This window comes from Triplophysa dalaica, chromosome 16, assembly GCF_015846415.1.
Source record: "Triplophysa dalaica isolate WHDGS20190420 chromosome 16, ASM1584641v1, whole genome shotgun sequence".
Taxonomy (NCBI): Eukaryota; Metazoa; Chordata; class Actinopteri; order Cypriniformes; family Nemacheilidae; genus Triplophysa; species Triplophysa dalaica.
In genome coordinates, this window is record NC_079557.1 from 4,155,711 (window position 1) to 4,444,068 (window position 288,358).

General features: G+C 38.9%; 10 protein-coding genes and 1 long non-coding RNA gene across 19 annotated transcripts; 8 read left to right on the forward strand and 3 right to left on the reverse strand.

The window, feature by feature from the left end:
- Positions 1 to 22,771: 22,771 nt before the first annotated feature.
- On the reverse strand, positions 22,772 to 119,228 carry LOC130438108 (transcription factor COE3). 8 transcript variants are annotated; one of them, XM_056769897.1, is made up of 18 exons: positions 119,092 to 119,228; positions 111,510 to 111,628; positions 100,581 to 100,737; positions 98,400 to 98,463; positions 96,861 to 96,916; positions 94,446 to 94,519; positions 90,280 to 90,348; positions 51,870 to 51,951; positions 51,661 to 51,778; positions 49,959 to 50,092; positions 49,310 to 49,436; positions 39,263 to 39,351; positions 29,916 to 29,981; positions 29,595 to 29,769; positions 27,257 to 27,442; positions 25,771 to 25,980; positions 25,569 to 25,587; positions 22,772 to 25,198 (listed from the first exon to the last, which is right to left on the reverse strand). In XM_056769897.1, the coding sequence occupies exons 2-18, from the start codon at positions 111,599 to 111,601 to the stop codon at positions 25,126 to 25,128; spliced, it is 1,791 nt and encodes a 596-aa protein (XP_056625875.1). In that variant the 5' UTR covers positions 111,602 to 111,628; positions 119,092 to 119,228; the 3' UTR covers positions 22,772 to 25,125. The 8 variants fall into 8 exon arrangements, with proteins under 8 accessions (XP_056625875.1, XP_056625880.1, XP_056625879.1 ...); XM_056769902.1 differs by lacking the exon at positions 119,092 to 119,228 and having other exon boundaries at positions 25,771 to 25,860; positions 49,959 to 50,089; positions 111,510 to 112,285; XM_056769901.1 differs by lacking the exon at positions 119,092 to 119,228 and having other exon boundaries at positions 25,771 to 25,860; positions 111,510 to 112,285.
- Positions 119,229 to 119,772: 544 nt separating this feature from the next.
- On the forward strand, positions 119,773 to 128,482 carry ube2d2l (ubiquitin-conjugating enzyme E2D 2 (UBC4/5 homolog, yeast), like). The gene is made up of 7 exons (XM_056770452.1): positions 119,773 to 120,092; positions 126,017 to 126,080; positions 126,169 to 126,200; positions 126,310 to 126,387; positions 126,584 to 126,689; positions 126,889 to 126,982; positions 127,617 to 128,482. The coding sequence occupies exons 1-7, from the start codon at positions 120,069 to 120,071 to the stop codon at positions 127,660 to 127,662; spliced, it is 444 nt and encodes a 147-aa protein (XP_056626430.1). The 5' UTR covers positions 119,773 to 120,068; the 3' UTR covers positions 127,663 to 128,482.
- Positions 128,483 to 129,229: 747 nt separating this feature from the next.
- On the forward strand, positions 129,230 to 151,151 carry nfkb1 (nuclear factor of kappa light polypeptide gene enhancer in B-cells 1). 2 transcript variants are annotated; one of them, XM_056770450.1, is made up of 23 exons: positions 129,230 to 130,026; positions 130,765 to 130,808; positions 131,304 to 131,400; positions 133,844 to 133,884; positions 134,032 to 134,130; positions 137,102 to 137,250; positions 137,346 to 137,509; positions 137,643 to 137,801; positions 140,466 to 140,570; positions 143,188 to 143,279; positions 143,394 to 143,670; positions 143,822 to 143,917; positions 144,334 to 144,501; positions 144,622 to 144,763; positions 144,901 to 145,015; positions 145,242 to 145,443; positions 145,531 to 145,700; positions 145,819 to 145,921; positions 146,361 to 146,497; positions 146,605 to 146,665; positions 147,341 to 147,507; positions 147,707 to 147,833; positions 149,507 to 151,151. In XM_056770450.1, exons 2-23 carry the CDS (start codon positions 130,770 to 130,772, stop codon positions 149,599 to 149,601), a joined length of 2,805 nt encoding a protein of 934 aa, XP_056626428.1. In that variant the 5' UTR covers positions 129,230 to 130,026; positions 130,765 to 130,769; the 3' UTR covers positions 149,602 to 151,151. The 2 variants fall into 2 exon arrangements, with proteins under 2 accessions (XP_056626428.1, XP_056626427.1); XM_056770449.1 differs by having other exon boundaries at positions 129,722 to 130,160.
- A 506-nt stretch (positions 151,152 to 151,657) lies between these two features.
- LOC130437814 (diacylglycerol kinase theta) lies at positions 151,658 to 174,520 on the forward strand. Its single transcript, XM_056769431.1, has 23 exons — positions 151,658 to 152,336; positions 155,991 to 156,070; positions 161,808 to 161,907; positions 162,828 to 162,913; positions 163,045 to 163,170; positions 164,089 to 164,245; positions 164,627 to 164,701; positions 164,785 to 164,894; positions 165,024 to 165,238; positions 166,098 to 166,188; positions 166,576 to 166,630; positions 166,939 to 167,000; positions 167,447 to 167,597; positions 167,885 to 167,923; positions 168,363 to 168,478; positions 168,923 to 169,074; positions 169,189 to 169,337; positions 169,450 to 169,628; positions 169,776 to 169,876; positions 169,950 to 170,096; positions 170,510 to 170,621; positions 171,528 to 171,680; positions 171,991 to 174,520. The coding sequence occupies exons 1-23, from the start codon at positions 152,129 to 152,131 to the stop codon at positions 172,090 to 172,092; spliced, it is 2,766 nt and encodes a 921-aa protein (XP_056625409.1). The 5' UTR covers positions 151,658 to 152,128; the 3' UTR covers positions 172,093 to 174,520.
- Positions 174,521 to 174,633: 113 nt separating this feature from the next.
- LOC130437815 (metal cation symporter ZIP8) lies at positions 174,634 to 180,213 on the reverse strand. Its single transcript, XM_056769432.1, has 8 exons — positions 179,758 to 180,213; positions 179,457 to 179,619; positions 178,381 to 178,550; positions 177,863 to 177,985; positions 177,612 to 177,734; positions 176,005 to 176,194; positions 175,639 to 175,823; positions 174,634 to 175,457 (listed from the first exon to the last, which is right to left on the reverse strand). Exons 1-8 carry the CDS (start codon positions 179,974 to 179,976, stop codon positions 175,308 to 175,310), a joined length of 1,323 nt encoding a protein of 440 aa, XP_056625410.1. The 5' UTR covers positions 179,977 to 180,213; the 3' UTR covers positions 174,634 to 175,307.
- An 842-nt stretch (positions 180,214 to 181,055) lies between these two features.
- Positions 181,056 to 185,631, forward strand: abhd18 (abhydrolase domain containing 18). Its single transcript, XM_056769513.1, is given in 14 exon segments — positions 181,056 to 181,180; positions 181,844 to 181,952; positions 182,033 to 182,117; positions 182,276 to 182,376; positions 182,507 to 182,582; positions 182,658 to 182,742; positions 182,845 to 182,872; positions 182,994 to 183,132; positions 183,233 to 183,322; positions 183,841 to 183,942; positions 184,053 to 184,332; positions 184,335 to 184,421; positions 184,501 to 184,663; positions 184,776 to 185,631. Coding segments are annotated over 13 exon segments (1,380 nt in total). The 5' UTR covers positions 181,056 to 181,180; positions 181,844 to 181,860; the 3' UTR covers positions 184,828 to 185,631.
- Positions 185,632 to 186,218: 587 nt separating this feature from the next.
- On the forward strand, positions 186,219 to 195,369 carry fam193b (family with sequence similarity 193 member B). The gene is made up of 10 exons (XM_056769469.1): positions 186,219 to 186,802; positions 188,197 to 188,472; positions 189,327 to 189,510; positions 189,658 to 189,873; positions 190,354 to 190,762; positions 190,866 to 191,052; positions 191,155 to 191,388; positions 192,410 to 193,445; positions 193,545 to 193,620; positions 193,747 to 195,369. The coding sequence occupies exons 1-10, from the start codon at positions 186,635 to 186,637 to the stop codon at positions 193,841 to 193,843; spliced, it is 2,883 nt and encodes a 960-aa protein (XP_056625447.1). The 5' UTR covers positions 186,219 to 186,634; the 3' UTR covers positions 193,844 to 195,369.
- Positions 195,370 to 195,689: 320 nt separating this feature from the next.
- On the forward strand, positions 195,690 to 202,321 carry LOC130437839 (probable ATP-dependent RNA helicase DDX41). Its single transcript, XM_056769470.1, has 17 exons — positions 195,690 to 195,883; positions 196,428 to 196,520; positions 196,707 to 196,860; positions 197,042 to 197,116; positions 197,202 to 197,262; positions 197,349 to 197,485; positions 197,569 to 197,641; positions 199,028 to 199,181; positions 199,277 to 199,413; positions 199,517 to 199,679; positions 200,399 to 200,530; positions 200,693 to 200,764; positions 200,844 to 200,940; positions 201,116 to 201,265; positions 201,394 to 201,465; positions 201,621 to 201,731; positions 201,886 to 202,321. Exons 1-17 carry the CDS (start codon positions 195,869 to 195,871, stop codon positions 202,020 to 202,022), a joined length of 1,833 nt encoding a protein of 610 aa, XP_056625448.1. The 5' UTR covers positions 195,690 to 195,868; the 3' UTR covers positions 202,023 to 202,321.
- Positions 202,322 to 202,613: 292 nt separating this feature from the next.
- dok3 (docking protein 3) lies at positions 202,614 to 207,496 on the forward strand. The gene is made up of 5 exons (XM_056770078.1): positions 202,614 to 202,670; positions 203,122 to 203,430; positions 203,700 to 203,790; positions 205,351 to 205,520; positions 206,036 to 207,496. The coding sequence occupies exons 1-5, from the start codon at positions 202,614 to 202,616 to the stop codon at positions 207,098 to 207,100; spliced, it is 1,692 nt and encodes a 563-aa protein (XP_056626056.1). The 3' UTR covers positions 207,101 to 207,496.
- An 11-nt stretch (positions 207,497 to 207,507) lies between these two features.
- On the reverse strand, positions 207,508 to 208,540 carry atoh1b (atonal bHLH transcription factor 1b). Its single transcript, XM_056770079.1, has one exon. It carries the CDS (start codon positions 208,399 to 208,401, stop codon positions 207,706 to 207,708), a length of 696 nt encoding a protein of 231 aa, XP_056626057.1. The 5' UTR covers positions 208,402 to 208,540; the 3' UTR covers positions 207,508 to 207,705.
- Positions 208,541 to 230,859: 22,319 nt separating this feature from the next.
- LOC130438347 (uncharacterized) lies at positions 230,860 to 235,460 on the forward strand. Its single transcript, XR_008909314.1, has 4 exons — positions 230,860 to 230,965; positions 231,453 to 231,512; positions 232,580 to 232,664; positions 234,494 to 235,460. It is a non-coding gene; the product is annotated as an uncharacterized LOC130438347 (long non-coding RNA).
- The last annotated feature ends 52,898 nt before the right edge of the window (positions 235,461 to 288,358 follow it).

The following is a 288,358-nucleotide window of genomic DNA, read 5'->3' on the forward strand; positions in this document are numbered from 1 at the left end:
CCTTAATATAAATAATGCTATCTTAAACCAGTAAATACCCATTCCAGTCCATAACTAAAGTATTTTCCATTTATCGTTCCGTGATATTTCTGGCTTAGTGCTCTGGCATTTTCAGCATCTATAAAACTGGACCGGTTGATGTTACACTGCTGATTTATGGGAAATGATGAACTTGACTGCTCGGATTTGATGTGATTTTCTCATGCACCTTCTACTCGTAACTGAACACACAGCAGGAGATACACCAGAAAATGAAATTAGGAAAGTTAAATGACTTAGGGCAGTAATCGTCCATAAACCACTTGAGTAAGCTCAGCAATTACGTTTAACGTCGCCAATATCACCGGCAAACTAATTCTGTTGACTTCGTTTATCAAATAACATTCCTTGCTCTTGCAAGAGAATGCCGGAAGCTATTTTAATATGTGTGTGCGTGTGTGTTCAGGTGTAGTGTGAGTCTGTTTCTGTCTGTGGAACTGTGGACTAGATTTTGAAATGTTTCAAAAAGTCTTTAATTCTGTGCATGTACAAATATTTGGAGGTTTTGTTAATTGTCTAGATTTGACGCTGCCTAGTGTATTTGTAAAACATCGATGACTGTATTTTGAAGTGAATTTTGTTTTTATGATTGTCTAGTGGAGGGAAGGTTTAAATTCACAGGACCTGTAGAACAATACTGTGCATGATTAATAACATATTACAGATAAATGTCTTTCGATGTAAGCACACAGAGTATTTAAGATCTCACGCCCATCACAGGTCCACTTTGACTAAGGACAAATGTTCTATCATGTTGCCTGGCAGTTTTTTTGTCCAGAGATTATCAACCTTTCTTCTTTTGCCAGGAGCTGTTCTCAATGTTAACAGTGACATCATTTCCTGTCACAAGAGTAATCTTGCATTGGACTTCCTGTGTGAAGGTCATTTTTTCCCTTGAGAAGATGTGTGTGCATGAGTGCATGCCAGGCTTAACATACCAGTGGGCAAATTCTAGACCTAATTAAATGAGCTTTCCATTGATACATGATTTGTTTGGAGATTTGTCCGATATATTACTATTTAAAACTAGACATTGAGGATGCAAAAAATCGAAACATTGAGAAAATGGCCTTTAAAGTTGTTAGTCAGAGGCGCTGTAGCAGGCCGCTACCAAGAAGGTTTGTTTTAATGCTTTCTTTTGGCTTACCGTTGTTTTTATGTTGTGAAGAATAGATGATCTCAAACGCTGAAATTCGAGGCTTTACATAGATACCAAACTTGAGTGGGTAATTCCTAAAGAGTATATTTTTTCCACAGGTACTTTATAAATATAACAAACTTTTAGAATTGAGTAATACTAAAAAGTATTGTATTTTAAGTGTAATATATTTGAGTATTAATGAGTTGTGAAAGCATGCATTGAAAGATTCACATGCCTTACCATGTTTTACTTTAAATGTGTATGATAGCATAAAATACACAAATTTCAGCTTCCTTCAATTTTTTAATTCAATCAAATTAGCTTTTTGAGTCAAGTGAACTTAATTATATTGAACTGACCTAAAAAAATCGAATTGTGAAATACAACTAGATTTTTTAAATCAGTTCGATATAATTTAAGTTTAATTGACTCGCAAAGCTAATCTGATTTTTAAGTAGTTTTTTTACAGTGAACTAGCACAATACATTTTAATAAACATTTTCTTTAACCATGTATTATTTTGTTTTAGACAAGATTCCAAAAACACTTGAAATCCACATATTGAGAGTTCGTACTCAAAATTATTTATGAGAGAAAGTATGCACAACGGTACATATACTCTATATATGTGAAGACCCTGCGCCGTAGGATTTCCAACAGAAACCTGAACATTTAGCTTTATACCAATGGGTCACTCAGAGTGAACCATTATTGTTTTACCCACTAATTAAAGGTAACTGAATAAAAAAAATATGTTCAGGGATATCCTGATCGTTTGTGTGAGAAAGAGGTGTGTATTGTGAAATAAAACGTGCTGTAAGGAGGGGTCAGGAAAAGGGAAATAAAGCTATGTGTATACATTGACCTCCAAGATCAAGATCACTCTGTACAGTGCTTAATCTGTTTTATCTGCCCTTAAAAATTAACGCCATGGAGAGATTCTGCCTGTTTTACCTGCCTGAGGTATGTGTGCGTTAGCTAAACTAAAGAGGGCATTCCCTCACATGAAGAGGTTGTGTAATGCCCCGAGCACTTTTTAAAAGGCCATTAGAATCTTTTGATATGTTCAGAGCTAATCAGGTGTATTAAAATGTGTATCATTATAAAAAAAGAAAAACATCATTTTTAATTAGTTAAACCAAAAAATGAAAAGTTTAAAAACGGAGGGAAAAAAATGTGTTTTAACTTTTTTAATAATTGGGTTTGTGTGGTCAGACATCACCATTGTATGAATGGGCGAAAGACAATGCGCTGTGGAAATTATTCTTTGCAGGTTTTCCATCTCTGTGTATCTTGGTATTATCAGTCTTTTCTCATTTAGAATATGCCACAGTCACTTCCTCAGTTATAGATTTACTTTAAAGATTTGTTAGAGATAGGCCAAATGATCCTAGCTCATCCTAGAGCAAGCCATGCCTGCTCTGCAGAGAAAATCTTTAAAATGACTCATTCACACATGAAGAGATGGTGTGATTGGATTCCAGCACCCCCTCCCTCGGCAGATGGGCACAAGTTTGATCTTTGCTAATTGATGAATTCTGTCCCGCGCATGTATGCAAAGATCCTATACCTTGAGCCAATTGAACTGTTCCACTCGCTGGGTTTTAATTGAGTCCACATTAAAATTTACTTATAAAATAATAATGGGCTTCCATGCAAATGATCCCATCCCAATATTGCCACGGCTGAATTTGCATATCCACGAGCAGCATGGGAGATCAGAAATCAATATAGATGATTAATAATATATCGGGCCACAGGAATAATTAAATTCATTTCATGCAGAAACTCACTCAGGCTTGGCAAACGAACGGTTGCCGTTTGCCACGCGTTAATTTAATACAAGTTGCCGGGATTGCGGTTTCAATTACTGGGATTGAAATAATAAGGTGTGTTAAAATTACACTTTCAAATATATGTTATTTAATTTCATTTGACTGAATACATTTAGGGATTAATCCCCCTTTCTTTCGGCATTAACATATTGCAATAAATTGCTGAATGAAATTACTCCTTACAGTCGGCGGTTCCCATTTGAATACGGCAGATCGTATCAATTGGGTTTAAATAATCAACATCTGCTCTCTTTCAGTCTGTCGAGCGCTGCCCTGCTTTCCACGAACACAAATGCGGCGACACGCGCTCAATAATTACCGCACGATAAATAATTTCAGCCCGAAAACAAAGCCTTGGAAGTTTGTGCGTGAAAAACGCTCGGCTTTAATGATTCATGGATTGACCAACTTTTGTATCTCGCTTAAATGACATAATTTGGCAAGATTTCATCAACTGCTCTTTTATGACAGTCTTGGGGAACCGGGATCCTCCGTAGAGTGATTTGGCTGTAGTGTGTCCTTCACTAAACCCCATTATAGGATTATAATGTCCTAGATTATTATCATGACTCTGTTAACAACTTTGCGATATTAATGTTAAGCCTAAAACGATTCGGAGAACCTCAATCACTTTAATGAACGTTTTGCAGGTGGCTGCTGAAACCATTTACTGTGTTTGTAACCTGTTTACCCACAATCCTCCAGTCTCCTCCGATGGGACTTACTGTCATTGTCTGGATTCACGCATTACCATTTCATCTCAAAAACAAACATCTCTCTCTCTCCCCTGTTTTTTAACGACGATTTCACATCCCATCAGAATTCGGTTTGCATAATGAATTAATTGCATGCGTTTGAAACTCCTCTGCGATTCGGGCCGATCGTCTTGAACCGCCGACACCAAATTATGGACATTATGTTTTCCGCAACCTAGTACATCTTGGGCATTGCCCAGGCATTGTCGACGATGCCCAGATTTTTGGTCTTTGCCCGTAATGAATGCACTCCAATATGTAATGACTGAGTAATCACATTATGTGCTGCATCTAGTTTGCGCAGACTGAGATATGCATCTGTGGCTCTGCGGTAATTGCCAGGCAGAGAGCGGGGAGCGGGTGGGTGGGGTGGGGATATATGCCCTCACAGGGGAGATACGCCGCAAATGATTATGCCGAATTGTTTTTGCAACAGGAGTGTCCGGCGTAATAAAGTTAATGATGTTGAAAGACACGGGTGAAAAAAATCTATTAAAATGCAGATGTTTCCTTCTTTTCCCAGAGATTGGGTGACACAGTAGGCATGAGATCTGTGAATTTACTTTTAGACGGAGTGATTCTTGTGTTTTCACTCTCATCTCTGAAATTCTCAGTGTGTTTATACAGACAGTCAAACAGCGTGTGGACCAGTGTGACCAGTTCTACTTTATTTCAGGTCAGTGAACCTACCCGGAGGAAATTATTATGGCTCAGATGTTGTTCTTTTATAGCTCAGGAGATTCGATGAAGTTCTCAGTTGTGTTAAGTATCAACATATTCATGAAATTGATAGAGAGAAATAAAAATAGAAACAAATGAAGCAGTTGTAAAAATTGTAATGCATTGTAAAAACAACTGTAGAGTCAGAATTTGGATAAATTGATGATGAAAAATCTTTACGTTTATACTGAAATCCGAACTCAGCATTTGTGATATTGTTGAGACCTCTTCTGAAACTATACTATATAGAGAGTGTAGGATTTTTCATAGGAGACATTTCTGAAATACTGATTCAACCCTTAAGGAAGAATTAAGTTTAAAATGGTGGCGTGTTTAGTGCTCTTACTGTAAACCTTTAAAAATAAAAATCTGAGAGATTTTTCAGATATAAACATACATTTCACTAATCATTTTTTCAAGATTCTATAGCTGTCCACTATAGTGACCTCTATGACCTCTAAATCAAATCAAGATGTGTTGAGTAGAGACAGAAAAGGTATATCCTACATTTCCCCCTAAGGTTCATTCGTAATGTTTATCATGTTTTTGTCCTGCAAATTGGTCCTATTTTAGTTATACATGGCTATTTTTTCTCTCACCCTCAGACTTTAACAGTGTGTTTTTCACAACTGACTGCACATATGAAATGAATAAACACTTAACAGCAAAAATGTGGCTTTAGTAGAAAGTTTTGGATTTAATAGAAATTTGCTTGAAATGTAAAGTGGAGATGGTGGTCTAGTGGGTTCAACCACTGAAATGGTAAATCAAACTGGTAAATCAAAAGGTTGCTGGTTCGATCCCAACAGCCACCACCAGTGTGTCCTTGAGCAAGACACTTTATTCCATGTTGCTCCAGGGGGATTGTCCCTGTAATAAGTGCACTGTAAGTCGCTTTGGATAAAAGTGTCTGCCAAATGACTAAATGTAATGTAAAATGTATGTTCTTTAAATCTTTAAGAGAAAAATGGATTTTCCTAAAAACATTTCTTCACAGTAATTTGTAACAGAATCTGTTTAACTAGAATTTCTTAAAAATACTTGTTTTGCCTTTTTTGAACTTGCTATGTAAAGTGACAGTTTGCCAAGAAATGTTTTTTTATCTCATTTATTTTCCGTCACGTCATTTAGTATGATTCTTTCTTCTGTGGAACACAGAATATATTTTGAAAAATGTTTAGTTTTGTGTCCATACAATGGAAGTCAATGGGTTCATTGCTGTGGGTTACTAATGTTCTTCAAAATATCTTCTTTAGTGTTCTGCAGAAGAAAGAAAGACATACAGGTTTGAAGTGACACTAGTAAATGATAAATTGTGAATGAAGTGGTGATTTTTGTTTTTGGTGAACCTGGATTTTGAACTGGAATAACTACCTCATCACCTGCGTTTCTCATTTGCTACTGTATCAACTCAACTCACTTTTATTCTCTCATCACCACATGTGGTGAGTGAGAGTCTTGGGTACGTACTCCATACAAAGTGAATGCAGTTGCACAGACAACTGTATGACAAACAACTGTGACTTCACAGACTTAAGTGACAGTATGTAGTGAAGACGAACAGTGCAAAGTATAAATAGACAGACTGTACAAAAAAGACAATATACATTATACACATATGGACAGTATATACACAAGATATACAAGTTGGACCGTATGTGTATATTTGTCGTGTATATTCTGTGTACTTTAGATTATGCATAATGTGTATTGTTATTTGGACAGTATTCATCCTCCCCGTAATGTTCTGTTTGTTATATGACTATTAAGGTGATTTGATTTCTATATTTCACCACTCCAACAACTATTGTTTCACATGTTAAAGCTCGACTCATTCTTAATGACTTGCTGTCAAACAGAATCCAATGAATTTCACTAGCCCCCTCCTCCTGCCTGCCATCTCTCCTCGCTGTCTTATTCCACGGCACTCGTGCTTTTTGTTTTCATGTTTAATTATACAGCTTCTGTGATTACCAGGTAAAACAAATTATGCGCTCCTCTGGCAGCAGATAAATCTTGGTTTCAATTTGCCGTAATGACCCATGTAATTTTTAAGCTGTGCCTACATACCCGCTCTTTTAACGGGCATCATTAGAGGGCCGGTGTATTAGATATACATTTCTGTGGCTTAATTTGGTCTCTCAGGAGCACTTGTAAGGATGCAGCTGCTTGTGCACTGCTACACGATGCCCTTAATTTATTTATTTTAAATGCTGTGATTAATTGAGTTCTCCGGGAACGCGAGACATCAGCGCTGCTCAGGTCAGAGCTCCTCCATATCTCCAGATTTCAAGAGAGAAGCGAGAAATGGTAATGAATACAAAGGGAAGAAGTGCGGGCGAGGTGTGCCGAGTGAATTATCTGGAGGGGAAGACAGAAGGTTGCACACTTCTCTACAGATGTATAGGCTACCAGAGACATAAAGGTTTGTTCATTTTAGGCTTTTATAAGGTGTTTTATAGCACAGGATTATCCTCACAGCTCGGTTTTTTGACAGTTTTTGTCAGGACAGACAAAATGTGGCCTCCTCGAATCCAGACGCACATGTGCAGGTTCAGGTTGAACTTAGCCTGCCTTATGTTTTGACCCCAGATTGCTCGCTATATTCTTTATGTATGAAGTCAGCTTTATATCATAACACATGTCTCCATCTATGACAATTACAGCCAAAGCCCTGTTAAACATCTGGAGCGGTTCAGAGGAGCGCCTCTTCATTGGGAACTCTCCCTCCCTCTACAGTTTGCCGCTGGTTTAACACACGCCATCACCACCTGCTTGAAAGCGCTTTTTCCCATCTCTACATCCACCTATTTCCTATTTTCCTTTCCTTGCTTCCTTACCGCTCGTGTCCAGAGAAAGGAACATATAGCGACAGATCGCACATCCGTAGCGCTGTTGGCAGTTTTTCATCTCTCTCTCTCTCTCTCTCTCTCTCTCTCTCTCTCTCTCTCTCTGGGAAGAAAAGGAGAGAAAAGTCCTGCCTGTGTGAGGAGTTTCCACAGGGAGCGCAGGCTTTGGACGCAGGCCCGGATCAATGTGACCTAAATTCAAATGCGAATTAGAAGGCTGTCAGTAGGTAAGGACACTCCGCAAATGAGCTCAGACAGTGCGGGGCCTCCGGGGGCCAGCAGAACCTGGGCCTGGCCCGCCTCGCCGTTTTAATAAGTTCCAAATGGGCGACCTGGCCGTAGCGTTTCGGATTTGCGCCCCTTCCCCTCTATCTCAGAGGTTGCCTTCTCACCCAGAGCGCTGAACATCTTACAGGGAGGCCGACCGGGGTATCCTCGCTGACATGACGCTTGCCAGCACACCTGGAGCAACCTGCCCAAGGTCACTGGAGAAAGCGAGCGAGAGAGGAAATACCAGAGCTTTCTAATGGCAGTGAGTCTTGATTGCTGTAATGCCTTGAACTGGAACATGAACGGTGTCTGATGGATATATTATGTGAATTTTATGGTTCAGGTCAAGCTGTGAAACACAATAGTGAGGTTGAAAATTCATTGAGAGTTGAATTATCTGGGAAGAAAATTCCTAATTGGTCTTTTTATTCTGCGTTCTTAAGACAGATGCAATAATAAATCAACAAATTTACCGCTTATGGAAGAAACGCACATGCACGCAAGCAGACATAGTCGTGAGCTCCCACACGCCGCTGTGTTATAGAGGTCATGTCTACCACACGGGGGTTAGAGCAAACGAAAGCGAGATAATTCACAAACCACTTTCACGTCCCCCCATAACGGCCTCTTTCTATACATACGGTGCAAGATCCATATGGGAACGCGGCCCTTTTGATTGTTTCCAATAGCATATGCTAATTGTTGATTGTCTTCAATATTATATGCTAATTGTCCCGAATTAGCATAATTCATTAACATTTGGGTCCTAATTACACAACGAATAAAGCCGATCTCCGAAGAAGCGTTGTGTGCCTCGACTTACTAATGCGCCCGACGATTAATGCAGCTCCTATTTGCATAATGCTTAGCAACTTGAAATATTAAAAGCATCGTAGAGTGAAATTTGTGATTAGTCCCTGATCAAATGTTGTTTCTTCTCCTCATTTAAAACACGTTGCTTTGTTGCCCCTGAGGTGAGCTTGAAATCTGGCGTGTAGGTTTATTTACAAAAAGAACACATTTGCCAGCTAAAGACGTGCCTTAAAATGCAAATGACAAAGGATTGGTGGTGTGGGTTTTTGTACAATTAATGATATTCGAGTTGTGTTAGGAGGAAGTTTAGAGGAACAAACGAATGAGCGATTTTTGTGTATCATGACAACTGTAGATGTTTGATATTTGATCTTGTATTCTCTTTGAAATTTGCTGATGAAAACGATTAATAAGGCCCACAAAGACTTCAGCCAAATGACTCTCTTCTCTCAATGACAACCATCTATCCATCTATCCATCTATCCATCTATGTATCTATCTATCCATCCATCCATCCATCTATCCATCTATCTATCTATCTATCTATCTGTCCGTCCATCCATCCATCCATCCATCCATCCATCCATCTATCCATCTATCCATCTATGTATCTATCTATCCATCCATCCATCCATCCATCCATCCATCTATCCATCTATCTATCTATCTATCTATCTATCTATCTATCTATCTATCTATCTATCTATCTATCTATCTATCTATCTATCTATCTGTCCGTCCATCCATCCATCCATCCATCCATCCATCCATCCATCCATCCATCCATCCATCCATCCATCCATCCATCCATCCATCCATCCATCCATCTATCTATCTATCTATCTATCTATCTATCTATCTATCTATCTATCTATCTATCTATCATCCATCCATCCATCCATCCATCCATCCATCATCCATCCATCCTTATATCTATATATCCATCCATCCATCCATCCATCCATCCATCTATCTATCTATCTATCTATCTATCTATCTATCTATCTATCTATCTATCTATCTATCTATCTATCTATCTATCTATCTATCTATCTATCTATTTATAAATCCATCCATCATCCATATATCTATCCATCTATCCATCTTCTAGCACAAAAAAGACCAAACTTTGTTTTGTTCCAGTCTGACTGCTTTCACACCTGGGCACGACTCCTCAGGATAGGATTAAGGGCCACACAGCGGGTCCCTGTGAGAAAGGGCCAACACAAAGGTAATTGAACAGAGCGTCTTTCTCTCTTTCGCCGGATGTGCCTCTTATTCGGCAGTTCCCCCTGAGAGTGCGAGCGGTAGAGATCGGGAGCCTTTAATGAATGGAGTGTGTCATTAAAATGATAACCATTTCCTCCGAGATCATATCCAATTTAAATGCATAAGAGAACAAGAAAAGAGGTGAAGTACGAGAAAAATCGGTAATTGAAAAATCGTGGAGTTTTCTGCCATTCAAACAGTAAATTTAGAGCTTCTGAGAGAGAAGTTCTTGTTTGTAGATCCGCTGACTAGTTCCAATTACCCCTCTTTTTTCCAGCATTTAATCCGTTTGGAAGCCCCTCTGAAAGTTCTTACACCTTTAACCCCTAAACCCAGATAAATCATTTTCCGCCCCCTCTTAGAGAAAAGTGGTGCGCCGAAGAAATGTTAACATCTGCTTTAAGTGAATTAAAAAGAGGGACGATTACATTTAAGACCTTTGGAGGGTAGAAATTTGGAAAATAAAATAAGAAGGTTTATTGTGAAGGAAAAAGTCAAAATCCAAATAATTAAAAGAAAAGCAATTATATTTCATAACAGTGACAGTGGATATGAGCAGGCATGTAATGAGAAACAATTAACATTCACGCAGGAAATGATGGCATCAACCAGATGGTAAATTACACCGACTCGTTTCAATTCAGTTGGTAACACTGCAGCTTGTGTGCTTGTGTGTGTCTGTAAACTGAAAGTGTTCAATGAAAAACAACTAATCCAGGTGGATTCTTGGATCCTCATCTTGAAGAAAAGCTTGCTGCTCATTTCTCACAACTTCTAACCGAGCCAAAAACATTCTCTGTCCAACCTGTACATTTCTAAGATATAACACACCATGTTTAGTTTATTGTGTTGATGAAAGTCATAATGGAAAGCCATTATGTCTTTAAACTTCACTAGGTCTTCTGGGAAACACTAATTCAGACAGTCGGAGATCATTTTGGTCTTTAGACTCCTAATCTAACATTGTGTTCTTCACAGATTAGTGTTACAAAATAATCTTCTAAAAGGCATTATATACGCTAAAAGCTCTTCATTTCGGATACATGATTTTGACATGGTTTCATTTAACGTGACAAGCTTTGGAGGATTAAATTTAATAATTTAATTGACTCATTGACCTCTGTCTCCTTGACCTTAATATAATGAATCTTTATTCCACATTTATGCATTAGTGACATTACTTTTTTACGTACGTGCTCCCTGGGAATCAAACCCACAAACTTTAAACCACACCAATGCTTTACCAGTCATCTTAATGAACATTCATTTCCTCTAAATTATTTGGGATTATTTCAAGCAATCGTTGGGTCAAAAATGGACCAACCCATTTCTGGGTTTTACAGGACATTATCTTGGTTAATTCAACCCAATAGGGTTTGTCCTTTTTATAACCCAGCGACGGGTTAGACTAACTGAAATTATTTTAGAAAGCATGTAGTCATTGTTAGCATGTTTGCTTAATAGATATGTAAGCAGAAACATTGAGCACTTTCCTCGAATCAAATGTCTCTATAAGGCTTGGCAACAAATGCCTTAACACAAAGGCGCTCGCTGCTAGATCTGTATCGATGGGGGGTTCTGAGTGTTTATCAAAGAAATTACTGATCATAACATCACCCACATTGCTCTCCGAAGAGATGCCAGACCCATCTTGCATATTAGTCCTTGATGAGAAAAATGCAATTAAAATGTCAACTACTTTTTATTAGAATCTGCCCACCCCGCGGAGCTCGGCGGCCTCGAGAGTCCACTGCAGGCAGTCAAAGGATGGCACGGCAAAAGGATTGCGTCAAAATTAGCGAGGAGTTTCAACTGGAGAGGAACAACCAATCTGGCCCCTCTTTAGACTGCCGGCATATGTTTCTCTGGAGAGCCGGATTAGTCTTATCAACCTGTCTTTACAAATGGTTTATTCTTCTCTTAACTGTTTTCTGTGAGCTTTTCTGTACTTCTAATTAAGATGAATTTAATCTGAATCTGAATTGGAACCTGAATCTGCAGTGTGACTAAAAGCACATACAGATTTGTTTTCCAAAAATAAGCAGACGTGTTTAACTTTTAAAATATGTTGACTGCCAATTTATCTTTGAGTTTTAAATTTACGGTATTTGTAATTTGGAACATGTGGAATTACAGCTAAATCCTGTGGTTTTCCATTTTCAAGACATCAATCCACTAACAATAGATAAAATGTGCTCTGTTTCATAAATTAAAGGGTAACATGTATTTGATTTTATATTCAATAGCTCTCACAACAACAAAAACATGCCACATACTTATGAACACTTGAAGATTTTTAACAAACGTGCACAACGTATTACAAAACAGTTTAATCTACTCATTAAAAATAAGCAAACTGTACTCAAAACTGTGAAAAAGTTCATTTATCTTATAACTGTTATTTTAAGTCACTTTACTCAAAAATTTTAATTATATCTTCCAATGACGTCAGAGTGATTCCCAGCATGCTTTGTCAGGACTGGATAATGGAAATATCTCTCGAAAAAAGTGTTATTTTATGTATTTGTATCAAAATTACAATCGTAGGAGGCTTATTAATGTTTAGTATTCTGTTCTATTATGTTATTTAAAGAGTTTTGTGACATTAGTGATTTAAATGAGGTTAACATTGTGCAGATAAGTTTAGGTTAACATAGGTTAACATTTGCTTAGGATGAAAACAGACCAATCATTTTGAACGAATGTTTTGAGTTACCATAACTTATCGGGTTTATCCACGTTTAAAATCAGAGTTGGAAAAATAAATATGTGTCACATTTATCTGCAAAAACTCAAAAATCTTCAGTTCCTTACAAGAGCAAGAGAAACCAACTGATCCAGCCCAACAAGTATTTATATGTAAGTGAATGTATATGGATATCATTATGTTGAAGCTGTGAGGCTCCTTCCGTTCCTCTTTCATATCCGCTTCAGTTTTAAGTTGGTTAATTACATTAATAACGTACATAAACAAACTTTTACTGTATAATAACCTTACGGAAATATCTTTGTTGTCTTTTGTCTGATAAGATGACACTGATGTTATGGGAAAAATGGAACGGAGGAGCAGAAAGAATAGATCTTTTTAATGGAATTTAGCAATAGGTCTCTGGTGTCCTCATTAGGATGACCATTTTGACTTATTTTACAGCCATTTGTAATTAGTATCCATGAGAGTTATTGCCATAATCAGGCTAGCGTTGCTCCTTCCTTTGTTAACCATTAACTTTGCTGTTTTTTACTTGCTTTGTGAAGGCGGCCATTCGTTAACGGCAGCAGTTGTAAAACTAATAAAACTGTACGGTTCCTAAAGGAGAGCTTTCATAATTTCATAGATATGAGATTTTTCTCGACCTTCACAATGAGCCCTGACAAGCCCGTCTCTTTGTGCTTGACCACAGATTGGATGCAAGTGCGATATGAGTGATAAATAATCTTAAAGTCATAAAACTGATAAGATATTATTGCTAGAGAATAATAAAAACAAATACAACACCAGCAGCACATTATAACTACAATAAATAATGATACGATTATTTGCGTTACTTTTTGGTTACTAGGCCGACTGTGCCATACAGCAGCTAACAGTTGTGGGCGGAGCCTCTCATCCTCACTGCTTTGCAACCAATGCACCCAAGAAAGTTTGCTTATACATCTTTTAAAGAAGAATGTATACTTTCGTCTACTTTTTACGAACCAAATCTTTAAAATTACACTTATATTAAAGTATACATGAATTGCTGCCAGAAAAATATACTTTTTTACTACTTTTACTAGTAATATATTGAGAGTATAGTTCAAAATGTCCTACAAGCATTAAACTATCATAGATTTTTTTTAAACTACAGAATAAGTATATATAATAGGCCGTATTAGTATAGGCATTGTAACCTATCTGTATACGTGAGTTATTTTGTAGAAAGTTTATTAAAAAGGAAAACATTGATGTAAACAAGTTGTGTACCTTAAGTTACTTAAAAGTAAACTAAAAAGCACACTACTAGAGTATTGAAATGAATATAAAATACTTAAATTAAACTTATTTATATAGGTTTCACAAAACAGTTTGCTTCCATCTTCTCCAGAATTGTTTTCCACAGACTTTTGCATACACTCTTCCAGCATCAAACATTTGAAGTGTCAATTCCACCTGTAAATGTATTGACGTCCAATGAACTCTTAAGCTGCCTTCAAGATACCTCAGAAGTGGGATATTTCCCATTACAAACCCAGAATTAACGTCTGGATTCACTAACATAACAAGTGTTTAGAAACATTAAAATATCACAAGTATCTGTTAACATTAAAAGAGCGCGTGCCATAATTATTGAATTTCCGAGAGCTCATTGAACGCAGCATTATTTACAAGAATTAGTTGAAGGCCGCACCCGCAATATATTTAGTTGGTCACGTGACGTGCGAGTCATAACGTAGCGCGAGAAAAGAGCTTCCGAGCCGTATTTCAGAATATTGATGAAGATCTGTAACCCAGGGGCTTTAGTATATCATTCACCATCACTCTCCGAGCCCAGGCCAATCTCTACCTTCTCCTGCGCTGGGTTTTATTTCTTGCGCCTTTAGTGCCCAGCTAATGGCTTATTTATTACTTCCATACTTTATAAAGAGGATCCTGTGTGGCCTAATTAAGGGCCGGCCTTCTTTGGAATTCGATGATAATTATGGGGCTTCGTTGTTTTAATATTAGTCCTTGCCAGCCTGGAACTCTTGTACGTTCTCAGTGTTCCCGGAGGGGATTCTTTATGGCCGCTCTCACTAAGGGCAGACTGATGGATCTCAGGCAGAGCGGCAGTGAATGTTTATACGGCTGCAGTGAAAGTTGAGTCATCTCAAGTCTCCTGTTTCAAAAGTCCTTCAACAATCTGCTTTAGCTGAAATATATATGAGAGCAGGAACGAGCGCGCGATGATGAGGAGCGTTCGCAGCCAGTTCGCCACGAGCTACTTCACGTAGCCATCGGAGAACTGCCTTGAGTTGCTTTTCCATGAGTTCAGCTGCTATGTAAACATCCAGAATGACCTATGAAAGCTCTCGTGGGATGCAAACCTATGTGGAATATTTTCTAGAATGCGTTTCGCTCCCAAACAGAGTTTTATACATATGCATGCATACGTCGATACCGAAGCTCCATTGGTCCGTCTTGCCTCTGTTTCCCACATGTGCATGTCATTAATGTTCAATAATATGTCACAATGTACACATTCAGTCAGTCTATCAAAATTACAGTGAAAAGAGTTGTAATATGAACAGACAGGAGATTTCTGAATGAATAGTTTGTTAGCCCGTATTTTACCTTAGAGGAAGTTAACAGATTTTGTAGAAGGTTGTTCTCGGAATGTCCCTCAGATGTTCCTGTAGATTTGCAAACGATCTTCAATGTATTTCTGCATATACACTCTTTTATATAGTTAACATTTACATATACTGTACTGTAAGTCTGATATATGAAAATACGTGTAAAGCTTATTTTCATGTATGGAATTGTATATGAAAAAAAAGTCTGACTCATGCTTGTTGACTTTCTAATTAACAAATAGTGGATGTAGAAATAAAAGCATATGGGTAGTTGACAAACGTAGGCCTGCAGGGGTGTCCTATATTGTGGCTGAAAAACTTGACAATTAAAAAATGTTAATAATATATTATTTAATTTGTTTTTTTATTTATATTATTAGTATATTTATATCATTGTTGGTTTTTCCTACATTTTTGCGGTCAAACCATAGGACACATTTAAGGTTTATATGTCTTCATGCATAAACTTTCATTTATAAATGTTATGTAAGGCCATACCCAGAAATGTGCTTTGTTATTAACAGGGCTGCACAACGATTGGTTGCGACTAGTCGTTTGCAGAATAAACGTTTTTGTTTACATAATATATGTGTGTGAGTGCTGTGTATAATAATTATGTATGAAGAAATAGAAATACACATATATAGTTACTATTAATATATTATACTATTATATATATGTATATATATATATATAATATTTACATGTAGCCTATATACATATAAAAATATATATATATGTTTATAAATTATATCTATAAAATAAAATTTATACACAGTACACACTGTGTACTATTCTGCAAACGATTAGTCATTATGATCAGCCCGAAATGACGTAGGGTACCTACAAAACACACTTCATCAACTGTCAAAGATTCTTTTTTTTTAACAAATTCAGTACATAATGTGAAAGTATTTGGACACACAAGCGATGTGTTTTGCAGCTGTGTTGCCGATCGCTGTACATCTGTTCATTTCATCACCTTGTATTAACTAAATAACTTTGACATCTATAGAAAACCCCGGATTAGGATCATTATTTGACTTTCCTTACGATATGCTCTCGTAGATATCCTCAGCATGCCCTTGGGTGCCCCAACAGCCCATTGTCTCTCCAAGAAAGTCTCCCGGTCCGTTGTAAATCTGCCATGGAACGAGAACTCCTCCTGCGTGCCTACCGCCGCAGCCTCGCCGGCCAAATCCCTGACTTGGCCGGCACGGTTCGCTTCTTGGCAGGTGGCTGGAGCTCATGTCTGCTGGTTTCATCAGAGGTATTACTTACTTTTCCTCCACCCCTCCATTGCCTCCCAGTGTCTTCATTAAAAATGCAGAATCCATTTGTTTCGCAAGCAGCGGAGGGAGTGACTGTGAGCACACCCGAGCTGTGGATTGATTTATTAACTCTGATTTGTACCTGGAGACGATCACAGCCCCTCTGCTGTTTGCATGTCAATGAGGAAGGGCTTCCCCAAGCATAAGCGATCTCTAAAAAGAAGGACTGTTGGTTAATTGCGTGTTATTGTGTGTGCATTGCATTGTTTTTCCCTGCGGCCCGTGACCCTGTTTTTGATTCCTGACCCTCCGGTTGAGATCCACTAAAGCACATTTGCATTTTGTACAGTGTTTAGAAATCTCATAACAGATTAGGACGGTGGTTTTTGTGGATTATTTGTTTGGATTTCTTGTGTCTGCAGTGATTTGACGTGTTCACAGATAATGCTTTATGATGATTCTAAATATTTCTGTTCTTTAGGGGCATTAGGAAGCATCCCGGCCTCCATTTCCTGTCGCGCTTAATCGCTTCCAGGTGAGAGGTTTTCCTCTGAACTCTTCTGGGAATGTTTATTAAAACAGTTTTCCTATCGATGCCGTGGGTTTGATACTTACCAGATTTGACAAAGTAAAGATCTCATGTTTGGCATAATATTACAAGAGAAACATAAGTGAATTATTTGGCCTGAACGGCTGAAAATACAACATTGCTAAAGCGCAAGCTTGAAACTCAATCCTCGGTCCCACACCACATTTGGTTTCATTCTTTTTCTCGAAAATTTAACAATAGCACCCAGGGATTAAGTCATGAGGCGGGTCGCAGCCAAACCAAACATCCTGCCTCCTGCGGAATAATGAAGACAAATGGAAAAAGGAAGCAGGTGTAAAATGTACTCTTTTTCTTTATGTTTTCTCGAGGAGGCGTTTACAGCGAACAAAGCTCTTCTAGCAAAACGGCAAGAAACATACCAAAACAAAACGAGGGATGTTTTTCTTCCCTCAACACAAACAGGGTTCCTGGGATGCTGATGTTTCAGGAGTGATGGGGCTTTCTTCAGCTCTTCTCTCAGCTGTTGGGATTGAGTTTCCACCCGGGGGGGTCGGGACGGAGTTCTCCCCCAGCGGAGCGAACCTGCGGCCGGGTCTCGGAACAACATTCGGCGACGCTCGTCTCGGTGACCAGGTCACACACTCCACACCGCTAGAGCTATCGGAGAAAACCGCACGGGCTACACGAGGTCGGATTGGCAAAGGAAATGATAATATTTCTTCAGCTGATACTGAGAGTGGTGTAGAGATGGAGAGATTGTGGTGAGAGAATGAGGTGGGGTTTTAGGTGGATGTGATGAGAGGAGGGAGGAGCTAAAACGGGGTTGGGGAAGCACTGTGCTCGCCAGATATTTGATATTCATTTGTAATTGCTTTCAATAGCGGGTGAGTTCAGAATATTTACCTGCCATTAGTACTTTATACATTAGAGGCCAAAAGCGATGTTCACGATGAACATAAAGAGTATAAATTGTATAAATGTGTACATTTCTTTTCTCTTATGAACACAGAGAAAGATGCTTTTTGAACCAAATAGTTCTTGCCCGCCATTGACTACCAAAGTTGGAAAATGTATTTATAAATTTCTTTGTTCTGTTGAAAGAAAAGAAGATATTTTGAAGAATGTAGGAAAGCAAACTGTTCTTGGGAACTTTTGACTACCTTTGTAATTTTTCCTACTATGGTACTATTTACATTTAGGCATTTGGCAGACGCTTTTATCCAAAGCGACTTACATTGCTTTATCCTATACATTTTACATAGGTTTTTGCAATCCCCTGGGATCGAACCTGTTAATGCAATGCTCTTACCACTGAGCTACAGGCAAGTTATGGTAGTGAATGGTGGCCAATAGCTGTTTGGTTTCAAGCATTCTTCTAAATATCTTTCTTTGTGTTCATCAGAACAAAGTAATGTATACAGATTTGGAACAACTCAAGAGTGAGTAAATGAAGACAGAATTTTCATTTTGGGGTAAATTGTCCCTTTAAACCATTTAATTATGATGTGAATGGAACTAAATGTTCAAAACACTAAACATTTAAGAACAGCATATCAGGGTAGTTTAGTTTTGTTCAAATAAATAAAATAATGCATTTAAAAACCAAAAGTTCATTGAAAATATAATAGACATTTACTACAATTTTATCCTCTATTCATATTTGTTGATCCTCTCTTGTGGTAAAATGTTGTAGTCATTCTCCAGGGCTGTATCCATACTATTCTCCAAAATACTCCACTCAACTGCATACAAAACCTTTAATGCATATTTGAAAAAAAATATTTGAAAAACAAGCGAAGATGTCGATTGTGCTAAGTTTGCCATTATTTTTTGCCACTGCTGTACATTGACTAATATAAAATAAAATATTATTAAAAATAAATATTAATAAAAATCCAACATAAAATACATTATTATATTATAACCAAACCCAAACCAGAGGTTAACTTCGGGCAAGACGCATCCATTTGATGAAGCATCTATACAGAGCAATGAGATCGTCTTTGAACACTACTGTACATTGTATACAATATTTGTGACAAAACACATGTCATTGTGCCAAATCTCTGTTAAACTGCACCTGTCAAAAAGAATATTATACATATATCATGATTTTGTTGATGTTTGTTTTGTTTTGACAATCTTATGCAAGGACAGTTCCACTGTGTTGACACATGAAGATCTGAAGAGCTTTGAGCTTCTGGCACATTTGTGACACGTTTTCTTTAGAAAGCAGGTAAACATATGTTTTCAATCACTTATCACATCAGTTACGGTCATATTTTCATTCTTAGTTAAATTTATATCATCTATTATGTTGTTCATAATAAAGTTATCAGCCAACTGGCGCTTGGCTGTTTTCTTTACTCTTCAAAACCAACTTCTGCTGCTTGGCAAACATTGATCTTGGATTTCTCTCCTTCTCACCATCTTTCAAGAATCTGTGTACTGTGGTAAAAGACTGATTCAGTTTGAAAAGTTTTCTGACAGGTGATATTTTCCTCAATCTAGACTGTGAAAGACGTGCATTTTAAAGCGGCGTTCACCGCGAGCGATCCGGTAACACTTGTCATAATCATTGACAGGTGCAGCGACCACAAGTGTCTCATCAGCCCTAACAAGTGTTCGGCAATGGACATCTCACTTCATAACCGAATACAAATCAACTGTGTCAAACTGTGTCAATTACGCTTACGCTACATCCTCACATGACCGTACAATGTCACATCTCTCTTACTGGCCTGAGATGGCTCCTTATAGAGTTTTCCTAACTATTAATCCAAAAAGACATTTGAACATATCACATAACCAGAATCAAGATTGACAAGATGATGGATCGCTTCTAAATAACACACACCTGCAGGGGTCATTCGTATGTACCACACTGTAACACAATCGTCAGATGCGGGAGGGAACCGCAACCTGCAGCTGGAGGTATCTTTAGCTCTTCCTGAAATATGTACTTCATCAGAGCCAACTGTAGCTCAACACATGGTTTTGATGGACCAGCGTGATCTTTCCAAAGCTCCTTCCACGATCGGGCTTCCCAGAGAAATCTTCCCCGACTCGAGGTGAACTTTTGCACAAGTGATTTATGTACCGCGCTGAGTTGGTGAAGGGCTCCGATGTCATCGCAGGCCTCAGGCACTTCCTGTTTAAGGTGATTTGAAGTTCCCTGTCAGTCCATAGAGCCCATTTTATTGCCGCTCAGCCCCTTGCAGAACTTATGACATCATCAGCACACAGGAAACAGGTGGGCTTTACTTGAGCATTGATGTCATGACATTGTTTCTTGACTCACCCATCCACCCACAGACCTGGAAGGGAAATAATCATTCAATTGTTTGGTGCACACATGGGAAAAAACTGTGTTTTTAATGCTAAGCTGTGCTTTCTAAATGAATGAAAATGTGCAGATTCCTATTGAAATGACATTTTTTATGGTTTTACTTCAGTTCTAGTTCAGATACATGAACTGTCCTATTTGTGGTTCCTGCTAAATCAACCAAAATCACAGACTGGCCACCATCACTTACTTGCTGACCACAAGCTCTACACTTCAAAGATTTGCCAAGGTCCATATTATTCTGACATATCCATCATAACAAACAATGAAACTGCTGAAAAAGCTGCTTTTACTTGTAGGCATTTTTCAAATATAGTCTACTTGGATGATTTTATATTTACCCTTACAGAAAATATCTTTATTTTATTAAGTTTAAGCAAAGTTCAATTTCGTTCAAAGTATTCTCTATTGCAAAGACTAGGACTAAATTGGCCCACTTTAAAATGTACAAAAGTCGACTTTCAGTATACTTCAAGTGTAACAGAGTAAACTTTGAATAAACGTATGTTTTGTTCTTATATGATATCTCACAATACGCTGTTTCTTACAAACTGTAACAAATGAAATCTTTAGGAGTGGTCAAAACAGGGAAATTATTTTAATGTTGATGTACTGTACAGTGGTCATCAAAAAGTTTTGCAGCTTCTTAAGCTTGAAATTCTATTTGATCTTTAGACCTGATATTCTGAAACCAGGTTCTCTATAGGGTGTCTTCATACACAAAACGCTATCAGTGAGGTCATTGAGCTGCACCAAACCTCTTGATGTATGAGGAAGTGTGGCAGAGATATTGAGAGCTTGTTTAGAATCCTCCATGGGAAAGTTAAGGGATTGATAGCAGCCCTGCATCTGTGAAGAAAGACACTCTCCCACCCACTATACTGGATTTTCAACAATTGGAAGGTCACGGATGCTGCTGCTTCGACATGGCTGGGGAGTCTGGAAGTGACGCGTCTGCTCTCAGCAGCTTGGGCGAAGAGATAGATGAAGTTCTGCTACTCCCACACGGTTTGTAGAGGTTACCAGACATCCTGCTCATGAGCTCAGGCTTTGATATGAGCTGTGCTGCCCGGTGGCATCAAAGGTCCAGAAGATAAAGATACAAGACTTCAAATGACCCCTTCGGCTTTATTGTAGACCTGCATAAACACACATTGTCTTTTGCCCACATCAAAGTGTTTGTAGACACAAACATGTAAAACGTTCTTCTGTATTGATGCATTTAAATGCTGCTTTGCAAATCCCTGTAAAGCGTATGCATACATAACAATAATATAATAACATGTTTTATTTTTATAGCACCTTTGAAGAATCCAAGGATGCTTTACAAATTAATTCATGGGATACAAATAATAACACAATGCATATTTACTGCAAAACATTTGTTTCGTTTTAACTTACTTAAACATTTGTTTTAAACATTTGTTTTCGTTTTAAATTAGTTAAACATCCTTAGAATAAGAAAGATTCAGGATGCAATTTTTGTGTATGGGTTGTTTTAAAATACAAAATACAATTTTTCATGAATCCTGTTTTGAAGATGTTTCAAATATTTTCCTGGACAAAAAGACAAATATATGATTTAAAAAATTGTGTCTCTTTAACATCGCAATCGTATTTATTAGACATCAAAAAGATATTTAAGAGCAAATGAGTTGTTCATGATATTTCTCCTGAGATGAAGACCCTAGAAATCTCACAAATGTCTCCATTGGAGTTTCAGAAGAAATCTCAACAATGTCACAAAATGAGCTCAGATTTGTCAAGTCTGCAATCAAAAGTCAATATATTTGAAGATCTCAATACGAGAATTCTCAACAAATTTACCCAAATTTAGATTATTTTACCTCTACTATTTCAAAAGCTACATATATGTATTCCAACAATTGTATCCTTTGATTCTTTTACAATCCTTCTAAACCATTTTAGGAGACAAAAGTTGATACTAATACAATTGAGTTTAAGTCTCTGAGCGATTTGAGCTATGCCTCTAAGCAACAAAATGTCCTTCTGGGGAAAACTTCTCCTATTATTCACCAATCAACATTCTGCTCTGAGATAATCAGTCTGATGTCAACAAACTCAATGTTGTGAGACTGTCAAAATCGAGAGGTCAGATATTTCCCTTTCCGTAAAAAAAACGTTTCTTTTGTCATGTGCACAAATCACGTGCTGGACATCCCCCTCATCCTGTCTTAACATCCAGGCAGAGAGCTCAGGAAAATGACTGCGCTGGAACCATTTCAGGAATGATTGATACTGATCTGCACGGGTCAGTGTGTCTTAAGCAGGTTCTGGCGTTTGAGTTTGAGGGCCAAAACTCAAAAAAATTGAATGTGGTCTTTGGATAAGGTTTCAAAAATATATCCCATCAACTGAGCAGTGCTGGCAGGCGGAGTAGAGCAAAAGGTCGAAGCCTTGGAAGGATGAGCCACGCTGTGAAGTTTGGAGCGGATCTCGAAATTTCTGGCCCGAGATGGTCCGCCCCATGCTGAGAGGCACGGCATAAAAAGTGACTTTTAGAACTCGATGGACTGTTGATGTTTTTAAAGCATTGCGAGAGTGAAAATAGTGTGAGATACAAAGCGCTGAGAGACGTCTTCAAGCCAAATGTAATCTTTATTTTTCTGTTTCTGTACAAAAAGCACGGAATCACAGGAAAACCAAATAGGAAAAAGAAAAAGAAGGCAAAACATGCATTTATTTACAGCATGGTCAGAGAAGAACGGAAAGTAGAATACATCTCCCTATCTGAATCCTAAAGACATTAATTAAACATTGTGCTTTGATATATTTTGATATAATATTTCATATTTCACAAAGATGCAGTACCTTTCCCCGTTTCACTTTGAGTTCGACATTTCCAAAGAAAACTGTTTTTGATGAAAAAATTAAAGAAGAAGGCAGCTTTCTACATCTATGACAAAAACCTTTCACAAGCTATTAGAAAACTCAATGCATGGGGGAATGGATAAAACTTGGTGTGTGTGGGGTTTCGTGCCAAACTGGATCTCTGACAAGTGTGTTTTCATGTGAACTTTGAGATTGAATTCAGCTGTTTAAGTACAATCGGGCACTGTCAAATTGTATTTCCTTTACCCCATTTCTGTCGAAACCCCGACAAGACGAATGTAAAGAAATTGGGTCACCTGTGAAATAAAAGAGGTTTTCCATAATTTCACAGATGCACACACACCCTTATGAAAGTAAAAGCATAGCGGGAATATTAAAATTACAACTTTTCAAGTGGTCACAGTAGGTGAAATTTAGTCGCGTCACAAACAGAAAACTAAACATGACTACAAAACTATGTATATAGCGCTGTAGTGTCAGACGACAGTAAACCAATGACAGAATATCCTTCCCACGTCATCCCTAAAGTATTTAAATGCATCATATCACATGCATCTTTAAGATTTTGTTTTTGATTTAGTGTTGGAGCACATTTTATTTTAAGGCATCTTTATATCTCCCTTCATAAAATTTCACAGCTGTTCCACACGAGTGTGGATTAAGCAAGTTGCTTGCATTATTTTAAATACAGATTGCATAAATTGTGCATGTGTGCAACGACAACAACAATACCACCACCGACGTCAATGAATGGTCTCACGTCAAAATGAATCGCATGTGCAGTATTACTCCACTTAAATAATCCCAACAGGTTTGGAAATCTCATGTGACACATTTATCATGTGGTATTTTTATCAGCACATTAGATATGACGGCATAGGAACTTTGACTTTTCACCAGTCAACGCTACACGGTGAACCAACGAATATGTCATGTAAAATAAACCTCACAAGGACAGAGAAATATTATGGAGACATTGTAGAAACATCAACAAAATCACATGATAAACAATTTTCAGCCATTTCAGTTATCATGACCAAAGCGAAAAGTAATCGTCTGAAAACATACCGGTGCATATTTGTATAAGTATTTTTCGATTTTTTTGTTCTTTTCATTACTTTCTTACGCTCGCTAAGATACATAGCTCTTGTAAGTGCCCCAACAAAAATAGTGCATTAGGAAATAACTATGATCATACACGTTTCACAAAAACACACGAGACGAGAGGAGGAACAAGAACACAAATGCTTTTCGCAAAAAGAAAACATTAAATATACGGTTGGAGAAAAAAATGTCATTTTATACAAAAGTTGTGGAGCTTCGCACTCTGCTTTAAAAACAGGCGTCCTGGTCCAGACTTCTTTTTTTTTGTCGTCGTTTTTTTGTTTTTACAAAAAAAGTGTAATCCTTTTATTTTTCACTCTTTTTACAATATCTAAAAGGTATTAAGACATCAAATGTGTTGACATAGATATTTGATACTATTATTCAGGCCTAACTCACCGAAGAAATCCTGAAACGAACTTTATAAATACATACAAAAGAGCACAATAAGAAGATCAACAATAAGTCTGGTACCTAAATGTGATAAAACTGCAGAAAGCATTCCTGGCTTAAATCTACCTATCCACACACCTGGAACTACATTGAAACTACGGAAACAGTATGTTTAAAAAGGACTGACATCCCAAATCCTGATCAGTGCTATCATGTTGGTCGGGGCTTTTCTGTCTGGGATCATTTTGTATTTGTTCCCACATCTGATGGTCGAGAAACAAAAAGGAAGGAAAAAAACTTGAAGACATTACATTTCAGGAACGAATCATCTCTGACTGGATTTCCTCCTCCTCTGAAATTTTCTTAGATTCCTGCTCGAAACGTCACCCCAGCTTCAGCGTTCTCTGAATCTCCAAGGATGAACTTGTAGAGGGCAAAAATAACACAATATATTGACATTACAGCCAGGTCATGGGACATTTTCAGGCCAGGTGCACATTTTTCCTCTTTTTGTTTGCTTTTAGCGGTCCAGGTGTAAGTCTCTTCAGAGGATCTGTGATGTTTGATAAGAGTGTCAGACAGGTTTGGTGAGCCAGTGAGTTTGTCATGGGCTCGAGGACGCCCAGAGAAATCTGTCGTTCCTCTTCACATGGGAGGGACAATCAGGCCGGCCATAGCTGAAAGAGAAGCAGAACCGAGAGGTCAGTCGACATCAACAAAGAGTTCAGATTAGATGCAGCGAGCTCATTGATCTTGTGAAGGCATTATCTAAGCAAAAGACAAGCGTTTGCGTCTATTATGAAGAAGGAAATGTTTTCCTTATTTGACAGTAGAGTATTAAAACGCATGCTACTGGTGAGACTAAACTGAGGGTTTGATTGATTTTTTAATCTAGCTTTGGTGAAAATATTAGCATGCTGTGTGACACACATTGGACCTATGAGTTCATGTGAATGACGTGAACAGATTTTCATTTCCAAAACATGCAGTTGGACGACATGCAAATCTAATATTTGGTCATTTTGATTTTAAAATCCTATACTTTACCCTAATAATCCTATGAAAGCTTTACGGTAAAAAAAAAAATATTAAATACAAATGTATTGACTTACTCATGCAGTCCACAAGTTTCGGTTTTAAAAACAACCATATTGAAAGTTATGGATCAACTTTGACCTCAACATTTTGTGACTTTTTTGTCGTGACATTAGGGTGTTTTTTTCCTGAGGAGAGGGGGTGGGGTGCTCACCCTGTAGACTGCTCCCATTGGTGCTGGTGCAGGTGGGGGGCGGGGAGGTCTGTGGCCGGACGACAGGCGCGAAGGCGCTCTTCTGTTTGACTGCAGAGATCATATGGACAGGAGAGAATGAAAAAGGGCCCGCAGACAGAGAAATGGAGGGAGGGATGGATGAAGACGAAGAGTAGACATGATGTTCCAGTAGGGGGCTCGAGGGGGTGACTGAAACACACACACACATGCAGAGACACACATGCGCACACACACACAGACACACACACACACAGATGCTGGTGAGTGAGCAGGTGGTTAATGAGGTGGGTCATGCCGATTGTTAGAGGGTTAATTAAAGGGGAGGGGCGGTGGCAGTAATGCATTATGGGAATGAAAAAGTGTGCTACCTGAATGGCAAAGTTGATCCATAACTTAGAACTCTTGGAGAGGATATCCTATTTAGGTCATTGCGCTCCTCATTTGGCACTTGTTTTCTCGCAGAAGCACCGACATAAAACCATTTTCTTTGACACACTCACATGCCAGAAGACAAGCGGCTAATGTGCGGTCATCTGCGCGCTATGAGAGGTAGACGGGATGAGACACCGCTAGCCAACATCTTATAGCAGCATGGCTCTGAATTACATAAGGAGCTTTCACACCAGCTCGAGTAAAACCCACAGATTTCTTCAATGAAATTCCAATTGAAGACGCTTGCCAGCTTGTTTCCCATTTTTCGTAAGGAATGGAAAGCAAACCTGCCCCCAAACAGCTTTGCACAACGCACAGCCTGCCAAACAAGTGCCAATCACACATTGAATATACGAACAGTCTACTATATAAAACTCATTTGTAATTGTCACTTTTTCACAAATACGCCGGCGCTACGTGAAGGTGAAGACGGAGAGCCCACTACCCCGAAAGCGTGTGGGTGACGGAGTGAGTGAGAGGTATGGAAGAGTTGTTAATTTGTTAGTCATGAAGAGGGATGGAAGACATGGGGCGTTTGTGGAGTTAGTTCGGATGGAGACGTTTACAGTGCATGGAACAGCAGACAAGACAACCGTTTGCCTCACGGGACACCCAAGACACACAAATAACCTCAGTGTTTCCGTGCACAGATTTGCATTGAGAGGCAATGTAAGAGTTCGGGCCCGGCTCCACGGGGGACCAGGCTCATCCAAAAATGACCACCCACCCCTATCTGTCCCGCCATGCATTGAAAAAACTAGAGCCGGGCCTGACTGCAGCAATGCCCGAGTCCTCTTCCGTGATCTTTAAAATCACAGACAATAGTTGAATTTATCAGTATAGATAAATCCAACTAAACAAAATCCAAAACATGCTCGGAAGGGGTTAACTGCCCTGCTGAAATGACCAGCATGCTCCTTAAATAAAAAAGTTGAACTTTAACAACACGGCCATTGAAAACTCAACGCACGCTGGTCTCTTCAGCAGGCAGACTGCGGGCTCTATTAGTGCACGGTGAAGATTGGAGACTCACTTGCGTATGGAGAGTTGGCGGCGGAGCCGTTGAGGAAGCTGGGGGATCCGGGGACGCCCAGGTTGGTCATTCCGGCAGCTCCGTATCCGTTCATGGTGGAGGTGATGGTGTTGTAGTTAGACTGCTGGGGTGTGGAGCTCGGCACGTAGCCGCGAGGAGACACGCTGTTTGAGTTACGAGAGTAACCTGGAAAGCATCAAAAGAGACCGGTTATAACTTTCGCTTCGAATATTTGGAGAGAAGTATATGTGATGTTGCAGTTGGACGCGTGTGTGTGTTACACGCTGGGTTTGTCTTTGCCGTGGGTGGGATACTTTAGTAAGTGTGAGAAAATCTTAAAGACATCCGGGTGTTGTTATTGAAGCACTTAGTGCAGCAGTTGGGCGAAACTCATGTTTCCATTAGCAGCAGCATGTGCTGTGTTCGAATGAGAAGATGCGGCAAAGCTGCCATCACACTTTCCTTTTTCTTTAATTTCTCGCGTATGATCCCTAGCCAGTGTTCTGCCACTCAAAGTTGCTCGACAGGAAGTCTTCAATGTACCATTTGGCATTCATCTAGGTTCACTTTCTGGGCTTAAAGCCGAAATTCTCAGAGCAGGTCAAAGGGCAGTTTGCGAGAGGAAAGGAGAAAATATTAAAGGAATGTTTTTGTTTCAATACGAGTTAAGCTCAATCGACTGTGTTTGTGGCGTGATGTTAGCTGACACGCAAATGTTTTTGCTAAACGCAGAAATATAAGCTTGTAAGTGGTTTAACAAAAATACAAACACGCATGAAAATACTTTAAATACACATTTGATGTTAGAACATCTCAAAAACGGGATACAGTCTTGTGAGTTTCTACAGAAATCTCTTCTATTCAAAATGGGCGGCAACAAGGCCACTCGACCAATCAAATTACTGTCTGCAAATATCATTTGTTGGCAGAGCGCTGTTTGTGTAAGAACTTTCCGAAATAAAACGCGTTCCTCTGTGTTTTGATAAGCTGCAGGAAAGAGGCGGCGTTTTCTATAAACGAGTTTGCAACTTGTAATTATAACTAGAAACAATAATTACTTTGATGGATGAATGAGAAGAGCCCAGTAATCGAATTAAAACCCGCTGAAGTTTCACTGCACAAGAGCGTGAAGTATGAAATGTAATATTTGTATAATGGCTAACGGCCCTTTCCCATGACCTCATGGATAACTGTAGGTGTTCTTTTCCTGCGCGAATGAGGAAAACAGATGAGAGGAGAAGAGATGAGTGTTAGGACGAGGGAAAACAGAGGAGCGTCGGGGGAATGAGAGTTTCTCTGCCTTCCTGGATCTCGCTGTGAAATGAGCGGAGTGATCTGTTCGTCTTACATTCGTTCCCGCTTCCTGTCTGTGTGTGACAGGGCTGGTGGGTGAGGAGAAACATGGCTCGACGCGGCGGATATTGAAAACACACTTGTGTGTGGAAACGCTCAAACGCACATGTGATGCGCGATCAACCAAAGGTCAGAGATTTCATAATGAACTTAAACGTTCCGTGTTCAAATCTGTGCTGTCAATGTCAGTTTTATAGCACTATACACTTACTGTATGTCAACAAATTGTATTATTGGTTTTTATTATGCTATATATTTTATTAGATATTTCTTTATTTATCACTTTTGCTATCAAATCTTATCTCAGCAGTGACACGAATATTTTAATGTTCACTATTATTCATCCACTGATCCTAATGTCAAACATGCAGAACACAAAAGAAGATATTTTGAAGAATGTTGGTAACCAAACAACGCTGGCCACCATTGACTTCCATTGTACAAACACAAATCACTGAGACATTTCTCAAAATATCTTCTTTTGTGATCCACAGAAAAAAAGTCATATGCAAGTTTTGTACATCATAAATTATTACAAAAAAAATATTTTCAGGAGAGTCTTTAAGTCTGTTACACTAAAACTCTCAATATATTCGCCGTCAAGTTTCAAAGCACCATGCATGATGAGTTCATCCACCAAAGAATGCGTTTGCATTCGCGATAGGCGTTTCATTTGTGTACCGTGTCATCTTGGCTCGTTCACAGTCTGCACTCACATCTCTACGGGATAACAGCGAGCGTGTACACACACAGACACGCTCGTGTCGTTCCTGTGAGCAAGTGGATGTGAATGGCAGTTTTGAGTGCTGTGGGTGACAGGCTCGCCAAAACCCAGTCGGGGCTGAGGGTGGGTGTTGTGCCCACCAAGACACAGCTGACTCAGACTGTATGATGTGTGGTGAGCAGCTTTTAGTTTATGTTCTTTTGAAATGTCTCAATCATGTTTGTGTGACGTGCCAGTTTCATTGAGACCCTTCTACAATACCTTGGTCTCCCTGGGATGCCTCAGAGATGTTGACCGCGAGCTGGCTGCTGAAGGAGTTGACTCCCATCATGCCCGAGTGAGCGCCGGAGCCCGTCAGCGAGGGCAGCTGGTTATGGCTCCGTGGCACGCTGTACAGCGCCTCCGTCAGGTCTGCGGCACGCTTCAGAATGATCTCCTGTTGAGGAGACAACGTAAAAAAAGAGAGATGTAATGAAGACAGAGATGTGATATTGTTTATTAGACGTTGAACTGATTAAAAGTATAGCCTGCTGATTTATGACGTTTATATACAAATCAGCTTTTTGTGTGATTTGTTTATACCTGATTGTTATGGGGCATCCCATACAGCGCCTCCACCAGATCTGCGGCCCGCTTCAGCAGTACCTCCTAACAACACACACATTGAGTTTAGTGAAAAACTCACAAATAATATCCTCACAAACAAAGTAGAGCATCATAAATATTACATTTATTTATAAAATCTGTTTAAAGTGCTATAAGAAGTCATGTGCTTAGACACAGAGAGCGAAATTGTGATGAAGCAGGCAGAAAAAGAAGCTGTTTGATTCTAATTTACACCAACCTGTCACACACACACATGCACTGTATACACACTGAACACACACACAACCTGTGCCAAATCACACAAGCACTGATCCTGTGCTGAGATCTGTTCAAAGTCCACACACACACGCACACACGTGCTCTGTCGTTCTTCACACGGCGCGTGCGACTGCAGGTTTGCGTGTTATTTCATGGTGTTCCTGTGTAAGTCACACATCTCCTCTGGCCCACACACTCTCGTTCTGGTCTCACCAAGAGCACCAAACAGGACACGAGCGCATTAAACAGCTTTCAGAGTTTTCCATCTGCTCCATCTGTCCTGAATTTATTTCTTATGTTTCTCATTTTTTTCTCTGCTCTTTACCTGTTTACATCACGGGTGAAAGTTTTAAATCACTGACATCGCCCTGATGTTCACCTCCCTTATCGACAATAATGTTGAAATTGACCCCATTTCGTTCGGAAATGTTTTTCACTAGTTTTAAACTGAACTGTATAAAAAACTATTTTAAAGGTGCAAATATTCTATTTGCGTGTAAAAGCTGTGTGCATAATGTTCAACCAAATCATACTGTTACATTTTTTTTAGATGCACAAGCAATGCCAAGAGTAAGAATCTGGAGGCGAATTCACAAAACATTATCAAGAAAATTCTTCTTAACTGCCATATTGTTTCTTAAACTTTAATTTTAGGAATAGTGAAAATGTTCTTAAGAAAATATTTGAGAACTTCTTAAAAAGAAAAATTCTTACGAGCTTCCTATAAATTATCTCAAGCACAAGCTTATATTTTGTCTTAAAGTCCACGTGAACCGGAGTCGCGATCGTTTTACTTCCGAATTCTGACGCACTTCAAAGTGAAACAGAATTTAGAAATAGAAAAAATGTGGGTGTGGCTTGTTTTTACTGCGATTTGATTGGATGCATAAAAACAGCCTCAACTGAGAGTTGAAGGGAGGAGTAAACAGATGCTCCGGCCCAGACCCATTGAGAGAGAGAGTCGCGTCTTCTCCATTGACGTTCCAGGGTTTTGGACTCCCGTTGGCAGAACTCTCTCTCTCTCAATGGCATTGCTTACGTCATTTAAGATGGATAGTCATTTCAGGGCGGAAGTGCATTTTCAAATTTGAACTGAAGATTATGAGGGTACATGAATTTTAAAAAGAAAATCACCCACATTGATAAGATATTTACTAAAAACGCTGCAATATTTCACGAAAAATTAAGAATGATAATTTTTATTTAATTTGGACTTTAAGAACAGTTTCGTGAATCCGGCCTATGCATCTCAGAATACACAAAATCTAACCGTAAGTCACTGAATAAAACGTGGAATGAGGTTTTATGTTGCTATTTGTAAACAAGATAGCTAGAATCCAGACAAGGTTGCTCTCTTGCTCTCTTTCTCTCTTTCTCTCTTTCTCTCTCTCTCTCTCTCTCTCTCTCTCTCTCTGAGTCATGTGTGTATGGTGGGGGTGTTGGTACAGAAGAAGTCAGAGCTGGTATTATGGCAACCTCTACTGGATTTCCCTGGGGTATTACACTGAGACAAGGTGTGGGCTTACCACACACACTTCATATGAGAGGCAGAACAAAACACAGAGTAAACACAGACAATGACCCAAAGAACTACAGATGCTGTTAATGTGAAGAAGATAAGATATGAAGAAATGGCAGACATAAATCCAGGATACAGAAAGCAGGACACCAGATAAACAGTAAAACTCACAACGAGAGGACAGACACTAAGAGATGAGCGGAGAGAGAATGAAAGAAGAAGGAAATGTGCAAAAGTGTGTGCGAGAGTGAGAGAGTGAGAGAGAGAGAGTGAGAGAGAGAGAGAGAGAGAGAGAGAGAGAGAGAGAGAGGGGGTTGTTTTTCCCCTCTAGAGTCAACAGGTAAGAGGCAGATGGGTCTCTTCCAAACCTATCATTACTGTACTGTGAAAATAACAGCCTACATCTGTACACACCTTCTCATGCACACACCGAGACCACGCCAGCTCAATTCCCAATTAAACTATTATTTTTATATTCACATTATAGCACAATTTAACTCCTAAACTTCATTAAACATTATAAAACAACAAAAAATTCTCATTTCTACAACTTTTTTAAGACACAATTTAAGATTTACATAAATTATAGGGCTGTCAAACGATTAGTTGCATCAAAAAGTTTTAGTTTAAATACATTTGTGATGGGTTTATCTACACATACACATCGATGCACATATTTAAGAAAAATATGAAATTATTAAACATTTATATATTATTTTAATTATTGGTAAAAATAAATAAAAACATCTAAATATTTCTTAAATACAGTATAAACATGTATGTGTATGTTTTTATTTTGGATGGGATTAATCGTTTGACAGCCCTTATAAATTATAAATACATTTATATTTTATAAATATAAAAGTTGTATTTAGCACTGTTGTCATCAAAATAAATCTAGTCATTTTCCATTTAAATATATCCTCAAAATCGGCTTTATCATCAACTTTTGGTTATTCTGCTACAATAAAAACCACAGCTAGCCCTAAAACACACACGCACCAGAAACACACAAATATGTGAAACGTCGACTTCATTCTAGAAAGAACCTTTTGCAGATTGATGATATGTATCTCAGTCATCATCTGCCTCTGTGTTCTCTAAACATGGCTCTCGACTTGATGCCAGGCCACGAGGCCTTTGCAAAAACACCAAAAACCTTTGGCCGAGTGACTAAACACACTGTGTGGGTTACATTTTTAAGGAATAACTGAGTGAGATCCAGGCCGTGGAAACCAGCAGCTACTGTAATGTTCTGTGGAGTTTAACTTTAACTGCTCATCAGGGAGTGTGTTTCTCTGCCAGTGTTTGTGCGGTTGTGAACGTACACACATGCGTGTGAGGATCGGGGGGCATATGGAGATGGGGGGGCATTAGGCTTCCTCCTCATCCTCCTCCTCATTTACTTGCATTTCCCACGACAAAATATGACCTTAGAACTAACAGTCTTTCCCCAGCCAATCAGCTGTGAGCAATAACGATCCTCACAGATGGCTCAAGTCAATGACAAACACGAGAGGCAGTGAGAGTGAGAGAGAGTGAGAGAGAGACCTTGTGCTCTGTTCTTCTCCTACCTATTCAACTAATATAGGCATAAGTTATTCATTCATATCAACACATTACTAGTTTTGGGATCTGAATGAAACATAAGAAAAGTAAAACCAACGCAAACGGGATCATCTTTTGGTATAATATAAACGCCAGTAAACCCTCCCTGCCTCTGCCCATCTGTACATGTCTCTTTGGTTGTCCCCTGCTCGCTTGCCCGATGCTGTCCAGGTATGGGGCTCTTGTTCGACGCCGCCTCCCCGCCGCAGTTCCCTGTGTCCGGCCCCAGCCGCCCGACCTGTCCCTGGTTGAACACTGCTCTGCCATCCACACCCAGTGGGTAATCTGTCACCAGCACAGCTTTGGCACTGGCAGCATACCTTCTTCTCTCTCTCTCTCTCTCTCTCTCTCTCTTACATACCCTCTCTCTCCTTTGCTCTCCAGTCCCCTCTTCCCTCTGGCCGTGGCTCAGTTCATTAATCTCCATTATAAAACAGAAGTTAGTTAATGTCTCTCATGCTTGCTGGCTACGACAGCCCGCCATGGGCCCTTTGGCACAACATGAACACACACACACACACATGAAACTACACAAACACACACAATTGCATAGCTATTCGCACGCCCACAAAAACACACCCTTATATGCATTCACAAGTACAAGTGAAAAAATATGTGATGACTAACACATTAAAGACAAGGAGTTGTTGCTTTCTTTGTACATGAGTGTCTTGTGGCGTGGGCTTGCATCTATGTTTTGTTCGAGTGTTTGTGTTTGTATGATCAGTAGGGTTTAGATAAAGTGAAAAAGCAACATGTGTCTTAACTCGACTATGGTGTCTAAATATTTTCGTCTTAAAGAGACAGTTCACCCAAAAATGAAAATTCTGTCGTCATTTGCTGACCCTCTTGTTATTTCAAACCTGTTATAATTTCTTATGCAGAACACATAATGAGATAGTTTGAAGAATGTTAGTAAACGAACAATGTCCATTGACTTGGTTTTGTGTGCATACAATAGAAGTGAATGGTTACCATCGTTGTTCGCTTTCTTAATAATATCTTCTTTTGTGTTACGCGGAAGAAAGAAAGTCATACAGGTTTAAGATGACAAGAGGGTGAGTAAATGATGACGGAATCTGGATTTTTGGATGAACTAACGCTTTGGACACCAGCTGTATATTTATATTTGATTAATATACACAAATATAGAAGTTCTTTACATTGAAAATGTAGTTTTTAAACCACGGTTGGGTAAAATATGGATAAATCACCCTTAAATTAAAATAAGCAAAAATGAAATGTCCATCATTTTAGAACATGTGCATGTAACTGTGAGTTTGTACTGAATGAAATATGTGTGATGTCATAACAAAAGCGGATTGTTCGTTTTGTTTCAGTCTATGCGTGTGTGCGAGTTGTAGTGTGTGGTTTCCTGTCAAGGTATTATGTGTAATCAGAACTGTGAGCACTTTAACACTGGTCTGAATTCAGTCCTGATCAATATCCTAATGCACAGTGTCTCATTTATCACTAACAACATCGCTTATCGGCACTCCATGGCTCTCCTCTCCTTCTCTTCTACTGCTGAATACAGCTGCTTCTCCAACCAAAACCTACAACTATAAAAATGCAAAAAACTTTTTCAAATCCAAACAGGAAAGAGTTTCATTCCAGTAACACAAGACGGTACCGAAAGAGAAAAAGGAACTGGTTCGGGGAGGGGTGTTGGGTATAAAATGATTTCAAACAGCCACAAGGTGAACAGACTGTACAGTTGCGCTCGGTGGACTCAGCTTTACTTCATTATTTATGTGCCGTCTACAGAAGCACCGCTGGCTACTTTACACTCGTACCCTTCACATTCCCTACAAACTATTTCACATCACACTTTCTCTGCCCAAACAAAAAGCCCTCTCAAATTAAGTCTGCCAGCACGAATCAGTCCACGCTCCCTGTAGTCATGGTGCTCCATAATCTCGATATTACTTCAAGGCTCAATACTTACTCCGTTGAACCCCCTAATGAAATGCGATCAATGATTGATAAGGTGGCAGTTGCCCTCTAGTAGACCCGCTGATGATTACAGCCGGTCGGCCCGTGCATCTGACCCCGCTCTGGGCTTTAGAGGTGTGCCACCTGGCCCAGAGAGAGACAGGTACCGGGCCTCGTGTCTTATTAGCCGACTGTCGAGGTGTAAAGATCTGCCGCCTGCCAGGCATACAATTAGTCATCCTGTGATCTTTATTACTCAAGGGTGGTGGTCTTTCTTAGAAGACCCCCATTTTTACACCTTCCCTTCCTCACCCGGGAGCTTCAGTCATCAGGTGATAAGACCTAGCGGATGGTCCCTTGCGTCACAGGTTGAGGACGTAGCTGGAGGAGAGAGAAGTCCCTCTTGTGATACTGTACCAAGAGGGATCTTCTGTCGGAGAATGAAGGAACTGGCCTTGGTTATTTCATATACTGTAAAAAAATCTTTACTGCCTTCAATTTTAAAGTACAATTAACTTGGCTTTACAAGTAATTTTTTACATTGTTTCAACACATTAAAATAAGTTATGCAATTTCAATTTATATCTGGCCAACATTTAAGAGTAAAATTTGAATTAACCAGCACTTAAAAATTTGTGTTAAAGAAATGTAAAAAAAAAACTCCCAAGAGAGTCAGAGTCATTATAGTTTTGAATTTAGTTTTATTTATATTTTAAATTAGCTTTTATTTTTAGATCTTTAGTTTTTATGTTAATTTTGGTATATGCTTTAGTCTTTTTATAATTTATTTGCTTATTTTTTATGTTGCTATATAATATTAATTAATTTCTATTTTAGTTTTATTATTTTGTTCATTATTATTATATTAGTGCTTTAAACTTTTTCAATTTATTTTCGAGGCATCATTTTAACTTTTCCTTTCGTTAAGTGGCAAAAAAAATGACTAAATGTTACGTTTTTCGCATTATTTTTAGGTCAATAATTTATTTTATTTCAATGAAGAGAGACTTTTTCAAAAGTAAACTAGTTTAGTAAACTAAAATAACCTTTTAGCAAGTACAGTGTCTTAAGCAGGGGTCAAAATATTTAAGATTTTTTTCTAGGTCATTAGTGATCAAATTTGTAATTTAAGTAACTTTCAATATATAAACTATTAATAAAGAGACTAAAAATGCATTCATTAAAACATAGGTAAATACATATTTAATGAGGAACAGAAAAACTGCAAAACCTATTTTGGTTCTGGATAGCCGGATGTTTAAGGGACGGACCGGCTCGCACCCCTCACGATGAGCACTCACGGAGGCATGTTAGTTGTTCTCTGACCTGTGAGATGTTTTGGATGATCTGCGTGTTAATCTCTTCAATCCACCGGCCAAAAGACAGAGAGCATGCTTGATGCAACATCAAGATGCTGAACTCCTCTGCTTTTCCTTTCCACAGATCTCTACAACAGCGTATCACAGCATGAATTCATCTCTAGACTTCTTGCCCCCCGCTGTCTGTGTGTGGCTGAGTGTGTGAAGTGTATGTGGCCGGGTGGGTCACAAAAAGTAGCACAGAAGCTCTGCAGTTCATTCAACACAGGTAACAAGGTGAGTCTGTTTGACTCTAGATTGGCCCGGCACTCGACTCTCTGGCCCTGAAGGCTGTCTCCCGACAAGCCAGTTTCTATCTTCCTTTCCATATTTTTTCCTCTTTTTTTTCCCCGTGCTTTCTTTCTAGGGGCTCAATTATGGAAGGATGGTTCTCAAGCGCCTGGCGAGAGCAGATCAGCTGACCCGGGAGAGCAAGCCATCCGACAGGTCCCCTAACAATGATAAATCACATACACACACTGAGGCTGGTGAGCAGCGGTCCACCACACGCCAGTGTTACAGAAGCAACCTGACACACACACACACACACACACACACATACATACATACATGCTTACTATAGTAATAAAGTACTTAACTGATAAAAGTATAATGTGCCAACATGCAAATGCATGTTCTAAAAAATGAGTTGAAAAAAAGTTAAAACTCACTGTATATGGATGAGTTGAATTAATATAAAAACATTTAAAGTAGTAAGTTGAAATGATCTGAAAAGCCAACTTGATCTTGCATAAAAAATAAAAAGCAGCAAAAAATACGTTTAAAGTTTAAAGTGTGTTGAGCGGACCGGGGCAAGTTGTCACATAGGTACGTTTTGCAATCTCTGAAATTGATTACCAAGTCGAAATGCACTTATGTTTGTTTTAAACATTGGTTTGAAAATGTAACGTGTCTTTAAAATAAATAAAAAATATATTCCAATAGCATTGCATTTTTACAAACTAACACTATAAAAAACAACACTGGCTTTATATTGGGAACACTATCGGTTGCTAAAAGAGATCACTGCTATCCAGGTGTCTGAAAGAGTGGATCTCACAGCCTGTTAACCTCCTGGCAACCTGGGACTGTCTGCATGTGTCCCGAATGCCAGCGAGAAATACAGGACCCTGAATCACGTCCATATTCTTGATCTATCTGGACAGAAAGGTGCTTGCTGACGGCCAAACCTGGGACTGGAAATGAAATTATAGATAAACCTGATACACGTCTGGGCCCAGCAAAGGTCGCCAGGCGAGCACAGCTGGGTTTCTAAATGCTGGGGCCATCACTGGCAAGCTTACACATATTAAACACACTCACACACACAAAAAAGCAAACACCTACAAAGATATGCATACACACATGTACACACACACTAATGCAATATTGCAAAGGGATGCAAACACGCACACATAAACAAGCACACTCTGATGTTGCGAATCTCATTTTGGAGATAATTAAACACTTACAAAATGACTATGTATTTAAAAATAAATGCATATATCAAAACAAATAAATATAAAAGGCCCAAAAATAAATATACGCTCACTTCTCTTTTAGATATGTAGGTTATACTGTACAAAAATACTGGAGTGACACAAATGAGGATATTCATGCATAACTTGGAACATGGTTATTTACTTAGCTTTTTATTTGTTTATTTATTTGCTTATTTGCATGCCTCGATTACTTATTCATTCCCTTAGTTATTTATTTACCTACGTACTGCTTTATGTATCTACTTGCTTATTTATTTATAGGACCGTGTCAAAAATGCTCGGCACCGGGAGCGAAATACAGGCGGAGGAGAAAGCGTCAACATTCTTATTGAGTTTTCCTCTCGAATGTATAAGTATATAAGAGGTGATGGCTGGCGGCCTCCCCTCGCCACAAATCACGGCATCAAAGCAGCCAGACAATGTATGCTTACTATTAGTATCAATTTACAAATAAACTGCTTTTTTGGTGACTGGATCTCAGATGTCAGAATTTGATAAATGGTTTCAATTTGGCAACTGTTTCAAAATGTCAGTCCGCATCAGATCTGATCCCCTCCTACACCAGCGCCCTGCCCGAAAGAATCTCTCTCACTTAGCTTCCTGCCTTTTTAGGGGAAAATAATCTTTTCATACTAACCAGGCGGCAAACCGCCCAGGGCACCTGACTGCACATTCGGTTTCCGTGCTCGACTCGGTGAGTGTGCACACATGTGTGTTTTGCATATACATACACCCCGTCCTCATGCGTTTCTCCTTTTTTCCAACAGATTTGTTTGCTTTTTGCTGCTCCAAAGTGGAAACGAGTCACCAGCTTGGATATAACCCCCATCTCACCCTTTCAAAGCCGGTATCGCACAAACAGTGGCTTTTTCATTCACAAGCCCTTATGAGATGTTCTTTCTACGCTATCAAACAGAAGGCCCTCAGGCTTTGAGAATCAAGGTTGGGTTGGCGGACTTGGGAAAACATTTGAAGTACAGATGCAGTGGCAAATCTAATGCTGAAATATTCAACGTACTGTTTTATGTCCGTCTCGCATACATTTTAGGCTCACTTTTACATTTATGTCATGTCGATGCTGGACAGGTTGTGTGATTTGAAAATACACCCAAGAAAACAATAACTTCAGACCACCACACTAACCTTAGGTAACCTCTCCGGGTCTCCGGGGTGACGAGGAATGACCTTTTGTAACCTCTGGAAGCCGTAGTCTATGGTGGGTTCATTCAGAGCTGTAGGAGAAACAGAAAATATGTTTTTTTTTATTTAACTGGTTAAGTTTTGAAGACACATGATGTCTTTTATCCTCAGTGATTAATACTCAGCAAGTAACATTTATGCATTTGGCAGGATGACGGGTGAATTACGGTGTATTCATTTCATGAACCATTTGAGCTTCACGCCCCTGTACATTTATCCTCGTATATTTGTTTACGTCTGTCCCGGTGGCATCAACACGGGCCTCCGCCTGCGTGAATTTGTTTCATGAAGTGTTTTGCGAGGCCCTGTGGCCTGTCTTTCCCACCGCAAGCTTCTTTTTGTCACAAACTCTAACCTTTCCTGCCTAATTCAATTCCTTTCTTCTCCCTCAACTCTTCGAGGCTTCTACGCTTAGCCTCTCTTACCCATTTCTCGCAATAGGAAAAGCAGAAAGAAACACCCGGAAAGCAGTTAGGGAGATATTCCTCCATAATCAAGCCCATTAATCATAAAAGGCTGTCAAATTTGACTTTGGGGACAATTTGTCAGCCTTCTTGCCCGGTTCTCTTTTGTCACCGCTCCTTCTTGTATTCCGTAAGGATGATTGACAGTCCAAATGCCGGCGAGTAGAATACCTAGTTTGCGCTAATATGCATAAGCGGTCCTTTCATGAATAAGAATAAGGTGGCTGCGCGGGAGCAGGGGCCTCTTTTCAAAGGGCCCGGCGTCGTTTGTCGTGCGCTTCAAATAGATGTTATTACCATTATAACAATATTTGTTTTCTTTCCTCAGGAATGGCCCTCGCCGAGCTGCTAAATCAAATTTGTTTGAGAAGGTTTCACGGCGGGGAGGAGAAAAGCATTCGCGGAGTGACGGGCTGACGAGTAGGGGGTGTTTGGGACTCGGCGGGCCCGTGGTCTCTCGGGAGGCTGCGAGAGAGGCGCTGTGGATCTGGTTCAAGAGAAATGCTCGCTGATCAAATGCAGTTTGATTAGGTTCGGTAAGTGATGTGTCACTTTTTTGTTGTGTCATTTCTTGACCGCCTGCCATGAGATAACAGACAGAAAAGATAAGAAAGAGACGGATGGATGGATGGATGGATGAGAAGAAAGAAAGAAAGAAAGAAGGAAGGAAGGAAGGAAGAATGGAAGAAAGAGATAATGAAAAGTAAAGGAATGAAAGGAAAAGTAAATAAATAAAGAGAGAAAAACAAAAGAAAGAAAAGAAGAACAGAAATAGCTATTTCACATAAATATCCAATAAAACTTGGAATAGAGGAAGGATGGATAGATCAGTGATGGATGGAGGGACAAAGTAAAGAAGGAAAGAAGGAAAAGAAAGAAAGAAAGAAAGAATGAATAGATAAAAGATACGTGTAAAAAATAAAAAGAGGAAAACAAAACAATAGAAAAAGACAAATAGCTATTTTAGATTCAATCCCATAAAAATTGAAGAAGAAGAAAGAAAGAAGAAGAAGAAAGGAAGGAATAAAGGACAGATGGATGAATAAGTGATGGATGGATTGAAGAATGAAAGGAAGGTAGGAAAGCAAGATAATCATGTAAAAGCAAAAAGAAAAGAATAGAATAGAATAGAATAGAAAAGAAAAAAACAAAACAAAAGAAGAAAGAAAGAAAAAGAGCTAGAGAGAGAAAGATAGAAGGAGAGAAAAAAAGAAAGAAAGAAAGGACGTCTGTAATAGCAAATTCATATAGCAATCCCATAAAACTTGTACTTTATTGTAGCACTGGACAGAAGACACAGGGAGGAGGGGTTTGTCTCTCTATCACACCCCCAAGAAATTAAGCCCATTACTTCTCTTATTAAAATCCCCCTGAACTCTGACCCCAGCGCCCCATTGGCTGCCTGCAGGGCCTCTGTCCTCTCAGCCAATCGATACGGCTTGCCTCCCGCCGAGAAGTGGGAGTAATTGGAGAGTGTGTGTGCGCGGGGCAAACCCTGACCCCGCCTGCATTACACAGCCCATATGAAGATAGATTGCCTGATTTAGTGTAAACATATGCTGCAATTCTAGCCATCAGTGCCACTTTCTCTGTCGTAATTTGTATTGATTTTTTCTCCCTTCCTCTCAGCCATCCACGCGTCTTTGAGGTGCCTGACGTGCGATTCGAAAAGGGGAAGATAATGCAGTTCGGTGAAGAGGTGGCGAGAGGGCGTGCGCGTGCGGGCCCGAGCGTCAGATGAGACGAGGAGAGGGATGTATATTTATTATTAATTTAATCATCTCCTTATTGCGAGCGCTGTGGGGCTGCGCGTCTCTTTTCTCTTTATCTTTCACACTCGAAGGTTATAGCGCGTTCCGCAGAGATCTACCGATGCTAAATAGAAGGTGGCTTTGGAGTGTGAGGAAACAGTGCAAGATTAATATGATTTCCTCTTTCAGATGTCCGGTGGGAGAAAACAACACCACGAGCTGCCACAGAATTAGGTAAAAGAGACACTTGTACTGAATTTATTACAGCTGATGCTTTTGTATTTTTCAAATCCTCTTCTGTACCTGATCATCACCACTGCACCCTGCATCCTCGCCCTTCAACGCGTCGTAATCCTCTCACGCAAAACCAGAGAACGCTTGACCTATAGCATGCAGTTAACCTGAATTGGACACAGCTCGCCGCGGCTCTATCTATCTAGCAAATTAGACCTAGTGCGTGCAACTCTGAAATCAATCCCAGCATACTCTCTGGTATTATTACACACTACACGGATGTCAGAGGTCATATTGGGCTGACTGGGAAAGCACTCAACACTTACCAATTCATGATAGCCAAACATAATGAGGGCAATGCTTTCTAATGCATTACGAGTCTGATATATTCTGGAAAGAAATAAAACAACAGAAATTTGTTTGTATAACTAACACATAAAAATAAAAAAATAGGATACTGTAAATGTAATTGCTGTTGACACAAGTCTCTGAACGACCACAGCATTTTGTTTATTTCAATGGATGCCTATGGAATGCACACACACCCATAAGATAATATAGCTTGAATGCATACATACAGTATACACGTTACTGAAAACTTTACAAAACTTGTACAGTTATTTTAAGTTGGCCTGCATCTCCCACAGACCTCCAGAAATTATCAAAACACTTCATTTCTCAGACGCCTGAAAATCCCGATCCCCACAATTCCAACCCATCTACAGCCAAATATGTATACACTGCATTTGTTTACATCTAGGCTTACATCTATTTACCCTCCTCTGTTTTTCTATTTACATTCTCGTATCCCCACTTTCCAAAAGGGCCTCCGACCGATCATGTTTCTTTCTCCCGATGGCGTCTGCATTTTCATCACGGGAGCTCTTTAGGTGACATATCTATTCCCATTCTCTCCTCTTTAACCCCCATGATGTCGTGATCGTAAGCATAGTCACGCCCCCCCGGCCAAACTTGTGTCTACGGTATTCAGAGAGAGGTTATTTCGGCGGTCTCCCTCTAACGCAGACTGAACGATTTCAGATGGAGCCCACGGTCCATCTAAAACACTTGATCAAGCCATACGCCGTCCGTGGGAGACGTTTTGATGGAATGGGGAATTTGATGCCGGGTTGGATTCCGACACAACACGCTGCAATTTCTCATTTTCATGTGCTACATGATTGATACGGGAGGGAATCGCTCTGAGCGGGCGGCTTTTCCACCTGCAGCACTTAAATTGGCCGTCTACTCTTTAGGGGGAAGACATTTGCGGATGCACAACGGGGCGATGTGAGGGGTGCGAAAGGAAAGGAAGCGATTTGTTTTCCTGCTCTAGTCTGCAAGTGTCGCTCCCGCTGTCGCTGCCGGGTCGCCGATCTAGCTTGTTGACAAACGTCTGAAGACCCCCTATAGCGTGCCATTGATTCGAACCCGTCCGTCATTGCATCAGAAAGGTCAGAACAGATGCAAACGTGTTGCCCATGCGGCCACGACCAGAGCCTTCGCTATGAAGGGAAAAATCTGAATGCACACCACCGCACCACTCTGAAAGAATAAAACAAGAAGTGAGATTCAAAGTGCAAGTTCTGATCAATCATTGCGGAGCTCTCCTTGCAACCCCCAAACACCCCAACCTCCTCTTCCCTGGATCGATCCTCATAGAAATTTCATGAACTTTAAACTGTGATTGACAGTAGAGGCAGGCCGCGCAGGCTTCTTTAAAGTGGAAAGCCACCAGGGAAGATGAAGAGAAGCCCACCCCGGCCTCTTCAAGCACACCGACAACAGAGAGCTCCGCTCACACTGAAACAAACCGCACACTTTTAATTACGGCTGGAACGCGCTCCGCTGTTATGGCGGCAATTAGGAAAGCCGAGATACGTGATCTGACCTTAGTTTACCCCTGTGTGACATCACACCCTGAAATACTGTCTGGCTTTCTCTGGGCGAATAATCAACAAATGATTCTCGCTTACAGCCGGCCGCTAAATTAAAGGAGAGTGGTGGGGCGTCTTTATTTCGGGAATTCACAGGGTAAGTTATATCGCTGGTGTCATGCGTGTGCGTGCGAGAAAAAAATTAGGAATGTAAGAAGAGGAGCATTTGATGAGCTACAGAGGGCTTTTCTACACCAGGGGAACGTGACTTTCCTTTACAGAGCCTGGATTCATATTCACTATCAAAGGAGACACTTTTCTCTTTAAGAGGAGACCTGTGGAACCAATGTTGGATAATTAGTCATTTCACGGGGGGACACTTTAGGCGGTGGCTCCAAAATAATAACAGCCTCCTCAGGTGGGGGAAGTATGGCTTTGAGGCACACTTTCTTGACGTGTCACTCAACTTAATCAAGGCACTACAGAGGCAATTACCCAGCGGATGATTAACATATCTAGCCAGCACGACAAACGGATGCGAGCGGTAATCAGCAGGACTGCGTCACTGGTGTGTCTCTGAGGAGAGTAGAAGAAAACGAGAGTGAACGAGTGGACTTAAAAGAAGGATTTCATGTCACCTCCACTTTTCTTTTTTAGCTTGTCTCGAGTTATGGGAAGAGTTGGTTTTGTCCTCGGTTGTGTGTGATTTTAGTAAAGCAACAGCAAAACTGATCATGCCATTTTACATATTAAATGAGCCCTTTAAATTTAAATTCCAAACCTGTATGACCTTATTTCTTTCTTCTTTTGGATTAACTACGCCTTTAAATTACAGCAACTTACTGTTAGCTAAAATAGCAATTTGATAGCTACTGTTAATGCAACTGACTAATAAATGCCATAGTCAGGATGATGTTGACAGACCACCTCCTAGAGCGAGTCTCTCAATCACATCAGCGTCCAAGCTGTGAAACAACCGTACGAAATGATGACATCATACCGGGTGCCGCTCTACGTGCTCGGCAGTCCCGCGGAGCTCATCCAGTGGAACGTTACGCTAATGTGTTCCATCTGCCCGCGCAGAGGATGAAAAGGTAACAAAGTGGCCCATTGTTCCACGGTCTGGGCAACAAGTGAACTGCTCCTGGTCCCTCTCCGAGCTGCGTGTATGGGAACAGCCTTTGAGAAACATCAGGCACCGCGTCCACCGGGCTTGTGCCATTAAGCTTAAGTGCCAGATTTAAAGAGCTTGTGCGCCGGACGGCGCCAGAACTTCTGGCTGATGTGCGAACACAAAAAGCAGGTTCCAAAACCAGCCCGTTCCATTAAGTTGCATACCAGCTGGGAGCTCCTTGGTTTTCCAATCAACTCTTTTGGCCCCAGGCTGCGGCAATTACATTCACTCAAACTAGATTGAGAAAATCTTTGTTGTGGGGCTTTGACATCCAATCCCACCCTTACACCGATGCCCGACGTCTGTTCCAGCACCGCGACACTACATTTCCGCAGGACTCTCAACAGAGCTTCAATTCAAAAACAAACACAGTTCGAAGCACTATAAAGTTTTACATTCACTTTTGGCAATAGCGTAATGTATGAAGTGTGCTGCAGATGAAGATTTAGAGACCAAAAACAGTGTACGCCCAGAGTAACCCCACGGGAGCGATGCAGCCTAGTCTACAACCCCATGGTGGCCATTAGCTTCACAAAACAACCCCTTTTCTACAATTGCTGCTCAAACAAGGAGAGATTTAGGATAGCGAGAGTAGACAACTAGTTAGGCAGGTGCTCAAGGTGGTCGTTTATTCTGCCACTGCGTAACCCAGCACCCTATTGAGGAGACCCTTAGTTCTTGAAACAAAAGGTCTCGGGTCTCAACAAAGATGCTACAGCTCTTGTTTGCGATGCCAAAGGCTGTCAGCCTGAAGAACATCAGGCATGTTCTGACAGGCACTTAGCTGCCCTGGAGACCAGTATACTTTATATTAACAGTCCCGCACCTCCAGTACTCTCAGCCACTGTCTCCAGGATATTGTGCAATTGCTTGGAATGCATACAGCACCGCTAGGGGAATAAAACCCTTTTCCCTCTCAAGAAGATGTAAGGATGCTTCAGACACAACTGTTGTTTTATACTGATGCATTTCCTTGACTGCAATTAAATAAATCAAATAAAATGATATGGACAAATGGTCCTGTTCCTGTTGCGTTTATGGGTTGATACCCGAGGGACAAAATGTACAGTATAGCTTGGATGAAATCCTTGCCAAATGCATAAATATAAATGTAATTCTCAACTTTTTAAATAAAAATTCAATGTGCAAACTGTTGTCTTCATGTTACACAAACACATTGTTTTTTAATAGTGTAGCAACCAAACAGGCTTGTTTATAAAGTACTATAGGTACAAGTTGGCAAACCAGGGGCGTGATGTACTACCTTTCTGTCATTTAGCTGTATCAAACTGAATACATTACTTCTCGTCACATGTATTATTATGATTATTATGGCAGTGGCAGTAAGTTACTGATGATTGGGAGGGTTGTGTTAGCGTAAGCTGGATCCATGCCGCCAGTCTCAAAGCTTGTAATGTATAGATCAATGTGGCCGTAGGGGAAAGACGATCAATGGCTGTTGAGTTATTGCAGTATTTGGCTACTGATTTTAGAGACCTGTGTTTTCCCAGGAAAGTCAATACCCTCAGGCACTTCACACTCATCTCGCCCTCCTTCCTCCAAACCTAACACCTGGGGAGTCCTAACCCCCAGAGAGAGAGGAAGAAAGAGAGAGACAAGCACTCGTGGACTGAAGGACTTAATGATGCATGCAGGCAGAAAGCAGAACTAACACAGAATAGAAGTGAAGAAGATTTCTCCAGTGGGACAATGAGACAGAAGAGGGTAAATGTGTGAAAGAGTGCAGTAATAGTTATCAGGTACCAGCTGCAACACAGAAAGTGAGAATGGACTTAACATTCTGCTAATCTAACAAGATGTCCAAACTAGCCCGTGCCACACATGAAAGGAGAGCCAATCTTTGACATTCCCTGTAGTGCTAGCTAGCGTTGGGAAGTAGCTAGTGGAACATCAACAAAATCACAAAGTCGGTCCGATTACAGTGATTCTCAAAATGTTTCGTTGTAAGGCCCCTATTGTGATGGTTTTATTGGTTTTATTGTGATGTTTATTGCTTTGTGGCCCCCCAAATAAAGACTTAAAGATTTTTAATTAAACCAAAAACATATTTAAATATAAAATGTTGGTGGTCATATATTTCTGATGTTTCATTGCGCAAAATGTATCATAGATTTCTATATTTCATTAAATGTAACTCAACCATGTGATCCCGGATCCATCTCGGGGGTCCCCAGTTTGAGAATCACTGTTTACTGTACAATCTTAAAAAATATATATATTTTAACAAATCTATTGTTTATACAATAATTTACACAGATTTATAGAGATGTTTCTACAGTATCACTTATGCAAATGAAAGCACTACTAACACATTTTTTATATTGATATTAATTGGACTGCACAGTAAAAAAACATGATCTTTGAACATGTAATTTCGGAACCAAACTCTTCATTTGCTATAAGAAGCAAAAATATAAAAAAATATATGATTTTTCTTTATTCCTACACATTTCTTTATGTCTCCACTGATTGTACGAGGCGTTATCTATTTCGCAACACTAAAATTTGTAAAAGGTGCTACAGACATAAATTTGAATTGAACTGAATATTTCCGAACAGTTCAAATGAATTGTTTAAAAAAATTCATAAAATACTGAATTCTATTTATCACAATTATAATATTATAAAATATAAAATTAGGTTAAATGCAGTCTATAAATTAACCAACCTTTATAGATTTAATGCACTCTACGTCACTTCGGATAAATGTTTCACAAACTACAAAAATATTTAAAAATATTTTAAGTTTGTCCGTTTCAAACATTGTTCAAATCTAAATCAGACCCTCATTTTCTGGCTTATACTAGTTTGTTTAGTTTATGTCTATGGGCTGTTCCCTCAACACAAGTGTAACAGCAAAGCAACAGCCAGCTGTTTCAGAAAGCTGAAAATTTCCCACAACAGCCTCAGATGCTTCTGACAGATGACCATGAGATCACTTCCTGTGCTGGCGTTAACACTACTGTATAGAAGACATGTCTCTGAGCATTGCTACTTGTCTTTCACCATAGATTAGACCGTCAGCCTACAATCGGTGCAATGGGCATATTGTGCGCCTTTGATGCACTGCTTGGCTCCATTACTGCTAATGAAAGACAGATAAAAGGAATATGATAAAAATAATGTGTGTCTGCGCAGAGATGCTAGTCTCTATTCCTAATGTACAGTACAGTACGTATCCACCGATCCCCCTCCCAATCCCTACGGCCTGGACGCTTAATTTCAGATGACCTAAATGTATCTCTTTCAAAATATTCGAACTGGCTGGCGTTCCTTTGGAAGCGTCTGACGATAAGGAGTGAGTTTGATTCGAGCTGGAATGCAGTGTAAAGTTGAGCTCACTGAGGCTTATGGGAAATCTCTTGTGGGAAAGACATCATTGAGGTTAGATGCTTTCTCATTCCTCTTCAATTATACACAGTCTGCCTATTTAGTATTTAAAAGCCTGCTTCATTTCGTATTCATGAATATCACACGTCTATGGCACAATAAACATGATGCCGGATGTACGTCCGTGCATCCATGGTCTAACATATGTACGCGTGAATCTAATTTGCAGTGTACAGAGATGCATTCTGGGAAACAAGATTAGGCATGCATTGTCCGAAAAGGTATATTGTCTCTTACAGGAAACTATTTTGTAAAAGACAAAAGAAGAAGTTTGATGAACTTGGTTTCTATAAATTCATATAAATGAATATAAAGTAACTATACATTCGATTTTTTATACAATGATGTCTATTTTTGTAGTCATATGTCCAAGACCCTGTCCTTTATCTTGTGTGACCTGACACTTGAGTTCTATCTCTGCTTTCTGATTCTAAGATATTCCACACGTCCGTCCCATTCATCTTTACAATTTGCAAGAGAATATTCTTTTGAACTTTAAGAAAAAATTCAAGCCATTCTCAATGCGGGATTCGTAAAAGCCACGCACAGTACAGCTGTCAGTCAAATCACCTTGTCGGCCCAAGCAGACATTAGCATTGCAAAGCAATGGCCGAAAGCAAGACAGGCTCGTCCACTCCATTGTAAAAGTGTCTCTTTTTGCTGCTTACACGGCCAGTGCATCTGAATGAGAGGCGCTTTTAACAAAGAGAACGTGAAATACATTGAGATAAAGCTGATGTTTTACAGACAGACCTAACACAGACCTGACATTTTCTTATCGGACCAAACAGTCCTCGATCTGACCTTTCGCCTGCCTTGACTGGCATCTGGATTATTCTGATGAAATAATCTCTGGATGAAAAGCATCGATTTGACTAAATGATACTCGGACACAGGAGAACGGACATCGGCTAAAGGTAAAGACACAACCGACATTGTGGAACAAGCACGTCGTCTTTAAGGACCAAAAAGCATATTTATATGCCAACAAAGACAGGAGAAGCACTTGTGGATGAAAAGACATGCAAAGATCAACCTATAAAAATTTGATGCTCCAGGCAGTGGTAAGTGTTGTATACCTGTGTAGACAAAGCGCCCAGGAGCTCCTTTGCAGAATTGCTTGGACTTGTAGGAAAGTGTGACCTCCACGACCCCAGGGATGTGTCTAGGGGGTGTCTGCACCCGGATAGCGTGAGGTGTGATGAGCTAGAAGCCATAAGAGCGCACGTTCAGTGGTCAACAATCAATACTCAAACACTTTCTTCAATTTAAAAACTGATTCATTACTTATAGGACAGAGTTATAGATTTTACTCATATAGTGTGTAGATGCTGCAGTTTTTGCATTTGTTTCTAAAACTAGAAGACTGAAACTGTAACATTTTAACCTTAAACAATAAATGAAATTGCTACAATTGCAACAGTCCATTTTTAAATAAAAGGTCATTTAATTAAATATTTTAAAGATAATAAATATTAAAAAAACTAAATAACTTGAATGATTTAGTTTTTTATAGAAAAATAATTAATATATTTGTAATTATACATAATGAGTATAAAAAAATATTAATAAAAATAAATGTAAGAAAAAAAAGAAATATTTTATAATCAAATATGGTTATATTTATTATAATACATAATTTGTAAAGCAAAACAAAGTTTATATACCATGAATGAATAAATACATAGTGATGTTCAAAGCTTAATATATTAATCTTTCATAACATACCTCACTCCACACCAGCATTGTGCCGAAGACCACCTGTAATCCGTCGAAAAAGTTGTCGCCAATGATGATGACGGTGGCGCCTCCAGTTGTCCATCCCTCGCTGGGGCTGATGGCTTTAATGCATGGAGTGGCTGCTTCGTAAAACAAGATCACATAACACAATCTCCATTAGAACAGTGTCAACATTCCTGCACATTTTGTGAAAATTCACGTAAAACAACTGAACAGTTTACCAATGTTTTACTCTACTGTCTGCATACCCTCAATGCAAAAGAAAAAAAAGATTAACAGGAAGTCAGATGACCGTAAGAGCTCATTTGTTTTTTCTTCCTTTGGTGTCTGTGCACCACTCAGCTCAATAAAACCATTAAGATTTTTTGTCTTTTATCGTAAATCCGTCTATGAGTTTGGAGGCAGACAGGCTGACTGAATGAATGCCTCAGTCTCCACCGGCTATGGACGGGAATTGATTGGTCGTTGCTCGGGCGAGCTAACAGTCAAACCAAGGGGCCGTTTGAGCAACTTCATACCACATTACTGTACGTACACTACTTCACTCGAACAACATCACCGGGATGCGACTTCAAAACTTTTGACTTGAGGTCACTTCAGATTGCTTATGAAAGTTCTCTTTGTTGTGGAGGTAAACATTCTCTGGAAATGGGGAATTTTGATTCCTGTGACAATGAATAGATGAAAGTAAACAAAACCATTGGGCATGATTTGCATTCACCTGTTGGGGTGGAAAGGAACAGCTGTTGCCTTTTCAATAACTGCATGGGTATTCTTGTGTAGTAAAGATGAAAGCTTGCCCGTTTTCCACAATGCATTGCTGTCAGTGACAACCACTTCATCTTTTTAGATCTTTAGAGATTACTAAACAGTCTTATTTGAAGTACACCAATGACTTTCTACTTTTAGTTGGATACAGAGGTGTTGGTGATTTTACAGTGACGTTTCACGATCACAGAGCTCATCAGAAATTCCTACATACTGGAACTGTTCGGAGATCAGCGGGGAGGTGAAGTTCTGTGCAAACTTTTATCATATCAAAGGGGACATTACCCATTGCAGCTCGACCCTACAGATGCACGGAACCCGATTCATCTACAGTCCTCGAAGAAGTAGGTGAGGGAGGACAGCATGTAGCGCTGGGAAGTTTAACTTTTCTCTTCATTAAATCTCAACCTAAATCTCTTGTTTTTACTATATTTTGTAAATCGGGGCGTCACAATAATCCAACATCGAAACCGCGGTGTTAAAACCCACGATCATCGATATCGTGTTAATCTGATATGAGAAATAATTCATCAGCACCCATTGAAAACTTGTCTTTGGAGTCACAATGGTTACCAGCTCTCTCCGACTCTTTACACATGTATTTTGGGTGTAAGTCATAGGCCGAAGAAATTTGAAAACAGAAAACAAACTAAATAAAATGTATTTTATTACATTATCTTATATAGAAAAATTCTAACAGTTTTATTGTCACATCACCAACAGCAAGTGTGCCATGGTACCAAGGTGCATCAAATTCTTGACGAAAATAGATTGCGATAATATCGTTATTGTGCTACGATAACCAAGCAGTAAAAAACAGAAATTTCTAAGCGATTTATACGGTATAAAGATAGGCAGACATCATAAAAAATGTGTCTAATTTCTACATGTGTATTAGCCATGCGTGATGCGTGCGTTCTACCTTCAGAGGGGTCCAGGCGTCGCGCCCTCCGTCCGTGTTTGGAGTTGTTGTGGACGAACATGTTATCTGAAACTGCCAGGACATGACCATCTACATTCACCGTAGTGGAAACCACCACCTATAAAGAGCACAAAGAGTGTTTATTTGACCATGTGCCCACCAACCGCATGAGATCGGCTGTTTTTATCCTCTATAATCTGTATTCTCACCTGAAACCGCCTCATGTCTCTGGGGTTTCCTGCGTTTTTCAAACAGTTCTGATTACACTTTAAGAAGAATTTCAGGAAAAATCTGGAAAAGAAGAAACACAAACATCGTTCTTGAGTCCCTTGAGTAAAACCATTTAAAGGCCTCCGGGCTGCAAAAAGCGTATGCGATATTTACAGTCAGCGAAATGAAACCGCATATGGCACGCTAATAGCTGTCAGTGAGTGATTTAGTCAGCATGCTCGGAGCAGACGCTGGTATAGACATGAGATGTGTAATTAGAGATGAGCTTTGATTTTTCATCCTTTATATTGAAGACTAACTCTGCCTTGTTGATTTACTCTTTTTTTTACCTCACCCTGGCCCTATTGATCGGGAATGGATATCAATGAAGATGAGCCGTAATGGCCTCCTCTGCTGGAGGTAGGCTACAGTAAAAAAATGGATTGCAGTCTTAATGCATTTCCCCTGGCTGGTAATCTCGGAGCATTCATCTCCGGGACTATAAGCCCCACTATTTTGATGGAGTACTTTCCTTTTAATTGCCACATTATCACAATAATAATCCGGGCAGTTAACAACCAGCAAGGTCGCAGACAGCCATGTCACATTAACCACGGGATAACCTCCATCGTTGCCGCCCCACAGAGCTCGCGGAGCGAGGGATGCTGAGAGAGACGGTGGCAAGAAAAGCCCCTATGTCTGTGATATAAATGGCCGCTATCTGCAGACGGCATTGATTTCTCCCTAATAAGACAGTAACAATATCTTTAAAAACACACGGTGCTAACTCAGGCGATTTTAGGATCTCACTTTACCACATGACATAATCACAATACATAGTTTAGACGGGCTTAAAGAGAATAGAGAGATACCGAGAATTCTAGCGAGAAAGACAGACAGAGAGAGAGAGGGGCAGAAAAAGAGCGAGAAAGCCTGTTCTCTTTAGCTCGTATCGACTGATACTTGATCTGGGTTGGTCTGTTGGCTGCTAATGCCCTTTATGGCCATGGAATACAATAATAAGGGGAACCCATCCCTGAGCTCCATTCATATGATATTGGAGTCCTTGGAAGGAGAGATATGGATCAATAAGGATTGAATTAAAACACAGCAGGAGACAAGCTTTGTAAGTGAAACTCTTCTCAGATATTAGAGGAGGACTGTGTTTATCACCACCCCGGTCACCATTTGAAAGTAGAGAACGCTGCCCGGATCGGACGGCGAGATCTGCCGGTTGTGGAATGGCAGAGAGGGTAGGAATACAGAGGAGAGAGATAGCGAGATGCACGGGCGTGGAGGGGGTGAGGAGCACGTGACGCGTGTCTCGTAGGTCTAGACTTCTCCATCTGCCACTGGGCAGGAGTTGACAGGGAATGTGAGATTCCAGGTCTCATCCTGGAAAAGCGGCAGCACTTCAAAGCAGGTCGGCTCCCTTCGGATCGAAGCGGGACTAGCCCAGCGTTTGGAAGTGTTTGCTTGATGGTGGGGGGGGTGACAAGGCTCGGGGTGGAATGGAGATCTCAGACAGGAAAACGGGGGCGAGTGGAAAGAAACAGCTAGGGCAGATTTTGAAAAGGTCCAGGGTAACCGACAGACAATAAAAGGAGTAACACAGGTTAAAAACAAGCTCTAGCAACACTGCCTGCCAGATGACATCGACAATACAAAGTAGTTTTGTTCTTCAGTTTGCAAACATTGCTTACAATAAAGGTCAATAAGGCATTTGTTGTGTATTTATTCTCTAGGCCCTCCATTATAAATTGATGTTGTTAAACGGATAAGTCACCCAAAAATAAAAAATGTCATCATTTATTTACCCATTTATTCATGTGGAGAAATGTCTCTGTGGTTTGATGTCTACTGGAAGTCAAAGGGGTCTAATGTTGTTTTGTTATCAACATTCTTCAATATATCTTCTTTTGTGTTGTGCAGAAGAAAGTCATAAACAGGTTTGACATGAAGTTGAGTAGATGATGAAAGAATTTTCATTTTTGAATATACTATCTCTATAATAACTCCTTGATGTATCATTTACTCTTTTACACATACATTTTGGGCTAGTTAACGAAGAATGTTGTCGGATTTATTCAACATAGTCCAAGTTTAGTGTCTGGCTTGCATAATTTTTCAACAATTGATTGTCATTTCATGTCTTCTTAAAAACTTTTTTCTTCTTAAAAACTGGTTTAGAGTCTAGTTTGATTTTTTGGCAACACAGAGACAAGCAAACCAGTTGAGGCTGCCGTTTTTTAGCATGGCTATAATAAAACGAATAAAATAATGGCAAAAATAAATGATTTTAAAGTATATATGTATAATACAGTATATTATAAATATATAATAATAAATAACGATTATTAAAACTTTTTAATAAACGAAAAACATTTTAACATAAAACTCCAAATTAAAACATACAGCTATTTTCAAAATAATATACATTTTAAATATTACAAGAACATCTTTACTAAAGCTAAGACACAGAGCGATTTGAACTTTTACTGTGGCTTCCTCCTTCCTCAAGACCAATGACTTACATTATGCAGTACATGTGATACAAAGAGCGCAGAACGAAACCAACAGACAGCTATAGGAAACGACAGAATGACAGAACAGGCAAATTGTGGTGTGGACACAGAAACACAGAGAAGGGAAAGTCTAACTCTCACGTTGAACCTCATCCTCCCCATCTAAAACTTATTAAAACAACATAAATAATTAATGACCTTCTAGAGCCGGTGCTCGGTTATTAGTCTCAGTGTTTCTTTCTATCCTTCTCTCTGCGCCTGTCTCCCTCTCTCGCCCTGCTCTTAAAAAAGTGGGTAAAGATAATGAGAGAGTTGGCGTCTGTGTTGTAAGCCGTCACCTCATTACGCCGGTCTGCAATCAATTACAGGGGGCTGTGTGGCCCTGTCAGTCCTTAATGTGCCTCCAACACTGAGTCAGAAATTACTGCTGGTCCTGAGCACCCACTCGACTTCTATCTCTCTCTGGAACTCGGAGGACCGGCATGGAAGGGGTTTAGGACTGAACAGTCACCGGAAAGGGAGCTTCAGCTCTGTCTCACTTGTAGGCCGTCCACCGAGTGACCGACATCAGTTTTGTCGTCCAGTGTTTACTCTATCAGTGTAAATCATCATCTGACCACTACAATCCTTCTGTACAAACAGAAGTAGAGGACATTTGGGTTGTTTTATGAGTGATGGAGATGAACACGGAACAATTAAAAAAATAACTCCATTAGTCAGATCTAATAAAAAAATGTGCGCTTTGGATTGTAGGTAGGTATGCTGTACTGTATACAAACAAATCTAGCGTGCTTTTTGATAAATGTTAGATCCAGACATAACATCCCAGAAAACAATTTCACTTCTTAAATGTGGCTCAGGAGACTTAAAGGAACAGTCGCCAAATGAATTTAATCACCCTCAGGTTGTTCTAAATCTGTATATATTTCTTTGTTCTGCACAGAGAAAGGTATTTGGCAGAATGCTTGTAACCAAACAGTTCTTGGCAACCATTGACTACCATAGTAGGAAAACTGTGTTATACATTTCTTATTAAGTTCTATAATTTTCATCTGTTGAAAAGAAAAGAAGATATTTTGATGAATGTAGGAAAGCAAACAGTTTTGGGGTACTTTGTACCACCATTGTCATTTTTCCTACTATGCTAGTCAAAGGTGGCCAAGAACGGTTCGGTTACAAGCCTTCTTTAAAATATCTTTCTATGTGTTTATTAGAACAAATTAATTTACTCAAGTTGTTCCAGATTTGGAACATGTTCTTCTAATAAAGTTTTGGTTCAATAAAGTAACACATTTTTTACATGTTTCTGTTTGACCTTAAAGAGAAAGCTATTGAGATCGTTTGTCCTTGAATGAAGAAACGATAAAAATTTTCGAGTTGTTTGAGACATTGTTAAGACCTTTTCTGACTCTAACAGAGACACATGTAAGATTGACGGAGTCTTTTGTTACAATTGGACTTTACCGTCATTCAATCTCATGTTCTGGAGAAAAATCCCTTTTGTGTTGTTCATCCAGATACACTCTCCAAGAAAAACATGCCGTAGTCCCTCATTATAGTTATCATATACAGCTTGTTAAATCAGCCATAGCGAGTGCTCAACACACACGTACAGACCAACACACACACACAAGCATCCTCACATGATGTGTGAAAAAGAGCATCTCTGTCTGCTCACACATCGTCTCACACACACACACCCATCCCTGGAGTCTCTCACTTATTACGTTAGGCAAGAAGAAAAAGAGAAAAAAATCAATATTTCAGCAGAGGTATTTTTAAAAGCTGCCATGGCTCCAATTCTCGGCCACCATTTGCTCCGAGTATTAGTTGTTTTCTATGAAATGATTTGCTTCTTTGGGATGGTTAAAAAGGGGGAAATTTATTAGCTCTGCAACCGATTAGCACAACACTTTTCGCCCCTCTCGCAATACTCCTCTTCCTCACCAGTTTATTGGGAGTATTTAAGGGAATTGGTGAAATCAACAAAAGTTCAAACATTTGCTCTGATTGACCAACTAAACTCAGCAGTGTGAATTTTTTAAAAGGATTTCCTGCTATCATTTAGAGCTCAAAATATGATGTTGTAAAAAAGCATAAAAAAGAAGCAATAAAGGTTGTAATATCATATCGTTAATTTCTCCAGGAATCATCTTAGCTAATGAGGACAAGATAATATTAACAATAAAGGTGTATAAAAACGGCAAGGTGTGGATGTGTGGGACAGAAGGGAGAGAGAGACTGGGCTTCTCTTTTGCTCTCCTACACGTCATCAATTATTCACTAGCCAAGATGGCAATTACAGGACCGTGTACAATCAGACTAAATATTTAATAAGGCACTCAAACAGTCTCTAGAAGGGATCTTTGTCTCTCTCCTCAGTATCATCCTTTACATTGCATCTAATGTCTGCTCTTCTGGCCTCTTACCTTTGTTATGAACACAATGAGCGGGTTAAAACAGACTCATGCACATATCACAGACACTCATAATGAGCTCTGCTTTAAAGCCACAGAGAACCTGCTGTTCCTTTGAAAACTCCAAATCAGGAGAGAAGCGTTTGATAAGTTTGTAAAACATTGGAACAGAAATTTTAAAGGGATAGTTCACCCAAGAATAACAATTCTCTCACCATTTACTTATCCAAATATCATTTTAAACCTGTACATGGCTCTTTCTACTGTGGAACACAAAATAAGATATTTTGAGAAATGTCTTTGTGGTTTTGTGTGCATGCAATGGAAGTCAATGGGGGCCAGTGTTGTTTGGTTACCAACATTCTTCAACATAGCTTATATTGTTTTCTGCAGAAGAGAGAAAGTCATGCGGGTTTGGAATGAAATGAGGGTAAATGAAGCAAGAATTTTCATTTTAAGGTGAACTAACCCTTTAACGGAAATATAGACTTGTAAGGCTGTGTTCACATTTGACTTCTTTTTGACAAAAAAATGACCTTTTTTAGCTTGCAGCATTGTGGTTACAAATAGAAGCCGGCGATGTTAAAAGCTAGCATTGTGCTCAAAGGCAGCTTAGAGAGACAGGCTTCATAGGTAGCGTGTAGGGATTATATTTGAATTATAAACAGAGAACTTCTTTGCAAGTACCTTTAATATAATAATTTATACAAAACTATGCTCCAAGGGGCGTTTCGGCCGCCATTTTATTTTTTCAAGCTTGACCCTTCACCACCAATCACGTTCCTCGCATGTTGTTATTGAAACGACAGGTCTCTGTCATTGGTTAGCTGTGAAATCGGTGCTTGATGTATGGCGTTTTTTTGTTTTCAGTGGACGTTTTTCAACCTGAAAAGACACTCTGAGCTGCAGAAAAAGCACTCAGGACTCTTTTTGAAAACACGGTTTACACCATAGGATTTAATGTAAAACAGATGATAGCAGCTTCAAAAAAGAAGTCAAGTGTGAACATGGCCTAATAGTATGACTTAAATTGACATGTTGCTTTTAAAGTGCAATTGGGTGCAATTCGTAACTATCTGGATTTAAAACTATCTGTCTGCCTTACATTGATTCGCAATAGTTATTATATAATAATGATTTATAATTTAAGCTTTTGGTTATGAAATTCGGTTCAACACAAATGATAATAAAAAAGAAATGAATGAAAAAAAATCAATGTTTCTTTTTTTTAGAAAATGTGAATGGAGTTTGCCAAAATAGCGAATGACTTAATTATTACCGTGGTGTTGCTAGGGTGTTCTGAATGGTTGCCAGGACTTGGGTGTTTGTTAATATGTCATGATGCTCGACTTAGCATTGTAATATAGTATTGTATTTGTTTCCCGCTGATGTTTTATAAGATATTTATCACTTCAAAAAGACAACTTTCAAGAGTCGATGACGAAAAGAAGAACCCATGACTTCACCATCTGCTCTCTGAAAATAATGGGAAAGATGGCTGTAAGGAGATAAATGAAAAAGAAAAAAAGTGTGTTTGTTTGAACCGGTGAACAGTGTCACTGTGAATAGTTTGTACTGAACACCAGAGATTGAGTAACAGGAATCACACACAAACAACGCACAAACTCCTCCCATATGATCCGATTACTTCAAGACCCTCCTTCACTTTATTTTGGCCTTGGTTACTATGGCAAAGTACACATTCGTACCTCAAGTCGAAATCAATCCATGACATAATGCGGCGAGGAGCGAACACGTAACACACGTCAGCACGGCTGACCTCAGAACAGTGGAATGGATCAGCAATTACTGCAGGCTGCACTTCCTGAACAGAGCGGAGGCGCTTATTACGCCCATAACTGAAACTCCAGAAATCTGCCACCATCTCACGTAAGCCATAAACTGCACGTTTCCCTGTGAACTCTGAATCATTACACTAAGCACAACGAATACAATCTCTTATGAAACGATGTGAATTTTAATGGACTATGGCTGCGGTGGTTTTGACTGGCGGGAGACAGGCAGATCTAACAGATGGTTTACTTTGGTTTCCATCCGAAACTAGCGTGTGAAACGGGCATACGTGTACAGTAGAGGGCACGGTGAATAAAATAGGAAGTGTTAAGATAATGTTTTGCTCTACACGGAGATCAAACTGTAAGGCTTGTCAGTAAAAACAGCGGGAGGCAACACATTGCGTTGGACTCTGAGAACAACGTGTTTGTATGGGAGAGTTTGACACCAGGTGAGTTCGCCGATCTACACTTTTACTGGATGACATTATATGAGAGGAAACTAAAAGTTGGAAGTTGTTAGTCAATTTCAAACCTTTACTTACACTGTGCCCCACATGTTCACCCAATGTGACTTATCCACATGATTTGAGGTGTCATGAGATGTCTGTAACAGAAACCCTGCCTTGATATGAGCTATAGCATCAGTGATGTTGACCGCCCTAGCAAGGACTACTAAACATTCATAGGCTCACAGAAAACACAATCTTGCAACGCACCGGTCCGACAGCATTGAGTCGAGAACTAAAGTGAAAGATCTCTATCTAAAAGCACTATATCTACATCCCGTTCCAACACTGCCTTCCATCTCAACCATCACGGTTAACAGCCTGTCTAGTCAATCAAGTAAAAGGAGGAAGAGAAGACGGTGTTAAAGAAAACAAAGAAAATCCCCTCCTGACGTGTGCAGGCTGACAGCTCCATCCGAGCCCCCCAGTGTTGAAATCAAGCTGTCAGTCTCCCGCCATGGAAATAGAGGAATTGTGCCCTCAGATTTAAATACCGCCTATAATAGCTTCCCATCTATCAGCTTGGCTGGCCGGTTATTCTTAGACACATACATTAGCCCTTGGCCCAGATACGAATGTCACCAGATTAAACATCCAATTTGTTAACCGGGCCAAGCCAGGGGTGCTACTTCTTGACAGAACTTACAAACAAGCCCAAATGGCCCCATTTTTCACCCACAGGCCGGCTGTTTTTTCCTCAGACCGCGAAGCACCACGGACGGAGAGAGAGAGAGAGAGAGGGGAAGGATTTTTTCGTGGGTGGAAATACGAGGAGAAATGGTGCTGTCTGAGGCCACTCAACCTCAGGAAGAGACACAAACGCTTAAGAAAAACAGTTTTTGTCATACAGTTTTAACTTCTGGAATCTTCCTTCATTAAAGAGCAGCAGAAAGAAACTTATTTCTTGGATGTGTACTGACAGTCCCTCCTAACGCGCCAAGAATACAGCCAATAGCTTTTCATAGCAGAACCATTAGCCATGTCTCATCAAAAACTAAAGGAAAAAGCAACACATTGAAAAAAGAGTGGGTTTCATTCAATACTAACTGTGTACAAGTGTTTTTTGTACAAAAATGTTCACACGCACAGTTGTGTGTGGACGCACGGCTAAAGAATGACACCCATTCTTTTCAATCTTCAGTGAGTCTGGACGCTCCGCGCTACAGGATAGTTCTGGTTCCCTGTCTGAGCCCAGCGAGCGATGGGATATATTCACTGAAGATGAAGTGGCAGATTAGAGCAAGTCAAGGCCCTGTGGACAGATTGGGAACATATTGGGGAACAGAGGGAGAGAGAGAACCAGATGCCACCAGTAAAAACCCTGCAGAATGGGAGACAGAGCGAGAAATATGGGCGTCCAACAATGCTCCACTGGAGGAAGCCGTCCGCGGGGAGATGTCTTACTCAGCAGAGACAGAGAATGAAGCCTGGAGGTCACTGTACGTACTGTAACAGGCTTAAAGAATCAGACTGACTGTGGGTTCACTGTAAATGACTTAATATGAGCATGAACTGAGAATAAAAAAGATTTTTGGTTTTACATCATACATTATACAGTACAATGGCACAAAATGACTTGTGGACATTTGATCCACTTCTTTAAAATGTCTGAATTTATTTTATGTGTCTTAATTTAGACCAAATATTCTAGTGTACTTTGAAAAAAAGTAGCAGCAAATATTACACAAAATATACATATATTTTAAAGTTCGACAACCAGCAAGTACCCAAATAAGTTGAAAGTCAAATGTTTTGCTTAAATAAATGTCACTTGTCATGATATCTTGTCAAGTAAAGGTCCTCATTGACTCACTTAGATATTTTGAAGAATGTTGGTAAGAAACAATCGGTGTGCCCATTCACTACTATTTTCTAGATACAAAACCAATGCAAGTCAAAGGGTACCGCCGTTGTCTGGTTAAAAGCATTTTTTTTTATATCTTATTTTGTTTTCTGCAGAAGACAGAAAGTCATTCCGGTTTGAATTCACTAAAGGGTGAGTAAATGATGACTGAATTTTTTATTTTGGGGTAAAATATCCCCGTAACGTAATGTATACCCGTTTAATACATTTTAAAGTGTGGTGAAAGTTTCCAAATCTCCTCCCTATTTATGGACTAATGCATATTACAGTATACAGAAGAGATAAGAACAGTTCCCTTAGGTTCACTTACAATATAAAATATATAAAAAAATGGTACGTTAATTATACTTATAATAAATGAGAACTGGGGGAAATCGTCCATATTGTTTTAAATGGCACAGAATGTTTTAATAGAGACTGAAGTTTTGAAGTTTTACAATCGTAGTTAGTATTCAATTCCACATCATATGGTGCACCCTATGATTGATTTAATCTATCAGAAATTGACTGGATCATGAGACAATATAGTGTTGTTGGAAGGGAGGGGCTCAAAAAAAGGGGCTTGATGATATCAGCTGAAAAGGAAACCCCTTCTTTTGAATGCTTTACCAAGATTTTAAAGATTTTTTCTTTGAAATACATTTTGAATCGTTTACAATAGGACTATAAATATTTAAGGAATAGGGTCAATAAAGAAACTCATATCATATAATCCATATCAATAAAAAATAATAATAAATAATAATAATAAACAAATCGATTCTCTCTAATCTATCTACAAATTCACATGCTGCAAATTTGAACCCAAGCCAAACGCGAGGTAAATCAAAGCTAAGTGAGTGCAGTGCGATACGTGCGAGAGTTCCTTAAGACTGCAAGAATAAAAGAGAGAGTCAGTTGGTAAAATAGCCTTCGCCTCCTTAAGTAGAAACTAATATAATTTCTCTCACGCCAGCAAACAGGAGTATTTTATTATTCCAAAATCGTTCTTCGGGGGGAAAAGTGATTTATACCTCACTTTATCTGTCAGACAAATGTTTCTCTTTATGGCTATTACCATTCCAAACCGACGGCAGGCAACACAAAACTAATATAGTGCGTGAAGTATTTAATTAAGTATCTGGGTAGAGATGGCTGAGCGCCTTGCTTTATTGAAGCAAAATTAAAAATAACTCCTCCATTTGAATAACGCCTGGAGGTTGCCTCTCATCTGCCTCATTTTAATCTCGCTCATGCCACTTTAACCTTTTCAAGCACCGCGCCCGTCGTTTGTTTGTCAATTGAAAGAAATTCATTTTCGTTGCCACACACAGTCATTCTCAAATCGGTAAAAAACATACAGTTTGCCACCTCGTGGGCAAGAAACACAGATGCCTTCTGGGTCGATTGTTTTCTTTTATGTGGGGTGTGATGCGTTGTTTTTGAAGTAGGGGAAAATAAAAAGAGAATAAAGACTAGAAGATATGGCGATGCATCAGCCCCAGATACAGTATGTGGCTGTGAAACGCGCACATGATGCAATGGTTACATAGTAAATGTAATTTGCACAAGCTTTTGAAGTGTTTAGAGAGCGGCGGCCATTTTGAGAGGCATCAGACGTTGGGTTTAATTAAACACGACTGCAACACAAATAATGGAGGGAGAGAGACGTTATTTCCAACAAGAACCTACACCGGCGAAAACAAAATCAAATTATCACGAACGGGCCGCGCTGCCAGAAAAGATGAAAGTTCGCTCTTCGTTCGGCTTGACGAGAGCGTGAGTGAGAAAGAGACGATAAAAAAAATCCAGATGCAGGTTTTAAAATCACAGAGCAGACCAATATTATCCATCTGTTTTGGCACACCTCATTCTCTGCTGCATTGAAGAAACGGTCACGGACAAGGTGAACCCAACATCACCATCTGGACAGGACTGAGGACAGTTACACACTCCAGAGGAACAAACACCCACGCACGTACACACACGGTCGCCAATATCTTCTCTGAACCTATGAGCAGATGAACGGCGCAAATTTCTCAAGGCCTCAGTGAGCAGCAAATCGCACGCAAGTTTCTATCCCCGCTTCGTTTCTTTCTGATGGGGCTTTGTTTAGAGGAATTGAGACACAGCTCGCCAATCATAGGTCATTGGTTCTGATCCCCCAGAGGGGGCTCGAACCTTCCCCAAAGTTTAAAGTCACTGCAAGTAAGAGAGGAGAGCCAGGTCTCTTTGCTCAGGCAGCCTGTGAGTGTACACAGCTGGGGTGAGTTTGATTTAATGAGTAGCTGTTCGGCAGCCGTACTCGCAATACAAGCTCCAGCAGCCGGGCCCGCAGGTGAAGTCTTCATGTTTTCATTTACATTCCGACGAAATTTGATGAACGCCGGTCCGCCGCATTTCTCAAATCATCATCTTGTCTGGTACGCCTCAAACCTGCCAGAAAGGCCCTGAGTGTTGAGAGAGCTCAGAAGCGAATGAGTAATCATATGACAATGATAGAAACCTGCCAACGCTGGGAGAAGAGAGGTCAAGCGTTTAGCCATGACTGCCTCCAGATTGCAAACTTACACCCACTAAACGCAAACTGTCTTGTTTGTTAAACAGCAGAATGGATTTACTCGATGTACTGGGAGCGTGGAGTTCCGCTCAGATAGCGTATTGATTTATTGGAGGCTGGCCGCTCGGGATGCCGGACTTAAACTGGTGCGCTGTGGGGTTTGGGGGTATGTGATTCGTACGATGGTAAACGCAACTTGTTTAGAGTAGACTGACTTGACAAGAGCAGGCTTTATTCTTTATTTTATTTATCCTTTTTATTTTGTTTTTTAAAAATAAAAGAAGTAAAAAGTAGTTCCTGTCTAATATTATTATGATACTAAAATATGTTTGTTTCTACATTAAAGTAGCAATGCAATTAATTAAAAATAATAAATAAATAAAATATTCATGCAAAATAACATTAAAATAAATAAAAAATTAAATCTCTCCTGCTGTAACAGTAGAGCAAAAAGATAGAGAAGAAACCGAAGACTTTATTTTATCTGTTAATGTATTCTTTATTAAATGAAAAAAGACAAAAAGAAAAAATGAAAAGGCATATTTATATATATAATATAATATAATTAGCAATGCACCGATACCAGTATTGGTATCCGGCCTGATATGAAGCACGTAAAAATGAACCGATACCGAAGACCGATACCTCATGTGACATAACTGATAGAACTTTTCTTTTGAAAATTTTCTTTGAAAGTTTGTGAAAAGCACATTAAATTGTTTATTTTTCATAATGTGTATAAGGTGGAGTTTTTTGTTAGTAAAAAGTTATTCTATTTTTGTTGGTCTCACTGCATTGTGAAAACGTATAAGCATCGGTATCGGCGAGGACCAGAAAAAATATCGGTACTCGTTCTTGGTCTTTAAATAATAGTATTGGTGGATCCCTAAGTATAATATAATATAATATAGTTAATAACATAGTTAATAATATAATATAACATAGTTAATAATATATTTAATAATATAATAGAATAGAATAGAATAGAATAGAATAGAATAGAATAGAATTTAATAGAATATAATATAATGGTCTCATGCTTTAAAGTAAGAGTAGAAGGTATTAAAGTATAAAATAAATAATACAATAATATTCTGCATTATAGTAAGAGTAGAAAGGATATAGTAGAAAGTAAATAAATAAAATGGTAAGATACAATGTTAAGGTGTCTGTAAACGCTGCAAGCCAGGTGCATAAGGAACATAGCATTGTTCAAAAAGATTTCTTCTTTTTCTGCCGTGTTAAAACAGGCCAAACTAATTTAGAGAGGAAGAGAAAATCAAAAGATCTCAGAATTAATCTGATCAAAGCTCTATTGCCACGAGTCAACATATCGATCCTTTAGCAGCATTGAATTCATCACGTAGTGTATTTCATTTGTGTAGATGGGTTGATAAGTTCTGGAAGGTCTGATAAGTAATGAGTTAGCGGGGTCCCGTGAGACCTACACACTCCTATATGGTCTTTCATTTGGTCACGTGTGATGTATTGAGTTATTTAAAGGACATGGGTTGGAATTTCCTTACACCGTTCCTCACCTACAGCAGGTTCTCAAAAATAAAAAAGATGGACAGGGATGGTGTCACTTTCTGAGGAGGACGCAAAAAGAACACCTTTTGTCACGTCCCGTCAGAACGTGTGAGATTAAAAAAACTGCCTCTCAATTAATAAATCACCTCCTCCCTTACAGCTGGGGGAGCAGCTGGTCTCTCTGGCACTAATAACCAGAGAGTGAGTGGCTGTCGAGGAGGCCCGCGGCCTCACGGTGTGACAGCACCTCCTCAGAAATCTGAGAGAAGCTAACAGACCCCACATGCTTGTAGAGGACTTCATCACCCAGAGGAAAATTGTATTGCTTGCTCTTTTAAAGTTCAGGAAATCTTGGATATATTTCACATCAAAGTCGATATTGCTTCAGATGGTTTTCCTAAAATACCTTATTAGAAAATAAAAAGGCAAAAAAAGTACTGTTGTTGACTATTTATTTTGCTCTGTAACACGTGTACGTTGATATGTTTACTTCGTTTTATAATTTCGCCTACTGTTGTATCAGAACAGATTTCGGTAACACTTTATTTTAAGGTCCAATTCTCGGGATTAATAAACCACTAACTATGACTTTTGTCTCAATAAACTACTAATTTGTTGCTTATTTATAGTTTGTAAAGTAGTTGTTAGGTTCAGCTATTAGGTAGGATAAGCCAAGTAGAATATAGTCATGTTGAATATGTGCTTTATAAGAACTAATAAACACCCAATATGCTTAAAATATGCATTAAATAAGCAAGTAGTCATAGTGAGAATTGGTCCCTATACTAAAGTGTTACCCAGATTTCGGCCTCGCTGCTTTATTTTTGAGAAAAAAACCCATCCCTACATTTAATATCATCACTGTCTAGGAGAAACATCTGAGAAATTATCAAAAACCCATTTGTGATTTTCTTTCCCACAGGCTAAAGAAAAAACAGACCTGCGTTTTAATATTCAAACATTCGTTTAGACTCTAAGGAGGAAAAAAGTTCTGCGCAAGTGAAAGTGAACTGTTATAAAAACAGCCGATATTTCAATGTGGCAACGTGCCACGGGACAGGAAGACGCGCCCCGATGAGAATACTGCAGGTGCGAAGCTTGGATGCGGCCCAGTCGAATGCGCTCGCGCACTCTTGAAGCACACACACACACTCAATCATGCAGGTCACCCGTGCGCACACGAACACACCCTCCATCGCACTCGGCTCGCCAAATACCTCTCATGACAAAAGAATTATCTCAGCATCAGCTGCTGGGCGCGCTCGCTCTCTCATTTTCTCATTCTGAAGATCTTTAGCCAGTCCCGTGTCATCTTAGCAACCCAGTTTGTTTATGTATAATATGGATACTGTACACAGCGCAAAACAAACACAGCCATAACAAATAGCAACAGGGGCCGTGGCGAGATCAAAACGGTTGGGATAAACAAACACGCACTAGATGAGTATTCCCTGGGAAGGGGCTTATCGTCCCATCCGATTGGCTGGAATGGTAGACTTTGGATATTGGATGGATGTGATGGTTGAAGAGAAGCAGAATGCATGAGAAATCATACTGTACGTCTCAAATTCTGAATCAGTTTTGAGAAATGACATTTTCACTGCACAACAATATGCTGTATATCATCCATCTGTGCTTCAGATTTTTCTGTTTTGCAAATGGAATAAGTGACTTATGAAAAGAGTGTCACAACCGATCTCTATAATATCACAATTGCTTCTCATAGACAGAAATGAGGAAAGGCAAAGAGGATTTTAAGTTTTACTGTTTTGACGCAAAGTCTGTAATGACAAAACATTTTCAAAATATGTTTGCTATGTTATCCACATTAACGTTTATAGCTTTTGATTCTTGTAGTATCAATAATTGTCTCATGCATCTTTTTATTTCCAAAAAATGTAAGGCACGGGTGATACTTACAATACAGCTCACAAAACACCATTACTGTTTCCTGAGCAATGAAAGAGAAAAGTAAGGGCAATAATATTTCCCCTAGGCAACTGCAATCCGTATATTCAGTAACACTGTATTGTTAATGAATTTACAAAAAAAAAGTGAGGAGAAAGTTTAGAGAAACCTGACACATAAATGAGAAATAACTGAGACCTCATGTCATCCAAAACATAAAAAAATGATCCTCGGGAAGTTGCGGGATCGCCGGCAATTTTCCAAAAAATAAATAAAGTCTACAATCATTCCTCCAGGATTCAGAAACAACAACAACTGAAGTCACCGGATACTATAGGAATTCTTTGAAAACTTGTGCTCGGTGTAAATAGAAACAAATGCAGGAGGAAAAAAGTTAGTCATGCCATCAGCCGCAGCTCGGGTTCATTTGTAAATGCGTCATCTGGCCTTTTTCAGCCTTGTGTAGCAATTGTTGAGGTCACCTGTTTCTCCTTATCGCCATGCTTTATGATGTAACCATGTTTTTGCAAGAAAAGAAACTTGGGAAAGAGAGAGCGCACACACATACGCGATTTGTAGTCGAAGTCATTGCGCAATTGAAGCAATTTGTTCCATGCCAATTCGACGCACGGCCAAACAAAACGTAGCCTTACTAATTGCTTTGCCTGTAACCCCCACCTTCCTTCCTACCAGACAAACAAACAAACACACGGCACGTGCGCAAACACGCTCGAGCCGGGCAGGCAGGCAGGTCAGAGAGGTCACATGGGAACTGGACTGATTCTGCGTTTCTCTTTCCTCCGTTCCAATCCGGTTTCACTCTCCATTCAGTCGGCCTGCTAAATGCCTCATCAACATGTTTAATCAAATTAGTAAGCGGCCAAAAATTGACGCTTTTCATTAATTATACAGGATAATTCTAATTGCAAATTCAAATGTATTCGCTCCGAACAGAAGGTGTTCAGTAATATTTCAGGGAATTTGCATATTAAATGGGGGTCGTTCTGCATTATGTATGATAATATATGCGCATTGTCTTTATTTTTAACTCGCGGGCCATATGCGCCGCTGCTTGCCAAAGCAGGTGAAAAAAGTCCAGAGTGTTTAATTTTGCTGAACAAACGCGCTGAGGCGGCTTGTCAAGGGCTGTATGGTTGTTGTCAGTCTTTGTTTTTTTCTTCTGTTTTCCCGACCCTCCTTTTGATTACAGCCGCCAGCAAGGCCACCGGTAAACAAACCCGACGTGTGCCCATACAGGAAACAGGAAGTCCCATGCGTCCGTCTCAGTCATCTTTGTAGCCTGAATCAGAGCCGCCCCGTCAGCAGTTACACCCTGCCAGGGGTGGACGTCTCCAGCCACGTGACCATTGTCTGCGTTATCCCAGACAATGAGCACCGTCCGCAAAATCTGTGCCAGACACTAACCGCTCGCTCTGAGAATATCGCATTACCAGTTGACGGCTTCGTGTTTCTTCAGATCATATCTAGACACAATGAGCTACACTTGAAAAACTAAATTCTCATACAACCGCAATGTGTGGAACGGATTCAACTCCCTACAGGGCCTTTCAGGTAAAGGATCCGGGTGAAAAAAAAATGCTGAATCCGAGGAAATGGTGTGCAGAATAAGAAAGTCTAACAATTGAAACATTTGAAAGTGCATGAATGAATATTTGCTTATAAATTGTTATACCGTAAAAACATATTAAAGCATTTGAGATGTGCATTACAGTCACTGGGCTCACAAACGTCATCCAATCAGAATTGTAACCAAACAGTTTGGTCGGTTTGGAGGTCTTAAGAGTCTCCTGCTCCAGTTGAAACACACTATAGGATTTAGACCTGCAACTTAATTTTTCCAATATTTTATTGGGATCGATTTTATAACAAGACGGATGTGTAAATGAGTATCAGCACCTGGCTCTGTCCCAGTTCAAAAAGAGCAGCAATTCTTCAAAAAGAGATAAAAAGAGCGTTTTCACCATAAAGAAAGAACTGAACAATGATGTGATTCGGGAAACTGAACTTCATTTATTTAAAATTACTATTTGAATACTCTATGTGCAGTGTTAAACTGTTATAGCAAGAATAGCAAACGCCATCCCTGACGCTACAAATCACATTTTCTTTTCCCCTTTTCCTGTGAACACACTCTACCAAACACACAGACGGATGAGATAAAGACCTTAGGTATAGTGATCTCAAGACTATTAAAGTGTGATAAGTAAAAAAAATTCTCAAAAAGAAAAGCTTTCAGTAGCACGGTCTTGTATGCCCTGTAAATATTATGAATTCACCAGCTATTAGCAGGTGTGTTGGAAAAATTCCTTTTGGACCGTGCGTTTGATTTCTGTCAAGTGCAATCTCTGTCAAAACATTCGCAGGGAAGACACGGATCTGCATTTTTTTTACCTTTTTCATTTGAAACAGTTCTGACATGTTGCGAAAGCGCTAAAGCACCTTCGAATGCCAGAGGAGGGGCGGATACGATTCTTTAAAGATAAAGATTAATTACGAGCCGAGCCGGAGCTGTTTCAGAGGTGACGAGCGCCGGCCGCATGTGTGTTTGCGTGTTATGCGATGACAACATACCTCACAGATATAGGCACACACTTAATGAGCCGAGATCACAGTTCTCACCGTGACGTCTCCGTTAGATAGGACGGGCCTTTATTAACCGCCGTACACTACGCTGTCACGCGTTTTAAACATGTTCACACCATCCCATATTCACCTGTCCAACACTTCTATGAGGAGTTGGTCTTTCAATTCAATCACTCCTTCCTTCCTGAGAACAGGTTGCACACATAAATTAAACAAGCAAACGCAGGAACAGGTAAATAAAGACGGAAAATCTGTTTTTGTTGAATATAAATGGAGCTCTAACATTATACATGACTTCCAAAGTTCAAACTCTTGATTCCATTTCTCTATGGCATTTGAAATCATCTTATCACAGGAATAAAGTCCATCGGCTGTCTTTTAAAGCCAACCAGAGGAGCCAGTACACCCCCAGGGCCCCACCGTGTACTCCTGCCCAGCCCTGGGATGGCGTTAGCTGGCAGGTCTTTGAGAAGTTCTGGCTCCATTAGTCTGTGAATACTGGAGTCCACTACGCAGCACGCCCAGGATGGGGGGCCCGTCCAAGGACACATTGCTCCTGGAGAACGACCCTGGACAGATGGGTGGCTAAATCTCAGAAGTGTACACTAACCACTGATGTCAGGCCAGGATGGCTCTCTGGTTGCCAATGGCGATAATACGCTCACTTTCTAGTCAGTTACGGCAGAGGACACTTGACATATATTCCTCTGTAGATCCCCCATTTTCAAAAAAAAGGCTCTCACATACTTCAAGTTGACTATTAAATAAATACACTCTAAAAAATGCTAGGTTATTTTCAACCCAGCGTTTGTCACAAAGGACGAACCCAAAACTGTTGGGTTAAAGGGATAGTTCACCCAAAAATGAAAATGATGTCATTTCTTCACTCTTGTCACTTTATGACTATCTTTCTGCAAAAGAAGATATCTTGAAGAATGTTGGTAACCAAAAACCGTTGGTCACATTGACTTCGATTTTATGGACACAAACCCAATGCAAATGGGGACCAACGATTTTCTTTTACCAACGTTTTTCTAAGTATCTTCTTTTAAGTTCTGCAGAAGAAAGCAAGTCAAATGATGACAGAATTTTCATTTCACACTTTAAATAACACTACATTAACAAACATTAATAAAAGCTAGAAAAATTGCTTGTTGTAAGTTTATGTTATCCATTGCATTTTCAAATGTTGACAAACCACCTAAACTATGACTTACAACTATCGTATGGCAAAGCTATCGCAATAAAGTCAAAGAGACTATTGTGGTCTTATGTGGAGCTTCACTAAAGTATAAAAGACTCTTCAAACAAATTGAGAGTGAACAATCCTCAGTACCATTTACTTTATCCCGCACACACACAGAGCACATAACAGCTTCGCTTCATTACCTTTATGTTACCACTGTTTACCCAACACCCATTTGTTCAGCATTTTTCTGCACGTGCGGCCTGACCCGGTGATTTAGAGGCGGCTCTCGATAGCGTACAGCTCGCTTAATGACAGTTATTTCCCCTCATAAGAGCAGCTCTGAATTACTGCTTAAATATGACGCCTTATTGGAGTCAATAAAACACGCCGCTCGAATTATGAGCGAGCGAAGCAGCTCGGAACAGAGAAAAAACACCGTAATCAGAACCTGTGCTGTTAATCCTAAGGGATAGAAAATGATCAGTAAAAACAAGCCTGTAATCATTTTTGATACTTCTTCAAAATAAGGACGTTAACATGAAATTTGTGTAGCCCACTGTATTCCTCTTCATTTCCTCCGGTTGTAAAAGACCAAGTCTATGGACTCATGACAGAACTGATTTTAATAATAGTCATATATTATTGTGTAAAGCACACAGAATTTGTGTGTTGGTTTGAACGTGCCAAGATTGATGTTGATGTGTGTGTGTTAGTATTGTGGATACACCTGAGCTCTCGGTGTCACTAAATCTCCATTTCCTCCCTGGTGGCAGAGCGACTTCACCGCTGAAAGAAAACACAGAACGCTGCCAAAGCTCTCGCTCGCTGCCCAGTCGAATCGCCGCTCTGCCAAAAGCATTTTCTCACTCGCTCGCTGCCATTTCCACTTCTGCCAACTTCCAATGACAATGTTATGCTTGTTTGCACCATAAATACACTTAATAGGTATTATGACAACATTAGTAAACAAGATGATTGGAACCCGCCCTCCATTGTTGAATAAAAATATTAAAAACACTACATTTACACGTGCTAAATTTCAGCCTTCATCAAGACTGGAGGGTTTTGCTAAAAATGGATTTTAAATCTGCTGACGGTGTTGCTTATCTGCTTATCACTCATCATCCGCTTATCATCGATACATTTCACGAACGCAGACATTTTTGTCTGCAAAAATGGCACAAAAGTCACCACTTAAATCCAAAGTACATGTTATTTTTTTAAGATATAAAAAGATAATCTTAAAAGCAGATCTTTGGGTTGAAAAGCGATCGGGGCTCTTTCTCGCTCTGAATAATGATTTCTTTTCCCCCTAGGATTCGCACACCTATTCCACACTTCCATTTCTCACACGTTCGGATTGTTTATCTTGGAGTTCCCTTTTAGCAAAATGGTTTGTAAAGCTTTAGGCAGGACAGCGTAGATGCTGCTTTCTCCTCAAATCTGTCTCATGTCGAAAAATCTCACATGTTCTTCAAATCGCAAACTTCCTGCATTTAGGATTCAAATGCACACGACTGGTTTTAATCAAGTTCTCATTTCGTCATGATTGTGAAACGCATGGGACGTTTTGTTTTGAGGAGGAAGTTTAATGGAATTTCTCAGGGCTGCTTCTTAAGAGGCGAGTGTCCGTCGGCCCTGTGAGGGTTAAAGAGCAGAGATGGGGGTCACAGGTCACCGTAAGGGTTTCATCTAGAGTTGAGTGTATGGGGATAAAAGACAGCGCTGGCTTTGACTGTGTGAACGTAAGGGTGTCGCCTGAAATCCAGTAAAACTGTCCATGTCTTTCTCTAGGGAATGTACGGACACTTCCTCTTTGAATTTCTCTGTTTTTATGTCCTCGGGGAACAGGAGGTGGTCTCTCTGGTCAATTACATATACATCAGACCTAAAAGGTATTTGGACACCTAAAAACATAAAAGCCTTGTAACTAAACATCAAACCAAGTTATATTTTTAGAGGAATACAGCAAAAACACTTTAAGAAAAAGTAACTTAAAAAAAAAGGGAAATGCTTACATGTTTACATTTTAACTCTGGTTGTCAATGTTCAGAGGTCATATTCATACACATTATTAATACATAGGTTTACACGGGTATCCTAACAATCTAATCATGAGTTAAAATTATTTCATAAATCTACGTAAATTTGCGTTGACATTTTGAAGTTTGCTCAAATAAACATAATTTGTTTGCAGACGCTACTTGGTTTGGTATTTTGTTATATGAACAATGTAATTCAGACACATTAAGTCATAAAGGGACACTTCGCCCAAAAATGAAATCCTTAATCATTTGCCCACCTTCATGTTATTCCAAACCTGTATGACTTTCTTCCTTCTTCAGAACACAAAAGAAGATATTTTGAAGAATCTTGGTACCCAAGCAACACTTGCCCCCATTGACTTCCATTGTACATGGACATTTCTTAAAATATCTTCCTTTGTGTTTCACAAAGAGCGAGTCATATACAGGGTTTAAATGACATGAGGGTGAATGAAAGACACTTAAAACGTGTCTAAAGACTTTTTTGTGGCCATGCATGAACAATTGTTCGTCTAAATAAATAAATAAAATAAAAAATAATGTTTTATAGCAATGCTCGAAAATCTAGCTACTCTTGACTACTGCCAAATGTTGAGTTAAAATAATAAAAAACACAGCTAGACATTAGCAGTGACGTCTTACAGCATATGGACGCAGAAATCGACCAACTCCTTTACAGAAAGCATTAACAAAACCTTTTTTTAAGTCAAACAGGATATGGCTCAAATATTACGGGTTGGGTGGACAAACCCCTGACGTAAACTTCCAACCCGAGAGCCAAGAGTCAAAGGCTATCGCTTTCTTTACTTTTAGAAAAATGTGACGTCAGTAAGACGTGAATAACTGGATAGCTGCTTTTCAGGAAGTCAGTGAAGGAGGTCAGATAAAGACCTGCAGTAATAATGGCTTGAGAAAGTGTCTATTTGTCAGAGAAAGAGAGAGAGCGTTCATTAATGACCAGCTGCCAAACTGCAAAATCGCTAATAATAGTTAAGCTTGTGCCTAGGGCCTGTCAGCCGAACAAAAATCAATAGATCGACGCTTTGCGATGTACAACATACGTCCACGTCCTCTGAAACACAAACACACATCGAGTGAGTTCTGGATGAACCGGGCTGGACTTCTCTGATGGCTGCCAGTCTTTCTCTCTCAATGTTTTCCCAGCACGCAGCACCGGTTAGATTAGCTAATTAAGGGGGACTGAGGCAGATCTGTAGCTGGTGTGGCAGCGTGTTTTGACAGGTGGGCTTAGCGAACTGTGATTAGGGGAGAGGCCACGTCGAGGCGGTTAAGCCCCCCGTAAGCCCCTCGCCGACACGAGGAGCGATGCGATGCATGCAGACCCCTCAAAAACCCACCGCTGTTTTGGGAAGGAAGAGGCCTGGGAAAGCAGGTGATTGACACCTCGAACAGCCGAGATTCCGCCCCCTGTCCCTCTATTCATTGACTGTGATGTTGCTGTGTGAAGTGTTGCAGAAACACCTGACTTTTGACACACAGCTTTAAAAAAAACAAAGAGGCACTTTAACACTCACTAGAAGATATGACCAGTTCAACAGTTTTAATAAACTCTCTCCCCTTGACGGCAGAAGCTCTTTGTTTTCTCTCGGGCTCACAAGTGTTTCTTTGTTTTTGCGCGTATGTGCGTGTATGTGTGTGCGCGCCCGTACGCGGCGCGTATGTTTGTGCATTCAGCTATTTGTGAGCAATTCCTCATAGGGCTTTCTCAGCAGGTGAAGATGTGCTCGTGTGGGTGATGGAAGTGGGATTAGCATTATCTAAAACTCTCCAGCCGCCCCGAGTATCATCCACCGTGCTTAAGTTAAGGTGCAAGACCGGGTGATTTGCATAAGTAATTAGCTAATGTGCTGTTCAATTTCACTCCCATCTGGCTGCCTGAGCAGGCCCTCATTTCTCAAATTGACAGGCTGGTCTCTATCACTACCCACACTGCAACAAGGCACACACCAAATTAATTTGTCAACCTTCTCCCGTAATAGGATGTTCACCTTGAAAACTCAATTTTCCCAGGTCCGACTGAGAGAAAAAGGTAGGGATTTGCTCGAAAACACGGCGCGAAAATAACAAAAGAATGGCGGGATGGTCTCTGATAGCTTTTCAAAGTGACGGTATAAACCACAGAGAAAAAACGGGAAGAAAACAACGCAGGTGCACGCTCTCTAAACATACTGTGAGCTCAATGTTGCCGTGTGCGTGTATCGGTCTACAAAAACCCCTTTAATGATCCTTTTCTGAGTATTGTTTACTTTAACGTGACTTTTAGTGTAAATAGTAAGCGTTACATTAGTTGCAATAAATATATATTTTTAAAAACTATAAAACTTTTAAACTATCCAATTTAAGAACATAAAAAAGAAAATGTTTTTATAAAGTAAAAAAGAAATAAAAAGAAAGTCATTGATACTGTCCATACTGTCCCTTCATAATACAAGCATGTAGGGCACTGGCAAACTATTCTGAACACTCGACAACATTTTTCTTGCGATTTACAATTTAAAAAGAATGCATTACATGATGATAGCATCCTATACAATTATTTCAGTATATTTTCTTTCACACTACCAATAATCACAATTTATTCAATAAAATACTGTATTAATATCACACAATGATCTCTTAATCTCCAGGACATTTCTCCAGTCACAATTGTGTTTCCGAACCTTCTCTCACCTCCACATTTTGTGCCCGGTTACTCTTATTTGGGTGTACAATTGGGCATTGGGGGCTGGGTTGGCACAGACATCACGAATGCCAGGGTGTTCAGCTCAGGGACCGTTTAGGGAAACGTGCCAAAAACGGAATTTAATGAAACCCCCCAATATGCATTTTCACTCTCATCTCTGGCCCGGGGGCGGTGCGAGTCCTGGGACCCCCGGCCTGTTTGTGGAGGTCTGGATTGCGCGTGTAGGCAAAACAAGCGTGGTGGGGGCTGCGGGAAGCAATACCGGCTTATACAAATAAAAAACATGACTCCCCCAATACCTTTTCTTCTCTGATCCATCAGTCATTTCTTTTAGAAGGTGACTGCATACTTATTACGTTCCTTTGTGCGCTGCGCTCGTTCTTGTCTCACTGCTCTTAAAATGGCTATTCATTTCGCCAGCTGCCACCCACTACAACATAAAGAGTCCCCAAGAACCGTGCGAGTGACGTGGGATTTCTGGAGTGGGCCCAGCACGTACACGCAAACACAAAGGCATAAAAACCGAAAAACGAATAGCTTTACACACAGCCTGTACTGTACGCCAATATATTGCACTTTTATATGCATGCAAATTATACATTTAGAGTACAATAAATCAGGGCATCATTTCAGCAGCTATACACTTTTAAACAACTTAATAATGTATATATACGAGCAGAGAAGTTTAACACTACAGTATGTGTTTACATCTAAAAGAGAGCCAGCAGCACTGATGTTCATTTCACAGCTGCGCAGGGGCCGTCGAGCTTCTGTGCTGATGGAGGCTCTCAGATGCCTCGCTGTCTGTCCAGCGCACCATCAAATGCTTTCCATGCCATTTAGCGCCGTGAATCCCACGCCACAGTGCGTGCCCGACCTTGGCGGATTCTAGTGGCTCTGCCCGTGCCATCTGCAGCCGGCAAGCTTGGGTAGTAAAGCATCTCGACCCCGCGATTCGGGCACATTACGCCCCCACAAGGGGCTCGGCCAGATGGCACTACCCACTAAGAGGGTTTTACTGCCGCTAAAGACGCCCGGGCAGCAGGGGTGCCCACTCTCTCTCTCTCCCTCGTTCGGCCCTGCCAAATGCTCCTTCAGCAGACACCGCGGTCATGATTAGCAGGCAACAAACAATCCTTTAGCATCCACCAGGGTCTGCAGAACGGCTCCGTGCAGCCAGGGCCTTTTGCGGAAAAAGCGGAAGAGAGAAAGACAAATGGCCTGCCTTTCATTACCCCGACTTCTCTACGGAGACTGATCTCTCCGCTCCCATCATAAAGCTGCCGTTAACTGCCTACAGACTGCGCTTGATGAGAAGCGAGACCTGAATTTGCTTGACGGAGCACTGGATTTGTTTTTCCGCGAAGGCTCACGTGACTCCCGAAGCTTGCTTCCAACTTATCAAAGTTATCGCGTTGAAATATCAAAGTCGAACATCTCCCACAATGAATCTGCACCTACTCTATTTTCACACTAGACATAGCCTCCATTCCTTCCACGCTCAGCTTGCCCATTATCCGACGTCAGAGGAGACATAGATCACCCGGCTCGGGTGAGCGAGAAAAACTGAAAAAAGTCGCGCTCTTGGTCAAAACGAAATCAATAAATTCATTTTTGAGCAGGTGGGGAGGGTTTGTAAGAGCAGACCAGGCTTGTGCGAGTAAAAGCTACTGCTACACCTCACAAGATTTCGTTCTTTTTTCCGTCGTCTTCTTGTGTGTATCTGTTATTATTAAGGAACTTTGAGAAAACCTGCCCTTAAACGAGGGATATAAAATAGCAGGAACATTTACCAATCCAGGCTTAAATGTCTCTAAGGTCTGGCTTAACTCGTGTGGAGATCTCTTAGTAAGCTTGTTAGTATTGCAGCGATGTCTAAAAGTCCAGTCAATCACACCGACAGTAAAGCCCTGATGGAGAAACTCTTATTCTCTGCTGACTGGGATTTACCGCTGGATTCTGCGGAGCGGTTCAGATGCGTGAGGGGTGGATAGTGGCCCTTATGTAAGCGTCGACGGGATCAGAGGTGAAGGAAGGGATCTTTACTGGACTCTCGGCCCAATTAGGCGTCAGTCGCTGTGGTTGATTAAGGGATTAAAACGGGCCGGTTGATGAGCTCGGTATTGACTGCCGGGAGAGAACGAACGAACCTTAATCCCCCTCCTCTCTCAGGAGCCATCAGCCCCAAAATCTTGCCTACATCAGATGTGTGGACGTTTCTGCGTGTTTGTGTTAGTAATGAGCAACGTAGTTTAAATAAAAAATATATATTTCACAAGCCTTTGGACAATATTGTATTATTGGCACTCTAATTCAACCGGCTTTTTTTCTAGTGAATGAGATATATAAGTATAATTACATTTAATATAATACAAAAATATTTTTATGTAACAAATAAAATGCATAATTTTTTAAAAGAACACGTTAAACTGAACTTATTAATGCTATTTTTGCCCTTATGGTTAAAATCTGAGACATAAATAAAACATGTCTTAACCATATTACTAATCTCTCTTCAGAAAACAATTCTACAATAGATATATTGTTGGTTAATTTGATACTAACAATAAAATCTTCACAAATATTAAATGTATAGCCCGGCACTGATATATATGTGTGTGTTTAAATGAACCCGTGTCATTAAGGTTTTACTGGGAAAGTTTATAGCTGCTGGTAGTTTTACTTGCAAAGGTAGAAAACAGGTTTCTCTTCTCGATTTTTCTTCTCAGTTTTATGACATGATTGATTTTCTTTCATCGGTCGAGACGCCCCAGGAGATCCAAGGTTCGAAGGTGGAGGTGAAGGGGGAGTTCAGGTAAAACTGAGCATATGTGTGTGCGTTTCCACCGGACTTCACCAACCGGCTCTTTTCCAAGTGTGTTAGACAAGATGAGTGTTTCACACTGCGTATGGATACATCATGCTAGGGAACACGAGCGAAAGAGACATCATATTTACTGTACACGCACACACACTTAAAGTCTATACAGCTGTGTGAGACTGACAGCTCTGTACTGCTGGAGACGTTCCAAAGGAAAAACTTTAATCCTTCAGCCGAGTTCACATCAAAACGTCTCATAAACGTGTCATAAAAAAGTACTATTATTATTAACAGTCACAGTAGATGTCGAGTTGTTAAATTTAAGTATTACAATTAAACAATAAGCCATGACTGTGAATACTGAAAGACATCATATTGTGTCTAACAATTATTGTAACCGAGCCCATTGAGTGGTCTGTTGGTGCTTTAGGAGCAAATTTTCAGATTATATTACCATAAAATAAAAATAAAAAAAATGTGTAGTCACATGAGTTAAAACTACTGTGAGGTCAAAAAAGCTAATTTAAGACAGGCCAAAAGGTAAAAAAATGCATCCAAGATCCCCCGAAAATTTAATATACAAAGGTCAAACCTATTTGAAAAGTGCAAAAGTGTCATGTGCCCAAAACTGCCCAAAAACCTTCTGCTTTTGCATATTTTTTGCACTTTTATATACATTTTTTACGAGCTTTGTAGGCCGATATATGTGTTGTTGGAACTATGCTTGCCACTAGGATCTTCTCTGTTTGTCATTTCTAATTCAGCAAAGTAATTGGTGAAGAAATATATTATAAGCATAGCAATTCGAGTAAAACAATTAATAATAAAATCATAATTTGTAAATATCTTCTTTAATGACAGGATGCACTTGAGTTGGCGCTCTATAAGTTTATGCAAGTTAGCAATAAATGAATTTTCAAAGTAGCCTCTAACTTTTAGACCCCACAGTATTTGTTTTATAAAAAAATGCTTGCAGTTTTTTTTAGTTAGGGTTTAACAAAAGTTATCGCATTGTGATCTGATTGGCCAACGTCACGTTTCATTCTTGCGGTTAAGACTGTGCCAGCCTCTGTGATCAATGCCTTACAAGACAATGTGTTTTTACTTAAGGCATAAATCCATGTGAAAGTGCGACCGGCTCTAGCTAACAGAGGGGACACGGCTCAGACAAATCGGCCCACTTATCCCGATCCCAGCACGCCTTACATTACTCTCCTCAGATTCGAGGGGGGCGCACCCCTTCTGTCCACCATTAGCCACTTTATTTCATTCCCGGGATCAAATTTGTTATCCAGTTAGGCTTCTCATCTCCAACTCAAAGGGAATAAATAAAAGCAGGCTTTATTGCTCGGCACCCTGAAACAAGAAAGGGGGCAAGGAGAGAAAAAGAAAAAAAAATCTCCAATTCATTCGGATCCAGTCAATAACACTGTAATATTTATGAAGGCAGGATGCTGGCCTGCCCTAAAACCCAAACTCCAGCAATCCTGAATTATAAATTGGTATTGATTTGTGTTGTGTTGGGTGTGTGTGTTTGTGGTGTGTGTGCGTGTGTATGTGTGTATGTGTTAGAGAGACAGAGAAATATAGAAAAAGTGTGTGTGTGTGTAAGGCAGACAGAGTGAGTGTGTGTGTGATTGTGTGTAGAGGCTGTATTCGTTTGGAAAGGGAGAAAGGGTGTGTTTTACGGGGCCGATAAAATTCTAACAAGAGGTGTATATAGCTTCAGGTAGGTATACAAGTGTGTGAGTTTGTAAGCTCTACACGTGTGTGTGTGTGTTTGTGTGTGTAAGTGAGTGATTAAGTGAGTGAGAGAGAGAGAGTGAGAGAGAGAGAATATAAACACCTATGCAAGAATATTCGTATTTGTACGTTTGTACTGAAAGCTAAAGCCTTCATATATTAAGTGCCTGTGTACATGTGCGTTCGTGTATAGGGTTATATCTATAGACTCTAAGCTAACAACGGCAAAGCATCAAATATACATGAATCTCAAGCTCTAGAGACCTACTGTATGTCAGTTGCACAACACAACAAAGCCCAATCCAGCCCAGACAAACATCAACACAAAGATAAAGTACAAACCCACAACTCAGACGCAAGCTTGGATTCATGCCAATAAACATCACTGTATTAGGGAAAGCTGTCTATATAACGGTGAATGCAAAGATATGTAACTCATACTAGAGAAGTGCTGTAAATAAATGACATCTTTACATGAAGAGCTCAAGCTCAATGCATTCTTTGATAAATTATCAATGCAGTATTCACAAAACAAAATATCACAGAGTCTTAGGGGTGTGGTCTTAAGGTACCCCTATGACAATTAACCACAGTTTTATAGTGGTAAATGTGTAGAAACCATGTTTTTTGGTGTAGTGATTACATCTGCATAACCATGGATTCACTACAACCTAAAATGGGTTAAACTATGGTTACTGTAGTAAAACCATTTATTTTAACATCTGGTTTTATTTGTGGTAAAACCATGGTTCATTTTCATAAGTGTAGTAAATGACCACCTGGCAACCACCAAAAACACCATCTAGCAACATCCCAGCAACCACTCCGAAGACGAACGGCATGATAAAAATCCCTTTAGAATCTAGCATATACATGCTATGTCCGAGCAACATGACAGCAAATACCAAATAGTATTACCAAAAATGTAATATGTTTTAATATATCGTTGCTGTGTTTCAAAAACCGTGGATGTCTAAATTTGCTTATTTCCGGAAAATGGAAAAAACACTGTACTTCTTAAATAAAGAATTATCTGTGTTGTCATTTTTTTTTAATTACATGTCATTGGTTAGAAATTTGGAAAACCAAATGACGAACATGAAGGGTGACTGATAATAATGAGCTATGGAAAAAAATGAAAAACACAAAAAGTTTTCTATAGGACAGAAGCGATATGCTGTAATACTCAAATTTAGTATATTTTTGCGTTTTCATTGGAATTTTACAAATATTGCTATTCTTATAAATATTTAGACTGATATGAGAAGCTTTGTAGCTGCTTTGTATTACAACAAGACTTTATCTAGCAGTTGACCGAAACAATACAAAGTCCAAATGATGAGGATTTAATGAGCTGTGTGTGTGTGTGTGTGTGTGTGTGTGTGTGTGTGCGTGCGATTATGTAACGGCCAGTCTCCCGTGGCTGGCTACTACACTACCATGGTCACCCACATCAGATTTATGGATCTTTATATAGAAATCAATACCCTCTTAATCTGCTCCTCTTTCTCTCCAATCTCCTCTGGCCTCCTTCCCTCCCCCTCCTCCATTCACACTCTATTCCACACCTCCGTCAGATCCAGCCTCTCCCGTTTGCCCTCCACCCCACCTCTACCCTCATCCACACCATCATTTCTGCCCCCACACCCCTTTCTCAGCCTCCCTCTTCTTCTAGCGGCCGGTCTGGGCACGTCAAGGCCAGATTGCACCTTAAGACAGTTCGAGACCCAGAGGACAAAGGCAGGAGTGGAAGGGGAAGCTTAGATGGGGTGGTGGAGGATAAATCGCACTCATTCAAAAGCGCATCAAGGACGATCTGTACCGCTGCGTCCGCCTGCTGTTCAGCTGTGTGGGATTTGGGAGGTTAGGCGGAGTAGATCTGGACTCGCTGGGCTCGGCTCGCATACTGACTGTGGAATGACCTTTCTTTTTACAATTCGAATATCCCTTCATGTACTTTGACATGTTAAAATATCAAGGTAATGCATTTTTCAGTGTGTATCATAACATGAACAGTGTGACATGAAAACCGACAAGCGAGTATTTCATCATGTGAAAAATCTTGCATATTTCTAAGTAAACCAGCATTTTTGATCAAGAAAAAACTGAGACACAGAATTTCAATGTGTCCATCAGAAAATTGTTCGGATTTGGAAAATCTGTATGGAGGAAAGGGGCTTAAAACAATACGATGTAGTAACATTAGTCAAAAAGAAATGCCATTTGAAAGCGGAGCTACACGTTAGATTTTAATGTAACAAAAATAAAAAACATGCACTTGTAAATCACAAATCTCCTAAAAAGGTGTTAGAATCGAATTTCACACCCCGAAAAGTTAATTTCAAGACAAGGTGGATTATTATCCGGAGCTACGATTAACATGTGTGATAGCACCTATTCAAACATGTGAGCACCTTTTTAAGATAAACATCTGCAGTTGACCGCACCGTGACCCGCACTGAGCTCCACGCTGATCGGGATCTCCGTGAGCCCATGAGACTGCTTTGCTCTTCTAGTTGGTTAAGGAGGAACATATGAATCCCTTTCACATCTGCCTGGCAGAATCAGCACCATGGATAGATCCACCTTAATGAACGGTCCATGGCACGGTACCCCTCTGCTGCGACACAGCGGGGCCTTGTTAGGGATGATTTTAATTGGGCAGACGTAAGGGGGACTAAGAAGACAGAGGGTGAGGTATCACAGAACATCTAGAAAGAGTTCACCAGATGTAGCTGAAGAAATTCACTACCAGATAATGGTAGAGAGCAATTTTGTCAAAAAAAATCTAATTAAGCCAATTTTTGTATAATCTCACAAAAATATCTGTGATAGAAAAATTATATGGATAGCTCTGACTCACTGAATAAATGACAGAATAAAAATAAAAAACCCAATTATTTACAAGGCCCCGCTGTGACCCATCACCTCAAACTACCATTCACAAAAATAGCAAGTTTGACATCAGTTTTCATGTATATAAACATAAAGTCACGTCCAACACCTTAAATATATCCTGTTTCAATAAGACCTACGACACATCACCGAAGTAAAATGGGTTGCAAAAACTGTTGCCACTGTATTTGGATTGGCTGTCAGTGTTTTATCTACCAGCTATATAAAAATGTTATCCGAAAAAAATGCTTTACTTTATTGCCATTGTTAGCGAAGGTGTGAACTACTGTGGTGTAGAACAATTCATAAAACTTTACGATGATAGTTTTTGTCACTGTGCTGGATCTATATACTGTAGGTCTTAAAGTGATAGTTCACCCCAAAATAAAACCTCGTGGCATTTTAAACATGTACAACTTTCTTCTGCAAAACACAAAAGTAGGTATTTTGAAGAATGTTAATAACCAAAAACCATTGGACCCCAGTGACCTCTATTGTATGGACACAAAACCCAAGCGAGTCAATGGGGTTTGAAACGTCCAGAGGGTGAGTAAATGATGACAGAATTTTCATCCCTTTAACTGCTGTTTTAAGAGCAATGCACAATTCAATGCATGCACAGTCACAGATCTGCAAACATGAGCTACAACAAAAGTAAAAAAAGGTACAAATGTGGCTACTCCAATCAGATGTTAGCACTACAATGTGGTTTGGGTTCAGATCCAGTTCGGTTGTACAACTATACGTGATCTATACTCAGTCAATTCTCGAGGCGTGGCTACGAGAGACTCTTACTGCGATTTCTCGACCGGATTACACAGCACCCAGAGTTCTTACTTCGACACGCAGGAGGCAGCGATATGTCGACAAAGGGATGCGAAAGAGCCGATCGATAGCTTTTTCCTCACAGAGGGGTAGCGAGGGATAGCGCTAGCATCAGTGACAAGCACTGGAGGGGTGGATTTACCTGCAACACCTCCACACTTGCCGTGGGGAAGATCAGGCAGATTCCCATGATCCCAAACAAACGGTGAAAGCGGCGATATTCACCCGTCTCGAGATTCTAGCTCGGAGCATCTAACGGGATCCCCAAAGAAGATTTGTATGTAAACCGGCATAGCAGTGTAAAAACAGACAGATGTGCTGTTGTTTTCTTTGTGTTCCACCTTTCTGTCTGTCTTTCTTCTTCAGAGTGGGCCCTCAGGAACACATCCATCCCAGCAGGCCCCGGGGCGGCTCTGAAGGCTGTGACTGAGCCCGGGCCTAGTGCTGTCGGCCCCACAGGCTCCCAAATAAATCCCACCTCAGGCTCTGGATGCAAACGCTACACTTTCCCATAGAGAGCTGTGAATGGGAACTACAGCTGGCCATCACGCCGGTGTGATTCCTAATAGCCTCGCTGACTGCTTTGACTTGTTTGTAACGAAAGCAATAGAGACAGACAGAGAGACTATTTAATGAAAGTTTTGTACAAAACTATTAAAATAGTGTCGAGGGACTGCAATGTACAGAACATTTTTTTAAACCACGTATAAAATGAAATCCATGAGGTTACGTTTATGTTAGATTTTCTTCCTGTCAGCTGTCTCTAGAAAGGTTTTTCCTTTTGCATTTAATTATACATACACATACATTTACATTTATCAAGCAACGCTCTCCATCACTTACTACTTAAAAAGAAATTGTACATCAGGTATGTGATTTGTAACATGTACTTCCAAAAATGTTCTACATATATTTAAAGAAAAGGTTTAAATAGGTAGCAAACTAACCATACTGGCACACACAGATGATACTGAGACAACAAACCATAAACACTGAGGTCCATGAGGACGCCGGTGCTGCAGATAAGTTACAGCGAAGCTTCTGTCGGAGGCTTGTGTGCTGCAGAGGATGAGTTGTGGTATTGTGGCTTTCTATTTGCAGGCCTGCTTGTGTAGCTGGTGTAGCGAGAGTTGAAACGGATAGCCTGTGTGAAAGAGGAGAGGTCTACAGCGCAAACAGCGACTGTCGTGTTTACCTTCAATCCTCCCGCAGTCAGCTACTCAAGGTCATTGTTGCGTTTCTCGTACGGCTACGATTAAAACACAATTGTATGAAAAGGTTGAAGGTACAGATTTAAATGTGAAGTCACTTACTGTATAAAAGTGTACACTACTAAGGTGACATACTATACACTTAAACACATACAGCTGTAGTAGAGAATTTTTGGGAGGCAAAAGCTATATGTAATGGTTCCGTGGTCCAATGGTTGGCACACGTTGTGCCCGCATTGTATCCTGATCTCTTCTTCTCACTTTCACTATCAATAAAAAAATCACGAGAATAACATGATATGTTTCTGGAACCGAGCTTAAAATCCAGGAATAATCATATTGGATGCTATGCAATCGCTTCTGCAGTTGATGGGGGAGCTTTGGGTAAAAATGGCTCGATAGACTTGGGGTTAATGAGAGATGACCATTCTAGAATGGGTATGGGAACTTTACGCTCCACATCGTCATGGCGACTGGCCTCATTTCACCTGCATCTGTCACTGTTTTCATCGGAGTGCCACCACCAGGGGTACAGCCATGGCACCGTTTCAATATCTCGCTCTCACTTTCATCCTACATTCCGCTCTTTTCAACCGAAGAGTGTGTTCGTAAACTCAGATAAGAAATGGGGGAGACAAAGGGGGACGGATATACCGCATGTGGGACAGGATATACTGAATAATTGAACCAACCAAACTGGCCACCTGCCTCTACGCCCCGCCATGATCATCCATATTTCACGCAAATACACTGACGGCATATTTCTAAAATTACGTCAAAATAATTATACAATGCTGTCATTGCGAACAGCTTCATTATATTATTAAACAAAAAAGGCCTATAAAACAAAGCAAATTTACAATAAACCAAGCTAGCACTTCTGGTCTCGAGAGTACAATAATGTATAATTTCAAACATGTAGAAAAACGGTCTGTAATCTCCCGAACACATACATACATAAAATCTCCCTCTTTAACACTCTTTTCTTCTGCCTCTGACTCATCACCACTTCCAAGAGCTCATCATTTTTTTCAATTTTACCCAGGCTGCCCAGTAATGTCCTTCTTTTATTGCAAATCTATACTCTTAATCTGGCCGCCACCGATGGGCGCACAGCTCGATCAATAGAACGCGATTGCTGGGAAGAGTCCAGAGAGGCTGATAACCAAAAACCAGCCGCCACCCCCACAGGGTTAAGCTCTTACACACACGCACATATATGTACAACACACACACAGACTCTCAAATAGTCAAACACAGGGTTAAGCTTAGAAACACACACATATTTGTACAACACGTGTAGATGCAAGCCCAAAACACACAAAACACAAACAATCAAACCCGAGTTCAAACACAACCAGATAGACGTATAAAAAATGAAAAACATTTTTAATCGGATCCATATCAGTAAGCTTTAAGACTATTTCTATCTATGCATAACGGTCAAAAACAAAACTAAACTTAACCAGACATTTAAAAATGACTGAAATTATTGATGACTCAATCTTAAATAAAATGCTATCTAGAAAAAAGGTCCCTCCCACTTATACAAGGGAGCATAAAATAATTGTTCACACCAGTGACAAACTTAAAGAGTAAATATTATAATTTCCTTAAAATTACATTGCATGGAGTGAGTGATGTTGCTGTGTGTGAATGGCGGAAAGTGAACGAATAACAAAGTTATTGGCTTGGGAAAAAGGGAGTCGACTCTGAATCACACGAGCGAGTCGTCTGTCGTTCGTATTTTAGTACCGGGTCGGATTTGCGTCACTGCGTGTAATGCCCGCCTACTTTCAATTTGTGACACTGCATGTGGTAGACCAATCACAGCAGACTAGACCATCTGACCAATCAGAGCAGGCTGACAGAAAGGAGGGGATTAGACAGATGAATCTCCGAATGAATCATTTAAGAGTGAGTCAAGAAGTAAGGTATCAATAACTGCCTATTATTAGTAAATGTAAGTGATTGGCACTGTGTAGGACTTTAAAAATCACAAATTATTGAGACCCCCATTGACGTTCCATAGTAGGAATAAAAGTTACTATGGAAAGTGAAAAGGGGCAAATTTTGAAGTGAACTACTCCTTTAATCTACTATAAAAAGACACAAGACTATTGATGGCGCATTCTTACTTTAAGATAAAATAGGAAATACATCAACACTGGAAAGAAAAATATATCGTACTGATCTCTTTTGAAATGGTTTCTACCTTACGCCTGCCAGTCTATGCTGCATTGGACCTTTATGAAAACATGCTTTCCTGATAAAGAGATCTGTGGAGAGATACTTGTGAATATGGATCAAAGGTCAAAAAGGTCGCTCGGGAATGGACATTCCCTCTTATCTGTCACTCCCTTCCTTTTCATTGCCTACTCATATCTGAGACGAAAAGCACGGAGAACTAAGGCGATCGTGTTGAGTCGGGATGGGCGGGAGGTAAAAGGAGGTAATTAGACCAAACCCCTCCACCTCCTTTAAACGCTGACAGCACAGCGCAATTTATTGTCCAACTAGGAGAACTCTCTGGACAATCTAATTGCAATATTAGCTTGTAATAACACCTGTTCTAATGCTCAGTGAGCAATATTTCACCCGGAACGTCGGGGCTTTGCTCTTGCCTAAGCACTCCTTGAGCTGTAAAATTACACAGGCATTTAACACAAGTGCTTATGTGTCATCGGAGGAAAGGGTCCTTTGATGCGACCCGTGATCTTTCTGACCTGTACTTAACCCCTAACTAAGTGGACTCCAAAACCGACTTAAGTCCATTTCACACCAAGAACAATAATTATATTAGTGTACCACCGTTATGTTTATTCAAGGGTTGAAATAGTTTACAAAACTACAATTATTAAGACAATTTATTTGAAAATTATGAAATGCAATTACAAATAGACGGTTTCATTAGACGCACGCACTGGCGTAATAACATTGTATATTAATTGTATTTAATTAAATTAAAACTACTCGATAGTTATTGATTCTTTGCGGAGGTTTAAGTTAACCCTAAAATGATTTAATCCAATAAAAAAACTTGATAAGGCCATATTTTAAATGGCAAGCCAAAAATCTATAAGTACCACTTAAACCGAAATAGAACTTATTTATATAGTAGTATTAAAAAGAAAAAATCATAATAGGGGCAAAATATTTGTAAAAAATGTTCATATTAAACAAAAATTACCATGACAATGAAAATAAAAGCTAATATCAAAAACTATAAATACGTAAACAATGTAGTTTCATGTTTTCGATTCAGATGGACTTTGATTGACGGTTTTATTGCTTATAAGCTATAAATGCGCTCTCAAAACGATTTCAAAAAAAATTTTGTTCCTTGTCATTGAATTTGGATCTACTTTTTAAAACTTTAGTATAGTTCTCATTCTTGTTGTAAACGTGCCTTTACACTGTTAAACAGTAACAAGACAGGAAGTGACACTGTCATCGTAACAACTTCATTTCCTGTGACAGTCTATAACAGCCAGAAATCAAAAGGAATCGAGAGAAACTTACTGTCTATTGTTGTTTATTGTTCCCATTAATGGCAAACATCACAATCAATTGGGGAAAATTGATGAGAGCAAATTACCAGAGTGGCGGGCCTGAAAAATGTTTCTTCAGAACGCCACCAGGTCTGGCTGCACGTGAGGCTGTGCCAGTAATGCGAGCGTGTGCGTGTGAGTCCGAGGGACTCTTATTTGTGCGCGATTGTGATGCATGGAGCCTCACACCCGTGCGCAGCAGGTCTTGATTTACAGAGCAGATCTGCGCTGGAAACAAAAGGTAGAAACTGTGGAGGAAAGGATGAATGGCCATCATTAAAGGCTTTTACAGTGACGGGGGCTACGGCTGATTTGCATGGTGGGCCGGCGGCCGTCCCCCGCGCCAAACTGATTTATCTGTTGGTTTAAGGAGCTCAGGGCGGCGCTCCTATAAATACTGCCCATCTTAATAGGGCGCTAAAATGCAGTCGTATGGACCGGTCCGTCTTAAATCAGAGGCATCCGCTGTCACCCGTAAATACTTTCGAATGGGTTCTGGTCAGCGTAATGAGGGGTTCAGATGTGGCTGGCACGCTGGCGTTATACACAAACACACGCAGGCTAGACATCAGTGATTCAGCCCCCACAATGCGCCATTCATTGAGACTACTCCCAGAGGAAACATTTCCGACACCAATATCAGCCTCATTGTGGAGAAATGAAAAATTTGAACGTTCTTTCGCACACTTTTGTGGAGTTTCGTTGTGCCTTTGATGGTTTCCTCGCCCTGTCGGTTGTTAGTAAATTGGTATTATTGGTAGTTTGTTTGGGGGGTATGGACGCTATAATAGGCACACGGTTTTGTCATTTACAGAGCGGCTAAATAATGGTTCGGTCCATAAACGACACAGAGAGCATAAAAGGTGACATCATCTCTGCAGGTTTGGACCTTACACCAATCAGATACACTCCATGGCAGCTAGAGGTGAGAAGATTTTTGTGCACGCTTGTGTGTACGTGCGTTTGCAAGTGTGTGTGTGTGTGTGTGTTGAGAAAGAGGGAGGGTCACTGATTTCCGGCTTCACTTCTGTGCGCTGGATACGCTCCAAGGCCGCTCTAACGAGCCAACATGGATTTGGTAATGACCCCTGTGCCCTAGGAGGACACTCACACTGCTGCCCTGGTTGGAAGTGCACACTATCACACACGATTATACCCACTCCATTCCAGTTTTTATAGACCCTCCCCACAGACGCCCAGTCAACAGGGTACATAGTTGGAAGAACGGTATTCAAGATTAGGAGTTAGCCGACTGGAATGTGTGCGAAAGTTGGGTAGGATAGGAGCCAGGAATAGGAGCAGACTTGGGCAGACAAAAGGCATTGTGGGATTGTGAAGATATTTAAGAATTCAAAACGTAAGCGATTCAGGGTTCCCAGATTTTGACCTGGCATTTCCAGGACGAGTGAAATGTATATGACGAGCATATTATTTAATTAATGGATTTAAAGAATAGATTGCAAAGCCTTACATTTTGATTCTATACAAACACTAACAAAGAGCAATTTTTCTATCAAAAAATAGGAAAAAAAATTACATTTACTTTAACAAATAAATTCAGGTCGAAATTTTTTTTTTTTGTCGATATTCGTTGGAACAAACAGAGTGACAGCATTTTAAAAAATCATTTTGAGAGCGTGAATCCACGTCAGGCACATCAGAAAGAGGTTTGGTTATGACTTGCTTTGGGACACTGATATCTCGATGGAGCTGGTGTTGACAAAAGATTTTCTTACCTGTCGATGATGACGGGATCAGATGGCGTCTCGTTTCGGTTTCCGCAGCTTTTCTTGTCACAACACCGGCTAAAGTGGAAAAAAAGACAGGTTATATCTCTCATCTATTTCATGAATGGGGGCAATTTGTCACAAATCAAATACGCTGGTGAAAGTTGTCACAAATCAAAGAGAAAAAATTATAAAAGTGATTATATTTTCAGCTATCAATTCTGACGAATTCGTGTATAATAATGAACATATTAATGTTATTGGGCAGTTGTTTTTCTACTATTTCTTAGGAAGGAAGGGACCGAGCTATGTGGTGACCGGCAAGCCTTGCTCAAGCTGGTGGCTGCCTGACAGGTCGCCCTTTTCCTCCGCTCGCCCTGTGCTCCAGCTGGGCTGGGCCCCCGCCAAGGTCACTCAGCCAGCCTCTGACAGTTTGGACAGCACCCAGAGAAGCCCTGGTGCAGCGGCTCTGTCCCAAATGCTCTCCTCAAGCACTGTCATCACCTCTGCCCTTGCGCACGCCCTCACCACAGGCTGGCACCTCATCTGGTGGCATGTGGTTCCCCTAAATTCATCCCGCCTCGACCATTCATTTCTCGCCCAAGCAAACCTGCGGAGGCCAGCGGTGCCGCCCGATTTGTGAAAATTGGTCCAATTAAGTGCATCCTCTCATTACTTAGAAGCTATTTGTTTTGGTAGAAGGGGGCATCAACACCCACAAACATACATACCACCACAACTAAAATAAAGAGCATTTTTTAAATATCTTAATTATATGTTTTGTATACATTCCATTCCATTTTCTACCGCTTATCCGAACTACCTCGGGTCACGGGGAGCCTGCGCCTATCTCAGGAGTCATCGGGCATCAAGGCAGGATACACCCTGGATGGAGTGCAGGGCACACACACTCACTCATTCACTCACGCACTCACACCCTACTGACAATTTTTCCAGAGATGCCAATCAACCTACCATGCATGTCTTTGGACCAGGGGAGGAAACCGGAGTACCCGGAGGAAACCCCCGAGGCACGGGGAGAACATGCAAACTCCACACACACAAGTCGGAAGCGGGAATCGATGTTTTGTATACATAACAAATATAATATTAGAAAAAATATATATTTAAGATATTTAATAAAAAAATAAAACAAGCTTCAAAGTTTGAGTTCAAGCATTCATTTCGCTATGATTTCAATCTTTGACATGGCCCAAGATATCAAGATTATATTTTTACAGAATTTTCTTTACATTCTGTAGGGTGAAATCACCTTTATGACTTTAGCTGGGTTTTCACAGGCAGGCTCAAAATAAAAAAAAAATCTTTAAAATAGATTTAAAAATAGATTTGAATAATATTTTGGCCCATTATATGACACAGCATTATACATTGTATGCATAAAATATAATTATAATTAATATATATATATATATATTTAAAAACATTCGAAATCTGCTCATTGATTCATATATAGCTGTTGCACAGCAGAGTTGCAGAAACATTTTCTTCTGCATTTTTCTATGCAGTTTGATGAAATGATAGAGTCGATGCTGAAACAAAAAAAATCATTATCCGCGATTAAGATTAGCTAAGCAATAACTTCAAATCATATTGTATGGATTTTTCCGACCACTAAGACTCCAGATATATTCATCCCACTTGCTTCATGCTGTCATGCATTAGATTGCCATTTGACAAATAATCCTCACTTAGAGCCCCTGAATGCAGAATGATCTAACTTTATGAATCATTTATCACACCGCTTGATCTTTAAGAACCTGAAAAACATAAACCGTGCCTTGTTTTTTTCCTGTTCTTTGTGTGCGCGACTGTTGCCATAGCGCGCGCCGCCATAATTTATTCCCCCGGCTACTTGGAACCATTAGCAAAGTTCCAGGAGACCAATTAGCATTGGAAACCCAATGGTGAGGCTGTGGTGACAACCTCCTCAAACTGCGAAAGTAGTGTTATAAACAAACTGGACCCCAGGAGCATAGCCGGGTCTAGAGGGATAGCAGGGCCCCGATCGCAAAAACAAACCTAGGCGAAGAGTCCGTAATGTGGCCTTAATGCAGTTCCCTTCAGGGTCTGTGAATACTAGCCCTGGCTTGGTTAATGACCGAGGGCCGGAACCACGAAAACAGACGTGGCCCCTGCGATGAGCACATGAGAGGTACCGTCACCGGTCACTTCTAGCGATTAGCCGTAGATTGAAGAACATACGCTTTAAGAGCTGCCTACTCGGCTGGCTATCTCCACCTTGACTAGCCAGACCTCTGGTTTCCTGAAGTACAATTACTTAAAACAAGAAAAGGTAGGTGTATCAGACAGAGCGGGGCTTATAAAAACAGCCAGCAAAGCTTCCCTACATGATCTTAAGACTAACATTCTGAATGGAGTAAGATAAGACATGATAGAGGGGAGAGAAAGGATGTCAATAGAGGGCTTGTTTTCAAAGGCCAAGTGTTGTAATCATCCAGACAAGTGCACGGAGACTCCGGCCAGGACTAATGATATGCATCAGGCTGGAGGGTGAGAGTCGATGGCAGACCTCTCCAAAGCAGCATCGTCAGCCAGACTGGCAGTAGAGCGGTGGACAGAGACCGGCCCGTGCCCACTGTACGCCTCGTGCCAGCCGACCGCTGCGATGTCTCATTTGGAGTCTCCGGAGTGCCAGGGGTGACGAATAAGGACCTTGAAGGTTTAAAGCGATTTTCCTCCCTAACACAGAGTATAGAGTTATAATTACGACAATGAGGTTTGTTTGGATACTAACGCAGCGATATTTTAACTCAATTAATCTGAGTTGATCGCGAAGCTCATTTGCCACACAAAGGAACCGATCTCTTAGACAAGCGCCATTTATTCAACTTGAAAGGGACGCCCATCCTCATGCCTGGGATAGAACGTCAAGTTTGTGGCGAACAGCTGCCGGGCATTCAGCAACACTCAGGCCTGTTGATGGGTGTTGCAGGTGAAACAGACTCCGTCAGGGCCTTGATAAAGAGTTCTATCACCTGGGAGTAAGAGACGGGGGAAATATCTCTCATCTCTCTCTCATTAGCGAATGGAAACACACCATTCATCAGGGGAGGCAGTTAATAATCACACTCAATCACATAATGACCGACTCAAACTGAGCCATCATTATGGAAATGGAACCTGTATCGAAATCATCTGCGAGAAAGCCCGGTTCCTTCACGGAAAAAATAGCACAAATATCCACCCTGCACTGCTTAGCGGTGTAAAACAGGTGAGATCCCTTGAAGTGATGATGTCCACCTTATGCGACGAAGCATTCGTGAGATTTATGTAGCGCCGGTGACTGCCAGATGGAATTACTTCAGTGATGAAGGTAATTAGCAAAGTCCATCTTAATAATTCGTAATCTGTTGAAATTCCCATCAACGCTTTAATAACTTGACAGGCTTCCAATAATAATTGACTGCGTCTGTTCCCGGCAAATATCCGTTAGTAAAACAAAGACTATTAGCGTCTATAACTAACTCGAAATGAATCAGCAGACTCATTTTCTTTTACTTATTATTTCAACAGTGGAAGATTTGCGTTTCCCATCAGCCCCTGGGCGCCCCATCATTTCCCCTCACTGCATTATTAACTCAAGGTTCCCCACCTGGTCAGCCCCCTAAGACACGAGCATCTGAGCCCCCTTAACTTCCTTGAGCCCCCCAGCTCTGCTCCCCATAAGTCCTTACCCCCCTCCAATGACCGTCAGGCAAGAATTCATGTACGAGCGACTTCTACTCGGGCCTCCAGCCATGCGGGCCCACTGTGAAGCCATAATTACACTGTATTAAGGTCAATGTAATGAGGAAAGCCCTGTAGGACCTCACAGTGGAGAGGAAAGAATGTGTAGGAGCACCTATGCAACCCTTGAGATGAACTCCCAAACCATATGCTAATATTCGTTTAAATCCTTTCTCACACAGCGACGGCAAATCATGACTGGTATTCCAAGGCGAAGTACCGTTCTCACATTAAATAATGAAACGAGAATTAATAAGGCATTAAGAGATCTTTTTAAAGTGTAGCTTGTATGTTATCATGCATTCAAAACGTTCGCTTTTATTATATAAGGTAGCAGTATTTGTAATAAAAGTCTGAAGTTCTTGGGTAAAGAAATGAGCTACTGTGTAGTGAAATGGACTCACCTGCACATGATCTCATGGGTGAGAAGAACGCGACACATCTCTGGGTTTTTGTCTTGGCCTTCATAAAGGATTGCCTATGAGAGCAAACAAAATGGAGGGAGACAAAGTAAGTCACATATAAAAAAAAAGAATACCTTTTTGATAAACTTTTGATTTGATTCGGGGGGTATGTTGTCACAATGGGAACCTGATATTATGCATGTATCTTTTGAGATGAGGGGATTCATCTAAAATAAAACAAGCTTGAACACAATTATAGTTTCATTTCTCAGAAAACCAAATCTAGAGAAAACAAAAATGTGTAATTGTACTTTTTAGTCAAAGCTGTAAAGTTTGTCACATATTCTTTCCAGTTTGACAACTAGCCCCGGTCTCTCATTTTAACTCAGAACTGACATAGTGTGATTTTAAAGGCATACTAAAAATTTGGTCATCATTTATTCCCCTTGTGTGGTAAAAAACCTGCATTTGACTCTTTCTTCTGTGGAACACCAAAGAAGATATTTTAAGAAATGTCTCTGTGGTTTGGTGTCATTAAAATATGACAATGGGGACCAATGTTGTTTGGTTACCAATGTTCTTCAAAATATCTTCTTTTGTGTTCTGCAGAAAAAAGTCATACAGGTTTAAAATGACATGAGGGTGAGCAAACTATGAACAACTTTCGTTTTTAGGTGAACCATCGCTTTAACTCTGACCCCGCCCTGGATCTGAAAGCAGTGATTGCTCAAGATAATTGTTCAGGATGCTGACACCTGGCCATTAGTCATGTTTTTGGTTTGGAGCATGCTGACAACTTTAACATATGCTAAAAGCTAAATCTGGTCATCAGCGGATGGATGTATGCTGCAATCCAAAGGGGATCCAGACTCTGCTGGGGCTCATGTGGAGCAACAATCTTTCCGTTCTCCCCATCAGCATCCACCCCGAGCAGCCAGATGGCCGTCCAGACACCGAACGAGAGGCCTCCTCCCCAGCATCCGTCATCTAGCTGTCAGGCCAGGCCTGAATGACGGATGATCGGTGCGTATCAAGGAAGTTAAAGGACTCACCACCAGCCCCCATCCTCATGAACGCAATGGAATATTTTATTGCTTCTTTCATAGCTCATGAGACTGAGTTCTCGGTTATGCTTCATTTAAGACCAACTTTGTCCAAAATTAGGAAAAAGAGTGTACTGCACACATTGTTTGCATTACAGAAATATGAAATGAATGTGTATTACACAGGCCAGATCATTTTGTCTTGGAAGTCTTAGTTGAGAAATGTTGGAGTCCATCTTATTCTCAGATTCTTAAGAATTTTATAGTCTTAGCAAATCTAGTTTGAGACACTTCTGACATATGATTGATGCGTTTTATGATTAGCAAGGAAAAAAAAAATCAGAGAATGTCTCAATTTGCTTCTCATCTAATCTCACTGTTGTCAAGAAGAAACAATTAATGAAAACGTTTTTTCTTTACATCACGAAATACACCCATCCTACCACGCCCTTACAGATCTCACAACACAGTCCACCTCAAAATAATCTCCATCTTTCTACGCTCTGGTCAGTCGGCCAGACAGGGTTGACCTAATGCCCCCGGGAACAATACTTTTAGGATAACGACCACTTCTGCATTATTGATCTCTTTCTCGGCTGCCTACGAAGAACTCTTCATCACCATCCTCCAATTTTTGTAGAGGGGGAGGGGATTTCAAAGCAGGTCGATATTTATATACGATCGTTCTTGATTCACATTGGTGGCGCCAAAGTAGCCGCCCCATCCCTCATCTCCAAACACGACTCCAGCGATACGGTCTTACATGAACTCCAGGAGTCTTTCTTGTTACTTTGATCATCTCACCTTACATGGAATAAATTAGAATGTAACCATTTCATAAATGAACGTTAGAAAAATATTCCGTTTCGAGCCCAAGAAGTCTAACTGGAGAAGGAACCCTTGCAGATCTTGATTCGATCCAAATATGCAGCTTTGCCATTGATGCACATATGTAAAGCCTGCGCGTGTGAGCGGGAGGGGAAGGACTTTACGGGTGCGCACAGCTACAGCCCTTTTTATGTTGTTGGGAGGATTATTGTCTCCAGTGTGTCGGCTCTGCAGCTACATTAAGACCTATTGATTGGTCTCCGGGGTTGATGCTTTGTTGAGGAACTGGTTGCCATATTGATCTGAGACAGGCTGACATGCGGTGACAGTGGGACCTGCTGGGCTGGAGAAGTATAGAACATACGGACACTGGGGGGGGTTGAAGTCTGGTCCATGATGTGATGAAACTAACAACGTAGGTGCTAAATTAGGCATGTTTTAAATGGTTTTGACGGGAGAAATTAAGATCTACCACAATCCGTAAAGATGTTTGACGAAATCAAAATGGACAAAATAATCGACTGTTGATTTAATTCACACTCACCTGTTTAGTCATTGAGTCGATTAATCGAACGTACAGATCCTGTTCTGTTCTGATACCTGCAGATGTAAAGAAAATACATCATTATGCATCCACATATGCAAACACATAGTAAAATCCAGCTTGTTTCCAACATAAAATAGCTAATGTGCCATTTTTCACCACAAATACAACTGCAATTTAATGCATGTTTAAATTAAAACCCTCTTTAAGGACATAACACATAACAGAAAGCCACTACCACACGCAACATCCAATTCAATTTAAAGTCAACATAAAAAGGCTTGTTTCATACGGAAAGTCTCGGAAATTAATTTGTTTTATTATTCTTTTCCCTACAGTACGTTTACGCGCATTCTGTTATGCGTGTCATGCTGACTGAGCTGTTCCGCTAACGCCTCTTAGCAAAAACAAACTCGCCTCAGTTTTTCTATTATTTATGATCATCTCGCCTTAAAGCGCGAGAGCCCTGTTTTCTCATTCCTTATTGCCTGTGTGCTACAAGAAAACAGGGAACCTACATCTACAACAGATCTACAAATCTGGTAGCATTGTTGTTTTGTTTTTGCTACAGATGTTTGTGATGGCTCCACTTAGCACTGTGACAATAGTAACACTTGACATTAACTTTTATTAATGAAAAAGCTATACACAAACATTTTATGCTTCAACACCGATATAAAATCAATACTGAGTTTAGCAAAGTATTTTGAGGGAAATCTATATGCTAGTGTAGACGGTTTCATCGGGCGCACCGGTCTGTGTTTGTTGATCGTTCTGGCTAGTGGCTAACAATATAACTATTTGTATTTCCTTTCATTTATATCAATATTAATTAGGAGTAATATATTACTGTATAATAATTGTAATAAATTAACAATTTGTTGAATTTTATTGTATATTAATTTTATTAAATAAAAGATTTGTTGAATGGGTCATGTAATTTTGTCGCATTTAGTTTTTAGTTTTAAGTAACGTCGGTTCTACTGTTATCCAAAATAGTACTGGCTAGACGTACTAACTAATGTCATTTTCGTGTTATTTATTTTGCTAGTTATTATAAATAATCTGCAAGGACTCTATATTCTTTGCGTTCGTTTCTGTTGTTGCTTTGGAACCGTCTCTTCACTTATCCATAATACTAAAACTACATTAACATAAATAATAGTCGATCTGCCAAAAAACATCATTACTGCATTTTTACAATAACAAAATCAAGTAACAACAAGTGTTACATTATCTGTTTTTGATGCAAGCCGTCTGTATGTTTAATTAAGAACTGAAGTCTAAAACGGGAGTGTTTAGTATGTCTGCGAGTGTAAGGAACGCGGAATGAGCGTCATCTGTGAAAGGGTGGCAAATGTGTTCAACAGCATGAACTCCTCTCAGGATAAACAGATGGGGCTTTTGAATAGTCTTCCAGATGTGATGAGACATGATTGTGGTTACATATCGTTTACAGTTGGCCCCGCTCTGCCTCACAATATGTCTTTGTTATTGATGGAGGATGGAAAGGGTTTGAAGGAGCACCGCGGCTCTTACCGTTGCTGTAAAGAAGCTGTAACCTGTAGTGGATGCCGTTGTTAGTTTTCTCGCCATTGTATTCCTGAGAAGCAAAAGGAGAGAAGAAACATGTAAGAAAGAACAGAAAAAAACACGTGCACACATTGCGCTACATTGTTCAGATTCAGTGTTAAGGTCATTGCACAAACAAAATTTTTCCGTATTTAGTGTCTCTGATTGTCACAATACATGATTCCTACATCGAACACTGTCTGAATTTATCTGAAAATATCTGATGCAGTGTGTAAATATGATTGACACAACGTGAGGTTGTATTTATTTCGTATACATCATCATGAAACCTCGGACTCAATGTGCTATGGCCTTTAATCCCATCAGATGCAAAGAAGATATTTTGAGAAATGTTTCATTGGTTTTGTGTCCATGCAATGGAAGTCAATGAGGGCCACTGTTGTTTGGATTGGTTCATACCAATGTTTCTCAACCAATGTGATTATTTTGGTCCACTACAGTCTCAAGGGTTCGAGTGGTTCAAACCAGAAATCTTTTCCTATCAAATCATATTAAAGCAGATATCATTTAGTATTATGACTCATGTTCAAAGTCACCAATGAAATCCCCTGGTACCTGCTCGGGTACACATATCCCAGTCAAACACACTCAAATCTGTCTTCATCTAGACTACGACCATGTGGGGTTCCAACTGAAACATCACGTCCACCCTTCACGTGAGTTATTTTACTCTGATGTGACATCAATCCAATAAGACGCAAGAACACGGCGCGCCCACGCTTGTCGTCAGTCTCTCTCTGTCTTCTCTGCTACTCGCTGCCAAGTTTAGCGGTAGCGTCTTGGCAGTGACCCAGGGTGGAGTGGAGCGTGTGGGGGGCTGCTGGGCAGGGGTTATGGTGGAGGTGATCGGACAGTAAGGACAGAGCGCTGACCGTGCCAGCTGGACCCCGTCCCACATGACCGTGGGCGGAGCTGTTCTCTGTAACCTTTTACTGAGTACAACCCCCCGACACACACACCGCGGGGCGATCAGGACTACCCTCAGACATACTCAACACTCGCTGCAGGCCGAGCAGGTACGAGAAGACTACAAACCAAACTGAAACCAGCAGTATTATGGAAATTTTTATAGAAATTATTTGGGAAAGTGTGCAGGAGAGGCTAATATTTAACCCCAAGATGTTCATCCTGATAGATATTGAAACAGGATTTTTTTTAAATAAAACTATGCTACAAAGGTTAAATATATAATGATAAAATATGTATATATATATATATATTTATATATAAATAGTACGCAATAATTCTCATGGCTAGAAAAAATAAGATGCAGATGTAGTAGTGTAATGAGCTATATCATGAGTAAATTTGGTCTCATTGCTGCCCCCTACATGTAGCTTTTGGTCCAACCACTACTGAAAATCACAGATGAGATGTGTGAGATTGTGTGTCTGGTTCACCCAAGCAAATCGGTGCAAATATGCACTGTAACTACACACCAGAACTAAAGATAAAAGTAAAATATGCTTTTTCAAAGGGAAATCTATATGAAAGGACAATCTATATGAAAAATTAATTAATTCTTTCTTTCAAATCATAATCAAAACCATTAAACGTCAACTGAAGTGCCTTGAAATGTGCAGCTTTGGTCAATGCATTGATGTCATTTCCTATGAAGTTTGGGACATTTAGAGTATTTAGAATAGCAAAAGCTATTTTAGCAAACAGAGTTTGGATTAATACAGAGCCTGATATCTGATGAGAAGTTGAAGTGCAGAAACGTCATAAAAATGGGTGATCCACATTTGTGGAAGCGAGAGAAGTTTTAACTGCTTGTCTCTTCTGTCAATGTTTTAGATATTCATAATAACAAACTGACTAACAAACTCATATTAAACCCCCAAAAACATGATTTCATAGGAACTTGAAATTCAACTTCTCAAAGATGATGTCAAATTGAAGTGTTTCTCATATTTGAAGTTTACAGTATCAAGAAAGTTCTACAAATTCACCAGAACTATTGTGCATTTTTATTTATCAGATCTTTTAAAAGTACTAAAGCTAAAAAAAAACCAAAGTACATGACTGTTTCTTAGCATGTTCTCTAAGTTCAATATGCTGCACCGCAGCGCCTCCCAGAATCCCATGGTGATGTGTGGCTGTGTCTGTTAGCGGCAGAGTGCTTACTTTGTCCTTTTCCACAAAGTCCATGTAGGAGGTTCTCTCGATCTCCACAGGCTGTCCCTGCCGGTCATACAGGGCCAGCACAAAGTGGAAGAAGTTTGACTTGCGCAGGTTCGAGGGAGGCTGCTTTTCATAATGGGCCCGTGCCAAACCCACACCGCTGAGAGAGAAAGAGAGAGAACAATTATTAATTTAATGTACTGCAAATACTTTTAAATAGTTTTAAATGAACTTTCACAAATTATATCACATTATATACTGTTAGTAGACAATATGTCTGAAGGCAGTAGATACAGCTGAAAATTCATTATAAAATGTTTAATAATATTATGAAAATAAATCAAAAGCAATCAGAACCACTACCCTCAATACAAAAAAATACCCAGGAAGTAAAAGGGGTTATAAAGCGAGATAAGAGGAAAGAAGAGGTGTTACAAAGCGAGATATTTGGCTTGTTTGATCCTGCCCTGCGTGTGTGCCATGAACCCTTTTGTCTTTCTTTCTCTGCTCTGCCACCTCGACAATTGGAATTTGGCGCAGACTGGGGGACCCCAGAAGGCACCGTCTGCCTTCACGTCTGCCAATCGCTACTGGGTACGGCTCGCCTTGGCAACCGCTGCGCTCCTCTTTCCCTGACCTGTCAGTCAAACCTGCTCGGCACTCCGCCGGGTCTCCCCGGGGTTCAGCCAATAGAAAGGCTCCAACCTGCCTCTCGCACATGAGCATCGATTAGAACGCGTGGCGAACTGGGAGGGAGGCTGAGTAACCTCGTGCAGCACAAGAGAAGGAGAGCCGGGGAGCGGCTCGCACCTCAACGCCAACCCTACACGTCCACTTATCAATCAAACCGTCAGGTCTGCTCCCCTGCCATAAATATATGAGCGATCATCTCCTACATCACCAGAAGGCCGCAGAGAGGGGAAAATGACAGATGAAGGCCTAAACTAAGAGAACAAAGTTTAAATTGCAGGTGCTCCGAGTTTTTAATAGGGTTTTGTGTCTATGAAATAGAAGTCAATGGGGGTTAATATTGCTTGGTTACCGACGTTCTTCAAAATATCTTCTTGTGTTCTACTAAAGAATGAAATCATAGACGATCACTATCCCTTTAGGGTAAAATAACTAAAACTGCATCAATACTCAAAGAAAGAAAAATCACCCATAAGTCAAAGCAAGTACCTTAGTTTAAACATCCCAAAACACAAAATAAAGGAGTGTGTTATGTTCACGCTCCTAAATTGGACCCGTCATTGCTAAGCCCATGTGCTATTTACTCATTACCCTGATGAGATGGCCCGAGATGCATTTGAATCTCAAAAATATGCTCATACATAAATATTTGTTCATCTGGTGAGCTCAGGGTGGGGAGGCAGTGTTTTGGAAAGCAGCCTGCTCTCTGTCTCCGCTCGTTTGAGATATTCCCCCGATAGAACATTAATAAAACCTAACCCCGCCCAAGTGCTATTAACAGGGCTTAATGCTTCATTTGTATCCTAGCCTGGTGAAATCTCATTCGTGAAGTTGAGGTTACTACACTGAAGGCAAAAACAGCTTTCACAGAAGAAGCGACGGGAGGGGCGTTCGGGGAGGAGGACTTTTAAAGAGGGATGACTTCAACCTTAATGGGAAATATGATCTTCTTTATCGGTAGTAATTGATTTGCATTGAAGATTCTTTGCAGCCCGACGGGTCAGAGCTGCATGTGCTAAGCCTGACGGATGCCTTAGAAATGCAATAAGAAAAAAACGACACAAAAGTGGTTCTTTAAAAATAAAAACAACATTATGGAGATGATCTCATAAAGAACTGTTTTGAGACAGTTCACAAGAAAATGCTTCACTTTTGATAAAACATGCATACATTTCAAAACTGTAAAAAGGTGTACATATTTACAAATATTTTGCTTAGAGGTTGTAGTTTTGTATCTTAAAATCTAACTGTAGTTAGTTATGTTTCGTTTTTTTTTTTAAGTATTTTTGTCTCAAATGTTTCTTCCGGGTATGTGGGAAACCTTAGCAAAAGTCTCCATTTGTTCTCAATGTATTTCTAATGAAAGATAAAAGAAAAAGAGAAATGAAAGAAATCATTTAAAATGTTTCTTTATAGGCTGATCCGTGTCTGCATTGCCTCAAACGCACAAGCAGATGTAAACACAAATTATCACCTTCTCAAAGGAAGACAGAACTACAAAATTACACATTCGTACATATAGGGAAAAAACACATCACACTTTAACACACACATATTGCATCATGAGTTCCTCTCCATTACCCCATCAGCTCAGTTACGAGGCCAGGCGTCATGTTTCTGATGGGGTGAGAGAGAGAGAGAGAGAGAGAGAGAGAGAGAGAGATAGAGAGAACGTTCCCGCATGCTCTCAAAAGGCACGGATCTTTACGCACAGGAAACGATCGACTCGGAAAGCTTGTTAGTGTTATTATTTTAATTATGTTGATTGCTGCCATATCCACTCCAGCAATGAGTCAGAGGTGGGCCGTATTGAAATAACTGCTATCGTGGTGACAAACACACACACACTGTACACAGTAGAGCTGTGTTATGGACATACATTCGCACGCCGGTCTAACTCCATCAAACCCACTGTTTGACATCTTGACAGAAAAAGCCTGTTCATGCCAAAACAATTTCTGGATGTGAAAATACCACCATTCAAATAATCTTTAATTTGAATCAATAAATAAGGTCTCCTAGAATCGATTTAACAATAAACCACTTTGAGAAAAGAAGCTGAAGGGGTTCTATAATGACGACTATTCAGAATATAAGAGCTCTCTCTCTCTCTTTATTCAACGGCAGCCAGTGTTTCCAGTCTGCGCCCCTTTGCACACTGCCAGCTTAATGCGATACAGCAAAGTCTAATTATGTTAAATGAAAAAACTAACCCCAGGCAAAGATCCTCACAGCTCGAGGGTCTGAACACTTGAGGGAAATAGATACTAAGCACAGAGACTCTAACTCTGAAATCATCTGCTAATGAACATGCAGAGGAGAAGGAACTGCCAATACACAGGACACACTGGGCTCTGCTGAGATATTGAAGAGTTAGGAGGTGTGTGTGTGTGTGTGTGTGTGTGTGTGTGTGTGTGTGTGTGTGCGTGTGTGTGTGTGTGTGTGTGAGGAGAGAGAAGAGCGAGTACACTGACATGCCTTCAGATGTACATCTCAATAACAGTAAATCATTAGCTGCAAAACACCGAATAAAAATTGTTTACATTTGATGGCAAACACAGCAACTATGCCTATTTTAAGACACAGAAAAATGTGAAGTTTGAAAACGTAATATACGTAACAAAACATAATATAATAATTTAGACTATGATATTATTTGATAGCACTTTCTCTATCCATATGGTCTTAGAAACGTTCGGGCAGAGATAAAGTTCCTACATACTCTACATTTTTAACATTTAAGAGTCGGATTGATTTTTCTAAATCATTTTGATATTTTCTAAATCTCCTAAAAATATAACATTTGCACATTTGGCAGATTCTGTTACCAAAATAGACATTCATAGTATACATTTAGCAGTATGTGTACTCTTTGTGATTCAAACCCATGAACTTTATTATATATAAAAATAACATGTTGTTTTAATTCTAGAAAATATTACTTTAGTATGTTTGAACTCTCAGAAATCCCAGGTATTCTGATCAATACATACCCCTCCAAATATTTATTTGGATCTATTTGAAAGACACCCTCTATTTTCAAACATTTAAAATTACAAAATTACATTAAAATGGTACTACATCACTACAATACTACCCAAATATGCAGAGACTAAAGTCAATCCCAGCTGGATGTTTTGATCTTGTTTTATTTTTCCAGAAGGTTTCTATTAGAAAGACACAGGTTGTGTGTGGCATATGGGTGGCATCACAGACTCGGCCCACATCTCTGACATTAATCACATCTGTGATGGACTGTGACAAGAGGAAGTCTTTAACTACAGCGCCACAGAATCTCTCTCTCACTATCGAACTAATGAGGCGTACAGCAGCGCTCTGTTTATACAAATGTGACGCGGAAAAATCATCTCTGCCCTGGCCCTGAGCCAGCATGCTGATCCAACAAGTAAATATAAATCTCTCTCCGTCTCTCAATACCTCCGTGTCACATTCTCTCATGTCACCGTTACTTTTTCCATCTTACTCCTCGACCATCGGGTCTCTTGGAAAGGTTAAGGGGCTAGAACGCGATCGGCTGAGATCTGGTCGATAAAGCATCGCCTTTCATCAAAGTTCTGCAATGGGGGATCATTCAGTGAATTAGGCAACATAAGGGATTCCCATTTAAATTGACCTTTAGTCTATCTCCAGGCTGAACTAAATGCGAGAGAAGAATTTGCTTCCCGTACTCACCCATGTATTTTGGAGACGATGGATACTAAGATATGCACATACTCTGTGTTTACGTGCGGGGAAGACGAGTAATTTATGCAGAAAGATACAATTATCGTGGCATACATTTGCTCAGGCCTGCATGCGTGTGCTGTGTTTTTGGGAGGCGGCAGTGAGCAGTCAGCATGGCAGCGGTTGTTTGGTTAGCTCTTATTAGCCGTGTAATAAGATTTAATGAGTTGAGGACTATAGCACTATTGCTGCACAGGCAGCAGATTGGGATTAGTGGATAGAAGAATGCAAAGCGGAGGAGAAAGTAAGAAATGGCTGGTCGCGACGGGCTTGTTTCGAAACCCAAATCCCGCGGTGGTGTAACCTGGTCTTCCTCTGTTCATTGGGCCCAATTCAATGTCATTGCTGGAACCCTGTCTTTCACAACTCAAGTATGCGATGATTTAATTGCCCCCAACATTGTGAATTGTCAAAAGGGCCAGTTTAGATCCCCCTTAAGTATAAAAACACATTTTTACGTGCCTGTTATCGTAAGTAAGAGCTCCCGGCCAGATGTGCGGATTGAGTTTATGGATATTCAGCGTCTTTGTTTCTTTAACACTAATTGGATATTACGACACGAAATCATGAAAAACCTTCTCGGAATGACAGAGTGCAGTGAGTAATAGAAGCATTTGTCACCGGTGCACAGTAACGTGCGGCTGTAAGTCAAAGCCAACGTGTCGGGGAGGATCTTTGCATAAAGAAAGGCCTGTCATTTCTCTGTGATTTTTATGGCCACGCAAACACAAACGTCCTGTCTGTCACGTTTCCCAGCGATAAGCTGGCACATACATCACCAGCTGCCTGCATCCCTGCCACAGTCTGCTCGCTGTAACATTCACACACACACGCGTGCGCACACACTAACACATTTACATGCAGCCTCCATAGAAGAGCATCTTTATGTGCTTCCCTGTCTGATTGTGTTCACTAAATTACTAAATTATTCAAAAAACGCCTGAATTATCGCTGTTCCTTCCAAGATTCTTGAATCATTTTGGATTTTTTTGACAGTTTGTCATCAATTAGAAACGTGTTGGATTAAATCTAATTTGCCATAAATACAAGGATGTAAAAGTATTGCTATTTGATTTTCAAAAGTTGCTTAAAGGAATAGTTCATCCAAACATGAAAATTTATTCATTTGCTCATGTAATTTCAAACCTGTACGGCTTTCATTCTTTCTGCAGAACTCTGAAGAAGATATTTTTGGAGAAAAAAAATTGACTTCCATCGTATTGACAAAAAAACACTGACATTTCTAAAAATATCTGCTTTCTGTTCCACAGAAGAAAGAGTCAAATGCACATTTTGAGTGACATCAGGGTGAACGAATGATGACAGAGTTTTTATTTTGGGGTGAACTATCCCTTTCCTAAACAAGCTCATGCTTTTTAACGGAGTTATGCAACTAAATGCAATCTAAACTGCAACCACAAATATTCAACAAAACCCCAAAACAATCCACCACTGTCAAGACAATAATCTGTTTGCCATCCATCCTGCACTGACTGACTTTCTGAACTATTAGTCCGTATGAACTTGGACAGAAGCCAAATTGTTGAGTGCTGTATGTGTGTGTAGTCGGAGGAGCTGATGTGCCATCATCATTCACTGATTGCGGCTCTCGACGCGAGAAGATCCGAGTCGAAAGACTCGACGGAGAGTCTCGCAGATTAGACATCTAATCACATTCAGGCCTGTTTGTTTATCGCTCGCTGTCGTTAGTTATGAGACATCAGCGTGGAAAGCTCCACAGCTGTGACACTAAAAGGATGACATGACGTACGTACCCTTGCGAACTGAGGCTTCTTTAATGCGACGTAATGTTCTACATGTGTATCAGAAGGCATGCGACGCTCTTAAGATTTCTAGATTTAACAGGTTTAATTTTCATTTAATGAAACGCTTCCACATCTTTGTGTGGATAATCAGGCCAAAGAACAATAATAAGGTCATTCATAATATTGTTTAGAAAATAAATTACACCAAGCATGAATGCAAAAGTCTTGTTTTAAAAGTCAAAATGCTTTTCAAATTCCATTACAATGGGGCTTTCACACAATAACCGTTAAGGCTTAATCATAATATAACTTTAACAATAAAAAAAAAAGGGAAATATATTTAAACAGCTAATGGCACTGTCCATGCATCAAGCTGGAAATGCAATACACTGCTTCTTTAATCGTAAAAGTGTATAACCAGCCAGTGCTAAATGCTTTCAGCTAATTTCTAATTTGCTTGTAATTGCAGAGACAAGTAAAGCATTGCACGGTGAGACCTTATATCCTCGAGCTGGACGGCTAAATTACAGGCGAACGTTTCATGCGATTAGGACACTCTAATAGAGCATGTGACATAAAATAGAGAAGTGTGTCTTCTGCAGGACTGTATCAAGTGCACAAGGTGTTAAGGAAACCGGTTTTTGCTACTTTCTAATCATTTAACCCTTGCTTTTTTAACAGTGTTACATTCTTTTTCTGTTATTATATACAGGCAAATAAGAAGAGATAGAGAGCGAGAATATTAGTCATTGTAAACTGATCTAAGCTGGACGCCTTGATCAATGAACTAGTCACATGTCTCCCCTCAGTTGGATTCAGAAAGCTCTTCATAAGTGCTTTTTGAGAGCTGGTGTCGTATGTGTGTGTGTTTTATTGGTGCTGCGCTTGTGGATGTTTGCTGTAGCTTTAGCCCGACTGCACCTGCCAGACCTCCTCGCACACTACAAATTATAGCACCCCTTTCTGCCCTCCTCTCTCGCCGTCTGACACGCTCGCAACTCTGCTCTAAAAAACTTACAGTCATTTCTAAAATCGTTAGTGGCCTACAGCTGAAATCATTAGCTGGTCACCTGTATGTTTCTAATGGGGTCATTACCGAGGTGGCCCGGCAGCCGGCCGCTAATCGCTAGCATGTTATGGGGCAGCTGTTTTTCCAACACTTGTTTCTCTGTTACGTTACTGCGTCCAGGCGTCAACAGAGACGAAACAGAACAAGTCCCGTCAATCAGGTTCGCTTTTGATTCAGTGTTGGGTTTTAGTATTTTTTGCAATGGGAAATGCCTTGTAAAGCGGAAGTTGCAGTCTGCACGTTTGGGGAGTAACTTCTTAACGGCCAACATTTTTGTTTCTTAAAATTGTCTGTAGGCCTATTGTTAAAACTGAACAAAAACAAATGTATCCTGCTGTTTACAGTCCGTGCATGCAAGGAATTATGGGATGCCACATACAGAAAAATGCGCCCTTTTCGGTGTTTCCAATTCTGACAGTTTCTCATAAAGGACAAGATTTTTCTCTACCCAAAGCCTAGGGGTCTGGACTTCATTAGCCTGACCAAACACCCCCCACCCACCTCCCCGTTGGACAAAACAGAGGCGACATAATTCACTTTGCCAGGTTTTACAGTGTAGGGGTACGGATTCGGTGAGAGGGTCAATCGAAATGTGTTCCCCAGCTGTGCAGCCCTATCGCTCACCCCTAGGCCTTAAGAGAGGGTGAAACGCTGGGGGGAGACGGACCCCACAAACGCACCCCTGAGTGGCCTGAGCATCACAAACCTGTTCAGCCAACTCCACACATGTACTTCAATAAATTTTGAATTAACAACAATAAAAATTGGTGTGATGATATAATAAAGCGATTTTAGAAGTCAAAGGACGTGTAAACGAATTGCAAATTTCTTATGTGTAAAATTGATTTTAAATAACAACACTGGTGGTAATTTATTCTAAGTCCAAGCTTATCCCCACTTGCTCTCCAGAACCCGCAGACACCTCCATATCACCACCAGAGCCACCACATGGCATTATTTACAAGATCACATGAAGGATTCACAAGAAATTAAACTCTCACACTTCTGCTTCATTACTCCAACCTTCATTTACTCGCTTTTGCTGTCTAAGAGAACTCTCATGAAACGTGCCCCGCCATCAGTGCGTATTTCAGCAAACAATATACAATTCATTGGGAAAACATATAAAAAAACAACTGAGGGAAAACCAGAGGCAGATATTTAGAAAGTGAATAGGTGCGCATGAAATTTACATGAGAATTTAACTAAATCATTCAAGTCATACAAGTGACAGAGAATTTACAATTGTAACAAATGAAACCATTTAGCCTACGCGAAAATGTGCAAATTATGAACGCATTTTAATAATTTAAGTAGTATTTAAACCTTTAGGATCTGGAGATGGCTTCGTGTCATCTTTTTTTAGTTCGCGATTGTAAGAGTAGAAAATTGTGTTCTGTATGAAGCCGATAATTTAGGTTAATTTGCGGAGGTTTTTGAGGAAGGGTACAGATCATTTATTACGAGGGGACCTGCTTTATATTACAAATCACGGCGCGTATATAAAATTTAATTACATTGGTCTGTGCCACATCCCAGACAAGTGTCCAAAAATTACTGTCAAAAGTTTTTTCAGACCTTATGTAGACAAATTATTTAAATAAATTCAGATAACAAAATGGCATGTGTTGTCATAGCTATAGTCTATATGCGATGGCTTTTAAATTAACTGCACCTGTGGATTGCAGCAGTGCATATGTTATATGTGATCAAATCTTTGACTGAAGCTGCTACCATTCGGGTCACGGAAATGAGGCTCAATCAATGGGTCTGCACTTATAGCAATACAGATGAGATAGCCTACAAGCTGCGCACGGATTTAGACACATAACAGCAACACATCCAACTGTAAATAACTATAGAAAATAACTAGATCAAAGGACTGGTTAATATGCAACATGCAATGCAACTAACATGCTATATGGCTTATTTGCGACCTCTCGCATCAAATTAATAATTTATCTCTTGTAGGGTAACTAATTAGATGCCCAAAGATTTTGCATTTTTTTCTTCCTAATTGACACAACAGATAAAACGTTAACAGAAGTATCGACTTCACGGTTTTTTGTGTGTTTGATGTGAAATGAAAGCAAATGACCTTTGTGTTAAAGTTTAAAACACCTCAAGCCCACAATATTACTATGGTTACTTGCATCTGAACAAATAATCAGTAAACATGGAAATTTGTAAACGCAGCACATCTCCCTCTCTCCTTTTATTTGTGCATGTTTTAATACAAGTGTATTTAAAAGAAACCCCAGGCTGTATATACTTCAGGCGTTTAGCTAATTTCTGTATGCTTGCATTCTCATACAACAGTTTCAAAATATCTTATAAAAGTGTTTTACTGCTCAATTTACTATAAATACTAAATCACTTTTAGGGCTTTCCCGTGGAAATTAAAGAATTTATGTTTGTGTTTAATTGTATTAAATAAAGCAATTTAATCAAATAAGCTTTTCCCTGATATTATGAGATTTGTTTTAACGTGCTTAAATCGAAATACAACTCTTAGTTAAAAAACGCACTGATTTATTTCTAAAACGTTTTTCACTCTGGTTGTTTTTATTATAAAAAATAGCCTACCTTTGGTTATTTTCACCATATCAAAGTCTTGCTTTCTGAGAATTCTCGTCTTTTTTATTACATGCACAGAAAGATGTGATACAATATGATACTTTTTGAGAGCGATAGAAAGAATTGTCCCGACTTTGAGCGCGCATGCTGATTTTTGGTCTCTGCGTAAAAACAGGTTGCACTCAAATTGAATTGTTTTAGTTCTGTCTACCCTTTCTCATAGTCCCAGGTCTGTTTTTGGCGGTTGAGACAGAACAGCCTACATCTCCAAACACTTCATGATTTCACCAGCCCATGGGAGAATATATGTAGAGGAACTCAAGAATGCAAAAACTGACTTTGATTTATGCGCAGGTTGATTTTGTACGCGTTACACAACTGTGATAGAATGACCGTTGTCAGTTCTACTTTAGCAACTTTTTCCCACTTTATCACTATATTACGGTCTGTAACCTTGCAAAAAACAAATGACAAATTGTAAAAATCATCTATAAAATTTCGACAGCTTCAAAAACTCCTGCTTGTTATTTCCCCCTTACTAGTCCCTGCGAGTCACAGAAACATTGTCATGATTACGGCGATTTGCTAACGTGAATATTTTTATTGCGAATAAGACGAGCCTGGGTTGCACGAATGCGGCATTCTTACTCATGAAACACAACCCCAAAGCTCGCCAGCCCTGTCATCCCTAGATTAAAGAGAAAGCGGGTTAAATTGTTTTCTCATGGGTGACAGCCAGTCTAAATAGAGCGCACACTTTAGTTTTCCGTGTGGTGTTTAGCACTGACGGAGCGGAGCGTTTAGCTTCGTTCGTGCATGAGTTTCTCGAATAGTTTGTTGTTGACAAAATCCATAACTTAACACTGGCTTAGCAGTATTGTGTTACACCGTAACATCACTGCATGCAACATCACTGCATGAATAGTTTTACTCATTACAACATCGATAACTGTGGAAAAGGGGCGCAGCGCTTCTTTCAAAGCGCACTTACGCACAGTACAACAACTATTCGAGTTCAGCATGTTTTACGCTAAGAACCGGACCACCTGCAATATGGTAAACCTGGATCTTGTCGGTCGTGTTTACCTTTGCGCTGCTGTGTTGGCATCTAGTATCCCCGCGCTCTGCATCCACGAGCGTACCGGCGTCATGCCGCTCGTGAGGGGTTCTTCTTTCATGGTCAAGGCTCCCCGCGGGAGACCGTCCTGGATGGAGAACATGAAAATAGCCTTGTGGGGGATGTCTCTCTACACCAGCTCGAATGGAATAATCCTCCTGCACTCTCAGAACAAGGCCACCTGGATTACCAAAAACCAACTGAAAGGGAAAAAATCTTCCCCAAAGCGCAACAAATGGGGAAAGCGATAGAGGTCCTTATCCAAAGACGCGTAACCGTATCCCTTTGGGTGTTCCTCTTTATTTTAGATTCCAAACCCAAGTTCAGTTCACTCAAGATTAACCGGTCTCTAGTTAAAAGAGGGTGGAGAGAAGGCAAGCGCAAGAGCTGTGGAGCATCTCAAAGGACAACGATCAGCCGGGATCAAGAAGACCTTCTCGTCGCGGGTGGAAAGAGGGGAGAACGCGAACTTGCTCTGAAGAAGAAGGCGAACATACGCGCACGGGATTGTGAAATGAAAAGTGGGATAAAACGGGCGACTGCTTCAAAAAGGAGTAAAATGAAATGATTACCAAACAAGAGGGAGGGATGGACCAGGGAAGGCTTGCTGTCCCAGGGGAAAAGAGGGATTGGGTAGCAAGAAATCTCATTCCCTCCCTCCCCGTCTCTTTATGCCTCCTCTGTCCCAGCGGAGCGCACCTTCTCTCGGGTTCCGAGGCTCCAGCGCTCTCGGGGGGGACAAGCGTGGACTCGACGAAGGCGGAGACTTGCCCTTAAAAGGGAAAGTCATTTAAACGTCAATCTCGGTTCCGCTCGCTGATTGGCCCTGGTCATCCTTTGCGTCATTTTCAAAATTCGCCGCAAAAACTGCTTGTACAGTGCTGCTGATGTTGGACAGACCGAGCGCACTCGCAAACAGTGAAAGCGAATGTGCATTCACATGTGTTATATTTCTATTAATATGCAACGAAGTTCACACACAAAAATAATAATTAAAATATTAGCTAATCGACTATGGCATCATTTCCACAGATCAAAGCATGTCGTCTATAGGTCCTGTTATTATTCAATGTAATTTATTTCAAAGGGGATCCAAAGCGTTTAATGTTGTTTGAAGTTTTTGGTTTTGCGTCAAGATTTCAAACGTGAACTGTTTTCCATCAAACACATTGCAATATTTTAACCGTATCAAATTGTATCAATTAAAAGTGACATCTATTTCGGTTTTTCTTGTAAGACAGCAACCACAAAGGTTCCTTCCACCCGAAGAGGCTGTCTGCATAAATCGATAAAAAAAATAAATTGAAAAAAATATACTTTCAATATAGCGTAAACTCGAGAAGCCGAGTTGTTGTTTGCATTGTTTAACGTTAGATGATTAAACATTATTCTTAATTTAACACAATTATTTATCCTACCAACAATATACATTTATTTTCTAAATAACACAATTGAAAGATGTAAGTTTCGGCTCAGACCCATGTATTTATTATAAGATAAGATCCCAGGCTGTGTGGCCGTTGTATTGATATTATTCTGAATTTCTGCAAATCAAGGTCGTTTAAATATTTATTAAAAATAGCCCTCAGGAGATGAAGTCGTCAAATGCTACCACGGGTGTTTTGGAAAAAACACTTCAATATTTTATCCTAAAAATTGGTTAATACTTGACAAAGTATATCTGCGCACTTATCAATGTTTGCAAAGCATCATATTATCGGAAGTCTATTTTTCCCTCAGACAAGATCTAGTATCTTGTTTTGTATTCATTATTATTATCATGTGTCTACAACAATGTAAAATACAAAAGCAGGTCTACAAACTTCTTAAAAAGGTGTTCGCTAATAGGCCTATCTCTGGTCATTTTATTATTTTAGTGCCTATTATCAAAAACAACCTTCTGGGTGAGAAGTTGGGTATACACTTCTCTCAAAGCTGCAAAACAGCAGAATGACACCCAGAAAACGAGAATAGCTCTGTCAAGTAGCCTACCATTCATACCATTCATAGGCTACACCGTTTCTATTTTTATAGGCTATATTTAAGAAGTGATCAAAACCCTGAGCATATCACGTCTGTAATGGCACGTCGTGTTTAATTTCTATTTTATTCTATTCTTCAAAAAACAGAGAAAAAGTCCCACTGACCGAGAGTCCTAAACGTTCAACACACAGCTCGGGTTAAAATATACGTTTTTCATAGTCTCATGTCACAAACTCTCCCGAACTGTATTCCTGCTTACAGTTATCTTGGAAGCTCTGAATGTTTAGAACACTTTAAACTGCCCCAAACCTATATGTAAAAATAATTTAGGTACTTTTAATTGTTAAGAAATTAAATAACAACCATTTCAAATATATTGTATTGAACGAAAATATATTGTATTGAAAGTCAAACTTCACGTGAGCTGATCTGCTGTAACCCGCACAGGAGGTGGGCCGTGAGAATATTTTACAGTTCCCCTCATATTCATGGATTCAATATCACATCAAAGTCCAACATATCTTTTTAAATTCTTGAACATAATTTAGGTTGTTAATATTTCAATCTATTATGTAAAGAACAAAGATGCAATGGATGACATTTTATCAGGTTTGCAAGGTCTCAAAAAGAAAAAAAGATCATATGAAGCGTAGGGTAGGGCTATGTTTATATATATTTAAATATATCAAATGTTTTTTTATATCTTTGTGCACATTTCTTTTAACAATAAATGTTCAAGGTTAATTGAATAAATGAAGGTACAATATGAGTCCGTCTAGCTTTCTGTCAGATGAATGCAGTTGTTTCCACCTAGTGGTCATCAAGATAAAAGTAAAACCTTTCTACTAAAAATGTATACATATTGATAATCATGAAATCAAAGCAGATATTAAATAATCTATTTACAAACATAATTTTTTTCGTAATTACTTTAGGGGAAGCTGATTTCTCATTATTTCTATAAACAGACAAAAAAGGTTTTACTTAGTCTTGGATTACCTTAATATGAAAAGATAGTCTGAATTTATATAGGAACCTCGAGATTTTTTTTCTTTTAATATAAATTTCTGTAATAGTTCAATACTCGATAAAGATACTGATGTGGACTTTAACGTAAATAGCCTAACTAAAGACGTAATGACAAAGAAACGTTACAGAGATGGTCATAACTCAAAAATGAACGTTTTCGTTTACACAAGCATGGTGTTCAACGAGCAAACAGAACAAAACAAAAATGTGAAGATTATAAATTTTAGCATAAACCCGATAAATTAACAAGTAAGCAGCCAAACAGGTATCCTTTTAAATCCATGGCCAAGACAACACCCAATTTACAAACGCATTGAAGAATGTTAGTTTTTTCGGTCAAGGAGCGCCCTCTTGTGCTCAATTGGTTGCTAAAAACAAATACAAACGAAAATAGTTTTTGTAATATTACACAGGATGGTAAAGACGGAAATAAAATTAATTTTGTGGAAACTCTGTAAAGGTTCGACCAAGATTAAAAATAAACATTTAAATAGAAAACGTCTTCCATTCCCATCTAAATTCCTGTAGAAGTACCACCAGCATACATAATCATCCTATGATATCGATATGTTCAATAATTTATCATCTTAAATATCAAAACTTACCACAGAGATGGTAATAATCGTCATAAACTGCAAGAGGAAAAAAATACATACAGGGTGGCGTTTTCACAAAACATGACAATCAAAATGGCTCAACCTAAAAGCCATATATATAGTGCATCGTATAATGCATATCATTTTTTTCTTTAAAATTCTACAAACAATACCACATAACGTCAAATGTAATATAAATAAAAAACGAAAAAAGCACATGTACATAAGAATTCACAGCCTTTGCTATGACACTCAAGATTGAGCTCAGGTGCATCACGTTTCCACTGATGTTCCTTGAGAATCTTTCTACAACTTGATTGGAGTCCACCTGTAGTAAATTCATTTCATTGTACATTTGGAAAGGCACACACCTGTCTATATAAGGTCCCACAGTAAACAGTGCATGTCAGAGCACTAACCAAGCCATGAAGTCCAAGGAATTGTCTGTAGACCTATGAGACAGGATTGTATCGTGGCACAGATCTGGGGAAGGGTTCAGAAAAATATCTGCAGCATTGAAGGTCCCAATGAGCACAGTGGCCTCAATCATCCGTAAATGGAAGTTCGGAACCACCAGGACTCTTCCTAGAGCTGGCCGCCCGGCCAAACTGAGCGATCGTGGGAGAACGGCCTTAGTCCGGGAGGTGACGAAGAACCCGATGGTAACTCTGACAGAGCTCCAGCATGTCTTTGTGGAGAAAGGAGAACCTTCGAGAAGAACAACTAGCTCTGCAGCACTACAACGATCAGGCCTGTATGGCAGAGTAGAGGAGTTTGCCAAAAGGCACCTGAAGGACTCGCAGACCATGAGAAACCAAATGATCCGTTCTGATAAAAGAATAGCAAGTGTCATTTCTGGAGGAAACCAGGCACAGCTCATCACCTGGCCAATACCATCCCTACAGTGAAGCATGGTGGTGGCAGCATCATGCTGTGGGGATTTTTTTCAGCGGCAGGAACTGGGAGACTAGTCGGGATCGAGGGAGAGATGAATGCAGAAATGTACGGAGACGTCCTCGATGAAAACCTTCTCTAGACGTCACACTTGGGCGACGGTTCATCTTCCAACAGGACAATGACCCCAAGCACACCGCCAAGATAACAAATGTGTGGCTACAGGATAACTCTGTGAATTGGCCCAGACTTGACAGATTGAACATCTCTGGAGAGATCGGAAAATGTCTGTGCACTGACGCTCTTCAACCAACCTGATGGTGCTTGAGAGGTCCTGCAAAGAAGAATGGGAGGAACTGCCCAAAAAGAGTTGTCACAAGCTTTTAGCATCACACTCAAAAATACTTGAGTCTGTAATTGGTGCCAAAGGTGGTTCAACAAAGTATTGAGCAAAGGCTTTTTTTGCTTTTTAGATTTCAGAAAACTTTTCACGTTTTCATTATGGGGTATTGTTTGTAGAATTTAGGAAAATAATATATTTAATCCATTTTGGAATAAGGCTGTAACATGCCAACATGTGGAAAAAGTGAAGCGCTATGAATACTTTCTGGATGCACTGTATGTGAAAATGTATTTATTCAAAAAGGGTGTAAGCATCTTAAATGAAACATCATCTGGTTTAGTCGCACTCTTTAAATGCTGTAAAAGAGCCTAATCAAATTGAGTAAATCCATCTAATATCTAGCAGCAGTATACAGTAGCACTACTAGACAATGTTATAATGTTAAACTGTTTTGTGGTAAGAGGACCTATAGTCATTGCAAGCATTTCCAGTTTAACTGCTTTGTGGTCAAAGTGCAATTCATAACGGTTTTCAATCATATTAGCCTGCTTTCAACTTAAACAAATGGCTAAATAGATTTTCTATGAAATCAAAGGAGAAAAAGAGTTCATAGACGTCAGTTTAATCATTCTTTTTGATATTTCTAAACTTTATAACATTTCAATTCTGTTCTATTTTCCTTGCATTTTTAGAAGAAACTAAAACAGTACATGCGGTACGAGAGAATGAAGTTAACATGGTATAGAATTTACTGAGATAACGACTTTACCAAGCTCCTGACAGTCTCCGAAAGGGTAGAGAGCCCCATCTAGTGTTTAATATATTAAACTAAATTTGGCTGGAGCAAAGTTCTTACATTCCTGCTTTTTCCTTTTTTAAACTATCTCTATGACACACAGTAAGACTATATCCCCCTATTATTCATGCAAATGCAAAAAAAAAAATTCTTTTCTTGCATGGGTCCTCAATCCTGATCACAATTTTTGTCACTTGTTCAAATGTAAATTGATCCTCTGTCTCAACAAAGCTAATGCACAAATACTTTTCTTCACTGTTAATTTTGCTCTGACTTTATGAAACATGTTTTCAGTGCATTTTAGATGCCAAAAAATTGAAACGTATCCCAATACTGTTTTATAACAATTAACTAAACAATAAGATTAATATTAACCTGATCCAGTCAACCACTCACTACATTCAAAAAACTAAAACCCTTCTCTTCTGTGAATACTAGACAGACAACCCACTCTCTTTCTCTCACCAGGAAGTAGACTAGCTTTTGTTGAAACTAGTAACTTTGTATTAGCACCTATTGCATTATTGCTCCTGTATGACATATCGCTTATTGCTCCCTAAACTCTCTGTAAGTCGCTTTGGATAAAAGTGTTTGAATAAAATGTGTCTTAAAACATGAATTGTCAGATTCAATCTGAAAGATTACATAAAGAAACTTAAACAAGACTCAATTCGAAAGAATGTTGTCAGCAAAGTTCTTATATTCCATTTTCCATTCCATTTTCTACCGCTTATCCGAACTACCTCGGGTCACGGGGAGCCTGCGCCTATCTCAGGAGTCATCGGGCATCAAGGCAGGATACACCCTGGATGGAGTGCCAACCCATCGCAGGGCACACACACTCACTCATTCGTTCTTATATTCTGTTTTTAAAAAAATCTTTCATCACATGCTGCAAGACTGAATTCCCACTGCAATTTCTAACCATAGAAAATACATATATTTTTTATATTATTTATCAACCCAATGAAAATGTTCTGTAAAATATATCACTATAAATTCGCTTGATTTAAAGTGTCTCTGCAGTACTCGTGTCAATAAGCTTTTTTACAACCTGCATTCTGCACAACCTCACACCCGGTTTTCTCTTCATAGGCTTCTATAATAATTTGTTTGTGATAGTACTTATTTGAAAAATTTGCACATTTTAAACAGATTGTAATAACCATCGACCTACAAGACAATAATTATGTTGTTTGTATGGCCTCTACCGAGTTAAAGCTTGTCTAGGACTTGCCAGATTCTGTGTAATGATGCAATGCAGCATAATGATTGCTCTGATCCACCTCAGCTCCTCCTACTAAAAGGTATAATCTCACAATTATAGACTCCATGTATTCATGATTCAAGTAAAACTTTCCTGTAGCTCAGTGGTCGGAGCATTGGTTGTGGGTTCGATCCCAGGGGATTGCAAATACCTATGTAAAAAATGTATAGGATAAAGCAATGTAAGTCGCTTTGGATAAAAGCGTCTGCCAAATGCCTAAATGTAAAATAATCAAGTGCACGTGCATATGTAAATGTATATGACACCTCTAAGCAAAAAAACAATATGTTTGAATGCATCTAATCATCACTTAAGACTTCACATCTGTGTAAAAATATGTTCAAGTCAACCTGTTCTCTGTCTGGAATGCAGAACTGATGTAAATAATGTAAACAAATGTAATCTATTTAATACTTTCTCAATGTAAACATACTCAAAGGCAAATACAAAAAAAATACCTGAGACATAAACTCTTAATAGAATAAACCCCGCAAATGTCTTTCACCAATATCAGACACAGATTATAATGAAGAAATAGATCATAACTCGAATAATTTGAATAAACTATTACACCAAAATGAAACAACTAACGTTAGGCTGATGGGCAAGGGACATATTATAAGACAGTGTCCATGACGCTTACCGTTAAACCACCTGAAGGTTTTAGTTTCAGTGCTTGTTCAAACAATTCTGCTAAAAGTCTCGAAAAAAAGTCTGATCTTATTCAGGTTTAATGTGACGATTACACAAAACGACGTTCACATTCAAAGTAAATACTTCTCCCGCCAACAACGCCTCACTTGGTCTGTTCGGTTTTACGGCGTGTGACATTAAAGTACCGCGAGAGCGACGAGAGAGTTGACTGCTCTGTATGCTGTAAAATCGCACTCGCGATACTTTGATGTCGACCGCCGGTAAGTTTGCGCATGCGCAGTGCAACATAAAGACGAGCGCAGCTATTTACTTTGCCCTTACCAAGGCGACAAGATGCACCTGATATGGGCTACCGTGAAATAATTACATGAAACAACATTATAACAAACGTTAACTTGTCTCAACCCCGACCTTAGGGGGAAAACCTACATTCATTCTATTAATTCTATTCAACAAAAATATAACGTCTCTTGATAGGACAACACGGGCAGCTCACGTTACATTGCTTTTAAGATACATCCACTGAAAGTACCCTTGACAAAAATATATATTTTTGTGGAATACTTTATAATAAATAATATATATCTATTCTCTTTCTCTGTTAGTTAGTGCTTCCACATTTCCGTAAACTGATGCGTCAGAAGAGAGATAGAGGGAGTTAGAGAGGGGACATTTTGTGGTGAGTGAGAGAGAGCGAGAGCTCAGAGGAGGAGACATACCTTCACTAGTGTTGTAATACAGGACTGCCTGTTCATATTCAATAACTTTTGTTTACGTCAGTATAATATTTATCAGATACCAAGGATCACGTAGATCCGCCTTAACGGCTCATTTTGTTCGTTTCCGGTTCGCTATCGTCGGGTTTCTGTTGGATCTTTGGTGTCTGGCTAGCGAGCACACAAGTAGCCGCAGCTAGCCGGATAAATCTCGTCTTTCTCGGCCCCAAGAGCCCACAACATACAAAGCATGGCATTAAAACGAATTCACAAGGTAAGAAATGTCATTTTATGTAAAACATTTAGGATTTGTTCTTTGAAGGGTTTGTGTTTTGTCTAGAAAACATTGCTGGGTTAGCAAATGTTAAACAGGTTAGCAAATGCTACGTGAATGGCAGGATGGGTTAAGCGCTTAGCTTGTTTTCGTCTTATTGTATATTTCTAAATAAGTTATTTATTTTAATGTTGTTTGATACTTGTCCTATTGTTTCACACTATCTATCTATCTATCTACATCTATATTTCTATTTCTGTATGAATGTAATATGTATGAATGAGCGTCATAAAATCATAGTTTGTGAATGTGGGAGATGTCATAGAATTATACAGGTAAACTATATCCAAGAAGAATCACAATATCAACCATTTTTGCTCATATTAGTTACATATTAGAAAGGAGGAAATGCTTGGAACTGTGTGTAAGATTAGTGATAAAGGTGGATGACAAGGATTTTCACGTGGCCGGGTTTTCTCTCATTGGGATATTAAAACAGACCTTTATTTGTAATTTCTCATACTTGAACTCATTGTGTTGACGTACATGAATAATATTTATGAATCATCTCAGCCACAGAAAGGACATGTTAGGACAGTCTTTGGCCAGACTGATTCCAGTAACTGCAATGGGCAGATAATGTAGAACAGATGATAGTCCTGGTAGTACTTCTTTAAACTGGCTGTTAGCTTTTGTTTTACTTTTCTGTGACTCTCGATTTGGTAAACACAACAAGCATATGCGTCACTGAGAGAAGTTCTTCCTGAAAAGTTACTACTAGTACAAAATACTTGAGATAGAAATTTCCGGCTTGCACCAGTGTGAAGTTGCACAATAGTTGGTTGAACTTGGAAACAGATTTGTATTTGTCTTTATTTTGCTGAGTTTGATTGCTTTTATGAATTAGACTGACACAGCAGAACGTTTATGGGCTGACAGCCAAATACTTAATTTGTCAAGCAGTCTTTGATACAATGGGCCGAACTAAACACTTTATTTATTAACACTTTGTATGAGACTCAAACAACCAAAAATTATTTATATTTCACAAATGTTGTATTTTATGTGTTCATCATATTTAAACTTTCACGATTGTTGCATGAACCACCAGACTGTGAGTTTCAGAAAATAAGACCGCTGAGATGAGATTTTAGTGCTGGAAATATCATATTTAGCACAGAATCCCAGTTAATAATGCCAGCCACATATTTTAAGTAATAGTAGAGTGTGTTTATTCCCCACACCAGTATGTAGCCGTAAAAATAGCTGCCACTGTTAGTGGATGTGTTCACACTGTCCTATATTGGGTGGATAAGATGGTGTACATCAAAACTTAGGAAGATTCTTTTCACCCATATTGTCCAAAAATGAACGGATTTAATCTGACCTCTGACAATTTTTTTTATTGGCTTGTTTGTGTGTTGGTCTGGCGTTAGTCTGTCATAGAAGGATAATTTTGGCAATTTGTAAATTATAGTAATGTCAAAATGTTAAGTATGAGTTTGATGACTTGCTGACTTGTGACCTAAATAAATCTCAGTGATTATCAATGTGAAAGATGTTAAAACTAAGATTAGATAAAAGATACGAATTGGCCTGTTGACCCATAACCTATATTTAAGACAAAACCTAATGACATTATACCATTCCAATTGAAGTCATCTGGAGAAATTCGTATATTGGTAATTTTACATTAGAATGGTTCATAAATCACAATTCTCAAACCTTTTACTTAAGATCATACTTTTTGCTCATAATCCCTCTCTCAGGTATTAAGGACTAAAGTGTGAATCTATACACCTGTCAATGCAAAATCTTGCATTTAAAGAGAAGCAACCTGTCACAAATATTGTTAGCTAAACAGTCTGCATTTGCTTGTTTGATGTTACAACCAAAGACTTCTTACTCATCAAAGAAACCTCCACTTCCTGTCAGCTCACATGCACAGACCTGCACTGCCAGAGGGTTGCCTGCACCTAACATACTTGAATTCTCAGAAACATACTTTTTTTCAAAGAGGTGGTCTGTATAGATGCAATGTACCACTGTTTTCCCATAAAGCGAAAGATATAAAATGGTTGTCATTTTCCTCTTGTACTAATGCTTGGGTGTGGCCAGAGATTGGTAGATGGGTTTATTATGTCAGCACCCTTCATTATTTCTAGAGAAGGGATGGGCTTTTTCACTAATTTCATATTAGAATATTTGAGCTCATAAAAAACGCATATTCGTTTATTTAAATTAAATTAATAAAGACTTAATTTGTTACATTTTTATTTAGCTTATAATTATTATTAAATGTTCATTTGTTCATATTATATCCTGTATATAGATTTTTTAATGTTGTAAAGATTAACAACGGTGGAAAAAAACTTAGATAAATGCATAAAAACGACATTTAAACCTGCGCGAAGCGAAATCATACGAAACATATCGAACAAAATGCAACATATATTGACAGACTGGGATATATTGTTCTTTTTATTTTGTTTGACATGTTCTTGATAAGAAAAACAATCATATACGTCTAACTCTGGTGAAAGTCTGTTCAACAAGCCTGTCTTTCATGGTTAATATCTGTCTTGTTTAGCTTTGCATTGCATTTGCATTAATAGATAAAGAAAACTAAGGTATCCTAAAATAAGGAATTACAGCGTGTTCTTAAAGAAACAAAAAAACATCTGTGCAAATTTATTTACAGGCGACAACCCTGTTTAAAGTTCTTAGGGGCTGTGTCCATAGAGGCGTTTACCCCTTAGGCCAGCGTGATTTTTCAATAGTTTTCGACAGTAACGTCGCGCTTTAAAAAAAAGCAGTTTTTAGTTTACTGTTCATCAACATGCCAGTAAATTAAGCTTCTTAAAAAATCTTGAGATTGCTGTAATCGAACTGAATCTGCGCTCAACGGGGAAGGCCAAAGATAATATATTAACGAGGTGCGTCACTGTCATTGCAATAAATTGGAAAAAATGCAATGCTAAATAGCTGCTTGGAGGCGCTCATGCTATGACGTAAATAGCTGTCCGAAAGGCCACGGGGGCATGACTTTCGCTCAACAGACTTTGTCGTGGTGCTGGAGTGGAGGCTCTTTCTGCTTGTTTTGAGAGCAACGCGAAAGTGCTGCTTATGTATGCAGTGTAAAAATACATTCTTGATGTGGCAAATTTGGACATTATGACTTTAGTACAACGGGCATACAACAAGCCAGCTCGCGTCTGTTCGTCAGCATTATACTCAACAACACCATATTGCTTCTCATTTTGCAGGCGCAGTCTCGCTTCACCATTACCACTCGGTATTAGAGATTGTGGATGCTTTTATCTACAGACAGAGCCAGTGTAGCCTAATTAAGTGCAAGGAAATCTTTTTATGAAACCGGAAAACCGCAATTCCCTTACACATATTGAACCGTGGAGGTCTTACCGAACGTTTCAATATTATATTGAGTATTGTGGCATCCCTATTAGTTGCAGTGAATTTACATTTTAATGTTTCAAGTGGTTGAAATCAGCATCAGTTAGCCTAGTAAATTTCTAACAAACGTACAACCGCTTCGAACAAGTTATGTAATTATTTAATTAATCATTTAACATTACGTTGCCATTTTTGTACCAACTTATATATAAGTGATGTTAACAAAAACTTTGGCTCAAGTTTTTTTAAACATTTTAATATGGTGATGTGAGCCGAGCATAAGACGTGAGATCCGCCAGGTACGTGTGTAATATGTGTGTAAACTTAAAATATTTAGACTAGCTTGCGATCTGACTAAACAAAGATTTAGTAACGCATACAAATATATTTTCTGTTTATTATAAAGTCATTACAGATTAATTGAAGAACCGTTACATAAAACAATTCTAACCCTGAGGTTACGCAATTTATTATTCTTATGAAAAATAAGAATATTCGAATAGCATTTCTATTTTTGAAAATTTGCTCACATCCTTAATCATTACCTAAACCAGTGAGTGGTTTCTATTATTGTGAACACTTTGGCTAAAATGCATGGTGAGATGGGCGAAACCACATTGATTTACACCTTTACGTACAAAATATCTACAATAGCTATCTGTACCCATACTTGTACTTATCTGTTTGTGTACGTAAAGACGATCAGAATTGTTGCATGTTTGTAAGGGCCATGTGAATTGAATTTGCCATTAGACCAACTCTCAATGATTCCCTCTCTTTATTAGCTTTAATATTAGCTCTAATGATCAGGGAGAAGTTGTTCCTTCTTGTTTGGCTAAGTTAGCACAATGGTGTGGATAATTTTGATTTTATAATAACCCATGGCAGTCATCAGATAAAGCAAATTAAAATGCTGATCCTTTATTACTTGGCCTTGATAAACAGTTAGTTCTGTTTGTGACATTTCAGCGACTAGGGAGAAACTAGAGACTTTGCTCAATATGTTCTGTTCTTACACTGTTGCATTATGAAGACGACATATTGTCGTTTCCTGCCGCTGTTTTTCCAGAATTGAGTAAACTAAGTTTCGTTTACTAGTGAGACTGCAAGCAGACCGTTCAGGAGAGAAATTAAAGGATATTCTGTCTAGACTTTTACTCTAATACTAAAGACACATGCATCTGATTGTTTTCCAGGATCAACAGTTTTTTGCACCTTTTATTAATTAAGTGCCTAATGATATTTATTATGCCTGTTTATTTAAGGTTAGCTATTAAATTGTCTAAATGCAGATTACAATAGATTTAAAGGTACAATTTGTAACAATTTCAAATTAAAATATCCAAAAACTACTAGACCAGTGTTCTATATTTTGTTCAGCTGAGTACTTACAATAGCTCAAATGTTTGTAAATCCTGAGAAAATCACCATTCTAAACAGTGACACGGGGCTGTTGCAGCCGCCTGTCAATGGTGTCATATCTTTGTTACCCTTTGATACCGCCTTTACTGACATAGAAATCGCATGACAACAGTGTGAGTACGTTCAAAAAAACTTTTACTATGATTGATTATAACACTTTAAAGTGCAAAGTGTTATCACACCATTGAATTGGACAAATACTAATTTAGTTTTAAACCTTACATTACTAGGGTCTAATTCATTATAATTAAATGAAATGTTTTCATCAAACACAACATTTATAAAACTTTATTACTCTACCTCATCCGTTAACATGATTTCTTGTATCCTACTGATTGATTGCAGTGGTGGAGTTGAATACAACAGAACCCATCATTCCATGCTCCTTTAAAGGGTCACCAAGCTAAGCCATAGTTGTTGTTTTGATCGTGTGCCCTCTAGCGGTGGTTTTTACAAACTAGCTTTAACAATATATTGGTTTATACTGTGCATTGAATAAAAAGCAGCATCCAGCATATACTAGACATCAACTGATGGTTTACTTTGCTCAGATCTGGATCTTGTAGCATAAAACCCTTATATAAAAATTTTATGGGAGGTTTTTAACCAAATTTATATATATGTATATTATATATCAAATTAGTAACATACCATTCACTTTAGAGTTCCTGTTAACCGAAAATGATCCGTCATTGACTTATTTTTCTTACTAGTGACGGAAAAATCTGATTTGGAAAACATACGCACGTCAGCTGAGACTGCGAGTTCAGATGCATGTCAAAGATGTGTCGCGTGCACACACAAAGGCACGCAGTGGTGCTTTGTTTACAGAGAAGAAATTTTGAAGAATGTTGGTCACCGAACAATGGTACCCTTTCACTTATTCTATGTACACAAAACCAATGCAAGTCAATGGGTTCCGCCGTTGTTCGGTTACCAACATTCCTTAAAATGGGTGAATTATCCCTTTAAACATAGCTGCATGATGTAAAGTTCACGTGGGCAAAGTAATGTAATACTTTCAAACTCTCAAGACCTGAAGTCTACATGAAATGAAAATGAACTATATTTCTTTCCTGTGTCTACAGGAGCTGACTGATTTGGGCAGGGACCCCCCAGCACAGTGCTCTGCAGGACCAGTGGGAGATGATTGTGAGTTATTTCACTCTTATTGTTCTCATTACGTCAAACACAACACAGAGTTCACTATAATAAGACGATTCTTGCTCTTTATTCGCAGTGTTTCATTGGCAAGCCACAATTATGGGACCTGTAAGTGAATGCACGTCCTCATTTGCATGTGCAAGCACACAGATAAAGTTGCGTTCAGGTTAATACAACAGAATGCTCAGAACTCTGTGTTTTGGTCTTTCTTTTGCAGAACGACAGTCCATATCAGGGGGGCGTGTTTTTCCTGACTATTCATTTTCCTACAGACTATCCTTTCAAACCACCTAAGGTAAGAATCATTGCAAAATCTAAGCAGTCGACTGGTTTTATGTTTGTTAGGGACTGTAGGTGTGTAAAGAGCAGATTTGAATAAGAATGTTATGTTCCTGTTGATATTATAGAAATGTCTAGTAAATATCAGACAGTGGTGGAGGAAAAACGTACGTGTGTGCGTTTGATTGACTGTTTTGTCTTCTAACCTGCAGGTTGCATTCACCACAAGAATTTATCACCCAAATATTAACAGTAATGGCAGCATCTGTTTGGATATTCTAAGGTCGCAGTGGTCTCCTGCGTTAACTATCTCTAAAGGTGAGCCGACAAATCGCAGGCAATTAAAAAGGAACAAACACATTGCATGCCTTAATAAAGCACATTTTTCTGACGAGAAATACTCCTTAGAGTCTTAAAATCACTTTATGGGATAGCCAAGATATAAACTATTAACGTACCGCATACCTATTATACCGTGTGAGGCCGTGCGCCAACCTGTCTCATTTTTCTCTTGCAGTTCTATTGTCCATCTGCTCACTGTTATGTGATCCAAACCCAGATGATCCATTAGTGCCAGAGATAGCACGTATCTATAAAACAGACAATGAAAAGTAAGTATACAATTTTATGTGTTTTAAGCCTTGCAGATAACTAAGATTTATGATTAAATCGTCTTCTCTGATGTATAATAAACTAGCGAGAGAGACATAATATGTTGTAGGGGTTAGGCATGATGGTAGAGCAAGGTTATGTTTGCATGTGGGTGATAGATGTATTGTTAATTAAAAGGTCCTTATTGTGAGAACAGTAGAATGGTATCATAAATTGTACCTGATAAGCAGCAAAATACCACGTCCAAAGGACTGCCCAACATGAACGTGTGTTTTAAAACCAGAGTAATGTTTTCTAATTCATCATCCTGACTCTTATTTTTCTCCATTCTCATAAATACTGCCCAGTAATATTTTAAACTCTGCTTTTAGCATGAGTTTAATGAATTCAGACATTCTAGTATTGAGGTTTAATTGGATTTAGACGCATCAGAACAGACAGCAAATGTAACGTTTGTGGCTGCAGTGTGGATCTGTTGGAGACGAGACCACTGTGTTTGACCTTGTGCTGTTGCTGCACTGTGTGTGTTTGCGCTGCTTTGAGCTGAGTTGGCAGACTGTCTGCTTACCCAGGATGTGTGATGCTACCTCCACACTTCATACCGCTTTATTTTTCTCTCTCTCTCTCTCACAGGTACAACAGAATAGCTCGGGAATGGACTCAAAAGTACGCCATGTGATACCTGAAAATCAGACCAATCTGCAGTATAGCTGGAAAAAAATGAGACAACTTTTCCCCCTTCCCCTTAATGAATCGACGGTTACCGGTGTATTCAGACCATATCAGTTCTGCTTAGTTATTTTGCCCCCTTCGATATCCATTCACATGCTGTAAAAAGGACCACAACGTCGTAAAGATCACCAGCTTTATGTTCAGAAAAACGCTCGTGTCAAAGAAGCATGTTTTAATGACGAGCTCAGATGTTTTTTTATTGAGACAAAAGAAAAAAAACGTAAGAGAACATTGGTCGCTTGTAACTCATGCCACAGGCTAGAGGTGCTATTCAAGAAAATAAAACAACGGTTCTACAGGTGCCAGCGAACATGGAAATGTGTTGCCTGGTTGGCCTTCATGTTTTTTATATGCTTTTACAATAGCAATGAGAACTATGGTCTGTGAAATATATTCTTGCTTATAACTGACTGTTTCTTACCAAATCAGTCACGTCATTGTATCAGCAGTTACGAAAATATATATTTTGCATGTTAATGAAACAACTAAAGTAATTGGTCTGTGGTCTGCCAAAAATGAATATCTGCAGACGATGTAAAGCAAATACACGTCCACTTTTAGAGTCTGAGAACTTATTTTGTTACCCATTTTCTCTCCCGTTTTTGATGTTTTTAGAACTGAGAGCTATTAGTTATCTATCCTCGTAAACACACTGTTCTCTCATTGCACTGAATAAATGTGATCGAAAGCTCTTGATGGATGACCGATCAACTAATAGCTCTTCTAGCTGTTGATTTTTGTTTGCTCAATAAAGTTGCTAAAGTATCGTTCAGTGTGTTTCTGTAGTATCTGTGTGTGTCTTCATGAGATTGCATTATAGGGGTTATGTACTCCGTGACATGTTTGTTATGAGATGTTTCTAAGTAGTATTGATGTACAAACGGAATTTGACACTGTAGTTGTTGGACCCTTGTAGCTAACGCATAATCCAAAGGAGAGATCTCTCAACAACTGCTGGACTATTATTAGTACTTTAAAAGAGGGACCCCTGTCTGTAAGAGCGACAGCAGTGTTATATCACTCGATGCTCTGTATGTGGACAAAGTTAGAACAACAATGCTGAGTTCAACAAGCAGTTAGGATGGGTTTATTGAGTTGTTTATAACGTTCAGCAAAACACAAACAAAAGAATGCACATCACTGGCAAAATGCTTAAAGTGGGTGCTCGACTTAAATAACAAAAGCAGAAAAAATGCCATCACCACTGCTCTTAAAAAAACAGAAAACATACTCGAGTAGCTTAAAACCTTTTGTAAAAATCAAGTTGTTTTTAGACTTTTAAATTGAAGACAGTTGGACACTTTTAGTTATGCCTGAATTTTGGCTCAAATTAATGTATATCTATTTTTCTTGTTTATTATTTATAATAATTTTACGACATTTTTTATCATCACATTTGCGAAGTATAACAAACAATACAAAATTGGTGATCACAATACAAAAGTCTTAATGGACTCATCTTTGGTTTCTGGCAGATTTTGTGACCGGACCTTAAATAAAAACCTGCTTGTCAGTTATACTTATGTACTGAAATCTATTATAATTATTTACATTTAGGCATTTGGCAGACGCTTTTAATCCAAAGCGATTTACATTGCTTTATCCTATACATTTTACATATTTGCAATCCCCTGGGTTCGAACCCACAACCTTGCGTTGTTAACGCAATTCTCTTACACTGAGCTAAAGGAAAGCTATATATATATATTATAATTATATATTTTATACTGCGTCTCAATTCAAGGCTACGTCCTCCGCAGGTCGCGTTTTCTCCGGCCGCATACGTCGTCGAGATGAATCATGTATTTGAGAAAAGCAGCCGTACTTCAAAGCTAGAATGAAACTACAATGATTACGTCTTCAGAGAAATAATTGTAAATTTCATAATGTTTCTTTTCATCTCAAATGATACGCAAGCCGCCTTAGAATTGAGACGCAGTTGTTGTTCCGCCTATGTCCGCTTGCGGTCGCCAAAGCGCGGTTTTTATGCAGTGAACGCTGGTGACGTCACAGGGAATTTCCAGTAAGGAAGTCAAACTGTCTATTCAAACGGAGCTGTTGATCGCGACATGACTGACTGTTGTCGCTCGCGACCGGTTGTTAAATTTAAGTGATCGATCGGTCTTTTCTCATCCCAGCGGAGCTTCTGCATATCCACGACCATCGTGAACTCTGAACAGACTTTCTATCATCTTGCATGAGTTGACTTCAGGGCAACATGGCGAAATAAACCGAAATCTTGACTCTAAATCGCAGACCCGGCTGTTTGAGGTTGATCCAGAAACTTGGATATTTAACGTTATCAGGAAAGGTAAGCGACCAGACCCCTTGAGGATCGACGCGTGTTGTCTTTGAGTTGCCCGTGTTGCCATCTAAAGGGTGTTGTGATACTGAACTTCCTACTTCAGCCAAATGCACATTTCACCTATTTGATGAGATCGTTGGGTAAGTACGAAACATATTTGGATCATTTTTTTGTTGTTCGGAATTGTGTCAAGAGCCAATAGAAGACGTTGTGTTGTTGTATGTCATTTATGCTGACTGTGTTCAAAAAACCTAGTTGCATAAGTAGACAGCACATTTGAGCATCATAGTACTTACAAGTAAAGTTACTAGTCTATTGTACAGAATTTAACCAAGTTGCAAGAGTCAAGCAACCCACTAGGTTATGAGACAAAGCCAAAAAACGTACAATGTGAACGTTTGTTTTAGATACGTTTGTTAGACAAGTGAAAAGAGGAAAAGTCTTGTCAATATTTGATTTGCGTAACAAAATTAGTTGTAGTATGTTTATGATACGTTTGAAATTATATGAGCACATCTGGCCAGAGCTTTGCAACACTGTGTTCTTTAAATATTAGAGTTATTTTATTCATGGCTTCATACATTTTGGTACCACTATTCACACCCTTTAAAGCTTTGATGAATGTTATTTTTTTAATATAGTATTTAAGCATTGTTTGTTGCATGAATATCAACACTTGACAGAAAAGGCCTAGTGTGATACCTTATCTTAATAGCAATTTATGCATTCGACTTCTCTCTTTAGGAATTATGGCTGGAGATGATCCCTACCTCCCGTCTCATACAGGGGTGAGCAGTTTTTCCTGCAATGTTTTACACTTTTTGTGTTTTTCTTTCATTTTATTTTGCGAAATTAATGTTTAAATGTCATTATGCCTTATGCCTTGTGATTTCTCTTCTGTGGATTAAAATCAAACCTCAGATCTCTGTGCTATACCTTCAGTGTTGTTTGTAACAGATATAAACCTTTGATGTTCGGTTCATTTATTTGTGTAAATACCACACGAGCAGACTCTTAGAAAGCTGAGAGGCTTTCACCTCTTACTGCTTTTCGTGGTTGCGTCTTCAACACATAACGTTTAGTTTAGTCTTTTTAATAAAACTGAATAGTTTGTTATATTACCTATAAGTCATTCACCTCAAACCCATCTTCCAAATTCATGCCGGCTGTGCTAGCCTGTGCAACACTGAAATGAAGTCAGAGCTGTGTATGATCTATATTGTTGCTTAGAGACATGTACATCTTTTAAGGTCTCAATGTTTGGTTTTATATTATCTTTAAAGTACATGGAGCAGTTAGAGGCGTACAGAGAGGACCCAATATGGATTTCCATGGACCCCGCATATCAGCCCATGCAGCTCAATAATTCTCTGAGGGCAGGTAAGAGTCTCTTACGACTGAGATTTCAGATTTGTCTGTCGATCAAGGTGGGACGAGTTACCATGCTAAACTTCACGGAACGGATGAGGAAAGACTAGCCCTCAGTTCCCCTTTTCTTCTCGTTTTGTCCTTTTCTTAAGTAAAATAGTCCTACTGTTAATGATGCTTAGAATTTTTGGGGCAACACAGATTCTAGTTTGTGTATAGAGTGGGCTGGTGGTGCATGAGCAGATCTCGGTTTTCTTCTCCGCTCTTTGCTTCCTCATTGGATTGCAGAGACACAAATGTTTGTCTAGCGTGTAACGCTCCTCACTGCTGTGTGGTTGCTTGAGAAAGCCTGTTTGAGATAAGTGCCATTTTGAGCCACCATCATCAAGCCCTCTTGATCCATCTGAGCGTACTTGTAAACTGCCTTGTAGTAATTATAGGTAGTGTAGATTTTTGGATTCACTTTTTTTGTAAGATTTATACGTTAACATTATAAATCGATTGCTCCTTGAGTTCAGCGAATCTTTGGTTTTGAGGTCTGCTAGAGACAGTACTTCGTAGAGACTGTAACAGGTGAATTTTGTCAAAAATATCGGGTTGAATTCATAATATCTTTTTAAGGAAGCATCTGCATCATAAATGTAAAAGAAGGATTTTAAGTTTTATAACTTGACAATGTTGGATACATTGAGTTTGGGCTGGAGAAGATTCAATTCTGTAGATTTGGCAGCTAAAGGATTTAGCGTCGCTTGGTGAAGGATGTGGTCTATGTACAGCACAGGAAGAGGAAGAGGCTTGCACTTCTGTGGAAACACGTGGTACAACGAGAACTCTGGCCTTGAAAGATCTACAGAAAAGTCACAGCAAATCTGCTTCATGTCTAGAAAGTCCACGAGATGAAGGGAATAGTTCATGCAAAAATTAAAATTATATTATGAAATCGTCCTCATTTCATTCCAACTTGCATGACCAACTTTCTCCTGCAGAACACAAAAAAAGATTTTTTGAAGAGCCAAACAACATTGTCCCCCATTGACATGTGTAGTATTGAAACAAAACCACTGAGAGATTTCTCAAAATATCTTCTTTTGTGTTCTACAGAAGAAAGAAGGTCAATGACATGAATGTGAATAAATGATGTCAGAATTTTTATTTCTGTGTGAACTTTAAAGGCACAATATGTAACAATTCTGTTACGAAATATCCCAAACCACTTGCAAAGTGTGATATATTTCATGCAGTTGTGTACTTTTTACATTATTCCAAATATTCCCAAGAATGAGCAAATCCAGAGAAATTCCTATTTTTAATAATGTCGCGTCCCTTGTAATTGTTGCATATCAGTGACTTAATTTCCAAACTCTCCTGTTTCCGGTTGTAGAAACTACGACTTGGCAAATGCGGAAGTGGCAGTTATACGGCATCTGGGACGCAGCTATTTTCTTTTTCAGTTATGGATCACAATTACTCGTTGGCGATTAAAGAAACTTCCCAAAAAAGTAAACGTAGGCCAAATGAGGCAAGCAGGCTCGTGGACAATCGTAGGAATAGAAAGGATTAATATCGGCGTGGCGTTTTCGAAATGGAGAGAGGTTCGCGACCAACTTGGATTCGACAGAGACTCCGCTCTCGCTTGAGTTTTAATAGATGGGTAACTTACTGTATGGGTTATACTGATAAAGATGCAGGTATATTGCACTTCATTTGTACTTCAGTGATGCTAAGGTAGTGTAATCGAATACAGCACAAAAATATGTAGCCAGCAGTAAGGTTACTAGTAAACACTGTGGGTTTGTTTAAATGTACTTTATAAACGACGACTGTATGACTGTTGTAAAACTGTGCATTATTATTCTACCAAATCATCATTCCACTCACGCCATTAAGCTTCGCCTTCATTGATGATGTTTCAAAAGTGAACCATCTAGCGGTCCAAATTTACATATGGTGCCTTTAAATTCATTTTAATCTCTCTCATATCCCCACACTTGGTGTAATGAACTTCCTGTTTGGAAGCTGGTTGTGTTTGCTATTATTAATTACTTGCAGATTACTATGGCAATGGAAAAACATACAATTCTCAAACACGTCTCTGTGAATCAGATATGGGAATATTAAGCAACCAGTGCAACTGCACAGATTTACGTATCCAATAAAATAAATGTTAGTAATTATATCATTTTAAATCCTGTGTGACTTTCTTTGGAATGCAAAAGATGAGGATGAAATGGTCTATTGAAAATTGCGAAAGATACCAAAATCTCACCCATCCACCACAGCTCAGAAATGTATGTTCAAGTATGACACGTGACAGCACCTATTGCTCAAGTCATGTTGCATGGAATATTTTTAACGTTTCTTACAAGTAATTCATTTAATAGCAAAAGCAAAACTTGTGTGAACCTTTTCATAAAGTGTAGTTCCTTGAATATTTGTTGTATTTGTTTTCATTCAGTTGACGCACCCTATCTGCAAATTGTCGAACAACCAAAACAGGTAATGCACAACACAGCACGCTATTTAAAATCAATTGTTAAAAAGCTCCAGACAAACAAACTGTTGTGCAGAAACTGGTAGCTTTAGCAACAAACCGTAACAAACTCTGTGATAACGCAGCAATAAATCTGACTTTGTCACCTCCAGAGGGGCTTTAGGTTCCGTTATGGATGTGAAGGCCCCTCCCATGGAGGACTCCCAGGGGCCTCCAGCGAGAAGAACAGGAAGAGCTACCCGCAAGTGAAAGTAAGTTCATCCTGATAGATCTCTGTTGACACCCTGATATGCCCCGTTGTATTACATATGAGATCAATTGGGAGATGGCCTATAGAAAATAACCTTGTTGCAGTCTGCTGTCTTCGTTTTTTCTAAATTAAATAATAAAAAGTCTATTTTATAGACTGAGTGGTATTTCCGTCGGAAAATGAAAATGTAGCTTGACATCGAGTGCCATCTCAGCAGCGGATCTTTCACCAGCCGGCTAAAAATAGTAGTTTATGATATCGCACTGCTTATCCGTGTTAGGTCAGTTACTTTCAATGTCAGTGGCTGTAGTTCAGGAAGCAAGAGAAAGGAACTAGAAAAAAGGCAGAGAGCTTCTGTTCTCTTTTACCGTGTTCTCCTTGTCCGTTTGGGAATTTCCTCAATGTGTCACCGGGGTAATCAGTGGGAAGATTCGTGACGCGGTGAGAGGTGTGCAGTCGCCCACTCCCACACACACTGACGTGCAACACATACACAACACACACTCAGCGTGCTTTCCACCTACACCTGCTGGTGGGGTTGGCTGAAATTCCAGTTGATTGATGTTGTTTTAAATGTGCACGTTGATAAATGATGCATATGTTTATGTTGTTGTTTGATATTTTTTATCAGGACATTCAGTTTTATCTCTTTTATATTTGAGTTTCATTTGCGTTTTTGGCTGAAGTGCCTTCAGTATACGAGCCCTTCGTTTATGAAATGTGACAAATACAGATGTTTCCTACAACAGAGTTTTTTGTAGTCGTTTTTTCAAGTGGGGATGACGTTTTTATCGCAAACGTCACAGTGCGTTTTTAGAGTACACTAATAACTCAGTTCCTTGTGATATGAAGGCTTTAATATGTTCATCACACAGGTTTATTGTAGAGATTTCCGGCATGAGGAACTTCTATCATTGCTTAGGGCAAGAGGAAATTAGCTCAGCTGTTACCCATACTGCACTTCAGCTGTTTTTACCTTTGTTTGACTAATCGGAGAGGGAAGAGGAAGAGATAATAGTTTACGGGTGTTTTTGTTTGTTTTCATATGTTGCATCAAGACCTTTTCATGAGGTCATCAAACACTTTCATCTTTCTAGGATGCCCTTGCCAATATTCTTTGATATTCGATGGGTATTTTTTCTGGAGGTTGAAATTGCTATGTGCCTGAGTCATTTCGCACCAGAGAATGTGTCTTCTTGTGCTCCATTTGAACTTTGCCTGTAGCCACCACAGTCAAACCACACACCCTGATGATTTTCATTTTAACCGAAGGAAGAAACTTTTAAATAATATTTAGGTTTTATTCTGAGGCTGAGGATTTTGGTTTGTATTTTCTGTGTTTGTCATGCTTTCTAAAGGATGATGATGTTAATATAAATGGCCAGATGATGTTGTGGAACAGTCAACAAATGATCCACCCACTTTTCACACGTATGCGGGTATTTCCCCCCACATAAATGACATTAATATACCTGTGACATTCCTTGCTGTTCTGATCAAAATCTGTCAAATCTGATTGACCGTCCATGCATGACATGTGAGGAAATCAGTCAAGTCAGTGAAGGTTCAGACAGTGATCTCAATATCTGTGTTTCTACATGAGTTGATGTAGTAGTGTTAACAATGCCAGATCTTTTTTGTTTAGATAGATGTTTAGTCAGACATGTCAAAGTTTTGCTGGTCGTTGTACTTTCAATAAGTACACCTTAGTCTTACACAGGACGCAAAAGAAGATATTTTGAAAAATGTTGAGAACCGAGCTGCAGTGGCACCTATTGACTTCCTGGACACAAAACCAATGCAAGTGAATGGCTGCCATCCCTCTTCGATCGATTTTTTTGAATATCTTTTGTGTTCTGCAGAAGAAAGAAAGTCATACAGGTTTGAAATGACAAGAGGGTGACTCAATAAAAAAAAAACTATCGCTTTAAGAACATTTTTCAGAAAATGACTAATAATTGTAATTGTGTTTGTTGCAATCTATAATTATTTAGTGAACATAACTAATAAGTAATAAATCATTCATAATTATTAAAGTGTATGCTTAACTCAAGGTGTATGGTTAAATGTTTGAAATTACTTATGTTGACAAAAATATAACTGTGCCAATGTATCAGTTTCTTTTATAAGAAAACAACACATTTATTTTTAAATGTTTGACCAAATAATGAAGATATTTTTTATTGAAGATGAAGTCAAATTGTAGTCAAAGGCAAGTTTGTAGCTAAAAATTTAAAGAATTGAAACTGCTTTTATTTCAACATAATTCTCACAGTTACAGTTGCGCTACTTTATAGTTTTCATGAATTATCTTGAATACTAAAAGGGAAAAATTACTAAAGTATTGTGGCTGTTAGTGTAGTTCATCAACAAGGAGTGGAAGAAATTAAGAGATCGTATCAAAATTCCAAAACAGGTTTTCTGAATATCTATTTATAGGTGTGTGTTTAGGTAAAATGAAAATTTTTGTGTCATTCTGTAAATTACTAGCAATATTTCTCCCAAATATCTAATAAAAATAATGTTTCTATTCGCATTTATATGCAGTAAATGAAAACTGGAGAAACGGGTCAGAATAACAGAAAATATGCCCTGTATATTTTCAGACCTCAAATACAGATTAACGAATGCAAGTTCATATTCACTTTTAAGCAGCACAACAGTAATATTTCTTCATGTATTTACTGTAGGAAAAGTACAACAAAGTTGTATGTGATAACCTGGATTTATTTCAGTTTTCATGTGTCTTGTGATGCGGTCAGTCTTTCACATTCCTGTTTAATAACTTTATGTGTCTCCTTAGGTTTGACTGGACTGGAATGTCCACTATGAATTTACCAAGGCTGAATAAATGAACATTTTCTAATTGTCTCTTAATTTTTCTTTAGCTGCATCTGCTTTTAAAATGTCTTGAACATGCAATGCGTCCTTCTTTTCCCTTATTTGTTGTTTTATTTGTTTGTGTCCAACAGATCAGTAACTACCAGGGTGCGGCGCGAGTGGTCGTTCAGCTGGTGACCAACAATCAACCACCACATCTCCACGCTCACAGTCTGGTGGGCAAACAGTGTGAAAAGGGAATCTGCATCGCTGACCAACAGTCCAAAGACTTGAGCATCAGGTCAGAATTGATTCCTAGCCATCCATTCAAAGCATTTCAAGCCTCTTGTTCTGATCCTTAAAAAAGGTAAATTATGTATAAATAACATTCTGCAGTTTTCCCAACCTGGGCATTTTGCACGTGACAAAGAAGAATGTGACTAAAATTCTGGAGGAGAGGATGATCGAGGCCTACAGGATGGGATATAACTACGGCGTATTCATCCATTCTGAGATCGATACCCTGCAGGGAGAGGTCCGCATGCCCAGAGAACTGACAGGTGTGTGTGTGTGTGTGTGTGTGTGTGTGTGTACGTAAAATATCTCCTCTGTGCTCTTAATTGACACGTTTAACTCTAATGGACCCTCAGACCACCTCCTACATATGGAGCAATAAATGTGAATGTGTTTCAGATCACGAGAGGAACCTGATAAGCACTGCGGCCGCTCAGCAGTCAAAGGAGATGGATCTGAGCGTGGTGCGCCTAATGTTCACAGCATTGCTGCCTGACAGTGATGGAGGGTTCTCTCGCAGGTTGGACCCGGTCATATCAGAGCCCATCTTCGACAGCAGTAAGTCTCCTTCTGAAGTAGTACACTGACTAGCTGTCTATTTAAGTGAAGTAAATACTTAACATATGAACAGTAGCTAGTAAAAAGAAAATTTATTCATTTATGATGTAAAAAAATCTTTAGTCATTGTAAAGTAGCTATTAGCTAATATGCACACACATTAAACCGCAAATCAATTCAATTGTAAAGTAGTTTCTTTGCATCTAAACAACTAAACTATGCTGTGTGTTGTGCCAGATCTTAAGGATGAGGTAACATGCTATTTCATGCATTCTGACATCTTTATACTGTTAAACGTTCTATTTTCTCAAGCTTAACATGGTCAAATTGTCAAAAAGCGAGTGAACGAATGTCGTAGTATTTCTGTGCTCAATTCACTCCGTCAGGGTTCCTACAGGTTTCGTAAAGTTTTTTTCGAACATAGATTTCTGCTTTCGTAACAATGTTTTTAAGTCCCTTTTTTGAATATTCTTGTGGAAAATCATGCCCACGCGTCATCCAGAAAGAGAAAGAGCACCCCCACGCACGAGAGAAAGAACACGCCCACGCGTCAAAGAGCACGCCCATCAATGCTGCTTCACTCGGCTGAGGAAGTTTAGATGTGTTTGTTTGCTCAATGCAATTCAGTGATGAATGTTATATAAACGGAGGATATATCTAGATTTGGAGATCCTTTGAAACCGATAGATGGCGCGGTCTCAGTGCTAAAACATGGACGGACATGAACCACACTCTGTAAGACAAACTAACTCGTATGTCCGTGTTTTGTTGGCAAACAACACAAACTTATAATGAATCAATGCGATGATGTATTGATGTATTGTGTGCTCGTGCTGTAGTTCTGCCCCATCCTCGCCCCCTGCATGCCTCCAGGGGCTCTTCTTTTTCCGAAAATAATCGTACAGCTGTATCTGTCTTTTATAAATTTGATCAAACAAAATACAAGATACGAAGTATGCAATACTACTGTGTAGATACTACAGATTAAAGGCAGGGTGGGTGATCCTGTCCAGAACTTCTTTTTTTCATGTTGGTTGGAAATCTCTTCACATCCTGATAGCAAGAAGTATAGTGGTTAAGTAATATTTTTAGAATAATATATATTCTGTGAAAGGCGAAAATGTTCTGGCCGAACGCTGTGACTGGTCATGTGTACATTTTCAGCCTACCTATTTTGCATACCACTGCGCTCACGTCCGCTGTGTCAATGTAGGAAGAATGGTGGACAATCAGCAACAATCAAACTTTCTTGCGGAACCAACTAAATCGACAAAACAAAAGTCAGTTTTTGAAAAAGCAGTTACAAAAACATGTCTGAATCATGAAAGAGGAAAAACTCGAATTAACATCGGTTCAGCTTTTACACGAGGGAGACAGCTCTAGCAGGCAAAGGGTCTGAAAGACGATACCGTGGTTGGTGTCTTTTTTTGGACAAGTATGTACATGCTTTGAGAAAGAATTTAATGGATTTAGTTTTTAATTCATTACGTGGATTCATGAAATACATTCATATGTTTGGAGGAGGCATGGTTTTGGATGGCGAATCGCATAGAGGGTGGGATTATCATTTCAGTGCTAGCGGGCTAAAGTTAACACATTTCCAAATCAATCACCCCACCTTTAATATTAGCATGGCGGAAACTGTGTGTTTTATTGTACCTCATCTTTTAAATCAAGTTCTTCCTTGTCTTGACTTGTTTGGGACCACGCCCTGCTCTGCATTCTCATTACTCCATGTTTTTCATAGTATCCTCGAATAAGAAATGCAAAGTGGTCACGGTCACTGATAGCCACACAAATACATCTGATGTTTCTCTACCTCAGTTTGTAAAACATGTCCCCACAGGACAACCATACTGATTTAAAAAATGTTTTTATGCGGTCTAAATCAATTTGGATTAAAGCAACTCCCAAATCCAGACAAATTCAAATGTAAATGGTGTGGTGTAAATGGTGTAGTAGAATTTGTAGCATGTGACATATTTACACCTTTCAGTAGCAATTGGCTGTACCTAGATATTTATAACATGCATCTTTTTCTTTTATTTTAAGGCATATTTCATTTCATAATCGCGCTGTGACTTTTGCTTTAATGCTGCATTGCAACCATGACAAAATGTAAAAAAAAATATTAATTGAAATTGAATCCATTGTTTTTATTATATGATGCTTTTGTAGTTTTGTTAAAAATGATTAAGAAACTTCACCGTCAAGAGACAAATAATCATTCATGTTCCAAAACATTAAAAGAAATAACAATGCTTCTGATTGGCTGATACATTTCTATAATCTAGTAACTGAGATTAGCGCTCCTATTGAATAATCACATGGTCTGTCTTTGGTTCTCGCTGTAGAATTTGGAGTAATAAATGAGTGTCGTTTTCCTCTGATTCTCCGTCACTCCCTCGATCTTGTTCTCTCTTTCTCTCTCGCTTCTACTCTCACTCTCTCTGAAAGAGCAGGCAAGTATTTGCTTCCTCTCTGGCACTGAAACTGTACACACACTTTCGATACCCCCCCCCCATTTCTCAGTTTTCTCTCCATTTCTCTACAGCGCTGCTATCTTCATAAAATGAGACCACTGGGGTTCCCAAGAAATGAGAAACAAAGGGAACCCCCGCAGTAGATACACAAATAACACTTATGTCTCTTGTGGTTTCTCAGAGGCCCCGAACGCTTCCAATCTGAAGATAGTGCGAATGGATCGGACCGCCGGCTGTGTCACGGGAGGAGAGGAGGTCTATCTGCTGTGTGATAAAGTCCAGAAAGGTTAGAAAACGATAATGTCTATCTGCACCACATTGACCCCTGCAACTCATGGGCAGAATTAAGAAGCCTGGTAGGGTTTTAAAGGTCTAAAAAGAAAACGAAATTGGCTAAAATACCTACAAAGCTCTGTTCCCAGTCCATACTGGTAGTATAGTCTATTCATGAATCTAAAATGAAACTGTTTGTTCAGAAATAAATCAACGCCACCATGATAATACTAGGGCTTAACAGTATATCAAATATCAGATATTTTCAGAATAATTGTGCTGAGAATGCTTGGAATGATGAATATGCCGCCTCACAAGTAGCACAAAACATAACTTAAAAAGCGAAATAGGGTAGATAATAAATAAGTCCTGCACTTTTGTAAAATGAGAATGGTTAGGTTTTCTAAAAAAAATTCAAATGAACAAAATACCATCATTTAAAAGGTGTGGATTTCAACAAATCTTTTTCATCTCCTCAAGCTGCATTTGCATGTGTTTAAAATTTTAGCATATAACATTTTACTTAACAAAAATACAGAGATATATACAGCCTCAGAAATAAATAAGAGACCATTCCAGTGTTGCATTTAATCAGCATTTCTGCATGGAATGTGGCAATCCAGTCCAGCGTCTGTTGCATTCTAACAAAAACAAACCTCAGGAATGAATGAGTCATGCAACAGACGCATGAGAGATTGCAAAGACACATGAAGTTTTAGAGAAAACATCCGGCTGATTTCTTATTTTGCTGTTTAAACGTATTTAAGATCTGTAAACATTGCGTCGTTTTCACCCGTTTCAAATTTCTACTAATAAATGCAAATAAAGAATATCTGCAATTTGTGAGGAATGTTGTAACTAGTTCACATAATAAAACAGAAAAGGTCATATAAAACAAATTAGTTACTAACTAACAAGTGGTTAGAGAGTTGGACTCGTAGCCAGAAGGTCGCTGGTTCAATTTTCAGTGCCTCCAGGAAATGACTGAAGTGCCCTTGAGCAAGGCACCTTAGCTGCCCACTGCACCCTACTTGTAAGTCCCTTTGGATAAAAGCGTCTGGCAAATGAATAATTGTGAATTGATGAGAAATTAATAGACCGGTCCTAAATTATTTTGTGGTTTTCTTAAGGTATCAGACCAAAGAACATATTTTGAAAAATGTTGGACCGATGTTGGACGACCGTATTCTGTTACCAACATTTTTTTATATCTTCTTTTGTGTTCTGCCGAAGATCGAAAGTCATACAGGTTTCAAATGTCAAGTGAGCATGTAAATAGTGACATCATTTTCATGTTGAAGCTGAACTATTCCTTTAATCATGTACCTAGGAATAATAAATAGTAATTGCGGCAAAAAACTAAAACAATTTAGGATTGGTCTATAATATTTTCTCTTCAATTTGTTTATAGGGTATCGACAACTTTTGGAAGTATTTTTGACTTAAGTTTAATCACACAGGCCACACAACATTTATTATTGTATATCTACCTTTTTTACATATCACAACCTATTTAGCAACTTGGCGGTCGAGTTGTTAATCATTTAACATACAGGTGGCTTTAATATAGAAGTCTAAAAAGTACAATAATAAAATCAGCATGATTTATAGATAAGAAGGTCATGTAAATCTAAACGACTACTATTTTTATGCAAGAAATCTTGACTAACATTAAAAACTGTGTAGGCAATAATTAAATACCCATGAAACACAAATTACACTAATTAAAAATGAAGGGTGTTAATGTATTCACATGACACGTGATGTTTATGGTCTCATATCAGACATGTCAGATCTTCTATATGAAGCCACCTGCGTTTGAATCAGACCTCCTTCAAAGTGCTTTAGCCTTTCACCTGCATGCCATAAAGCAGCATCGTTCCTGTTGGCCGCTTGGTGCCTTTCATGAAGGAAGTTTTACTGCAGGTTTTCAGCTGGATGGGAATTCCCCATCTCGTATGCAAATCAGTGGGCACGAGGACAGCTAGAGAAAGTTTGCTGTCAGTTATCAACCGACCTACTCGCAAGGGCTCCTGACATCTTGTGTTTCCACCTGTCTGTTTATCAACGTCTTTACACTTGATGAATGTGTCATCCTGTCTCGTCTCTTTATTTCAATTCTTGTTTTACCACATAATGTGCAACAAAAATGTGAAAAATCTGCAGTTCGGTTAGGTTGAACCTGAAATATAACAATTTTATCGATGCAAAGAATTTCATACAAACTAATCTTTATCTGAAAAATTTCCATCAGAAAAACTTGCTTGTAGTAAGTCTCGAAACAAAATAAGTCATTTCGATATTTAAGAGACTCATTTCGGATTATTCTTTGTGACGGTTGGTTTCATTTAATCTTAGACGACATAGGATATTTATTTCTACAGTTTCTGACCACACGTCAGTATTGTCAAGTATCAGATTCAATTCTAAACTAACTTTCTCTTATTTGGTAATTTATTGATTTTGGGGAAGTAAAAGGTGTCTCATACTGACTTGTTTTTATATTTGTGGTGCCTTTTGCGCGTGTTTGTGTGTGTGGCAAAAGTACTTCCTCTTTCTGTCCCCGCAGGTTCTTTGTAAATCTCATTTTTCTTATGTCTGATGATGTCATTGTTGTTTGTTTGTAATAGATGACATTCAGGTGAGATTTTATGAGGACGATGATTCGGGTTTAACCTGGGAAGCCTACGGAGATTTTTCCCCCACTGATGTCCACAGACAGGTCGGCGTAAGATCAAATAGCCAGAAAAATCGACAGAATTGTGTATTTAGTATTCGTGAATGTTCATGTTGTTAAAATCTAAGTTCTGTTTTTCTTCTCTTCTTCTTTCCTCAGTTTGCCATTGTCTTTAAGACACCTAAATATCGGGACCAGAACCTACAGAAGCCCATCTCTGTGTTTGTCCAGCTTAAGAGAAAGTCGGACAATGAAACAAGCGAGCCCAAACCGTTTACCTACCATCCACAGATCATAGATAAGGAAGAAGTGCAGAGAAAGAGACAGAAGACCCTTCCCCACTTTCAGGACTACAGTGGAGCAGGAGGCGGAGCTGGGGGCATGTTTAGAGGAGGAGGAGGCGGGTCTACAGCAGGGGGCGGTCCCAGTGGAGGAGGTAGTAGAGGTTCAATATAACATTTACAGGTTTTTTTCATTAAAACCCTAAAAATCCCATGCACCAGTTTGATTCAGTGTAGCTTGAAATATAGAATGTTGCCGAATTGAAATGCCTGAACCATTTTATAGTGGATGATTTTATTTTCTAGGGCATTACTTCCAGGGTTATCAAAATTATAACAATTACGGGTCTGGATTCAACTTCTCTCCAGGAATGGGTGGAGCCGGCACAAGCATCAAACATAGTGAGTGTCTGTCTATACTCTAAGTTAGTATGATGGTCTTAAAGGTATAGTTCACCCCAAAATTGGAATTGTCTCATAATTTCATAATTTATTCACCTTTGTTTTCACAAAAAAGCACAACCAAAAAGATATATCGCATGAGTGCTTTTGTTTCCATGCAGTGAAAGTCAAGAGGGACCAGTGTTGTTTGGTTACCAACATTCTTCGAAATGTTTTCGTTTGTGATTTGCCAAAAAAAAGGAAGTCATATTCTTATTTTAGGGCGAAATGTCCCTTTAAATGTATCTTCTTGGAAAACATTGCTGATATAGCAAATTCTGATCAACTTTAAGTGGTTCTCCTTTCTTTCGTCACTGGTAAGATTGAGACTAAGTTTAAGACAAACATTGAATGTTCTTCCTCCTATGATAATGTAGCAACTCAAGAACCGGTGGAAGACAGCGACGAAGACAGCAACAGTGATGATGGTGATGGTCCAGCAGGGGGTGGTGTGGTGCAAATCTGTGCCCAGCTTGAACTTGCTGATCACAGGGTAGAGTGCGAAAGTACAGAGCTTACAGAAGATCTAGAGTCAGATGGCACAGGTAAGCATATAAAATTCACATGAATGATTGTTATTATAATTCATGGGTGATGCAGACTTGGGCATCATTCTATCCCTGTTATATGTCGGTAGAAAAACTCATTTTGTTTTGGTCTTTTAGAGTGTGCGATTGACCCACATTTGGCAGAACTCGCGAAAAAACAGGCTGAAGCTCTCTTTCGGTACGCTCTTAGTGGTGATCCCAGAATGCTTCTGGCTCCACAGCGCCCCCTCATGACCACCCAGGATGAGAACGGAGACACGTAAGTCTGACTTGCAGAAAGCTCTGAATTCTCAAGAAGCTTGGTTTTTATTAAACACTGCTTTAAGAAACATTTCTCACCTCCCCAAAAACTGCTCTCTGTGTTTTGACTCTCGCCATCTGTCTTATCTGATTTAGAGGTTTGCATCTAGGGGTGATTCACAGTCAAACTGATGCTGTGAGAAATTTTGCTCAGATCATCTCTGCCCTTCCTGGAGCGGATGTGCTTAACATGAGAAATGATCTGTACCAGGTATACAACAAACCTACTTGCAATACAATACAAATCAATCTTTATTTATCACCACTAGTCAATATCATTTTCACATTAATGCTGCCCTCAAAGGCACAATGATGCTAACTCGAGGTGTGTACCCACACCGGCTATACTTTGTTTACAAACCCAGATCTTTTACCTCTTTTTTGTTGCCTTTCTCAGTCTTCAACGTTAGCCAATAACATTCTCTCATCTATCCCAGACTCCTTTGCACCTTGCGGTGGTGACGCAGCAGAAAGAAGTTGTGGAGGCATTGATGGCGGCCGAAGCAGACGTCACGCTAGCAGATCGCAATGGAAACACAGCTCTTCATTTGGCGGCTCAGCACAAGGAAGCGAGCGTGCTACAATCGCTGCTAAAGCATAAATCGGCGCTGCAGTTAACTGGGATCCCTAACACAGCAGGTACACTGGACTTTAAGATCCACTGATATGCTTTTGGGGTTCGATCAGAAGCTCAGGTGTGTTGACGTATGTGTGTCATGTTCTTAGGTCTTTGCCCGCTCCACCTGGCCGTCCGGGTGAACAGTTTGAGCTGTGTGAGGGCTCTGTTGGAGCTTAGTGCCGATGCGGAGGTTCAGGAGCTCACATGTGGCCGTACGGCACTTCATCTGGCCATAGAGATGGACAATCTTTCTCTCTCAGGCTGTCTCCTACTTGAGGTACTGTTCAGGATCTCCGTCTTGAATAGTTTGGTTGCTGTGTTCAATGTGGTTATACTAAATGTGCCATAGAAGTCCAATAGGTTGAATTGACACACAAAACATTTTGTCATCACAGGGTAATGCGAATGTAGACAGCGTCACGTATAATGGATCCACTCCTCTGCACGTAGCTGCAGGGCGGGGCTCAACCAAACTGAGTGCACTTCTAATGGCTGCAGGTGAGGAATAAGTTAATACGTTACGATACAGAAAAAGACAATAGCTACTTCTGTTTCATGCCGACTTTTAGTTTAATGCCTATGCTGTGTTCACACAAAACGCAAAAGAATCGCATTGCTCACTCTTAATTACTCGCTGAAATAATTTGTTATTTTGCGAGTGATGGAAAAAACATCCTGCGCCAGGGAGTGTCAACACTTGTCAACAGTAGGTGTCAGTTATTTTCCCACAAATGTATCGTTTGAGCTGAATTTTTAAACATTCGCGGAAGATGCGATTGACTTTGTATGTAATTTACTCTCACAAATCCCTTAATTTGCGTTTGGTGTGAACACAGGATAAAGTTAAACAAGCAATCGTTAGGTTACAGAAGGGATCTTGTGCCAACAGTGGTATTTCTCTCTTCTGTTTCCTGAAGTGTTTATATTCTGTTTTCAGGTGCAGATCCACATAAAGAGAACTTTGAACCACTTTTCTTCAAAGATGATGAGACGTGTGAACCATGTGATGAGGAGGAGGAAGACGAAGGATATATTCCCGGGACAACCCCTATGAACGTGGCATCATCCCCAGAGGTGGGTTTTAGGGCTACACATTTGGATTACTGTTGTATTATAATGTAATTGTTTTGTCGGTCTTTGGTTTTGAAAGTTTATACATGATGTTTGTTTCATGTTTTCAGGTGTATGATATTCTTAACGGACAGGAGTATCAACCCACAACTGTTTTTGTACCACCACAAGGTATAAACTCCTTAACTAGAGTTTAGAATGAATTTCATCTTTGTGATTTTGTCCAAAAAAAAAACTTCAAAGATCCAATCTGCCTCTTTATCACCACGTTCGTAACAAAATTGAAGATTACTCATATTTCGCCAGCATTGCCAACAAAACACAGACATATGACTTAGTTTCACTTACCGCGTGCGGTTCATGTCAGGCATCTTTACCATCTATAAGTTTCAAACAATCTCCAAATCCAGCATCATATCCACCGTTTATATAACATCCATCACTGAAATGCATTGAGCAAACAAACACAGATGAACATCTCACTATCGCAAGAGTAACAAGCTGCAGCTGGAGTCCCACAGCGCAGCCAATCTTGGTAGTAAGGGGGTCTACCTATCGCTGGTTGGTTGATTCGTGGGCAGGCTATTTCTTTCGCCTTGCTGTGGGTATGCTTTTCCGGGATAATTGCCCAGTAAGGGATTAAGAAAATTTGTTCTATAGGAACGTTGGGTGGATGTATTAAGCACAGAAATACTACGTCATAGGTCCAACTCATTTTTTGACAAGTTGTCCATGTCGAGCATGAGAAGACAGCACGTTTAACATATATATAGTAAATAAGTCCTTAAAAATACGAATGTGGGTTTGTTTGTTTCTTTGTGTGATTTCTATGGCTTTTGATTGCAGGTGACATGGACCGTTTGAGTTGTGAGGTGAAGCAGGACCTCTGTCAGGCGTTGGAGGAGCAGGCGGGAGGCTGGGAGAGTCTTGCTCGTGCTTTGGGACTGGGTATACTGACCAGTGCATTCAGACTCAGCTCCTCCCCGGCTGGAAAGCTGCTGGACAGCTATGAGGTGAACCCAAAAACACGCTCATATTAAACTGATATTAGTCTGCACCTGGGCAGCAGTTTGCAGATGTTACAGTCATACATTTTTAAAAACCCTTTCCTTAAACAGATTTCATTTTCTGTTTATTATAAGCATTCAAAACTGGACCTCTAAGTCTCACAATATCTTCATGTTATTTATTGGTGGTCTCTCTCCTCGGCAGGTTTCTGGGGGAATGGTGCATGATCTGATCGAGGGACTGAAGCAGGTTGGGAACAGCTGTGCTGTAAGTTTATTGCAGTCTGTGTGTAAGGAGACTAATGTCGCACAAGCACCGCCTCAGCTCGCAGGTACGTCACAGAAACTCGTATTGTTTGGTATCGTCTATACTGTACATGTGTTTCTGTAGGATGATATGACCTAGGGGTCAAAGATGAGGGCTCATGAGAGATCACTTTTGCACCTTTGACTCTAGATAAATCCTGGTTAGCCCCTCCTGTGATTGCTGTCAAATGGCTGCCTTTTTTATTTATTTATTTCTTGATGCACCTTCATGGCCTTGCGATCAATTCATTGCACACTATTTCAATGGAAAAAAAATCATTCTTTCGAATCGTTCATCAAACTAATGCCGTGGTCAGACTTCACTTTGAGCAGGCTTAATTTTGTTCGTTGGTATGATAATGGGCTGGAGCGATTCCTTCTATTGGTCTTACCTACTCACATGACAGGAATTCGCAGGTCAGAGTTCACCAAACTTATATAACACACATTTACAACAAAAGAGAATCACCAAACTTTGCAATAAAGCGAAATGCGAAATATCGTCGGGCGGGCTTGATCTCCCGGTCTGACGCATTCGCATGCATATGAATGGAAGTAAATGGAACAAAAAGTCAAGTCTGACCGAGGCATAAAACGTTTTCTGTATCTTAAATAAAAAAATTTGGATGACATCATCAAGCACATTTGGAATGTTTTACGTGAGTACATTTTCTAGTTCTAGTGAGACACGTTTTACTACTGTAATCATCTCTTGTGAAGTTCCCCTGTTTTCTTACAATAGCATCACACTTTACTGTCCTCTCGCATTGCCTTAAGTGAACTTAAGTGTGATGTCAACAATAACAGCCACTTCCACTGCAGTGTGAGGGATTTCCCCGTGATCTCAGGGTGACCTGTCACGCTGTGGGAGTTTGCGTATTTTGTTGTTTCTGGGGAAATGGACACTTGAAGGGGATTCCCAGGAAAAAGAACTGAAAGGAAGATAATGGAGTTCTGGTTTTTGTCTCCAACACTAGAGCAGTTTCTTTTAAAAAATATTTCCACCTTGCTGTCTGAGTTAAAAAGTTGCCTTAGTCATCCATACGGTCGAGTGAGTGTGCATGAACCCACAGGGGGAAGGTTTTTCTCAGTTTCTTTCTTGTGGTTGCTGGAATTCATAGAAGAGAAAGAACTATATGATTGTTAAACTGTAGCCAACTAATCTTGTGAGCCATGAGTGGATTTTACCCTGGAAGATTTTCCATTGAATCAGAAAAAAATATATATTTGAAACTCGTTCTGCCTTAACATGAATGATTAGGTTTTGCTCTTAGTATTTCAGTTTGGCCTTTTACTCTTTCTGGTTAATATGCTGCTAAGATTATTTGCAATGAAAAATTGCATTAAAAGTAGAAAAGTGGATCAAAAGTGGATTAGTACTGTACGAAATATGAAAAATAATAGCTGTGATATATACAGTATATATATTGTAGTTAAGAATTTTAGCATTTTGCTTTCTAGATGTACAAAGTTTTGTTGGATTTTTATTGCCAAGTTTAATAAATAAAAACGACTAAATCTTATTTTCACTAGAATTATTTGTACCCCTCTGTAAATAAATTGAAAAATAACACAAATAGAAATCATTGTTAATCTAATCTGATTTTGGACATTTAATAACAATTGTATGTGTTGATTGAAAAAACAAGTATTATTGTATTAATATTTGTCTGTCTTTTCTTTCAAAATCATTTGTCAGGTCCGGAGCTCTATAAGGCCATTCAGGGTTTGACGTTGGGCCGCCAGCAGGAGGAGGGGGGGATATGTGACAGCGGGGTGGAGACCTCTTTCTAGAACCCTTGCCGAGGTTTTGCTGACTCATCGTGTGTCTGATTCTGGTCCTGGGCAACCATACAAACCGAGGCTTGACCCTTAAGACCAGCTTCTCCCTCCTCACTACATCAGCATTGCCACTCAACCTCAAGACACGCCTCCAAACTCTTTGATTGGCAACTGCCTGTTGTGGGTTCTCCTCAGTCACATCTAAAGTCAAATGAGGGAATTCTGAGGCATCCTTAAAGGGATTTTTTTAGCTTTTAATACCTATAAATCTCTTATATGACTTGTTTGTTATATAAGAGATGATGTCTTTGTTGTTTTTTATATTCCCAAGTAATGGTGTTTTTATTTGTGGTGGAGTGATGTTTTGACTGAGCCCAGATTTTACTTCTACAAAATCCCAGTGCAATTGTATATTTCACATTTCTTTCAGGAAACTTCATATTTAGGTGATATACAATTTTAATACCTTCTCAGTTCTGGGTTGCATCCTCAGAGTTTGGGTGCATTTTCAGCTCCCAGTTTGATGAGTCTACAGTGTTCTCAAATGGTTTTTCTTTTTCAAGAACAGCACACTTGACCATATCTTTATCATTTAGCTAATGTTTAAATGCAATGTTCTTTATATATTCGAGTGCAGATAAAGTCTTTTCTCGTAGGTATGGATAATGCAAGACGTTCAAATCAGTACGATGGTAAAGACATTTGAAATATCATCCCAAAAGTAGAGGAGGTCTACTAGGTCTTAGACCTTCGAGATCAGGGGTGTCCAGTCCTGCTCCTGTAACTGTCAAGCAGTCCTAACATGAATCCTAACGACTGATCAAGATTGTTACAGGTGGTCTGGACCAATCAGATCTGTTGTATGATTTAAAGGTCTTTCATAAATACCTTAACCCCTTAATAAGCAACCAGACATTAACGTTGTTCTGCTGTGACGTACAGCATTATTAGGCTGGGAATTGAGCTTCTTTATCTGTTTAGTGGTGCTACCTGCAATTCCTACTGTCAGCTGAAAGGTTCTTTCGAATCCAACAAGGTCATAAGCTTTTAGAGATTATTCTCTTTGATTTCTTCACATATAAGCAGTTTTAGTGTGTTATAAGCGATTTTGAGTGTGTTTCCCTAGATTATGATATGAACGTGTGTGATATTTGTGTGTGATTTATGTAGACTCTCAGGATCTGGATGGAATGTGTTTCTATCCCGCCAGCCCTTTTGTTAACTTTTTGGAGTACCATTTGGTTTGTTAAGTGATTAATCTCATTCCCTTCTGCTGTGTGTAATCTCAGGCTGTATAATACACAATAGACTCCAAGAAAGCTATGAATTGCACCACACATTTACAACGTCGTAAAACTGATTCAAGATGTTCACATGCTATGTAAAATCCCATAAAAAAATCCCATTGACAAATCCCACAGAACCCCAAACCACAGGTTTGATAGGCACTATGTATGTTTGGATGTAAATTGGTAGCTATTTATGTCTGTGGACCCTCTGGGGGAAATGTTTATGCTTTGTACTTGGTTTTGATCTTTTATAATAAAATCATTCATTGTGTACTTCGGCTTTACAGATTTGTTCTTCCTATGTAATATCTAATCCTTCGCATGTTGTTTATACTTTGCCAGTAAATGGAAACACATTTTCAATTCGTTGTGTTGTGAAAACACGCCAGCAGAGGGCGCATGTCATTTCTAAATACATCTTCGACTTTATAAAGCAAACTCGTCGTTTTCTCAGATAATATTTTCTATCTCTCTCTTTGTAAAACTATATTATAATCACACAAATCTGATAGCACGTGTTTGGGACGGTCCTCAACATCTAAACATCACATTAAAAATTCCACGTGGAAAAAAAACACAATTTTTAAGGGGAAAACCTTAAGTCTGTGATCGCAACGTAGAATTCATATTTCATATAAGTTATAGTTTACCAACATGGCAAAACGTATGCAAGTATCACTGCAGCGCGAGAACTTGGGGGCGTGTGTTTTGCGTGGAAGCCTCTCCAAAGAATATCGCGTCAATACGGAATTCCGCATTCTAAAAACAGCCTGTGGAGGTCGCGTGTGTGCGCGCGCGCTCGCTCCGTCTGACCGGAGCTCCACTACAAGCGGAAGTTACGGTGATTCTCGTCTTCTCTGAAAAAAGTGAAAACCGTTGCAGACGATCCCCGGTTTAAACGGATTAAAACCTAAACACGCTTTGTTTTTTCATCTCGTTGTCAAAGGGTGTCTGGACCGCTGGTTTCCGTCGCTGATATTTCTTTTGATATATTTGGGACATTGATTTGATGTCACGGCTGTCTGGGTAGAGGATGGTCGTACAGTCTGGCGTTGACAGAAACAAGCGTTTTTCTGTTATGTAAGTTACTGATTCTGGCTTTACACACGGCGGGTTTCCGATTCTTGTTGAGAGGAGAAGAGAACCATTGACTTTATTCAGTGATGACTCGGCTCGGTTTAACATAGCCGGAGCCGTTAAATCACACTCGTATCTTCTTTTGCGCTGGATTTCTATTGGAAGTGAATGAGATGGCAGACGGCGGCCGGGTGAAGCACGTCAGCCCGAGCTCGAGCCCGAGTCCCGGGAGGAAGAAGGCTCAGCAGTCGCCCGCTTCAAAGACGCGGTATTCGGTCAATGCTCCCGGACACTGCTTTCGGAAAGTCACCCTGACCAAACCGACCTTCTGCCATCACTGCAGCGACTTTATTTGGGGCATTGTCGGGTTTGTTTGTGAAGGTAAGATGCAAAACATTGACAACAAACGTGTTAAGAGATGCTGTCAGATGTAAATACTGTGGTACTGTGATGTAGGCAATAGCACGCTACTGGAAGATAACCGATACCGTGGTTATCGCTAGCTTTCTGTTTGTTAACCGCATCATACATCTTAAATGTATTATTATGAAAATTGGATAAATCAAGTCCTTTAAATTGCGAGTTTTAATCTGCAGCCTGCTTTGATTGACAGTTTATTATCTTTGCACGTGCAAAGAATGTGATGTTAGAAATCTAACGTTAGATGAGGATGTGCAGCCCATGTAGATCTCTCTCTCTCTCTCTCTCTCTCTCTCTCTCTCTCTCTCTCTCTCTCTCTCTCTCTCTCTCTCTCTCTCTCTCTCTCTCTCTCTCTCTCTAATCTCTATCTCTATCTCTATCTCTCTCTATCCATCCATCCCTCCCTCCCTCCCTCCCTCCCTCCCTCCCTCCCTCCCTCCCTCCCTCTCTCTCTCTCTCTCTCTCTCTCTCTCTCTCTCTCTCTCTCTCTCTCTCTCTCTCTCTCTCTATCTCTCTCTATCTCTCTCTCTCTCTCTCTCTATCTCTCTATCTCTCTCTATCTCTCTCTATCCATCCCTCCCTCCCTCCCTCTCTCTCTCCCTCTCTCCCTCTCTCTCTCTCTCTCTCTCTCTCTATCTCTCTCTCTCTCTCTATCTCTATCTCTCTCTCTATCCATCCATCCATCCCTATCTCTCTCTCTCCCTCTCTCTCTCTCTCTCTCTCTCTCTCTATCTCTCTCTCTCTCTCTCTCTCTCTCTTCCACACCTCCCTTTCTGCAGAATGATTGAATATGTTGTCTTTTAACTGGAGGAGACCGATTGATCCACATCGATCCATCACCCTTCTCTTGTTGTACAGGGGTCTGTAATTATCTGATCTTGTGCTGGAGACACTTTGATGCGATCCATCCAATTGATGGAGGTCTGTGACAGTGTGAGAAGATCTGTACTGTTTTCGCTTCTGTCACTTAAGATGCGAACAGAGTTGTCACATTTGAGTAAATAGTAAGTAGGTTGTTCAGCATTTTAGCTTACGTCGGGGTTATTCTATATAAATCCTAGTCTGAGTCAATGTTGTGTCCTTTACTGAACTGATACTTTTTAATATCATCTAAAAAAGCTGTTAAATGGGAAAAGCTTTGAATAAAAGCTGCGTAAATGTAACTGATTTGGTGAAAAACTGTAAAACACAACTCAATCATTACTTGCTCCAGTTCTCCAACGTTTTTTCAATAACACGTAACCCCCTAACCAAATGTGCTTTTAGTGAGTCAATGAGTGGTTAGAAAAACGGGGTAAGAAATGTTTGTGTTCCCTTCCATCTTATCCAACTGCTTTTGCATGCAAGAATGCATTTTATGTAAATGCCTGCAAAGAAATGGACCAGGTCGGTTAAACTGAAACCAGCCTAGATTTACACAGCTTCTTAAAGCCGTCTGGTTGTTCATTCAATCCACCGACTAGATCTTCAACATATGTAGTTTATTGGTTGGGTTGCACATTGTGTTTTAGCATTGCAAAGATTGTGGGTTTGATTCCAACAACCTACTTAAAAATGTGCTGAGGAAAAGGGCATCTACAAATTCATAATTGATTCCCGAGTATATATAAACTACAGCTTCTTTTGACTTTTTAATACCTGTTAATGATTTTCAGACAGAGATAAATTCACGCCGTGATGCGATTCACAGCCTTGAACCACAATTTATCTATAATACAACTTGTATCAGATTTATGCTGTCCATTCAGAATGGTAGGGCGTGTAAGCAGATGTTGATTGACAACATGGATGTTACCAGGCAGAGTAAGGCAGAAATGAGATGTTTCTGTTACGTAACGCGCTGCAGTGAAGTCGTGATCGACTCCTCTAGGTTGGCATAGCAACACATAGTCCAATGAAGTGTCGAGGCTGGGAGGATGCTCTAACTGGATCGAATGAGGATAGAACATAAACAGGCACGCGTGTCGTTGTACCTCGAGTCTGCTTAATGCATCAGTTAGGAGTCTAGTAGTGTGGACGTCTTAGATCAATACATTTATTTATAGTTATATAATTGGGAGATGCTTTTATCTGAAGTGGACAGTGGAGTCAGACTATATAATTGATCAGGAATCAAACCCATAACATTGGCTTTGCTAGAGCCATGCATTACTGCTGAGCTACATGAAAGCCATTGATTCGTGGGTAGTTGACAAAGAATTTGAGTGAGTCAATAATGTAATGTTTCTTTAATCCAAACAGGCATGGTTATCACCTGTTAAGTTTTATGTTGAAATAAACAAGTATTGGTGTGGATCCGGCTAGTTTATAGGCCTAATAGGCTTAAAGGCCTTCTTGATAGGTTTTTGAATAAAGATGGGATACGAATCCCCCGAAAAAACAAAATGTATTACTTTTATTCTTCGGCAGAACACAAAAGAATAGATTTTGAAGAACGTTAAACAAACAACATCGACGCCTATTGACTTCCATTGTATGGACACAAAGACGTTAAGACAAAAGATAAAAGTCATACAGGTTTTGAATGTCATGATGGTAAATAAATGATGACAGCTATTTTTGGGCGAAAGATGTTAAGATGTGTTTGATGAAAAAGACTGATGATCCAATTGCAAAGGTTGATACAACAGAACATCAGTTTGATGTCTTTTATCAATTTTTCTGATTTCACAAGCGCAGTTCGTTTTTACGTTGAGATCATGTTGATGGCCCAGTTCCTTTCAGTTACCTTTTAGAGTAATTATCTTCTTGTGGTTGTGGTAGTGAAAGGGGCTCAGCCTGACCAGCGAGATCACTTCCTGTCTCTGTTGAGCAGCATGCAGAACCAGCAAATGCGTCAATCATGTTCATCTTGTACTGAGATTGACAGAAGACTCGATTACAGGATTGGATTGCTGTGGGTGTATTCACTGTTGTCTTCGCTTGCATATCAGGTCTCTTGTCTTTGGTGCAAACTATTCTCTTTAGCAATTAAGTCCAATTTATTTTACAAAAATATTTTCCACAATTATAGCTTTGGTTTCTATCCTCTTTCTGAATGTTTGAATTAAAGGTCCAGTGGGTAATTTTTTGGAGGACCTATTTGCAGAAATGCTATATAATATACACAACTATGTATTCAGAGGTGTCGTAAGACCTTACATAATGAAGTGTTATGTTTGTATTACCTCAGAATGAGCTATTTCTATCTACATACACTGCGGGTCCCCTTGCATGAAATTCACACACATGTTGATTCTACAGAAGCCCTGAACGGACAAAGTGCTCAACAGAGCACGTTTCGTAAATATGTTGTCTCCTTTGGCAAAGAAGCCAAAATGTGACAGTATCTTAGTCCTGTGTCAGCCACTGTAGTGCATCGACGGTAAGGTGGAGTGAGCCGTTGGTTGCAATTCGCAACCTCACCGCTAGATGGTGCTAAATTTCAATCACTGGACTTTTAAAATACTCCATCAGGTTCATTGTTCTTATGGACTCATAGTAGAACAATTATATCAACACAAAAGGTTTAATTAGTCGCTTTGGATTCAATCTTCCAAATGCATAAACGTAAATGTAGATAGATATATATTGATCAAATTTACTTGAATGACTTTTCTCTCTCTTTGTTTACAGTGTGTAACTTCATGTCCCATGAGAAGTGTATAAAGCACATCAGGACCGTGTGTTCATGCATGACTCCCACACAGGTTCGGGTAAGTGAACCACACTTGATATGCCGTACAAGCATCTTAATATACCACTCGCTAATGTTCCAGAATACTGAAAGCATGCTCTAATTAAACAGAACAAGAAGTCTTGAACAATTATGAACATAATGAAGAATGAATGACTGGTTGACGGAGCATGATCACACAAGAGAGATTATTATTATCTGTTTACGATTCACCTTACAAACAGGATGATATTCCCTGAATCCACAATAAATAATTTAGCTCTCGTGTATTGACCGGACCCATTTTGCTCAGTAGCACAGCCGTCTCTGTCGCCCTTTGTCCATCCTCCATAATTAATTACTGACGGTGCTGTGGAGTTTTGTGAAGGGCATGTGTCAACCATCCTTTGTGCCCTTTATAGAAACTGATTTAGCTATAACCACCCAAACAGGAAGTTTCGTTCTAATGAATTTGATTAGCTTAATCTTTGTGTTTGCTGTGTATTCAATTCTGCCAGCCTGTTTACATTCTGTTCATTTTCCGAATCACTACATTTTGCATAACTGCATTTGCACAGTTGTACTATTTTATTACTTCTTTCTATAAAGTATTATTTTTGCAGTGTATTTAGACAAAAGATGTCAGGGTCCATGATGGTTAGGGTGGCGACTTAACATGTATCATCTGCATATATGTTTTCGAGAAAAACTTTAAGCAAACCTGTTGTAGTGTTTCTTAAAACAGGATGTACTGTAGTTGTAGCCTGACAAACTTCACAGCTCAAGAAAATAACCACAGAAAATGCTCGCTGCATTCTCTCAAAATGTGTTGATGGTGTTCATGTTGGTGAGTTCGTAGAAAACTGTTTGCGTTAGCCTTGGGCATTGATGTAGATCAGCCAGACGTATCAGAGAAGCCGCAGCACGTGACAACAGCCGCCCAGAGCACCAAACCACAGTGACGCATACACATTTAGACAAATAGGTAGTTTGGTGAACGAAAAATGTGTTCCTTAGAAGTTGATGTACTTTTACTTGATGTACAATGCATTTTAAAAAATGCATTGCATAATAAGTGTTTTTTTTTATTTTATTTTTTTTATAATTTGGTTGATTAAATGTTTTGGGTAAAAGTAAATTGTATGGTTTTGAAAGGAAATAGATATGTGCTTTTTATGTATGTGTGTGGGTTGGTAGGTGGATGAATGTCTGTAGGCGTGAGTCAGCCAACTGCTCCATTAACCTCAACTCAACAATCTTTTTTAACTGTTTTTGAGGAAATACAAACACAACTGAAACAGCCGTTTGACACATTATTACAGTTTAGACAATGTGACCGTAAGAATTCTGTTTGTTTACGTATCGTCTCATGTAGATGAAATTATGTCTTCATTTGCTCACCCTTCGCCTTCCAATCCTGTCTGACATTCTTATGCGGTAGAAGACGTTTACAGGAGTAAATCACGTTTGGGATCATAGTGATGGCAGCTGACGGCAGGAAATGAGGTCACATCCTGTAGGATTCTCTGTAGGGTCAGTGAGGAAGTGTCCTCTCTTTGGACAGGACATAATTGACTGCAGCAGGGAGTTATGGGCCGCAACTCAAGGACACATTGTGCTGTCGGGTGTGTGTGTGTGTCGTCCGAGATTTTTTTTTTCGTCTGATTTAATTTCCTTCATGGAACACCAAAGTTGATGTGTAGCATAATATCAGATGTGCTGTCTTATGAAGTTGAATGGGAACCAGCATTCTATTTGTGTATTACTAATTAAAATGTCACAGGTTTCAAAATCAAACGTGAGTGCATAATGATAGAATATATATATTTACTGTTTCTTTAATGTATGCAACCTGTATATGGGAGTACAGTTTTGATCTTTCTGTGGACTGTATTTATTTGGGCCTCTGACATTTCACAGCATTATAAAATTAAATGCAGTCCAAGTCTCTTAGCAGCTGTCTCATGTCTGAGCTCACATACATCAGCGAGTTCACAAGCACCTACACCGTAAAACTTTCGCAGCAGGTTTGCCAGTAATTTACTGTAGATTTCATTTACAATTTTGTTTTAAGCATAAACTTACCCAGTTTATTTTCTTTCATATGACGATACTTACTGTAATATCTTGGGTCACTTTTCTTGTAATATAAATGTATCATAATTAAAGAAGTTTAAAATATTTTTAAACAAGACTAAAATTCTTAGGAAGAATGTGTTTTTTGTGTGTGTTGCTGTGCTAATGCCAGTCTCTTCTTGCTCATTTTTAATCTCAAAAGTTAAAGTGTTTTCATTTTGATTAAAATAATTGAAAACATTACCAATTGGAAAGTAGGATTAAGTAGTTATTAAATCTACAGTAAGTTACTGGCAAACATGCTGCAAAAACTACAGCAAAGTTTTACAGTGTACATATCCTGATTTGCCTGAACAAATGTCAAACAATTTTCTCTGTGTTCCCAAGCTATATATCCAAATCTTGAGTGACGCAACTAATCTCTCACGCAATACTTTGCACTGCGATTAAACGTTTGTCATTAACTGTCACATGAAAGTTGACTCTGCCTAGAAATAGAGAAACAAGTTTATGTTTCCATAAGTTTTATTGTACTTGTGTAGCATTAAAATTAGCCTCCATATCGCCATCTCTGTTTAAAATATAAAATTGCCGGTTTCTTATCTTTACTTTAGTCGAGTGTCATTTTGCTTGTAATTTGCACCTGACAGCTCAAATTAAATCACTATTCTACCATCAAAGTTTCTCATGACGTTTAAATGGCTTTTACTATTAACTGAAACCAAAAAGAATACCAATGGGTTGCAGCCTCCTTGAAAACAGTCTGGCAAAAATGTAACAAATTAAAAAAGTTTTTTATACAAAACACTTGGGAAATGGTGAGCAGCAGCGAGTTGTTGCGACAAAGATACCCTAAAGGGAGTTTGTCCTTGAAGAAAGGGAGTTTTTCCTGTGTGGGAATTTGTTTGTTTTTTAAAGATGCTTAAATGCTGCAGGACGTGCAGTAATGTAAGATGGAGACCATCCTTAAGAATCAGCTCAAGGCCACGATGGAAGTTCAGATGTTGCTTGTACCCAGATGTGCCTTACTCCTTACCCAGAATGCCTCGTCTCCAAGATTGTTCCTTTCTAATGACAGAACAGACCTTTTTGTACAGAACAGACCTGTTTTGTAGCGGCGCACGTCAAGCAGCCAAGTACCTGGAGATGTTTATATATAAGACAGACAGCTCCTTTTCCTTTTACAAGCTGCTTTGATGCACAACTTGTTCTCATTAAATCAGTTACAGATGCACGCACACCACGGATTTCTCGCTGCATTTCTTCACTGAATATATTAGAACGTGTTGCTGTGGGATTTTGAAGGCTCAGGGTCACATCATGATCCAGTTTGCTTGAGAATGCCACTAGTAAATCAGTAGGAAGTAGAAGTGTGGAAGAACCGCTCTCATGTCATCTAGACTTTTGTCAAGTGCAGACAGTGGTATGTTTTAGGTCAGCAGGTTTAAATTGAAACCATAAGTGCACTTGTCCGTGTGGATGGATTAGGTTTCAGTGCGGTGTTGTGTGAGGCTTTTATCAGAATATGATTCATACTTAGTTTCCGTATATCTGAGATCTGAGAGTGGCTCATGTTTAACGTGTCACTCTTCGTATTCTTTGTACAAGTATTACGACAGAGCGTGAGAGGTGTATAAAACTCGAAAGCCTCACCGTTTTGTTTTTCCATATTTTATACATATGAAATGTATATTGTGATTTAACACACCATCTAGTTAGTGAAGTACTAATAAAGAAAAAGTAGTTGTCAGATAAAGCAACACATCGTATGTTGTGTTGACGCATCGTCCTGGAAGAGGATTGGACATCACTGTGTGACACGGAGATCAAATATGCATTTCCACGGGGGGAGGGTGTCATTTGAAACTGGATATTTGCGGTACGTCTAAATCTTCAGTTTTGCGCTGGTACAGGAGGTCAAAGGGAAAAGACGCTATATGGCTATTTAAAGCATAAGTACCCTCCAGAACTCTACAACTTCCCCTCTCCAACAGGAAGAGAGTGTGCGCATCTCACGACTCATTCCCACCATTCACACGACAAAGACAGGAAGTGATGTCACATCTGGTGTGTCATATGTAAGCATTGATTCAGCAGTTTGTGGTTAACACAGTGTTTAAAAGGTGCTGTATGTAATTCTTTGGAGGATGTATTAAAAGAAATGCAAAATGATTTACATAACTATGTCTTCAGGAGTGTATAAAAAGAACGTACACATTGAAGCATTGTGTTTTCTTATCTTTGAATGAGCTATTTCTACAGCTCATATACCACTGGTCCCCTTCAATGGAATTCGGTTGTTTCTACAGTAGCCCTAAATGGAAAAATTGGTCTACAGAGCGCGTTTCATAAACATATGTTTTCTCCTTCGGCAAAGAAACGAAAACGAAACAACATCTTAGTCCTTTGTCAGCCACCGTAGTGTTTCGAAAGGGAGAGGTGAGCAGTGGAGTGAGCCGCTGGTTGCAATTCGTGACCTCAACGCTGGATTGCCTGATGAAGGTCATGAGACCAAAACATTATATCAAATAAATATTCATTCATCTTTTTGCAACCACTGATATTGTGCGAGATTTTTTCTTCTTCTGTTCATGTTTGAACCTGTTGGTCTTTTTTCCTACGCAGCTATCTATTAACTAAGGGGGTGCGATGATGATTGTTAATTGAAATATAAACTGGAACTTTAAAGGAGAAATATCAAATGTATTAAGGCTGACAATGTCAGTGTTAACTTCATTGAATCAACATGGCTTTTGCAACCAAAATTAAAGGGACAGGTCACCAAAAAATTAAAATTCTGTCATCATTTGCTCACCCTCATGTCATTTCATACCTGTATAAATTACTTTGCATGTAAGATATTTGGAAGAATGTCAGCAATTTTCAAATCTGCGACATTGACTGTCATAGTAGGAACATTTTATGGTAGTCAATGGTGCCCCAGAACCGTTTGTGTTCCTAAATTCTTCAAAATATCTTACTTTGGTAGCGGATGATGTCACAGAAGTGAAAATTGCTAACATTCTTAAAGATATCTTTCATTTTGTTTGACAGAACAAATACGTTTATATTGGTTTGAAACAATCTGAGGGTTGAGGGACCCTATGATGATGATTATAGTCTTTGTGCAGTGTGAGATTAAAGCAGTGGTTTGACCAATAATACTTCTTTGAATTGACAGCAAATACACACACCCACAAAAACTTTAAATTAGTGAATTAATCGGACATCAAGAAACAGTTTATGAAACCCAACAATAGTGACAATCAACAAAAGGAAGCCTCGTGCTGCAAGGCATACTGTTTAACATCATAGTACAAAATTCATTCATGTCTCCCAGCATGCATTGCAGTTGATCTGTTTATCTGAATTAGTTTGATGATTGTCACCGTCGTTGAGGTTTGTTTGATGAGTGTTGATGGCACAGTATCTTTGCATCGTGAACCAGAACACTCAAATCAGCTTTGTTTACTATTATTTATTATCATCTTTTTTACAGCTTGACACCCATCACAAAAAGCGACCTACTCCAAGAAGAAAGATAATTAATTTAATGAAACTCAAGCGTTTAACTAATGCAAACATATATGCTTCATCAATGGTTTTGTTTGGTAGGAGAAAAAAATGTCTGAGACTCGAGTACTACATCACTGGTTTAAGTCATATTAATAACTCGTCTCTATGTTTGTGTTCTACTGCAGGGTCCTGTTGCACATTGCTTCGGTCCAGCCGGTCTTAAGAAGAGGTTCTGTTGTGTGTGTCGGAAGCATCTAGAAGGAAGCTCGGCCCTGCGCTGTGAAGGTGTGTGTGTATTTGTAAAGCAAGAAAGGGGACGTCGGGGTCTTTGTAAAAATGTCATTAACACTGGGCACTGTTATATTATTGGTACATGATTAAAAAACCCTAAACAGAGGACCAGAGCGTGGAAAGTGCTTTTGTTATTATGTAACATTTGATTACATTAAAGCTTAGAAAAAAATGATAAAATGCAGAATAGGTTTTGACAACTTCGGTGTCTTATGCTTCTCCACAGTTTTCAACATCTTCTGCCCTCCTTGTTTTAAAGCAGCGACTCAAAAACACTCCCCCTTGTGTCTAAGGGTGAATAATCAATGACGAAATGTTTTATTTTTGTGTAAATTATTCCTCTATATACAATCTTATCGTTCTCCCTAAACCCAATCTGTTCCCTCAGTTTCTCACCTCTTTTTAATGTTGTGTTGTTGCTAATTTTTTTTGCGCTGGACGTTCATGTTTGGGAAGCAGGTGTTGCCATGGTAATAGCAGAATGGCCTTTTACAGCAGGCTTCCTGGAACAGCGCTAAAAGAAAATTCACACTCTTTCTCACGCTCACTCTCTCTTACAAAAGGTGCAAATGAAGCTCTGAAGAAAAGCTGGCGCTGTTGCAAGAAACCCCTTAACTTAAGAACACCCTCAGTGACAATACTGTTAAAATTACAATGAAAAGTTTCTATAACTTAAGGGGTTTTCTTGCAACTGGACCCTGTGTTTAATTCTCACACCCACATTTGTCACAATAACATGAACTAAATGGCTGTTTCTAATGATCAGACGTTTTTGAGTATCACTGCGTCATCGCATGTCTTCAGTTCGGAAAACAGAGTCACACTGACTGCTTACTTTTAGATGATACATGCTCCGTTGTGACATTACACAGCTGATAATCGCATCATAATTGTAACTCGCGTGTGTGTTACAGTGTGTGAGCTGCACGTTCACAGCGACTGCGCTCCTTTCAGCATCAGCGACTGCCGTTTCTGCCACAAAGATGGAGGTCAAGACATTGTAAGTATGGCAACTACTGACATTTACCAGAGAATGTCCATCAGAGAATAAAGCCATAACCTGACTGATCTCCGTATCTTTTTTTGGTCACATGGATTGTCCTAACGCATCACCGCATGCTGCTCTGATAGGACACATATCAGCACCACTGGCGGGAGGGCAACGTGTCCTCAGGTGCCCGCTGTGAGGTCTGCCGGCGCACCTGCAGCTCCTCGGACGTCCTGGCTGGCATGAGATGCGAGTGGTGCGGCGTTACGGTAAGTGTGTTGTTTTTTCCGTGCACCCAACCTTGAATTCAGCGCTCGCAGATTGAGGGTTGTCAGCTGCATTCATCGCAAAAACACCTTCATTACTAAATTATAAGAATGAAGGTAAATGGGCTCTCATGCTGTCGTGTCTCACATCGAAGGGATCAATTATTTATCAAGCGCAGGATGAAACATCTTTCAAACTCTGAATTGTATTGGGTTAATAATTTACTGTCGGAGCCCTTTTTCAGCCTACACATGAAAACGCAAGTTGGAACTTAAATGGCGGTATCTCATGAAGTCTTTGGAATACAGACTTACGGTTGGTCTCTGTGTCTGATTATTGCTAAAAAAATCACACACACAATTATTTTTAAGGTATTTTGTTAGGTTTATTGTAAAAAAATAATATTTTTATGTTTTTCTTGGATTACAAAATACATAAAAAATAGGATAGGATATCAAAAAATCTAAGCACACTCTTTAAAAAAAGAATCAATTACTCGCCCTACGTAAATTATTTAAAAAAACACCAAAGAAATCTGTATTCTAGAGTCTTAGACCTTTCCAATGATATACAGTTTTTCATGATTTGATTAGAAATTACATGCACAATATTCACACAAACTTAGGTGTCCCGTATACGGTACGGGGGACAGTTAACAGGCTACGTTGTTGAAGATAAAATGTATTGAAGGGCTACATCGAATGAACTGCTCAAACGAGCCCAAATTCAAACACTGACCCTGTGTCGTCGGGCGCTCCTTATCTCTTTGTGGTAATATGTTTCTATGTTAAGTGTGATCCATGAGCTGAACTACTTTGTAATACTGAGATTATTCGCTGAAAATTAGCGTTAGTCATAAAGCTGTGCTACATCTCAGGAGTTCTTGGTTTGACTCCTTATCTGTGTTTATGTGTTTGCAGGCACATGCGTCATGTTATATAATCATTTCCCCGGAGTGCAGCCTGGGGCGTCTGCAGAACATGATTCTTCACCCCAGCTGCGTGAGGATCTGCTCGCGAAACTTCAGCAAAATGCACTGTTACAGAATCTCTGAGAATTCCCAGCATGGAGAGATGGGTAATCCCTACACACGAGTCATAACACCGATGAGTTGTTCATTTTTGAGAAAAGGGATGCATGCTTACTAAAATATAAGTGAGACTTCGTCTCTTTGGCTCATTTTGTCAAACCCTACAGATAAAGGAAAAGTTTTTTGCTTGTTTCCACAAACTGTTTGTTGCAAATGCATTGAACTTGTGTTGAACCCAGAACATTTCTTTAATGTAAATCAACTTAATATTTCCAATGTAGATAATCAAAATGCGTAAGCTAAAAATGAGATGAAAAAGACGTTTAAGAATAATACACTCTTGATTCAGCTTTTAATTCAATGTGATACTGAATATCACAAAAATCACATGACTGCTGTATTCACATAGAGAAGTGTGTTTTCTCTAGATACTCTGGATGATGTCGATACTCAGAGTACAGTCACGGCAAAGGAAACTCAGTCCTCGGGATTACCTGACGCGGGTACAAAGCTGACCAAAATTAACATCACGGTTGATTGTTATCACCCCTGGTCCCACAAGAATCTTAAAATTCTTGCATTACAGGGAAACAGATGCTCAAAGTGTTCGATGGCGATGATGCAGCCAAGCGGAATCAGTTTCGTCTGGTTGCGATCCCTCGAATGTGGAGGAATGACAAGAATGAGGAAGTAGTGGTAAGATGTTGTTCCCTGATTAGGTTTCACCTGAACGCTGGGTGCCTCAAAAGGGTTTATAGCAACTATATAGAATTTTTTTATGAGCTCAAACCTCGTTATCCTGAATTCTACTTCCTGTACCGACAGGAAGCAGCACTCAGAGCCTTGTATATCCCAGACGAGCCGCAGGATTACGAGCTTCAGAGTTACGGCCAACAGGGACTGTTTACAGATGACATCATCAACCGCAACGGCACGCCCGACAACAAAACCGTGTTTAAGGACAGTGCATCCGAATCCTGGCTTCTCAGAGCCAAACCCAGAGAAACGGAGGTGTTGAAGGTTTACGCTGGCTGGCAGAAGTAAGATTTAGTTTGCGTCTACTCTGTCAAGTTTTGCAGTCTATAGTGTCTCTTTACTTTTTTTCTGTGGAACACAAAAGAAGATATTTTGAAAAATGCGCATTTGTGTTAATTCAATGGAGGTCAATGGACTCCAGCGTTGTTTGGTTACCAGCGGTCTTCTGAATGTCTTCTTCTGTGTTCTGCAGTAGAAAGTAAGTCATACAGGTTTGAAATGACTTGAGGTGAGTAAAGGCCGAAAGAATTCTCATTTTAGGGTCACTCATCCCTTTCATGGCCACACAGGAGTGCGAGCTCCATGTTAACCTACCAAAGGATTTAAAAAGATATCTGCTCTCCAGCTTCTCCGAACATCAGTGTATCATTTCCAAACATCGTAAGGGACGGACGGTAGTCTCGTTGTGTACCACAAACTGCGGGCATGTGTATATAAAACATATCAAAACACACTTGACTCTGATGACAGCCTCGCTATTGTGTGTCTGGTTGCCACGGAGATAATGACACAGCATCCACGGTTTACCTTATATGTTGTTGCCATGGCAACAGGAAATAGATCACAATTGCTGATGCCGTCTCGTCTCCTGCCGAAACTTGCCAGGAGACCTTTAGGGTAGTAGAAAAACGCAGACAACGTTGTGTCATCTTTGCGCTTGTTTAGAAGACGTTTTGTTCGGTTAACAAGGAGAAAAATGATAAAGCGTAGTTTAATTCAGTCAGAATTACACATACGGTCCATTAGTCCAATAATTAAATGTTAGGACTTATGTTGCGCATCATGTTTTGGGATGTTCTTTAATTCTTAACATTTTATAATGATACTCTATAATAAGAAGGTTTCTTGTATGTGTGTTTTTAGGGTTGGAGTCAATCACGTCTCGGTTACTGCTGGGAAAAGCACTACGGTAGATTCAGTCATAAAGGAGGTGCTTTCACTGCTTGGGAAACAGGTAAGTGGGAAGTCACTTCTCCAGACACAACCGAGGGATGTTAGTGTGCTTTAAGGTTACTTAAAATTGACAAATTACGGGTTTGAATAAGACTTCGGTTAATCAGACTTTTGCTTTGATTTTTGTCTAAAGAACGATAACAGAGCTGCAAAAAGTCCCGTAGACTCACATTGAACGAGGAATCTGAGTCTTCTATTGGACCCATGGTATCACAGAGAACGAAAAACAACCATTTAAATGGCTTCGTAAATGCAGAGAAACTTATTGTACACATATTATAGCATCATAGATAAACACTGGCATTCTGTCACTGTAGCTTAAATCCTGTACTGTATTTTCTACATTGTGTGGATGGTAGCAATCCTCATGTTTCTGTTTTCTTTTTAGAATGAAAATCCTGAAAATTTTAACCTGGTGGAAGTTTTAATGAGCAGCAAACAAGGTGAGATAAGCTTTTGCTTTGGCCTTGCTAACATACTGCAGTATCTGTTCTGACATCTTATAACTTATCTTGCTATGAATTCACATCGTAGGGTTTTAATTTGATTACATATCTGTCAACATTGAGATCATTTGTCCTAGAAAATACATGGGCTACATGTATAAATTCATACCATGTGCTACTGTAAACATAAAAGGGAAAGTTGATTTTGATGGAATTCTCAGCAGGTATCTGGGAATCTGATCATTTTGAAATATCAGGAATTTGTGTGAAATCTTGGTACCTGAATTTGTCTCATGTTTCTTTAGTTCAACGACAAGTTCTCAACGGTCAAGAGCTTCTTCTGGACAAACTGCAGGAGATACGGAAGGTATGTGGGGTCGTGCTGTTAGTTCTTGGTATTTGGAAGACGCTCAAGGTTATGTGCCTTTACAAGCATAGCACACACAGGAAAAGTCTCGCTGTTTTGCATTCATGCTCAAAAACGAAAAACCTGGAAAGCAGAAAGTAACATACTGGAATTTCTGTATGAGAATATTAAAATCAATAATCAAAATAAATAATGTATAATGTATAATATATAGAAATAAATATCATTATTATATGTGGAGAAAAAACGATAATTAGTTCCTAAAATTTATCTTGAAATATTAATAATATTCTCTATGCAAATAAATAATAAGATCTTACAAGAGATAATTTACTTAATTTTCGTATTATTTTCTTATTATCTTACTTTTTACATGCTGTAGGTGCACCCGCACTGTGTAAAAAGTTAACGTTTATTTTGCTCACAATTCTGGCTGTATGTTTCAGATCTCATTGCGGCAAATGAACCAAACACGGTATTACATCGAGGAGCGGAGGAATGGTGTGGTGCAGGTCAATCTGCTGCTGGGAGGTCTTCCTACACAACTCGACAAAGAGGAATACACACACCTGCTATCAGAACATCTGGATATAAAGAGTGAGCGTGAACAAGATTTACTTGATTTTGACCGTTTATCCCATCAAGCTTTTTTAAATTATTAATACTTCCGAGAAGTCCTCCTTAAAAAGCAGTGATCTGTAAGTGTGACATAATTCATTGGAGACTAAAGATAAATGCGCTTATCATCATTCTGCGGGGATGGATTACAGCAGGTGATACAGTGACTGTGAGTGATTTAATACCAAACACTAATAACCACTTTCTCTCTCTCTCTCTCTCTCTCTCTCTCTCTCTCTCTCTCTCTCTCTCTCTCTCTGCTTCAGGTCACCTGGTTACGATGACTCATGTATATGCCGGTCAAGGTAAGAACGACAATGCCAAAGCTTTTGTTCTGAGCACAGCATCAACTGCAGTACTTTATTTGATATTGTTAAAGGAACAAACCGCTCGCTGTGTGTCCACCCGCTGAAGTCTGGCAAACCCTCAGGGTTCTGTAAATAAGAGCCATTGTTCCACACTGTTATATGTGGTGTGAAAAAGATCCCTTTAAAGCACCGGTCAAAGATCGAGCTGTGGGAATCATATGGGCTATTTAAGTTTAAATCTGACTCGCATTTATCAGTCCCATTTCACTGTTCTGTCATCATATTATGTCCTTGTCCACAGTACTGTAAATGTTTCAATGCAATTTTTGGTATAGTTGACTAATTCTACATGAAAAACTATTATTGTGTGAGATGATGATAAGTAGGTCCCGTGGGTGTACAGGTGTGTGTTACTAATTTGGCGTGTTGTTTTTAGGTGCCGTTGTTTTCCAGATCAGCTGTTTTTCAGAGGCAGAGAGGATTTACATGCTGGCTAAAGATATCAGCATCAGCGGCAAACCGCTCTGCTCGCTGGTTATACCTGACATCACGGTACAGCACCATATCAATGAGAATCACACACGGGGCTTTGAGGAAATTGGGTCATATTGACCTTTGACCCATTTGTTTTATGATTGAAATGATAACCTGTATATGACTCTTTCTTCTGTGGAACACAAAAGAAGATATTTTGAGATGTCGCGGTGGTTTTGTGTTCAAGTCAATGGGGGCCAATGTTGTTTGGTCACAAAATATCTTCTTTTGTTTTCTGCACGAGAAAGAAAGTCTTACAGGTTTGAGACGACATAACTGTGAATTACTGATGCAATTTCATTTTTTGTGCAAACTGTCTCTTTAACAAACAATAAAGGGCTGGAGGCTGGTGCACAAGCCTTAGATGCCACTGCCATCTAGTGGACAAGATAGAAATTACAGCACAATGCAATATTTATCTACAAAAGTTCATTGTAACCAATGTTATTTTTGATTTTACAGCAAAGCAAGTTGCCCAAAGGAAGTTGCCCACTGTTGGTCTTTGTCAACCCCAAAAGTGGGGGACTGAAGGGCAGAGAGATCTTATACAGTTTCCGCAAGCTTCTAAACCCTCACCAAGTGTTTGAACTCAGCAGTGGAGGACCGTTACCCGGGTTAGACAAACTCTCCTATCAAAGCATATATTTTATTTTTGGATCATTCTCTGCTGTTTTGCTTTCACTGTGATATTAAACTAATAGTTTACATTCACGCATTATATTGTTTAGGCTACACACGTTCAGGGATGTTCCTCGGTTTCGTATCCTTGTCTGTGGAGGTGATGGCACAGTGGGATGGGTGCTGGGGGTTCTGGAGTCCATCCGACACAAAATCGCCTGTCCTGAGCCAGCGATCAGCATCGTACCGCTGGGCACCGGTGAGTGATGGGAAAACAAGCACTATTGTATTTGCTGTTACCACAGACTCCATTACAACCAGTTACAGCCACTGATGTTTTTTTTTGTTATGTTGTTTGTTTATGTTGTCAGGGAATGATCTGGCCCGGGTTTTGCGTTGGGGGGCGGGCTACAGTGGAGAAGATCCCTACAACATTCTGATATCAGTGGATGAGGCAGAGGAGGTACACATGGACCGCTGGACGATTCTCTTTGATGCACAGGAAATGACGGAGGATGGCAAAGAGAATGGCTTTCTAGAGCCGCCCAAGGTACATCTTCAAATGACTGTAATCTGTGATAAAGGCTGAGTACTGTACTTCTGCACGTTGCTCTTAGCAACAGTCTGAATCATCAAAGCATAAAAAATGAAGGCGCTCGATATATAAATAAATTGGTATATATGTGTCTGTGGGTAGATTGTGCTGATGAATAACTATTTTGGTCTGGGCATTGATGCTGAGCTGAGTCTGGACTTTCATCACGCGCGGGAGGAGGAACCGGATAAGTTTAACAGCAGGTGAGCAGCATCTTTGAGAGCGCTTACATCACCGGATATAGCGGAAGGTGAATTTGTGTCATTTTTCTCTCAGGTTTCACAACAAAGGCGTGTATGTGAAGGTGGGCCTTCAGAAGCTGAGTCACACAAGAAATCTTCATAAAGACATCAGACTGCAGGTGGACAAACAAGACATCGAACTTCCCAGTATAGAGGGACTGATATTTCTTAACATTCCCAGGTAAACACGTCACACAGTCACAAACACCAGATATGAGACCAAATACTTTTGAAATTAAATGTTCAACAAGAACATATTTGTGGTGGTGTCCAAGTGATACATTGGTGAGTGTTTATATATTCTGTAGATATATACATTATTTTTATTTTTATATACAAATTTTAGGTATAAAAATATCAGATACCGTATGTATAAATGTGTATATAGAAATAAATAAATAGTGAGATTGATGTGTTTTGATAAGTGATATACCACAGAAGAAATGCTTCTCTTTTATTGTCAATTATAATTTGATTATTATTTGATTATTGTCAATCAATGAAATTCAAAAAAATATTATAGACATTTTTTTATAGTCATTGTCTTATGTTTGTTTCGACCATTAAGTTCAGTTCTTTTTCATGTGTGTCCAGCTGGGGTTCTGGTGCTGATCTGTGGGGCTCTGACAGTGACTCTCGTTTCGGGCGGCCTAGGATTGATGACGGCATGCTGGAGGTTGTGGGTGTGACGGGTGTGGTGCACATGGTGAGCCATGATAAACTGGCTTTATCTGTTTATCTTTTATCGTACATCTTTGTTCTCTATTCACTGAACTGTGCCAAAATGATAATTTAACCTTTGTTAAGCTCCACCCACTTTGGTGACTTAGTCAGAACAATCGTAATGAATGAAACATATTTTTACATGCACTGGAAAAAAGTGTGAGATAGCAAAGCATTTTAATCTGTCATTTCTCAAAGAAACCTTGGCCAATTACAGTATTTCTGGATCATTTATCGTGATTGATTTTCTACATTCTGGAAAATTGTAATATGATCGGAAGGTATATGTCTTAATGTTTTGATTCAATTATGTGGAGAAATCATCATTTCATCACAAAACAAGCACTGTTCTATGAAAACTAGACTAATATCTAATAAATGAAGTATGAGATTATGAGCATCAAAGTCATTTATTTCAGTATGATTTCAGTTTTTGACATGACATTGCTCAGCCAATATAAAGGATTGCAAGGTTACATTATCACAGATTGTTTTACATCATGTAGGGTGATTTTATGTAGAAAATGAGTGATATGGATCTAAAAATGAAGAAAAAGCACTCAATGAAAGCCCAGCACAGCTGGAAACTGCCAATACTACTTGAAAAGCATCTTAGGGCGAGACCTCAAGTTGGCTGCAGCTGATAAAATGCCAAGAGACCATTTGGACAGATTCTAGACAATGGGAGACTATACTGAAAATGTTAAAATATATCATAGATTGATTTATTTTTTAACATCATTTTGTGATAAAATTGTCATTGCATAATATGATGAGTTTTCAATCTTTCTAAATTCATTGTTTTAAAATAAATATTATTGATAAATATAGAGTAAGTCTCCCAAACCTTCGATTGGTGTTTCAAATATCACTTTCTTCTCTGTGTCAGGGTCAGGTTCAAAGTGGGCTGCGTTCTGGGATTCGTATTGCTCAGGGCAGCTACATTCGCATCACTATGACCAAACCCATTCCAGTGCAGGCGGACGGAGAACCTTGGATACAATCACCAGGACAGATCATCATCTCAGCCGCAGGACCAAAGGTCTCACACACACAAATACGCGTCATCGTATCATGTGCTGCTACCTAGAATGATGCCGTAACATAACATTGTGACTTGGAATGTCCCAGAAAGGTTGCAATACAGTGTTAACACGACCTCATTAATATTCTTGGGCTAAGCCTTTTAAACGTTGCGGTTTATAAACATGCATGTTTTTCTTAATTCACGTTTAACTGGATGGGTGCAAAAAAACTCCCTACAGAAGAACACAGATGTTGCTACGCATGCACCTGTTATTTATTCTGTGCTGTATTCCGTACGTTTACGTTGTTTTTGTTTCCTGTGTTAGGTGTGCATGCTGAGAAAAGCCAAAACCAAGCAAAAAAAACAATCGGGCAGTTTAAAGGAAGTCCGATCTGACAGTCCGGCTCCCAGCGATGGAGGCCAGTGACAATCCCAGCAAACGCACAAACACTCACAAACGTCGTCTTGACAGGTTGTCCAGTAGAGTTAAAGGGACAGTTCACCCAAAAATGAAAATTCCGTCATCATTTATTTACCCTGTTGTTTCAAACCTGTATAAATGTCTTTGTTCTGCTGAACACGAAGGAAGACATTCGGAAGGATTTTCATTTCTATTAGGAAAAGTGAAAATGGTAGTCAATGGTCCCCCAGAACTGTTCGCTTTACTTTCTACTATTTCATTTCTACTATGGTAGTGACTGACGTTCCATAACTGAAAATTGCTAACATTCTTCCAAATATCTTTCTTTGTGTTCAACAAAGACATTTAAACAGGTTTGGAACAACTTCTAGGTGAGTAAAAATGAAATGAGTTTAATTTTGGGGGTACATTACGCCTTTAATACTGTTAACATGTTTCAAGTACAATGAAAGGTGAATGTTTACTTGTGAAGGTTTGTCATCTCCAACATCTCAGAGTGTGTAGTGTTAAAAAGCCCTGTGAGAGAACACCACTGCAGTTTCTCAGGACTTCCGCGGCCTGTCCGGCCTGTTTTTTGCCTTAGAATCTTGCTGGTATAGATTTTTGTTGCCAGTTTTTTTATTTCAATGAACTTTGTCTTAAAGTAGTTCATCACTGTAATATCAGATGAAATATCTGTAGCAACCAGTATTTACACAAGAGTATCATCTAGTTTGTGGTCAAGTTATCATCGACCGTCTTAATGTGACGGTTAACATTATTTATCCACGTTTGTTTGCAAACGTCAGTCCCTTAGTAGCTTTTACAAGTATCAAAACCAAAACAATGCAGTATGCGAATACAAGTCAAATGTTCGAGTTTGTATTCATTATGTACACATTTACATAGCGCAAGTTGAGCAGAGAAACGTGTTTTTGCAAGAGGTACCGAAAAACTGTGAAAACATTTACAAACAGATGTGGATTTTAACGCAATTCACAACAGATGAATGTTTGTAAAAGACAACGTGTATTGCCACATCAACCACTTTGTGTTTTCGTGTAAATAATATAAGACCCTATATTATAAGACAGCCGATAAAACATCCACACGTGATCATATAGGCAGCCGCAGTATTTATCGCTGTCAAAGTTTATTGATGGTGCCTCACTGATGGCATTCATCATTTATCTTCATTGATTCGTCATGTTTACAAGATCCTGTAGATCAAGCGGAGCATCAATCATAACTCCTCATGATATGAAAATATATGAATATGTTTTTATCTGACAGTCGTGTAAAGCTACTCGTCCTAGAGACGAGCATCGTGCTGTAACATTTAGCTATAGTAAATAATCTAAAATAGCAAATACTGTATGTCCTTTATGTACAGTGACTGGTCAGCCGTGCTTCAGCAATATGGATTTGCGAAGCTGGCCTTAGATTTGTATATATGATCACTCTCCATTCCTGTGGGGGAGTTGTTTTTGCCTGGTTTTTACTACGGTAACCTATGAGGCGGCTCATCTACCTCTTCACCTGAACACATCACTGCCAAGAATGTTGAAATACAGAGGGTTGACAAAAAAGGCCCAAATTATGTACCCAGTTTGAATTTTAAGAACAAATGTGGGCCGTTTGATAGTTGACTGTCATTGTGCTTTGGTTCTTGGTTCCATGTCATTGTTGTGTTATTTGTTTCAAGCAATGTGTACGGTAGTGACTTTCTGCATCGGTTGTGCCTGTTGCCGTGACAACCCCTAGAACTGACGTGCTGTTCTGCGTTTAGTGCCTCATATAAGTGCTTCTGGATCTTCTGCGGTATCTCCGTCCATTCCGTTCTGTTCGTCTTCTGATTCAGTGGCTGTGAAGTAGAACTGTGCTGTTCTAGATCGTCTATGTGCCTACTAATAAGAGTGAATCGCTCAAAAACATGACCGGGTCTGATTTCACCCTAACATCAAAGAAAATATTTGCTTTACATCAATTGGAACTGAAGTTGGCTTAAGGACGATTTCATTTTTTTAATGTAAATACATAAAATATTTACATTTAAATGCATAGTTGTTTCACAAAACAGTTGCGATGACAAAATAAGTCCTCAAATTTAAATGATTTTGGGGTAAAATAGACCAAGACATGATCTTGAGGTTTTGTGAGATTCAACCAATAGCTTTATTTGGTCAAACTATTGAAAGTAATTTTATCTCCTTGTGTAATTGAAGTTTTATTTTTACTTAAAAAGCGTATGATTAATGTTCTGAGAACTGTAAAGATGTATATTTTTCAAGAGAAAATGTTGTTTTTAATTTAGACTAAAGAATCTCGCACTGATTGAACCATTTCCAAGACGCATTTAAATGTGCATTATATGTTCAATGAATATAATAAAACTAAATGTATATCAACAGATGGATGTGTCCAATAGAAAAAAACATAAATTTGGATTTTTTAATCGAGGTCTGGTTTCTTTTTATTTTGCAAGAGGTTTCTAGTGGTAAAAATAAGACATATAATCATGATCCCCCTCAGTTAGCAGCAAGTGTGAGCCATAAATACAACAGTCAGTGCCTTCTACAAAACCTGGTTAGGTCTGAGCAGTTTATTTACAACAGTACAAAAGAATTCAGAATCGACTTTTATAAATCATCAATGTTACACCTAATGATTTCGTCAAGTTTCTTGCATAACAAATGATTTTAAAAAGCAACAAAGTAGATCTTGTCTCAAATAAATAACTTATATGAGAGTATCCTCTGGAATGGGAAGGCACTAAATGAAATATTAAATAAGGGTTCTCAACTGGTGGATCTCCACAGGTCTGGGCTTTGATGCTTAGTTTAAATATTAAAATGCAACTAATCATATAATCATAAGGATATTAAAATAAATAATTGCGCTACTTTTAAAAGCGAGTGTCCCACATTTTCGTCGCTGGCATCTTGGCTGTGCACTCGACTGTATTTTGGCCCAAATTCATTGATACAGCTTTATGCCCCAGAGTTTTTTTTTTGCCAGACTTCTAAATCCCACTTTTTTCATATCTACGCTTACATGAAATCACTTTCTATGTTTAACTTTGCATGTTGTTAATTTTTTTTTAAATAATAGTACATTTTGATGTACTTTTGTACGAAAAATGATTTTGGTGCTGTGTCGCTTCTCGACACCTAATGTGAACTATAGATCCTAATGCAAAGCCAGTTGAGAACCGCTGATGTAAAGAAAACGAACAGAAAGAATCAGTCCAGGGTTATTTCGCCAGCAAACATGGTGATGAGCAGAATGATGGAAAATCCTGTGAGCAGTCCAGCATTCTGAATTAAGAAGAAAACAACTTCTGTCCTGGTGCTCTTTGCGTGTTCTCGTGCAATCATGTTCATTTCAGGAAACTGTAAGAGAGAAAGAGAGAGGTCAGTCTTGACTCCCTAAATTCCTTTGACATTTCGTGTGGAGTGCAGCAATCTTTTTAGCTGTAAAAATACAAGTTTTGCAAATTGCTCAGTTATAGCTAGCTGTAATATTAATAATAAGGCAAAAATGGATGAGCAAAATCGTTGACAGTTATCTTACCATGTCAGCTAAGGAAATGTAGAGGAACATGCCACCGGCGATGGCGAAGATCACATTGGGGGCAAAAGTGCTGCCCAGCAGGATTCCAAGAACCAGACCCAGATAACAGGCCATTGCAGACAGCAGATTGAAGAAGATGGCCTGTGGAACGCTCAAGCCTGCATTCAGCAGGATAACAAAGTCACCTGCAGGGGGAGAGATGGAGCACAGAAGGCCTCAAACAAGATGCATGTGGTGACCGTTTCCGAGCATTTTTTCAACCCTTTCAAAGTTGACAAACCGTATTATTTTCCCAACCTAACTATGCAAAATCATAAACCTACCACCCGTTTTTGGATTGAGACTCATTGGCTGAATTTCTCTTACCCAGCTCATGGGGGAACTCCTCACAGACTATTGCAATAGAGGTGCTAAAGCCATTGAGAATGGACACAGTGAACGAGGCACCGATTGCCAGCCCGTCTATAAAGTTGTGTAGAGCGTCGCTCAGTGAGATCATCCATGCCACCGTCCTGACGTTGGACAGCTGTCTTCCTCTGAGCCATATGCAGGACCCCTGCAACAACACGGTCTTTTAACACAAGCGAAGACCAGCATTTCAGAAGATACATCCCACAAATCACCTTGTTAAAACCTATTCAACCACACAACTTAAAGGGAAGAATGTCAGTAACCGTACAACGGCGGTACCCATTTAGTCACAATGATTTTGTGACCCTACAATAGAAGTGAATGGGTACCGCCGTTGTTCGGTTACCAACATTCTTCACAATATCTTCTGCAGAAGAAATTCCTACATGTTTAAGATGACTGGAGGTTGAGTAAAATCCGAATTTTGATCATTTTTGGGTGATCTACCCTCTCCTTGATCCCAAGGCTTGGGCTCCACGTTTCATTTATTATTTTAAGCGCCAAGGGCCAAATTTTATTGTTACAGGGATGAGAAGACAAGCCGATAGGACGTTGCTTGCGAATTAGGTCAAAGGTCAGAAGACAATGTTGTCGCTGCTGGAAGCTGTGACAGATGTAAGTAAACACAGCTGTGTACGACTGTAGGTTCCGCTGACATGTACACTATGTGCTTCACTTTGAACTCATAAAGTGTTATACAGCACCCATTAGGAACCCTGTTAGGCTGTAGCGTATCATTTCAATCACACAAACCCTTATCGTGTTGCCTAATATAACTTTAACAGTGAGTTGATATTGGAATATTATTAGCATTAGAAGGAATATATTTGGCCAAGGCCAAGCACGTGATACATCATTTCAGTTTAACCACTGACTACTCATCTGATGTTGTACAAACCGTTTTACCTTTACTTAAAGGTCCGATGTGTCATTTTGTGAAAGATTTATTGACAGAAATGCAACATAAATATGTCTTTAGAAGTGTATACATAATGAAGCCTTATGTTTTTATTAATGAGCTATTTCTAACTACATACACAGCGGGTCCCCTTACATGGAATTCACCATGTTGTTTCTACAGTAGCCCTAAATGGACAAACTTCTCTAGAGAGCGCTTTCACAAATATGTTATCACCTTCGGCAAAGAAGCGAAAACGTGACAACATCTTAGTCCTTGTCAGCCACCGTAGTGCTTTGAAAGGGAGGAGAGGCACCAATTCGCACCTCACCGAGATTTCATACACTGGATCTTAATTCTTAAACTGGTAATAGTTGCATTTCATAAATGCTTGCAAGCATCTTTATTCTTTTGGCTGTGTAAGTATACTTTATTACCGTTATTTTACTATATAAAATGCAAACAATTACATTAAGCTGAAGCACTTCTGAATTACATTATAAATATACATATAGAAGTAAGTCATTTAAAAAAGTATTTAATGTTGAGCAGTTGTTTGTACATATTGCATTTGTACTCTAAATGATAACTATTTCTAGACTATACCTCATTTGTTTGTCAGATTGTAGTATTTGTAGTTTATGTTGGATCTGAGCAGTTGTACCTGTTGTACTTGAGAGTCGGATGATATGCTGGTCTTCTCGCCGTTGGTAAACTTGAAGTTGTGATCTGCCACACTAGTAACACCATTGTGTTGAACATTCTCTGTGGGGTGGAAGTGACCGTGCTAAAGTGGACAGGATTAAAATGATTTTGTGATATATATTGTAGTATATTTTTATACATGGAAAACAGATATTTCATCATATTAAGTAAGGTATAATCTACAGGGTGTTATATATGTTTGAATCCCACCTCGTGCTCAACTTTCAGAATTATCTTCAGAATCTTCTCGGTGAAGTAGAGCAGGTAGAATCCACCGAAAATCCCAACGGCTTGAGGAACGTATTTGTCCACTTTTGGGTCGAACCCGAGGGCCTGTTTATTTACAAAAGTCATAGTCATGTAATGATGCTTTCGTGGGAGGCTCGCTGATAACCCGTGCACACATTCACGATATGAGTTCATGTTAGGTTAACAAACACTGTGTGTCACACACAAATCATAAAGACCTTCACATATACAAAATAGCATATTTTTGCATTTCATTGACCGTATATTTAGCAAAACTGCTGAAAATAATTATCTGCACCAAAGGGATTCTTCACTTTACGAATGAATAATACGTAATTGTGTCAGAGTAAGTTAAAGAGTCACAGTTGTGAACTATCACCAAAGTGACCAACAAGGTTGTCTACAGGAATGTTCCTAGCCTGACCTAAATGAACAGTAGAACAATATGAATGAACGGATAAATGAAAGAACTATTTCACCTCGGGTATAAGTTGGAGAGCAGAATTGGAGAAGAGCGTACCAATAGCCAGACCAATGAAGTATGTAAGCACTTTGGGAAAGTATGTTTTTTTAGTGAAGGGAACGAGAGCCAGACCCAGCAGTGAAGCCAGGTTAATAACTGAAACGGCCAGGAAGCCATATCCCCATACTGTATGTAGAAAAACAGAAATTATACATAAAACCATACACAAAATTAGTAAATACACCGACCTGTGTTAAAACTAATCATTTTACATAATACAAAATATAATGTTAAAACAAATTAGATATTTTGTAATAAAATTACTGTATGGATAACTCTGTCGCTGTGTTTTTTTAAAGGTTAAATCACCTTTTTGCCTCTACTAGTTCATTAAAATATTTATAACACTGTTGTGTGACAGCTGAATTATAATAAAAGTTTTATGTGATCTTTCAATAAATTAATTATGTCCTAAAAAACAGGATGCATGATGGTATAATAAAATAAATAATACAGAAATATAACACTGTTAAGTGACAAATTAATTCTAATAAATGTTTTATGTGGTCTTTCAATGAATTAATCATGTACTCAAAAACAGCATGCATGATACAAAAATAATACAGAAATATAACACTCTTGTGTGACAAATTAATTCTAAAAAATGTTTGATGTGGTCTTTCAATGAATTTTTGATTTATGTGTTAAAAAGTGCATGCATTATGTGAAATAAACTAAATAATACAAATGTTTATTCTAAAATAATTGCAATAGCATATAATAAATATATTGCATTATTATAAATAATTATAAAATGCATTTAAAAGATGTCCATGGAATGAAATATATGTCGAATGTGTGTGTGATGGTTTGCTTTAAAATCATTGTCCAAGTAAATTATTTCAATTGTAACCATATATGCCATATTATAATGCTTATTAATAAATCAAATCAGTTGTTGTTTGTAAAGTACAACCCCATTCATGACTATGGAGAGAGGGGACAAAGTCTGAAATGTGCTGTTTAAATAAGGAGAAAGTTCATTGAATATTGCAAGATCATGAAGATCCACCAAATGTAGTACAGACCCACCATGAAGTGGAATGGAATCACTGTGTCCGGGAGTTTCTGTGTGACATGGTGGCAATACCGCCTGGTTAAGCAGAGCCGGACAGATGCTGACCAAGTGATCTTGTGTTAAATAAGTGAGGTTCTGGAGACCATAGTGGAGCAGAATCTGTTCTCCGGACAAACACTATAACACACGGTTTAAAGAGACAGATGTACTGGGATCGTTGCTCTCCATGTGGGACACAGAATAGCCTATTATCCAATTGAATACAGTCATATAACATCATGTATATGTATGTAAAACAAGTTATAAAGAGATTACCTGAGCATGCACAGCAATGTTTAAATCCACTGGCTTTACGTGCAAGATTGCGTTCAATAAACTGTTAATGCCCTTGAGTTCCAGCGAACCGTTTTCTCCGTAAACCGCAAGAATATCCTTCAAGAAATACTTCTGGAACGACTTGGCATTCATTCCTAAGATTACAGTGGCTAGTAAAACTGTAAGCACACGAGGAAAGGATTTGAGAAAGCCTGCCATGCTTACAGACCACACGTCTCTATCGCAAGAGACCCCAAGTGAAGCAGAAACAGGAGAAAGTTTTAAAGACCCGTCACGAGATTATCAAGATCTCAGAAACAGCGCAGGACGCCACGGGACAATGTATCCACAAGGAAAGTTTCATCTTAATGAATGGACGATAAGAAACGGTTAATAATTGGTTCAGTATTAGTGTCCGAGATGACCTAGCGAATATCGCGCCTCCATTGGCATTCAGCCCACCACTCACCTCCGCTTGTTTTCAACTATAAAACAAATAAATCATAAGTTAAAAACACTCCGAAAAATGGAAAGTGAAGTGAAACGAAAGCCGACCAAACCATTTGTGTTGCTTTATTTAAGTGCAAAAAGACCTTTATTTTTTCTTTTACATAGCCAACATTAATTCAGATTACGATGAAGGGGCTTAATTTGCCGTGTGACCAGAAATATAAGAATGGGGGTCTGTAATGCGGTTTGCAATACTGAATCCTTAATATAAACAAATGTTAATAATTTGTTGTTTTTTTTCTGTGTGAAAAGGGGCGGAGTCTGCATCTAATGACAATTGTTTTTATTTGTTACAGTTTTCATTGTCTTCAGTTTCAGTGACATAAATGGAAAACTTTAATCATAACAGAATAAACTAAAAGTGCAACAGCAAGGAATGAAAGTAAAATCTGTTAAAAACTATAAACGATATATTTATATATATATATAACATTACCTATTTAAAATAAGTAATGCATTTAAACGTTTATATGCATATTTATTTTAGATTTGGAAAGTATCAATTGATTTATTTGTGACAGAACACACGCTGACTCCTGAAACAGATGGTCAGTGTAAAACCAGCTTGCTTTATTAATGTTAAAAAAAAAATTTTGTGAGCTTTAATAGATGTTACGAAATCTGTTTGTACAAGGACGTTAAATAATGAATGACACGACTTTAATTTGATGATTAGGTTATTATTTTTTATGTTAGTTTTACACGACTGTCACTAGATAGCACTGACATGTCCGACACTGCCACCTGCTGACTTGGTCGTGTATAGCCCAACCGATCATAACCGTAGAAGAAGAGTCCCTTCCGGCAGTGAACGCTGGGATGGCGCTGAACCAGCAGATGGAATTTGCCCTCTGACATGTGTACTGATCCACTTCCTACAAAGACACACAAATCTACGTCCATTTAGCCTGAGGTATAAACTTATTTCTTTACGTGTATTCGTCCGGATGTTGTTTTAATGTTTTTTAAAGATTGACAGAGTCGTGCAGTTTGGAAAGCTTAATGCAACTCCATCACTACTGACAGCTGATGAAATGTGTTACACACAGTGAATGTAAGATGTTTAGAAGCTGTTCGTGTTCAGGAAGTGAGAAGCTAATTGATAATGTTCAGGTCACTGACAAGAACTAGATTTGCACTGTAAACTCATTGAAATGTCATTGTTTACTCAATTCGAAACTGTTAGCTATTGTGTTTTTAAGGTGAAATGCGCCCTCTAAAGTTTCAAATAGCAGGGACTTCATTTGCATTTTACAGCAGGTGTACAGTTAGTTCTTTAAGCGTGTGTATCATGTACAGTTTTAGCTGTAACTCTATTTCTACGTCAGTTTTTATATGTCATCATTGAATGTCATTTGAAACATGTCAAAAACTTCAAATGGTCTTTCCTCATAAATCATCCAAATAATGACGTTGTAATGCCAAGCATCTTGTGCGAGGCTTTTTCCTTTCAGTTACATTTATCCACACAAACACCTTTAAGTTTACTTTAAGAGGCTTGTTTTTGTGTGGAAAGCCAATTTGCTTGACAAAATAGTCATTTACTTGTGATAAGATCTGGGTTTTTTTTTGGCAGAAGAATGGTTATTGTCAATGGGTGTGAGCCGGCTTGATGTTCTTTACAGAAAGCTTCTCCTCACCAAACTCTTTATCCAAGGGTGGGGAAAGCCAGAAGACCTGAAAAGGTAAATTCTATAATAAATACACACACTTCATCATTATTTAATTGTTTGCGTTTTTATTTGAATGATTTGAATCATTACAGAATTTTTGAGTTCCGGAAACTCATTGGAAACAGGGAGAGATGCGGGGATCTGGTACCCAAGGATTACCCGATATTTATTGACAAAGTAAGAGACACTTGTGTAAAGCTTATTGTTAACAATAACTACAGTTGATACACATATAATAATCCTTAGACGAACAAGAAAAAATAATGCAAATACTGTTCAATATTATTATTTAACACTCTAGTCTAGAATAACCCTATAGACAACTGCACTTGCAGGTAGAAGATCAGACTGATTGCAAAATTCACAATGGTCATTTCATATCACCGCTGGAGCACTTCCTCCCAGGTGTCCTGCCAACAGAGTCCATCAAAGCCCGGTAACCACAATCGTCATCCACAAACACCTCATGCAAATGCAAAGGATTACTATGGTTTATTGAGTAACTTGTATTCAAAGCACTTTCAAATGGTCTGAAAGATGAATTTGGTTGTAATTTCCCCCCTTAGATTCCAATTCATTGTACCTAAGAAATGGAAGAGGCACAGGCCGGTCTGTATCCACCTGGCGGGAACAGGAGATCACGTAAGTGTGCCAAGATGTTCGAACAAAGAATCAGCATGTCGCATCATTGTTTTATTGTTCTGTACATTTTTCCAGTTTTTCTGGAGAAGACGAACACTAATGGCTAGACCAATGGTAAAGGAATCTGGGATGGCTTCACTTCTGTTGGAAAATCCATATTATATCCTTGCAAATGCTAAACTACAGGTATATTAGTTTAGGCTGGTGACTTACTTAAACACTTATAGATCTCATTTGACACCACCTTGACTCTGAGCCGCACACGGATACAGGAAACCTAAGGACCAACTGTAAGTGTTCTTTCAGAGTTGTCATCTCATAATATCTGTAATCTTGACACCGTGTGAAAAAAGCAATAAAGCTTTAGTATGAGTAGCACGTGTTTAGTGTATGATACATGCTTTTGTTTAGACGCTCCAGTCTGAAGAATGTATCAGACTTGTTTGTGATGGGCGGGGCTCTTATCCTGGAGTCTGCCGTTCTGTTACACTGGCTGGAGAGAGAGGGTTTCTGGCCTCTGGGGATGACTGGCATTTCAATGGGAGGACATGTAGGTTCCATTTGACTCTGTGTCCTTTCCAGGCCATGAAAACCTGTCAAAGATCCCAGTCTGAAATCTATTATTGATTTACTTGTCTATTGACTTTCAGATGGCATCATTAGCTGTAACTAACTGGCCCAAACCAATTCCACTGATTCCTTGTTTGTCATGGACTACCGCCTCAAGTGTTTTTACCACAGTAAGGTTTCAATGTTTTCTTTTTAGCAGGAACAAGTCAGATGCATTATGGTAACATTTTACATTGAGGTTGAATTTGTTAAAGGGTCCGATCATCCAAAAATTAAAATTCTGTCTTTATTTAGCCTCGAGTTGTTCCAAATCTGTATGAATAAACGAAAATTACGTGGGAAGAAAATTAATAGTGGTCATATTTAAGTTTGAAACGTTTTAAATCACTTCACATTTGAGATGACATCACAATTATGCTCATTACATCATAACTATGACGTCCAAACCCATAAACAGAAACTTCACCAGGAACCCAGCAGGACTTCAAGACGGCATCAGTTAAACCACTGAGCTATTATTACCTTTAACCACAATATCTTCATTCCATTCAATTGACTGAGAGCCGTCAAAACACGTCAATACCAAAGCTATTGTTCGCTCGTGACTCCCTCATGCTTCTCAACCTCATATTAATAACTTCAACCTATTAACAAATCCAAGAAAATGTAAATCTCTGCTTGTCCACAGGGTGTTTTAAGTAGAGCTGTAAATTGGAGAGAACTTGAAAAGCAGTATGCGGCACATACAGTGTATGAGGAAGAAATCATTAACATGCTGGAGTATTGTGGGGTAGGTTTGCAGAAATCATATTGTTTCTTTAAACTTGAAGAAAAACAGAGGTGCAGCATTATTGACACATACTGTAACTCGCAGCTCACAGTCACGCCTTTGAATTTCAGACAGACTCTTTCCGGATGGGCCAGGAATTCGTGAAAAATGCCCCAGGCAGCTTCGACAAGCTCTCAGACCTGGATCTCTCCCATGACCTATTTAACATCCGCTCATCAGAGAGGGACCAGATGGGGCTACGCTCCTCAGCCTCGTGTTCTGGACGCCACACCCCAGACTCGACCCTGCTGATAGGTAGGAGAGACAGAGATGGATTCGATCAGATGCTGTCTGCTGTGAGCAGCAGCGGGCCTCATTTAGACATGCTACATGCTAAGAGCATCACGCGCGGATCGGCCAACAGCATTCGCTGCAGAGAGAATCTCTGTGCTTCATGAAGGGAGTTATGGATGAATGTACACACATTGCTAACTTTTCAGGTGAGAATCTTGAATCTTCCAAATGCATTTTTGACAGCTTTTATTCTAGAAACGGCTTGATTATTTCTCGTACTTCCAGTGCCTGTTGATCCCAGTCTGATCATTATAGTCCAGGCGAAGGAAGATGCTTACGTTCCCCGCACAGGAGTTCGTAGCTTACAGGAAATCTGGCCTGGATGTGAGGTTCGCTACCTCAACGGTGGCCACATTAGCGCTTATCTTTTCAAACAAGGACTGTTTCGGTAAGCCCAGATTCTGTAGTCTCATCCTGTTCACTTATTATATTATGGTCAAATAAAAAAATTATGAATATATTCATTAACACAAAATGAACGTTTGATTGTTGACCTGCAGGCAAGCAATTTACGATGCCTACGACCGGTTTCTTCAGAAGTATTCAAGCTAATAGCCAAGGACATGAATTGTGGCGTTTTGAAAGTTTGATGACAAAAGTGGAGACAAAAAAAGATAAATATGATGGCCGTGATTTTTATGCAGCAACTCAAACTTAAATCCTGGTACTAACAAAGAGAGGCAACGGGCAGTGTTTGTATATATGGTTTCACCTCAGTACTCACATTAAGCCATTGTACACTTGTACACAACCCATACAAACCCTCTTCTTCCTGACCTTAATGCCTTTGATTATGTGTTTCATGAGACTGAACACGAGACAAAGATGTGCCTCCAAAAATGTATTCACTTAACTCAGAAAAAATACTGTGTTTTGAATTGTAGGTTAAATTAATGTGCAAGCAACAAGATGTATTGATATTTTTAACCGTTGTGTGTTTCCTGAAAAGTGTTGCAATCCATGGGTTTGTTTCACAAACGTCATCAATTTCGGAGCACAATGTTTTTTAAAATAGAAAATCAAGACAAGAGCAAAATTTGGCCTGTTTTTTATAAAATAGTGCATCTCTGAAATGGCATTGTCATCTTGTTTAAGAGCTTATGAAGTCTGACATTTCCAGTGCTTGAATCTTCAGGCATTGGTATTACAGTTCAGGTGCTGATGGCCAGAAATACATGAACACGATTCAAAATAGACATTCTGTGAAATACATTCTTTCAAAATCATGCCTTATGTATCTTTCTCTCTTCCTAATCACTGCCAAAAAACAATCAAGACTGAAATATTTGTGTTCACTGTATTCATCATGAGCTATTCATATTTCTCCACTCTAAAATAAAAATACATTTCTAAATATTGCGGTGTCTTTTCCTTCAAAAATGAGGGTAGATCTGCATGTGAATTATTGTTGTCAGTGTGGAAAGTGTCTAAATTATTTATTTACGAATTTACTAAAGGAATACGTTTAGGTCAAATGGTTATTTTTTCTTTTATTCTGTGAAATGGTATTTTTGTCTTCCAAATTTCAAATAAAAAATTTGCATTTAATTGAAGAAAATAACAGGTCAAAATAACATGAAACCAGACCTCAAATACTGCAAATAAAAAAGTTAATATTCACTTTTAAGCAATACAACAACAGTTATATTTCTAAACGTATTTGGGAAAAGTTCAACCATTCTTATTATGTGATAACCTCGCTTATCACAATTTTGATGTCTCTAGTATGCGTTCGCATTGCTGTTGGAAGACTTTGTCACTCCTGAGGTTTGATTTTCTTGAAAGTCAACAGACACTGGACTGGAATGTCCAAAATACATCTAGATCAAATCCCAAAAATGTATAGACAATTTGATATTGTGTAAACATGAACATAGCCTACAGAACAAGAAACATTGATGATGTTAACGTATAAATATTTGATTTCTATAAAAGACCTAAAATTAAAACAGCACAAAATAGTGAAGAAATGACATGCGTTCCCATTAATACGTATTTACATGTATTATGTTTTCAACTTCCACGTGTTTACTATGTTGATATTTCTCCTTCATTCCTGCAGTACTGTAGTTGACCGACTGCACTCTGTTACCTGGAAATCTTGCCCTCACTAAACATGGAGCCTCGTGTGTCTCTCAACCTTCCTGAAGCCGTTTGCCATCAGTAGGTGTGACCCCTGAACCTGCTGCTCAACTGAGTGTGTGTGTGTGTGCGTGTGTGCGTGCGCCAGTCCTCCGCCATATTCACTGTTGTCTTGCCTTGCGAACGAGCACGGAGCGTTCGCGACTGCCCGCGAGAACCGAAACTGTTTTGCACACAACCTGGTGACCGGCCGACGGGCATTACGCGGACTAAATCGATGGCGAGGAAAAAAAGCAAGCAGCAGGGCGTCGGGGCCAAGGATTTAGCGTCGGGACAGAGCCTGTCGAAGAAGCCCGACGATACGGGGGCAGCAGCTGCAGCGGCGGCGGCAGGCGGCGGTAACGCTGGCGGTGGAGGAGATGCAGGAGCGAGCAGGACCAATCAGGTAGCTAATGCTAACGCTCCATCCGAGATCGCGTCCTGTACCCGCTTCTCGCCGTCGGCGGTTTGATTTATTACCGTTTCAACGGCCGGCTCTACCTGGATGATATTTCGCGGTCGGTTATGTGTGTTTTCGCGCTTATTTACGTTATGATCACGCGTTTTTTGTGTCTAACGTATACCATCGCTGTCCGGGCGGAGCAGCACCAGCTCGCTATCCACCTATGCCACCAGTACCATATAAATAAATGTATTTCCCTTAAAGCATTTTAACAACCCGTTGCAGTGTCACAATTAAACGTTTTCGTGACACTGAGTGCTCAGATTTACACGAAACGAAACGAAAAGTCCATTGGCGAGCACAAAGCTAACGAGTGTTAACACTGCTGTGGCTACTAAATTATTGCTGTGCTGTCTGGACTCCACTGATTAACCCAACTAGAGAGATTCTGCCCGTGTGCACAGTGCATAGATGCGGTTACCATCCGTTTGTGCACCTCATGGTGTTTAAACTGGTATTGTCATTGGTTGAGATAATGCCTGGTTGCCCACTTGCTAATATTGTTTATCTTTTCTTATGTGACATTTATAGTGTCATATCATACTGTTGAATTGGTGTAATTCACAGTTTGAATACGTGCAGACAACTATAACTACAACACAACTGCTTTTTACTCGATGGATTCAATGTTTTGTGTTGGTAAACTAGAGCTAGCCGAAGTATCGCCACATTCTATAGGAATTAAATACTTTCTGTAATCATTTTAAACAATGTCAGCAAAAAAATTAAGGTGTTAATAAAACCATTTGGCCAGCTTCAGTTTTGTTTTTAGTATTATTTGTTAAAAACGATGGCTGACGTTGTAGAAAAGTGTGAAATGCAATCACTTGCTTGTTCATAAAATCAATGTCTAGTATATTTACAAACAATGAACAGTATCTTAGTCTTTGGGAAAAGTATTAATACAACGTAGGGCCGCCATGTTTTACTTCAACACTTTATACAAACAAATCTGAGCATACATTTTAATAATTGAAATATAATATAAATTATAATATCCTAAAACTAGATCTAAAGCGTTGACTATACATAACTTATAGTATTAGTCTCATCAAGAGGATGCAAATTACGATGAACAATATCTCGATATAAAATGCGATATTACTTAAAACAATGAAAACAAATTGACAGAGCAGTTTTCCGTTTTGGATCTGACACCAAGCAAATCAGCGTCTTCTGTTTATTGGCCCAAACTGCACAGCTTTAATATCATGACATTTAATTTGGCCTGCCATCCTGTTTCAAAGCATTAATTGTGTTTATGTTTGGTAACGCCAGAGGCACAGACATTACACACTTAATCTTTGTAACATACCTCATTTGCTCTTTTCTCGCAGTCCATGCACACCTGCTGCTTGCTGTGCCACCGGGAATTCAAGGACTGGGGGGCAGGCCAGGTGAACGGGCTCCCCAGTCACGGCTCCAAGCTGGCAGAGGCCGTGCCCGCCCTTTCCCAAGCCCTGCTGAGGGAGGTTCCGGGCCGCAAGCTGGCGGACGCCGTGCCTTCGCTGTCCCAGTCGCTGTTGGGCGAGGTGCCGCTGTGGATCTGTCAAAGCTGCAGGAAGAGTGTGGAGGAGGAGGAGAGGAGAACGGTTCAAGAGCAAACCACACAGGTGAGCGGGACAAACACTGTTGGAAAACACTGCGGCTTCTGTAGCTGAATTCTAGAGTGTTGTATTAGTGGCGCAGAGGTCATAGGTTTGATCTACTGGGAACTAATGTACTGTATACTTTGAAATGAACTTGGGTAAATGTGTCTGCCAAATGCATACACGTAAATGCATAACAGAAAAGGAGCGTTTGTGGAAACGGGTTGATCAAAAATGATATGCTTCATGAGTTCTAGGGCCTCTAAGACCTCTAACTCTGTTCTCTGCATATTTATTCAAATTATTTAGTTTTTGTATGAATGTAAGTGCATTAAGAAACTGTCAAACCAAGTGGCAAACCAACCGCTTTGTGATTTACTTTTGAGAAACCAGTCCAAGATCCTTTGCAGTGGATGCATAAAGTCAATTTCTCTAACACTGTGTCCTAGCAAAGAAGCCACATCTTATGCAACTATATTCATGTATTGTTTTTTTATTTAAGAACATGAACAACTTTTTATGTGTCATGAGCTTGCCATGTCTGTTTTTTTACTTAAATAATTTTTGGGCCACCTGACATGCATAGGGGTGCAAAGTTTGTGATCTATGAATGGACAAATGACACCATTTCACGGACATTGCTTGTGGACGAAACTCTGCTCTTATTTTTAGACCCAGATCTCTGCTCAGTGTGTCATTGAGGACAAACCTGTATACACTACACACTATACAGTCTGATACCACTGACACATCCAGTACAGCAAGCATTACGTTGTGTTAATGTTGTCGAAATGTTTTTCTTTCTCAATGTCGTGATTTACAATTTCATAGGCTCATTTGATTGACATCTCACGAGGTGGATTTGTGTTGTCATCCAGGTACCGCTGTCGCACTCCTCCTCGTGTAAGTCTCAGAGCTGTGGGAATGGTTACCCAGAGCATAGCTCGGTGGATTGGGATCCCAGCTCCTTCCTGTCTGCGCGAAAACTCTCGGGCTTGTGGAACTCCGCTCATTCTAATGGAGGATCTCACTGCAACCACAGCACATCCACGCTTTCACAGGGTACGCCTGTTTTCTTCTCTGGAATACTTGATTTAGATTGGTCAGTTATTTATAGCTTTTGTTTGTCTAAGCTATTCGTGAGGGATACAGGATGCGGTTCTTTAACAGGTAATTAAACGGTAAAATAAATGTTTCTCATCCCGCCAGGCGGAACCTTGGGACCATCTTGCCATGAGAAGAGATCCTCTCATGATGCTCCTGGGAAGGCTGCCAAAACGTTCGGGACCAAGGTCTGTCCCTACAGTCATCCCGCATCCCAGAATTCTAGTGCGCCGTCTTCTGGGACACTTTCCGCTTCCTCTGATCTATGTAAGACCAACCCAAAGCACTTCAAAACAATGTGTCGACGACCAACTCCTCCAGGTGAGAAGACCATATGAAATTTGTTTTTTAGATGTGTTGAAATAGCGTCAGTTAACAGGAGCATTGGATGTTTTTTATTTGACATTTTCTATTGATGTTCAGCTTGTTTGTTTGTAAAGTGCTCGGTCTAATTTTAGAAACACAACTTTTAGTGGATAAAAAGCTGGAGGAGATTTTTTAACTGTTAGAGCATGACTGTATTGTCTCTTTAATGTGAACAATATTTACGCATTTTCTATTCCACAACGTCTTACACATCACACATTTTTGTGTGTGCATATTGCACTGCATGAATTAATGGATGTGAGACACACAGCTTTAAACCCACAACATAAGCAGGTTTTCTTTGATCTTCAATCGCATTCAGTCAGAACTTTTATTTCAAAAACAGTTCATCTTAAGTAACAGGAGTTAGGTTGTAAATTTGACTGCACGTCTCTTCAAAACAACTATCAGATTAATATTTTTGTTTTTCCACAGGTGAAGCGTTCCACCCAGGCGACCACCACCAAGCTGCAGACCTGTCCGTGCCACCCAACAGTCCCACCGGTCTCTCCTCCCAGCATTCCTCGCTTCTGCCTCCCAAGCAAAACTCCAGTCAACACGTTCACGTCAACACATCTAGTCCGGGCCTAGCATCACACGCTCCCCTCTCCCCGCTGGTACCAAACATTCAATCTCCCACAGTTAAGCACTCAAACGGGGCAGACAGTCCGGTGGCCCTTCACAAACCCAGCGCGTGCAAGAACTCCCACATTCCTGCTGTAAACACGCAACACGGCAAACTCGGCAACTCGCTCGTAAGCTGCAGTCACCCCTGCAACGGGCACAGTAATGGCAATTCTGTAGCATCCTCCAATGCTGGACACGTAACGTCTGGGGCGTGCAGGTTAGCATCACTTAAAATACACGTGTGCATGTGTGCTGGGGGTGGGTTTCAATTTCATTTTTTTAATTTCCTACCAACTAAGTTGTGTTGTTTGTATGAGCAGGGACCAGGCGTGTAAAGGTCACAAAATGTCCAACGGGTCATTATGTCACGCCCCGCCATGTGAGCTTGAAGAGGGAGAGGACGAGGACAGCAGCTCAGAACGTAGCTCCTGTGCATCCTCATCCACCAATCAGAAGGACGGGAAATACTGTGACTGTTGCTACTGCGAGTTCTTCGGCCATAATGCGGTACAATTGTCTTTACGCTTCAAACATTTCTTGCTGCCATTGATATCTGCGATCGTTGGTACTCTTGTCTATTGTAAGTTATATTGTTCTGTACATTTTTAGCCCCCAGCTGCGCCCACCAGTCGAAACTATGCTGAGATTAGGGAGAAGCTTCGGACCAGATTGACTCGGCGTAAAGAGGAGCTTCCTCAGAGACAGGACCTGGATCCGGCAATGCCAAGTGCCATAGATAATCGAGACGTAGACGAGCTTCTGGACTTTATCAACAGCACAGAACCTAAACCCGTCAACAGTGCCAAGGCTGCCAAACGTGCCCGCCACAAACAGAAGAAAAAGGTAACGCCTTCTGCTTTTCTAGAAGTTGCTTCTATAATAGTTTTAAGTGGCTTGAAAAGTGATGCTGCACATTTTAGCAACTTTTTGGCTCATCCAAGTAGTTATGCATACAAAATTTTTTTAGACAGTTGAAGATTATGGACTCTTGACTGAGTTGCGGGGCGAAGTTGTGCCAACATATTTTTTTGCTTATTAAGAAGTGAAATTTATATTAAAATGGGTCTGAAAGGGATGATTTGGACCTAATAATAAAAAACGCACAGCCAATAAGAGCTCAGAAACTCTTAATACTGTTTAAAGTGGATGGATGGATGTTGTTAAAATAAAAAAACATTTAATTTAAGGTCTCATTCAAACACACTGCCTAAACGCACAGAAATGAAGGCATATGGACAGCTGTAATTGAGGCTTTTGACAATTATGTAATAACATAATTGCTCAGAGTTACATTTCTATTGTTTCTTAGTTTGGATGGGTTTATTATTATTATAAATTGTGATGAAAACAAAGTATGATTAAGGTACTTAATGTTTAACTTTATACAATTATTTAAGTACCATTATTCAACCCAACATTTTTGACTTAAGTCAATTACAACTTTATGATCCACAAACAAAACAGCCTGCTACGACCCTGTTCAAACCCAGAAACAATAAATAAATACATTTACCTTGTTAAGTGTGACGGTAACATTTCTGTTTCAACGAATACTAGATGTCTTGGATAGTTTTGATTTTTGTGATAGTTTCTGTGTTCAACACACCTTACCACCTAATGCCATTTAGGTGTAAAATAAAAATAAAATGTAAAAAAAATTACAGCTTTAGGAAAATGGATAATACATTTGAAAACATTTTGCATTTTGCTCCTATACACACATTGTGCCTTTTCAAGCTCGGTCTTGTTTGATTTCCAGAAATAGTTTCTGTTGAAGTTGCCTGTCATAGTCCTGTCAGCATTATCCGTTTTCATTTCTATAAACAACATAACAGTGCCTGATTTCTTCTGATCTCTTTATCAGGAGAAGGCTCTTCAGGGTGGTGTGGATGTATCCAACTGCGATCCCCGCTCTGCATCTCCTTCCGACCTCGTAGAAGACTCCATACCGGACGGAGAAGCGAACAGACTTTTGGAGTGGCCTCAGCTCGAGCTGGAGAGGGTGAACAGCTTCCTGACCAGCCGTCTGGAGGAGATCAAAAACACCATAAAAGACTCCATCCGTGCCTCCTTCAGCATGTACGACCTCAACCTGGACGTCAATGACTTCCCCAAGAAGGCGGCCACGCTCGAAGGAAACCACCTGCTGTCCCACCTCAACGGCTCATCGGATCTGCAGCAGATAGACTTGGACCTGGCGCCGCTCTCGTTGAAGAACTTCAAGAGAGATTTGGATATAATCAACGGCTGGGAGGATACCACCACTGCAGCCAAGGACATCCAAAGGCTCCATTCCACGCCTAGCCTGTCCAAGCTCATCCGCGTGCGCTCCCCGGAGAGATGCCCGGCCGCGGGTTCAGAGTCTGCTCCGTCCAGCCCCGCTTTTTCGGCCAATCTCATGGATGAGATCCCCGAAACCAAGACCTCAAGTGTAACTGCATCCAAGACGAAGAAGGCTAAGAAACAGCAAAATCAGAGGCAGCAAGAACTGTTGACTTCAGATCAGGCGGTCGGTACGAAAAGCACGAAAAATGCACCAGAGACGCAAAAAACGCAGGAAACGAGGTCGCCCGATGCAGACAAGAGGTCGAAGGCTGGATTGAAACAGAACCAACAGACTCAACAACAGGGGGATTCACAGAAAACGGTAAATAAAAGAGCGGAAGAGAGTAAAGCGTGCAAGCAGTCCTCTAATGGAGCCTCAAACGGTCACCATAACACAGGATCCAACACACATAGGGGAAAGAATGAGCTCTCGGACACACGGGGTAACAGGCCGGAGCATGACGTAGACACTAAAACAACAAACACTCCCAATTCACAGCAGCAAGCACAGCAACCAAAGGGAAAGTCTAAAAATAAAAACCGAAACAAGTCGGAAAAGTCAAATAATGCAATTGGTAAGTGATGTGATGTTGTGTCTTGTTAGTTGTAAATCTGTTTCACGATCTTTATCTTGACAGTATTTCACTCATGTGTTTTTATTTCGCCCTTGATAGATGATGTGTTCCTTCCCAAAGACCTCGACCCAACGGAAATGGATGAGATCGATCGTGAGGTTGAATATTTCAAGAGGTACAGCTCAGTCATCTGTTCTTTATTCTTTATTTCCATTTATAATACATATGCATGTAAAAATAAAGGCTTGCGTTTGAATAATGTAGATCATGGCTTAATCTTCTATTTTCTCCGTCTTCTTAGGTTTTGCCTTGACTCTGCTAAACAGACCCGACAGAAGGTGGCCGTGAACTGGTCCAACTTCAGCCTCAAAAAGATGCCCTCTAATGCAGCTCAGTAACATATGGGTTATGGTAAACAGACCCCCCCAGCAAGACTGTACTAAAAACCAGTTTGGCCTTTGGTTACTGTACTTAAGACTCAAAGGTTGTTCCTCTCATATCCATTTCTTGCCTCTAAGCCACGGGAACTTGATTTCGACCACCGATCGTCAAACCTGTTCATTTGACCTTTGTTTGTGAGGGATCACACAGCGTCCTGACCTCAGTCCTAAAATCTGCATCCTGTTACGGCATAACACGTTTGGGTACTGATCCAATCCATCTTGATGCTTTATATGTAGTATGTAAGCAGTTATTTTACAATAAAAATGTTTTTATTCACAACAGTGAATATTAACCTTTTTTAAATGTGCTTTTGAGGGCATTTCTGTTGTTTTAAATTCACTTTAATTCATCACCACTCACCCTGCAAATATACTGTCGTTTTAGAATAGATGCAAAAAAAGCATTTTTAAACATAATTCTAATTGCTGTATTACGTCTGATATTCATAACGGACGTAAAACCAGAGACTGTTGTGTTTTAGTTTGTAGAACTGTCAGCTGTCTTTGTGAGCTACGCAGATTTGGGGAAATGATCACAGTCGACTGTGTAAGGTTGCACTTCTGACAGTTTAGATGCACAAAAAGTAAACTGTGCACATGTGCAAGAACAAGATCGGTACTTACACTGTATGACTTGTGAAAAGAATCCTTGTTATTTTGGAGAAAAGAATCAACACTAAAATGAACTGATTTTAAAGACCTGTATCCGTTGACTGTGTCACTTTTCTATAAGAAATTTGAAGAGCTGCGATTTTCGTTGCATGATGCCTAAAACTGACAAATATACCCATCTCCCATGTTCTCTCACTTTGTATGGAATGCTGTTGGCCAAATTCCCTTGACTGAAATTTGATGGTAATATTCCTGCTGATCCTCCCATGTGGTGGTTTGGATATAGTTCTGTGCTGTGACCACGTTCTCAATGCTGTTGTTGTAAGTTTTCGTTTGTGGTTGGTTTTCCAGCAGTGCATCTCAGAACAGCATCACTCTTGTTTCAGATGCATGATGGTATCAGACCTGAATTTATACGTCCAGACACTCGCAGTTGTTTTGCTTGTGTCTTTTGATTCCACTGATGTGTAACATGTTCAGACCCGTCTTCATTTCCCCCCTCAATGTCTGTTACATTTGCAATCATTTTTTCTTTTTGTGATTTAAGAGGCTTTAAGGTATACCACAGTGGTACTACAAGCACTCGTAATGCTTTGTCTTTTCTCTTAGCATTGCTTTTATTTGTGTTTCATTTTTTTTTTTCCTACATGTGTATCCCTGAATTTCAGGCCACATCTGGTAAAAATCCCAACTATAATAATGAGGGTCTGGGTATGTGATTGAAAGTACATTTCCTTTGAAGGATTGAGATGAAAATTATGATAGTTTTTAACCTGTTTTGCTTTCATATTTTTCAACATCTTTGACTCTATCCAGGTTATATTAAACCAGAAACATTATTAAACATTGGAATGTAGATTTATACTATACCATTATTGGCCAGTGTATGTTGGCTTTCTGTTTTATTTTTTATTATTATTATTATTATTATTACTATTCACTTTTGATACTGTGAAAATCTTTCATGGACGAAAGATTAAAACATGACAGTTTTGAAAAAAACGTGTTTTGTTATTTCATCACACCAAAATGTATATATATATATGTATATGTGTGTATTACCTTATTGAAATTTCAATGAGAAACGGAGACAAAAAGAGACAAAGTTTGATAGTTTGCCTTGTTTTCAAGGTTAAACACTCGCAAAACACTTCGTTCGGTTTCGTCCTCTTGGGCCACCGTACCTACGTAACCTGAACGTAATCAGCGCGTTGTGCTTCCGTTGTGCTGTTGCAGCGTCGCATGCTAGCTAGTATAAACAATGCTACTTTAAATATAGTTTACTATTTGTAACATTTTAGTACTAAACATCATCGCAAATTTATAACCCTGGGAATAATTTAACGTTATTTAATAGACTCGACCACCATGGACGCGAAAAAAGTGAGTTTAATTTTTGTTGGAAATCAACACATTCAAGCGACGTGTTTACTACTAATTTATCGTTACTGTATTTAAAATAGTACTCGGTATTTACTTGTGTAGTGCTGTTTGTTTTATGTATTATTATAAACTGGTTTGTACGTTATTATTATTATAATTATTATAACGTTTGGAGTTCAGCGAACTTGTGTTGTTATTTTATGTTTAGACGGATAAGTTGACATGTCGGACATATTTCAATTTACAAATTATATTTTCTCTCTATGTGATAAAATAAACTAGTGATGGTAAATGTGTTGTGTTCCTGTAGCTTAACTGGTAAACTTTGATATAGATTTAAGTTGAAATCTTACTAAGTAGATTAAATAATCATCAATACTAATCTATAGTAGGTATTGTACCCAACTTTAAGATGCAAAAACAGAACCCCGTAAGACCAGTATCTTTGTGTTTCTGAACTGACAAATGGCCTTTGTGTGCATTGTAATGTTGTATTGCTTGATGGGGATTGTTTAAATGTTAATGCTTCTATTCAAATTCTCAGAGAATCTACACCGAGGAAAGGTCTGGATCGGAGGGATCTGAGGATGATGACTATGTGCCATATGTCCCTGTTAAGATCAGAAAACAGCATGTGGTAGGTAACCTCTTCTAAAATATGAATGTTTACTTAAGCAGGTTTTGGTTCCTCTGACATCTCGGTGGCTTGCAGATGCTTGCATGGTTACATGTTCCACAGTTATTCTAGGCAAACTGATCTTCTGTTGTTTGGTCTACCTTGATATTAAAATAAAGACTTGTTGTATGATGTGACCCACAACAGTTACAGAAGGTGATGCGACTGCGTGGAAAAGGGCTCACGGAGGATGAACAGAAAGACAGCGGGGGAGAGCAGAAAGATGAGGATGAAGGTCTTGGCCCACGATCAAACGTCAGTCTGCTGGACCAGCATCAACACCTCAAAGAAAAAGCAGAAGGTCTTTACACTCTGTGCATTGTTTAATGGTTTGCACAGTAATTCAATAAAGAGCTTCAGCATGGTGTAGTCTTTAGTGGTTGCGATGTAGCCGTGGTGCCTTCTCAACCATTCATTTTCTTTTATCCCTTCTTGTCCAAATATTGAAAAATAAAAATGGTATATATTTTTTTATATTATAGCCCGTAAGGAGTCAGCTAAGGAGAAGCAGTTGAAAGAAGAAGAAAAGATTCTGGAGAGCGTGGCTGAAGGCAGAGGTAAGTATTCACCAAGTTTATGTATGTATTTATCAAGTACTAAGTATTATTACAATACCACATCTTTTGTGTGTGTCTTCATCAGCTTTGATGTCTGTGAAGGAAATGGCCAAAGGTATCACATACGAGGACCCTATTAAAACAAGGTAAGTGACTTTCAATGCATGTCAGTTTGTCTAAAGCTCTTGTTAGTTTGTTTTTCAGTATAAACAAGCTTCCGTCTTCTCTTCAGTTGGAAACCACCACGTTACATTCTGACCATGCAACCGGCACGCCACGATCGAGTTCGGAAGAAGTACCATATTCTTGTGGAGGGTGAAGGCATTCCACCTCCCATCAAGACCTTTAGAGAGATGAAGCTTCCTCAGGGTATGATCAGTTTTGCCTACTTTACATGAGACATCTCATTCACAGCCTTACATTAATGGCCTCCTCCTAATGGTCTTTTGCAGCCATTCTGAAAGGTCTGAAGAAGAAAGGAATCATTCACCCGACACCCATTCAGATTCAGGGAATACCAACTATGTAAGTCAGCATCTGGGGCTGTTTTGCTTGGGACACTATGATATCAGGGCTTAGAGTTTTCCGGCACCGTACCAGATCTCCAAGGTTTGACTGCAGAATTTTTTTTACTTTAAAAAAAGATTACATTTAAAAAAGCTTCTTGATATCAGTTCAAGTTCATAAGTTCGCCTACCAATTGAATGAGAGGAACACAGCTATCACTCTCAACCAAACAAACATCACTTGTCAATCAGAATTAAAATTGGGGGTCTTGGTTGCCGGAGTGGAGACGTCACGTTGGTGATTAGCAAGCAAACAGTCGGCAGGATGAAGAGTAAGTTTAAAAGCCTGAAGCAGGGTGAAGTCCATCACAAATATGACGTACACAAATTGGAGACTGGGACATAAAGATCGATAACGTTGTGTTGTTTCGGCAAATCATCTAATCAGACTTCCACTTCTGCGCGTCACACACAGGCGCTCATGGGATCGAGATTTCACGATCGATTTCTAATGCGTCAAAATCGTTTTCAAACTTCTTCACAGTTTATTGCACCGATCTCACAGAGTTATGTCATAAACATGGTCGTTTTTCACTGAAGTGAGCGTAAAAAGTTGAGAAAGAAATCAGCAGCGAGGTGACAGCAGCCTAATATTCCTGACAAATGAATAGAGAAGCACTCACTGTGTCCGTGTCCTTTGTAGCTTTAATAGGAATTTATATTGTCTTCGTTTCACTGTTTGTAGTGCAAAATTTGGCAGTATGGGTTTGAAAAATAGCTAATAAATCTGGCTCCTCTAATTTTTATTTTAAAAAAATTAACAAGCTCAGAGGTGATCACTTTTGCTTTTTTGAGGGCTCATTTATGCTAACCTGGTTTGACAAACTCTGATCTCATTACTATGTGTTGTGGATGTGACTTGTGCCATATCATCACCATTTATACTTATGAAACTGATGATGAAATTACTAGAGCACAAAATAGTTTAGGACAACAAAATTCATCAAAGATCTAGTCACTTTATTTTGCTCTCAAAATACCACCCTCAATAGGACAAAACAATCTTTTTTGTTTTCTTTTCAAAAAGTAGTATTTTTATTATGATGAACGTGGTTGAATTTTGTATATTAAGCTATGTTTTTATATACCATATTGTATAAAACTGATATAAATACTAGTTAGTTTCAAGGGAAATAATGTTCTAATAATGTTGTTTTTTGTTTGATAAATAACCCTGCGTGTGCGTCTACACTCGCAACGCTACAAAAAAAAGTTTTGGACTCAGGATTTTTAACCCCTGTGATATGCAGTGCCCAGGGGCTTTTTGTGTTGTGTTTTTTGCGTTTTGAATAATATGCACAGAATAGAAATATAACTGGAATGACTGGCTTTATGGTCTGTCTAGTCTCTCAGGCCGAGACATGATTGGTATCGCCTTCACCGGCTCAGGAAAGACCCTCGTGTTCACGCTGCCGATCACCATGTTCTGTCTGGAGCAGGAGAAAAGATTGCCTTTCTGTAAGAACGAGGGACCGTACGGCCTGATCATCTGCCCTTCTGTAAGACCACTTTCTCTCACTCTCACAGCTTGATGGTTTATTACCATGTTATGCACCAAACAGCCTGTAAAATTATTGTCTCTTTCCGTCTGTAGAGGGAGCTGGCGAGGCAGACTCATACTATAATTGAGTACTACTGTAAGTTGCTGGAAGATGAGGGAGCACCTCAGTTGCGATGTGCCTTGTGTATTGGAGGCATGTCTGTGAAAGAACAGATGGAGGTGGTCAAACGGTAAGTCAGAAAAATAAATAAATTTCCTCTTGGCAGCTGTCTTTAAAAAAAACACTAGGATGTTTACTGCATCTGATAATCCCTCATACCTGTGTAACTGCAGTGGGGTTCATATGATGGTGGCCACTCCGGGCAGACTGATGGATCTACTGAACAAAAAGATGGTGAGTCTGGACATCTGTCGGTATCTGGCTCTGGACGAAGCTGACAGGATGATTGATATGGGTTTTGAAGAGGACATCAGGACCATCTTCTCTTACTTTAAGGTTATTTTTCATGATTCTGTTATTAATATTAAGGGATGTATATTAAAATCATAGTTCACCCAGAAATAAAAATTGTATTTTTATTTTCTGGGTGAACTATCACTTTAAAGCTGCAATCTGTAACTTTTTTGGTTAAAAATAGACATATCAGTTATTGAGCAAGTGCATAAAATTTAGTGCTTAAGAATATTTCATTACGCCGCTTGACTATAAGCGTAAAATAATGCACACGATATCAATACGATAGACTATTATTCAGAATAATATCTGCTTATACCTATTCTGAAGATAAAATTAGTATTTCTTAACTTTCTGAATGTTATTAATTCAAATAATGTGTATTAATATTGAATGTCAAACTGGTGGTGTTTCTTAACATTTTCTATATACAGAGCAAAAATTCTACGCATTTTTCTCTTTTGATTGCTGTGATATTTGAAACCTGATCAATAAGACTAGTTTAAGCTGTCGGGTACAGTTTTGAGGGAAATGCCAGTCTGATTTCATTTGACTTCAATTTATGTAAAGTTGAGTGAATCAATTAACCTACAATTTTATGTATCAGATAGAGATGGAGAAGGAAAGTTACGAATTGCATCCTTAATATAGTTTATATCTTTTATGGACCTTTTATCAACCATTGGATGAACTTGATCATTATGAATTTAGGTATTCAAAGGGATTTCACGTTAGATTTTCATGGTTATGTTTGTGTTTAGGGTCAGAGACAAACACTGCTCTTCAGTGCCACTATGCCCAAGAAGATCCAGAACTTTGCCAAAAGTGCTTTAGTTAAGCCTATCACTATCAACGTGGGCCGCGCTGGAGCTGCGAGCTTGGACGTCATTCAGGTAAAAGATTCATGTGACTGTTATTGTCCAAAAGAACACGGCCTAAATGCCCTATTTCTTTGAGAAAACAATCCTCAAATGCTTCCGTATGAAAACAATGATTTGATGCTCTTATAAATGCTGCAATTTAATCAAATTTCATTTAAATTTGTGTGTTCTTAGGAAGTGGAGTATGTCAAAGAAGAGGCCAAAATGGTTTATCTACTCGAGTGTCTCCAGAAGACTACACCTCCAGTGCGTAGACCCCTCATTTAATCCGAGTTGCATCTCTCTTTGAAAAAAAATCTAATTTCTCACGTTTTCACCGTCTTAGGTTTTACTATTTGCAGAGAAGAAAGCAGATGTGGATGCCATACATGAGTATCTGCTGCTTAAAGGTGTGGAGGCCGTGGCTATACATGGAGGAAAAGGTACTTCTCATTCATCTCTGTCTCAGTTTGTAGTACAAACCTCATCAATCAGCCTCATACGAGCTGAGCGCCTGCAGCTACACACATTACCCACTGGGTGTCAGTTTGAGATGCTGCTCTGACTGTAGCCTTCTGTTGTGTTACAACGATACTAAACTCCAGGTGTGCATTTCAGACCAAGAGGAGCGAACCAAAGCCATCGAAGCATTCAAAGGGGGAAAGAAGGATGTTTTGGTGGCTACTGATGTCGCTTCGAAAGGTCTGGACTTCCCAGCTATACAACACGTGGTCAATTACGACATGCCAGAGGAAATCGAGAACTACGGTGTGTGATCAGATTCGTGGTTATCAAACTTAAAGGGGACTTTTCAGTGCATCCCAATGTCATAATTTTCATGTGTATCAGTTTTAGGCATGCTTGACAGTATGTATAACATTTATGTTGCTCCACAGTTCACAGAATAGGCAGAACGGGTCGATCAGGAAAGACTGGAATAGCCACAACCTTTATCAACAAAGGATGTGGTAAATGTTTTAATTGGTTAATTTACTGATTCGTCTTTTATTTAAATTTTCCTGAACTTTATCTGTATTTTTCTAGCAATTTTTTGTTAACATAAATTTTTTCAGAATACATGTACATCTAAATGAAGGTCTAAATGGTTGTGATTTCTCCACAGATGAGTCAGTGCTGATGGATCTCAAAGCCTTGTTGGTGGAAGCCAAGCAGAAGGTTCCTCCTGTTCTGCAGGTCCTCCAAATGGGTGACGAGACAATGTTGGATATTGGAGGTACGAATGACACAATTGTTTCTACACAAGTAAACACGGTCTTAAACGCGTCGCAGAATTGTCCTGGTTGTGTGAGACTTCTCTATAGTGTCTTTACAAAAGTGTTGAACATATTTGGTTCTCTTCTCTTTTTTGTTCTCCGTTTTCACATCAGGAGAGAGAGGATGTACGTTCTGTGGTGGTTTGGGTCACAGGATCACAGATTGTCCCAAGTTGGAGGCCATGCAGACGAAACAGGTTACCAACATTGGACGCAAAGACTATTTGGCCAACAGCTCAATGGATTTCTAAAGCTGTGTACATCCCTGTTCTTACCCACTGTCATCTCATTATTTTGTACAAAGTGTGTTATTCTTGAAACTCTATTTGCATTGATTTCAGTGAAATTGTTTTTTGATGGTTGTTGTTACAAAATGCAGTAAAAAGTACTGCTTTATGAAAGTAAGAAAAAAGTTTCAAGGTTCAATTGTTGCGGTTGTTTTTGAGACAGCTGAAGTTAAACAATCTTTGTCTGTACCCCACTCGTGCATGTTTTAATCAAATTTCTTTGCAACACATCTCGTGTAAATAAATGTGACTGTGAACATCAACTCCTGTGCTTTGTTTGTTTTTTATTTCAACCACAATAAAAATCTTGTCTGATATTATGTCTCTGATCTTTACAATTCTATTTATTAACATGCAAGGATACAGAAACGCATCCGTTTTTAAAGTATTCTGGGTTTGTAGAAAACAAGGTTCATTTTTAGTCAAATGACACCCACATCAAAGGAAGCTCTTGTCTAATATAAGGATAAGCATCATGCACTGTCTCCACCCCCTCAGTCTCTACTTTTAAACAAAGGAACTATATTAATCTGCTCTCAGAAACAAGCAAGCACAATGGATGTGATCATTAAAGAGGGGCCAATCTTCATGCAAAGTGTCAAGTTTGGGAAGGTGAGTGTCATGTTTGGATAACTTTTTCATATTTTTAAATAAGAGCATTTTATGTGAAAAACTTTTCATTGTGAGTTGGTTAAAATCGTCACATTCAGAGATCGATATAGACATACTGTTGATAATCATAGTTGTAACAGCATGAAAGTCTTCCTAAATTATTAACGTCCCGCCTTGAGAATTACAATCGCACAGAAAACCTCTACTGTACATAATTAATAGAAGGAAACCGGCTGTTGGTTAACCACCTGAGGTGCTTCCATTTTCATAGAAATGTTTAACAGCCATAAATCATGTATGGGAGATAAATCGACAGCAGGTTTCATAACTTCTGCCCCCTCCAGCATGCACTTCTAGATTTCTAACCAGTCCCAGTGGAGGCATACAAAACCAGACAGTTTGATGTTAATGTCCTCCCACAGCTTAATTCATTTTCCTCTTGTTCCCGCAGAAGATATGGAGGATGACCTGGTTGATTGTCTTTGAGCCCAGCCCTATAGGAATCGGTCGGATGGAGTTGTATGACATGCGTGATGGACGGGGGCTGTTGGGTTCGATCACTGCCAGGCCTGCCGGGCTCAAGAAGATGGACAAACGGGTGATCCGTCTGTCGGACTGCCTGAGTATTACCCCGGCTCCTGGAGAGAGCTGTCCAACAGATTGCTCCGCCTTCTTTTTAAACACAATAACTTGCACCTACACCATCGCTACCCCAACCCGTGAGGACTGGATGTCTGTTCTGTGCCAGCTGGCATTTCAGGTAGGACTGATCTTGCATTGTAGGTTTGACATAAGTGGCTGATGAGGATGTTGTGCAGGCCTTCATCCCCAGATCTAAACCTGACCTTAACTTGACACATTTGTTTTTTGTGAGGTTCAACTTTATCTTCAACGAAAACACACTCGTTTTAACAGAGGAAGTGCTGACAATTTACACGAGACCTTGTGATCTTTTTTTCCAAAACAACTGACATTTTAAATAGAAATGGCTCATTTACCATTTATCAATGGTCTTATATTTCTATTTAGAAGGCCAGTGGAGATGAAGATACCAGAAAACTCCAGACAGATAAATTCACACATCTGGCTGACAATGAACTGTACTCGACTTGGGGCGTAGGTGAGACCGTATCAGAAACAAACCCGGATATACCCATCACTAACACATCACATAGAGTTCTAATAATGATGATCTGCTGTTAAAATAGGTGTTACAAAATGTTTGTTGCAGTTGCGTAAAAGGATATGTGCTAATGTGCATTTTGTTTCCATTACTCTTTTTTTTATTACCATCAGAACTTGTGTTGCTTCACGCCTAAATGAGATAACACAGTGTCACTGTGTTGTTCAGTTGGATGATACAGATAATGTCTTATGCTGATCTGCAGGGCTGTCATTTAAATAAAAAGACATTACACTTATGCATATGTTAAGGCCTTATAGGGCTGGTTTCACAGACAATGCTTCAAAATTAATGTTAATTAAAAAATTAATAGAGTCTTAACTGAAACTAACTTTTCCTAACATATCTTAAAATGCGTCAGTGCCACTGTTTTGTCTCAAGATGCATATTAGTAGTGTTTTTTTATAAAGCATTATTTAAAAAGTGACTTAAATATCCTAATTTAACTAGAGCATAGTACTGGTTTAAGATAAACCTTGTCTGTGAAACCCAGGCATAGATTATTTTTATGAAGATGTAATACATTTAAGTTTGAGAAAAACCTTGGAGTTTAGACTTAAACTAATGGTGATGTTGATGCTGTGTTTTTAAAGCCAACAAAATTGATGCACAGCAGATGTGGTCAGTCATGCAGGAAATAGAAACATTGCCTAATTTTCACAAAAATATGTTAAGCAGAAATCAAGAATAACCACTGAATATTTCTTCATATTCAGCTAAGGGTTTTTGCAATGTAGGATTTCAAATAGTTTATCGTATTTTTATTTTATCCCCCAGTTATTGTACACATATGCTATTTTTTGTTTTAATTTGTTTTTTACTATTAATTATACCGATTATATAGTTTGATTGTGTTTTATATTTTATCGGTAATTAATTTAAGGCAGCGGCTTTTTGCACTAAGTGTAAAAAGCGACAGAAGCTATTTACACTAAGTTTAAATAGCCGTACACTTAGTGAAAACTGCAGCATTTCTTAGCGATATGCTATTTACACCAATTTGAAAATCGCTTTATAATCTTTCAATTAAGTAGAAATAGTAGATGCTATTTGTATTTAATTATAAATAGTGGCAGTTAACTTTACTATTTGCACCTCGGTATTGTTGTGCATTTAACATAATGCAATAATAACAGAGTATAAATCATTATATTTAAAAAAATATATTAAAAGGATGGCAACCTTTTGAGATATTAAGGTCCCACACCTACCCCTACCTTACCCTAAACCTAAACTTCATGGATAATAATGAATTTTAAGTCTTATATAAATTTTATTGAAAATAAGTGCCTTTATAAAAAGGTTAATAGCGTTTTGAGCAAGAGGTGGATTAGAACCCCAGTCTACCGTGCCAAACTATACAGACTTTACACCTTATGGCACCGGAGTCGCTGTTTTACATAGTGTCTCTCTTACACTTTCTCTATTGCAATCATATATTGGTGGGCGGAGCTAGTGCAAATAGTCTCTCATTGTTTTTTTTATTTCTACCCTCAGGTCAGTTCCAGGTAATGGCACAGAGCACAGACGCGTCTAAGAGGTGCAGGATATCTGGCCCGTATCTTTTCTCTGTTGAGAAAGAATCTATTGCTCTTTTGGACCTCAAGACAGGAAAAAATATCTATCACTGGCCCTATAGATTACTCAGAAAATTTGGTCAAGTCAAGGTGATTCCCTTAGAAATTAATAAAATGTAAAAATACAATATTTATATAATGTGATGGTATATATAAAAATATTATAATATATTAATATAAAACCATTTTTTTTAATAAAATAATGAATTGTACAGAAAGATTTGAGACATTTGGAACTTCTTCCCAAGTATTATTGCGTATATTATTGGGGTGATGGAAATCCTTTTGATGAATTGTGAATTATTAAAGGGATCTATCGCCCAAAATCGTTCCAAACCCGTATGGCTTTCTTTTTTCAGCAAAACAAAAAGAAGATATTTTGAAGAATGTTGGAAACCAAACAACATTGGCACCCATTGACTTGTATGACCATTGTATGAACACAAATCCACTGAGACATTTTTTAAAATATCTTCCTTTGTGTTCCACATAAATAATTAAAGAATTTTATTTCGGGTTGAACTGTCCCTTTAAGGTATAGGGGATTCATTCTCATGATAGAATTTAAGGAGTGCTCGATTGATTCACTATTAATATCTTTCCAGGGAGGGATTATGTTCGAGGCAGGCCGCCGATGTCACACTGGCGAGGGTCATTTCATTTTTTTGTCCAATCAGGGTTCACAAATACACCGGGCAATTGAAGAGGCTGTTATGCACCAGAGCGTCCAGGACATGCTGGCAGAAGCCACTTCTCAACCACAAGAGTTTGCATCCCAGCCCCTCTCGTCTGAGAGTCAAACAAAGAACAGATCTAAGGTGAAAAATCCTTTTCCAATTAAAATGACTCAGGACCGACCCCGCCTGCCGGTGCAGCGCAAACAAGGCCAGCAGATACACAAAGCCATTGAGGAAGTTCTGGTGCATCTTAGTGCTCCAGATCTGCTGGCACCATCCACCCCTCTTCAAAAAGAAGAGCCCCAAACTCTCAAACCCAGAACACAAGATAGACCTAAGGACAGGCCTAAGGTAAATAATCCTCCTCCTGTCAGTTTGACACACAGGCAGCCGACAAACAGGGAAGCGGCACGTTCCAGCCCTTCTCCACCAGTCCCTACACCGTCAACCCGTGTGACAGTACCACGCAAAAACATCACTTTACCAGATCTTCCATCCATCAGAATCCGTCCGAGCATCCCAGATGATGTCTTGTACGCCAGCCTAACACTGGAACCAAAGCCTAGATCAAGACTGAATCTCCCAAGAGTCCCAACACCTCCTAGCCTAGTTGACATCAATGACTATAAAGATGTGAGCATGGATCAAGAGAAGAATTCATTACAAGAACCTTCTGAGAACGAAGAGGAGGACAATCCCTACATAAACTGGACGGCTAATTACACTGCTGAACAGGACAAAAGCACTGCTGAAGTTGTATACAGCACAATAAATGTTGCAGCTAAAAGGAAGAATAACCAAAGTGAGGAGGGTGGTGATCAAGAGCAGCCAAATATTGATCAGCAGATTTCCACAGAAATCCCTGCTGACTTTAAACAGACTCTCTCTAAAATCTTGTTTAAAGATCTCTCTAAAATATCACCTTCTCTTCCCAGATCGCAGGGAGGAAGTTCAGATCATTTAGAAAGAACAGACAGACAGACAGATGACTGATTAACTTTTTTTATGTCTGCTGTTTTGGGCGGGGCTTTGCTTGAATTCATGGATGTCCATTTTAAAACTGGATCCTTTTTCCTTTAGCCGATAAAACATTTGTACATTATAATAAATAAATAAATAAATAGATTATTTTATACACATATAATGTTTTTTATGTAAATTATTGGTTTGCAAGTTGTCTTTTATAAAAAGCATCTCCATATATTGTATAAAAACTGAACCGTTCTAGATCATTTTTAGAATGTTTCCGATTATTTTGAGCCAATGAACCAATCAAAGAAATGTATGAAAAACATATTTATTAAAAATGTTTATGTTATAAAAAGTCACAGATAAATAGCACAACGTCTGTTACTACATGTCAGGCAAGGATCTGTCAATAAAGTGCAACTAAAGGGCTTGTATCGTTTCGTTCTTTCTTTCCCTTTTCGTGAGCTGTCATACATTTTGCCAAATCAAGTTGTAACTAAGCATCATCTAGAAAACTAAACATTATCCACAAGGCCTATCTATTTGGTTCTTTTAGTGTCTACTAAAACACAGACATATAAATTAGCATTAATAATCGCTTTAGTGCCACAGTCCAGCTCACGTCACCATCAGCGTCCTCCAGTCTGTCCGTCATCAATGTCACTGAAATGCGACGATTCACCATCGCTGGCGTTAGAAGTCGCGTCGTTTTTCTCCGAAACAAAGTTAGAAGTTGTTGCGTCCATTGCGTAAGATGCGCTGGTCCTAATCGACTGAGCCCCAGTCCTCTGGCCGTGGTTACCATGGCTACCGGCCGGACAGCATCCTTCCCTCAAACCTCTGCACTCCGACTGCACAACACCTTCCAACAACTCGGACAGTTCTGTTATGTATATCTGCGCCATCTGAAGGGTGTCATATTTGGAGAGTTTTTTCTCGTTCTCCATGGAGGGGATGACACTCCTCAGTTTGTCAAATGCTCGGTTTAGTCCGTGCATCCTGCGTCTTTCCCTCGCGTTGGCGGCCACGCGTCTGTGTTTTTGAGGACCGGGGGGGTTTTGCTGGGTTCCACCGTGTGCTCTTGATTTTCCCAGTTCGAATTCCCCAGTTTGAGGACTGTTTCCAGAGATGTATTTGCCCATGGCGACATCCACCGATTGCTGGGTGTAATGGTCACCCGTGGATGGGTACGCGGGGCTCGCAGAGGTCATCCAGGCCCTTGGGTCACTGCGGGTCAGCCTCGGATGTTCAGAGAGAGTAAAATCCTCAAGTCGTTCCCGAAATTTCACATCTGGCCAGTCCAATAGTTTTGTTTTGCCTGCCATTGCTGTTAGGCAGTATTTATGTGAAAGAACTAAAATAAGAATAAAAATATAAAGTTTAAAAGTTGGCTAATGTCCTTGATTCAGCCTTGTGAAGAATTTTGAAGTAGACCTCGTTGTTTTGTTTTTGTCCTTTACTTCATTCCGGATCCTTCTCGACCTTATAGTTGCTTCAACTCTCTGCTATCTCCTCCCCTCAATGCTCACAGCCAATTGAAAATCTCCCTCAAACTCCGAGAGAAGAAAGAAAGAGTTGTGGGCTCTTTTTTCTTCATGATATGTCTGTCCTGAGTGATGGATGCTCCTTTTGAATGATCAAAACCCAAATCAAATTTTACACATTTGTTTTAAGGCGTTATATAAAAATGCAAAAAATACATATATATGATTACGAATATTTAAAAAGTTTATGAGAATTGCAATTTAAGTTGTTTTTATTTTTTTATTCGGTTGTGATAATTTCGATTTTTTTATTTCTCAATAATGAACATAAACTATTAGCCTAATACATTATTGCGGTTTTAAACCATGAATGACTATTTAAAACCCGTAATGAAAAATGTAAGTCTCAAACCTCAGATGTCTCAAAAGCACATCCTTAAACACTTTATTCGAGATAAGCAACGGAATTGTCAACCAATAAATCTAGCAAGAGACTTTCAGCAGCGTCATAATTGTTCTCAAATAAACTGTAAAATCAGCAGCAATAAAACGAGCAGGTGGAAAGCCCGTCTTAGGTCGCACCTGTCGCCAGAAAGGTCCAGGAAACTGATAAGTGTCTTCACTGTTGTCATAAATCATTTAGCAAGTCAGCAAAACAATATTTGGTCAAATCAGACGTGCAGACATTCACGGAGAAACGACACAAGTGAACCTTCCTGCTAAACAAAAAAATATTTATTCTTCTTAAATTGCTTCTGCTTTTAAATCGTGATCATTATTTGTATTATCATCATTATTAGAAGTAGAGTTTGTATTATTATAATCTAAATAAAATACTTTAAGTTTAATGGTGGACAAACTTCGTTTCACTTAAATGCATTTGTAATGTATTGAATAGGATGCGTGAAATAATTCGATTGTTAACTTCTGTATGTAATGCATTAATTTCTCTCAATTTAAATGACGTCAATGTAAATTTTTTTTTTTTAAAGTCTTACTTCTAATTCAGATCTAATTTAGCAAACCGAGGGATGCATTTAATGCCCTCCCTTAAACAGCCTACAAAAGTATACTTTCGGTAAACTGCATGCATGTTTTGAACAGCAGGCCTATGGGAGCATCAATGATCTATGTTTTCCATTCCGTTTTTTTTTTACTTCTTTTCAGTTACTCCACAACAAGAACATATCAACGACACGAGACTGCTGCTCAAAGGGGGTGAGGAGGAGAGAGAGTATTATGACAGTGGCGGCCCCTTTGAGACTACTCCTAATGAAGGTTGAATAGAGTACCAAACTTCAGCCCAGTCAGCTGTTGTCCCCTGGCACCCGTCTCACAGTCAGGGACCCACGCTTGCGTTTCCCATATGCCGCGACGCGTCCAGGGATAGTTTAACTTTCGCACTTTTATCCCCTCAGTCGTGACAGAGTTTATCACTGAGCATCAACAACATCATCACCTCGGTTTACTGGTAACCTCTTTCTGCCAAAATTCTTATAGGCCTAAATTATTTTGTGGATATTACACGCAATGTTTATTCAAAGAGTAACTAGTCTCTTTAAATAACGTTATAATGTATATAGGAAATAAATTAAACGAATTATTTAAAATTGACTGCTTAAAAGTTAATAAAATGACTAAAAATAACTTTAGCAAATAACTGATACATTTTTCGTTGATTGTTACGGTGGAAGTTAATAACATATGTATCAAACAATGGACAACAAAATATTTTTAATAGGACAAAATAAAAATAGTTTGTTCGTGTCTGTGCAACGCAAATGCATCAATACCGATGCAAGGTAAAACATCTAAGCCATATAAAAATTTGGATATAACCCAATTATTTTTTAAACTTAAAGGGACAGCCTGGTCTCTCTCTCTCTCTCTCTCTCTCTCTCTGTGTTGTTGCTGTATGTGTTTGGAGACAGGCGGTAGATGTTAAATGTTGGTAAGAAAATCAGCGTGACCTGCTATGCAGTCATCGGGTTAATGAGGCTTGCTTGAGTTGAATAAACGGGCACGCTCTCCGTCCAGGGGTTCTCCATTCATTTCTGTACATGAATATTTAATTCTCGCCAGCGCAACAGCCTGCAGCCCTGAGAAGACAGGGACACACTCCCCATCTGCTGTAGGTCTTGAGACTGCTTCGGCGGAGGAAGGTGTTAGAAGCATATCAAAGGTCATTTTGTGAGACCCCATGGCGTCATGATTATTGACGCACTCACTTTTCTGCCAGAAAAAGAACAGTCTGGGCCTATAAGGTAGTGTTGATGACAAAACCATAGATAGCATACAGAATTATTTGCAGCTAATTAGTATATCAGTTAATTTATAAACCGTTGGGCTCTTGTTGTGATGGGAGAAGCTGAGACGATGGCTCCTTTCTTCAGAGTTCAGTCAAGCGCGGGTGAGTGATCCGCATCTGACCCGGGGTGCGCACGCATCGGGTGTGTTTTTCGCTCTAGTTAATTAAAGACCCGCGGAGATCGAACGCTTCCACTTTTCACACAATAGACAATATCACAGAGAAACAGTGAAAATGGCTCTGCTTATCAGAAAACAGCCCTTGATCTCAGCCCCATGTAATTATTCCAATACAGCCCGAGGTACGGACGTACTTCTTTGCACACAAAGTTGTCACTCTGAATCTAATTTAAGGGTTCAACCGCAAATTAAGGAAATTAGCGGCCTCGTTAAGTTTTGGAAAGGAAGTAATATTCTGTTAAGGCCCAGGGCTCATTAAACCTGCAGTATAGCAATTTATAGGCTATTATGATATCATCGAATTTTTAGGTTACCGTTTTATTTAAGTGAATTAGACTATTGAATGGACCTTTGCTGTAAAGGGTCAACAAATTATTTATATTGATGTAATGTGGAAGAATTGCTCTATTAATTTAATAAACAAACAAACTTTAATTAAAACACATTGCTTTTAAATTACACTGCATTATCTATTAAAATATTATTAAAATGCACTACTGTTTTATCAGTAGATACAATGACCCAAAACAAAAGGCCTAGGCTATTTAAAACGTAGGCTAATGTCTGACGAATGGATTTCAGCAATCTGCCGAGTTGAAAAGACGAAAGTGAAGGAACAAAAAAGTTATTGGCTTGAGAAAAACGGAGTCGACTCTGAATCACGCGAACGAGTCGTCTGTCGTTCTTATTTCAGTTCCGCGTCAGATTTGCGTCACTACATGTAATTGCCGCATTCGTTACATTTGCGACGCTGTACGCGGTAGACCAATCACAGCATAGTAGACCATCTGACCAATACAATCAGAGTAGGCTCACAGAAAGGAGCGGATTTACAAATTAATCGCCGAAAAAAATAATTTGAGGGTCAGTCAAGAAGTGAGGTCATAAAAACTGCCTATTATTGGAAAATGAAAGAGTTACCTTGTATGTACGCAAACTTTTTTGTTGGACACTCCATTAACCAAATTAGGACCTTAAAACTATTAAAATATTATTTCTATTTAGCCTATAGAGGATATGCATTTGACGTCACTTTCTGGGACACGCTCTCCTGGACGGCAAAACACCCAGCAAAATGGCTGAAGAGAATAGGAGAAACAAAGAAAACACGCATTTTTTGTTGAATTTACAAGCAGCTGGCTTCGATGGTGATCATTACGCCTTCACTACGACATACAAAGGAATCGGGTGTTCCTGGACACTGAAATGTTGTGCGGAATTACGTTTCGTGATATTGTAATATATCATTTTGCTGAGTGTTTTGCCACTCACGGGGGCGCGCTCATGGTGTTCACGTGGTAAAGTGACGACACGTCCATACCCTCTATACGTGCAGTTTTGTTCGTCAGTTTTGTTTGTAAAACTCATATTTTAATGATCATGCCGAAAAGCACAATATTCATGCCTTATTTTGAGGAAATGTATTTTGTTTTAGGCATACTTTCTTAAAGTTATTGTAAAATGTCATCGTAGTCTGACAGAAGCTGCATGACCAGCAACACCATACAAGACACGTCACGACGGCATATGGACAATGAGAGGCGCGTTGCACCAGATGCCCTTGAGCAAACAATTCAGCAGTGACACCCATACAATAACATTCAATGACCCTAAATAGCTTTACTTAATGAAAAAAGTCTGTCTCGGGGATTATAAAAAAGAGATGCCTTAAGACTCCAAACCTAAAAATGGTGTCTTTTGAAAATGCCTATACGTACAAAACAGACAGGCCTACATTTGTTTTAAGACGAAATTATTTGATTTTTAGTGTAACATTTTACAATATTTCCGATAGCAATGAATATTTTTATTTTAAATTCTGGCTTTAATATTGCCTATGACTTATCTATTGTTTTAAAAAACGAAGGTGTTATTGTATTGTTGGTATTTGGTTTTAATTGTGTATTCAAGTTTTTTTTATTTAATTTTATGAATAATTCAAAGTAGGATTATGTATAATTTATTTTTTGTTTCCATTGGACATAATGAATGCCACATTTTACTTTTTTTCTCCTACACATAAAGGCGAAATCGTGATTTGAATGCATCATTTTTCCGACAGGTGGCAGTAATGTACCGTCCTGCACTTGTTAAATCAACTAATAGAGTAAAACACCCAAGTGTTCCGAACTGGTGGACTTAAACATTTACATTTGTGAGCATTCTACAGAGACATCTAAACAGTTTGACCAAGCAGTGCCAATGAGAGCTAAATATATTCAACCTTTCACACCTTAAACCTTTAACTAAATCCTCTTGGTGTCACAGCAGTGAGAAAGGTAAATGACATCAACATAAATCTGCTGCAAATATATGTTTATTTTGCAGCCTAATTTGTGAAGACAAATAACCAACACGAAGCAGACAGAAGACAGTCGCCAGATCTGACCCATTTATTCAGATGACAAATTCTTGCCAAGTTCGAACAGCTGTCGTTTCATTGAACTCTGCCCACTCGTTACTCGCTGAAGAGGAAAATTAACTGGCATAAATGATCGCCGTCCTTTAAATGATGTCATGTGTTTGTGCAGCGCGCATGCGCAAAACAATCGCCAATAAATCATAAATATGTTATACGTAATCACGTGCTTGTGTATGCGATTCTGTAACAGCGCACTATACGGTGCGACAGAAAAAAGGCTGCTATATTCTCCTGTGTTTTTATATTTAATTAACAAAGCCTACGTGAGCACTCGTCCAGTCTACTAGATTATTTAATTCATTAAAATCTAATTCGACATCAACCCCTGTCAGTGACTGTTTTACATCAATAGAGGGCAGTAGCGCGCCACTTAGGTTAGTTGTTGAATGGCAAGTTTCTTCCTTTCCATCTTTTCCTCTCTTTTCCCCATTGCCCCTGGTAACCCCAGTAATTAAATTCATGGTGAGAGAAATGTCATGGCGTCCTGGCGTCTCAAACTCAGATTCTTGATCAGTGAAGACTCTCAAAAATGCCCCCATGTCATAGCCCTTTAGTGTTTCAAAAATGTCCCTGTCTGTTCAATTTTCGTAGCATTTGTCTTCATTGTGGTTCAGCATTCATGATAGTAGCCTCGTTACATCATTTGTTTTGCAGTGAATTTTCACAAGAAGTGCAATTAGCTGTAACCAAGTCATTATTAAATGAAGCTTGATCTTGCGTTGAGTTCACAGACAATGATTTTCTTAAGTGAGAGTATATTTCATTTAATTTGCGTGATAAGAGACATTTCTCACGATAGAGATGTCATAAGGTGAGATTTAACCACTTAATGAGCAAAACTATCAGGGGAGGTTTCAATTATTCAAGGAATTACATTGATGTTTATTATCTGGCAGTTGTTGATTGTATATTAACCAGCGTCATCCTGCATTTCCTCTGGGATAATGAGAATGAAAGTGACATTCACAGCTTGCGTCTATGTCTCAGCGCTCACTGTATTTGATGGAGAGGAAGGTGAGGGAGCTGCAAACTGCATGCCTTTCACTGCCATTTATCTGGCATTTTTGCTTATCGCTGTGACATCACCGATCAATAACTCCTGTTCTGGAAAAAGTCAACAAAAAGGCTGCTGATTAAATCAGCGACCAACTCCTTTCAAGGTCTTGTGATGGAATACACACAGGATCTACCTGCCGATGCAGAATGTCTGCATATTCCCTTTCCCGGACATCCTGTCTAAACATCAAAAGATTTGGCCTGCATTAAATAAATCTTGTTATATAGATTTTAGTTGATTTAAAATTTGATGTTATTTTATATCTGATGGTTTTAGGACAATGTTGCCCTGAGCTGAGCTGATAGAAAGACTAAGGCCGGCTGTGCTCTTATTGGGAAAGGTTCTGGTTGAAAAACAAAGATTTTATGAGCATGCTCTGATCATCGAGCTATTGCTTTTGCGAGTTCTGGCAAATTGGATCAGTGGAATTCGTAAAGGCTTTCATGGAACTGACTCAATATTCCTGGACCCATTTTTTGGTTGATGGTTTCCTCTTTGTCTATATCTTTTTCTTTTTTCTGAAGCCTATTAGTTATTCCGCTTGTCCTAAACAAATAGTTCACCTCAAAATTGAAATTCTTTAATCATTTCCTCGACTTCATGTCAAAACTCTTTCTTCTCTGGAACACACACAAAAAGGTATTTCGAACATAGTTGGTAACCAAACATCACTCGCCCCCATTCACTTTCATTGTATGATCTCAGAACCCCTGAGACATTTCTCTAAATATCTTCTTTTGTCATAAATGCTCTGATGAGGGTAATTGATGCAAATATTCTATTTTTTGGCTCAACAAACCCTTTTAAATGTTGTTTTTCATTCTTTTTTATCTTTCTCATCTCTCTCTCTCCAGATGCTCCTGGTTGTAAGATGCTTCCGAAGGGTAAATCTGAAGTCCAGCGAGCCACTGTCAGTCTTGCTGCAGGGGGAGATGTTGAAGAACGCATCAGCAGAGGCGTCCTCTTCTCATTCCACTGTTCCTGTCACACCGCTCCCCATACTTAATGTCCTCCGTTAAAGAGAGATGCTGTAAATCATAACTCGTCCATTATATCTATGGGGAGCCTTCATGCATCAGCTGAAGACTGTGACTTATGAGCTTTTGATCAGCTGACCCGGTTAAGTACATATTTGATGAGTGTAAATGGGAGTGGACACTCACACAAAGCTTTCAATGACCTTGCACATCCTCTGTGTTTGATGAAGGCGTGATAAGAAGTTGTGATAGGATTAAACTCCAGTTCATCCATCTATCCATCCATCCATCGATGAATGATCCGCCTGTCTTGTTTAACAAAATAGATATTGACTTGTTTAAAAAGATAGATATTGACTATAACGGGTGTTTATTAAATGCATTTAATGGTGTTTAATACACAAACACATGTAATACTCAACTCTATTAGTGTTCATTCATTACAAAAGTGTTTCTAAATTGAGCATTAGCATAACAGCAAAGCACTCGGTTATATTTCAAAGGCACAGGGAACTTTGATTAATAAAATAGCGAGGGCCTGATTCTCAAACCCTCAGAGGAACATATGAATAGTTAACAAGGAGAGAATGTACCCGAGTTCATTTGTCAGAATCTCAGGACTCAACAACCAAGTACATTTTTTTGCTGAGAAATCCTGAACTCATCTTCTAGTGTCTTATTGCTCTTGATAATTTTCTGTATTGTGTAACATGCATAACCTTTTTGCAGCCTCGGAGAAGTCGATAACAATAAGTGTAGAGTTACAGTCCTCTAGCGGTCCAAACCGCTTTCAACCGAGTCTTAATTACTCATAACACTCTTGCAAGCCCAGAAACATGCAGCACGGCTCTGTACAGCTGCAGTCTCCCAGGTCTTCATCCGTCTCATTTAACTACACAAGTTTTCATCCTCGCAGGCAGAAAACACAGCTGCTGATACACGACAAGCCTGAGTGATCGGAAAAAGTAATTGTTTGTCTTCCATTTTCTATGATGGCAGTAAAATGCTCAAGGTGCGGATATGATTACACTTAACCCGAGAGTGTCTGTGTATTCTTGTGCATGCTGCTGATGGGAGACACTTACAGAAAAAATAAAAGTATAATTCAAGTTCATTTTACTTAAGTTAACTTAACTCTAATTAAAATAAAGTAGACTTTACTTTATCAATGTAGAGTACTTGTAAGTGTCAATGCTACATCAGTTGACACAGTTAAGTACACTTTAAAGGGAAAGTTTTCCCTCTAGTTGTTAAAAATCTGTATACATTTCTTTGTTTGGTGGAAAACAGAGAAAGGTATTTGGACAAATACTTGTAACCAAACAGTTCTTGGACCCCATTGACTACCACTGGACAAATCACAATAGTAGTCAAATGTTCCCCTGAACTGTTTGCTGTCCTACATTCTTTAAAATATCTTCAACAGATCACAAAAATAAAACGGGGCCCAAGCACTTTTGGGTTACAAGCATTCTTCCAAATATCTTTTTCTGTGTACAACCAAATGAAGAGATTTATTTACAGATTTGGAACAACTCGAATGTTAGTAAATGAAGATGGATTTTTTATTTATAAAAGTACCCTTTTAGTGTAACAGTAAGCCGTGCTGTTTGTAATATAGTGTAAAACAACATATTTTTGTATGTACTACAACTATGCAGTGAACTTGAACTGATAGTTTACAAGTTCAATATGTTGCATATTTTTTAGTAGACTCTATTTTCAAGTAGACTCTGAAGTATACTCTTTGTAAATGAAAAGTTTTTGTAGTAGCTAGCAGCTAGTAGCTAATTTTTATAGTGTAAGTATATGTTTGAGTTCCTCTAATGAATTTAACACCAGTTTATTACTTTTACATTATTTTTACACTTTAAGTGTGTTATGTTCCATTTATTTAGGTGTTGTTTATTTTTACTTGAAATATACTTTTAACTCTACTCTAAGTAGATTTGAAGTATAGATTTGAAGTATTTTTTTATGTATATAACACGTCCAGTGTGCACACCTTTAGCGGCATCTAGCGGTTAGGCTGGGAATTGCAACCAGTGGCTCACTTCACCGCTCAACCCTTCCTATCAGTGGCTGACATGGGACTAAGATGCCATCTCGTTTATGCTTTTTTTTGCCGAAGGATATAACATATTTATGAAACATACTCTGTGCAGCAGTGTGTCTGTTTAGGGCTACTGTAGAAACAACATGGTGAATTCCATTTAAGGGGACCTGTAGTGTAGATAGAAATAGCTCATTCTCGTGCAAAAATAATGCTTGATTATGCAAGGTCTTTATACACCTCTGAAGACATAGTTATGTATATTATATTGCATTTCTGTTAATAAATCCTTCACACAATGACACATTAGACCTTTAAGTACAAAATTAACGTGTGACAACAGATCACTTTAAGTACATTATGGAAAATGTGACCTATTTTTACACGGGAAGTTCATTTAATAAAAAGTAGACTGAAATTATATTTGTAGTTTAAAAGAAAACAAACTAATAGCACACTTGAATTAACTTCTTTTTTATGAGGGGAAGGATTGATTTAGCAGTAAAATGACATCATTATTTATTCTTCCTCATTTTGTAACCACAGATGTGGCCGCCATGAAATTCTATTGTCTGTGAAGGACATTCTTCTATTGGTTTCCATAGAAGAAACAAATGCATACTTACTTGGGACCATATTACAGGGTTCATCATTTTTATAAAATATAAGTTTTCATATTTTCTATTATAAGGCTGGAGTTGGGGAAGTAAGGTTTATACTTCTCAGACTCTGGCTGCAGTTGCACAGCTTTAAGCAGCTGCAGGGACAGCATGCTGGGTCCCGGCGCACCGCTGCGCAGCCAGAAGGAGAGGACAGGACAAGACCACAGCCAGGAGGAACAGAGAAGAGAAGAAACACATCTCCACCATCACCTTTAAAATGCATGAGAGCTCCCCTGTTGACTGCCGCTCTGTGCCATGCTGCATGACTAATACTGCCTGGAAGTCACCATGTCTCCTCACCCGCTCTCCAAGAGTTGAATTAATTGGCTGTCTCAAGCACCAACACACATGCATGCAGACCGTATTCCCCAAAACAGCCCCTTCTTAAAGTTAGAGGCTTTAAATAATATAATTAAACCAGGGGGAGCATTCATTAACTAATGGCAATTGAGACAGAAGCTGTTGTGGAAATTTCGGGTCGTGCAGCCTTTCAGTGACGGGTCCTTTATGTAAAACATCATTTTACGGATGAGCAAGATGGTACCAGGGGAGTATGACATCGCCTTTCGGTGGATAATGGAGTTGCAGAATAAAGTCTACACATGTGTGTATCAGTGAAGTGTCAGGGGTGAAGGGGAATGTTAGAGTAGACAATGCGGGAATTGCCTTTCGTTTCAATGGTGCCGTTAAATTCTTAAGTAGGATACATACATATTTAAGACTTTGCAGGAGTCAAGGGGTCTTTGCGAAGGGTTTGAATTTTCATTCAGAGTTCAGCATGAAAAAGACGCTTGAGCATCTGTATGGGAGCTTGTTCCTGTTTTATTTCATATTCTTCTTTATTCTCTTTTGATTTAAGCATAGCATCAGAACATGCATTAATAGGTTTCTTGCTGAAGTAGCGTTTGCTTTTGGACAAGATCACACAGTGGTTTTGAGTCAGTCACTTTGAAATGGAAAGGTGATTCAAGTTAGATTTGTCGAATGCTTCTTTTAGGCTCAAACAGTAGTCCCGGGTTCTTGACTTGTGAGTCCTTTGAGTGATCAGTAAATGAACCGGCTCATATGAACCGGCGTTGAATGTTTGTTAGTGATAAAGAAATAAAAAATTGTCATCACATTAATTGGTGCTACAAGGATTTTTTACTCCATTTAATACGGAAGTAAAAGCTCAAACCACAGGTAAGTGAAGTTATATATTTTTTCGTCTTGTATGTAACGTTACAGGTCGGATGTTTGAAGAGCCTTTTTAAGATGAAGAGCCATTTAGAGAGAGATTCGCGACAACGGAAGTTACATTTTTTTCATGGAGCCTTCAGATAGTTCCACGAAGTTGTTTTCTCTTTAAATGCTTTATTTCTTTCATTTTTTCAATGTGTAAAAAAATTGGTCTGTTTTGCTGCAGCTCCGTGCAAAACTAGTTACTTCCTGGAACTTGAGAGGCTCCATGAACCGCCATTGCTGTAAAAAAACTATTCCATTGGAGTCAGCGGAGTCGACGCAACTCTCTTTCTCAATAGCTCTGGTCAGAAAAAAATGCAGGCCAGAGATTTTTCCGAAGCCAGACTGTGTGCACTGCATAAGTGTGAGATCGATGAAATGTGTATTGACAACAACCCAATCTCTCTTTCTGTCTCTCTATCCTGTGTCAGGAGGACGGGTCAGTGGACTTCGTCTGTGGCACGGTTCCTCATTCTCGGAAGAGAACAATAAAGCTGTTGTCCACCTCTCTAGATCGTAGCTTGTTTGCACTGTGCTTGCAACACAAAACACAGGGCTCGGACAATTGTGCAGCAATCGCAGTGGAGGCTCTTAACTCATAGGCGGTCCAGGCATAGGAGGAAACACATCCCATAATGCACCTCCTCGCTGTGAGCACTTGAAGGAATGGAGTCTGAGGCACCAGCAGTTGCCATAGCTCCACGATTGCTTATTAGGATTGGCACTTTGTTTCTCACATGGGAGGTAAGAGCACTGCTGCTCTATTTTGTTCTGTTGATTACTGCTGCCTCCTCGCTGAGACTGAACCTGGGAAACTTAGAGCACAATAAAATGATTCATAAGGAAGTTTATAGATGAAAGGTGCTTATGAATCATGAATCCTTTTCACTTTTGTCTGTTTGACTATGTGCGTTTTAAACAGACAGCTGTGTCGTTCAAGGACCGGGTAATGATTTGTAGGTGCATATGACAAGGAAATGCACATCTATGGCATGCATGTTGAAATTTCAGTTTGGTGTTAGAACATGTTAACAACATAAATTTAAACTAAGTTGGTTTACAGAGTGTTGGGTGCTGTGCTTATTAAAAGTATTTCAAAGGCATATTTTCGTCGTGTTGGGTGGAAACCCTGTTTGTCCAAAATACTGCTTTTCAAATGAAGAGTTTGGTTCCAAAAGGAGATAACTAAGTTTTTTTAATTTTTAGAAAAAAATCTTGTTTTTGATGTAATGTTTTTTCATATAATTTCATTACATTTTTTTGTGTTACTTTGCGCTTTTTAATGGCTTGAATCAAAGCACACCAACTGGAGTTTGATTGATATTAATTGGAATGCACAATAAAAAAACATGATTTTTTTACTATTTTGAAAACGAAGTTATCTCATTTTGGAACCAAACTCAATATTATAAGTTATAAAGTAAATTGTGGCAAAAAAAATCTGTCATTTGAGCAAAATTTTATGTTAGAAAAGCAACTGTTAGTTAAAGAAAATATTATCAATATTCAAACAACCATTTCAATATTTGTCTTTGCATTGCAAACAAGCAGTGACAGTGAAAAATGACTCGCAAAAAAATCCAAAATATAGAAATGTAAGGTTTCCACCAGACAACGACAGTATGTGACTTTTACCCCTACAAATTATATTAATGCATTTGGATATAGCACAAACTAGTCTGCTCTTTTACCATCCGATTTTCTAAAGGAATTGTGCAAATTCAGAATCCAAACTAATTGTTACTGAATTAAGGGTAGTAAGATATAGATTCATACTGAACGCAGAGTTCCAGATCTTAAGTTGTCGATTTAAGTCGGTTGTGAGTGATAGGCTGTGGAGAATGTAGGCTGTGAGCTGTTGTGCTTAACTGAGACTATAGAGCATTTCTCCATTAATGCCTTCCAGGTACTTGGATGTTGAAAGTGCACTCGACTACAACGCATGTCTGGATGTGTGCCAGGTTATAACTCACGTCTGTGTCATTCTTCATTTGATGAGTTACTTCTGCCACAATCACTAGAAAATGCACACAAACATCTCCTTTAAACAACATTCTTCCCTCTTTTTGTGGGTGGTAATAGACTGATGTTATCAGTGCTAAGTTGTGTGGAAAGGATGCAAAATAGAGTGTCTATAAAAAGCATTCCCTTCCTTCTACTCCCTTCATTGTCAGAGTAGAAGGAAAGCTATACGGTGCAGACATACCCCAAATGAAGTCCAGAGCATTCAGAACCTCTGACTGGGCAGAAGGTTTGTTCTCCAATAGGACAATCATCACACAGTTAAAATAATGCAAGAGTTGTATAAGGACAACTCTGTCTTTATCCTTGAGTGCTTGGGCTTGGACCCAATAGACTCTATGCACGACCGCTTCCGCGTTTTGTCTCAATCCGCTCAGTTTCATCCTGCGCACGTATCGTTCATAGGGAACAATGATGTTTTTCCTCAATATGCACCTAGGATTACGGTCAACGACATTAGTCAAATGATCCAAACACTACATTATGCATCGACAACCAAAAAGGGGAAAGGCTTCAGGCAATCCGTTTCAAGGTACATTGAAAGTGATTCACATTCAGGAATATGATAAAAAACAAAGTAAACTTTTGTACTTTTTGAGGTATGAATGCTGAGCTGTAGTGCTGTCATTTTGCTGAGATTTGAACACTTTTTAACCTATGAGAGCGGAAGTGGCTTAGCTGGCTGAGATTTTAAGGGACGAAGGTCATCACCCTGCATGCATGAGTCTATTGAACACATCTGAAGTAACCTGAAAATATCTCTCTAATGATAGTCCCAATCCAACCTGATAGAGCTTGAGAGGATCTGAGGAGAAGAATGGAAGAACATTGCCAAATGCAGATGTGTATAGTGGGTCACACATCACACCCTAAAAGACTTGCAAAAAGGCTGCAAAGGTGCTTTAACCAAGTACTGATTTAAGGGTATACCTTAAATACATATATGAATGCTTACTCAATGTACTTATTTAAGTATCTTCTTTTATAAAATTGTCTATGTTGTCACAAATCAGGCTTTTGCTTCATCATTAAAGTGTATTAAAATGTATTGGTGTGAAAAAAAGACACTTGATGTAGTTTAACATATTAAGAATAATATAGAGGCAGAAATAAAAGGAGGCATGTTTGTTCGGAAAATAATATTTAGACAAATGACACTCTTTTATTGCCTTTAGTATGGTTTGCAGGTTGTTAATGAATGTTTGTGCTTTTGTTTGGTGTGTCATACTATTTTAGTAAATTTACCTTTCTGTATTTAGCCTTAATAGGTTATTAGGTTGAATAGGTTTCGTCGTTTGTTTTTCTGGATCAACATTTTTGTAAAACTGGAGCTTGGTCAATGAACCCCAAGGATGTTATTGACATACCATGTAGAACTTTTGACTATTTCTTAGACGGAAAAGATTTGGTATGAGGAGCATAACTCTAGTAGTTGATTTATTTATCAGCTTTTTCTTTTTTTTTTAGACAGCTTTAGTCATTTTTTGTTCTGAAAAAGAGTAGCCGTAATATCTTCAAATATTCATGCTTTGTTTTGTGAAAAGAAGTCAGTCATGCAGTTTGGTATGAAGATGGGCAAATAAAGAGATTTGGGGTAAACGTTTTCATAAAGACATATTTTTCTAGCTTTTTCTAGGGGAGTTCTCTAGGGCAATAGTCACGCAGTCACTTAATGAATGCTTCATTCCTTAATCCATTAATAATGCCTATGCAGCCTTCTACAAAACATTCATTATTCTTTTAGGAAGAAAATAGAAAAAAATGATTGATGTCTGCAGAAATTATTTTTTTTACCTGTCAGGTACACGTTACCTACATGCATATTTCTGTATCCTACAGTTTTGACAGCTCCATACTCTATAGAAATATTACTGCCACACATATGATGGCCACATGCCGGCTTTCTCTGATTGGCTGTTTGTTGTGTGTTGAATGCCATTTAATTGACAGAACTGTCTTTAGAACTAATGTCACCGTGGCAACGTGAAGGTGATTAACAACCCACGGACAGAGATTGTTTGGCGTGGGGATGTTGGAATGAGTTTCGGTAAAAAACAGGGTTTAGTTTGTAATAGCGGGATTCTATCGACTGCATCTCAATCTAATGGGCTTTATAATTAACAGCAGCAATTTTTTCGGCAAATGGAAGCCCCTCTGTTTAGGGTACAGTGGGCTGCAGGGAGACGGGGTTTGACATTTCTTCAAATGCTTTCGATTGATCTTCACATCCCCACTGTGTGCTGTAGATGAAAAGGGCCCAGTCTAATTTTTTCATCCTTTTTAAAGAGACCCGTCCTTGTGCCTCGCATTCTGTGTGGGCTTTAGAGCAGTCAACGTTTTATTACTTTTAGACACATTTTCTGCCATTCTCGATCGCTAACTTGACCTTGTAAATTTCCTTTTTTGTTGCCATTTGCGATAGGTACATGGGCAGGTAGTAGGGCTTTAGAGAGGAATGAAGATAAAAATGAAATAAATCAAGAGAAGATTTTACACTCTACAAACTTAAGCGATTATGTGATTTACACTTATACTAGGTGCTGTGGAGATTAGTTGTGTGGACAAGAAAAATGAACATGACACACCTTTTTTCTCCAGAAAAACACATTTTCTAACAATAACATTCCCTAGCTTCTATACATTTGTCAAAGAAAGATTGTTTTTTGTCACCTACCCTGTAAAAAATGAAGATATGTAAGACAGATTCATTTGCAGATGTTTAATGAGATAAGCTTTGTCTCATTTTTTTTTAACAATGTCCTCTAATAAATATGACCAATTTCTTGAGTTGATTGTTAGACACACAGTTAAACGTGCATGAATTTAATCTGTTTCACAATTTGATTGTGATAAATTGTTGTATTCTGCGGTCATATTTTTGGAATAGTGATTGTATTTTTGACTGTTTTACATGGCGGACAATCTCCAAACTTGTGCACTTTTTGCTCTTATGACAGTGACTCCAATCTATATTTTAAATATGATTGTTCATGGATTTATACAAATTGTTGGGTTTTATCACTTATGGTGTGACTTAGCAAACATTTAGAAAACAAACTGTAAGTCATATTTTATTTTAGATTATTAAAGTAGTATAGTTCACCCAAAAATTATATTTGGAAGAATGATATGTATGCAAACAGATTGCGTCCCCTATTTACTCCCATATCATTTATTTTCCCTACTGTGGCAGTAAATATGGGATGAGATCTTTTTGGTTACTGCCATTCTTCCAAATATCTTCCTTTATCTTCAGCAGAACAAATACATTTATACAGGTTTGAAACAACCCCAGGGTGAGTAAATGAGGGCGGAATTTTTGGGTGAACTATCCCTTTAATCTTTATGTTCATAGCTTAAAATAGCATAAGAGAGATTTATCTTCATTGTTATGCTGTCGCATAGCACCCATTTACGATTTATTTTAAACTATTGAAATGACCCTTCACCTAATATTCTTTTTTTTAATCAAATTTTCTGATTTCTTTTTAAGAACAGACGTTACATTTTTAAATGAATCTAGCTGCAGATTGAGAGTTGAAGGGGAGGAGTTAACGAATGGCCCACCCAAGCCGTCTAACTTGCATCATTTGAGATGGATAGCCACTAGAGGGATTTTTCAGGATTTTGATGGCACATGAATTTTAAAAAGAGATTGACCCACCGTGATAAGCTTTTTATAATAAACACTGCAATATTCCATAAAAAAGGGGTATTATAATTTTTCCATTCATCTGGACTGTAGTGTTAATTTCTCGTATTGTTGGGTCTGTGTTGCTTATTGTCATTTTAATACCTTTTAATAATTGATTTTTCGACAATAAGTATTCTAGGCATTGTGCTGGTTGGACATTTTGATATATCCGATGTGAGCTCCTGCAGCAAAACTTCTTGAGAACCATCTGCTCATTTTGTCCATTTCAGAACTGAACTTTCTAGCTTTGAGGCGCATTAAATTGGTCCATTAGCAACCTAAATAAACACAGACAGGCAAAGTGATCCTCTGCTCTGCGGTTCATTAAAATGGAAAGTAATAAAGACTGTTAATAAGGTGAGTGAGCCTGTACGGAAAAGACCCTCCTTCTCTGTAATGAGGCTGTCTGTAGATTCACTGCAGCAAATACCAGCGCTTGCCTTACAGTTTCCCAGCACAGACTGATAAATCAGATGATGGGAGGACAGACTTTGTGCTTGAAAGCGAAACGTGGATAACCCACCTTGTGAAACGATTGTTGGACGATATAGATAGTAGTTTGAAACCTAATTTAGGCTACTATTGGTTTTCATCAGATTGTTAAATTCAAAGAAGATTTAAGCGAGTCTCCATTTCCTCTAAATTCAATCTCATTACTGTCTTGAAGAAACAACTGCGATATTGAACAGAAGATTTAATTTATGTTTTTTCTACAGGTCTTAACCATCTCTCACATGACAGGTGTTTTCTTGAGGGTTGGGGGGTGGGAGTAGATATCAACAGAAGGAGTTCTTGTCACGCAGTGCCATCTCGCTTTGTTCCTCACCAGGAACATCAGACATTATAATCACCTGCCTTCAGTGAACTGCCATTGAAAGGTTGTAATCTAACAATGTCGGAGCACCAATTATACTCTAAATGAAGTTTCACAAAAAGTGTCTCTGTCATTTTTAGGACAGGCTTCTTGAGATGTTTTTGTGAAGTTGTCATAATTCTCATTTTTATAACTAATTCTACGTGAGAGAAGACGATCGCCTACGGCTCACATAATTTCTGCAAACAGTGGTTCTCATAGGGAAAGTGCCAATAGTATGACACGCAAGACTTTGAAATGATAACGTACTAATTGCGAAATTCAATGCAATTAAAACAAGCAAAGGTCTGGTGGACAGACAGTCACTGGCATTTATTTAAATGACTTTAAAGGTGATGTTTTATTAAACTATTTCTTTGACGTCTTTGCCTTTGCTCAGTACTATGTGATGTTCTGGTTCATGGGTATAGTGACAAACAAGTGAAGGAATTGTGTCAGAATTTCAACCGTGACTCATAAGCCCTTGCATTTACGGCTCAAATGGTTGGCTAATTCTTTGCGAATTTTTGCATTTCCATTAAAGATCCAGTTTGTAACAATTTTGCAGTAAAATATCCAAAAATCACTAGGCCAGTGATATATATTTTGTTCAGTTGAGGAACTTACAATATCTCAAATGTTTCCTACTAATTTTAAATTGTGAGAAAATCACCATTCTAAACAGTGACATGGGGCTGTGAAGTCGCCTGTCAATGGCGTCATATCCGCGTTCCCCTTTGTTACCATCTTTCCTGACGTAAAAAACGCATGACAAAAGTGTTGTGGACAAATGCGGAAGTAGTTTCTAGGGTCTAACAAGCCACTATCTTTTTTCAAGCAGTCACTTATCTATGGCCCACAGTTATTCGCATTTATTACAGTTATTACTTTACCTCATCCGCTTACATGATTTCTCGTTCCCGTCTGATTGATGGCCATTAGTGGTGAAGTTGAAGACAACAGATCCCATCATTCCACGCTCCTTCACATCATCATTAAGCAAGTCCATTGTCGTTGTATTGATCGTGCGCCCTCTAGCGGTGCTTTTTACAAACTGTAGCGTTACGATGTATATAAGAATGCTGAAGATAGGTTCTTCAGGCATTATTAGACCTTTTGACCATCTGACCAGCTCAACTAGCCACATTGAGTTTAAGTTGAGATCTCTGTTGACCAAGGGCAGCGTATGGGATAAGACGGTTGGACTATTTTTGCAATTCCGTTTGGTGACGCTAGTGGTGCAGAAATGACACACCTCACCTTTAAGGTGATAAACTCCAGAATGAATCACAGTTGACAGTCTGAATTGCAGAGAAAGATCAAATAAAACCCTGAAGTGAGAGGAGAATGGTTAACATGACAGATGTAGTGGGTGTGTTGACAGAAAACAAAAGAGCTACGTGGGAAGAGATTTGGGCGAGGTTTTGTTTCGAGGAGAACTATACTGTACTGCCATTCTTCCTGAGTATTCGCAAAAATACAACTTCAGCAGTTCAAGTCAAGCGTAAAGATCAATTATAAAGAAACACAACAAAACTATCTAATCTCCAATTCCAATTTTTTCAGTGCTTTCAGATAAATGCGGTCAAAACAAACAGCAATTTATAATCTAAGCCTCCAGCATATGAGTGGTATATAATCAAGGTGGAAACTGTGTAATTGTGAACAGAAGTTTGTTATCAGTATTTTCAAGGGTTCAAACGAAAGCCAAATGCACTTTGAATTGTTTTGTTTTTAAGGGTTTATTTTCAAAATGTTTTAATCAACATAGCTTACTCTTAATCTGGTCCTCGCGTCTCCCCATATTTTGCATCTCTCGGTTAACACACCTGATTTAAATCACCAGCCCTCCACAAATGAACTGTGTTCACATTGACATGATCCCTACACAGAGTTCACTGCTCTCTACTCCCTGCACACAGGAAATCGGCTGGAGTTTGCTTCTGAAGTTAACTTCATTTTCTTCTTGCTCATCTTTTCGTAATTTATAAAAAAATTAAAATATAACTTTGAAAACAGCAGGTAGCACTGATTGGTCGATCAAGCAGAGTAACAAATCAACAATTCCTTATTTTTTTATTTTAAGCAATCAAAACTTTGAGGGGCCCTACATGTAAATGAGGGGGCCTAGGTCCCCTCAGGCCCCCTCGTGACTACGCTACAGTGATTTACTCAACCTCACTGTTTGTAAATGTTATAATGTTTACAGGGTTGGAAATTTGAATACATCACATTACGCGTATACATTTGGCATGATGCTTTTTATCAAAGATATATTTTTTTTATAAATAAGTCTGTTCCTTGGTGTTCGAACCCATGATTTAGCGCTACAAACCTTACTTTGATATCAAAGCAATGTATTGAGTAATAAGTATTTGAAGAGTTCATTTGCAAAAACAGATAACTATTTATTTTCATAAATCATGTTTATGTTGTAAGGATTTACTCTCCATCATGGCCAAATGTGAGTATTACTGAGTAGTATCGATGCATCCCAAGGTGAAATTTTACAGAATGTTGATGCTAGTTTCCCCTCATACGATCAAATTGAATTGGTACAGTGGCTATCAGATCCAAAACAATCTGACTAACATCTCCTTTTGTGTTCCTCAGATAAAAGAAAGTCATGTGGGGTTGGACCGACACAAAGCTTTGAAAATGATGGCAGAATTTTCTTTTTTGGGTGAACTGTCCCTTTCATGGTGCTTTTGATGAATTAAAAAGGACATTTCAGGTTTTATCACATGCTATTCTGGAGAATTAACCGTCCCTTCTGCTGCTTAGATCAAGCACACGCGGCTTCTTGGTGATTTTCTAAAAATATCATTTCAATCCACTGATTTTTCCATCTTTGTTGCCTTGACGACACGTCTAAACAAGGAATGGTTACCGGGACAACAAGCCTGAAAGACAATCATTAAAGCCATCAGTGAAAAGACATGCTTGTTTTGCTCTGTGACTGAGAGCCGTAGCACTTGGACAGACGCTCTCGCCGAACCCAAATTAAACAATAAACAAACCATCCGCAACAAAGTGACATCGATGCATCTCGCAGTGTTTTGGAAATACACTTTTTATACAGCACCTATTGATCTAATGAACACAAACTCGAATCACATTTTCTTCAAATGTCACTTAGGGAATGTAATGAACTGTCATCGCTTTGACAAAATGTATAGTTGACACAGTCCATATTAATGATTTTTATTAAACAAATCGTCGCTGTCACTACTGTGCTCCACATGTGTCGAAGTGCACATAAGTAACAGCTCAAGATCAAAACTTCTGTTCACCGAACAACTACACAGCACTCATACAAAATACTGTTATTGTTTATTATGTATTATTGCGTACTACTGTTCTGCTTACCTTACATAATGAAGCGTTATGTTTTTATTACCTTAGAATGAGCTTTTTCTGTCTACATACACAGCGGGTCCCCTTACATGGAATTCTCCATGTTGTTTCTACACTTACCTTAAAGTGCTTTACAGAGCGCGTTTCGTAAATACGTTATCTCCATCATCTTAGTCCCGTGTCAGCCGTCGTAGTCCTTTGGAAGGGAGGGTTGGAGTGGGCAGTTGGTTGTAATTCGCAACCTCACCGATAGATGCCGCTAAACTTCATATACTCGACCTTACGTTTATCTTAATATACAATTATTTTGTCTTTAGCACTTTTTAAGTGCAATAGAGCTCTTTGAATAAATGTAAGTGTTGTTGAATTATGCACACAGGAATATCATTTAAACATATCAAAAATCTTCAAACGTTTCACATCCTGGCTATAAATGTGTCGCATTTCCTTCTGAAATGTCAATGTTGTGAATGTTGTATCTTTCGTAATAGTTTATCTCAACATCATACATTTACTATTAGAAAGGGGTCAAATATGCAAAGTATGCTGGAAAAGCAAGGAGTGGAGAATATGTCTGTAATATTGAGACCCATGAGCAACATCTCTTAATATAAACATGCACTGATTTTCCAGGAGTCAAAACATGATACAAAGATTCCTAAATTTATTTATTTTATTAAATTCGGTTATAACTGTGTTTGGTTATTCATATTGGTATAAGTAAAAGTAAAAAAAGTAAAAGTAAAAGAGCATATTCAGAGCCGTACTAAAAAAACAAGATACTATTTATATGATCCTTTTGATCAACATTTTGCACATTCTGCAACAACAAATTCTTTAAGCAGAAGGATGGCATGTAAGAAGTTTTTTCTTTGTTCCTAATTTTTTTTTATAATAACCATTTCTAAAAACAGCAAAGTACTCGAGGCCATGCCAATAAAGTGCTGTTGGGAACGATGCTCTGTGTAGCGTGCTGGTTTTTTGTGTGTACACTTTAAATGTGTCTCTTTATTTGGATCCCACAGGGTTGTTGTGCTCAAACCCCGTCACTTACCTGGTGCCCAAAATCAAGTAAAATTGCCCCAATCATGGCAGCAATTTGGCCCCGTATCCCCGAAAAACGTCAGGCCCTCTAGCCCAGGTGATCCGGTCCTTCTCTCCTCTGCTGACCATCCCAAACAGCACGAGCTTGTTGACTTACTGAGAGTTTATTTTCCAGGCCTGCATCTCCATCAATGCCTGCTCATTGTACTGTAACAGTATCTATCAGAGGAGAATGGTCACGGTGGCTTACTCACAGGAAATGGCCAATTTCTTGCTGATTGTGTCTGTTGTTTGCAATTTAGATGCCGCCCCCCGAACTGGAACGGTCCTCTTGCATCGGAGATTGTTCCTGAGTGGAGATGAGGTCTCTCTACACAATCAGAAAGGTTTTAGAGCAGTCTGAATCACCGTCTATTTCACAAGCAATGTTTTCTGCACCTCCTCATTACAGACATGGTTTCGAGATTGTAGATCTTCAGACGGAGACTGCAAGCAAATGAGTCATGGAAACAGACTCCTTTAAGGTCTTTTGAAATGAATCAAATTTGATTTTAAGGTTAGTAGTCTGCTATTGCTGTTATTTATTAAAGCAATAAGCCACAAGAGGCTGTGCATTGAGGTGTTTTACCATGCCTGAGGGATTTTCCTCGGCATTATCTGAAGCGAACACAGCCTGTGTTTTGTGAATTGTAAAAGTTTAAAGGATTTATTAATGTTAATCTAATCTAATGTCTAATCTAACTGGTAATTAATATAGTTTATTGTCCTAGTAGGGCTGTCACAATATCAGATTTTCACAACATGATAATAGATAATCAATCAAATGTACATTTTGTTTATATTGTGTTTTATGCTTAATTTTGTCATCACTATTACTTTTAATTTAACCCTTGGCCTAACTTTAATCTGTTTGGGGATTTTTTAAAAATAAGAATACATTTTTAGCAACTTTAAAGTTAAACAATGGAAAGGAAAAAAGTGGTTAGAGTTAAGTATTGGTGAAGTATATTCTGAAGAAGTTTGTCTTCGGTTGTTTTTTGAAGGTTTCACTGGTCACAGCTGATTGGCTGGAGGCTTGAATCCATTTGAGAGGAACCAAATGGGTAAATATTTTGGTTGGTTTTCAATTTTCTTTTGAGATATGTTTTGTGCCTCCTTGTGAGACTTGTAACAACTTGGCACATTATGTTAGATTGCTTGCTTGAAGATATCTATTTTCTGCATTTTAAAATGACCTCAAATGCAGCTCATCCAATCAGAATTGAGAGTTAAAAACTATAATTTCCCTTCTTTTCTGTTCACCCGGCAAACCTAACAAATGATCTTTTTTCAGAACAATGGCCCACGATTCAAGCTCGATGACCTGTTTGTTTTCCACAGAACAAAGAGTTTTGCTCTCTTTGTAAAACAGCAACACGGATCTGCAAGAATTGCGTTTTATTTTCTTGGGGGGATTAATTAATTCAGCAAAGCCCAATATTTTAATTTAATGTCATAAGTATGAATAAAATTCAAAACAAAGCAAAAGTTCTCTTACAGACTAATTTAAGGAAACTGAAGCATGCGTCTTTTGTATTATTGTTTATTTTCCTTTGTAAGGCGTCCTATTGAGAAAAACGCCACTAAAAATTACACAGCCTAGTACAGTGCATAAAAGAGAAACTTTTACCCTACAAAGACAAATAAAGAGTGAAGTCATGCATTGCAAAGCAAAGGAGGCCTGTTTTTAATATGACTTGCATATTCAGTGATGCCCAAGGCATGTTTGGAAAGATATGAGAATTTGGAGTCAATTTCTGGATGGAACCCATTGGTGCCAGTGAGCGTATACATAAAACATTAAAGGACGTCAGCTGCAAAGAGACGATGGAAGGAAGTAGTGCATTCAAATCACTTATACAACAGGTCGTGGAATTTGATTGGTGCGTTCCAAAAGTACTGCTATTGAGAAAATCAGCTCCAGCACGGTTCTCTGTTTGTGTCGCATAACTTATCTGTGTTCACCAGGGTTGTGCGGTATTAAGAATTAAATTGCGAATGCCTGTATTCCAATAACTTAATTTAAATTGAAGTAGGATGTTGCAAAATTGCGATTTGAATTTATGGAAGAAGAATTAAACTGAATTATATAAATAAGTTCATACATCATGCAGTTTTTTTCTCGCTGCAGGAACACTCTGAGCAGGTTTTTTCCACCATAGGGATGGAAATGGAGGGCCAAGAGTTGAACTGAAGTGATTACAGAACACTCTGAGGTAAGGAAGGAAATTGCCATTGCTTCACTCCCCTATATACACGTTTCCAGACAGGCTGTTACTCTGCGAATGGCAAAGTTTGATGCTTTTGGAACTCTTTTCGTTTTTACAATACAATTTATTTTGCATAAACTGGTTGCTTTTTATAGTATCATACTCACAATAGAGCATCACAGAGATGACATATTTGTTAGAAGGAAAAAGCCTTGGTCAAAAGCCTATGCGTAATCTGGGTGTCTTATTTGACACATCTCTGGCCTCTCATATTTGTTGTTTCATCAAAAACTATTTTTTCCATCCACGTAATATTGCACGTCTTCGATCTTCTCTCACTCTAGCTGATGCTAAAATCTTAATTCATGCATTAATCACATCACGTCTGGATTATTCCAATGCTCTATTTCTTCCTAAAAAACTCATACAAGGTTACAGTATGTTCAAACTCAGCCTACACAAGGCGTTCTGCTCACATACTTCCTCTACTGCATGATCTTCACTGGCTACATGTGGCATCACGTATTCACTTTAAGATATTACTTCTAACATTTAAGGCATTAAATGGTCTTGAGCCTCCATATCTATCTGATCTACTCTGCTCCTGCCCGGACCCTCAGATCATCTGAGCTTGGCCTTTTGTCCTCGGGTGTCCACTGTAGGGGTAGGTCATTTAGTGTTAATGCTCCTAAATTATGGAATTCGCTACCCCTCACACTTCGTAATATATCATCCTTGCCTACCTTCAAGACTCAGCTAAAAACGTATCTTTTCAATATGTATTTTGGATAATGTGGCTATATGTGGCCATATGTGTTTGTATTGTGTATGTGGATGGGCAAAGGTATTGTGTAGCACTATGTGAAGCGACCTTGAGCTATGGAAAGGCAGTATATAAATAATACTTCATCTTCTTCTATGCATTTTTCTCAGACTTGGAAAGCCACAAAAATAAGATCTGTTGGGTTTTTGTCTATCAAGATACTCTTTAAAATTAACACAATATTTGCTATTTTTGAGGTCTAAATACAATCGGCAGAATTAAAAAGATAACGTAAGGCCATAAACAGATTATTAATGTCGACCACCAATAATTTTTTTTTAATAATGTGTTTCCTGCTATGTAGTTGCTCTGTAACTTAACATCCATCCACGTTTTTAGAGACATGTGTCCATTTTGCATTGTGAGATTTTTATTTATGATGATAGCGTCCACGCCAAAGGATGTACTCAATTTTAGCAACTGGTTAGCAGCCGCCATTTTTAATACAGGATAAAGCTTCAAAATCATGAGCGGGTTTTAACTGGTGTGTTTACTGTCATCGAGTAAAACATAAAATATATAGAGGTTTTGTCAATCACAAACCTATTTCTGGGCATATAGCCAAAAACCCATTAAAGAAACATTGACTTTGTGGCGATGGAACTGGAAGTGCTAAAATGCTAACTCGCTTCGGAGTTTTGCATATAAAAATACGCATTCTCCACGGTACTCTATTGTGTTGTTATACTGAATAACAGCATGTCGCATAACATACCTCATTCTTGTCTGATGTTCCTCAATTAAAGCTAAAATTGCTTCGTTGTGCATGCTGTTAAACACCTCTACAGCCATTCTTGACCATTTTTGTCTAAATTATAACATCAGTCGATAAGAGACCAGAATAGCCTTTACTCTAGAGGCCTCATTACACAACATTAATGAATACAAAACACCACAAACACAAGAACACTTAAATTGTTGTCTAACTTTGAAGGCAGAGCCTCATAAATCAGAAGCAGAAATTAAGCGGCAATTGATAATGACAGATTGCTTCTCTCTCCCCTCCGCTTAGAGAACGGACTGATGTGCTGCCTCTTAATCCCATTGCATCATGGGATAGCATCAGTCTTCTGATGTTGGCCGTCGCTGATGGCTCGGCACAGTGGGAGCTCCGGAGCTTCAGGATAGCTCGGACGACACAGTCGGCTGATAGCCGGACTGGTTATACCTCACTAAGGAGCTCTGCACGCCTTGAAGAAAGCATAAAATGAGAATAAATGGAAGGTGTCAATCCCAAAAGGGAGAGCTGGTCATCTGTAGAAGCAAAGATGTATGAGCACATAAGGACGGGTAATTTCATCTCTCCACCAGGAGAGAACACAGAATGACTTCACCAACATCTCTGGCCTGTAACAGTAGGGCATGATTTCTGTTTCTGATGATCTGTTGTTTCTCCCTCTGGTCATAAACCCCTTGTGGAGAGACTAAAGTTCATTATATGGCATTTCGAATATCCCTGTCTTTGTGTGCTATCAGTTGAAAGGTAATGTATTTTTGTTGAAATATACGCTCCGCTTTTTTAACTTCAGTCACTTATAGGATGATTCTACCGAGAAGTGTGATTCTCGTGGCTCGTGGGGCTATAAAACATCACCATGGCTCGGACAAAAAGGGGTAAGTGCAACTCTAAAGGGGGAAATGTGTTTGAAAACAGTTAATATTGTTTGGAAATCGACTTTGGACTTCATAATTTATTAAGAATAATTCAGCAGTTGCGACATAACATGAATAAGATCACACTTATTGAGCATGCAGATAACACTTTTATTACATTTCAATGCCGCCAGCCTTAGAATGAACATTTGAAGGACAGATTGCATTTATGTAGAACTGAACAGAAAGGGATACAGAGAGAATAAATGTAGTTTCATTGATTTGATTAAAATACTGTTAAATAACAAAGGCCTGTTCAATCACTTGACACTATGACAGCGAAGGAAAATCATATCTGTTATTTTCTGTCTGGTGGGTTTGTGACGAGAGCGTATTGAATCAATGAAAAACACAAAGGAAAGGAAAATCTGTCTGCAAGGTTTGTGAGACAAAGAAAACGTGACGGATCTGTGCTGTCTCTCGTGTGCATGGTTTGAAAAGGGTTTAAGTAGCACTTGAAAGCAATTTGTTAAACTCCAATAAAACCCTCTGTCCATTGCAAAGATTAAACTTTGGCTGTATTGGCCAGTCTCTTCAGATGTGAAATTTGTACTTAAATGAAATAACACAGCCGAGTTGGTTATTACCAACATGGTCATGTTCCGTTTTCCACCTTTTTTGCACATCAAGTTTGCTAACTTTTTCCAATGAAACATTTAACTTTGGACTAACTTTGGAAACTCAGTGCGAGCGCTCCCGAGAAATAGTGTCCCACCTGAATACAAAATCAGTGGGAAGGGATGAATGTGAGTGCAAAAATGCCCATATGCCCATATGACATCATACAGATAGAAAAGCAAATGAGGAAAAGGATCCAAATTAGATTTTGATGTGTGTCATTACAAGTAGTTGTGTATATTGTTATATGTGTCACAATGTTGTTGATGAACCTAAATGAAATAATTCATGACCGCATACTAAGCGATGCGGATGTGTCTCTTATAGAGTCCCCTCGGAGACAGCCATCCAATACTGTACAATAACACATTAAGAATTGATCTGCATGGCTTGAAAACATATTGAAATTTGACATGAATAAACCATGCAATACAGCATAGAGGCTTGCAGGCCGAGCGCTTGGCAAAGATAAACTGATATTAATTACACTATATTGCATGAAAGAAAGATGAAGCGTGTTTGAACAAATAGCAAAACAGTATATATCACCAGAGGAAGGCCGTAAAAAATGGCCGCTCATTTTTTGAATACATTTTCCATTTATTGCTCCATTAATCCTGGTCACCGCTTTGGTTAAGCGCGGCCCCAAAACCGAAATATAGACAAGCGGAAGGAAATATGTGTGATTGGGCCAGAAGAATGGACTTGCCCTTCCTCACCTCATCTAATGGTTCAAGCAGCACAGTCAAGAGCTTCGCAGTGGGTTAATGAAATCTCAAACTTTCCCCCTTTGAGAAAAGAGCGTATCGATCGGAGACTGCCGGAGGAATCCAATATCTCCATGGTGATCGGATTAATCATTCCTGTTTGCGCTTTAAATATTGGGGGGGATGCGGTAAGGAATATCATATCGTTGATAGGCGCAACACTGGGTTTGCGTCGCCCTCTGTACAGGAGAATGCGATGCTTCAGTGTCAAAACAAACACGGCCGTGGCGAGGAATGAATATGATCACACTTTTGTCAGCTCTTGTTAAGTGTGTATATGAATGGAAGGTATTATCAGTCAAGATTGCCGGTTCTTTTATGGCCTCCTCTGTATCGATACCTCTGTGATCAATAAAAGCACTTCGTCTTTAGTGATTCTAAACTAGGCGCCCCGGTCGATGCCCAACACGAATTGTGATGCTCAACACAACTAAAGCAAATTCATATCTTGGGAGTCGCTGTGTTTCAGCCTTAAAACATTTTTCAGCCTCTTGTTGGGAGCATGAGGGGCGGTGTTAACATGATGTGGATTTCTTTCTCAAAGTGATTCACTTCGCTTCAAATATATTCGTATAGCCTTTTCACGGTACGTATTATTTCAATGAGGCTCTACAGAACATGTAAGTTACATAAAATCTACATTACAAAACCAGAAAATTATGTTATTATTAGAGGTGATTTTACAAATATTGTAAGGTAATGCAAATTGTGCAGCTGGCTAATATCATGAATGCATTTTAGCAAAAATAGTGAGCATGTTAAGCAACGGATTGAATACATATTGTGATCATAGTGATTGCAATATGCAGCAGAGGACAAAAGCAACATTTTAAAATATTTTGCTTTTGATACCCACTCAGTTTTAAAGTATTAGTTGTGTGGTACAAAATACGCAAAACACTTTACTTTCTGGGGTGGTTTTCCATACAGGGGTTAAGACTAGTCTTAGATTAAAATAAATGCTAGAGCTGTCTAAACAGAAAACAGCATTGTTATGTCTGAAAATGCACACAAGTAATGTTTTTTTAAATGCATTTTTGTAAAAGGTACTTAAATGTCCTAAATTAAGGCCTAGTCCTGGTTTAATATAATCCCTGTTCTGAAACCGCCCCTCAAGGTATTTATTTGTCAAAATTAAGGCTAACTATAGGTGTTATGTATATCGGGGAATCCGTTTTTTTTCTTTGAATATCCTCAAAATACAGGTTCCAAACCTGTATACATCTCTTTGTTCTGATGAACACAGAGAAAGATATTTGGCAGAATTTTAGCAACTGAGATTTTTGGGGCACCACTGACTACCATAGTAGAAATAATTAAATAATTATTTTGTTCTGTTGAAGTAAGAACTTGAAGAAAACAAACAGTTCTGGGGCAACTTTTTCAAACATTTTAATCGTAGTCAATGGCACCCCAGAAATTTCAGTTGCCAACCAGCACTTCTAAATACTTTTTTATTGGTTTGATATTGTTAATTCCCATCGACAAACGAGGGGGAATATTAATAATGATTTATGGCAACAACAAAAAAACACGAATATACAGATGCAAGGTTTACCCGGAAAGCAGTTATATATAAGTTTGAAACCGACATTTTGCATGTTTATAGATTCGAGCCTGGCATTTGAAGTCCTAGTAGGGGTTGGCATCATCTCTTGATAGGTGTTGAGTCCACCTGTGGATCTACACTGGAACTGACGTAACCTGTAGCCCCTCATGAGGTAAAAACATAAAGATAGATAAAGAATATTTAGCATATCTGCTGTTCAGTTCATTAAGTCAATCAATTGCATTTGATCTATCTGGAATTTCAGGTTATTAGATGCGTTTTGTAAACTCTTGGCTAAAGGGACTTATCTTCATCTAGATCAGACTTACTAAAGATTTGTATAAACACTAAACATGTGTGTAAACATGTTGGCTGTTACTTTTGTATTGCAGGGTGTGCGTGTGGTCATGCTAGCTAGCGGTGTGAGTGCCCTGGAGTTTTGCTGTTGTCATGACAATCAGTCCCTGACTCGTTTTCTGTTGGTTGCACACTTTAAATAAATGGTCAATTTGTCAAGAATGTCAATGTAAAAATACTTCCACTCTAGAGTCCCAGTCAGCTGACGTAAGGAGAGTAACAAACTTTTTAAGTGGAGACACGACAGAAATGTATACAGGATGAGAGATGGAACCAGAAGTTGGAAAAGGAGTTTGAACTCGGGTGACCAGAGGTGCTATTGCGTAACATGTCAGCATACTCCAGATGCAACCTTTTTCATGTTAAGAGTTTTTTTGTTGAGTGATGCATTATTACAGCACTATTATTTAAAGTATCGTCCCTCAACACTTCCATCAAGGACACAAAGTCAAGCATGCAACCGTGAATAGTTATGGCTGCGTTACAAGAACACAGAGCGTTCCAAGATGTCCAAAACGGCCAAATCCGATCTGATCAGGTTGTAATGGCGGAATTCCCCGCGTGTCCCTCAGAAGGTGACATTGGCTCATCTGGCAGACTTCTCTCGCCCACGGAGAATCGGGATGGATAAAAACGAAGCGTGCAAGCCGAAACGAGTGGGAGCTGATCGCTCCTTCGTGCGGTCCCGCAATCACACGAAAAGCCCCCAGGACAGGCGAGGCAAACGGGGCCAATAAATCTACAGGTTCCCAGAAAAGACTAATGAAAACTAATGGACAGCTCGTGAATAGACTCATCCATCCCGCTTGTTTTCCCTGACCAGCAGCATGTCAGTTGTAACTGCCGCGGCTCGCTCCACTTTTAGGGCTCTTTAGATGCATGCGGCTCTCGGAGCCAAAACTCAGGCCACTTGAGAAGATTACAGTGATTCTTTGAGTTTATGCTGGCACACGTGCATGCAAACAAACACGCTCTGCGGAGTGTACAACACGGACGGGGCTGGAAGCACAGATTAATCCGGAGAGCACATATTTTTCTGTGAAATTTCTTTTCCAGTGTATCGCTCCTATCAATTCCACAGCCAGGAATTCAATGATCGCCTGTGATTACTGCGGTAAATTGCATTTCATCTCTGATTTGATGCGGCCGGGATTAGTCGTGAATTATTAGTGTGTTGTCGACGGTGCGGACGGGCGGGGGCTCGAGCGTTCGGGAGCTGTAGACGGGGTTGGTCTGACAGCCAGACGTGCTCAGACTGATCTCCGGCCGGGCAGCCACACACGACAAACCCAAATAGAATGTGACTTTGATTTTTCACCTCATTGCATTTTCTAACTGTCGAATTCATTTCCATTCCGGTGACATCTCCTTTACTGGCCTACAGTCGTTATGGTTTTGGTCACACAACAAATTGGATTGAGAGGAGATGTGGCAGCTGTTGCCCAGCCCTCGTCGTGGCAGAATGTCTGTTTTGAAGCTTGCCGCTGCCCAATTCAAATGACTCACAGTGGAAAACAATGAAGTCATACAAATCTCCTCTCCGTACCTCGCTTCCTCTGGATGGAGGCTGGAAAAAGAGTGTTGACAGACCAACCTTGAAACCGCCACACGGATGCAGAACACAATCATCTAAAGCACGTCCGCAACGTCTGATTTTCGTTTGCCGTTGCTGTGGTTTCACAATAAGAACACACGACGCATTTAGAAGTGGAGCAGACATCGCTGAATCTCAATTGTGTGATTCGTGCACCTGGAGGAAAGACCTGTTTTTGCCGTGGTGTGTGATAAGTTGTGCGAAACTTGTTTTCGTGAGTTTCAGGCTTATTTACGTGAAGCTAGCAACACTTTGTGAGATAGAGAATATCATTTTCATTTACGCTTTCTTCAGGATAACACTGAAATGTATTTACTGATGCTGGAAGGGCTGTCTCGTCTGGTATGCCCTGAGGGAATTTGATAAAAATAAAAAAGATGAGCTTTCCCTCTGTGAGTTTTTTTTTAGTCCAGTGTAAATTCATTTTCCATTAGATTTTTCAGTTTTTCATGTTAAAGCATATATGGAACATCATTTACCTGAAACCATTTGAGACTTTTAATAAGCAGAACATTTACATGTATGCATTTGCAGACACCCACAGTGCATTCTTGCAGTGATTGCACATTACCACTATTTCTTATTTAAATCTTTATTTACGTATCTTATTTTTAACACTAACATTTTGCTACACTTTAAAAAAAGGAAGGTACTTTACGTGTATTTTTTGACGAATGCCGTCAAAGAATAATTTTACTTTAAACTTTGAATTTGAATAAGGAGGACTGTTTATTTTATTTCTTACCTTTTTATAGTCAGTAGAACCTTTTATGCAACAGAAACATTTTTAGGAACCATACAGTCTGACAAAGAACCTTTAGAAACCTTGGATAAAAAAATATAATATTATAAAATTAAACCTTATGTTTGGACTATTTATTACAAACTTCTTTGAACTTCCTGCAGGTGCAAAATGACTCATTCACTCAGTTCTACTGTTACCAAAAAATCTAAATAAGTGTGTAAACTCCATAATAAATGCACTTTCGAACAAAACAGTATATGTATGTTTTAATATTGATATATGTTTTAAATTAATACATTTAAAAGAATTAAAATCGATATGATTATTATTACATGTATTAGATTAATATATTATTATATAAATATATAAAATCTATTAGCATAGTTGTATATAATGTTATTGCACTTCTTGCATTTTTTTTTAAAGCACTTACAGGACCTCGATGAGAATGCACCAATCTCACGTTGGTATACATTGCCGTGTAATAAAAAATAGTGTGAAACTTATCTTTATGACTTATTTTCTAAAACCCGGCAACACCTTGTGTGGTGTAAATGGTGCACGCATCATTTTCACTCTGCTGGATTTATATGTTACAGGTCGGCTTCGGGATAACACAAAAACATATTTACTCTTCCTGGAATGGTTGTCTCGTCCAGCGCGTCCCCTGAGGAACGCAATAAAAAAGAATGGTAGCAAATAGATGTTCTAGACGACCTCAAGTCCCATGTGGAATCTGACCACATGAATAAGATATGCAGGCCGTAACTACATCCTGTCATCGGCCCAAATCATCTTGCCATCTCGATTCCCACGAGCCCTCAACGAAAAGAGAACAACTAGGTGCTGGGCTGAACTGACCAGCGCTTGGATAAAGTAGCTCATGTTGCAGCGTTGTCTTGATGCTGAGATTTATTAGCCATCGGGGACAGTTCAAGCCCTGCCTCTGTATTGTGCAGCTATCTCGCGGTAAGAGACACCGCCGCTCTGCCATTGTGAGAATTTATTTAGGGAAAAGTGATAGACTGTATATCAAGCCTTGGTCTCTCGCCCCCTCCCTTCTTTCAGCGCCCTTCGTTTTCTAGATTCTGCTCGAGCGTACGTTCAGCCGGGTCTCAGTGACAGGTCTGCAGTCTCCCGTTGTCATGACGGCTGATGTGAGTGATGTTGCCGGGGCTCAGGCCTCGGGTAATCCTAATGAGGCACAGCATTAGGGCCCGCTCTCAAGCGCTTTGTCAACAAGCTTCAAGCTTACTTCCATTACGACTATACTGTGGTTTTAGCCGGCACTATATCTCTGGGCGTTGATAGGGAATGGTCTCGTAAGAGGTTAGATGGCTCGAGTGCTGTCAGTGATGGCTGGACTCCATATAATCAAACACACACAGGTGCTATTGTTATTCAAATGAATGTCAATTACGTGCTCTGCTCAGTATGTTAAGAGGTGTTAACACCTGGGCTGATGAACTCTGCCTGGGGGGTTTGGAAGCCGGAGTCATTAGTAAGCCTGTTAATTTATTTGTCAGGTTGATGGAAGGGTTTGCCGTTTCCTCTGTATATGCGACTATTAATGGTTTCTTCCTGTTTTTGTTGCCGTTTATAGGATTGAAATGATATTACTCCACACAAGCTCGTACAATCGGCATCACTGTTTAGAAAGTAAAATTGCAGATTAATTTATGTTCTTATCGTTATGTTAGCAGTCGGATGACATTAAACTGAAATTTTTGAATCTTACATTTGTCATTAAATCTTAAAGATGTTAAACTTTGATTTAAGTAGAAAAAATAGTTATAAATGTGGTTATCAACTGTTGGTTGTATATGTTCAAATGTTTGTGCAGAGTAAAAAAACTGAAACAGGACTTTCTTGTGGACCATTCTCGGAAATTTTGACTGTAAATTATTCCGAATACTTTGCTTTAAGTTTTATTACTTTTTTAGGTGAATTCAAGTTACAAATACAATTTATTTACTTATTTTTTATGTTCAAAATTCATTGTGTAATCATCTAAAATAACCATGATCTCTTTATTGACCAAAATATTATTTATTATAAATCCAGCAGCCCTACTATATACTGTATACTTACAGTGGAACGCATAGTAGTAGTTTGGATTACGCAACAGTAACATTTTACACAAAAGTACAGCAAGTTGTGAGCAGTTATCATCTTAAAAAGAATTATGATTATTTACATTCATTTTACATCAATTTTTTGTTCTTTTATCACATAGGAAGTTGAAAGTCTGACCCCAGCATTGTGGAGCTGGTTGCATAAATTACTTAGACTAGTCTTACAAGTTAGTCACCTTTTTTTATTCAAGACTGGTAAGGTAAGACTGATTGGTCCTAAATAATTGCTAGTCAGTGAGACAAGTTGTTAAGACAAAGTCTTAACTTAACTGCTAAGTGTATGCAACTCGCTCCTAAATGGCAAACACAGAATTATTTGTGAATCAAACTTGATGTTCATGCTTCAGTTTTTTAAATCTCCACATTTCAAGAAAGTATGAATTCTGTGACGTATGAGTAAACAAATTTGGAGCACCATGTGGTCCATATTAATAACTTCATATAATGGAACAAATGCTGGTCCAAAGCTTGAAGACCAAAGATGTCACAAATCTGAGTAAGTCTTCTGAATGGCTTCTGCAGGTAACCAGTTAATGTTTGACATTATCATTCTTGCAAGGATTATACTTTGAGCCGAAATACTGTACTTATTCCCTTCACAGAATTCATCCTCTCTTGGAATTTCGAGACCATTTAGGCAGCTGGTATCTCAGTAAACTCCGAATGACATTGCCAAACAGAATATCTGATGGAGAGGGAGGAAAAAACTCATAAAATCCCTGTTCAATAATTCAGCGGGCAAATGTGATCTGGCTGTCCTTTGTTTATAAATCTTCTGCCACCCACAAACGCACACAACGCCTCTGGGGTGGCAGCTTTTGTGAGGATCCCACAATATCAAAAACCAGAGCGAGGCAATATTACAGGGGAGGAAGTTCATGCAGTCTTCTCCAATATATGTGTAAATTTAGACTTTTAACAGCTGGCGGATGAATAATGGAGGCTATCTGCCCTTGATATTCATTGGAGCAACCAATGCCAGTCCAAATCAGAGAAGTCGGGGTCACAACCTTGCTCCCCCCTCCATTTGCCGGGCAAAAAGTTAAAAGTGAGATGCCAGAAACAGACTTTTGTTTTGACACCACAGGCTTTTTTTAGATGTGTCTCGCCCTCTTTCGATTGTAACTTTTCATACACATAGAAAAAACAAACACTGCCGTTTAAGGGCCACAACGACTGAAAGGCCTGAAATAAATTATGTCACCCTACTGTAATGACTTTGTTTGCTTCCTCTAGGGAGACACACACATTTCAGCCTGTGTGGCGACACAAGAAGCCGTTCTTACGTTTCCATTAAAAATGAATGAAAATAAATGAAGTGGATCAGCACATCACGAGCATGAATGATGGTTGGAATCGTGTCCCATGTGTTAGTCTCTTGTTGTAAATAGATACATTCTGTAAAACCCAGTTTAGATATTTACTGTCACTGTAATGTGTTTTCCTGCAGCAGGCGTTCTGAGTCTTGAGCGGAAGATATAAAGCGTCATGGATACACCACACCGTGACAAAATATTATTCTATTTAAAATGCGAGGGAATTGCCTTGTCGTGAATCTCGGATGGAGAGCTTTTTCTCTCTTTACACCACGCTGCACTTATGATGAAGTTAAACTCACTTGAAGTCATGATAGCAAAAACATGAGACCATATTTCCCTCTGACACTTTTCAAATGTAGCATCGTGCACGCCCGCCCGGACTGATGCATCACGCTGATAGCTAGCTAACTAACTCTCCTTTCAGACGCAATGTCCATATATTACGTTATCAAAGCGTTAATGAACGCCTTCGGTTTATTTATGACCCCATATACGAAAATTTACATACGAAAATTTACAAAACATAATCTAACCCATAAATGCTCTCAGGATTGCTGGCATGCCTCATTTTAACCAATAACTTTTCTAATGTTTTGGAGTGCAGGAGTTTTACCAACATAATGCTTTTGAATGACTTTGGCATTAAATCAGAAAGGATCCTGTATATTTTAATTGACTGTTTGCTCCGCCCAAGTGAAATAATTGTCTTTTTCAATGATGTCACCTGTGCTGACAGTGTTTTTAGTAATTAGATACTACATTTACATTAATGCATTTGGCAGATGCTTTTATCCAAAGCGACTTACATTGCATTATCCTATAGATTTATACATGTGCAATCCCCTAAGATCAAACTCACAACCTTGCATTTTTAACAAAATGCTCTTACCACTGAGCTACAGGAAATATTTTAAATCATTTTTTAAACACAAGGTTTTTAAACAATAGTAACTTTACACGTCTTAAACAAGCAATAGTACCAGCCCCAACATAAAAAATATGTTTAATAATTGATTTGTCTGCCTGCCTGTAAAGTGACACTTTCACACAGGTGTCTAGTGCACAGCGCCTGAGAAGTGCTAAAACAATTTTGAAGTCATAAATATTTTGTCTGCTTTATGTAAAACTGAGAAAAGTCCGGAAGGTCTGGACAGAAGTGTGAAGTTTATGACAATGGCAGACAGGCTTTTGAAAACATCAGAACAGCAATTTCGAGATTAAAACAGGTGCACCACACTATTGTGTCCTGGGGGTAGCTCAGCTTTGATGTGCTTAAAAGAAACCATCGTTGGCTGCCATCACATTTTTTTTCTTTTTTTGAGTGACAAATCAATCTTGATGATGTCAACCAATTCATGTTCTGCTGCCTTCAGCTTTTTGAAAGCTTTTCATGCCTTTAATTGAAAATGATGTTCAGTGAGATGAACACTGTGCTTTCAAAAGAGCACGGAGGAATGGGCAGTTTCACCAGACTTTATTACTGTGTTAAATTAACATGCAAATACCTAATGGGAAAATATTGAGGAGGCGAAATTACTGGACCAGAAAACCACCAAAAAAAATCAATTTAGCAGATCTGTAGCGTCATTTACAACTGATAAACTTTCACAATGCTAAAGAAACCAAATCAAAACCAAAACAAATGTGGACAAAATTATCCTTGCAAACTCCAGTAGAAGGCATTAAGATGATTTTAAATGAATAAACTAGTCTTACAAGGCAAGGCAAGTTTATTTATATGGCAAATTTCATACACAAGGGCAATTCGAAGTGCTTTACATAAAATGATTGACAGAAAGAAATAAAACGTATCTTTAAAATGCAAATGATTTAAGATCACAAATACTTTAGATTTTAAGAAACAATAAAACAGCAATAAAATAGATTAAAAATTTCAGTGTATATACAAAAAGAATAAGAACAAAATAAAAATATAAATACATTAGAAATAGAAGTGCTGTTGATGTAAACCAGCACAGTGCTCAGGTTGTTAATGCACAGCTAAACAAGTGTGTTTATAATCTGGATTTAAAAGTAGCTGCTGTTGGTGAACGTCTGATGTCTTCTGGAAGCAGATTCCAGCTACGGGTGGCGTAATGACTAAACACTGATTCGCCCTGTTTTGAATGAACCCTTCTTATCTCTAACTGACTTGATGATCTAAGAAGTCTGTTTGGTTTATATTCAATGAGCATATCTGAGATGTATTTAGGTCCTAGACCATTTAGTGATTTATAGACAATTAATAATACTTTGAAGTTGATTCTAAAAGTAACTGGTAACCAGTGTAAGGACCTGAGGATTGAAGTGATATGCTCAGATTTTTTGGTTCTGGTCAGAATCCTGGCAGCAGCGTTCTGTGTGAGTTGCAGCTGTCTGATGGTCTTTTTGGGAAGACCTGTAAGGAGTCCATTACAGTAATCCACCCTGCTGGTGATGAAAGCATGGACTAGTTTCTCTAAATTTTGGCTTGAGACAAAACATCTGATTCTGGCTATGTTTCTGAGATGGTAGTACGCTGATTTGCTTATTGCTTTGACATGACTGCTGAAACTAAGGTCAGACTCCAAAATGACCCCAAGATTTTTTACCTTACTTTGTGTCTTTAGACCTCTTAAGTCAAGGTATGTATTTACCTTGTTAGTTTCATCCTTGTTACCAAAAACAATGATTTTAGTTTTGTTTTTATTTAACTGAAGGAAGTTTTGACACATCCAGCTATTAATTTCATCAATGCATTGGCGAGTCAATAGGCCTGTTGTCATTGGGTGAGAGGGATAGGTAGATTTGAGGGTCATCTGCATAGCTGTGGTAGGCAATTTGGTACTTTTTCATTATTTGGCCAAATGGGAGCATATACAATTTGAAGATGAGCGGAGCAAGAATTGAGCCCTGTGGAACACCACAAGTCATGGGTGTCCAGTCAGATGTATGGTTGCCTATGTTCACATAGTAACCTCTCCCTTTAAGGTATGACCCAAACCATTTAAGTACCAACCCAGAAAGCCCTACCCAGTTTTCCAGCCTATGTAGGAGTATGGTGTGATCTACCGTGTCAAAAGCAGCACTGAGATCAGACTGATAATTGTCCAGGTAGCCATTTGAGTTCAAGAATTTGGTCAGCTGATTGAAGACAACCTTTTCAATGATCTTGCCTATAAAAGGAAGATTTGATATTGGTCTGTAGTTAGACAGTAAGGTTTTGTCTAGATTGCCCTTTTTTAGAAGAGGTTTGACAACTGCATTTTTAAGGGACTCTGGGTAAGTTCCTGAGAGCAGTGAGGTATTAACTATTTTTAGGAGATCTGCTTCCAAACAGTTAAACGTTAAAGTTAAAAGTTTTGAAAAAGGATGTGGGAAGTGTGTCAAGGCTGCAAGTTGACGCCTTAAGATGCTGTGCCGTTTCCTCCAGGGTTTTGAGATCAATTGTCTCAAAAAAAAGTTGCAAACTCATTGCATTTGTCATCAGACAGCATGTCCCTCGGAACTTGACTAGGGGGATTTGTTAGTCTCTCTAGAGTTGCAAAAAGGGTGCGAGTGTTATTTATTTTGCAGTTTATAATGTTAGAGAAAAAATTCTGTCTAGCCTTGCCTAAGTCAACATTGAAGGCATGCAGACTGTCTTTATAGATGTTATAGTGAACTTCAAGTTTGGTTTTTCACCACATACGCTCAGCTTTTCTGCATGTTCTTTTCATGCTTTGTATAGCACTACAAATGTACAGTAGAATGTACTTTATGCTTCTTGCTCTGTATTCCAAGTCTTTTAAAGTACAACAGTAGTTTGAAAAGCATTTCGAAAAGTAAACCTGGAAATCTTTTCTTGACATATTTCTCAAATGTTATTCTCACTGCTTCACATTCAAACGTGGCCCTTTAGGTTTGTTCTCATGTGTCTCATGTGAGGGTCTTGCACACTTGGAAAATAAAATAGGGATATTGATTACTTTCATGGTGCTTTTCTGCTACATTATTTGTCATTTCTAGAGCTAAATATCCTCAATACTCATACACTTTTCTCCAGGTAAAAAGAAGCAAAACCCTGTTAAAGATCTTCTGACTTTCATGAAAGAATGTCACAAAGGTTTTGAACTACTTGAGGGTGAGCTAATGAAGACGTTTACTTAAACATATGTGTGTACGTACGGGTGTACGGGTTCACTTGCATGTATGTTTTGGTTTATGGGGCTTGTTCATGTTGGTAGAGTGATGGTTTGCTGCAAGGGATTAGTTGACGGTTTGATCTGTGCTTGGAGAAAAGATCTGCCTCACCAGACACCAATTTTGTTCTTCTGAACTGAAACTGTGCCCTCAGCGCCTGGCTCTATTTTCTCATCCACTCTATCATCTCTCACACTGTCCCAGGTGTGCACACATCCATACGAACACACATACATTTTCTGTCTCTCAAAACTCTTCAGTTTTATTCTCTCACACCTTTTTCACCACCACACATTTCAGCGTTTTAGAGTGGCACGGAAAACATAAAAACTATTATTATTGCACTGCTATATACCTTAAGTTATTCACCATAAGTTATATAATGTAGTGCAAAACACTACATACGCTTCTAAACCTTCTGTATAACAGGCATTTCAATAGACTGCATCATACACTGTATATTGTTATAATCAGTATTTGTGTGAAAATGACGTAAACATCTTCAATTCAGGTAATATTTTTTATTAACAATTTCTTAAAGTGGGCGTAACACACTGGGTTTCTGCCAATACTCGTTTTTTGACAAGTTGAACATATTAAGCCTTAGAAGACAGCACGTTGAACATTGTAAAGAAGTCAGAATGCACAAAACACCGTTGCACGGCTGCTTTAACATTTACTCTTATTAAATAGCTTGATGAGCCATAAAACATGTTTGGGAAAACATATCATACATTACATATTCTCTCTCTCTCTCTCTCTGTCTCTCTCTCAAATGCCCTTTCTCAATGCCATTAAGGTTTTGGTAGATCATAGACCACTTCATTGGAAAAAATTCTGCATTGCGAGGAGAGTCATCAATATTTTGCTCTGTGTTCCTGGAAGAGAAAGATTATACTTTTGAAGATATGCTCTGCTAAAAAATAGTATGTGAAGATTTTGGAATTAAAGTATAAAAATTCCTACAACGCTGTAGTATATAAAAGATAAAACTCTGCAATACTTTCTGAAAACTTAATACCTATTAAGTACATTAATTTAATTTAAATACATTTTTATTATTTACTTATTAGTTTGTTCATTATTTATTTTTCACTGGAAAACAAGAAATGTTTTATTTACAATGTTCTTAATTCATTGTACAGCCATTGCTTGCACCCTATCCTGAGACAAAATAATTCGTCAGAACCTGATGATGACGTGAGAAGGTTCCCTGAAGAAAAAACGACTGCGCTGAGACCAGACATGAGGTTGGTTTTAAAAGGACATAGGGAAAGAGCAATACTGCTGGTCAGCAATGATAAGGTTTTGTTGTTGTCTTCATTGAGCAGTTCCAGTCAGCAAATCTTGCACCAAACGTGTTTTTGGCTTCGTCTGGCACCCGGAGTGCTGCTGGGTTACAATACGGGATCGACTTGTTTGGCCTCCTTCTTCCTCCTCCTGTAGACCACCAGAGACCCAGTCTGCTGCGCTATCAGTAACTTATATAGTTGTGCTAACGTCTCGTAAGTGACTGCTACACATATCAGGCAAGCCGGATGAAACAGTTTATCACATTTCATTGCTTTTCAGATGCATTTCAAGACAAGGACATTGTGATTTATTATTCATGTTATGAATGGCTATCCTATAGCACTCTTCCAACAGGCTAAAAATAAGTTATTCGTTTAGAATCCGCAACACTAATGATGACTCGGACGCGGCCGAAACAACACATTAGTGCGAAATGAATTGGCTTTGAAGATTGTTTTCATTGATGCGTGCGAAACTCGTGGGAAATGTAGGACACTGTTGGTTTTCTGTCCCAAACTGACTTTTTGTCTAGACACCTCATTTATCGCTACTGCCATTAGACACAGAATGAGCAAAAGCTGCTGTGAGAAATCCATGTAATCACAGAGGGAATAAGTTGCACTTGTGTGGTAGAGGTTAATCAGAGATTGGTTTGTCATCTACTGTACATTATCCCAGACGGCAAAATGTTGGATGAGACATCCGGCTTCATGAATTTTTATATTTGTTGAGAATAATCTTGGTGATGTTCTTTCCTTTTTTGCCTCTCAAAAATCTTTGCTTATCTTTCTCTCTCTCTCGTATGTTTTGGTTTCCTGTGGTGTAACAACAAAATGGATTTCTAAAATAATGTTTATATTTTTATTTTCATTAAATGTGTTTATTTAAAAAAATATTTACCAAACATATTTTGCATTAAAATCGTAATTTACTTTCCATTGGGTTAATTGATGTTTTCTGTATCGAAACAATATGCTTGAGAGGGAAAATGATTAAGATTTGAATATTACGGCAAGTTGACAAAAAATATTGTTTTTGAAGGTATAGTTCACCTTAAATTGAACATTTTTACTGCCATCCCAGATCCAAAACTCTTAAAACATGTTTTCTAAATTGAAACAATATGTTTGAGAGTGAAAATGATGGTTCTTGAATGGTTCTTGTGTGTCTTGTGACTAGTTGTCATATTTGTTTCGTAACAAGCAAGATTCAGATTTGAAGCATTGGCCGTTTGTAAAGATTGGATCCCAGATCTTCTCTAAATGAACTCAAACTATATATATATCTTTCTCACAAGTGTATTGTTTCATTCTAGAGGACATTTTATTAACCCACTGGAGTCTTTTGGATTAATAATTGATTTAAAGTATGTGCTTTTTGTAGCTTCATTATTTTGAGAACTGTATATGATAACATGATTTTATTACAATTTATTATGTAATTATTCATTTGTGTTGAAAAAAGTAATTCGTATAAACACTTGTCCAGAATCACTTCCGGTTTAAAATCTGAAAATCTATTCATTTAACATTTTGAGCTTGTAAAAAAATAGTTTGAACGTTTGTTTAGTGTTAAAAAACGGAAACAGGATGTTCTTCTGAACCAGCGTTGTTTACATATTGTGAAGTGGTCTATACATCATGGCATAAGGGTGAGTAAACTATGAATTATTTTTGGGTGAACATACTTGATGCATGCGGCTCTCAAAATGTGATTTATGCTTGAATGAAAAAGTAAAACCACAATGAAATGTTTGAAAAGTTAAGTTGGGATGTGTGTTGTCATGTTACTATTGTCTCTCCAGGGAACTATGATTTATTTTAGGTGCTCTCATTTGGAAGCGCAGTGGCTTTCACAAGCCCATAATAGCCTGGGTTACCGGACAAGGTTACCTTGCCTAGCTGCTTATCATGGAGAAAGTGGCCTGGTAGGACAAAGCATTTCAGAATTTTATTATCATTCAAATTAGAACATATAGAGGGCTTCTCTCCGATTGGTGAAATAATGGTGGTCATTTATCTAGCTAACGCCGACCTTTCATTTCCCATTCATGTCTTATTAGGGGGGCATACATCATCATCTTGGCATAATTAAAAAAAAAAAGAAGGAAAAAACCCTCAATTGATTCATAGGAGGAATGGGGAAAGAAGGTGCTGTGCTCCGCAGGTGCTGCCGGGTGTCATTAGTTTAGAGTCTGGCCTTTTTCTGTTGACTTTTCCCATCGTTGCCGTTAGCGGTGGGAGAACGCGGGCCCGAGGGGACATGTATCCTTATCAGCTTTCCGAGTCGTTTATAACCCTCAGGTTAAAACATAACCAAACTGTGACACAATGCATTAATGGGATTTTTATGAATGTAGCTTAGGTCTTGTGTGTTTATCAGTTTTTATGATGGATTTTGTCGAGTTTGCCTCGCTATGCGCTGGTAAATGGCACTTTATAAATGATTCAAGGGTGTTGTGATACGGAGGTGGTTCACATTTCTATGTAATGTGTTTATCTTCATATATACAGTATAGGCTAATCACTATTCCTTTTTATCTCAACTGTGACGTGTAGTTTATGTCTCATGTCTGTTTATCTGCATGTGTCCATATTGCCACATACTTCTATTTTTTTGGCCATATATTAAAGGGACAGTTCATGCAAAAATGATATCATTTACTGTTTTTTATGTAGCACACAATGTCTCGGTGGTTTTGCGTCCTTACAATAGAAAGTCAATGCTGGGGCCTGATGTTGTTTGGTTACCAGCGTCCTTCAAAATATTTTCTGTTATTTTCCCCAGAAGAAAGAAAGTTGCCACTGTGGAATGACATGAGGTTGAGTAAAGGATTTAACCATTTTTATTTTTGGGTCTCTTTAATAGCACACCGGAGGGAAGACAAGAAAAGACAAAGGAACGAACAGAAATGCTGTAAACTGGATTTGACCCTGGATCGTTCATATGATCACCATGGATCAACGCCGTGGTTCATACACATTTTTACTTTTAACTGACAGGTAAGACAGTCGCCTGTTGAGGAAGACCTGCGCCATTAAGTTTGGAGGGCAATGCATACCTGGGTGGGCTAATGGGTGGAGATGAATGATTGAGAATCCCCCTTTAAGCTTTCCTAATGAGAATAGCACATATAACCCGTTCTCTTTCATGTGGACTGATAGAAGGAAGCCATTCTCCCTAAAGCCCTTTTAAAGACTAATTGAATAGTAAAGCATTGCCTGGAGCGTTTTGTTGTCAGCTCATTTGGCTCCTCATTCATCTCAATCCGTCATAGCGTTTTAATGTATTTTTGGCAAACTACTCAAGGAGCTGTCTGTCTACTGTGACTGTAATCTGATGATGTTAAAATAACATACATGCCAAACATCTCCCCCCCCCCTGACCGACCCAAACAAACCATCTCTTATCAATGCCTGGGACGCGTGCACTGCCGTGCCTTTGGCCACCGTCTATTGAGATTTTCTCTTTCGTCTGACATTACTCATGTGGAGCAAATGGATTCCCTGAAAAGATAACTAAGTCTTATCTCACTGCTGCACTAATAAAAATGATGGATAACGCGGGCCGGAAACAATTGAATTTCGTGTACGTCTCCGTCATTCAAACGGTTTAGAGGGAACGAATGAAGGTTCAGGTTTCCTCCAGCTGTCACACTGCAGTCACAGATCAGAAAGATTTAAAATGTTCTATGTGTGTAAAGGAGCTGCTAATCGATTAAAATGTATAATTTTGTTTTTCAATATAATATAAAATGGGTATACGATACGGTATTATGTTATACAAAATTACATTATTAATCAAATAAAAGTGTGCTTAAAATAACATTTACAATCTCCTGGGAATGCACATACAACGTCATAAAGTTGAAAGTTTTTTTTGATCTTAGTGCATTATTAAAAAAATAATTGATTGAAAAAATAATAATATATAAAATATAAAGGAAATTAAGGAAGGAAATGCGAATCATAACTCTAAGAAAAAACTTCGTAAAGCATTAAAAATATATAAAAGAACGAAAAAAACATTATTTATGTTAAGATTTTTCACATGTTGACAGCCCAACCAATTGGATTAAACCCTTATATAAAAAAACAGCAATAGCGCATTTTATATTTGGCAATTTTTGTAACATTTACGTTTTTTACAGTGCATTTTTTGTATCTTGATAATTTTCATTTTTTTTGTCTTGGTTGCAAGTTTTTTAAATGCTCGACCTTTATGATAAACGCATCACATACAGTTAAAGTAGGTCAACTCTTTAAATAGTATGTAGGTATATACACTACCAAAACAATTTACTCATTATTTTGATGTGAATGTGCATTCATAAATGTCTGAAAATAATTTAATAGACGAAAATGAAATTGGGCAAATTTAAAGTTTTTGAAGTGCAAACTAAAGCTTAAAGCGGAGGTAAGATGCTATTTCATGCATTCTGACTTATTACGTCTTCTTGAACGTATGACGTAATATTTCTGTGCTCTATAGACACTTTTTACAAGCGTAGTGATGAACTTCTGCTGTTGCCAGAAATCGGGATGTCAGTTTCAGGTTTGCCCTAACACTGCTCAAAATTTAATTGTTGTTGATCGTTTGAAACTGATGGAAGTTTCGGTCCCAGCGCTAAAAGATGTCGGACATGACTGCACACTGTAAGTGAAACTATGTCATATGTCTGTGTTTTGTTGGCAATCGGTGCGCACATGCATAATGTAAAGAGCACGAAGGGATAATGCAATGTTGTATTGTGTGGTCATGCTGTACTTCCGCACCCCCTTCAGGCCTCCAGGTGCTCCTCTTTTTCCGGAAATAATCGTACAGCTATATCTGTTTGATCAAACTAAATACTCTTCGAAGATACGAAGTACGCAATACTACTGTATAGGTCCTCAGGATTAATATGAGATTGGCATAAACTCTGTGTTACCTCATCTTTAATAGAAATGTATTTGAAGGAGATGACTTTGACTATATAATGAAAAACAAACCAGCCAATATGAGCACAGAATAGATAGGAACTACTTCAGTATTGTTTCAAAAGCATTTCAGGCTAAACCCCAAGAAGCTTAAAATGACAAGAGAACATTATCAGCAAATTCTAGACCACACTGAAGATGCAAATATGTTTTGTTTAGGTTTTTAGTCGCAACATGTTTCTCATAGTTCCCTTTGTGTTATTCCAAGGTTTTGATGAGTTTACAATTTTGTTAAAATGTGCAGAAAATATGAACAAAACAGTAAGAATGACCGGTAGTGTAAATAGTTATAAGATACATGTAACACTACTCGTGGATATCAGAGGATACTGCCAACGCAGCACAACCCATGTGTGATGTAGAGGGTGTAGGTGAGTGTTTCTCTTGTGAATAGCAGTTACCTGACCTTTAAATAATAATGTTGACATTCTTGACATGCTCATTACAGTAATGCATTGCCAGAGGCAGTATTGCAGTATCTATGCACCGACTGTCTGTGTGTGTAATTAACCCTGCATCTTCATTAAGATTCAAACACAAGACTCTATAGTATCTAAAGTGAGCTCACCATTAGCATTTCCATTCATCTTCATGGAAAAATAAAAATAAACAGTCATTAGGAAAACTTGTGAAGCAAGTGAAACAGAATACACTTCTCTTTACATTGACTGTTCATGGCTTTAATAATTGACCTTGTGAAGCCCGGCTGTTTGATATATTATGATCTCATATTTCATAATGTTTCTGTTGTTCTGCGGTGAATCATTAGTTTGTTTTCTGTGTTAAATTGTCGATTCCAATTAACTGTGTTTACTTATTTTACCTCATTTGGCCTTGTTCGGTATAGTAAGATATATTGCGAATAAATATTTCTGGCACAGCTCTTTGCCAAAAAATAAACAGCTTCTCTAAATCAAGTGTTTTACTGTAAAAACATTAAAAATAAATGAAAACACCCATACTAATGGCAATCTGAAAAAAGAAAAATCAGACTCGAGTTTATTTGATCAGAGACAGCGTGGAAAAGCTTCAGGCTTTAAATTTATCATAAGCTCCAGATTTTCAGTAGCAACATTTTGCCGAAATGCCAAAATAAACAAAAATATTCAAATTTCATGTATGTTGGATTTTGGATTTTACTGTGTAACGTGTTTTCATATAAACAAAACATAGGTTTTTTCAGTTGTGAGATTGAACCTCTGTCCAGTTGGGCCCATTGGCCTGACCGGGATTGCATATATCAGCAATGCCTCATCCCAATAGACTTTGACTGACATCACACACAGAATTAAATGGGTTTGTTGTTCCATATGATGCAATGAAAGGTGAAGTTAATGAGTGATCAAACAGCTTTCATTTTGCTCCATGTAACATCATTCTTGTTTTTCTGTCTTTGGCATGCATCGGGTCTGTTGCAACTGCGCCAGGGCAAACATTGCATGGTTAACACTTTATACAACGCAGATTTGATGCTCGCGTACACATACGCTCAAAGATCAGACGACATGGCACTTCCCACATTGTTAAGATGAGAGATGCTAATTATAAACCCTTACGTCTTAATCTACGCGTGACTTTATTGGCTGGCATTTCAACACGCCACAGTGAGGCTTGCCGAGGCAGCGCTGGAATAACAGTACCTGCGAACTCCTCCGATATTCCTACAGTCTGAGCTCGCTAAAGAGGGAGTGAATGCCAGACCCCCCTTAATCTTCTTATGTCAATGTCACTCCCTTGCAAAAGCAGTATATCTGCCGCTCGCAGAGTTATTTGGCTCGAGATGGAGTCGCGGGCCCGCCTAAACGGCTTGGATTAACGGCGGTTTCAGTAGCTGTCTGTCTCATTCCTCTGCGGCGCTGTGACCAAGTAAATAGCTTCCTTTCAGAACAGTGGAAGGAAGTTCCCCTGGGATAGAAACACATTCAATCATGCATCATCCCTCGTCCTTGGTCTACGCTCGGGCCCGGTGCATCATCCGTGTGTTTTTCCTCAATGACACGCCAAACAACACACAACGTTGGGGCGACGATGACTACTCACTTTTTAAGTGAAGCATTTTAAGATTCAAAAGTGATTTAATGAAGCCATTAAGATGAACTTCAGCATACTATTTGATTTGAAAAAAAAGCTGCGAAGTCATGTTTCATTTCGAAAGGAAAGTTTTTTTATCACCACAGTTCAGATAATTCAGAATTATACGTACGATACTGCAGAAGAACAAGAAAGACAGTGGATGGGATTGTAGATCATGTTGAGGCGCGAGAAAGGAATTCGTCTACTCTATCCCCTCGTAATGTTTAATGGAGTGAGTTATTATGGGCTCACAACAGTATAAGTCGTGGGATCGAGAGCGAGGTGCGTTGACTGCATCTTCGCCTGTTTCACACCCTCGTACGCGCCTTTATCACATCTGGAGAAGAACGAGTCACACCATTGACACTGTTAATTCGTCGTTTTCTCTGGTGATTTTGAGCGTCTTTCAGAGTTTATTACAGTCCGAAAATGAACATCAAATCTTTGAAAGACAATTTGGAAACCGTGACAGGTTGTCACATTCCGTACACTTGAAACATATTTCTGGAAGATTGAATGACTGGTGTGCGCTTGAGCTGGATGAATGTAATTATTGCACTTACGTTACGTTTATGAAAAGATGTGATGACTTTCATGGAAGTTGTAGAAGGACTCGCTGAAGTGTTTTAGAGCCTGGAAAATCTGGGGTCAAGCCATTACCCTCCTTAATGTGCTGTGAGATTGCATGCTAATTGATGCTGCATGCTAATTGATATTAGCTCTTGCCATGTCTGTTTTACACACTCGCAGACGTTGCATAGGTGTCTTCCCCAGGGAAAATATTTTGCTCTTTTATAGCTCGGGAGATTTAATAGAGTTATCGGTTATGTTTTACTTATGTTTCTCCAGAAACTTAAAAATATGTTTAAAATAGGCACAGATTACAGAAAAGACTGCATATCTGGATAATTTACTCGGGTGAATCTAATGAGAATTATATGAGTTCGTATAGAATTGTCTGACTTCTGACTTGTTATTCGAGCACAGTTTGAGACATTCAATTTCTTCTGAAATAGATGAAGGATCTCAGTAGTGCTTCATTTTATCTAATTGCTTGCCATTAAAATATAACTTGTTGTTTTCTTTCCTTACACTCATGTTCCTTTAACCCGATTGGTTTTGATGCATGGGTTTGATGCATGGACTGATGTACTGTATACTCAAAGGCACAGTGAGTCTCTTAAATGTACATGTTTATGTCTGTGTTGGCCTTCCAAAACCTTGGATGCCCAAATTCGATGTTACAGCATCTTACGTCTCTCGTTATTTAGATGTTAGTTGGTCTAGGAATTTTATTAGACATAACACAAAATTAATATAGTTGTACGTGTCTGTAATGCTAGTAATGGAAAGGCAAAAGAAAAAGCCAACAATTCAGTTACAAGGATTTAATTTCATTATAGATTTTAGACACTATACTTTTTAAATCATTAAATACTTTACTATTAAAGTTTACAAGCACTTTTAAAATACTTTTTATTGGTAGAATATTTGCAAAACCCAGAGAAAAACATAAAGGGTGACTTATAATAATGATTTATGGGAAATAATTAAAATCCCAAAATATGGAGATACAAGGTTTCAGAAGGACAGCAGTAATATACTCTAGTAGTAATATATATTTTTGTAGAATAAGGACTGTTGATGGTGTTTTTTAAAAGATTTCCATAAATGCGAAAATATTTAGCCATGACTTGTTCTTGAAGAAGTATTTTTTGAAAAAATCTCTAAAAACAGTAGTACTTTAAAAGTGATCGCTATCAAGTGTTTAAAAATACATGCTGTGTTTTCAAAGGAGTTTTACAAAATAAAGAGAGACATTTTAATTTCAAGTTTCACACTCCTTTATCTTTTTTGTTTATTGAGTGTTACTTAGTCAACTTTAATTTTAGATTTTGAAGTCTTTCTAATATTTTCTGGGTATTTGTCTCATGTATGGGTATTAGTTTTGTTACTGTTTTACATTGCACGTGCTTATCAAAGATTCATTTATTATTTATCGTTTCAGGGCAACCCACACATCTTTGGAGGACTACAACTACAACTTTCTCAGGTATTTTGACTCTTTTTGTTATTTTGAGTTTTTTATTATTGTATTGCACACAGTGTTTCTGTAGCTCATTTTGTAAAGCATGACTCACGATGTTTGGTTCGATCCCCACGCTCTAAAAATGTGTGTGCTTTAACATTTCTATATAAAAGCTTGTGCTGAATGCCTAAATGTGTTTTTAAAAGAACATATTTTGGAGTTTCCAATAGGTATATCGCAAGTCTCGGTATAATATTTTATGTACAGAATAGATTTAGGCGAGTGGACTGCTGTACAGTACACATTCAGTTGTTTCTCCACAACCAAACACACACAACAATATACCGCATCAGTTTCACAAACACATTTTAAGATCAATCCCTCTCCCTCTCTACCTGGAATAATCTCAGCTGCATTACCAGCCCGGAGGGTAAATTGCTAGCAGAGGTATAAACCAGAGTAAATCAGTCGGAATGGCACGAAACAAAAGGAGCAGGTAACTAGCAGGGGAGCTTTCCAGTCAGAGGTGTTGTTGTGTGATGAAGTGGAGGTTTGTGTGATGCCCTCTCTCTCTCTCTCCCGTCTCCCCCGTAGCGCAGCGGCCCGTATCCTGTGGGAAATCTCGGCAGGCTGTCTCCAATAAGGACATGTGCTGAGGGAGGACTCCGATAAACAAACCAGATCCTACCCTGCTCTTTCCACTGCACTTTGGGCGCCAGGTAACCTTCTGCCAGACGCTGAGTGGCAGGTAGAGATGTTTCTCTCTATTTTAAGCAGCGTCTAACAAGCCTCGTCAGACAGGCGGCGGGGGCCTTGTGCTCACTGCTGGCATAACTCATACAGAGAAACCAGCGGGCTCACCGTCAGCCAAGCACCACCTGCCGCATGCCACCTCTCTGTGGAAACCTGCGCACGCACGCGGCAAACGTCCCCTCCCCTCGAGAGTCCGGCGATCGATACGGACCCCCCAGCCGGAGCGCGGCTCTGCAGGGAGAACGCGTTCTGAGATGAGAAGGTTAATTTGGGGCCCGCGGCCTCAATCACTGCCGACTCTTGAGTAAATATGCTTCTTAGATGAATAATGCAGATTCGACCGCAGCTGAAAACTCAAGTGGTGGATTTGCGCTCGGAAAGTGTGATTCGGGCGGTCGAGGGATGGGAGATGAGCTTGAGCCGCATGTCGGTTTTGTCACGCTGTGGTTCTGTGGTGTTGCAGATGATGTTGTGGTTAAGAGTGGAGCGCTGTAAATGAAAACAGTGCTGGATCATTTGTGTTGTGGTGATTTACTGCTTGCGAATGTTCCACAGGATTCCTCGTAAGATTTAACTGTTTGACAGCCTGCGGTTTTGAAAGCTGGAAACTGTCTTGTGCATTATAAATATAGAAACTAAAAACAAGTTTTGGGGAAATTTGCATTGCCTGAATTTTTTATCTGTGAGTAAACAAAGTATAAGTGTTATCAAAAGGGTGATATACAGGTCAGTTGCAAAAACATTTGTTAAAGGAATATATCAGCCGTAAACAAAAATTCTGACACCTCATGTCATTAAAATCCTTTGTATCACTTTTTTCTGTGGAACACAGAAGATATTTTGAAAAACGTCGCAGTGGTTTTGTGTCCATACAATGGAAGTCAATAGGCCCCAATGTTGTCTGGTTACCAACATTCTTCAAAATATCTTCTTTTGTGTTCTGCAGAAGAAAAAATGTCATACAGGTTTGGAAATGATAAAATTATCATTATTGGGTGAACTATCTCTTAATGAAAAGATGAACAAGTACAGATTTGGTTTCTTTGCCAAACACCATGACGTTTCTGCGGCAGGTGGCAATTTGTCAAAATAGAAATCTCATCTGCACCTTTAAAAGAAGATAAAGGGGCAAAGGGAGGGTCGGGTTTGTCAAGTGGATGACTGTTGGAGACAATCAGAGGCTTGCTAAAAAAGCAAACACAGCCGTGCACGCCTGTACAAGCAAGGCGCATCATCCTAGAGGTGTGATGGAGGCGGTATTCTGTTCAAAATCAGGCAGTAAATTTGTTCAGATTTGTTCCCTGCTGGTACAGATGTGGGGGTGTATTTTAATTAGGGACCGAAGAGTTCGGTGTGAGGTTTGCGGTTCAGTGAGCGCTGCGCAGTCTGTGACAAGTTGTAGACAGAGTCTGGTTTATGCTATAATCATCCATAGATGCTTAGGCAGGTTTGATCTTTGAGCTCAAGGATTACAGACCCTCTCTAAACTTGCGCAGGCTGTAGATCGATCTCGAATGGTTTAAGACAAAGTTATGCTGAAGTAGGCTGAAATTGATTGCAACAACAAAAATATTAAAAAATACAAAATTAGGCCACACGCTTTAGGCAGTCATCCAAAAAATGACAACAACGCCTTGTTCTAGTAGCATGTGTGTGCTTAGAGTCATAATAATACCCAAACTGCTTCTCTGTTCTTTGCTGAAGGTTTATCTCGCAGAGGTTGGGCTGAGTTCACGTACGCAGCGGGGAACATCGGAGAGCGGTGAGGAAATGTTGCACTCTCACATGATGCCGGGCGACCGGGGCACGAGGGGCTGGAGAATTGTCAGTCGGCGTCTGGGAGGTGTGACTCGCGTGACATTCACGTCCTACGCAATTATCACTGCTATGATGTGTGAGCATTAATGATGTATGAACGTTCAGCGGGAGGTTGGGGGAAGGTGGGAGTCTCAAGATCTCATTATCTGGTGGAAACTCAAAGAGAGATGAACTTTGAGCTTTGGTCTACTTAAGCATGCAATATGTTTGGGAAAGTCAGAAAGGCTGGGGGTTATGAATCTATTTGCCATTGTGATGGAAAAGAATGTCGGCTGCAGATTTCTCTATTCTGTGTGTAACGTAATACGTAAATCAGGAGGTGTGGTTTACTCTCTGAGTGTAGTGCTGCACATAAGAATGAGTGTTACAAAGAAACACGGAGAAAGTTAAACACAGTTCAAAAGGTGTTTAATATTAAAAGGTGCGACATCTGTGGTGTTGGGGTCTCTCTCCTTCTCTCTCTCTCTATAAACATACACATATATATAACATAAGTATTTTTATATATTATACTATATGTATGTGTGTTCATATTATAAATAAATAATGCATTTTATCAATTTAGTTTTATAGCACCACTCACAATTTTCACTGTTGCAAAGTTCATAGCAGCTTTAAGTGTATAATCGAAAATAATGATAGATGATTCTTTATCTGATTCTGTATCCATACATACATACATACATACTGTACACATATATATAAAATTTTGATATAAGTGTGTAACAGACACTGTGTTTTTTTTGTACAGTCACAATGTTCAATCATTCATGACGTGTACTGGGGTACTAATGTTTATTACTTTCTGCGCACACTTTAGATGCATTTTTGCATGTAACCCGACCCCACTCCTACACCCAAACCTAACAGTTTTTATATTCTAATATTAAAAACAACACATAAACAGATGAAGCCACAGATGCTATTTATTAAGTGCAATAAAAGGCCTTTTATTTGCATGTTGCATGTTTTTTAATCATCGGGAGGTGGGTAGATTTAGGGTAGGAGTGGAGTTAAGTGCACTAAAATATATATTATTTAATATAAAAGTGCAATTACAGTTTATCTCAATCACTTTGTCTCATTTCTCCAATGAGACTTAACATTCTCTAAACTGAAAGTTCAATGGTCACAACTGTTTGCTGGAACATCAAAACTCTATTGCATGCCTGCAAAATGTAGAAATTGATTAAAAAACATTTAGTTTTTGATTCAAAAGCTAGCTATTTTGTCAGACAATTGACCATTCCATTCGATTCCATTCCATTTTCTACCGCTTATCCGAACTACCTCGGGTCACGGGGGACAATTGACCAGTGCCACCAAAATATAAAGTGTTTTTATTATCGTGTGAGCCGTACTTATTGTTATGTACAAATTTTATTTATGCTCTTCTTTGTGACACTGACTTTTTACTGTAATCCAAGAAAACGTTATAAAGCTTATAGTAGGTAAAGTTTTACTGGGAAAAATCAGTACTGATGTACCCAGAAAAAGATTTATAACAGATTTATTTTAGTGTTGGGTTATTTTCGGGGACAACACATTTACACTTTTATACAACATGTACACTCACAACTTTACATTGTAGCAAAGTGTAATTTCTTCAGTGTTGTCACATGAAAAAATATTTACAAAAATGTGAGGGGTGTACTCACTTCTGTGAGGTTCTGTATAAATACCTATACCTATATATCCCCTCATTAGAGGCTGAGCCCCCCTAATATTGGAAAACCTAGAATCGTGAGACTCTTTGCGTTGATACCGGGATGAAAATTTACATTTCAGTTATGAAATATATATTTGAAATATGTTTATAAAAATTCAAAAAAATATGTAAAAATATCTTTTTTGTAGAAGTGTCTGTAGACGGTTTCAGCGGCAAAACAGTTTTGTGGCTCAAACTTATTTCTGGTAGATAGAATCAATAATAATCTGTTGAATTGTTTTAATTCAATTCAAATAATATGCAATAAAATATTAATATCAATTAATATCAATATAATTAAATAGAAAATAAATGGTTATATTATAACAAAGACCGGAAGTTATATGTGGGCCAGACGCGTACGTCCGATGAAAAAATTGGGTATGGTGTCTATGCTCCCATTATTTTTCCTTATTAAATAATTATTACATTAAAAATGTTATTAAAAAAGTAAGCTACATTTAGACTTCTGGACGTAGAGTATTGAGATCTGGAAACACAGAGTCTGAAAAGCATGTCTTTATCCCTTTAAAATTGCCAAAATATTCTCTTTTTCGGTAAGCAGATAAAATGAATCACAATTAAGTCGTCTGAATAGAAAACTTGACCTAACAAGCCTGGACTGCGGCCCCATTCCCCGAAACAGACAAGATGTCTGATTATCACTAATTAAAAATGATTAAGCACCTACTTACATGAGTCAATAATCATTGATCGAGAGGAATGCTGATGCAGGGAACACGGGATGAATTCCAAAACACTTTTACATTTCTAAGAGCAAATCAGAGCGGATGCTCGTTGACCAAACCTTCGATCATTACAGTCTTTGCTTTGTTCTTTGCTTTAGAGTTTAGAGGGCTCTCGGATCCCTCAGACGCTCACAAGTTGCGGGTCGTTAATTGAACGCTGTGGAAAGTGTGACGGGAGACTATTTTCTTCTTTCGGCTGACTAAAAAAGTAATTTGTCATATTTTACAAAGCAAAACTACAGGCCATAGCATAAGTGAAGAGAGGCTGGGTTTATAGATTGGAAAGTTTCATTTTAAGGCTCAATAGAAGCACTTCATTGATATGCTACAGCAGGTATTTGGGGGCCTGACGGTTTCTGAACACGAGCCTGAACGCTTTTATCTCCAAAATATCTTCCCATTAATAGCTAATGACACAACACGAAACAAAAAATCATAAATCTCCACATTTTGTCTTTTTTTCATTAATCGATACTTTTGGTCACTTGTTTTGGTTATTGGCGGTTTCTGCTTAACCGCTGCGGCGTTGTAAACTTTACAGGTGATGCGTGTACATTTTGCGATATCTCAGAAATGCGATATCTCAGAAATGCTTTATAGAAATGCATTATCTCCTTCGGCAAAGAAGCGAAAACCTGACAAAACCTTTGTTCTGTGATGGCAGCCGTAGTGCTGTGAAAGGGATGGGGGAGGCCAGTGGTTGCAATTCACAACCTCACCACTAGATGCTGCAAAAATCTCTCTACATTGCTCCTTTAAACCTTGTAATTTCATTGGATTTTCATCCAGTCAATAAAATAAATAAAGGACTGGTTTGAATACATACTGCATTTTCTTTATAAACTCTACGTAGTCCATATAAAAGTCTAATGATTTATGAATTTGAGGATCAAAACAAAATGGAATATAATTTCAATGGACTTCAAGTCTAGCATTTGTCTTCAAGTCATGGCCAGTTGATAAAAACATATCAATATCAACTTTGACATCGAATGGTTCAATTATTAAAATAGTTTTTCTGTGTTTTTTAATCCTGACATCTCATAAAAACCAATGACCTTTTATGTTATGGGCCATATTTTATTTGAGTAAAGAATGGAGGTGAATATTATCTGTAATTAATGACATAAATTGAGTAAAATTGATTAAGACACCACGCTTTGGAGCTTGACAGGTTGTGGTCACCAGGAATGATTATTTTATGGACTAACATTAATGTGAACATACATCCTTTAAAAAAATGTGCTATATAAAAGTTTCCTCACAGCGATGTCATTAAAGAACTGTCTTTGGTTCCCCAAAAAAACGTTCACTGAAAGGTTCTGATAAGAATCATCTCTTTCTTACTCTCTTATAATCTAAGAAACTTTTTCCACAAAGAACTTTTTGTGAAACAAAAAGGTTCTTGGGATTTCAAAAATGCTTCTTCTATGGCATCATGAAGTGTAAATATACAGGTTTGGAACATGTTTCTGCTTGTATCTACATCTTTCCACCATGATTCCACCTTTGACATGAATACTGGAACTATGGAAATATGAATATTTCATTGATTTGCTTTCTAACAGCTATGCTTTACTCAACAAGGCTGGAACAGACGGTGCGATCCTGCACTGAAAGGAATCGTTGCTGTTTTTACTGTTGGGTTAAGAGGCCTTCTAAGAGGAGAAGAGAGTTTTCAACAACCATTTACAGCTAAACTCAAATCCATAATTAATAACGGTTGGAAGTAAGAGAGCTTTACTATTGAGGCATGGTCTCAGGCATCAAATATTTGATCATTGCTCTTGATTATTAAAGCGTGTATCAAATTTCTGCTTAGTGCAGATGTATTAATTATGATGTTATGAAGACAGCTCCCTGGTGGAAACGTACAAGGAATGTACTGGTGTCAATTAATTTGTCTTATCAAATTAACATTCTTCTCTGGAGGACGTGTTTATGAAAAGCAGCAAAGGAAATAGTCTGAGTAGACAATACAAGGTTCATTTTGCAGATCTGTAAGAGTATACAGGCAACTTGTCTGTGATGTGTTCAAGCAGGTGTGGTGTCCATGGTAACGACAGAAACAGGATGATGTGTACAGTGCATTAGAGATGATAGCTCAAGGTGCTGGGATTGTGCGACTTAAGGTACACACACACACACATGTCTGTTATTATCTCCGTTGGGACAGACAATAGGCGTAATGATTTTAATCATACAAACTACATATTTTATCCCCTAAACCTAAATATCATAGAAAATTTCAAAAAAAATTGGCCACCGGTACCTCAATTTTGGTACCAACAATGACACGAGTCCCCACGAGTTAGTGTGTAATCAGGTTATAAAAACACCAACACAGACTTCTGAAACTATATAAGGACTTCTAGATGCAGTGGTGTTCAGACTAGGACACGGATAGTTTTGGGACGACCCCTTCTATTAAACATGTTTATCTATTCCAGTAATCACAATCGAAACTAGTATTAAGACATTAACTTACGTTCTTAGAGGCATTTCTTTCCCACATTTTATAATCTAAAAACTGTTTTTTTAACCACAAAACACTTTTGTGAAGCTGAAATTCAAGCAAAAATGGCTTCTATGACATCATGGAGCACATTTGTTAAGAGTGAAGCTAATCCTGTACACACAACGTTTCTAAAGTATGTTAGATAGAAATGATCTGTGTGTCTGTAAAGGCTACGATTCATATTCAGAAATGTAACATACGCAGCTTTGATGAATCTTTGATGCTGTGCCTTGAGGCATTTGTTGGTTATTTTCTAAAGTTATCTGAAATGTCTCAAACCTTTCAATAGACAGAGTAAAGAAAAAGGTTATTGATAAGTAGATAATAGAGATGATCAACACAAAAAATTAAAGGGTTGTCAATATTGTCAAAATCAAAAGGTTGTGCAAACATAAATGGAAGACCAATGATCTGTGCTGCATCTAGTTTAGTTACACTACTGAAAATTAATCAAGCGTCTGTAAATTAAATTCAGAACTCTTTCGAAATTTACTGTTAAGATATATATATATATATATATATATATATATTTACTGTATAACATACTAACTACATTTTAGTCAGTGATTTTACATTTTTTTGGTATTTTAATAGGATTAGAAACGTGTCTGTGTGTTTGCGTGGTTAAAGCTGTCTTTGAACGTTTTGTGTACAGGAAAGGAAGAGAAGTCAAGTCTCTTTAATGTAAAGTGTAATTACTACAGTGTTCCTCTTGCTTACAGCTTGAGGAAAATGGAGGAATGGATAGACAAATGATGTAATTAGAGGATTAGGAGGTCTCGGATAATAGGGCAATAGCAGCACCCACAGCTAATTATCTTGTTTCCAATTTCCTGTTTTATTAGACTTTGTGTGTGTGTGTGTGTCGTCTTGGACAAACAAAGCAAATAGCCTATATATCCCAGTACGTGAGATTTGATTGTTTTCTGTAATAAACACCCTATCGGTAGAAAATAATCCTTTCATTTTTGCCTTTGGCATGATGCGAATGCCTCTAGCATTGCACGGAAGAACATTCATTACTACATAATGTTGCAACAACTTCTCTGAACGTTCCATGTTCTGCCACGTCAACCGGTGATGTATAAGCTGCATTATCTCAGACGTGATACAGAGAGCGACAGCTGTATATAAAGTACAAGTTATTATTTCTGAAAATAAATTCATTTGAATTTTCACCTCCTGCCTTCAGCGTCTTTCATACCGTCTGCAATTCTCCTGTTTCAGGTCACACAAAATGCGAAAAAAATCAATACTGAGGTTTGCCCCCGAATCACCGTCCTCGCACCTTTTAATTTATTGCAGTTAACTTTCTCACCTGGAAACAATCCCTCGGAGAGAGAAACCTCATTCTGCCTGTCATATTTACTCTGCTGTTTCTCGTAAAATGAGCTTCATGCCGTCGTGGCTCACCTCTGCTGAACCGAAGCCACGGGTGCGGTACCGATGCAGCTTTCCATCACCCGTCACAGCCCACGAAAAATAGAGAGATAGAGCGAAATTAATTAAATTGTGCGGGGACAAAGGCCCGGGACATAAAGGTCTGCTGTTAGCATTTTTCTAGCCCATTGATTCCTTGTTACAACTGCACATTATGGCTCCCAGAATCCTCATAAATCAATTTGCACACTATTGTCCTTTTCACAGAGCCTCCTTCCCATCACCACACTTTGCACTGCAGAGGTGACCATAATCTATGGTTTGAGTTTAAGAGCTCTCAGTCAACACGGGACCCCGGGCCTCTAGTGGGCGGCTAAGTGAATCGGCTGCCTGGACATTTTTTTAAGGTTGGTGAGCTTCGCTCGACACACATGGGAAGGGAACGGCAGATCCCCAGGAATCCGTCTCCGTCTCAGACATATGGGGGCTGTGTATTCCGCTCGAGCTACCTTGACCCACATATCAACACGAGCATTGTCCAAATTCACTTGTTTTTCTGCTGCTTTGTTCTAGGCCAGATGTGCCCACTGTTGGGGGACAGGCTCTCACGTGTGTGCGTGTGTGTGAATTTCATGTAAGCGTGCATGGGACAACATTTTCGCCACAATCGTATTTTAATAGAAGCACACGTTGAATTACATTTACAATTACAATTACATACAGTTGCAACTGAAGTGCACAAATGTATAGGATAATGCAATGTAAGTCGCTTTGGATAAAAGCGTCTGCCAAATGCATACATGTGAAAATAAAAATATAAAAACAATGTATTCTGTGAAATATTATGAATTATAATTTTAGTATACTCTCTGCAACAAATAAGTATTTAGAGTCAAATTGCCAGATTTACTAACAGCTTGCGGTAGCGCAAACGCCTCTTTTGGCATAAAAAAACAGCTGGATCTGTTTTTCGACTGTAGATAAGTACGTCCAAATATTCCTTTTTCTCTTAACCAAATGTTTTTTAATCTCAAATTGAACATATTTTGGGTCATACAATTGTACGATACAAATGTTGAATTATGATCTTTAACACTCATTTAATAGATTGACAGACAGATTTTCATAGTTAGCATTGTATGTTATTATTATGAGTAGTAGTTATATTTATTTAATACTTTTTTGCATGATTTGACAAATTAACAAAAATCGAAATATTCCTTTCAGAAATGACAGTATCTCACAGAGGTGAGTATACACCACTCACATTTGAGTAAATATTTTATTATATCTATTCATGTGACAACACTGAAGAAATGTTTCTTTGCTACAACATAAAGTAGTGAGTGTAAAGGTTGTATAACAGTATAAATTTGTGTCCCCTTAAAATTACTCAACTTTTGGCTGGCACTATAAGGGAGTACACCCAAATGTGTAAATGAAAATGTCCAAATTTGGTCAATATTTTGTGTGGCCACCATTATTTTCCAGTACTGCCTTACCCTCTTGGACATGGAGTTCACCGGAGTTTCACAGGTTGCCACTGGAGTCCTATTCCTCTCCTCCATGACGACATCACAAAGCTGGTGGATGTAAGAGACCTTGTGCTCCTACACCTTCCATTTGAGGATCCCCACAGATGCTCAATAGGTTTTAAGTCTTCACCGTTAACCTCAGCTTTAGGCAGTGGTTGTCTTGGAGGTGTGTTCGGGGTCGTTATTATGTTGGAACACTGCCCTGCGGCCCAGTCTCCAAAGGGAGGGGATCATGCTCTGCTTCAGTCACAGTACATGTTGGCATTCGTGGTTCCCTCAATGAACTGTAACTCCCTAGTGCCGGCAGCACTCATGCAGCCCAAGACCATGACACTCCCACCACCATGCTTGACTGTAGGCCAGACACACTTTGTTCTCCTCACCTGGTTGCCGCCACACACTTTTGACACCATCTGAACCAAATAAGTGTATCTTGTTCTCATCAGACCACAGGACATGGTTCCAGTAATCCAGCACATGCACTCAACTTTTTTGGTCCTGTTCTGAGTGGAACCTGTCCTGTTAAACCGCTGTATGGTCTTGGCCACAGTGCTGCAGCTCAGTTTCAGGGTCTTGGCAATCTTCTTATAACCTAGACCATCTTTATGTAGAGCAACAATTCTTTTTTTAAATCCTCAGAGAGTTCTTTGCCATGAGGTGCCATGTTGAACTTCCAGTGACCAGTGTGAGAGAGTGACTGCGATAACACCAAATTGTACACACCTGCTCCCTATTCACACCTGAGACCTTATAACACTTAAGAATCACATGACACCGGGGAGGGAAAATGGCTAATTGGGCCGAATTTGGACATTTTCACTTAGGGGTGTATACACTTTTGTTGCCAGCGGTGTAGACATTAATGGCTGTGTGTTGAGTTATTTTGAGGGGACAGCAAATTGACACTGTTATACAAGCTGTACCGCACTCACTCCTTTATATTATAGCAAAGTGTTATTTCTCCAGTAATGTCACATGAAAAGATAAATTAAAAATATGAAAAAAATTGAGGGATGTACTCACTTCTGTGAGATACTGTATATTAGATTAGATTCTTCTTTCTTCCATCACTTCTCCTATTCACCTCACCCCTATCCACCCCTTTCCACCTGTATTTACTAAAGACTAAATTAGCGCTTTCATTGTACTGTATTTGTGGCTTTATTTAACACCTAAAAAAGCATGTCCCTGTGCTAAATTGCACTGTTTTTGGTAGATTGCATCGGTCATTATGGGAATAAGATATTGTGCCTGTGTTTTTTAATGTGCGCCTTGTTAGCAAATCACACGCAGAAATTTCCACTCCCATCTGTGCTTTTGTGAAATTGGATTTGTTTGCTGTGTCTGAAAGCAAAAAATTGCTGCCTTCACAGGTAATGCACACAGGTGAGAAGGCAACAAGGCACATCGAAATCTGATGTTTGCGCCACATTCTCTCTACAAAGATGCCTTCATCTGGTCCCTTTTTGAAGGTAACATAGATGTATCCCTCACTTTGAAATCCTGAAATGTTGCTCCAGAAAGGAGCAGTTTTTCATGTTGAAAATTCTCCACTCCAGGTTAAATTCTAAACAAACCATATCACTGATGAAATGTAGGCTGTTGAAATAAATCAAACATTTCTGCTTCCAATATTATCTCTCAATCTATCACTATCATCATATGATAAGCACAACCAACATTTTTGACTTGAACATCTCTGACACTACAAAACTCAGGTAGACTCTCACACAAACTGAGAGAACGGTCACTTAATCAAGTTGCTTTTCTCAGTGCCGCCTGCGTTTACCTCACTTGCATTGACCTCCTTGCACGGGCCAGTTCCAATCCCGTCTAGTGTTTTTCCTGATTCAGAGGAATTACTTTTGCGCCCGTGCGCAGCTGCATGTGCCACCCTGAAATCACCGAGCATGTCATGGAAAGGTCAGATATTCGCAGAGGCGGGTCAGTTGTTTCTCATGTTCAAAATGCAGAGAATTGCACTGGGAGTAGGAAAAGAGGCACAATTATTTCACAAGAGTTATTGAGCTCTGTCTACGAGTAGGTTTTAAGGGGGTGTGAATTATGCAAACGCTTTGTCTAAAAAATGTGAAATTATTTCACCTTTTTTATTTCATTCTCAAAACTGTAGTAGGTAATTGGTGCAATGCCCAGAAGATGTTCTTCCTCTTTTTTTAGACTTTGAGCACTGGATCTGTTTTTCTACTACAGATAACTTTGCACATGGATTTGCATTGTAAAAGTAAAAGTCCAAATATTCATTTTCTTCTTGTATTTTTAAATGCAAATTTAATATATTTCGGGTCATAAAATTGTACAATAAAAACGTGGTATGCATGATCTTTTATTGAATAAATTGACAGACTTGTTAAAGCTATTGTCATAGTTAGCATTGTTTGTTAGTATTATTATGTATTTAACACTTTTTTGCATGATTTGAGAAATTGACACAATCAAATTATTCCTTTCACAAATTATTTTTAACTTGATTCTTATTTGTTTCCTTCACATATCACGTCTCAAATTCACCTCAGGCATGCTCTTCACTGACACCGCTGTCTCCGTGGCAAACAAGAACACTAACTGGTATTGATAGAAGTACCCGAGGGGCTGTCGTTATGAACACAAGGTTAATTTCACTCTGTTTAATTATCATAGTTATTAAAAACGTACAAAAAGTTTAATGATAGATTATTGTATTTTCAAGTCTGCTGCTTGAATCCAAAGGCGCAATGATGATGTAAAGCTGCTCAAAAGATTAAGAGACCATTTCAAAATCCTTTTCAGTTTCCTTTTCTTTACTATTTATAGGTTTGTTTATGTAAAACAATCATTTTTGTTTGATTCTGTGAACTGCTAACAATATTTCTCCCAAATTGCCAGTAAAAATATTGTTTTTATGCATTTTTTAAATGAAAATGAAAACTAACAGGAAAGATGCTCTGTATTCTTTAAGACAGCAAAGTTGTATTTCATTTTCATGCAATACAACAGTAATATTTGTAATCTTGTACATGTATTTAGGAACAGTTTAACAATAATTTTTATATGATAACCTTGATTTCATGTGCCTTGTATCTAGAAATGCTAATGAAGTGAAGATTTGAAATAGTATTTAAAATTTCTGCACATAAAATAAAACTAGAAATGCATTGAGAAATTTTAACTTTCAAGATGACCCCCAAATACAAAGAAGACACCCAAACGAATATTGCAAATATTTGATAAGACCCGAATCACGTGTGTGAGAAGTTAAACTACGATCTGTGACTTTGTCAGACTGTTTATGATGCAAAGATGAAAAATAAAGGAACATGGTGCTGGTTTAGACAGTTTTTCTGTGTATAGACCCTGGGGAGTATTCTCCAGCTGGCAGAGAGGAGTTGATGTGCTCATATGTGACGGTGAGGTTACACAAAAGTCTCACCTTCTCTCTCTCTCTTTCTCTCTCTCTATCACTCTCTCTCCTCATCAGCAACTTTATGTGCTGTTATATAAAGAATGAAAGAAACACGCATTGCTGCATCTCCCATCATTATCCTGGGCAAGCATGTTCCATCAGTTTCATCACCATCATTATTCCTGAGCGCGCAGATGTGAGCCGTCGATTTTCTTTCAGTCTGGCTCTCACCTGTTCCCACCCAGCCGTTCCCCCGCCCTGAAGAATGCGTCGTGGAGAGAGAATTTCAATCGAGGACGCGGCGGGATGTCGGCCTAATTTAAACAGTAGGGGTGTTTAAAACCAGGGTTGAGAAAGGACACAAGGTTAACTCAGTAATATGGAGCTGATATTGAAGTTTCCGCACTTCCAAGTTATCGTTCTTTGCTTTTTAAGCGACTGTTCTGTTTCATTATTCTCGTGCAATTTCGAGACCCCATCCTTGAGTCTCATCACAATGCGCGCACTGAATGCCTCGGACCAGGAGCCAAGGGCAGCACCGGTCGCCCTGCCTGTCAGCAGTAATGTATTCAGGGCAGATCTTAACGCCTTTCAGGTGCCCGGCCGCGTGCTTAGTCAGCATTCTGTAATCAAATCCAATCTGTTATTAGAAGATGCTCTTGACATTTGGCTCCATCAAAAGAATAGCAAAACCCCCCGTAATGCGATTGGAGGGAAGGCGACGTCCCCGAAGACAACGGCGAGCGTGAAATTTAATATGGCATCATGTTTGGTTCTCTCACGCAGAAGTAGGCTACAGTCTGTTTCGCCGTACCTTACGAGCTGCCTCATTGTGCAAACGGAGAATCGCTTGTTCGTACTTCAGTATGATTTGAATGGTTTCTATTACAATGGGCAGCGCTGTGAGACCGTGATAGAAAAGTATATTTCTCCACTTGAGCTTCGCATTCAGGTACTGCTGTGGCCTCTCCGCAATAGAAACTCTCTGCTTTGTGTTTATATCTTTGAGAAAGGTGTTAATACTGTAGTTTTTCTTGTGATGCAATTTTCTCTCGCTTTCTTTAAAAAGTCACGTCTCAAAGGAGCCCACACTCGGTGGGTGGTATTGAAGTAGTGAGTTTTGTCACATTCATGGTTTGAACCGCTGCACAATGACATCGTGGAGGGCCTGCTACTGTACATACACTATAACACACACAGTAACTGCAGCTTGTGCATGTCCATGCTTGTACTGAAGATTGACACGTGCATTTTAGATTAACTTTTACATTTCTTCATTTATAAGGCACTTTCCCCCATGAAGAAATACTGTAATACTTTAGTATTTACTATAGTAAAATGCAATAGAGGTCCTAGACAGAGTAGTGTTTTTGAATGGTAAATATGAAAGTACACAGTTTTTACAACAGTGTATTCTATTCAGTTATATATAGTTACATGAATTAATATAAGAGTAGAAGATCTATAATGTGGAAAATGTTGCGGCTGCATGTTTTATACAATGCACGGAGTATAATTGATTTTGAATTGTAATTTTATTATTTTATTAAGTAATAATAACTCAAAGCGATACAGCTAAGTAACACAATAAAACACAATGCAAACATGACAAGCTTGTAAAATAACATGATTTTTTTACATTTTTAGTAATCTTTTCTTGCAAATAACAATGGTGTATACATGAACCCAGACAAAAAGTCTTTGAAAGTATTTTATTGTCAACAACAAAGCTACAAATAGATACATTATATAGTTATGGCTGTTCCCATAGAGACAAATAGTTACTGAGTCAGAGGATGTAAACAACTTTGAGTTAATCGTAATTACCGTAATTGCAATGAGGAGTGATCATAGCATTGGATGTTAAAAATTTCTGGCTGATGAATAATTTATCAAATGTATTTTATTTATATGAACAAAATGAATAACTTATTTCCTTCCATATAATATAAAACACAACATCTTGTAGCTTATCGTTTTACTACTGCATGTAGATAAAGCCGCATAGTTCATTAAAATTGAATACATAATCATTTAGAAACATGCTGTTTTTAATGGTTTTACATGAAGTAAAACATGTGGCACTGCAGGACATCACTGTGACTGCATGTCAACTGGCCAAATGTTCCATTGGCCTTTATTCATGAAAAATAAGCAAAGCCTTTATAAATCCATACAATTTTCCATCGAATTGAATGTGACAGAATGGTTTTAAAACCCATGGCTTTTACATTTTACTTTTTTATTTGATTTATCTTCTCCATATGTGACAGGGTGGTCATTTTTATCTGTAGTTTTAAAAGTTGCCATATATTCCAATACTCTATTCATCATATTAACCCGCCAGGGTGTATGCGTCCGTAGGCTATATATGCACACATAAATCAAGTGTATAAAAGTTTTACTGACCAAATAAATAAATACATTAATAGAAAACTTAGAGGTGAAATGCACAAATGGCAGGTTGAGTCATACAATATCACCGATGCAACTCAGCGCCTGTCTTTATTTATTCATTCGTCCATTTATGTATTCATTCATTCCCATCAGACTGTCACCTTAAAGGGAGAAACTAAATTGGGAGGAAAATCAATATGATAAACTGCAACTTGTTTTGTCTCCAAATTGTTTCGGTTTGGAAATCGATATTTGAGTCATGGCCATTCATCACAGCATGAGAGAAGTGGGCGGGACTCATGAGATAATATAAAGCTGAAATGTGTTTTTAGAAAAAAGCCCTGTGGAGGTGGAGGGGGGGCACGGCGGGGAGAGAGAGGGTGTGGGAGCGAAGTGAGAGGGTTAGAAATAGCAAGCGGGGAGTGACAGGGAGGTGATCTAGCGAGAGAGAGAGGTGGAAAATAGAAAGTGAGAGCTACGGCACTGATAGATGGATGGTAGCGAGCAGGTTTATCAGCCCCTGACAGACACAATAAAAAATAACCTTCGCAGTGAGGGCCCCGCTCAAATTAATATGGAGCAGCCAGGCGATGCTTGTGGGCTGCCATTAGGTGCCCATTGAAAACGCCATTAAGACAATGGGCAGATTATAGAGGTTACTGATGACACATTGGCACCCGGACCAACATCATGTTAGTCAGTTGACCTCTGGAGAGCGCTCCCACGGCTGAGAGAATCGGGGCCCTGAGTCTACGTCATCCTTCTCAGACAATCTCGCTTTCCTGGGCCTTGTTCTCAAGGCCCCCGTGGATTAATTCCGCTCGGAAGTCAGAAGCTCCTGCAGGCTCATTATCCCGTCATTTGTCACTGCCGTGTTACTGAGGGCTTTTTGTGTTTTCCTGCACAGCGGATCTTTTCCATCACTTCCTGTCGGAGGAGGCGGGGAGATGGGAAGTGAACTTCGACCTGTGTTTCTTACAACGCGAGGGGTTCCGGAGGGCCGCTGGAAATAATTGATCTGTTGGCTTCCTCTCTGATGCACCAGGCTCATTACAAAATCCATGTCTGACATCTGTTTCTTTGATATCGGACTGTTTTTCCGTGTGTTCGGCCCTGTTACAGCTTATTGGGTTTGAGCAACCGCAGAAGTCAAATATTTGGGAGGAAATTATTCAATTCGACTCCAGTAGAGGATTCTGTGTGGCAGCAGTATTCCCATGAAACTGAGCGGTGGGTAAAATTAGGTCCACCGAGATACTTTTCTAGAACGCAAAAGGCAGGTTTATTTTTATAGCACGGTTCATACAGAATGGCAATTCAAAAGGCTGTATGTGGCCGTGATAAAAAACGAGAAATATAAATAATGTCATATATGCGACAAGTTTGAACCCACAAATAAGACATAACTAAAGAAGGAATGAAAAAATATGAGCTGACTTTCTTTAATCGAACCCAAAAAACGATTTAAAAAGTAACTAGTCATTTTTTAAATGCCATTTACAATGACGAAGACACCAAAGTCATATTTGAGTCAATTTTTCATTTTTGGTGAGCTTTTCCTATAATGTTTCCTCTGAGGATGTTAGGAACGATCTGACAGCTGCATTTCCGGCTGCTGTTTTTGAACAATTGTTCCAATAAAATGTTCTAGTTATTAAAGGGTATTAGGATTATACATAGATTATGTTGAACGTGTTTTGCTGATTGAGAATAGGTATGATCGATTGCTTTAAAGAATATTCAATAGAACCAGAATTAAGGTTTTAATACCTTATATTGACATTTTAATACCTTTCAGTGAAACTTAAGGCTCGTTTTCCATGCTGTTCAGGTTTTAGGATGATGTTAGTTTTAAGTAGACTGACTAGTACTGTATTTATCGTCATAGACTGTAAGGTGGGTAACCATGTACGTAAATAGTTATGAAGATGGAAAATTTATAAGGGCTCTATATATCTATCTAGAGCATGGCACTAATGCCAAGGTCGTGGTTTCAATCCCAGGGGATTGCACATATTTAGAAACAAAATATGCAGGATGCCAAATGTGTAAATTTAAATATAACTATATATTATAGTCGGCATGAAATTCAAAAATCAGTCTAATTGTTTTTACATATTGGTGAAGCTATTATTATTATTTTTTTATCCGTACACATCATTGATCATTGATCAGAAACTTAAACCTCCTTCCCCTCTAGAAATGACCTCTCTTAACTGCATTGACTGACATATTGCAAATTGTTGATCAAATCTTTCACCTTTTAACGATCCAATTAGTTGTCAGTGGCTGAAATCATTGGTATATTTTGAAGTTGTTTCACTCGGGTGTACGTCATGACACGAAAAAAGACAGAAGCTACTTTCTTTTTAGCCGACTAATTTAAGAAAAATGTTGAAAGTTTATTAGTGTTCATCCGCACCACAAGAAGCCTTCTCACATCCATAAGATATGATTATCATCAGCATCTGATCATTCAGACAGCTTGTCATGTTCACTCAGCGCTTCCCACTAGCACTTTATTCAGACCTTGAATGCTTAAAAGAAAAAAAGAAAAAAATTGCTGCATCACTTGTCTGTATTGATATAAAATATTATAAATAAACAACCACCACATTTATTAATGTAGTCAGCTAAAGCTATCACACGGTTAGCAGCTGGTCGTTCGTGTTTGGGGGTTTTTGTCGAGGACGAGACGCTACAAAAAACGGCAAAGGTATACAAGCGAGTTACCCTTGATGCACCTGTTACTCAACACTGACGTCGCTTCCACGTTGATACTGTTATAGGTGCATTTCTTTCTTTCTCGTGGTGTTCTAATGTGTATTGCCCGTCATAGTTGTGTTTGGGGGCTTACTGCACGGTCATCAATGTCTGCATATGTTACGATCTTTTTTGCTAATTGCCATCATCCAGATTGCCCGATTAATTTGGAGCGCCAAGTGGCCGTTTAGTCTGACAATAAACCTTGTAGGAACCTCATTCTTGGTACTGTTGTCCTACATAGCATCTTTAGACATCTGGTTTTGCTATCATTGCATCATTTCTTCATGCCTCAGACATGTTTATCATTAATATTTTTAACAATATAAAGATGTAATGCAACAAATATTTTTATTTCAATGTACAGGCATCCTGTCTGACGCACAAGAGCGCAGAGAAAATTGTAAGAAGATACTAACAACCTCAATATCTTTTCTTCGGGTACACCTGGCTACAACCACGGCGATACTACACTTTTGTCTCCGCCCACAAATGGTCTGTTTAATCTAATTCTGCGCCAATTCCATTGCACCAATTCCTTTCAGTTGTTTGTTAGCGTGAGTTTGTGAGATTTGTGAGTGTTTGTGATTAACACACTTAGTCTGCTATTAGTTGTTTAAAGTGTGTGGCCTAACATGTACAAAACAAAAAGTGTGACTCTTAAAACTGGTACAAGGTGACGGGTTACTGTCTCGCAAAGTGCACTAGGTTTGAATTTTCACGCCCCACTGAAAGATACCGTAATAGAAAAGAGCTTCAAATAGCATCTGTTTTAGACTATAAGTGCAATTAAACGGATTTGCATTCTTGTGGGTGAAACAAAAACGGAGCATCCTTCACTTTCACGACATTTACACCCGAGCTGTTTCTTCAGTCACAGTTTAAATTGCACCCATGTCATCTGTCACTAAACTTCGTAGGCTGATTGAGGAGAAATTGACATTCCACTCATCTGTACTCATGGGGACTGATTTTTTCTAACACCTGAGCACAGCAGCAGCAGTGCCTTCCTGTCTGTCAAAACCTCTCTCTCCACGGTTGACGAAAAAATCACCTGCCTCCGTTTTTGCTCTTCCATCTCTGCTTGTCAGAAAGCGGAGGTAGCAAGAGCGACTTGAACACGTACACTTTCTCCGTGTGAATACACTGTACTCTGCAGATAAATAAATTAATAAAAAAGAACCAGACAAGGTGAATAATAACAGCCCACTGTGATAAATAAGATACAGTGTGGTGAATCTAAGCGAGGGTAAATCCTTTACCCTAAAATAAGTGAGGTCTCAACTTTGATGTGAGCTGACTGGGAAGACAGGTGGGCAGGCGGTGGGATCAGAGTCAACACAAACATACATATTCTCTCAATATTTCATAGGCTTTCTGACCAACGCTGAATATCTGAGGCCATGTTATGTGAAGGAATCTCTTTTGGCACCTTCATGATCGATGTGTGTTGATTACTTTGCAGTCAGATTTTTATTGTGTGCCCTGAGCGCTTGAAGTGCACTTATCTCTCAGATATCTCTCTCTTATTTTCCCGTCTCAAAGCCTGGGTCTTTTATGTCTTTTTTCTTTTTGAGGATCTAAACCAATGCAATAAATTTGGCCCTGTCTATATAAAGGCAAGAGTCTAGGTCTTTCTCACTGCATTTATAGCTTCCAAATCATCCGTTGGACTAAAGTCTGTGATAACTTCAGCTACAAGACATTTCAAGATGAACGTGTCTAGCCTTGTGTCATCTCTGAGCAGCATTAAACAATTGTTTAGGGTAGTTTCTTAACCAGGGGCATCAAGATGACTAACTTCTTCAGATAAATCAAAAGAAGCATTAAAATATGTTTAAAGAAGTACAAATGAAGACTTTTCTTAGTTAGTGAATATTTTCCTGGTAGAAAATGTTACTAAAGTAAAACTATCATGATACTCCACACTCCAATACAGTAGGTGGCGCTATACATTGGACGCTGGTTTGTTAACAACCGCCTTAAAACGAATTTCTCACTTCAATTTCATTTAGGCCATTTTCCAACGGCAGTGAGCATCCCTATGCCCTACTCCCTTCGTAGGGCTGAGCCCTTGAAGTTAACTCTTTGAAGGATGTTGGGCATTACTGTCTATCGTGTATGCGTTTGGATCTCACTTCAGAAAAGGCTAAAATGCCACACATGCACTCTTAATACAGCGCTTGTTTGTTGAAAATAAACAAAAAAATTATACTACTTGTTATTATGTTATTATGTCTTATTTCACTTAGTTTTTTCACTCCACTTGGTATAAATATAGGGAATATAGGATAAAGGCAACCTTTAAACAAGTAGCTATTTTTAAACATAATAAACATACTTTCCTATAAACTAAATTATCTTTTTGCTATATTCTTACTATATAAAATCATATGCATCACCGACAAAAATAGTATAAAACAAATACAAACTAAATGGTTGTACTTAGATTTGTAGGTAACTTCAAAATCCCGTATCATATTTGCTTAAATATGGGTTGCGAGAACTCGTAATCCAAGATAACGTGATTACAAAGAGATCTCATTTCGTTGAAGTGACCATGGCATGTGCCCTTAGCTAACCGATTTCTGAAAGGGCTCTTCGCGAAGGGATTCAGTTGTTCACTTTTGTTTGGAACGCCCCTACAAATGGCGTCCCCTTCGCGAAGGGCCCTCCAAGGGCGCATAAATGCCGTTTGGAAAATGCCATAGCGCTTTTCACAATGTGAATTGTTCCAAAGCAGCTTTACAGAAGAAAATCAGAAGAACAGGAAAAAAATCTGAAAGGTCAAACACAGCACAGTGCATGGTGTTTATAGAACAAGCAAGATCATTATAATAAATAATATCTAATAAAAGCAGTCTCCCGGTGAGCAAGCCAACACGGCCCTGTGGCGAGGAAAATGGACAGAAAATGGAAATGGAATGTTCGTTTGGTGGTATTATTTCGTTACAAACGCAAATATGTGGAAAATTGTGAACATTTCTTCAATTATGCATGCTTTAGGAATAACAACCTCCATGGACTATGTTTTGTGTGTTTTCGGCGTCATGATGCACTGCGCAAAACCTTTGCTTTCTGTTTAGAAAAAACATTTTGTAAAATGCTATTGTCGTTAAGACAATAAGAAAAGTTTTAAGAAAAGCTTACGAAAGCCAACCATGATTTAACTATAGCAAGCATGGATTTTTGGTTTTATTTGTAGTACCACTAATTTATTATGGTACAGTTTAACTGTGATTTTTGTAGTAAGATTATGGCAATGCAAGGGTTAATAAGTGAAATTTTGAACCATGGTTAATTTTCCTACATACATTTTGCATGTAGTGTTAACATGTAATAATATTATTTTTATTTAAGTTTATTTGAAAGGGTCCATGTACAATTATAACATGAATGTTTCCATATCATGCTTTGTACTGTATTTAGCCAAAAGGCTAATTTCCATTCACAGTCCCTCGGCAGGTAAGCATACATTTACATATACAGAACACTTACTTATACACAACAAAAAATCAGTGGTCACAAAATTGTGTTCATTTTAAATAAGATTTCAGTTTTAATTTAAACAAATCACAGCCTGATTTCTTCAGGTAAAATATTCTGATTTGTACTGTAAGAAGATAGACCAAAAGCAGAGCGACGGAGTGGAATCACACAATCACTATTAGAAAAGCTGGTCTCCTGTGTTTTTTTATTTAACTTGCAATACAAAACATCTTCATAATTTTTATCCATTTTGAACCAATCCTAACAGAGTCAAAAAAGAAATTTAGATTTTTTAAATCTGCTCAAGAAATAAACAGATCAAATAAAATAAAGGAAATGCATAAACGTTCAGGGAAAATCGGTACCACACAGACCACCGCTGTTGATGGACAGCCTAAGAGCTACATCTTGTAGACCGTCCACTAACCATTCATTTCAAATCACTTTATTTCCCTGTTTTATTATTTATATAGCTAGACATTTGGGTTACAAAGACGCTTCGTAAAAACAAACTGTTTTCTTCATAGCTTGGATGGACAGGTCTTGGTCTTGAGGAGTCTTTGGCTGGATATCTTTGACTTAGGGGGTCTTGTGTTGGTTGCATTTACAATGCTGGTTAGAGTTTTGTTAAATGTTTGCACGTATTTTGTTTGGTCCCCATAATTGGGCTTCACCTGCATTTCTAGATGATCACCACAAATATCTGGTTACCTAAAAGAGTTGCTTTATCGTTGTTGGCTCATGTATGGATTTTGTGATTGGATTCGTTCACTCTTAATAGCTTAATAAATTCTGACTAAAAGAACAAGAGTATGTTCAAGTGATAACTTCAATTCCTTTATATGCAAATGAGGTTTTGCATAGAATGTGCCATAGCTGTTTTTCTCCCTCGCTTAACAATGGAACGCAGTTTGTACACACACAGACTTTTATTTAAAGGTACTTTTTGAAAGCATTGTCTATTAGTCATGGAAACAGTAATTCATCAAAACAAAAGAGACACAACAGACATATAGCCCACACAGAACTGGCAAGAACTGCAAGACAGGAATATTTTTTGCACCATTCCCTGACGTGCATAAATCATGCTGTCAGGGCCCTTGCTTAATCATAGAGCCCTGGACAAATATTTTGATGTTGTGCCGGGGTGTCTTGCATGTATCTTGCATTAACATACATTTGCAATGCCTGGGCCTGTGTCTTTTTGGTGGTTCCCATCTGTACTTGGTTAACACAACAAATGGTAACGTATTCTAGGTGATTTCCCCCTCTGTGAGAAATCCAGAAACACTTGAATTCTCCATTTCCCCAACTCCGCTCTCTTTTTCTGTCTCCTGCAGGCTAAACATAGCACTCGGAGGAATGACTTCCATATAGCACATCCTCTGTGTCTTTGACACTTGCTAAGGTAAGCACATATTACGAAATACCAAATTTGTCATTTTAATTTAAAATGAAGCCCGTCATTGCCTGACCATCTGTGCATCGTCTCAATTTTTTAGGAGCGCTTTGCAGTGACAAACCGCCACATGTGTCAAAGGAATTGAAGACGGGCGCTTTGGTAAGTAAGAGCGATTCTGTCCCTCTGAAAAGCTTGGAGCACTTTGCTGGTGACCTTCCCCATGAGTGCAGCTGAAATTGGATGATTGCGTGCTGGGTTACTGGACAAGTGACAGGTGGCTGTATCTCCAGGCTCCAAGGCAGGTAATCTCACATACCCCGTCCATGTGTTCCGCACCCAGTTCTCGGGTACTGGATCCCCGGCTGAGATCAAAAGCAGTTTGAAGATTTACAGCATCTTCATTATATATTTATGCCCGTATCAGCTTTCATTTTTACAGAATGCGAAAAATTCAGTCGCGTATGTGCTGATGGCGCAGGTGCACAAGCAGCATATGCATCGCAGCAAATGTAAGTTGATTTACGAGTGTAAACTCTCAGCGCTTTAAGCACAGCGTTGTGTTAGATTTGATTTGTGCGAGATCATAAGGATCGCTTTGATCTAACATGTCTGATGTCTGGTTGGAGGAAGGGTTTAAAAATTAAAGGGATATTATACTTGTAAAACTAGTGGTATTGTCAAAATTTGACTTGATTAAATGTCAAAGTACAGGCAAAAGCAATTTTTAAAAGGGAAAATAGTTTCCACATTTATCTCTACTTAAAGGCTGAGTAGGCAATCCTGTCAAAAAGTCTATGTCATGCTGTTTGGAAGTCTCTTAACATGCTGATAGATAAAGCGAAACATTGGTATGTTTACAATTGTATATTAAAAAACGTTGGACCCATTACTGCCCTCGGTCCGAGGGCAATGATACGTTGTGTACATTTCAGTCATCGTATTTTGCATCCCACTGTGCACCCTGTTCACGCAGACGTCATCAGCGTGCTCATGTGCGATCTGCAGAAAGCGGGCCAATGGTGGACAGAGTGCAGGTACCTGGAGATGTTCGTTATTGTAGTAATGTAGTTCACTTTGTACTGTAATGTTTTCTCACCGGTGGCGATCCATGACTCCTCTTCAGGCGAGGAGTAATGCAAAGCTCAGCAAAACATGTCAGGTATTTAGCCCGTCATGTCAAAATACGTGCCTGCCGCAGATGCGTCGAAAGGGTTTTTAATAAAAGAGACGCTCACGTTTGCTAGACACTCTCACAGTCTCATGTGCAATCAGAGTTAAGTGTTAACGCAGTGTCTTCTGAACGCGAGCGTCTCTTTTATCATAAATCCTTTCAACGCGTCTGCTGCAGGCACATATTTTGACATAATGCGTTGCGCGCATATACGTTCACGTGAAGCACTGAGAACGTATTTTCAATTCCTTTTTTCCAAAATCTGTAGGACTTTCTGTCTTCTACAGAACACAAAATAAGTTATTTTGAAGAATGTTGGTAACCAAATGACACTGAGCCCCGTTGACTTCCATTTTTTGAACACAAAACCACATTTTATGTTTCACAGGTTTTGAACAACATAAGGGTGAATACATGACGACAGATTTTTGGGTGAACTATCCCTTCAAATATTTAAAAGTAAAAACTTTTTAGGTTTAGAAATAGACTGATGAAATCCAATTACAATGTTACTTGGATAAAGCAATCCACAGTTTTCTTTGTTTAGAAAACGTTAAGCTCCAGGACACAGCAGATGTTAAATCGTCACTTAATTCCGGAAAGCTGAATTTGTTTAATGTTAAATTCAGCCGCTGTTGACAGTATAAACAATTTAGTCAAGTTCATTCATATTTAGTGACGGTCAGAATTAAAACTCATTTTTAAGCAGAGACTTTGTTTTGTAATTGCTCTTGTGATTTTTCTTCTAAGAGCCAATTATATGTAACCAAAAATGTTGCATTTAAATGGATTGGCTTGTTAGCGCAGTAGGATTTTTCATAAGAGGAACACTTAAAGTCATAATGCCCCGTGAAATATTTACAATACTTTATAGTCATTTTTTATAGCAGTGTTATATTAAGAACAAAGTGTGATTATTTATTTTAGAAACAATGTTGTTAAAGAGAGTTCCGCCTGTGCAGTGGTGCTATATGGTTTTCAATCTTTATACAAAGAACTTTACATTTTTAATAGCAGCCATGAATTATAAAATGGTTATCGGTAGTTGGATATTGAATATAAATACAAAGCTTTACATCTCATTTCCATTAGGAGTTGAGACCACATTGACATCCAAATGATAATTGATGTACTGCACTTTAAATGAACCCCCTAGCCCGTTTTTCAGAAAATGTAAAAAACACTGTACTTTTTAAATGATTAAATACTGTTTTGTTAACTTTGAAAAGTACTTTTAAATAATCGTTATTTGTTAGATATTTGCAAAACCCAGTGACAAACATAACGGGTGACTAGTGATAATGATTTACAGCTAAAAATAAACATCACAAAATATGGAGATGCAATGTTTCAGAAGGACAGCAGTGATTTATGTTTTAATTAATAAAAAGTGTTGTTTTTGTGAAACTCGAATCAGCCATGACAGCCGCCTTTCTTCATATTACATATTCTATGGTGCTCCATAAAAGCCCATATTGCAGTAGATTTTGTTGATTCATATGTTTATTATAAACTTCAACATGATTCTTGCTGAGTCCGGGGCTCTGTAAGCGCTTACGGGGTCAATGCTGTACCCTCTTCATACAGGAATTTAAATAAACTGGCATAATGAAGCAGTTACTCAAGTATCTTGTTTTATATTTCAGACAGTCAGTTAGAAGATCAATAAAAACAGAGCGTTTGTGACTCCTAATCCCTGTCTGTATTTGGCAAATGTTCTGTTTTGGTGTGCTCGCCCCTCCCTCAGCTACTCATGTCCCTTCCCTTTAAAACCTGTGTGCTTTACTGGTGTCACATCATTAAAACTGAAGCCCTCTTTATGGCTGTTTTGCTAAATAATTGGTTCCTCTGCTCCAATCGCAGTGGCAGGGGGCCAGCACTCACGCAAGTCGTTTGATGTGTTGGCCAATAATAGTTTCCCCGAGTTACAGCGTTTGGCAAAAGATGCTTTGGAGATGTTTTCCACTGCCAAACCCCCCAGTAATAACACCAGTTCGGAAACAGCTGCTGTTAGTCTACAGCAGGCCTCGGTGTACACAGCGAGAGACAATAAGAATCTCAACCCACATATCAAATTGAGTGGGGATTCCCTGTCTGTTAGACTAATGAATACTGTAGTGTTGTGCTGCCGGTGGTATGATTGTACGGTAAGCCTCGGGGGCTTTTTGAGCTCATAATCTCTATAGGAACATGTGTTTAACCTTTGCGCAAAACTCATTTGGGTGCTAGCTGCGAGTAAATTGGTCAAAGGTTGCAGAAATTGGCGTGATTCCCCGAGGGTCACGGTGATGTCATGAACGAGAGACCTTAGGCTTGTAACTGTGTTTTTTGAAGATGAATAATATTAAATGTTATTAATGATACATGTAAAGAGGATACAATAAGGTACATAATGCTAATAATAAATGTACTTATCCTGAGCTGCACATGGGTCAATGACGTATAAGGATGTTCGACATGCCTTTTTTAAAAACAAGTAAATAATATTATCTATTGCAGTTATTCCAACAGTAAGAATGTGTTGTAAATATAAATGCGGATTAATGTTAACGACCGGGATTTATGTTAAAGTACTAATTTTCCTTGACATGCTTAACATTTCTTTTTGCCAATCTTTAGTATTTATACTTCAGCCGATCTTTGATCGATGGATGCACTTTTTGGAGCATCAAAAATTGACCCTCTATTCACTCACATTCTACCGCTTTGAAGAAAAATGATATGTGGTTTTACTACTCCAACTGCATTATTCTTCAAGAAGAAAGTTAATTTTCAGTCAGGATGACTTGAGGGAATGTAAAACTTGGGGAAATTTTGTTTTGCTTCTGAAATATTGCTTCAACCATATCGTATCAGATATTCACATTTCACATGTATTTTAATTAAATTAAATTATTGATATTATTTGTTGAACTACATGATAAGTGGTTGTTATACATTGTCATTGACCCACATTAAAAAAACAGGTGTTTTGTATTTAGATTTAGTGTATTATTTTACAATAAATACGATATATTTAGGAAGGAATTGTCTATTTTTTATGTGTTTGTAGTATTTAATTTCTGGAATGAAATGTTTCTTTAGCTCTTTGCTATGTAGTAGGCTAGCTACTAAACTCCCGAGACTCTATTTAAAGCACAGAAATACTTCACATCCTCCTCCAACAAAACACCATTAAATCCAACAGGACTGGAGAAATCAAAAAATAAATACAAACAAATATTTCAGCGCAAATAAATTAGTTCAAATTTAACTTGAAATGCAACGCTATTCTTTCAAATGAAATAAAACCACAAACAAGACCATACAAAACAGATTTAACCTCATTCCTAAATGTTACCCATATTCTGCAATTTTCCGTCTCTTCACTAAACTGTGAATCAATGGTTTTCCTTTCAAATTTATTTCTGAAACCTGACTGTGGACTTACAGGTCTTGTAAGGGGGGTTACCCCTGGGGGCAGTTATTTTGAGCTTACCCTCACAAAAGCCCAGTGAGAGAGGCAAAGCCGGTGCTGTGTTCAACCACTCCAGACAGATTGGAGTAATTTCCATTGACAAAGCTGTCAGAGAAACTATAGCCTCCTGAGCAGAGATGGATGCTGAGCTGGGAGGCGGGGTCCTCCCATGATGCTCTCTGCTCCTTTCATCAATTCCCTTAACTTCAGAAATTATCAAAAGACAAATAAACAGGCTTTGTACTGAGATCATATACGTCAATACAGTAAACAAGCAAAAATGGGCCTATTTACCTATTTAAAGGGACAGTTCTCCCCAAAATAAAATATATTATTCTCACCCTCATGTCTTTCCGTAGCTGTGTGTTTTTTTTTTCTTCAACAAAACACAAAAAGAAGATATTTTGATAAATGTTGGTGACCAGATATCATTGGATGCCATTGACTTCTGTTGTATGGACACAAAACCACTGAAACATTTCTCAAATTATCTTCATTTGTGTTCCACAGAAGAAAGATAGATAGATAGAAGAAAGACATATACAGGTTTTGAATGACATGAGAGTGAATACATAGTATGCATTATCCTTTCAAGGTGCTGTAAGAGTCTTTTTTAACATTACAAGCAAAATGTCCCTGACAGCCTTGAGTCATAAAGGGATGGAGTTGGCCTATTTCCTGGTTATATTGTGCACAATCCATTTGTATGTGTTATTACGGGTTACATAAAATAAATCACCAGCCACATACTGTACATTGTTATGCAATATGGGCATGTTTGTGGTACCGGACTGAAGCCCACGGCAACCACGTTGCCAACAGGAACACGTGTATATGACGTTCTTCTCAGTACTGATGAAGCAAAGGACGAGATCCATATGTCCTTACTGTAAAATGCAACACGAGACACTGACCGTTATTATGCTTTTGCCGTGAGGGTGATGATGAAAAGATGCAGGTGGGGAGGGGGTGTAGAAAAGAAAGAGAGAAGGAAGGAAGTAAAAAAGAAATTGTTGCTGAAGCAGCACGCCTCGTGCTGCAGGTGTGGGATTGTGGCGTGCGGTC

Bases quoted from the DNA above. Each gene is read 5' to 3' on its own strand.
- LOC130438108 (XM_056769897.1), bottom strand. From the start codon at position 111,601: ATGAAAGAAGAACCCCTCACGAGCGGCATGACGCCGGTACGCTCGTGG. The intron at 51,952-90,279 runs GTAAGAAAATCT...CTTCTTTTCCAG, and splicing joins GATCCCGTCATCATCGACAG to ATTTTTCCTGAAATTCTTCT. The intron at 29,982-39,262 runs GTTAGTGTGGTG...GTGTGTTGTTAG, and splicing joins ACCCGGAGAGGTTACCTAAG to GAGGTACTGCTGAAGCGGGC.
- ube2d2l (XM_056770452.1), top strand. From the start codon at position 120,069: ATGGCATTAAAACGAATTCACAAG. The intron at 126,388-126,583 runs GTAAGAATCATT...TCTAACCTGCAG, and splicing joins ATCCTTTCAAACCACCTAAG to GTTGCATTCACCACAAGAAT. The intron at 126,983-127,616 runs GTAAGTATACAA...TCTCTCTCACAG, and splicing joins TATAAAACAGACAATGAAAA to GTACAACAGAATAGCTCGGG.
- nfkb1 (XM_056770449.1), top strand. The intron at 143,280-143,393 runs GTCGGCGTAAGA...TTCTTTCCTCAG, and splicing joins CCACTGATGTCCACAGACAG to TTTGCCATTGTCTTTAAGAC. The intron at 145,701-145,818 runs GTACTGTTCAGG...TTGTCATCACAG, and splicing joins CAGGCTGTCTCCTACTTGAG to GGTAATGCGAATGTAGACAG.
- LOC130437814 (XM_056769431.1), top strand. From the start codon at position 152,129: ATGGCAGACGGCGGCCGGGTGAAGCACGTCAGCCCGAGCTCGAGCCCG. The intron at 164,895-165,023 runs GTAAGATGTTGT...CTGTACCGACAG, and splicing joins ACAAGAATGAGGAAGTAGTG to GAAGCAGCACTCAGAGCCTT. The intron at 171,681-171,990 runs GTCTCACACACA...TTCCTGTGTTAG, and splicing joins TCTCAGCCGCAGGACCAAAG to GTGTGCATGCTGAGAAAAGC.
- LOC130437815 (XM_056769432.1), bottom strand. From the start codon at position 179,976: ATGGCAGGCTTTCTCAAATCCTTTCCTCGTGTGCTTACAGTTTTACTA. The intron at 176,195-177,611 runs GTACAACTGCTC...GTGTTGTTGCAG, and splicing joins CCGACTCTCAAGTACAACAG to GGGTCCTGCATATGGCTCAG. The intron at 175,458-175,638 runs GTAAGATAACTG...TCTCTCTTACAG, and splicing joins ACATTTCCTTAGCTGACATG to TTTCCTGAAATGAACATGAT.
- fam193b (XM_056769469.1), top strand. From the start codon at position 186,635: ATGGCGAGGAAAAAAAGCAAGCAGCAGGGCGTCGGGGCCAAGGATTTA. The intron at 190,763-190,865 runs GTTAGCATCACT...TTGTATGAGCAG, and splicing joins GTAACGTCTGGGGCGTGCAG to GGACCAGGCGTGTAAAGGTC. The intron at 193,446-193,544 runs GTAAGTGATGTG...CGCCCTTGATAG, and splicing joins AAAGTCAAATAATGCAATTG to ATGATGTGTTCCTTCCCAAA.
- LOC130437839 (XM_056769470.1), top strand. The intron at 196,861-197,041 runs GTCTTTACACTC...TTTATATTATAG, and splicing joins CCTCAAAGAAAAAGCAGAAG to CCCGTAAGGAGTCAGCTAAG. The intron at 197,642-199,027 runs GTAAGTCAGCAT...TGGTCTGTCTAG, and splicing joins ATTCAGGGAATACCAACTAT to TCTCTCAGGCCGAGACATGA.
- dok3 (XM_056770078.1), top strand. From the start codon at position 202,614: ATGGATGTGATCATTAAAGAGGGGCCAATCTTCATGCAAAGTGTCAAG. The intron at 203,431-203,699 runs GTAGGACTGATC...ATTTCTATTTAG, and splicing joins TGTGCCAGCTGGCATTTCAG to AAGGCCAGTGGAGATGAAGA. The intron at 203,791-205,350 runs GTGAGACCGTAT...TTCTACCCTCAG, and splicing joins GTACTCGACTTGGGGCGTAG to GTCAGTTCCAGGTAATGGCA.
- atoh1b (XM_056770079.1), bottom strand. From the start codon at position 208,401: ATGGCAGGCAAAACAAAACTATTGGACTGGCCAGATGTGAAATTTCGG.